This window comes from Rhipicephalus microplus, unplaced genomic scaffold, assembly GCF_043290135.1.
Source record: "Rhipicephalus microplus isolate Deutch F79 unplaced genomic scaffold, USDA_Rmic scaffold_18, whole genome shotgun sequence".
In the NCBI taxonomy this organism is placed as follows: Eukaryota; Metazoa; Arthropoda; class Arachnida; order Ixodida; family Ixodidae; genus Rhipicephalus; species Rhipicephalus microplus.
The window spans coordinates 4,389,488-4,638,699 of record NW_027464591.1 but is presented as its reverse complement, the minus strand read 5'-3'; the positions used below and the strand labels follow the sequence as shown (position 1 = coordinate 4,638,699).

Genomic DNA, 249,212 nt, shown 5'->3' with positions numbered 1-249,212 from the left:
TGCCATGACACGACATCTATCTCGAACGGCTATTGTTCATGATATACTTTATAACGATGTACAGTATGGTCCACTCTTGGAGGGAACACGGCAACGCGTGGCTGGCGGCCTACGTGGCGCAAACTGGCGGCGAGATTTGTGAACACAGCGCATGCGCCTAGACGCGAAAGGGTGGGGCTTGCCGCGTTTCGTCTGCTAGTGCGCTGGATACCGCGCTCGCTTTTCCACGATGCGATTCATGTCTCCGCCATTCTCCCTGCTCCTCCCCGGGTAATCAGCGCGCAGAAAAAAAGTGCCGTTCGTTTGTTGTGCTTTCTCGGCAGCTTTGCTGCGATTCCATTCATGGCCACAGCATCCGATTTCAGAATACGCGCAAAATGCGAAAAAAAAAAAAAAACACGGGCCTATAGTATTTAGAAGAGGGTTAAGCAAACACGTGTTTGAAAATACTTCAATGTATCCTACTACGACGTGACACCGAATTATATAATTGTTGTAGATCGGAAAACTCAGCAAGCGTTAGTTATAACTCGCGTTACATTTCGTTTTCTTCGTTGAAGTAAAAACGCCGAAAGCTCCTTATTTTTAATATGCGATAGCATTCACTTTTTCGAAAATCATTACGTTTCACTAATACGCGCGCTTAAAAACGGTGTACGTAGAACACTACGGAGTAAACAAAAAAACATTTATTCCTAAAATCTTTGTGACAAACAGGTCGAGTGAGGTCACACCTGTAGCCTCGAACTATTTGAATAGTGCAAAGGTAATGAAACACGTCTGTGCCCTGCGAAGCACAAAATAAAATGCAGATCTGCGTAAGCAAGGTAGGACAAGGCGGGACAGAACTAGGCACTGCAAAAAGTTACATTCGTAATGCCGATGATTACGGCGGTAATAAGAAAGAGGCCCTTTCGCGATGGCAGTGACAGCACGCCGGCTCTATACTTTGGTGTAAAGCTCGACTATTCGAAGCCTTTCGTTCTAAGGTACTCCAGCCATGCCGCTTCTAACAACTATCTCTGCCGCAAATGCGATCAGCGAGTAAATACGCGTCAGCTCTGGAATTCTGAAAAAGTGATCACGAAGCCCATCTCTCGCGTAGCCTGGTGTTTGTGTCAACAAAAATGTAATTGTAAGCTTTCCAAACGCTGCTCGAATCAGCCAGCAGCTTTTGATAACAGACATGAAAATCGATGGTCGATGACGCGAGCAAAGCAAGCTTGTCGCTAGCGCGTGCCCAGCGTAGGAAGGGGAAGTAGCAGACGACGCGGAAAAGTACCGCCCTTGCGAATCAGCGCGCATGCTCCGCATTTCCAAATCTCGCCAGCAGTTGGCGCCCCGCGGACCACCGGCCACACGCTCGTGTGTTCCCCCTAACAGTGAACTGTACTGTACATTTATAGTGAACAGTATTATTTCTCTCATTAATTATCAGGTCACTGAGCCCCACCGTGGTGGTCTAGTGGCTAAGGTACATGGCTGCTGACCGGCAAGCTGTGGGATCGAATACTGGCTGCGGCTGCTGCATTTCCGATTGAGGCGGAAATGTTGCAGGCCCATGTGCTCAGATTTGGGTGCACGTTAAAGAACCCCAGGCGGTCGAAATTTCCGAAGCCCTTCACTACGGCGTCTTTCATAATCACATGGTGGTTTTGGGACGTTAAATCCCAGATTTCAATCAATCAGTTATCATGTCACTGAGACGAAGTTTGCGCTATATATCAAACGAATGAGGAACGTGCGCAGCACCTTCCAGTGTTAGCAGAATCGCCGGTTCAAGGCCCTTCATGAAGCGGCCGTGACTGGTTGGCGCTTTGGCTGGTCATCGGCCACCCGTTCGGCGTATTGCGCGCTCTATAAATGGACATACAAATGCGGCCAGCAGCGTTCCAATTATCTTAGAAACATCACCACGAGATGGGTTCCACGCTTAAAACAGCAAGTGGTTTGTTCTACACCTTTAACCTTCAAGTAGGGGCGGTATGATGCACATGGACGGGCCAGCGTTTGTCAGCAAAGCGATATCGTGGTGCGGGCGTCGAATGAAAACGTCGATGCCCGTCCACTGGCAATCGTTCGTCGGTATAATGTATATTATTGCTCTTAATTTACTTATTGTACTATGCATATCCCGCATATTAACGCTCTTAATGCTTGGAATAAACCACAATGGTGCCAGTGCGATGTGGTCACGAATCAGTCAACCGTCTTCTAGCTCCTCGCCATTTAAAAAAGGTCTCGCTTTCTTTCCTTCTGCGCGAGACTGGCATACTGTGCACCCCTACATCTCTCACGTACCCCAGGGGGCGCACGAAGTTGCAATGTTTTATCAGTTATTCAGTCAGGATTCGATTTGGAGCTTTTTATTAACAAATTAATACTTAAATTGCATGAAACGAGCGCATCGGAAACAATATTGTTATTACATTGCCTTGTTCGAAAAATCGCCGGGCTTCAGCGAACAACCATAGGTTTTCTTCGCTCAATTGTATGCCTTTCTAACTCAGGCCGACGTACCTGCGTTCTAATTAATCACCTCTTGTCACTTCCCCTCCCCATTATCTGCCGTCGCTTAATCACATCTCAAGCCTGAGAAGAAGTCACAAGAAATGCTCATTGTTAATATTGTGGTGATTTACTTGTATTGAGGCCAACGTCTATCGATACTGGCATGCGTTTGAAACCTTTCAACGCATGAAACTTTGTTTGATATATTCTGGTGGTTTCCTCGACGGGAAGGTTCGCAAACGAATAAGAAAGATGTGTTGTTAATTCAAATTAACGACAGTGTAGTTTTTCTAACGTACTTTTTTTTTAAACACTTATCCCATTCAAGCTCTTTCGATTGTCATCACCAGTTGGGACGGGAAAGAGGTGCCGATAGATGCGTTTCTAGTACCAGTTGGCCATCAAAGCCGGTCTCGTGAAGGTAAGCAAGGTATGTACCAAGTAATGTTTGTAGCTTCCGCCGATAGTACAGCTGTGTCGGGCCCATCAGTCGTGTTCATTTTTGGAACTTGAGTTGTCTCGGTGTAGGCAGCAGCTTTTGTATTCCATCTATATATTAGATGCAGGTTTATACAAGCACACAGGTGGATCACAGACGTTTATGCAGCCGATGAGGGTGGCAATTTAGGCCTATCGGTATGGTAATATAATAATACATGGTACCGCAGACAACTATTATCAATATTTTAGCACTCAATATACTAGCGTGTGTTGCGTTTTCCGTGACTGTGTTAACCCCATTGAGGTGACTTTTGAAATGCCGTGTGACGGAATAATCACATTTCTTTTCATTAACTTTGAATTCTCTTACGAAAATACTTGCTGTCGTTATGAACCCGAAGCTAATAAGCCATTGTTACAGTTTCACTCCACGCATACAAAACTTGTAAAACGAGGAATCGCGAAGATGTGCTTGAGTGAAGCAATAAAGAAGTCTTGTTAGTACGCCATGAATGAAAGCTTGAGACAACAGGTCTCACGGTTAAACAATGCCGGGTATCCCATAGCCTAGTCGTGTCAGTTGCAGAAGGATTGCACAGAAAAGCGCTATTGAAAAGGTGCGAGGAGGCGGATATGGCGAGCTCAATCAGGAGAAACTTTGCTGCCATCCCATACATACATATAAGTTCTCCCACGGGATAAAGACGATCGCGGAAAAATGTGACACAAACTTTGTTTTTTCAGCACCCAATAACATTCTGAGCCATGCAGAAGAAGCACAAGGCCAAACAAGACGAAATTGAAGATATGCGAAAAGAAGCATAGAAACCAATTTGTGGATTTGTGTGTTGACTACCAGATTCCACTTACATGTGGAAAATACTGTGTCGGACAGACCGGTAGATGCATAATGATCGCTTGCGTGACCATATTAACAAAGTAAATAGCATTGCTCCTCACGGTTTTGTCTCTTTTCATTGTCATAGATGTAAGTGCACACCTATAGATTTAATGAAACAGTTGTCATGAGTAGAAGTAGGTACGAGGTGGCGTGGTTGATAATGAAGGCTGGCAGAATTTCAGCGTTTGGTAACGCTTGTGTGCCCAATCCATCAGTGATGTTGACAAATAAGGAAGTCGATTACATGCATTCGCGATGAAAGGGTTTTTTGGTGCAAAAGCAAATGAGTGCGACACAGTGTTGTCAAGTGTTGATGTATGCGCGTATGTTACAATTTGTGGTCACGAGAGCTATGCACATGTGACGTATGGCGTTGTGCAGTACATATGCTAGCGAGATATGCGAGTGATAAACTGTTGTTGAAAGTTCGCACTGTGTTATCTTGAATGTACCTTCTCTTGTCCGTATCCTTTGTCTGCGCTACCATATATTATCATGCGTTCATGCAGCGCCTGGTCGAGGTATTTTGGGCACCGGGTGACAAGAGGAGTTGGCTTGAGCCAGTGTAATCAGGCTGGTACTGCAGCGAAGAATGAAGGAGAACAAAAAACGTGATTGGGTATATCATCATTGAGCCTACAAACGTTCATGACTTCAATAATGTTCCCCAAAAGAGACAAGGGCAAGTGCTGTGGGAAACGCTTACGCGTGAAATCTCTGCCGTCTTGTCGGTCATATATGGTTACCATGTAAATTTGTTTTTTTTTTTTCTAGCTGGTGCCTATATATCACAATTGAAGGAAGCTGTACGATACAGACTACGGAATACCGGAGGAGCAGAAAGTGAGAGTTGGCGTAATTTTTTTTTTTAGCTGCAAACATCAATTTCAGGAAAAAGGTTTTGCTTGCAGACATGGACACAACCGAAAGAAAATACAAGCAAATGCCAATTCTCAAACGAAAGGTAACCTGTTCCGAAAGTGATGTTCACAAAATTGATATGCGTGTGTTCAGAAGTGGTAGCTCCAGCCGTCAATCGCAAAATCGTGTTCAAGTCTGCTTAGGTTAAGTATAACAGTTTGGGATGATATTGCTCATTTGTGCAACACAACCGAAAACTCGCTTAAGCACGCATTGCCGCTATATATACTGGACACCGAACGCCGACCACAACGCGTGCATCTTCGTTCTATATGTCTGAAAAAAAAAACTAAACTGTCATTGAAAGCAGAGCAGCATTTTCAATACCTGTACGAAGTATTATCTTGCGTTTCTTGATGCTAAATTACTACCCTGTTGACGCAATGGCCGTGTGCAAGGGTTAACGCCTAAGTGTTGACGAGTAAAAGCATGTGATGTAACGTACTGTTGCAAAGCATCCCTGAATGAAGCTCGGAAATTCAAATGAAGTCACAGGATGAAAGAGACATCGGTCATTCATGCCTGTGAAGCGAAAGTAGCGGTGTGTTTTGAGATATCGATCGGGAATTTCCGCACGAAAACTGCTCCCCACTAGCTGTGACTGTACGCCCAGACAAAGAGCACAAAGGGGGCGAGATCGCTTGCGAGCCGCCAGTATACAGACGCGTGAGCTGACTGATGTAGAACCGTAAATTACGGGCGACGATAAGCTCTACAGACCAATTATTACGCAGTTCCTCTACTATTGAGGGCGATGAACTTTTATTCGGTCATAGTGTAGCGAAAAGCAAACCGTTTCGTTGAAAAATATATAAATGTGACGAATCACGGTGCCTCTTCGACTACGAGGGTGCGAGGACGAGCATGCAGTCGTACAAGACCAGTGACGTGATCCTTCCGAGAAGCAGCTCACGTTATCGGCCAGCGAATTCTGTTCACTGGGGTGCATAGCTGTTTTGGGCCTGCAGGTCGGGCTGGAACTACGGTACTTTTCCGCTGCTTCCTTCCGTTCCCGTGGGGGGAATTCCACTGACCTATGGGTGGCCGTCGGGCGACCGCCGCTTAAGGAGAAAAACAATTTCCCCTGCGCCAACCACCCTCTAACAACAGGGGGGGGGGGGGGAGCAGGCGGGAGGGATGCTGCTCTTGGGGAGAACAGTCGGGGTTTACTTCAAACAAGGCGAAAAGCTATGGCCAGACTCACCGATGAGTTCAAAATAGATACATACATAACTGCAGTGACTGGCCAACGTAAGAGCTATGCCCGTGCCCTTCGTTGTGCATGGGCTGGAAGATAACTCGCGTGTAGCTGCAGTGTCTTTTTTTCGTCGAGGGGTGCATCGGCTGGTTTCGTTCGCGTCAGAGTTGCAACAAGGACCTACATTGCTGCAGCTCTCTTGTTTTGTCTGTCGTTTTTTTTTCTTCACCGCGTCTTTCAAGCGTCCTGACGGAAGTGGGGCAATCGATGACGTCAAAGTGACGCACTTTACCGTAAGATTGTATACTTTTGCTATTGTGTGCAGCGCTTTTCCATACTTGTTATCGATTCTGGCAACGAAGCTATGGAAATTTCGCACGTTTCGAAATGGGGAATCAAAACGCTAGCAAAACAAAACAGTCCAGAAATATTTCAATGAAACATACAGGTGACATTCTCAAGATTCTTAGATTGGGTGATTGAGAGGGGAGGTGTATTAGTCGAGAGCCCCACTGGCCTTAACCGCCCGTTAGATAAGCCGGCTAGATGAGCGTTTGCTGGTCGACCAGGTCAGCTGGACAGTCGCGCCTTCCACTGCTCCAACGGTTGTGTTGGTTCCATTTCTGTGCTTCAGATGTGGGAAAAGGTTAAGTCAAAGAAACTGGTGTTGAGGCAGGCTTAACTGGTCAGGCAGGATGCGCTATTTGTAAAACATTGTGAATTTTTATTCTTTTTATTTATTACGTACTGCTGACCTGTTCACCAGGTCCCAAGCATGAATGGGAAAACAGAACTCTTCGCAACAAAAGAAACATAAATAGCGTCACATAGACTTGCTGACATCGGTATTAATGGTAAAAATCCATGTGCTAAACAAAAAAGTATACATTAGAACAATTTTGTAACAATTTAGGAAGCCGCGCAGTGGTGGTTCAGTGGCAAAGGCACTCGGCTGCTGACCCGCAGGTCACGGGATGGAATCCCGGCTGCGCCGGCTGCATTTTCGATAGAAGTGAAAATGCTGTAGGTCCGTGTACTCAGATTTGGGTGCACGTTAAAGAACTCAGGTGTTCGACATTTCCGGAGCCCTCCACTACGGCGTCTGTCATTATCGTATGGGAGTTTTGGGACGTTAAACTCCACATATCATTAATTTAAGAAAAATAAAACAAGAAAATTATAACAAATGCCATAATTTTGCTGACTGAAACGTGTTGAATTCAAAGGGAAGCATTGCATGTATGATTATACAATAAGTGATATCACAATTTGTTAATAGTTGTTAAGAACATTTAGAAACAAATAAACGGTTGCACATTTTACAATATCGACTGTAAGGCTATTCCACTTACGGTATAGTTTTGGGAGAAAAAAGAAAACTTAAACGTATCTGTGCGATTTACGTATAATAACTTTTGTTGAAGACAGAAACAGTAGAAATCAAAAATAACGAATGGAATTGCAAAACTTTGTTTTTGTCTAGCAGCACGCGCTTAGCGCGTAGGAGGCGTCTCCCAAGTAGCGACATTGCAAATAATAAAGATTCATTTATTATGCAAAACACTGAAAAAGGATCATGCGGCACCATATTTTGCTAGCTCACTGCCCGTCTTTCGAGAGGACTCCTTTACCACCAATCTCTGCGTGCTTTTTCAGTGCGTCTTCTCACGCAAATGTACAAACATGTCCGAAGAATTCCCTTCCGACTAGACGTATCATATCATGGGTCCAGCGTTTTGTCTCCGACAGTGAGTTGAAGACTTAGAAAGATGGAGATGTCGCTGCTGAACAAGTATTGTCAACTGAGAGATATTGGATCCACCAAGTCCAAACAGAATTGCTTCGGGATGAAAGACGTTGGCTACCAAAAAGAAATGGTTCATCCAGTGACTCGTGGGTTTACGAACTACACCCGTTTATTGACGAGAACGGGCTTCTACGCGTCGTTGTAATCTTCAAAAATAGCTGGGGCGGCAGGTATACCTTTACTTCGAAGTAGGCAGCGTTTCACTGACATGATATTTGCCGATGCCCATCGTCGAGTCATGCCCGGACGAGTGATGTAGACAGCGCACAACGTACGCGAATGCTTCTGGGTCTCGTGACTAGTGGCGAAGAAAGCGATCAGCCGGTGCCTGTTACGCGGTAGGCTCCGTGTGCGACCCCCTTGTACCGCCGCCGTTTCCAATTGACCGCTTCAAAAATACGACACCTTTAGACAATATATAGAACATGGTTTCTTCGCAACATTTTATGCGAAGTCATCTAATAGCTCTCATAACGAAATGTACGTCGTATTTCACATGCGCACCTTAACAATAGCATTGCACTTGAAACTTGTACTGTCAAGCAGTATTTACATTAACAATACCCTTATTTCCAAGAGGACGTCTCCTAAGTAGCTCGCACCTGCTCAGTCCGATTACAGGGCGGCAAACTCTTCAAGAGGCGAGTGCAAAAACTACATGATCGAAACATATAGATGGGATAGCATTTAAGACTCGACATGTCGGACATCAGCAGACGACGACGAAGGAGAACTGATTGTGCGCTCCTGTCTTTCCAGCCACATGGTTTCCTCAATATATATATTTTTGGAAACTCTGAGTCCTCAGCGAGTGTTAAGTGGTGCCTGCACTACTATCATAATCATCATATAGGGTTTTGAGTTCAACTGTCACCACTACAGGAATTTTGTTGGTTGTCTCGCGCCTCCATCTTTCTGCGTGGTAGCGGTATACGTATCGAAGGACAACGTTGCACAACACTTGCTATTTCACCGTAAAGTGCCCCGCGCAGACTTCCTGGCAAAATGTTATATTCACATCGAAGAATTCTCAGGTGATTGATATCTGGGGTTTAACGTCCCGAAACCACCATATGATTATGGGAGACGCCATATTGGAGGGCTCCGGAAATTTAGACCACCTGGGGTTCTCTAACGTGCACCCAAAATCGGAGCCCACGGGCCTACAGCATTTTCGCCTCCATCGAAAATGTTGCCGCTGCAGCCGGTATTTTATCCCGTGACCTGCGGGTCAGCCGCCGAGTACCTTAGCCACTAGATCACCGCGGCGGAGCAAGAATTCTCAGTGCATACTTAATTCGCGGCGTGCAGTGACATCGTTTCGCGACTTTCCGTCAAAATATCTTGCGCCATGAGGAGGTTTCAGGACGAAGAGATTAGGAAACCTTCTCACGTCACAGGCTGCGGAGCAGAATACATATAATGCATAAGTGGCTGTTTCAGAAGAAGAAGTTTGCTCTAAGTAGAAAACGCGCACACACACGCACACACACGCGCACATAAAAACCCGGCCCGTTTAAATATGTGGAGACAAGTTCAGACTGTCAACTGAAGGTTTATTACTACCGGGGCATATACAGCTGAACCTCGTTGTAAGCAGCATTATTGTCACGAATTATCAGTTATGTTGAACCGAGTACAAATTTTTGTTGACCACGCTTATCGTCGCAGCGTCCCCTTCTTATTACGTCAATATGTGCCCCCTCTCCCACCCGTAAGCTTGCTAGTGGAAACGTTGGCCCAAGCGACGCAACCTGTTTAAGCACTTTTAATTATGCGAAACCAAAGTTCTTTTGCAGTAACAAGAGCATCCACGTGAAGCTATCCATGCTGTTACCGAAGCAGTTGTCTTACGCGCCAGCACATGCAGCTTAAGTTGCTTGTAGGAAGAAAAGTATATCGAATGACACACCACAATGAAATCGCGACACGCACTGCTGGAAAGTAAGCAAATGTGCGATCTCCCATAGAAAACACGTTTCGAAATTCGCTCAACACGCGATCACAACCGAACGCAGACAACCTTGCATACCTATACGCGGCTGTCTAACGTGCATGGAATTTTGCAGTATTTATACATTCTGTGAATCTTGCATATTATAAGGTCGTCCAAACGTTAAACTAGTGATCAACCTCTTTGTAAGTTAATGCTAGGGCGCGGTGTTTTCGGATAAATCCTAAGAAATTAGACGAACACTCACCGGTAAAAGATCTGACAAACCAAGTTTGCTCGGCAAACTCGGATTTTAAAAAGCTATTTTCAACGTTCAGAGGGCATGATAAAAGAGAAGTGGTTATGATAGGGAAAAAAAGAGAAAAGTGAGCCCCGTAACTTTCTGCACCAGGGTGCGACACCTCAACAGTAGCTCACAAGGGATGGGGGTGAAGAGGGATTAAAAAGATAGGATTAAAGCTATAGAGAGAGAGATAGATGCACTAGGACAGTGAGCGATGACATATGAGGGATAGGAGAGACAGGAAAGATGGAAACACGGTCACAGGAGTCCGAGGATGGGGCACCACTTGCGAGAGCTCTTGTCAGCGTCAGGAGATGGCGTAGGGCAAGTCCAGTAGGTCAGAGCTACGCTGTCGTCAGAGATCGGCGTCAGTAGATGACGTAGGGCCAGCCTAGTCGGCCAGAGCTACGCTGTCATCGGAGATTGGCGTCTGGAGATGACGTAGGGCCAGCCCAGTCAGCCAGAGCTACGCTGACGTCGGAGGTCGCGAGGGCACAACCGGCCAGCACGGAATCCAGCGAGCAAGTCTGCATTTTAAAAGCTGTGAATCATATCTACAAAGGAACATGCCTTCATTAGCGGCAGCAACCTCGTAATGTACCACGCTTTTTATAAGCCCGTAATCCGAAGTACACAGGTGTTTCGTATCCCACTAGTTTGTGCTTGCGTGTGCATATGTTCGCGCGTTTAAGCCTTCCAGATATATATAATACACTAAGTGTGTTAAAATGTTTTCATGTTAAGGTAATATTTAAGCGTATATTTTGGAGTACTGAGAATGATAGTAATTACAGGTCCCTTATTTTTCATCAATAATAAGAGGGAGGCTGGGAAAAAAAGCTCAGAAGCAAGATTACTAGCTCCTGCCTCTCCCAAAAGTATAGACTTAGAGGAGTTCACAGGAGTGCACATCAGCAACCTTATTAATAGTGTCGTATTAACAGTGTCGTAAAGGGAAACGAGGAAAAAAAAGAAGTGATTCAGGAACAGGGTTATCAGCAATAATACCACGCTGTGTCACTAGAAATAACATTACCCAGAACAACTTGAATGACCTATTACGTGAAATCGAACACCGAATTCCGCAGAATGGAAGGTCTACGAGAAATGAACTGGCATAAAAGCCGAATGTATACCCACCAAAAAATAACGTTCAAAAGGCACCCTTTGATTTTCCATAAACAGAAGCTCTATATAGCTATAGGGAACCAAGGAGAACCAAGGGTGTTTTAGGGAGCTATAAGCAAGAAGCTTGGTCAGTCACGCATCATTTCAATAAAATGTATTATTTCTATAACAAAGCCGACTAAGATACAATTACGCATAAGGGATGCTCAGAGGGAGGGAACAGCGGAGCGTATGGCTTCTTCCCCTGCACCTCCCATCTCACTCTTCACCCACACTTCTCTTTCACAAACCTTGCCATATTATACTACGCACGGCTGTGCTATGCAAGCAGCTGCTTGGCACATATACTCGCCTTCTGCGCTGCGTGCCTAGCCGGCCGAGTGCGGATGATTCCCGAATTTTGCAAAACTGTCAGCTGTAACGAAGGAATATTTGGTTGGAGCAAGGCTCAGAAGTCAACAGCCAGCATAAGGCAAAAAATAAATATTAAAAGGCAATCCACGATGGCATCTTTAAAAAATTTTTTTTATAAAGTTGCGAAAATGTTTGTCATCCAGCACAAGAAAAAACAAAACAAAAAGGCAGATCTCACGTTCAGTGGGAATCGATGATATGCGATCAACGAATGAAGGTTGATATGTAACTATAAAATCAGCACAACGTTACGAGGCGGACGTAACTAATGTCATACATGACTTCCATGTCATGCTATCATGTTCTGGCCGGACATTTGTGTTCGTCGTCCGTTCGCGTCACGTAATACTACATTTGGTATATGTGAAGCTAACGAAACGGCCATGAACGTGCTATGAGCGTAGCATATAGTCATGTTCGTACATGACACGCATGCCATGATTATCATGTTTGCACCAATCATATACCATCGTCGTTCGTTCACTTCCCGTAGCACCAAATTTCGTATATGCTAAGAAAGCTAGCAAAATGGCCACGAGTATGATATGAGCATAGCATGTAGTCATGTCCCACATGACCCGCATGTCCTGATTATCATGTTTTCACCAGTCATATGCCTTCGTCGTCCATTCTCGTCACGTTAACACCAAATTTGGTATAAGGAAAGCTTGCGAAACGGCCACAAGTGTGCTGTGAGCATAGCATGTAATCACGTTCTTGCATGACATGCATGTCATGAATATCATGTTTGTACCAGTCATATACCTTCATCATCCATTCACGTCACGCAATGCCCAATTTGGTATATGTGAAACCAGCGAAAGGACCGCGAGCGCAATATGAGCGTGGCATGTAGTGATGGCTTACATGACATGCATGCCATGCTTTCTACGTTAATGCCTGCCACTTATGCTTGCCATGCAGTCATGTCATATCATACCAGTTTTGCAATATGTCTAGTGAACGAAACCACCGCAATGATATTTATTGATTTGTGGGAGTTTGACGTCCCAAAACCACCATATGATTATGAGAGACGCCGTAGTGGAGGACTCCGAAAATTTCGGCTACCTGGGGTTTTTTAATGTGCACCCAAATCAGAGCACACAGGTCTACAGCATTTCCGCCTCCATCTAACATACAGCCGCCACAGCCGGGATTCGATCCCGCGACCTGCGCGTCAGCAGCCGAGTACCTTAGCCACTAGACCACCACAGCAGGGTGAAACCACCGCAAGAGCAGCAAGACTATGACATGGAGTCCCATGACATACGTGTCATGTTTTCATGTTATGACTGTTCACTTATTCTCGGGTGTCATAAAGTTATGTTATACAATACCAGTTTCGGTATTGATTCCATTATCGAAATGGCCAGAAGAACTGAAAGTTGTAGGCGGCTAGATAGAGAGACAGATATGGCCAAATTTAAGTCACCGAAGTTCTCACCGATCCACCATTTCAGCGACTATAAAGCCGTTATAATAAAGGGGGAACGGAAGTGACGTGTAGCTACCACTTCAGAAAAATAAAATTTCATGTATAAATATATACAGTGTTTGTAGCGTCTTTGATGATGTAGTGGGCGATATGCGCGGATGGTTAACGGTTTAACGATGAAACCTTCCAGCGCTTCGCCCCACTTATTATCATTCACTCCATAGATATGATGCGATTGTTTGTATTTATATCTTTAATTATTTCGATCTTCCCTTCTCTGTGTCTTTTTTCTCTTTCTCGCATCCACAGAAATGCAATCATATGGTTTCCATGTATGACTGTTCGGCTACCACGCGTAGATAGCCGAGTGGTTACGACACTTGCCTTCTGGCCGTGGCCAGTTCGAATCCCACCTCGAAGCCTTATTGCGTTCTATTCCAGTCTTCTCCATCTCTTCTAGACTGTCAATCTCCTCCTCCTCTTCTTCTTTTTGTTCACTCCACCGAGCAGAATTCTCACTTATTGCTCGATGGCCTCCCTCCTCCTTTACGAGTCTCTCAGCACCACTATATGCTTTAGACTTTACTCTCTCCCATCTCAGGCATTCCCCGCCACTCCTTCCATCTCTCTCTCCATCCTTTTTCTACCCTCTACTCTCTTCCTCTGCTATTCTCGCTTTCTCTCGCACCTGCTGTATTCAGTAGTGGAGCTTTCCCAATTTCTCTGGAGCATACATACACCCGAGTTGTTGCGTACACGACGAGGACTTATTCCAAACCTAAAGCAGTTCCACTGTAATAGGGCAATTTTATGTCAGCTATAGACTTTTTCACTTCAGGCTTTCTGTCCGCTGCCATAGTCTTCTCTGGGCTGTTCTTAGTACGTGTGACGCCCCCAAAAAATGCACTGCCGAGGCTGTGACGTTGGATGTTGTACTCCTGAGCAACAGCCCAAAAAAGAGGAAATGTAAAAAAAATGTTCATATATGACACGTTTTTTGTTAAATTATTCTGCAAACACGCACACCCCTCTCCACTCAACGCCGTGCTACTTCGGGTTTAAGGGTCACTTTACTTCAAGCACTCCCAGAGGACAACATCATAATGCCGACCGAAAGCACTGTGAGAACAAAGTGGGAGATAAAAAAGGCACCTTTGTAAAGCCTCCGGTATGTGTGATCGTTACGCAGTGTAAAGCGTGCCCGGCATCTGTTGCGGACCGGGAGGTTCAGGGTCCGGCCCTGTTGAAGAAATTTTTTGTCATTGCCATCTGATCGTATGCATTTCCTTGCCGGAAATGCGTCACCGAAGTCTTGGTGTGCCCTGGCACATACATAACACCTCCGTGTGAAAATGCACGATCAACCTCACAGCTCTGCTGTGGCGCAGCCCTATGAGGGACGTAGTACAGCTGCGCTTTTCTTTTTCGTTTTCACGTTTCGAGCACGGCCGTGCCTGACCGCCATGTCATGGTCCCTCTGGAGCTGACGTGGGAGCTGCCCGCAGCGGCTTCTTCCCCGTAAGGCTACTTTCCTAGTCGAACCTATATATAAATCAATATAAAGTTCATTGTCTGTCTGTTTTGAGTATCGTAGTTTCGATATATTTCGGAGTCCACCGATAAGTTTAAGTGTGACGGTTAGTGAACAAGTTGACAGATTTCACTGTGCTCACTAAAGGCTGCAGTGATTATCGAACAAGGCCCCAGAAATAAATGCCAGGAAAACATATTTGTTGGCTTCCATCTGGAGGTTTAATTTTCGACGTTATTCTTTTAGCTGCCTGATTGTGAAGTTTATTTAAGTCATGACTGTGCAAACTTTTTTGTTTTGCATTTTTTTAACGAACTCTTGTTGAAAAAAATCGAAAGTCTAAATTTTTGTGTTCTCCGATTTTACTGCATATCTGGGTACATCAGACAAAGGAATAACCAAAATCGTGAAGTGCCTTGAACATATATGTGTCACAAGCCAGGACAAACAAGAAAAAAATAATGCTTCATTGTGGTGGGGAACAAGACGTCTGGAATAGCGATTGCGATGTTGCTGCTGTTGCTGCTGTGGGAGCTGAACCCAGTTCTGCCACGGTGGTAAAAACCAGGGGTCAGCTGTTCAAGCTTCGTTATATCGTGTTGTCACGCAGCATCTCCATTATAACGCGATAGACGTGAGCATGTGCAAAAAAGAAAGAAAGAAATAAAACTATTTACAAAATGTACACAAGGAGATGCCGGAAACTAAATGCGCGTGAATCATCGCCTTCATCGTCTTGATGGAGTATTCTTTGTCGCTCAGCCTGGTATGTAACAAACATATGAAAATGGTTTCAGTGTAAACGGCGGGATGGCTCGTATAAGTTGGCATTATAATGAAGCATATTAGTGACCCCTACGGTGCTTTAATATTCTCTGTTTAATTCCTCGACGTTCTCTCTTCTTCTTTTTTCATATTTTTTTGCGCAATAGAGTGAAATGTTTGCCAAGAAGTTTTTTTTTCTTCCGAGCTTTTTCATCTGCGTGAGGTAGCCGTTATTTTTTCCTATTTTTTTCCTTTACTTATTCCTTTCTCTCTCTCTCTCTTTTAAATTCTTTAAGGGGCACGTTCTTGATCCTGAAGTAGGGTCTGGTTATACGCGGCTGTTGTTCCACGTTGTTGAACGGTATGCATTCATTTAGGGAGCACCACTCTCTGGCCGACGCATGCGCCGATCCTTATTCAACTGTTAGCCATGACCAAGAAACAACACGAAAATTTCTCCTCTCCTGTACATATATAAATATAGCTCATACTTCGAGTGAGATGGGACTAAGAGTATGAAAATTAGGGCAGTGTCTCACGTATATCTCGTACTCAAAGCTGTTATTTATGCAAGCATGGGGGTTATAACGAGTTTGCTTGCTGGCAGCCCCGCCGCGGTGGTCTAGTAGTGGCTAAGGTACGCGGCTGCTGACACGCAAGTCGTGGGGTCGAATCCCGATTGCAGTGGCTGCATTTTCGATAGAGGCGAGAACGCTGTAGGCCCGTGTTTTCAGGTTTGGGTGCACGTTAAAGAACTCCAGGTGGTCAAAATTTCCGGAGCCCTACACTACAGCATCTTTCATAATCATGTGGCGTTTTAGGACTCCCACATATTAATCAATGCTTACTCCGCAACTACTTTCGGTGCACGCAGACCCCAAAAGCATTGCCTTCGAGATCCATTTATCTTGAAGAGTCAATCGTCGCTGAGGCGTGGCTTTGGTCAGTTTCGGAGATTACGTATTCTAATCGTTAGCCATTATTTTCATGGCGCGGATTTGTTTTTTTCGTCATTTTTTCTTATAATTGGAAGACCAATTAGGCCGCGAGCAGTTACAGATGCTACACTCTTAGAAAAAAGGTTGGTATATTCAATAACTAAGTACTATGATTGAATTTTTTTTTGTTGAAGCACACTGAAGACAGACGGACAGAAGAGGCTGACAAGGACAGAGCAAGCGCTGTCCTTCTCAGCCTGTTCTGTCCGTCTGTCTTCAGTGCGCTTCAACAACAACAAAAAAAATTCAATCATGAACGTTATCCAACTAGCCCAACTCGCCACCTTGCTGCAACTAAGTACTAGCCCGTTACTTGTCGCAGAATGCACTAACCAGGTAGTAAATGGAGCTAGTGAAGGTAGGGAAAGGTACTACCTCGTTGGGCTCGTAACAAACACTAGCCCAAACAATAACAGGCTGGGTAAAAGCACTATGTCGTTGGGTAGTTAAAGTTACTACTTAGTTGGTAAGTGAATAGTGCTGGCTCGAATGGTTAGTTCATTAATAACATGTGAATAACCCCCGAAAATAGAAGTTTACACCTATTTTCTTAAATGTTCGTGTGCGTGGCCATATCAATATGATCCTATTACAAAAGTACAGGGAAAAATACGAATTCACATGGCCCTCGTAAATTATTAATGGCTTTTAATTGCTTCATGTAACTGTACTGGGGTAAGTGCGCATCACAGCAACACACTTATAGAGAATTGACCACCTAATCATATGGTCAAATCAGATTCACATATGTAGGATCAAATGAGAAGATTATATGCTCATATGGACTCATATGAGCATATGATATGCCCGTATGAGTCTTTGTAAGCATATGATTCTCATACTTACATGATTATATGCTCATATGAGAACACATAAGAGCGGTTAACGAAAACACGCATGCAAATGCATGCACAAGTAAATCTTTAAGAGTTGGAAATACCAAAATTCTACCATAGTAGCAGCTTGAAGACCATATATACCGCTGCTTTGGGACCACACACTGGGTACTTGTTTGCAGACACAGAATTTATAAGATAATTGTTGTTTTCTACGCATCATCATGCCCCCTTCTATGTACTTATGTGTGTGCAATTACGTAGCACGAGACTTCTATTCCAAGGAAGTGAATAAAATAGAGCTTGCCTAAATTTTGCTTACGATCTCACCATTACGGCAAAATGTACCGCGGCATCTACGACAGATCTGGCAGCGCGGTTAGCTTAGTAGTTGCCTAGTTAAAAACACAAAGAAAGGTTCCTCGGTTAGTAACGGCTAAAGTTACTAGCTGTACTAGCTGGTGGCTAGTAGAAGTATGCCGCGAAGGTAGTACAATACTCCGGAAACTAGTAAACACACGCGTTTACTAACTGATTACTAACTTCTCTTTTTCCGAGAGTGTATCACAGATTGCGAAGCGAGACAAAAGCGCTGCATGCAACACAGCGCCTCTCTTTCTTCCCCATATGCAGTGCCAGCAAGGCCAGTCCATATCACGCCACGACGGCTGTTTTCTCCAAAACGCCACGCCTTCTGCGTGGGGCCGCAGTTTGACGCCATCACGCACGTCACAAGGGACAGCCCCTTGAGGCGCACACACGGTGTGACCCGCGCTATGTTTCTATAGTACACTCTACCCGCGCTCTCCCGCAGGCCATGTAATTTGAAGGTTAGATGACCGCGCTCGGCACCGGCAGTTTTTTCTGTGCACCCCAGTTGTATGCAGTAGATTCGTTACTACCCCTTTCGGGAAAACATGCGTCATGGGCGGATTCCTGTTTGCTGTATACGCGGCAAGGACAGAAAAAAAAACTTGTCATTGTTCTTGGGCTCCTACATGTGAGCGCAGAAACAAAGGATTCTTGGCAATGGACCCCACTTATGTATCACACGCGCGATGTGTGATGACGACGCTTGTGAGACTATACGTGTTCATGTCTGTGTGATACAAGGGTCTTGCAAACGCCAGCAGGCAGCCTGGACGTGCAACTTAGCAGGTGCTACTTTAATCGCGGCTGTAACGAGAAAAATAAAAGAAATAACCACGTAGTAGCCGTAGAGTCCTTGCGAAGTGAAGCAAGCGGTAATTACGGCCACCGCGTGACTACCTTCAAACTATGTGTACGTCGCCTCGGGGGAAAAACATTCTGCTAAACCTTCTGATTGCATAACCCGAGTCGTGGGTTTAATATATTCCGTGTTGGTTCTACACTGCTACTCGCTGACACACACAAACACACAAACACACACACACACACACACACACACACATGTATATATATATATATATATATATATATATATTGTGGGCATTTAGTATACGCATCCTCTTCACCGGTACATTATCATCATCTTGGTCCGATCATCTCAGCTGTCGGCTGCCGGTTCTTCGGGCCTAATAAAGGTCTTCCAAACCAAGACTCCATACGTGGTGGAGCGTGCTGTTGGATCCCCCGCCATCCTCTCGACCACTCTACCCCCTGGAGCTACGTTCAGGTCGCCGCTTGGGCCAGGTGTCCGGAAATATGTCGCACCAAGAAGAGGTCGGTGCTGCAGCCGTTCCCACTCCGCCACCGCGTGCCGCGCCTTTTCACGTCATTAACAGCCTCCAGCGTGAGCCCCATCCCTTCGCTGGTATGCGCGGGGAAGATGTGGAGGAATGGCTGGACGATTTCGAACGGGTCGGCGCTGCTAACCGGTGGGATAACACCTACAAACTCGCTTACGTGTCATTCTACCTCACGGGTGTCGCGAAGACGTGGTTCCTCAACCACTTCATGGACATCCCCGACTGGTCAGCCTTCAAAGATCAGCTTCGCCATGTCTTTGGCACACCGGCTGTCCGTTCAGCTCTCGCAAGGAAAGCTCTTGCGACTCGGAAACAGCACATCGGGGAGTCGTATACATCCTACATCGAGGATGTCCTTTCACTTTGCCGCCGGGTTGACACCCCAATGACAGAGTCAGACAAGGTACGCCAGCTTCTTAAGGGCATTGGACCCGTCGCATTCAATGCCCTTGCAATCCAGAATCCGGCTACCGTTGCTGACGTTGCGACAACCTGTCAGCGCCTCGAAGAACTTGAGTCGATGCGCCTACAACCGGACAGTGACGCGGCCCGTATTACGACTGATCCAAACCTACGAGAAACGATAAGGGTGATAATACGCGAAGAATTAGAATCAATGGGATTCACACTACCATCAGTATCTACCATTCAGCCTTCTTCAACGTCATTGCGGGATGTCATCAGGGAAGAGCTCACGTCCATGACCCACATGGCCAACCTGCAGCCCATTGTCTCTCGTACTCTACCATCGTACTCTACCCACAAGCTTTCCCACGAGCTTTTCATCACCACCGCGTGAGCCGTCACCTGTCCCTCTGACTTCTCTCTCTCCTGGTGCAGTTAGCGCAAGCTACTACCCTCCTCATCGATCGACTCGGCCTACGTGCTATTATTGCGGCTATCGTGGTCACATTGCACGCTTTTGCCGCAAGCGCCAGCAAGACGAGCGCCGAGGGTATGACATACGCGAACGGGACTATACCGCAGGAGCCTTGTACCAGGGTCGCCGTTATTCGTCACCGCCGCGTCGGTCTCCATCTCCGCCAGCATCGGGTGAACTGCGCAGTAGTCACCGATCAACCCGACGCCGTTCACCGTCGCCTTACCGTCGCTCTTCTTCTCCTCTTCAGCCCGCTTCCCTTACTTCTGATCGGCGTCCGGAAAACTAAGCGATGCAGTTTTTGGAGGACAAACTGCATTCCAACACAAGACTTCAATTCCTCCAGCGCGCCCCTACAATATGATTGCGGTCACAGTTGAGGGAGTGGACGTTGATGCTTTGGTGGACACTGGGGCTGCGTTTTCTGTTATTCGTGCTGATTTGTGTGCCCGTCTTCGAAAAGTCACAACGCCTTATGATGGACCGACACTGGTTACAGCCCAGGGAACAATGATTCGGCCTTCCGCTCTCTGTACTGCCCGTGTACTAATCGACGAAATTCTTCATCATATAGAATTTGCTGTGCTATCCCCGTGCTCCCATGAACTCATTTTAGGCTGGGACTTTCTTTCCTCTGCTTCTGCGGCTATTTGCTGTGCACAACGTGTCGTCCATCTTACTGACACGGACCACTTGCTCAACGACGAAACCTACAGGCCACTTCGACTCATCGCTGCAGTAGACATCGAGTTACCACCAAACGAACATCAATTAGTGACAGTTTTGTCCAACGACGTCGACTCTGGTGACATTTTGGTCACTCCGTCACCGTATTGCCTTAATAAAGGCATAGCTCTGGCATCAGGTGTGGCTCGCTTCAACGATGGATCAGCTGTCCTCGCTGCTACGAACACCACACCAGATAAAATTTTACTGCCGCGGGGCACTACTGTCGCCTGCGTTGCCGATCTGGAGCCTGTGTGCGTCGTGCCTCTTACCCCTGCCTCCTCTAAAGGCCATCCTGGGGATCATGCTGCTTCCTCGGCCTTTACAGCAGCCATCAACAAGGACTTGACAGACTTGCAGAAGCAGCAGCTGCTTGATTTGTTGCAAAAGCATGCAAACTCTTTTGACGTTCATTCATCCAGCCTGGGTCAGACAACTGCTACAGCACATCGTATTCAGACCGACGGAACATCCATTGTGCATCGTCGTCCGTACCGCGTCTCCCTAGCCGAACGAAAAATCATTGAGGAAAACGTAGACGATATGCTGCAACGGGAGATAATCCGACCCTCAACCAGTCCTTGGTCGTCTCCAGTGGTTTTGGTGCGTAAAAAAGACGGTTCCGTACGATTTTGCGTCGATTACCGAGCACTCAATAAGATCACTAGAAAGGTCGTATACCCCATGCCACGCATCGACGACGCCCTAGATTCCTTACAGGGTGCTGAATACTTTTCGAGCCTCGACTTGCGTTCAGGCTATTGGCAAATCCCCATGCACGAAGATGATAAAGAAAAAACTGCGTTTGCAACGCCGGACGGCCTATACGAATTCAATGTTATGCCGTTCGGTCTATGCAATGCGCCCGCAACTTTTGAGCGCATGATTGACACCGTGCTGCGTGGCCTGAAATGGAAGACTTGCCTATGTTACCTCGATGACATTGTTGTCTTTTCATCGACGTTTTCTCAACATCTGCAACGCTTGGACGAGGTCCTGACTTGTCTTGCGGGCGCTGGTCTTCAAATTAACACCAAAAAGTGCCATTTCGCCAGCAGATCTATCAAGGTACTCGGTCATATTGTGAGCAAGGACGGAATTCGCCCAGACCCTGATAAAACTGCTGCAGTGCTTCGCTTCCCTCGCCCTGACAAACCAAAAGATTTGCGAAGTTTCCTTGGTCTCGCCTCTTACTTTCGGCGATTCATACAAAACTTTGCCTCCATAGCCGCACCACTTCATAAGCTACTTGCTTCCGGTATGCCCTTTCAGTGGTCTCAGGAATGTGAATCAGCTTTCGACAGGTTGAAGAGTGCCCTCACGACCGACCCTGTACTTGCTCATTTTCACGATGATGCACCGACCTTCCTGCACACAGACGCTAGCGGCCGCGGTTTAGGAGCCGTGCTCCTGCAACGCGACAACTCTTCGCGAGAGCGAGTCGTTGCATACGCCAGCCGCGTCCTCTCCGCAGCCTAGAGGAACTACACGATCACCGAGCAGGAGTGCCTCGCCATCGTTTGGTCAGTACAGAAATTTCGTCCATACCTGCATGGCCGCCATTTCACCATTGTGACCGACCACCATGCTTTATGTTGGCTTTCGACACTCAAGAACTTGTCGGGACGCCTCGGACGCTGGATTCTACGCCTCCAAGAATATGATTTTGAGATCGTGTACAAGTGTGGCAGGAAGCATAGTGACGCCGATGCTCTTTCCCGCTGCCCACTACCAGCGACTCCACTCGGGGTTTCAGCCGTCAATTTGCACAACACGCCCTCGGAGTCCACGTCTACGGCGGTTTCCTCTCTCGCCTCTATGGACCAGCTGCCTTCGGACGACCCGCACGATTTTCCTTCTCGACAGTTGGCTGACCCATACTGTCAACGTATTATAGACTACCTCACTGGCAGTTCCCGTCCACATAATGCAAGGCTCCGTCGCCAGCTCTCGCAATTTAAGCTGGACAACTCGGTGCTGTACCGCAAAATTTACCATCCTGACGGTCAGCGCTGGGTTCCCGTTCTACCCCGATCGCTTCGGTCCGAAGTCCTCAGGGCACTTCATGACCATCCGACTGCTGGTCACCTTGGTTACCATAAAACCTACGATCGCCTTCGAAGTCGGTTTTATTGGCCAGGCATTACCACTAGCGTAGCTCGGTACGTCGGGTCCTGCACTACCTGCCAATGTAGAAAACTACCAACATCTGCTCCCGCCGGTAAACTACAGCCTCTTCCGTGCCCAGGCACACCATTCGAAGTTGTAGGCGTCGATCTTTATGGCCCCCTCCCAGTCAGTGCTGCTGGAAACCGGTGGATAGTAACAGCCATTGACCATTTGACGCGCTACGCCGAGACGGCATCCGTTACTACAGGTTCAGCTTCTGAGATTGCCGATTTCATCCTCCGAGCCATTATACTGCGTCATGGTGCTCCACGTGTGTTGCTCAGTGACCGTGGAAGGGCCTTCCTTTCACAACTAGTGAACGAACTTCTTCAGGCCTCCGGCACAACTCACAAGACTGCCTCTAGTTATCATCCCCAGACTAACGGCCTCACTGAGCGATTCCACCGCACTCTTGCTGACATGATCGCCGCCTATATTCAACCAGACCACAAAAACTGGGACGTTGTTCTCCCATTCGTCACTTTCGCCTACAATACGGCCATTCAGCGAACAACCGGCTACTCGCCATTTTACCTAGTTTATGGACGCTCCCCTACTACTTTCCTGGACGTCTCCTTCTTTACCTGCCAAGTGAATTCATCTCCATCCTCTTCAGAGGAATACGTTTCACGACTCGCACAGTGCCGCCAACGAGCTCGTATAAACACTGAAGCCCGCCAGGAAGACAGAAAGCTAGTTTATGATGAATCGCATCGTGATGTATTCTTCCAACCTGGAGACGAAGTGCTCCTTTTGACGCCTGTTCGCACACCTGGTTTGTGCGACAAATTTCAGCCTCGGTTTATTGGACCGTACACAATTCTTGAAGAGACTTCACCAGTGAATTATCGCGTGACGCCACTTGTAGCCCCAGCAGATCGCCGTTATCGAACTACAGAGGTCGTCCATGTCTCCCGTATGAAGCCCTTCATGCGACGTTCTTTGTCCCCTTGACTTGCCGCGGCCAGGCTGGCCGCTTTCACGTGGGGGGAATTGATGTGGGCATTTAGTATACGCATCCTCTTCACCGGTACATTATCATCATCTTGGTCCGATCATCTCAGCTGTCGGCTGCCGGTTCTTCGGGCCTAATAAAGGTCTTCCAAACCAAGACTCCATAATATATATATATATATATATATATATATATATATATATATATATATATATATATATATATATATATATATATATATATATATATATATATATATATATATATATATATACAATGTGAAGGAAAAAAGTGGGTGAAAAGATTACATGCTGTGGGCAGGAACCGAAGCTGCGACCTTCGAATAACGTGTTCGATGCTATATCACTGAGCTACCATGGCACTCCCGAAACCACTATATTGGGCATATATGTGATTTTTTTTTCAAACGTGGGATTGTTAGTCAGCGCCACCACTAGCCATTACGTCAAGTGTGGTATACACTCTTTATGAACCTGTTTGTCGTCACGTAGCACGTGAACTTATTACGAGCTGGCAGCTGACCAATATTCCCTCGTATACAACTTGAGGGCACCAAGTCTGCCAGTTCGAGACCCTCGTTAATGAATAGGTAAAGAAGTGTATATTTAAGGGCTTGTTTTTTTTTTTCGTGTTTGACATAATAATAATAAGATCTAACAGACAATAATACTAAGGAAAGTATAGGGGAACTTAGACCGAATTGGAATGTAAATGTGAAGAAAGAAAAAGTGGGTGAAAAAGATAACTTGCCGTGGGCAGGAACCGAACCTGCGACCTTCGAATAACGCGTTCGATGCTCTACCACTGAGTTATCGTATCGACGCGCTCCCTTCATAGAACGTTCTCGCGGCCGATGGTTCACACCCGAGATTCGTCGGAGTGTCCCTCTTAGCGTGGAACATTTACAACCTGCTCCTCGACCTACGGCGGCCCTACATCAACAACTGGCTGGACCACGCACCACAGCCACAGGCGTACGAGCTTCGGGAGAAGTCATTCTACTCCCAGGCACTCCGGCGTGACCTTCCCGGTGACACCTGTCGAGGCGGCGAAGGGAAGAAAGAGAACCAAGCAGCTCCAGAAACAGCCACTGGCCCTTCTACAGGCCAGCAGATCCCGTCGGGACCCCCATCACGGAGTGCGCGACCACCATCACGCGTGCCACGGCTGTCGACGCCGCCCTACGAGACACGCCCCGAAAAAAGGCGACAAAGGTTAATCCGGGCCGACAACGACGGCCAGCTGTACTACAACCAACAGCAACCAGTGGCCAGAATCACCAATCCCCAAGCAGCAAAAATCAGCAGCCAGCATTATCCAAGAGCGACTAGCTACTAACAGCAGCCAAAAGCAGTCAGCTACAGGCCAGCTCGTCACGGGAGGCACAACGGGAAAGAGGTCCAACCCAATACTAGGTAGGACCTCCGGGTAACTTGCGGTTGTACTCGCTGTGTCTGTGCAAAGTGACATACTGGCTGTGCGAATTGGTAAATACTATCTGTTTCAGATGAATTAGGCCAGACAAGTTCAAGTTTTCCTAAACTCAGAAAAGTTGTTGACAAACGAATACGGCATGAACTTCACGTGCATAGTCTCAAAGAATATGTAGTGGCAGGTACTGCTATGAAGGGGCTGTGCTTGTCGCTAACACCACTGATGCATAATTTTGCCAAAGGGGAAATGAAACAGTGGAACGAAATTTTCGATCACGCCACACAGGAGCTAAGGTCACCATTGAACACTGTAAACTCTAAACGCACTTGTAAGAAATAACTTTCCTTTTTCAGAGTCGGAGGCTAAAGAGCTCGACGTATTTGAGCACAAAAAAAACGGAGGAAATAGAAAAGCTCAGTAAAAGAAAGAAATGGGCGCGGGACAATGATTCACCACAAGCTATACCCCCCGCTGCTTACATGAAAACCGCCAAGCCACCTCACGTTCAGAAAGATTTGCCACCACATCCCAAAGAACCAAGCGTTATTAACCTTTCAGGTAAAGAACTTGCATTGTAACGATGTTGAAGGACTCGGGGTGTAATAAAACGTATTTATTAAAGGGCGAAACTGTGCCCACAACTCAAAGGGACTATGGTCGTAGCACGTAACAGCAGAACACCAAAGATGTCTCCTTCTTCTACCTCTTCAAGAGGAGACCCAAGCGTGTGGCGCACATCAGCCGGGGCCAAATGGGTTCTCGTGCCATCATCATCGTCTCTGCGCAACACTAGACGGCGCGCTTGTATGTCCCTGTGCGCGCGGTGATGGGCGCGTTATTTGAATGCAGGCAATATGTCGCGGCATAATCCCCCTCCTCATACGCATCGTCCCGATGCGTCAGGCAATGAATAGATTCGTGGTAGGCGTCACTGGTCTTCTGGTGATCTTTCATAATAAGGCTTCATCCGGACTACATGTACAACCTCTGTAGGGTTGCGGCGTTTTGAGCTCCCGTGTATAGCGGATCTGACTTGGTAAGTTACATCGCTTACACGATGGAGTACTTCGTAAGGCCCGAAGTAGCAGCTAAAAAATTTTTCAGAAAGTCCACGGTGACGCACTGGGGTCCATATCCATACTTTGTCACCTGGTTGAAAATGTGCTTCGGTACGACGCTGATTGTACCGATAGCAGTCGACACGCTGTTGGCGGCGTATTCTGTATCTCGCCATCTGTCGTGCTTCCTTGCCTCTTTGCAGGAAGTCGTCTAGGCCAGGTGGATTGCTGCTTTCATCATTCAGTGGTAACATGGCATCCAGTGGAGTGGTGACTGTTCGGCCGAATACAAGTTCAAATGGTGTCACTCGCGTTGTTTCTTGAACGGCGGTATTATATGCGAACGTGATGCAGGGCAATACTTCATCCCACAATTTATGTTCGACGTCGACAGACATTGAAAGCATATCAGTCAGAGTTCTGTTGAGGCGCTCCGTTAGGCCATTTGTTTGAGGATGGTATGCTGTAGTTCTTCTCTGGTCTGTATGGGTCATTCGCATCAGACATTTCATTAGGTCTGCAGTAAAAGCTGGGCCACGATCTGTAATTACGACGCGGGGTGCACCATGTCTGAGGACTATGTTGTTTATGAAAAACTTGGCAACTTCGAGAGCTGTTGCACTGTACAGCGAGTCAGTCTCAGCGTAACAAGTGAGATAGTCCGTGGCTACGACTATCCACTTCTTGCGTGCAGTCGATGTCGGAAACGAGCCTAGGAGATCCATACCGACTCGTTGGAATGGGGCATGCGGTGGTTCTATTGGCTGGAGGAGGCCTGCAGGTTTCACGGATGGAGTTTTGCGCCTTTGACATTCACGGCAAGTTTTCACATAGCGCTGAACTGATGATAACAGTTTTGGCCAGTAGTATTTTAAGTGAATTCTGGCGAATGTGCGGCTGACACCAATGTGTCCAGATGTTGGCTCATCATGACATGCGTGCAAAATCTCGTTTCGTAAAGGTGCAGGTACAACGAGTGAAAACTTGTCACCATGAGGCTTGAAGTTCCTTTTGTAAAGGACCCCTTCTCGAAGACAGAACGAAGGGAGCCCTCTGGATAAAGTTCGCGGGACTTTAACGTTGAGTCCTTGGAGACGCTGTATAAGCGGCAGCAAATCGAGGTTATTTTGTTGTTGTTGAGCGATTTCTGATGCCTGGACGACGCCTAGAAACGGGAAGTCTTCTTCCTCCGGCTCACTCGTCTCCACTGGTGCGCGTGACAGGCAGTCGGCATCGCTGTGCTTTTTCCCAGATTTGTATACCACAGTAACATCGTACTCTTGTAGCCTAAGGCTCCATCTTGCTAATCGGCCAGAGGGATCCTTAAGATTCGCCAGCCAACACAGGCAATGCTGGTCACTGACTGCTCGGAATGGTCTACCGTAGAGGTACGGCCGAAATTTACTTATGGCCCAGATGACCGCGAGACACTCTTTTTCGGTTGCAGAGTAATTTGTCTCAGCTTTCGAAAACTTGTGGCTGGCATACGCTAGCACTTTTTCTTGGCCGTTTTGCCGCTGGACTAGTATGGCTCCGAGGCCGACGTTACTCGCATCAGTGTGAACTTCAGTTTCGGCAGTCTCATCGAAGTGGGCGAGGATTGGAGAGGCTTGCAGGCGTGTTAATAACTCATCAAATGCTTCCTGTTGTTCACTTTCCCACACAAAGGGCACCGCGTCTTTTGTTAGATTAGTAAGTGATTCAGCAATGTTAGAAAAATTTTCCACAAATCGTCGATAGTACGCGCATAAACCCAGAAAGCGACGTACTGAATTCTTGTCTTTGGGTGTCGGGAACTTCGCGATGGCAACTGTCTTTTCGGGATCTGGCCGAACGTCATCGGAGCTGCCGACGTGTCTGAGGAATCGAAGCTCTTCAAAAGCGAAGTGGCATTTTTCTGGCTTGATGGTCAAGTCTGCTGAACGAATGGCTTCTAATACTGTGCGGAGTCACTCTACATGTTGGTCGAATGAGCGGAAAATACGACAACGTCATCCAAGTACACCAAGCAGGACTGCCATTTCAGTCCCGCGAGGACAGCGTCAATCATTCTCTGAAACGTAGCTGGTGCTGTGCACAGGCCGAATGGAAGCGCTTTAAATTCGTAGAGGCCGTCTGGGGTTATGAATGCCGTCTTTTCACGGTCGCGCTCATCCACCTCAATTTGCCAATATCCGCTCTTGATATCAAGGGAGGAGAAGTATTTCGCACTCCGTAGTCGATCGAGTGTATCATCGATACGCGGCAGAGGGTATACATTCCGTTTCGTTACGCTGTTCAGTTTCCGATTGTCGACGCAGAATCGAAGGCTGTTATCTTTCTTTTTAACAAGCACTACGGGAGGCGCCCATGGACTGCTGGAAGGCTGGATCACGTCATCTGAAAGCATCTCCTCCACTTGTTTCTTGATGACGTCTCTTTCCTTTTGCGATACTCGATATGGGTGTTGGTAAATCGGTCTCGTGGTTTCTTCTGTTATAATCCTGTGTTTTGCAATAGCCGTGCGTCGCACCTTAGAGGACGTTGAAAAGCAGTCCGAAAATTCTTTCATAAGGGCGAAGAATCGTTTCTTTTGATATTCTGGGAGTCTATGGTTGACGTTAACTGATGCGTCGACGTTGCAGGTCTCTTGTGGAGTGGTTGGCGTTGTCGCTAAACTGCATAGTTCAGTCGCCATGCAGAACTCGTGGAAATAGGCGATAGCCGTACCTTGCGCGATGTGCTGACGTTCATTCCCAAAATTTGTAAGGAGGACAACTGAGCAAACATTCCTTAAGTGAACAACACCCCTCGCCACGCAAATTCCTTTATTTAAAAAGAGCTCTACGTTTCCATCCGCTATTCCTTCGTGGTCACAAAATGCCTTATTTTCAACAAGCACCATTACACTACAGCGTGGTGGCACTGTGACGTCATCATCAACAACGCACAGAACAGTAAGACGTCGCTTTTCCGATTCCTCCACCGACATAGCTTATTCGGTCGAAAACGTTACACTGGATCTGCGCAGATTAATTATGGCTCCATTGGCTTGCAGAAAATCCATTCCCAGTATAAGCTCCCTTGAACAGTCCGGCAGTATACGATGAAGTCAGCAACGTAAGTAAAGCCTCTTATTTCGAGCCTTGAGGTGCATCTGCCAAGCGGTGTAATAGTGTGGCCACCTGCCGTGCGTATCTGTGCCCCACTCCATTTCGTCACAACCTTTTTCAGTTTCTTTGCCAATTTGTGACTCATTACCGAATAATCAGCGCCGGTGTCAACTAAAGCATTTAGCTCGTATACATCTATTTTCAACCGCAAATCTGAAGTAATCTCCGCACTGCTGCGCTTATCCTCTGTAAACATAGCATCGTCACCTTGAAACCATAAAGGAGGATCTTCGCAACTGCAGTTATCAGCGGCCTCACCTCCACAGGTCGCTTGCTTCAGTTTTCCGGGTGTGGGCTTGTAGAACGGTGCCCAGACTATGCGGAAGAAGCACGTGGGCTGGGTGATCGGTAACGCCTGGGCGACGGCGATCTTGGCTGATGTTGGCGTGGAGTGAGTGGACTCTGGCGCGTGGACAAGTACTCTTCGATCTCCGTTGGCCGTTCACCGTTTCGAGGGCATGGTGCGTACAACGGAAAGCCCCTTAATCCTGCCTGTCGGTAAGGGCAGAACCTATACAGGTGACCTGCTTCCCCGCAATGGAAACACAAAGGCCTGCGCTCATGGTCACGCCAGATGTCACTTTTCCGGCGCCTTTGATCCACGTAGCGAGCTACACCACGGGCTCGTGGCTGGTAGGTAGCCGTCGGTTCCAGTGGACGAGGTGCGCTGCGTACCGTCTGTGGGCAAGGAGAGGCCATCGCAACCGCTGCATTGGTATGCGCCGCGGGTTGTCTGAGTATTTCAGAGTACGTTGGGATGCGTTGGATCGGCTGTGGCGCACGCTCCGGCTCACGTATTATCTGCCTCTGTTCATCTCGTACTACGTCGACGACAGACAGTGTTGCTGTAGTGTGAGGTGCTTGCAACTTGCTGAGCTCTTCCCTGATAACCGACCTGATGAGTTCTCGCAGGGAGTCCATGTCACTTCGCTGGCCTCCAGAGAAGACATTGGCAGGTGCATAGTTTATGTCTCGATTGTACTGTCGAGCCCGCTGTTCTAGCGTTTTCTCGATGGCTGTCGCTTCCGTATGAAACTCCGCAACTGTTCGTGGTGGGTTGTGGACGAGAACAGCGAATAGCTCTTGCTTCACCCCACGCATGAGGTGGCGTAGCTTCTTGTCTTCAGTCATGGGAATATCCGCGCTTGAACAGGCGGATCATGTCCTCGATATACATTGCGACACTTTCGTTGGTGAGTTGGTTTCTTGATTCGAGCGCACCCTGCGCCTTTTCTTTGCGATCCGCGCTGGCATAAGTCGCCAGAGCTTGTCGCCGAAATTCATCCCAGGTCGTAAAGGAGGTTTCATGGTTCTCATACCACGTCTTTGCGAAGTCTTCCAAAGCAAAATATACGCGGCGGAGCTTCTCTCTCTCTCTCGTTCCAACCGTTCAAGCTTGCTACTCTCTCAAAGAGGTTGAGCCAATCTTCTACGTCTTCATACCAGTTGCCATGAAATACTGGTGGCTGGTGAGGCTGATTTATCACCACTTGGGCCGGTGTTACATGACTTGTCATGGTGGTGGCGTCCATTGACTGAGTTCCCCTTGGCGTGAAGTGGAGTGGACTTAATTCTGGTGAATCACCTAGAAGACGGTGACTGGTCCTCTGATGCACAGGTGGCAGCTCCCCAGGATCGACTCGCTGGTGGTCGGGGCTACGCTGTCTTGCGTTCGTAGGGCTTTGATTCATTACCCAGCACCTCCACCAGAAATGTAACGATGTTGAAGAACTCGGGGTGTAATAAAACGTATTTATTAAAGGGCGAACCTGTGCCCACAACTCAAAGGGACTATGGTCGTAGCACGTTACAGCAGAACACCAAAGATGTCTCCTTCTTCTACCTCTTCAAGAGGAGACCCAATCGCGTGGCGCACATCAGCTGGGGCCAGATGGGTTCTCGTGCTATCATCATCGTCTCTGCGCAACACTAGACGGCGCGCTTGTATGTCCCTGTGCGCGCGGTGATGGGCGCGTTGTTTGAATGCAGGCAATATGTCGCGGCAATATAGCAAAGACGAACTGAGTGAAGCATCACGCGTACTTACATTCTGCCTTGACAATTAAAAGTACGTTGAATTCACGCTTCTAAAGACCTAGACGACTTCGTACAAAATTTGCTATTGGAGGAATATTTTTTCGATAAACCCCAAAAAGAACGCACCTTTTCGTGGGGTAATTGGACGGCAATGGATTCCAGACGCCAATAGAGATCGACCTCCCACCTTCCTCTTGGGAGTCTGCACTGCTCAGCTTACGCCGGTAGGAACAGCAGCAGCTGGTTAAGCGGGGTCACAGGGTCGCGCAAGGCAATGGAGCCCTTGACTGAAGGCCCCACCCAAGGAAGGCGCAGTGTGCATTTGTTATTAATAGAAGTTTATTCCCTCTCTCTCTATCTCTCTGGATCTTTATATAGAAGTGGTTCAGAAAGATGTCATACATGTGTACAAGGTGCACAAACTAAGTATAAATAACATATCAAGGACAAAAAGAGTGGCACTATTCGCGTTGAGCAACCGCGAAGATCTCGCCATTAAACCAGCAGACAAAAAAGGTGCGTTGTTGTTCTTAATAGATCGGACTACATTGAGTAAGGCAAGTGACAACTAAATGGCAAACGATTCTACAAATACCTCGACTCGGACCCTACCACCGAGCACAAAAAGATCACTGTAACAACCCTGGAGGATTTCACACGTGAATATGATATTGATTCAAAGTTTCAAAAGGCACCTTTACGGTACACTCGGCGCCTGATCGTTTTTACATGCTACCAAAGACTCATAAAGAGGGAAACCCTGGAAGACCCATTATATTAGGCACGGAAACGTTAACGGAGCCTATTTCCAGTTATATTGATTCTTTAATCAAAGACATACCACCCACACACGAGTCCTTTTTGCGTGACACAAACCATTTCCTTCGGGAGATATGAGTCATAAAAATTCCAGACAGTGCATTCCTTGAAACATTGGATGTTAGTTCATTCTACACATATATCCCACATGACGATGGTGTAAGGGCACTTGTTTACTTGTATGGCACACACAACCCTGACGCATATCCAAGCAAAAAAGTATTTGAAATCTTAACGAGACTTCTACTCTGACCAAACAGCTTTGAATTTAACAATCAGTAGTACATTCAAATAAGTGGCACGGCAATGGGTACAAAAATGGCCCCAAACTACGCTAACATATTCATGCACCATATTGAGTCCAATTTTCTTTCATCTTGTGATATCAAAGCTTTAATCTATAAACGGTACCTAGACGATATATTCACGATTCGGACACATTCGGAAAATGAACTGCTTAAATTCATACAGGCATTTAACCAAGTGCACCCCAGCATTTTTTTTTACACACTGCTACTCTAACACTGAAATAAACTTCCTTGATGTACTTATTCGAATGGAAAATGGTGCGTTCGGTAACTAGCGTATACAAAAAACCTACGGACAGGCAAGAATACCTGCACTTCAAAAGCTGCCACCCGCGACACTGCAAGACCAGCATTCCCTATTCCCAAGCACACAAGCACACAATCTGCTCCCGCACCGAGGACTTCCATAAAAACAGCACACATATGCGTGAAGTACTCCCCCATTATAGAGGCTAGAAAAGTTTTCTAGCCTCTAGTTTTCAAACCTTCTAGCCTCTATACCTTCATCAAGAATACCCGCCAGCTGTCATCAATGACGTCATCAAGAAAGCGGAAAATCTGGACTGCCAGACTCTTCTAAATCACAAGAAAGATGCCGACAAGCACCGCAACAAAAATTTGCCATTAATTTTCTCGAGCAACCCACCGAACATAAACAAGGTCCTAAAAAACACTTTAACATATTGGAACAGAGCGAGTGATTATCTAAAATTTTCACTTCTCCTTGTGTGTTATACAGGCGGCCGAAAAGTATAAAGAATCATTTCATAAATTCATAGATAGGCATGCAACCTCAAACAGGCTGTCGCCCTTGTGGAAAAAGCAGATGCAAAGTATGCGAACACATGCAGACAGTGGCGGCAAGCACCCACTCGGATTTGAAGCACAGGATAAGTGGTGCAATATACTGTGACTCAGACAACGTCATATACCTTCTGGAATGTGGGGTATGTAACATGCAATACGTGGGCCAGACAGACACTTCGTTTAGGATTAGATTCAACGACCATCGCTCACATGTACGTTCCCTGCCAGGCCTTCCACTTTCAAAACACAGCACATTGAATGACCACAGCTTTGATGACATCAGGGTTACACTATTGGAAAACAATTTCCGTACAATCAGAGAACGGGAACATCAGGAATCTTACTTTATCTTCAAACTCAACATGATAAAAAACGGAATAAATGAACACCCAGACACTCTGTCAGCGTTACGATCACTAAAAGACACAAACGCTCTAATCAGTACTCTGCCCCTAGCCTCCCATTACAACAATAATATTACCCCCTAACAAAGCTTTTAGTGTATACATATGACATTAGAGAAATGGTTCGCCGCTTCAAGCACAGCCGGAACGCACAAAGAAGTGGTCCCGGATGTCGTACAACCTTCTTCCTTTTTAAATGCGAAGCATTTCTTAGTGAACTTCGGCGACTTTGAGCGTATCTATCTATCTATCTATCTATCTATCTATCTATCTATCTATCTATCTATCTATCTATCTATCTATCTATCTATCTATCTATCTATCTATCTATCTATCTATCTATCTATCTATCTATCTATCTATCTATCTATCTATCTATCTATCCGCCTACGACTTTTAACTCTCCTGGCCGTTTCGTTAATGGTATCGATACCAAATTTGGTATGTCATAGCATGACTGACTGTATGACGAGCATGACTGACTAGTCATAGCAAGATTATCATGACATGTATGTCATGAATGTCATGATTTACATTTCATGGTCTTGCTGCTCTTGCGGTGGTTTCTTTCACAAGGTAGAACCAACCAAGCTTACAGTACAAGACATTATTCCGCAGCAGCTGAACATATCAGTCCAGGCGGCTATGCAAGACCTCAAGAAGAGCCTTTTGCCAATTCTCACAGTCAGTGTACTACAAACCATTCAAAATTGGCTCACACCCCAAATGGACCAACTCAAAACTAGCATTAAGACAACAGAACAACCCCGACGCAAAATTGTTCATCGTAACCTGGCAAATTCTGAATCCGAGAGCAACATAGCCCAGTCGTTAGCAAACCAAACTGAGTCCCCCACGCCTCTCCAGGCTCCCACGCTGGCTGCAGTGGCGAAAATGACACCTCCTCAATAATAAATCCATGATGGCAGGCAGTTCTAAACATAATAATAAAAGGTCCAAACAACAGCAACTCGATATTTTTCAGTGGAACTACAGGTGGTTTAACGATAGGAAAAAAAGGGCCACTCTTTACCTTTTCCTGCAGAATCAAAATTTTACCCCTGCAGTTTTGGCGCTACAAGAAACCGGCTTACAGGCGAAATTGCCTGGTTACAACTCATTTCACAGAAGTGCGTCCACCTGTGTTCTCGTACACAAGGAGTATACCGCTTGTCAGATAGACCTTGATCCGTCAGAGGCGCATGAATACACAATGGTCAAAATCCTTCCCAATAAAAGACGAGATCCTAACTTGTACATTCTAAATGTATACAGCTCTCCAAAATCTAGGCAATGTGTCTTCAACGAAATGTTTTATAAAGCGATTAAGGAAGCAGATAAGTACCTACTGGGGATTTTGGGTGACCTTAACGCCCCGAGCTATCACTGGGGTTTCACCCGCGAAGTCCCCAAGGGACGGAAATTGGCAGAACTCATATCCACTCTTCGTCTATCGCTTCTCATAGAACCAATGAAACCGACTAGAATCGGGAATTCTGTAAACCGAGATACTTGCCCGGATCTATCACTAAGAACATTTCCTACGCAACATGGGAAAACTTGGAAGAAACGCTCGGCAGTAATCACTGTCTTCTCAGAATCACACTCTCCGCCAACATAGGCTGTAGAACATGGAGCCAAGCTAAGCTGACAGATTGGACAGCCTTCCGCTCACAGGTTATCCCCTCTGTGCCAGGGGCGGGAGGATATACGGGATGGGCAAAACAGCTCCTTGCAGCCAATTCCAAGTGTCTTAAAACTATAAAGACAACGGAAGACACCCCCGCCGTCGATAAGTGTCTGTGGGACGCCCGCATAAGCCTAACTAAACGATGGCGGAAAAACAAATTCAACCGTAAGCTTAAACTTAGAATAGCAGAGTTGAGTAAGCAAGCGGAGGAATATGCTGCACAACTGAACGAATCCAATGGGATAGAACGGTGCAATGTTGTAGCTAAAGAAATGAATACAAGGAAAGCATGGCGCCTTTTTCGAACTCTCGTGGACCCCGCCCAAACCAGAGGAGAGAGAGAGAGAAACGAGAAAAAGGGAAGGCAGGGAGGTTAACCAGATGCTAGTATCCGGTATGCTACCCTACACTGGGGTTGGGAAATAGGGGGTTGAAAGAGAAAGGGAGAGTTAAAAAATAAATAAGAGAAGAACACCGACACACACGCACACACAAAATCAGTCCACTCAGAGGCGCTCCGACAGGCCAGTAGTTCGTAAGAAGCCCAGTAGCGCTTGCACGGCTTTCTTCTGTGACGATGAGTCATGACGATGGCGCAGTATACTTTCTTCTGACAGCGGCTGGTCGTCTAACCTGTTTAGTTTATTAGAAAGGTGTTGTCTTTCCAGGTTGTATTTCGGGCAGTCACACAGGATATGTCGAATTGTTTCTTCATCTCCGCAGTGTGCACAGTCGGCGGTGTCGGCCATACCTATGCGGAACGCGTACGCACGGGTAAACGCGACTCCCAACCATAGTCTGCCCAGAGCAGTAGCGTCGCCTCGTCGAATTTTTGTTGGAAGCTGCATGCTTAACGTTGGATCAAGGGATCGTAATCTTGCATGCGTAAAGAGAGGCTCATTCCAAAGAGCCATGGAGCGTTGACGAGCAAGAATGCGGAGCCTCCTAGCAACGTCCGTCCTTGAGAGAGGTATTGACTGGTCGTTATCTACTGTATGGGCTGATCGGGCAGCTTGATCAGCTCGTTCGTTACCGATAATTCCACAGTGGCTTGGCAACCACTGAAATATAACGTGGTGCCCTTTCTCTGCTATATGGTGTAGCATTTCTGCTGTTTCAAATACCAACTGCTCGTGTGGACCACGGCGTAGATTTGACAGAAGTGACTGCAGTGCCACCTTGCAGTCGCAGAAAATCATCCCCCGTTGCGTGCTTTGGTCGTTAATGAAACGCAGTGCAGCGCGAAGTGCTGCAAGCTCTGCTGTTGTTGTTATGGTTGCATGAGCTGTCCTGAATTTGATGGTTGCGGCGTAGTTGGATTAACGACCGCCGCTGTTGAGCTGTTTGGCAGGACGGAGCCGTCGGTGTAGACGTGGGTGCAGTCTTGGTACTTCTCGTACAGCAGAAGTAAGGCGAGCTGCTTGAGGGCTGGTATTGAGAAATCTCGTTTTTTCTGGATGCCTGGTATTGTCAGGTTGATGACTGGCTGTTTGAGGCACCATGGAGGAATTGAAGGTCTCGCCGCGGGCGTAAAACCAGTTGGTAGGGAGTCACCATGTGTAGTTATTGTTCAACAAAAGGAAGTATGAGGTCTATCCTCTAGTAGAGAGGCTAGGTGGTGATGGGGAGTCTGGCCCACATGCCTTATGTGTGTCCTCAAAGCTTCAATTTCAATATGGGTCTGCACGAGGTGGTCTTTGGCTATAGCTATAGTCGCCATTGTTGAGGCACCCTGAGGCAGACCTAGACATATTCGAAGCGCCTGTGCCTGAACGCTTTGTATCATGCGTCGACTTGTTTTGCTGGCGTTTGATAATGCAGGCAGACTGTATCGTAAAAAGCCAAGAAAAAGCACCCTGTACAATCGTAACATAGCATTAGGCTGCATTCCCCAAGTCTTTCCAGCGAGAAACTTGAAAAGATGGCATATGCCTCTCAATCGCTTTTTCAAATACGACACATGAGCGCTCCATGATATGTCTCTGTCGACTATGACACCCAGAATTTTGTGAGATCGACGATATGGTATATTTTGACCGTTAATTCACACTCTGTAATTCGACATGGGTTTGCGCGTAAATGCCAGAAGAGCGCACTTTCCGGAGGAAATTTCCAGGCCTCGATTGCGTAGATACAAAGTAGTTGCAGTAGCAGCTCTCTGTATTCTCGCTCGTAATTGCAGGCGAGTTACCGCAGATGTCCAGATGCGGATGTCATCAGCGTATGTTGATAGATAAATATTGTTTGGTAGGTGCGTATTGAGAGCAATTAGTGTTATATTGAATAGCACGGCGCTCAGTACACCACCCTGAGGGACGCCACGACAACTGAAATGTGTAGACGTGTTCCCGGTCTCTGTACTCACAAAATAGGGTCGCATTTGGAGATAACTGCGTATCCACTTAAACATTCGGCCACCCACTCCAATCTCTTCTAGTGCGGTAAGGACGTCTTCATGTGTAACGTTATCATAGGCTCCTTTGACGTCTAGGAACAGAGAGGCGCAAAGACGCTTATGGCCTTTCTCGTGTTCAACGTACGGGATTAGGTCGATGACGCTATCGATCGATGATCGACCACGTCGAAAGCCAGCCATGGCATTTGAGTAGATCTTATGATACTCCAAGTACCACTCGAGTCGGCCGAGAATCATTCTCTCCATCACTTTACCCACGCAAAGCCAATGCGATCGGGCGACAGGAGGAGAGTTCCAATGGTGATTTGCCAGGTTTTAGTAATGGTACTAGACGACTAGTTTTCCAACTTAAGGGCACAGTGCCCTCTAGCCAACAATCATTATACAGCTGAAGTAGAGCTATTCTCGCGCGCTCACCCAGATGACACAGGGTTCTGTAGGAGATTCCGTTAGGTCCTGGTGCGGAGGTCCGTTTGCATGAAGCGATCGAGTGCTGCTTTAGCTCCTGAATGGTGAACGGGAAGTCCATACAGGAGTCACGTGGTGGCGGACAACTGCTTGAAAGTGGTGAGCTGCTGATGGCTGGAGTTTGCCCTGATAATCCGGCACAGAACTCTTCTGCAACGTCTACATCTGGTCGATTTTGGTGAAGGGCTAAGGCCTTGAATGATGACTTCTGATTGGGCGATGACCGCGAACCTCTAACCGTCCTCCATATCTGCGATAAAGGCTTACGAGGGTCGAGTGACTCGCAGAAAGTAATCCAGCGTTGGAATTCTAGCTTGTCCAACCGACGTTTGATCTTTTTCTGCATACGTCTAGCAGTCCGTAAATCTTCTATGTCCTTCGTGCGCCGGTACCTTCTTTCAGCTCGTCGTCACAAGTCTCTAAGCCGCTCCAGCTCTATGTCGATGTCCGTGGTTCTTACAGGGCATGGTATCGTACACACAGTCTCTTTTACAGTGATCTTGATGGCCTCTTGTAAATCGGAAACGTGTTTTCGGCATTGGTCTTCCATACGGGACTGAAATTTTTTTCCAGTCCACTTTTTTAACCATGTCGCGCATTTTAGGAGGCGACAATCCTCTGATCTTGACGTATGTTGGAATGTGATCACTCCCGTGCGTTTCTATATCCGTGAATCATTCAGTATGTTTCACTAGGCTTCGCGAAACAAAAGCCAAGTCGAGACAGCTACTGTATGTGGAGCCACGTAAAAATGTAGGACTGCCATCGTTCAGTAACCAAAGTTGGTTGTCGGAGGCAAAAGACACCAAGCTTCTGCCCTTCATTTTGGTATTCTTACTTCCCCATAATGTATGATGAGCGTTGAAATCTCCAATGATAACACACGGGTCAGGAGTTAACGCTATGATGTCTCGTAGTCTTTTTTGATCGAAACGGCTTGATGGTGATATGTATGCGCCAACCACGGTGATGTTGAGCCTCCCCTTTTTCACTCTTAAGCATACGTATTGGTTTCCGTCATGAGGTGGTACAGATTGAAGGATGTAAGTGAGGTATCGGCGAATGTACACCAGAACCTTGCTGCTTTCAGTAACAGTAGACGACATAAAAGGTTCGTATCCCGAGAGTCGTATTGCACTCGATAAGTTCGGCTCACAAATGACGATTACGGGAAACATATTGACGTACACAAATCGACGAAAGTCACCAATGCGCGATCTCAGTCCCCTGGAATTCCACTGCAGTATTGCTGCTTTACGAACCTCATCCCTGAAAGACAGTGGTGGGTTAGCCATGGTCTACTCTAGGGCTGCTAGCACTGGACTAAGCGCGTCCAGTACTTGAAGGGCACTTTTGGCTGACGGTGTATTCATGTCGCTCAACAACATGCGAATGGTGTCCACTAATGATCTTAGCATCACCATCACGCGATGATCAGGCTTCCCGGCCGTTGCAGCATTTTGTGCTTGTTCTTGAGGCGGCTTCTGTTGAGACTCAACAGGTCGTGTAGGCGGCTTCTGTTGAGGCTCAACAGATCGTCTAGGCTGAAGGGGTGCCCATTCCTTTGGAGAGAGAGATCTTCCAGCATCTTCTCTTTCAGCGCAGATGTTTGCCGTGTTAGGAGCCGCGCTTGTCGATTTCACTTGAGTTTCAGACTTTCTCGTTAGATTTTGCACTGTCCTTCGTGAGGACCTTCGACGATGACGGCGCCTTCGCCTTACTTTTTGCGCAGCTTCTCTGTGAGTCGAGTTGTCTCGCACCATTTGCCTCAGAATATAAATCTCTTTCTTAATCTGAGGACAGTCCTTGGAGGAAGCACTGTGAGCTCCTTGGCAGTTGGAGCATTTCAACGTAGTTGCATTACAGTCGTCTTCTGAGTGGTGTTCAGCGCATCGGGGGCACACTTCGGAATTTCTGCAAACGCCCTTCACGTGGCCAATCTTCTGGCACTTGAAACACTGCATAGGCTTCGGAATAAATGGGCGAACCTGGTGACGGAAATGGCCAACCTTCACGTAAGAGGGAAGACAGTCACCGTTGAATGTTAGTCGCGCACAACGAGAGTTGCCTAGGCGACCAGCATGCACAATGACGTTGTTTTCACTCACTGGGTCTTCAGTACAGGAAGATCTTCATTGGCGATTTCAGTGTCTATGTCATAGATAACTCCTGTTACGGTGTCACCATTCGCTGGTATGATGGATCGGACTTTGATGTTTCCCAGCTCTGACACATGCTGTAGCGTGTTCAGTGCACTCGGGTTCCTCACGTCGATTGCCAAAATATTCTTCCTCGTGTTTATCCTGATGTCCTTAATCTCGTTAGGCACAATGTTTTTAAGGTACAAGGACTGTGCTTGCCTGTTGAGGAAGCGTAGATTGGCAGTAGTAGTCTGCGGCACAAACAGAATGGAGTGAGGCCATCGCTGAGGCGCTGTCCTCACAGTGGCTGTACTTGATGCCGATGATGCGTTCATGATTCTTCGTTGGGCCTTGCGGTAGAGCACAGGTTCGAAGTCGTCTTCCGAGGACTCGTAGTCTGATGCAGAGTACAGCTCGGTGTCCTCGCTCTCACTAGATGGATTAGCATGCTTTCTTGAAGCAATGCCAGTGGATGAACTGGTACTGGGCGGGATCTCCGGGAATTGTACATCCATGACCGCGATGTAGGGGGCTGGAGACCCCGCTGTTGCGCTGTGGAACGCAGAAAAAATAGCACAGACCACAATATGTGTTCCACAAGAGAATAACTTCGTCTTCCTCAAACCAGAGGAGAAGCGCAAAAGCAGCTCCGTCGAGCCCTGCACAGTTTTCAGGGAACCAACTCCCAGCTGGCTGATGCTTTGTGTGCTAGATACCTGTGTCGCACTACGGATCCCAACAGGAACGCATATGAATACGCAGGTAGAGAAAACAGTCAGCTCGATGCCCCTTTTGAAATGTGTGATCTGAAATCAGCACTGAAAAAATGCGCAGGGGCACTGCCCCGGGCCGAGACCTGATTACGGTAAAACTGTTAGCAAGTCTGTCAGACGATTCTTATCGGGATCTATTGCAGTACATTAATGCGATCTGGGATGACCAACCACTGCCAACTGAATGGAAAACAGCAGTTGTCACATTCATCTCTAAACCAGGCAAGCAAATCAGCACGGACAACCTCAGACCTATATCATTAACTCCATGTGCCAGCAAATTAATGGAAACAATGATTAGAGACCGTCTCGCCACGTACCTCGAGAGCAAGGGGCATTTCGCAGATTCCATGTTTGGCTTTAGGCCACACCTGTCTGCGCAAGATATCCTCTTGCAACTAAAACGAGACATTAACCAACCCATTCCCTCGACGCACAACGACAGAGCAATCCTTGCACTCGACCTTAAAGGCGCATTCGACAATGTTAAACATGAAAGCATCCCGAAGAACTTCAGTAGTGTCCATGGCGGTAAGAAAATATTTGCCTACATCAGAGACTTCCTCTCTGAGAGACTGGCATTCATTCGCATAGATAACGAGGAACGTGGACCATTCAAAATGGGGACGCGGGGAACCCCGCAAGTAGCTGTCCTATATCCGCTGCTATTCAACATTACCATGATGAAGCTCCCGCAAGCATTGGCAGTAGTGGAAGGAATATATCATGCAATATACGCCGATTATATAACAATCTGGGCGAATCGGGGCAGTTTAGGAGAAGTTGAAGACTACCTGCAGCAGGCCACCTTCATTGTGGAGGACTATGTGGCCCAATGTGGGTCGCAGTGCGCTCCAACCAAATCTGAATTCCTGCATATCAGAGAAAATATTAAAGATAGGACGACCCTAAACAAGATGGTATCAGGATCAACCATACGAGAGGTTTCAGAACTACGAATCCTTGGCCTTCTGATTCACAACAGAACAAAAAACAGCACCACGCTAGACAAGCTACGGAAAATTGGAGAACCGGTAGGGCACATGATCCGCCGAGTGTCAAACAAGCGCGGGGGGCTACGAGGAAGGGACGCGATTCGGCTCACCAATGCTTTTGTAACTAGCAGGATTCTTTATTCAATACCGTAATTACGAATGACTAAACACGAAGAGAACAGAGTCGATGCTATTCTCAAGAAAGAAATTAAGCGCGCACTTCATTTACCCATCAGCACTTCAAATCAGAAACTGTTTGCATTGGGAGTCTTTAACTCATACAAGAGCTCCAAGAAGCCCACCTCACAAATCAATATACTCGTCTTATGCAGACGCCCCCCGGGCGGTGCCTACTGGACCACCTTTTGATCCGGCACGAATCTGAAATCGAAAACGCGGAGCGTATTACTGAACTTTGGAGAACAAAACTTTGGGTGTCCCCGCTTCCCCGCAATATGAACAGAGAGGTGCACCAGGGTAGAAGGCAAGCGCGCGCTGAGGCACTTGAACAACGGCTGGCTCCCGTAATGGGGTCTATTACGTTGATGTGGCCGGGCCGACACCTAGGGGATAGATACTACACGGCGGCGGTAATACATCAAGGAACGCAGGTGGATGGCCTCACTTTCAAAGCCACAAGCTCAAGTAAGGCGGAGGAGGTGGCCATTGCACTGGCAGTATCCCATCCAAATTCAAAACAAATAGTTACAGACTCTCGAAGAGCCTGCGAGAGCTATCTTGCAGGAGAAATCTCTCCATTTGCTAATATACTTTAAAAATTCAGCATCAGGAACCGCGATTCTACTCCAAAACGTCTTATATGGACTCCGGGACATCAGTGGCTACAGGGTAATGAGGCTGCACATGCAGCGGCCCGCGTGCTTACTTCCCGAGAAACTCCCCGTTCCCCTGATAGACCTGAACGTCCCACACCTTTAACACGGTTTCGAGAAATCAAAGAATACTACAGTGAGCAACGCCGCTTGTATCCCGCACCAGCGAAGGGACTCTCAAAAACGGAGGAGCGCGTCCTGTGGCGCCTACAGACAAACACGCTGCTCTGTCCAGCCATACTCAAATATTACGACCCAAAAATAAGTGGGCAGTGCCAGTACTGTGGGGAAGTGGCCAACACTTACCATATGGTCTGGGCTTGCCAAATGAACCCAAAATTAACCCCCTTTCCCAACTCCACCAAAAAGGACTGGGAGACGACCCTACTCAATAGCTCCACACTAGAGGAACAGCGAACTCTAGTCCAGCGGGCTCGGGTGCCGGCCTCGACAAATGACGTCCCGGACTAGAGATGTCAACCAGCCCGGTGGGGATAAGGGCTATCTGGCACAGCCAGCATCAATAAAGGCTTTTCCTCCTCCTTGACAAGGTATGTTGAAAAACTGGTATGGTATGACATGACTGCATGGCGTACACAAATGACAGACCCTAACGTCGAAATCCTCACATGCATGTCACGTCATGTGTCATGACTACATGCCACGCTCATGGTGCGCTCGCGGCCGTTTCGCTAGCTTCACATATACCAAATTTGATATTACAGGATGTGAATGGATGACAAAGGCATGTGACTGGGGCAAACATGATGATCATGAGATGCTTCTCATGTAACAACATGCCTACATGTTCCGCTCATGATGCGCTCGTGGCAATTTCGCTAGCTGCACATGTACCAAATTCAGCATTACGTCACGCGAACGGACGACATAGGTAAGTGATACGTCCAAACATGATAATCATGACATGCGTGTCATGTAAGAACATGACTACATGCCACACGCACAATGCGCTTGCGGCCGTATTGCTAGCTTCACATATGACAAATCTGGTATTACGTCACGTGATTAGATGACGAAGTTATGTGACTGGTGCAAAAATGATAATAATGACATGCATGTTATGTGACAACATGACTACATGCCACAGTCAAGGCGCCAATACACTTCTACGTTACACGGTGCGCGTGCACGCCAGCGTTCGTTTTGTCGCGTCACCCCGGCGGTGACACGCCAGGCGCCGATCCTGCCATGGGTCCATTTGATTCACCCTGCACTTCCAGAACTAGTTCACAGTGGTGCTGCCTGGGTGTTGTCTTCGTGTGGGTGACGTTTCAGCAAGTGCAGCAGCGACAAAACGCGGAAACGAACACGAGAGTGCAGATGACGTGCTATTCGTCGGCTATCTTGAGGGTTGTGGAAACTATGATTCGTAAAAGGCGGCGCCGCTTACATTGATTGGCATGTGTCTACCAAAAAATGTTCACTGTCGTACTTGTTGCACGTCGCTAAAACAAACACAAATGCAATCGGCTTTGTCGTCTGCTGCAGGTGCAGCCATCTTGTGCTGCACACCTTGCCCACTTTTTCGAAACGAATACTGCGGTGCCGCTGCCGCCATGTTGAACTCATGAAACGAATGCCGAAGAGCAGAGCCTCCGTGAACCGGTTCACGAAGTGCAGGGGAAACGAATGGACCTGATATACACACAGGCGCGCGCTGCGTTGCTTTGACGCATGCGCGTTTGAGCGTGCCCGGCGTCCCTCCGTCACGAAGAGAGGCAGATGCAGTGCTGTCTGGGTCATAAAGTTTCCTAAAATTAACTAGAGGAGACTCTGTCGCTGCGATCGTTCAGCGACCATGGACTGTAACCATGGGCACAGTGCCTAGCATATACTTACTAGTCTGCCGACCACCGAGCGTTTCCAATGGGAGACACTGGGACTGCCGATGTTGCCTTCCTCTGGAGGCCACCAGACGGCGACACCCTTAGGGACCGTGCAACCGAGTGGCGGGGCGCACCTTGCGAGAGTGCGCGTCGCATGCGCGTTGCATGCGCGTCGCTTGCGCTTTGAATTCACTTCAGATGCACGTTCGTAAACCCAGTCGGTTGCGGGGTAGTTGAGTGGCATTTCTGCTGTTGCGCACATAGCGCATGCCTCCACCTGTCTTTGCCGTGTTTTATCATTCTGTGCGCGTTGTTCACGCTTGTCTCTTCACGAAACCGGGATGTCGTCGCAGAAAAGGAGGCGTAAGGAGAGTGCCTGGTTTTTTTTTTCCATATTGTGTGAGTGGATACTGCTCCAACAATGAGCGGGTCCTATTATTCAGTGTCACTGCAGACATAGGACGCTGAGCCGAGTGGGAGAAAATAAAAAAATGGCAGCATATCCACGGAGTGAATGATGGAGAGTGGGGCGAAGCATTCGTCCGTCCATTCGTTCTTGCTTCCGTCCGTCCATGCGTCCATCCGCCCGTCCGTGCGTGCGTCTGTTCGTGTGTCCGTCGCTGCGTTCGTCCATGCATCTGCCCCTGCGTCCGTTCATGCGTCCATCCATGCATCTGTCTGTGTGTCCGTTCGTCCATCTATTCAACACTCCAAGTACCACCATCTCGCATCTTTTCATCATATATTCCCCATATAGAAGCAACGCCATCCAGCGGACATTCCAAGGACTATACGAGAGGTGGCACACGCACACTTTCTTACGGCTTGCGCTTCACGTCTACATCCCACCTTTAACCACATCGAGTTCATGGTATATACTAGTTCACTGTATCCATGGCACTGCGGCCCAACGCTCGCTAAACCTTTCTGAAACCAAGGAGGTTACGCCCAGTGAGTATGACGTAGCAACCTTTTCCTGTCAGATAGTGCTCAATGTACATGCCAACGGCTGCTAATGGGAAATGAGAGACAGGAGAATTCAGCTTTTACTTTCTTACGGCTTGAGCTTCGTATCTACTTCCCCCCTTTAACCACCTCGAGTTCATTCATGGTATATACTAGTTGATTGTATTCATGGCTCTGCGGCACAACGCTCGCTAAACCTTTCTAAAACTAAGGAGGTTATGTATAACGTAGCAACCCTTTCTTGTCAGATAGTGCTCAGTGTACATGCCAATGGCTGCTAATGGGGAATGAGAGACAGTAGACTTCGGCTTTTACTTAACGTGCACACTGCGAGTTTTTGATTGTTCAACAACGCACACGAGAAATCTCCCACCAACACCACCTTGCAGGTCAAAACGTAAGACTGGTTACGCACTACGACTACGACGAGGGACGAACGGATGCCGCTTTAAGGAGCTTCGCCCCTAAAAAGCGAAAGTATCGAAGACTAACTGCGGTGGCTGTCGTTAGTGAGAAACATTTTAGTGAATGCTACGTTTAGCGCTCCTTGTGTTCTTTCAATATTACAGCCGATGGTGTCATCAGTGGAATTTCCCATTAAAATGTCAAATCAAAAATTTTTATCCTTCACTTTATTTGCAACTGTCTCGATTTCTTTTCACGGCCAAGATGATTTCTCGTTTAAAACGGCGACGCCGACATCGGCATATCTACGAAATGAGCTCTTTGATGCTGCTGCGTTAATAATCATTTTATTTCTTGCACAGTCAACAATGTCCGCATATGTGCCGGGTGTTTCAATCAATGTGTCCAAAATCCTCAAACTGAAGAAAATTCGATATGTGCTATAGCACTCGGAGCGTATTAATTATGAAAATAAACTATTTGCGTTTAATGAGTTAAGCTTGCGTCAACGTCATTGGAGCATTGAAGCTCGTGCGAAAAACTCATCCTACCTTTCAGCAATAGAAAAATTTGCTAAATAGTACATATTGTGGCATAATTTATTCAACCAAATGTCGCGAGTTTCGGTGTGGAATTTTATTGAACTTCATTAGAGTGTTCCCTTTTCTTCAGATACCACGCGTATTAATTTATTTATTGGTATTTTTTTTGTTAAACACTCAATATCGTTTACCGTAATAATGATAACGGGGCGTATGTACGTTTGTAAGTGCAACGAAAAAAATATTGCTTTCATTACGCATCGCCTCCCAACCAGCGTTCTACAGCTCTGTGTGTTTAGATTTGTGGGGTTTAACGTCCCAAAACCACCATTTGATTATGAGAGACGCCGTAGTGGAGGGCTCCGGAAATTTCGACCACCTGGGGTTCTTTAACGTCCACCCAAATCTGAGTACACGGGCCTACAACATTTCCGCCTCCATCGGAAATGCAGCCGCCGCAGCCGGGATTTGAACCCGCGACCTGCGGGTCAGCAGCCGAGTACCTTAGCCACTAGACCACCGCGGCGGGGCAGTGTTTAGAAAAAGTTGTTAACGCTTGAGAGTATGTCGACGCCACTCCGCTCGGGCTCCGGCCGATCGGCCATTGGCTCGGCGTAGCACGGTCCCTGCGGCTGTCGCCGTCTGGTGGCCGCCGGTGGAAGGCATCAATCTCCGTGCCACCAAAAAACGGTAGTGTGTAGGTGTTCTGTGGTGCCACCGCGAAGGCTGCGGTCGGCACACTAGTAAGTATATTCTAGGCAGTATACCATGGGAATGATGGGTAGTACACACATTTGCCTAATCTTCGTACTTGCGGGTGGCGAATCGTACTTGCGGCTTCGTTTATTGCTGCGTTTAGGTTTTGTTTTTAAAGAAAAATTCATCCCTTTTTAGCTTCGTGACCCGATTTCGAAAGGTAAGTCTAAAAGAATAAGGCGGTGAAGCGCGCAACCGCTGAACATTTGCTGATTTTTGTTTCGTGAGAAAACAGCTCCAAGCCACATGAACACATACGGAGCCAAAAGCAGGCCAGAAGTACAAAACTTAAAAAAATTTTGAGTAGTACCCATGATTTCCATGCTCGCTGAAGCGCCGTGTATTGCAGCTCCCATAGATACTAGCGCCAGAGTTCCCTCTATATATTAGGAAACTCTATGATCTGGGTAACGTCACTGAGTTGGCGTGAAATTCAGCATGTCGTATTTCGCGCCATTTGCCGCCGGTCCGCACCGACAGACGCTGGTCGCGCCGGTCACGTCTGGCCTCGGACTATAGAGTGCTCGCGTTTTGCTAGCGTATATAGCGTCGTTGCACCCCGCGTGCGCGCGCGTCAACGTTACGTCGGAGTTTATTGGGCCCTTCATGATGTGGTAGCGGCCGCTTCGCTAGCTCCACATATAACAAATTTGGTGTTACGTGACGTCAATAGATAACGAAAGTATGTCACTGGTGCAAACATGATAATCCTGAGATAGGTGTCGTGTAGCAACATGACTACACGCTACGCTCATAGAACACTCGCGGCCGTTTCGCTAGCTCCCCATATACCAAATTTGGAATCAGGTGACGTGAATAGATGAAGAAGGTAAATAGCAAGTCCAAAAATGGTAATCATGATATGGAAGTCATGTACGGAATAATTTACCTCCGTCTCGTAACGTGCTGATTTTAAGGTGACATATCATCCTTCTTCATTCGTGCATCGCATATCACCGATTCCCACTGTACGCGCGGGATCTGCCATATTTTGTTGTTGTTGTTGTTGTTCAAACTTTTCTTCTGACCGCTTCCCTCCTGTCTCGACAGCTATAAGAAGACACGGAAGATGTGTAAATATTATGCCCTGAAAAAGACGGGGCTCCCGTCGAAACGTCAGCTGAATAAACCAAAGCTATTCTTCTGAATATGCGTATATATTGTTATGCCTGCAAGTCCGCAGCGAACGTCCATGCCTCGGAAAAAGGAAATCTGTGTCAAGGCCAGCCCGCGAGCCCGCCTGACACGAACAACTCAACGGCGTCAACACGCGGCGGCGCCTTGCAGTGAGTCACCTCAGCCCGCGAGCCCGTCGAGTAAACAACCGGCGTCTTCCTGTCTGGCGGGTCTGACGCAATGCCTGGCGACGTCACTCGTCCTTGGGTGCAGCCACCTGCAGCGCAGCCCCTCCAGATTCGAAGAGAAAGAAGGACGCGGCCCAGCGGCGACCCCATTGGGGAAGTCTGGCCTCACGACCAGCGGCGCTTCTGGTTGGACATTTTGTTATTCAAAGGATCCACCCGGTGCATATAAAAGAAGCCCTGCGGCGCGTCGCGAGCAGCAGTCCTGTGTGAGAGCAGACAGGTGTGTCGCAGTTGAGCTATGTGTTAGCAGACCTGTTGGAGAGCAGACATGTGTGTCAGAGAAGAGAGCTATGTGATAGAGAGTTGAGCTATGTGTTGACAGACCCATTTGAGAGTAGACCTATGTGTTAGAGAGGAGAGCTCGGCTCTTCGGGTCTCTTAGCTGTCGGCCCCAGTGCCGAATTTGTAACGCCTCTGTATATATGTTGTACATAAACCTTGTTTAATTCACCGTCGTCTCGTCCGCTCGTCTATCAGCTCAGCGCAGAAGCAGTCGCGAGCTGAGAAACCTACGCTACCAAACGGCTGGTGACCTTCCCGGCGGAGTTCGAAGCAGTGGCGCCTTCGGAGCCGTGTTGGCGTCGCCGTCTTTCGAAACAGTGGTTGCAGCGGTGAGATTTCGGGGCGCCCTTCGTAAACGTCGTCGGAGGCGCGCGTCGCAACAATATATATATATATATATATATATATATATATATATATATATATATATATATATATATATATATATATATATATATATATATATATATATATATATATGCAGAAGAATAACTTCGGTTGCCGCAAGGTTTTGTTATTCAAAGGATCCACCCGGTGCATATAAAAGAAGCCCTGCGGCGCGTCGCGAGCAGCAGTCCTGTGTGAGAGCAGACAGGTGTGTCGCAGTTGAGCTATGTGTTAGCAGACATATATATATATATATATATATATATATATATATATATATATATATACATGAGATCTAACAGACAATAATGCTAAGGAATGTATAGGGGAGGTTATTAGAAACAATGTCATCTAAATAAGAGAAAGTGGGTGAAAAAATAACTTGCCGTAAGCAGGTTTGGTTCCTGCTCACGGCTCGTTATTTTTCATCCACTTTTCTTTCTTCTTATTTACATTCCATGGGTTCTAATAACTTCCCCTGTACAATCCTTGGCATTACTGTCTGTTAGATCTCATTAATATTGTGTTAAAACACGAAAAAACGAGCCCTTAGATATACACTTCTTTCCCTTATATATATTGTACCAGCGAGCTGTCATAAGATGGTTTTATTTACAGGAGGTGAACGATGGTCGTTTGCGGCAGCACACTGCGATCGTGCCAAGACTCTTCGTCTTCCTCTGCTTCTCTTCTCTACCTTTTTCTAGTCTGTTACATTCCCCCGCAAGCAGACGAAGCCCATTGGGCGAGTTATGATGCACAAGGAGGGTAGAAAGGTTTCAGGCGAGCAACGTGAGTGAGCTGCGTTCTGCTCAATCGTCGACCATTGGACAAAAGAAGAGCTATTACGTAAGTGAGCCGGCTTAGACGCTCCAAAACTACAAATGGGCCTGAATATCGTGACAGAAGCTTTTGACACAATCCACGCCTGCGTTGCGGTGTCCAAAGTAACACCAAGTCACCTTTTTTGAATAAAACCGGTTCGGGACGGTCGTCGTATCGTTCCTTCGAACGACGTTGAGAGGCCAGAGTACGAAGACGAGCGATTCGATGGGCTTCTTCCGCGAGGCACAGGGTGTTTGATACAGAGTCGTCATTGTGTAGAATGAAGGGTAAGAAAGTGTCCAGAGGGCTTAGTGGCAACCTGGCGTACAACAGATAAAATGGGCTGAAATTCGTTGTTTCATGTTTTGCCGTGTTGTACGCGTACGTGATAAAAGGCAGCACTTCATCCCAGTTCTGTGATTCGAAGAAACGTACATGGCAAACATGTTGGTCAGCGTTCTGTTTGTCCGTTCAACGAGGCCATTCGTCTGCGGGTGATACGGTGTGGAATGACGGAACTGTGTCGTGCACATGCGTAGTAATTCTTCAACGGCATCGGCAGTGAACTGGCGGCCACGGTCGCTGATAATAACACGCGGTGGGCCATGGCAAAGGACCATGGAGTGAAGCAAGAAGTCCGCCACGGATGCAGCGGTAGAAGATGGAATAGCTGCGGTTTCGGCATACCGCGTAAGATGATCTACGCAGACGATTATCCAACGCTTCTTATTGTTAGATAACGGAAATGAACCCATAATGTCAATTCCTACTTGTTCAAAAGGTGTGCTGGGTGGGGTTAACGGCTGAAAGGGACCTGGTGTAGCGGTAGACGGGCGCTTGTGACGTTGGCACGTCTCGCAGCTAGCGACGTAACGCTTCGTCGTTTCGTACATCTTGGGCCAGTAAAAGCGTTCCTGCGTGCGGTTCAGCGTTCGTATGAAGCCGAAGTGACCGGACGTCGCATCGTCATGCATGGCACGTAGAACATCGGAGCGAAGGCTCTCGGGGACAACTAGAAGAAAACGTGCTCTAAGTCTGGAGTAGTTAGTTTTATAGAGCAACTTGTCTCGGACAGTAAAGCGACCGCTGTGTTGGGAGGCACGTGCGGCGGCAAAAAGAGTATCCAAGTTGAGATCGTTGCGTTGTTCTCTCTGGAAATCAGCCGCGTTGGGGAACGTGCTTGTAACAGCAGCAAGGCAGTCGCCAAAATTCTCAGCATCGCAGTCAGTAGTCGCAAGAGGAATCCGGGAGAGGCAGTCTGCGTCAGCGTGACGACGGCCACTCTTGTACGACACCGTAAAGTCGTATTCCTGAAGTCGCAGCACCCAACGTGCGAAGCGGCCAGAGGGGTCACGCAAACCGACCAGCCAGCATAACGAATGGTGATCGGTAATTATCTTAAATGGCCTCCCGTAAAGATAACAACGAAACTTCTGTACAGCGAAAACAGGTGCCAGACATTCCTGTTCCGTAACTGTGTAATTGCGTTCTGATTTGCTCAGGCAACGGCTGGCATATGTCACGACATGCTCTGCGCCATTGTGACGTTGTACAAGCACCGCGCCTACACCGATACCACTAGCGTCCGTGTGGACCGCAGTCGGGCAAGATGGATCGAAGTGACGCAACAGTGGTGCTGACGTTAGTACAAACTTAAGTTGTGAGAATGCGGCGTCACACTCTGGTGTCCAGTTGAAGGTTGCATCCTGTCGCAAGACGTTTTTCAGCGGATACACGATCTCCGCAAATCGTGGAACAAAACGACGAAAATATGAGCATAGGCCGACAAATGAGCGAAGTTCTCGTGCGGACTGCGGTGATTTAAAAGAGCTCACTGCTTCTATCTTGCGAGGATCGGGTCTGACGCCATCCTTGTCGACCAAGTGCCCCAGCACGAGAGTTTGACGTTCGCCAAAGCGACATTTTTTGGAATTCAGAACCAGCCCAGGTTTTTCGATGCAGTCGAGAACAAGACTGAGACAGTTGTTATGTTCCTCAAACGTTCGGCCAAAGATCACAACATCGTCAAGGTAGCACATGCATATCTCCCATTTTAGACACGTAATACTGTGTTTATAAATCTTTCAAAGGTGGCTGGAGCATTACAAAGGCCAAAAGGCATGACATTAAATTCAAATAAGCCATCCGGAGTTATGAAAGCAGTCTTTTTTTTGTCGCCGGGTTCCATAGGTATTTGCCAATAACCTGACCGCAAATCAAGCGTTGAAAAATAGGAAGCGGCATGCAAGCAATCTATGACGTCATCAATCCGCGGTAAGGGATATACATCTTTCTTCGTCACAGTGTTTAGACGCCTGTAATCTACGCAGAATCTCCAGGAACCATCCTTTTTCCTGACAAGAATTACCGGGGCTGTCCACGGGCTGGACGACTCTTGCACAACCCCTTTGTTCAGCATGTCCTTTACTTGTTCGGCGATAACTTTGCGCTCAGAGGATGACACTCGGTAGGGCTTTTGGTGGATGGGGTGTGCAGAGCCAGTGTCTATTCTGTGACGAGCGCGGGACGAGGGTAACTGAAGGGGTGCATCTCTATGTTTGAAGTCGAAAGCAGCAACATGCCGGGAAAGGACCTGCACCAGCGCTTGCCGTTCCGTCGTACTGAGAGTCTTGCTGATCATAGCGAGCATTAGATCTTCATTATGGCGAATATCACAAGCAGAGGAAGAGGTGGGGAGGTCCGTAGCTATTGCTGCTATCGAGTTGCATGAGGCTTCATCAAAGAGAGCTATCTTCATCCCGCGAGGAAGCACAACCGGTGTGGCAGAACAGTTCAGCGCCCACAATGTTGCTTCTCCTTTTGTCATGCACACAACAGAACAAGGCACAAGTATGTCTTTCTTAAAACAGTTCTTGCGTAGAGGCCCCACTACGAGGTCAACACAAGCATCATCAACCGCTGTGGAAGAGACTCGAACGGGTGTCGGGCACCAAGATGGTGCTATCACTTCATCAATCGCACTAAGTGTGTTCCTGTCTTCGCCACGGTAGTCTTCTTCGGAAAGCGACGGTAGAAACAAATTGTTTAGTGATATTTACCCACTACCACAGTCAACAGAAGCACCGCATTGCTCCAGGAAATCGATACCAAGAATGACATCGTGCGAACAACGAGACAGAACGAGAAATTCCGATACATATACTTTTCCAGCCAATGAAACACTGACAACACATACACCAAGAGGATTAAGCCACTCGCCGCCTACACCACGAAACGTGATTGTATCGTCCCATGAAAACATAACTTTGTGACCTAAGCGGTTTCTGAAGGCGAGGCTCATCACAGAGACAGCCGCCCCAGTGTCAACTAACGCCATCGTCGGTATTCCATCAATCAACACATTCACTTTGTTTTCGATCATAACAATCGGCAGAGGTATATCTTGAAAAGACCGTCCGTCGACCTCACCTCCATTGGCCGCGGATGCTAGTTTCCCGGTGGCGGAGAAGAACGACGCAAAGGAGACGGCGAGCGACGAGAACGGTTGGAGGTTGGATGGTGGTGTCAAACTCCGCTCGAATTCTGGCGAATCACTGCGTCTGGTCTCGCGCGAAAAACGGTCCCTTGGAAACAAGTCGGTTGTCCGCAGGTCATATGAAGCACCGGGTCTTGGTGGCGAAGACATGGCTGGTGTCCTTCGTGATTGGCGGCGTTGTTGGCGGCAATACCGAGCAATATGCCCTGTGAAACCACAGTTGTAGCACACGGGAGGGTCACGGTTTATACTATATTCAATGGAACGAATTCTGGGCCGCTGCTGTCGGCGAGGAAGTTCGTTATCACGCGAAGAACGGGTTTCTGCCACTCTCTGGAATTCATTCTATTTGTCGTAAGTTACATCTTGGTAGTAGGGTTGGTACTGTCCTTGCCGCAGCGGGACGTAGTCCGGCTGAGAGCCCTGGGTATAAGAATGCGGCTGTGCTCGTCGTGATCGTGCGTCAAATGCAGGGCCTCTATCGTATAGACGTGGCTGATACTGAGGTGTGGCATCAGAATCCTCAAAGCCCTCCGCCACTCGGTGCGAGGAGAATGAAGCAACGTTTCGCTAGAACTCTGGTGGCTGGTAGGGGGGATGAGTGCTTGGGCGGTTTGCCACTTGCGCATACAGGCCGAGTTCTTCACGTACTATTTGCCGGATTGTTGATGCAAGATCAAGCGCCTGGTTGCTGTCTATGCTCGCGATGTTCGTCACATTGGGTAGCCTGCCGAACTTCGGCGTGATGCACCTCGTCTTTAGTTGCTCAAAAGTGCGGCAATGACGAACGACGTCGGTGACAGATGTCAAGGTGTCTTTCGCGATGAGGAAACTGTAAACATCCTCGGCGATTCCTTTTAGAATGTGCCCGACTTCGTCTTCCTCAGACATTCCGGAGTCAATGGTCCTACACAGCTTTATGACTTCCTCAATGTAGGTCGCGCAAGTTTCACCTGGCACTTGAGCGCGTTGCATTAGTGTCTGTTCTGCTCTTTTCTTTATCGTTGTTGGGTCGCCGAAACGCTCTTTGATTTCAGAAACAAATCAGTCCCACGTCGTTAGCGTTTCCTCTCGATTCTCGAACCACATTAATGCAGTATCCGTCAGAAAGAACGCGACGTACAAAAGCTGAGAAGCGGCATCCCGTTTGTTAGCGGCACTCACCCGTTTGTAATGGATGAGCCAAGCCTCGACGTCTTCATCTGGTCTGCCGGCAAAGGGACAAGCATCTCTTTGTTGTGGAGCCGAACTGGTTGGCGCAGAAGTCGAGAGGGGTCGGTGTTCATTTGCGTTGTGGGATATGTCCAGACCAGATGGATTCGGTGGAAGTCCAGCAATGCGACGGCTCCGTCGAAGAACTTGCGGTTTGCCTTCCGTCTTCGGGTGTCGATTACCCAGCACGTCCACCACAACTGTAACAGCGAGCTGTGATAAGATGGTTTTATTTACAGGAGGTGAACGATGGTCGTTTGCGGCAGCACACTGCGATCGTGCCAAGACTCTTCGTCTTCCTCTGCTTCTCTTCTCTACCTTTTTCTAGTCTGTTACAATATATATATATATATATATATATATATATATATATATATATATATATATATATATATATATATATATATATATATATATACTTTGTGTTAATTGCACGCATTGCTTGTATTTTACCAACGCAGGGGGTAGTTAACGACCATTTTATGTTTGCTACTATAAAACATGTACATGTTTTTCCGATGCTAGATGATAAACTGGTTTCTAATGACTCATACATACTCTGGCACCAACACGTGCCCAGAAAGATTCCTACACCCACTGCCCCCTCCAAATTTAAGCCTTTACTCTCTCCCGTCTAACAGACAGGTACTCATCAAACGTCCCCGCATTCTGATGCCCCCCTCCAAAAAAAAAACAATTAAAGGCAAGTTCTGGATAAACTCCTGCAGTGCTCACCCTGTGAGATTGCAATATACTTTTCTCTCAACGTAAAAAAAAAGGACAGTATAGCATGTAGCGTGTCCAAAACGACAAATGGTCAAGTAACGCAGTTGCACATTAAATAATTATTGCAAGAAATTGGTGTTTTTCCATTTTTTCTCTTTGCCGATAGTGTATATCAATAACTTGCGATGTTTCATATAACGGGAAGAGTGGCATGAGAAGCTGCTTACATTGTTCTACTGCAGTAGTAACCACAGGAATTAACATGAAGGAAGGAACTATATGTTTCAACTGCTCTACAGCAACATTTTTTTTTCTTTTTTATTACATAGACAACCCATACGCACAGTGTGTACGCACATTGGAAGTTGACCCGAATGACGCAAGCTTTTCATCACTGCAGTACCATGCACAATGCCATTCTTGTTCCGTCTAAGCGGCTTGCCCTTCAACGATATCCAGAACACGACAATGTATACTTTTATTGCGATAACAGTCATATGGACACTCTCGGTTGGATTTCGCCACCGATGTGACCGTGACTCACCGTATATATATATATATATATATATATATATATATATATATATATATATATATATATATATATATATATATATATATATATATGTGTGTGTGTGTGTGTGTGTGTGTGTGTGTGTGTGTGTGTGTGTGTGTGAAAACGCTAGAAAGAAAAATAATGCAGGAAAAGACTCTGGCGCGCGGAATCGAACGTGGAACCCCTGAGACGTGTGAGTGCGTTGCATTAACCACTGAGCTACCGAGCAGCTCGTCCCTCAACGTTCGAATTGCAAGCTATTTATATCTACCACTTACCGCTGGTGATGGGCATCGTGGGGGGAGGGGAAAGTTACCATGTTTTCAGCACTACCAGCAAGATGGTGCAATGAGCACGCGTTGCCACATCGTCACGACGCGGTGGCGCGCGCTCTCATCTCCCACGCGCACTTTATGCCGCGGAGAGAGGGTAGGTTTACGCTCACTCGTGCGCCCTTACCCACCCTACTATCGCGGTGGGGAGGATTGTACGTCTTGGCTGGCTTTGGGCGCTCACTGGAACGATTCTTTTGTAGTTACCGGGCGCACAAAGGTCACTGCACTCGTTGCACAGCCTCCGTTTGCGAAAAAGGTGCGCTTTTCAGACACAGCGAAGTAACAAATGAGACGATTATTCACGTTCATCAGTACCTGTGAGCACGTTTCGTGCGTCACTTGTGCATTAGAAACGCTGGGCACGTTTCGATTTGCTTGCCACTCTTTTATTATTTTAGTTTTCGTTTATTGTCTGCTGGTCCATGTTTCCCACCTGCATTTTTTTTCTTATGTAGTGAGGTTATGCCACAGTGGGTTACGCTCACCAGTGGCACCAAACGTCTCTTGGATGGATCACCGCACTAAGACCTGACCTTCCAGAAGCAAATGTTGTCTGACTCAACAAAAATGGCTGTCTTTCTCGTGATCCAGTCTAGATAAGCATTCATGAAATGGCTACCAGCGAATCGTTTGATTGTGGACTATACTATATAACCGGAATCGTAGTATGCGGCCATCACGTGACACAAACTCGAAAGCTTACTGAGCCAGGATAAGCATACTTGGAATGGAATCTCGTCATAAGTCTTGTATCCGCGCTGCGCCGGACGCTGCCGGCATGGCAACGCAACCTGTCACCATCTCTCTGACAGCTGCAGCGTTTAAAGGGTTCCTCACCGGGTGACATAATGAATTTTAGTTAATAACGCTGCATGGAAATCGTTGTATGCCCAATAAATATGATTGCGCCACAAGAATTTTTCTAATCACTCCTTTAGAAGCTGAAAAGGCGTATGCTTTGAAGCAGTGCTCAACCACGATGCGAGGAGGCAAGCTTCAAACCCGTGTCCTTCGCTTGCCCCGTGTAGCCTTCGCAAGCCAAATCCATTCCCTGCCCGCTCCGGTACGTGAGTGAGAGGATCACATGGCGCAAACGCATGAGCACATCGTGCACACACAAGGTCACAATCGAGTGCATGACGTGCCCACAGCGGCGTTCTCTTCATATCTGCAAGCTATGCTGAATGTGCCCTCGTCGACTAGCGGTGTGCCCATTTAATCTTCCTTGGTTGTTCCGCATGCAGATTTAGTCAGACGTGGGAGGATAAATGGGCCTATTTATAATTAGTGCTGAAATATTGCGGAAAACAATAGTTTATTTGTGAGGAGTGGCGTCTGCACGATGCGCAAAAATGTATACGAACGCATGCGGAACGGACGTGGTGGTGGTGGTCAAACATTTGATTGATTGATATGTGGTGTTTAACGTCCCAAAACTACCGTTTGATTACGAGAGACACCGTAGTGAAGGGCGCCGAAAATTTCGAACACTTAATTGCGGTCCTTTAACGTGCACCCAAATCTGAGCACACGGGCCTACAGCATTTTCGCCTCCATCGAAAATGTAGCCGGGATTCGATCCCGCGAGCTGCGGCTTAGCAGCCGAGTACCTTAGCCACTAGACCACCACTGCGGCTGCGAGCCAGCAAACTCGTCATAACCGCCATGTTTGTATAACTGCTTTGAAGACGAGATATACGTTAGAACACTGCAATAGTTTTTGCAGACATGTGAATTCAACTCTTGAAATATCGCACTTCCTTGTATCGATGATATACTTGTGCGCATTATTCTGAAACTATAAAATATTTGTCACCTAAATTTAGAGCAATCGAACTATAATTGACCTTTTCCGCCCACCTAATTGAGTGCCACGAAAATTTCAATAAAGGTCGATCGAAACAAAGAGCGAAACCATGAAAGACGTCAAGAGGGAGGTCAGAGCACACGCACCGCGTTACTTCACATTCCCCAGTGACGCATTGATTTGCTCCGCAAAACGGCAACACCAATATCATGTTTCTCAATGTGCAAGAAAAAAGAAGTGCCTTCGTACGGGCTGCAATGGCGTCTCCTGGCCCAGATGGAATCACAGTACCCATGATTAAAATTCTGTTCAATTTACCGCCTCGAGACGTCGCCAATGTTATTAACTACTCCTTAAAAAACTCATGGGTGCCACAGGATTGGAGGTTAGCAAAGGTGATTCCTATACTAAAAAATCCGGGTGTAGGATTAACAATCGATAATATCAGACCAATCTCTCTAACATCTAACATGGTCAAACTAGTAGAGAGGGTCCTACATAGTCGAGTAAGTACCTGGATGGCAGACAATCTAGTAATAAAACCGAACCAAATCGGCTTTCGTATAGTGGTTTCTCTATTTGGTGTGCCCATGCTGATTTAGAAAGCCGAATACAGCTCGCGTGAAAAAGAAGGTAATACGCTGCTTTAGTAACGCTTGACATAGCTAAGGCGTATGACAGCGTGGAGCACTTCATATTGTTAAATACGCTAAAGAGATTGAATTTCCCACAATATTTTATTGGATGGGTGGCAGAATTCTTAAAATCAAGAGAATTCTACTGCGTCAAGGATGGATGTTCCTCATCTAGATTTAAACAAACGCGCGGAGTTCCCCAAGGAGCAGTCTTATCTCCAGTGTTATTTAATGCTTTAATGAGCACAATTCCAACAGATCAAGAAGTTACTACCTACTTTTATGCTGATGACATCGCATTCTTTGCTGCTGACTGTGACATTTACTCACTACACTTAAATTACAAAGATATAATAACATGTTAGAAATTTAGTTGCAGTCGATTTCGTTATCGTTAAATGTCAACAAAAGTGCGCTCAAGGCGTTTCCGCTTGCAGAGCCTATTTCAATTTCAATTCTATATAAACAGGAAGTAGACTCTATAAAATATTTGGGAATCATTTATAATGACAAACTTAACTGGAGTCCACACATAGAGTATATAACTACCAAAGCTCAGCGGGCTTCAGGCTTACTACACAAGCTAAGTAACCGGAAATATGGGTTACGGAGGCACACCTTGATAACGTTGTACAAGATGTATATGCGCCCCATCATGGAATTCGGCTGCATATTATTCTCGGGTGGTCCTGCTTATAAAACGAAACCTCTAGTTGTCTTGGAGCGAGAAGCACTACGAATGTGTCTGGGACTCCCTAGATTTGTGGCTATCAACGTACTGTACCAGGAAGCGCGCCTGCCTACACTACTTTGTCGATTTCGAATTTTGACCGTACACGCATTTTTAAAATTTTATAGCTTACCGGCAAGAAGATCTCAATATGCTTTTATTGCAAACCCAGATGCCTTCTTTCTTGCTCATTGGCCACGGTTTCACACACCTCAGATAATGTTTGTACAAAAGAATCTACAAAGTATAAATGTGAACATAAGAAATGTAATTGAGACTAATGACTCGAATTGTCATGTTAATATTGTGTATGATGATACATTCCCCCAAAACGTCAAGTTACAATCTCTCAAATTTTTAAATAACATAATATTAGATTACTTGGAGCATGCAGAAACTAAAAATATAATAGGTACAGATGCTTCCATAAATAACCAAAAGGCAGATGTAGGCATTGCCTCTGATTCGCTTGACTGGTCCTTTTCAGTGAGACTGCCTGATTTTACTCCAGTTTTTGATTATTTTAGCTCTTTGAAAACTTCCATCAAATCAAAACAACGCAATCATAATGACGGATTCTCTTTCAGTTTGTGCAGCTCTGACAGCTTCAGAGAACTCTCGAATTCTAAGCACATTCAAAACATTAGTACCCCCGCAGTTGAGACTTCTGAGGTTACTATGGGTTCCGGGACACTGTGGATTAAGATTAAATGAATTGGCCGATTCCTTAGCACGAGCCGCACTTGATGGGCCAGTTTTGTCCATACTGCCAGATGTTGAATATATTACGGCAATAAGATATCGAAAATCAGCAATCTCCACTGATACGATAGAAAAAGTAACTACATGGACAGAATATAACCACCTCATGTTTCCATGGCAACCCCACTGGAGCCAGTCCAGAAAGCTCGAAGTCTTAATTATTAAATTTCGATGTCGTGTCCCCCCCCCCCCCCTAAACCTGTATCTACACAGAGCTGGTCAAACAACATCACCCCTCTGCGCATTCTGCGAAGAAATGGAATCACTAGATCATTATTTTTTGTATTGTCGCCGCTACGCTATACTTCGAAAAATGTTACTAGTTATGCCATTTCTGAAAACAGGCGTTAGATTGACGGCGGAAGCGGCGCTAAGCTTTGGTGCCTCAGTTTTGGGACATTGCCACAGGGATGCTTTCAATGCCGTTTGCGATTATATTCAGGCAACCAAGCGTATACCTTTGTGATCTCCAATCAACAAATTATTATTTATCACGCCCCAGGGCAGAGTGAAGTAAACGCAGCTGAGTGGTAATAATAACGCCTCACATCTCAAAATTGCTCAACTTGACTTTTTTTTCGTTTGCTCTTTTTATGTTATTTTTTACATTAGCCATATTATAATACCAATTCATTACGCATAGGTAAAATGGTCACAGAAAAACTGCAGTACACTTTCTTGGCCAATCCCCCTGAGTGGGTATGAGCCAACATGCCAGGGAACAAGCAAACAAACAACCAATGGCGGCTAGTAGCACTCGGCGAGACGACGGCACAGCTTCGGTGGCCCCGCCTTCGCCGCTGCATGGAACCGAAACTGACGCTGCCGACACTCCGTTTGTGGACGTCCTTCAGAAAGCGTCTGGCAACTCTGGATGGCAAATGGAAATGTAAAATGGCCGCCGAAGTGTTAATTAAGAAGGGAAAGAAAGGAGCGGCTGCATATTTTCAATCAGAATGCGCAAGAACAAACAACCCGAGGCAGCTGAACGAACTGCTGGACATCATTCTGGACCCTCGCAAGCCCATCGACATATGGGACACTATAGACTGGTGCAAATGGCTCATGGCCGGAGGCAAGACCCCCGACGAGTTCTCCCAGACAGGTAAGCAACCCATTCTGTTCTGTCGGAAGCTCGCGTTTGTCGAGGTGTCATACCGCAGGACTCGTCGCGTCAGTAGCAGAAGGCACCGTAGAGTGAGGGCAGTCGTGCAACTCTGTAGCAGCATGGTTACAGTCGCAGCGCGATAGTTGTTTTCGTTCCAATCGCTTTCGCCTGTCCGTGGGACTCCACGGAGTCCTTGACGCGTAGGCGCACCTGCGTGTTAAATTGTACGAACCACTGGCGTGCATATAACGCGGTTACAGCGCAGTCCGTGGTTATTTTGCTTGAATAGTCGTATTTAAATCGTGCCTCGCGTAGTTGCATCTAGGTTTGTTGGTTTTGCGCTACGGACGCGCAGAAAAAAAATCTCCCTGTCCACCCATTCTGACTAAAAAAAAAAAAAAAAACGGTTCCGCCTTCCGCTGCCATCAGCGCGTTGGTCCTTTCGATGAATTAACGTGGCCCTGAATATTCGGGAACGATGCGAAAGTGACAGGTGCGGCGTCTCCGGCTGCCTCGTTCAGCCCTCTCGCAGTGATCGCGGATACGAGTTCCACGCCGACCGTCTAGCGCTCGCATCTGTTTGGAAACAACGACGTGCCCGAGTTGAATTCTGTGCGTTTCCGTCGATTCACGGCGTTTGGTGTTCACGGCACCCTGCTGGGCTGTCTTGACTGACGAGGTTTCGCACGGCCATGAGTTGGCGATGCGTTTTATAGCGATTGCGCAATCGCTTCCCTTCGCTAGATGCCAGCCTAATAGCCGACCGAACTTGGCACGCGCCTCTCCGCCAACTTTCTCTTGACGGGCCAGCAGTGCGATAGCTCTGCGGATCACTCGTTTGTTTGCGTGCAGCCGAGCGTTGTTTCGCACGTGCTACGGGCTAACCCTGTGAAGTACCTGCGGAAATCTCGCCGTCACTAGCGCGTGACCGTGGGCCTGGATTTATGGTGGTGTTCAGGGCCACACCAAAAAGTGTTAAATCATATGTTACGTTGGTCTCCAGCTCAGGACTTGGTTCGAAAATTAGGCTCTGCATCTCGTCATATATGCAAATGTCACATATTAGTTCGCCCCCTGCTTTCGCTTTGCAAGTAATAAAGGCGAGAATGCATAAGGTTTCAGAAGTGGTCTAGCTATTAAGGAAGTAATTTATTCATTTGCTTTCAAATACTGTCACCTTCAGAATAGGCATCTTATGCAGCAATCACAGTGTTCCTGCTACCTTGTGAAGATGGCTCATCTACTCCACCCATTGTGGTATTCTCAAAACGGGCATTGCTTGGTAATGTGTGGAGGGAGGGCTCCTTGAACTGTGAACACGCCTTGTCATGTAGACTAGTTAGGACTTGCAAATAGCACCTCTAGGCAGCTGGCTCCCTTGGGAGGGTGGCTGTTGCAGTGGCTGACTCTCTCTAACAAAGGGTGAAACCCAGTGCAAGAACGAACTGCGGTGAGGCTGGTAGTTATGCTGCTTCAGTGGAGTAGCTAGCGGTGACACACCGGGCCCGTGCTCCCCCTCGAAAACATTTTTCGCCTACACCCCTGCACCGCTTATGCTGTCGTGGAGTTGTTGGCTCCATACTACATCTTTTGCGGGAAAATTTCAATCAGCCAGCTTAACGATGTATAATGACTTTCTTGGGAACATGCCTACAATCTTAAGACAGAGGACAGGCAGACTCACTTAGCTGGGCATTTTTCTCATTCATTGGTGAGCCATGACACAAGGACAGAAGGATTTTTATGCGATACCGTTGAAGAGCCCATTTCACAGAAAATGCGCGATCAGTTATGGCATCGTGAGCTAAGGATCATGTGTCGTCTGACAGTGAAAAATCCTGGTGGATGCATAGTATAGCAATCAGAGCTTGTGCCGAAATCGAAACCATGTGGCAGTTCACGTGGCAGTTATGTATTCTACTGCAGAACCTCACAAGTGCTTGAAGCAGCAGACCGTGTTTAGTCATGTCTGGCAAGAAGTCAGACACCCGTTACATTGGGCTGAGCTATTATTCATAATTATCACTAGCAACAGGCTCAGAATCAGCAAACTGTGCTGCTATGTAGTGCATGTAGGCCTTACACACAGATCGAGAGCACCTTACAATTGTAATTGCAGTAGGTGCTCAAGTAGAGTTTACAACAACCAATGCCATGCACAGACTTCATTCCACCGCAGCACGTCAATACGTCAATGTGTCCACTAAGGAGCAAAACTTAATGTATATAAAAGAACGTGACCATGGGCGCATGGAGACATTAAAGATGGTGTTCATGCATCCGATGCACCGTTTCTCTCTGTGTTTCAAATAGAGCATATTGGCAATCAGGTTTTCACGCGATGCAAGAGCAAGCTTACTGGGGATTTCCGCTCGATCACCCCAGTGAGTATTTCAGCATTGCAACCACCCCCACTTTTCCTGCGTTTGCCTGGTCATCTTGCTGTCCTGTGGGACTGGTGAAAGCAGGCATTTCAGACTTACATGGAGGCTTCTCATGCTTCAGTGCTTCCAGCTGAACACAGAAAAGCGATCCTGCTTATCTCCCTAGGCATGGAGGGACATCAGATTTTCTCTGCCCTGAAGCCAGTGGACTTGCAGTCTGGCTATGCTACCGCTTCTACTGCTAGCACCTTTACTGCAGATGATATCAGCTAGACAAATGACACATATGAATGTGCAATCGTCTTGCTTTGGGGTCATTTCAAACGTTCAGTCAGCGTCATCCTGGCTCGGCAATGGCTCAGTGTCATGCTCAGCACATAGGTGAGACAGCGGAAGAATGCGTTGCTACTTTACAAAAGCTCATTGTTGCCGCGCTATTGTGGCAACAATCAGCGCACGGCTCTTTCCTCCACAGCAGACAGGAGCTTCTACAGGCTACGCTCTCAACACATAAAAAAAAAAGGCGCCAAAGGTGTCTCTGCAGCCGCTGTTCACATATACCTAGATGCGCTCTACACATAGCAAACTGCCACCAGCGGCGACACACGACATATAGACATTAGTACCAGCACGCGCTGCCCACGGGAGGCGCTTCTCATCAATGCAGTCACTACGCACAAGCCTTGTTGTGGTCATCTACAGTGGCTGTGCTGCAGGAAACTTGGTTACTTAGCAAGTGCATGCTTATTGCAATTGATATTGCTCCTAAAAATGCTAGCCTTGCTTTGTAAATTGTTGAAATATGTTGCTATCGCATTCATTGCTTCACCCTTTAGGCGAAACCGTGACTTTTTTTCAACCAAGCTCACTTAAACTCAAGTTCACTAAAACATTGCTTGCCCAGGCTTACTCAGACTCACGGTTCGATTTCGACAATAAGCAAGTAGACTCACGAGTGCGTTAGTGTATAATTAGCTCTTGGGACCCTAGCATCAATGCTCTTTAATGTCAATATCTCACATAATTGGTGCTTGTTATGGAGGATGAGTTGTTAAAGAAGACGAAGATGCCAGAAGAAATGAATGGAACGTGACGAAGAAAAGCGAATCAATGATGATAAAGAAGCGAAGATGTGTACAGACGTGCCATTCCGGAGGCCTAGCACGAGCATGAGAGAATGGTGGGGCCAGGACGACGGTGAAGACGACCAAAAATCAGACAGTCTGTGTTTTGCCCCCATACTTCAAAGCTTGGGAGCACGTCTGAGTTCCAGCCTTGGCAAGCTGCGGTCTCCTTGCTCTGGTTGTCTAGTTGGCTGGAAGTGCATAGAGCTTCCGAGACACGTTAGCGTTTGCGCTGCGGAGTGGGACAAGCTAGGGCGCATGCCTTCTTTTCTTGTGAAGTGCTCAAGGAACAGCGTATGCTGGGTGTGCTAGGAGTATCAATCGGCTTGTGCCTTATCCAGCTGAACTTGGGCAACGCCCGATCTTCCTGCCTCATAAGCACAGCACCTTACTACGCCAGTGGAGTTGCTGGTGCTGAGACATTCAATGAGCAACGGCCTTGTGACAGCATTAGGTTACAAGTGTGAACGACCAGCGAGAGAGACACATGTCATTTCGGCAGATCAGTGACGCTTTAGTAATTTAGTTGGTGAGGCAGACAGTGTTCCTCTGTGCATTTGTCTGTGTATGAAGTTAAGGTTGTGTTTGTCACCTTTCTGAGTTCATTCCGCTTGTTCAAGAAAAATGTGCTGGGCACTTATGCACATCGTGACAATGTTATACGCAGTGCTTTTTCACCTTATATCTCCAAGTGCGAGTTATCAGTAACCCCCACCCCCTCTATAATGTATTTATACCCTGGGGGTACTATAAATAAATAAATAAATCAGTGTTTGCACTCCAATTAGAAAACTTTTATGAAAGACTCGATCCACACAAGATTTGTCTATCAAAAAAAAAAAATCCTGCTAAAGAGTTCGTGGGAGGAAAAGTAGGTGGCTTCCCACATTCTTTCTTAATTCACGCCTCTAATCAACAAATATTGAGGTGGTGTATGAACTCTGGTACGTTAATGTATGTGTGAAAAGACGTCAGTATAAATGTCAGCCGACATAAGGTCAACAGTTATGTGGGAAACAAGTGGATGGTACTGAAGGTTTGCAAAATCAGTGGAGCTCACTAAAATTGTTGTTGTTTGCGAGTAAAAATTTGCAAAAGGTGCAAATAATCAAATTCATGGGTCCAAACTGGAAATTAATGCCCAGACCTCATTTATCATCAGTGGCAGTGTCAAAAAAATGTGTGGCTACATAGCCAGGCGTATTGCCTTAAGGGTGTGTAGTACTGACTATGCTGATTCACAAAATAAATTACGGCAAAGTGGGAACTTCGCAGCTGTACTTGCAGTAGGTGTGAATTTTCGGAGAGTCTAAAATGGCTGATAATACGAGCTCAGGCATTCCTTTCCTTGTGGTACGATAGAGGTGTCCACTGAGAAGTAAAGCCTGGCTAGCGAATTGGAAGGCAATGCAAATGGGACCAGATTATGCTATCGTAGTTCATTCTTGAAAGCAAAGCTGAAGTGTCTTGCGCATTTTCACACTGCTGTGCCGCTGCTCAAATTGCAATATAAAACTCGAAGGAAAGTCACAATTTAACTTTCCTTAATCGTAAGCATTGTTTTAGTCTAATCAACAATTTGTTCCCTTAAGAAAGAAAGAAGGTTTGTACCAATTTTGTCCTGCTTTTACAGTCTCTTTAATTAATGTAAGAAATTTGTTTCAGAATGAAACAGGCAGCACAGTCTTGATCTTTTTCTTGTTTACAGTCTGAATGAGCTTTGTTAACAGCTTTACAACCTTTTTATGTGAAAAATGGCAGGCCCATTTCAGCCTGCATACATAAACAGTTCTTGGCAAATTACAATTTTCCAGCCGGAAATTGTGCTGCAGTGATGTCGGTGAGGCAGGGCTTGTGTGTTATCGTGGATGGCAGGGGCAGGTGACATGGCCTTGGATAGCTTCCCCTACTTTTGTTATCTGTCAGCATCTCCTTATCTCTGGCATTGACCTGTCACCCAAGCATTAGTGAAGGAATCCCCCAGTGACATGCTCACTATTTAAGGAGTGTTAAGTTGTTTGCTGCATATTTAAATTAGTTCGATTCAACAAAAAAAATATGGCATTGCAGTGTACCACGTATATTGTGAACTTATTTCACTAAAACGTCTGTTCATATCACATGGCAAACTATTTCTCAACAAAAACCCTGTAGTATTGATGCACCGTCTGTTCGGATCAACAATCAGTTTTCATAATCAATGGCAGCAATTGGTGCCATATGAGTTGCTTGTGTTTTAATGGTGTCGCAGCCCTGGTGGACCCGGCAAAAAAAGTTTGTAAACTTGGTGTCAGCTAAAGTGGCACTTTCACACATTGAAAGTTGAACACCAAGCTTTGTATTACATGCAGCGTCTGCATGTATGTAAAGTCAAGAGCGCCTGAATATTTTTCGTTTTATGAGATCGTCTCTTTAGAAACAAACAGAACAAATAGTGCATGTTTTGTCTGGGACCACCATTGCAAGCATTACCAGTTACACAAACATATTCTGCATGCAGTCACTGAAAAACCGAGAGCTGTCTTTGATGCAACACCGAATCTGAGAGATAGTTTTGTGACAGCTTTCTCTGTGGTCATGACATAAAGATATAGTTAGAATGGTATGTACCATGTGGCTAAACCAGATTCCTTTCTGATGTTTATGTACTTGCTTTTAAGTTCCCCCACAGCAATGGTGGTACTTGTGGTTGTAATTGTGTTCACTGCATGTGGCAATTTTCGCATGCTACAACTATAAAAAGTGGTAGCATTAGTGTTTATGGTTATGCTGCATCATAGCCTTGATTTTACTATGCATTTTGTGCGGCTTGTCATATATCCATTGCATACTTTTTTGTGTCAGTGTGGACAAGTTTGATGTTTTCATTCACTTGACCCCCAAACTTTTAGTTAACACTGTCACAGTGGTTAGTCAGATTCTTTGCCTCATCTTTATGCGGTCTATTGAAACAAGCGAAATTCCAGATGATTGGAAGATAGGCCGAATAGTCGCGATCTTCAAAACCGGAGAACGAACTAATCCAGCAAACTACCGCCCGACTTCTCTGACTAGCATTCCCTCTAAATTACTGGAGCACATTATATCTTCTCACATCGCGACTCACCTTGAATCAATAAATTTCTTCTATAACCACCAGCACGGTTTCCGAAAGCATTTCTCATGCGAGACTCAGTTGGCCAAGTTTAGCCAGGACCTACTAAAAAGCATGGATGATAACCTTCAGATCGATGCCATATTCCTTGATTTTTCTAAAGCTTTTGATCGCATACCACAAAATCTATTATTTAGCAAAATTCATTCACTTGGCATTGCACCGAGTATTGTCTCCTGGGTTGAACACTTCCTTTCTAACCGTAATCAATTCACCTCTGCTAATAATCATAACTCCTCTTTAACTAGAGTATCATCAGGCATACCTCAGGGCGCGGGCTTATCACCTATTCTATCTTTAATATTCATAAATGACCTGCCCACAAACATTGCAACAAAACTATGACTGTTCGCAGACAACTGTGTCATATACTCTCCCATTCACAACATTGAAACCAGCACTAAACTACAACAAGACCTCAACACAGTTGCACTATGGTGTCAAGACTCATCAATGCCGTTAAACTTAACCAAATGCAAATCGATGTCATTTTCCCGTAAGCACGCCACTGTTAATCATACCTACTTAATCAATTCGCTTCCTCTCGATTCGGCTTCGTCTCACAGGTATCTCGGTGTGCACATGTACCCAACTCTATAATTTGCGTCGCACGTGCAGTCCATCTGCTCAGACGCTCTGCGCACGCTTCGATTTTTGCGCCGTAATCTAAAATCGGCATCTCCTGACGTTAAAAAACTAGCATACTTGACATATGTACGCCCAAAGCTCGAATATGCATCGTTTATTTGGAATCCATCCCAGGCATATCTCGCTAATGAACTAGAATCAGTCCAAAACTGTGCTGCCCGCTTTATAACCTCACAGTTTTCCAGAGGAATCAGCGTCACCGCCCTAAAGCAATCAATCCAACTACTTACTATCTCTCGCGTCACGCCGTCTCATCTCACGCCTATATCAAGACACAAACTTTTACAGCTCTCTAACAGAACTTCTTCTTGCATTAACCATTCTATCCCCATTGCACCAATCAACGGCCGCACATCTGCAATGAACGACTCCTTTTTCCCCCAAGCAATTACACTTTGGAATTGCCTCCCCGTCTCCATAGTTGCCACACCTGACGGCACATCATTGCGCGCAAAATTGGAATCCCACTTTGATTCCACCCAATAACCCATGGCTGTAGATATATCCCACCAGGGTACTGTATGTATAATTTTTTTGCCATGTTGTTTGTACTCTAATTCCCAGTCAAACATTTCTTTTATTGTTTGATTAGTTTTTGTTGTCAATTTTGACCAAACTACCATATGCGTATTTAGAACTGTATTGTTTATAATAATTTGTTGACATTAAATTGTACACCCTCACAGTGTATTTGTTGCCCGCCCTTATCTAATGCCCTCAGGCCTTTAAGGATGCAATAAATGAAAAAAAAAGTGAAAAAAGATGAAGCAGCTTGGTTCGCCGTCACTGGTGACTTTCGTGCCTTACTTTATTGTCACGTCTGAACCGTTTCCTCACGTGTCATTTGTCTCTGTGCAGTGCGGCGGTACGACAATGCCACCACGTGTGGCCTGGTGTGGACGGCGAACTTTGTGGCGTACCGGTGCCGCACGTGCGGCATCTCACCCTGCATGTCTCTGTGTGCCGAATGCTTCCAGCAGGGCAACCACCAGGGCCACGACTTCAACATGTTCCGCAGTCAGGCGGGGGGTGCTTGCGACTGCGGGGACGCCAGTGTCATGCGCGAGGATGGGTGAGCAGTATGGTAGCTTGAATGGGCTGGCAAGAGCGTGTTACTCTTGCCAGCCCAAGAGGGTGTCCTTCCTGGCAATGCAGATTTGCAGGGGCGGATAATGGGGTAATAAACAGTTCTAGCCACTTCACATAGTTCTTTCTTGCTATGCCTGTAATCGCCTACCAGCATAAACTAGCCTGATTTTCTTAACCAATAAGGTCACATGAAAGAAACACTAAATCAATTTATGCTGGCAGAGTGTTTTTTTCTAAGTGCATTTTCAATATTTTGTTAATTTTATAAGTTGAATAGTAGCCTACTGTCAAACTTTTTTCTTATAATACAGTGAAATCTCAATACAACAAATTTGAAGGGACCGCGAAAAATCGTTTGTTATTTTGCAACATTGTTATAGTGAAAACATAAAAAATTGGCCCTAAATATCTCAAACACAATAAAAGTTACCTACCTACCTTTGTTAGGTGCATATCTGCAAACCCATGCTTCAATGACGATTCAAAAAAAAAGACACAAAACTCTAAATATCCCGGAATGAACCCGCGTTTATTTTTTTGAATAAGTCAATGATCTTGGTCTGGGGGGGGGGGGGTAGCTAGGGGGGGGGGGGGGTGTCGCTCAACTGTTGCTGGATAAACGCTTTGAAGCTGTCCACATTCTTATGCTCTTGATCGGTGGCATTGCTGCACCTGCCAAAGTAGGTGGGTTTCTTTCGCACGTATTTCATTATGTCGGCATCGGAAAGAGATTCTTTGGGCTGGCACACGGGCGCAGTTTCAGCATCATTTTCACCATTGGCATCCTCGTCAGTGGTGTCCTGGTCACCACAAACGGCGCTGACGATGTCATTGATCGTCAGTTCGGCTGACAAGTACACTTCATTGTCGCACTCCACAAAGGCCTCAAACGTCACCGAGGCATTCATACCAAGTCTCTTCAATGACTTCTTGCCACATGCCACCCGCGTCGCTTTCTTTGCTGCCTTGTTTAGAGTCAACTTTATGTCGAATTGATACTAGGCCTGCCTCCCCCAGCAGATCTGGATGGTGGTTGCTGTAACATTCCACCAAGGCCCGGCAACCATTTCTGCAGCCTGTCACACACTGATTGAAGTAGGCAGCTTCAGCTGAAGATTAATCAGCAATCGCTGAACGAAGCGTTTGAGGTAATGAGCCTTGACGCTTCTTATGATGCCTTGGTGGAGTGGCTGTAGCAACGAAGTGCAGTTAGGTAGCAAGAATTTCAGCTGCGCGTTAGTCAGCCTAGCATTCACAAGATGCACCGGGCAGTTGTCGGCGATAATATTATTTTCTTGCCTGCTCGCCTCATCTTGTCCTCCACCTTCATTAGCCACTCAGAGAGCTCTCGTGTCATCCATGCATGTGAATTGGCCCGATAATCGCACAGTAATGACACAACATTCTTCATGCACCGAAGCTTCTTATATTTACCAATCACCAACGGTTTCAGCTTATTTGTGCCTGTGGCGTTGCAGCAGAACAACACCGAAATATGTACTTTGGATTGCTTGCCACCTTTACAGCTGCTCCCCTTAAAATGCATCGTTTTATCGGGTAGCATCTGATAGAAAAACGCCTTATCGGGTAGCATCTGATAGAAAAAAACGCCGTTTCGTACGAAGCGACGATCTTGCAGAACTTTTCGCCCTTCCATGCAGCAGTACTCGCTGCGTCTGCCCCATTTTGTTCTCCTGACATCACCTGCAAGGTGATTCCGTTCCTCTCACAGAAACCATGGAGCCACCCCGCGCTTGTTTCGAAGCCCCTGATGTCTAAAGCAAAAGCCAATAGCCCGGCTTTTTCCTGCAGCATGGGTCTCGACACCGGCACATTTTGAGAATGTGCATCGTGGAACCACGTGAGCACTCCAGCATCTATGTCCTGAAAGTTCCCGAGTCGTAGCCGTTTTCTTGACGGTGCGAGTTAGGACCCTCGGTGCATCTTGATGATCTTCTGTTGATCCTTCAGGATGGTCGCGACAGTTGATGGTGCGACCTCCAACTCGTTCGCTATGTAGATTTGCTTTTTATCGGCGTCTATTTGTGAAATGATGCCCATTTTTTCTTGCAAAGAGAACTGCCTCCGCTTCTTTCTCGTGCTGCTCCTGGTGCTCATGGCGAACGGCAAACGTAGAAACGAATTCCTAAACCAGGCGTTGACACTAATCAATAACACTAATCGTTAAACACTGATTGTTAAACGACTGTCGAACGGCGTCGAACACCGGGCAAGGCTCAACTTGACTAAATCGCTGAACGGGGATGCAAAAACGATTGAAGGTGCTGCAATAGCATAGGGCAACGTATGGAGAAATGATCCGAAAGCTTTGATGATGATAATAGGGCCACATAGTATGGAGCTGGGCATTTGCCGTATTTACTCCCGTAATCCTCGCACTCGCAGAATTCTTGCACCCTCCCTCTCCGAATTGGCCAACAAAAATATATTATTTTTCCGCGAGTATTGATTATTGCACTCGCGACAATTGCAGCAGTAATGTCTACTTTCAACCACTGATGATAACGCACAGCCTAGTGCCACCTTTAAAAAACTATCCATACTATCAGTGCACGGAGCCCCAATTCAATCCAAGCCAAAGTGATCAGCACCCGTTGCAGCTAAAGCCCCTATACTTCGTAAAAGTATTACATCTGCTCTCCCCATCGCCGCCTCCTCTCCGGCACGTTGCTTTTTTTTTTTTTTTTTGCTTGCGACAGTGCCGCCCCCTGTAATACGCCACGAGCTTGCAGGCGCCACCGCTGCTGCATTAGTTATAGCCGTTTCTGTACAGCTGTGGCCGTGTGCCGTGCCTCGCATACGGCTTTATGTAATGATTCTCCTGCGTTGATTTTCTCAGCAAGACTGGGTGCGCTTACCATCAATGTTACGGTAGAAGAGCTGCTGCAAGTCATGCACAAGTTGTAGAATTGCACGTGTTTAAACTTTTTTTCGCAGCCTAGTGTTTTCTTGTGTATCTGGCACTAATAGACACAACTAGGTTTATTGAGAACAGGTTGAAATTAAATTCAGTAAACTCGGCATGATAGTTATTGAAGCGGTAAGTAATATTTAAATCGCAGCTGCAGTGCCTTAAGCCACGCGGTTTGGGAAGTAATAGTTCCCGTGTGTACAAACTGTCTCTATCTTTTATAACTTGAGCGATGTCAACATTGTCCATGAAAGTGGTTGCTCAGAACTTCGTGACGTTTCGCACGCTACCTCTCCTCTGCCTGTCCCATGACATGTGCACCATGACATGTGCATGACATTTCGCGGGTTTGGATCCCGGCTGCGGCGGCTGCATTTCCGATGGAGGCGGAAATGTTGTAGGCCCGTGTGCTCAGATTTGGGTGCACGTTAAAGAACCCCAGGTGGTCGAAATTTCCGGAGCCCTCCACCACGGCGTCTCTCATAATCATAGGGTGGTTTTGGGACGTTAAACCCCACATATCATCATGACATGTGCACGCAGTACGCCGTTCTGAGATTTTTGTCCTCTGCGGCACAGTTTGCAACCATTGTCTTGAGGTTTTACAAGTCTTCATAGGCATTGCAGGTAATGAAGGTGATAAAGGTCGTTCTTGCACACGGAAACTATTTCGGATTGCTGGACGGGCAAGATGGTGCTGTCATGTAGAGGTCGAAAAACGCAGTCGTGTCATCACTGTCGGAATTACCACTAGCCGATTTCTAGCAATGTATTCTCATAACTCAATGCACAGTATCACCTTAAAGGATTGAAAAAGTTCGGCACATCGACTTATATATTGCGACAAAGTGTTTTTTTTTTTGTTTTTTTCAAGTGCCAGCAGTTCATTTCATAAGAAACATATGCGATGTGCACGCTGTTGGAGACACGGGCTGCGCTTTGGAATAGCCGCGATAATCATGAAATTCGAAACATTAACCACTTCTGAGAGAAATGCTCTCACACGTCCTGCACTTTGCATGTGGTGAACAAGGAACACAGGGGCGCTTTGGTGTATCCAACATGGTGCCGAGTGGCGAAAACCGGTTCTTCGCCGCATCCACCCGAAGAGACAAGAAGCTCCACTGGGGAGAGGAGGAAGCGGCACAGATAAAAAGAACGCTGTACTTTTCCCACGGTATAGGGGCTTTAGTTGTGGCGTGTTAGTAAAGTCTGTGCAGTGTTTGGTAACACAATGTGTCGATACGGAAGCTACATGGCTACTTTTAGGTTGAAAGTGATTGACCATGCTCTAAACAACGACAATAGGGTTGCCGGCAGGCACTTCCGAGTCGGTGAGTTTTGTGTTCGCTACTGGCGGCGGCAGCACGAGAAGCTGGAGGCCAACAACACGCGTCGGATGTTCCGTGGGCCTGAGTGCAAAATACCCCCAGCTTGAGGCGAACTTCTTTATTGTGTCAAGGGTCTCCACACGAATGCCCTTGGAACAGTGGACAGTGGCTTTAGTGTCTGCAAATAAAGCGCTTTGTGTTGAACCTGTGGTTTTATTGTTAAGGTAAGTCTCAAACAGTACTTAGAAGTCTGTAGTTTCTGGTGGGAGAATCCCGATTCGCGACCACTTCATTTTCTTTTTCGCTCTGCACGTTTTCGCAGAAAGTTTTTCCCGCGTAGTTATCCCACCCCTCCAACTTTTCATCGATTTTGCACGTAGAAAGTGTGAAGATCATGCGAGTAAATACAGTAGATCGCCACTAGTAATTCGTTATTTTGAAGTGCTATTAAGATTGGCGGGTGATCAAATTCCATTTGTTATTCTGAAACATTCGTTGCTCTGAAATTCGTAGTAATGAAATACTTTTACATTGAACATGGACATTGGTAGGGGATTTTCGAAATATTCGGTAATGGGAAAAAATCGTTAATCTGAGGTTTGTTATAACGGCATTTCACTGTATTGTGCTGAAAATGTGTTGCCAATATATCATTGGAACATTATGGATTTCGAGTTTCTCGTTTTATTTTCTGTTTTGTAAAAATCTCCTCGAATAAAAATTTTTCATTATGGAAAGCAGTTGTGTAAGTATGAACACAATGAGGAGAAAAAAAAAAGGCCCCACATAACCAATATTTTTTTTTTCTTTCTTCTTTTTCAAAGCAGGTGACAGCATTTAGTGAAATGCAGCAGCAACCTCTCAGTAATGGCAGGCACCCGCAAACGTGACAGTTCTTAAAATGATCTAGGGCTGACTTAACACAAATGCTTTTGCTATTAGTGCAAGCCAAGCTCATACCACGAGGCAAGCTTCTTTGATCTTATTTGTTAGTAAAGCTACACTGCCAGTAAACTTTGCATTGCACTAGCAATTGCACTAGTATGTCTATGTCTTTCCGATCCTGGTGACATTGAAGCCATAGGGTCTCTTGACGAGTGACGAAGAGACAGCCAGAAATAGTTCGAAATGAAGTTACTATAGTCCTACTACTTTCTTGATAGCGCATTAACTTTACAGAACGCCTGCTATGCTGTTGCATTGTAAGTAGTATGTGAAGCAATGTTGGTTCTTGTTTGTCTCCAGAACTTTGCTGTAGTCCCTCCGTCATTGTCACTTGAGCATGCTTTTCTCATTCACAAACAGGTTCTGCCACCGGCATGGTCCTAAGGCACAAGTTGGCAAGCCACCAGCACCTCCGGATTTGCTCTGTGTGGCAGAGTCCATGATGCCTCGTGTCATTTTGCGCCTTGTCCAGCACCTGCGTGAGCACAGCAACAGTGTCGATGCCGGTGAGAGTCTCTGCTGCTCCTGGCTTTCTTGAAGGGCACAGTTTTAATTCATCTCTTAGTATGCATGTGTTAAAGAATCTGCCAGTTAAGAAGGATAGATGGATAGATAGAAGTAAGTTGTCCTTGTTCTGTAGTTTTCTTCATCTTGTCCCATGCTTTATTGTGCTATTTTTTCATCTGATAGTTATCTCCCTCTTAGTACGATAGTAGTTTGAAGCTCACAACTAGGCTTGCTTCGAATACCATGTTACTAATTAAGGTTCGGGGAGCAGGCTTTAAGAATCGTGCGAGAGACGCTGTTTAGGGCAGCAAGAAAAAGGACACAAGTTGCTTGGCACACAAACATATATTCAAACAGGAACGAGCACAGATTAACACAAATACAAAAGCAGGCCAAACAAAATAATATACAAAGCTTCTTTAGAAACAATTCAAACACTAGATGTGCACACGCGTTGGGGCTTGACTTGATGGTCGTGGCTGCGTCACTGATCATGGATGAGAAGGGCCAGGCTCTACATCCACTGGGCATTGGGGCAGAAGATGTGCCGTGTGCGGAGTTCTTCGCGCATTAATGTTCATCAAGGTAACTCCGCCAATGTTTCCTTTCCAAACGAGGACGGGCTAATGCGTCTTCTCTCCAGCTTCTGGCATTGTCTGATCTCTGATTGGCCAATGTGGCTTGCTCTTTTTTTTTTTTTTTTCTTGGCACGCGCCAAGTGGGTACCTGCAGGTAGATATCTTCAAGGAGGGTGAACCGTTCTGGCTCCAGTGCGCATGCTCTCACCTTTTTGCCACTATTTCGTCGTCTTCTTAGCGGTGTCAGGGGACCTCATCACACACCACCTATTGTGTTGGCTCAGCAGCTAAAAAGATGTGCAGCTAAGCATACAGGCAAGGGTTGACTTCACGGTGACTGCATTTAAATGATGCGAAAATGCAGAACCACCAGTGTAGCATTTCTGAAATGTTGATTCCCTGGCTGGTGAAAATTAATGTTGGGTTCTCCACTATGGTATGCCCCACGATCATATCGGGACGTTGGCCTGCAAAACTTGGAATTGATGTTTTCCTTTTTAATAGCGATATTTTTCCTTTGTGCCAACGATGCCACCGTTTTCATCATCGTTTCGTCACTGTAATTGCGTTGCCAGGTCTTCCATAAATCCTCACTGTCAGCCTTGCTTTAGGGTGCAGGAACACGAATGTTCTCATACCGCCATGGCTAATATTTGGAGTTGCTTGTCCCCATGGCAATTTGCTGTTGGAAGATGAATCTGCTAAATCTGGGCGTTCCACACAGCATTGGAGCTTGGCAGTTTTTTCAGGGTTTTATTCTTCAAGTAGTCTCTTAGAGTGATGAAATTTATTAAAAGATAGCCCTTTGGAAACCACTGCCAGGAGTACTGTAGCTGTCCGGGATAACGTTGCACGCACTACGAAAAACCTCGTAACATGGCATAAGCATAACTGGCTCCAATTAGAGCCCCCTAAAAGCCACAGTGAATGACTTATAAGGAGGCACCACTGAGGTTTTTCCCAACTGGAGGAACCACTGAAGTTTCTTTTGTTACAGCTTGACACAGAACACCAAACGCGCCCATGCAGCTAGTCTTCCTTGTTTTTTCACTGTGGTGCCTTAGCTTCTTATAGTTTCTGTGGGTAAGCTCAACGATGCAGGTTTGATTTTTATCGCAGTGGCTCATTTTGATTGTGCTGAAGTGCATAAACACCTGTATAATTTGATTTAGTTGTGTGTAATGAAACTCGCAGGATCAGAGTCAATTCATTTCCTCATTGCTTCAGGATCTGGTGTGTGTTTGGCTGATGTAATCCCAGAAAATGATTAATTAGATTGCTTCATTTTCAGGAGCCGTGGGCCAGAAGGCGGTGCAAGAGGCAGATGGCTTCCTGACCATGCTTCATCAGCTGAGCGAGATGGGTGCTGTCATGCGACAAGTGATGACTCACGCACTCACCAACCCCCTCAGCTACCGAACACTCACCTGCAGTGCTGCCAGTAAGTTACAGGACCCCTTAAATGGACACTGAAAAAACTTTAAAAAAAAAACAACAAGATTATGGTGTCATGATATGTAATTTCACGTGGTGAACTCGGAAATCAAGTCGAAAATTTGCATAAACCAATGCAAATAACTTTATTTTGTTGAAAACAAGCAGCACACGCCGCGCCCACCATCGCGAGTCACACTGCCACTGTGATTGTTCGAAACTCCATGAACTCTCTATCAGGAAGGGGAGGACTGCTCACTGCGCTCGCTCGCAGTAAATGCCTTGTGTATCTGTTAAGGCGCTGCGCCGTGCTCCCTACCGGGCTGTAGAAATGGGGCGCCTTTTCCTCTTCTAACCACTACCACCACCACCACCACTATCTGTTGAAATCAGGCAGTTGCTGTAAGTATGGCGAACTGTGAAAGTCAGACCGATTTCGCTGTACATCCGTACATGTTCGAGTCGGCCGCCACTTTAAGGGCAGGGACTGAAGCGACTGAGGCGGCACAGAAAAGCGAGTTCCAACCAGCCACCTTCACCCGCGTCGGAAACATAGGCTGGCGCATATAAGATGCATGCTAGTACTTAATTTTACTTTAGTAAACTGTTACAAATGATACGCTTATCTGTGGATATGAAATTCGATAAGAAACAGCAGCATCGGCACTCCCTTTTAGCCTATTGGCATGGTCTGCGCTACGTGTGGGCAGCGTGCAGAAACATCAACTGTTCGTGGACTTCACAGCTCAGAGTACAGCATTGTGAATGCAGCCAGTGTCGTACTTCGCAGCAGACAAGGCGCGTGCAATGAGTCAGTATGCTACCCCGTGAAAAAAAGAACGAAAAAGAGAGCCAGACGAGTGTCGATGCTCTTGACGCAGGGGTGATAAGTGCTCTGAACTGCGCTGAAAGTTGCACAAGAATAATTTGGCTCATATATTGCAATTTGGTTTTTTATAATATCGTTACTTTTTTAAAATTCTGCCCAGTACTACATTGATGATGTGTTAAAATTCAAACGGTATATTAGTTGCGCTAGAAGCGCGTGACTGTCGGGTAGAATAGCTGATTTCAAATATGGGTACTCATACCTTTGTACACGTGTTTTCGCTATAGGTGCTCATGCACGCATTGCATGCAAGTGGGGAAAGAGGAGGAGTGCTGCTGCTGCCTCGAAATTCGGCAGATTCGTGACCGCCACAGCGCGCTTCATCTCGTAGGTTTGAAGTACAGTCGAGCCCACATATAACGACCCCACTTAAAAAGAACTTTCGCTTAAAACGAACAATATCTGCGTGACCGTGTAAATATACATTGGTTCAATGGCACAAAATCGCACTTACAATAAACGTCTTTGAGCACCGCTGATCGGTTACAGCGAACGGAGTCAGCGGTCTGCCGACTTCCCGGGAAACCGATTTCGACCACCGATCAGGCATCGTCGAGGTGCCCATACATTCTTATTGTTAAACGCCGACCCTGCCTCCGCGCCCCTCTACTTGCCGCTCTCCCCGACTGCTTTTTCTACCCCTCCGTCCTTCGTCCCGCCCGCTACTCTGAGCACCCCGCATCGCCAGACGAGGCCAGTATTTTCACACATGCCACCGATCTTTCGAAGACCGGTCAGCCATCTACCCCATTTTTGATCGCTGGTACTGTTGTTAACGTTGCCGGCCTGGAGTGACCAGACCATTTGCCAACATCGTTGGCCACCAACTGTATCCGATAGTCTGCGTCTAGTGCACGCGCGTACGCTGCGTCTAGTGCACACGCGTACGCTACCCCACCGACTCTGATAATTTGCTATTCGTTTCCTCTTTAGGACTTGTTCTCGCTTACTTCTCACTCGGCTCAGCATGCCTTCCCCGCACGTGCGGAAGCACGAAAACGGCTGTTAATTTGCGCGGAACGAATCACGAAATATCGAAGTTCGCGAGGCCATGCAAACCCGCTGGCGCAACAAAACGATTTTTTGCTCACGGCCGCCGATTCTTCGAACGCCGCTGCGCGCACGGATCCAGGCAGCCATGCACTCTTTCCAAGTTTTTCTGCGTGCGAGTTTCGCGGACCTTTTAAGCAAGCTACCCAACCTGCTTCCTTCCCGTGTGTTTTGGTTTTCAAGGTCGCCCTCCCGCCGCATCCTCCCCTTCTTTATCGCAACTCCTTGCCCTTCTCTCGCAAGTCTGCTCTCTTCTCTTGATCACAACCCCTTCGCCGTCTCCACTGCTCCGTGACGCTTGCCACGCTGGCTCGAATTAGTTTCGTTTTCTGACTGGAAATGGGCCTAGAGCTGTTCCACGCTCTTGAAGGGCACAGTTTTAATTCATCTCTTAGTATGCATGTGTTAAAGAATCTGCCAGTTAAGAAGGATAGATGGATAGATAGAAGTGTGTGTCGCGTGCGCGCGTCTTGCTCGCTCTTGGTGTGCGTGTGTGGTCATGAGGGCCGACGGGAGGACTAGCACGCTTTTTCCTGCCACTCAACAAAACGCCGAAGGTGTGACCGCTTGGCCTGAGCGTAATCGTCGCGTTAGGTGCCGGGTTGTGGAGCGCTTGCTCATAACTGTTGACAACCTGGCAGCCAACTTGCCGCTTCCGGCGTGCCGGTACTCAGCTGTGGAGATGGTGAGTATTTCGTGGGCGGCGGTGACGGCTACATGCGCACGAAACTGTTGTCGCGAGGCTGACTTCGTCGACGTCGGGCCCGATGCTGAGCCTGAAGCTTCCAAACAGGACCACTGCGGCGGCGATTTGTGGCAGCGCGTCGTCGACTCCGACCTGGGAGAGCGGGTGGGACATCTGTTCCAATGGTTTAATTACGGCCGATGATGATGCCGACACTGCAGAACCGTGCACGGATTAGGGCATTGTGAATGAAGTACGTGGCGAGAGCGATTTGGAGGAGTCGGATTGCGAGAACGACAAAACTTGGAGTTAGTGCCTCATGCAGCTTATGCCACGGGCCTCGGCAAATGAGCATCCCACCCGATAAGGGCGGTCTCGAGTTTTAAATGAACTCGAGACCGCCCTTATCGCTTCTGCTCTTCGGAACACGTGCATCGCGGACTTTTTCGGGAAAACAAAGTTTGTGTCTTCACTCGCAACTTTTTTTTAAAGCTGTGTTTCATTTACTACGAACTTCGGGATACAGCAAACGAATGCGGCTTCACGCTTAGGTTCGTTATATTCGAAATTCTTAGCTCAAGTTACGTGAGACACCCTGTATAGTATGCTGGTATCATTGAGGCTAAAACAATGTGACTACAGCTTTAGTTTGGGGTACAAGCACTGTCCATCATTCATACTAATGCAAACAGTACCTAAAAAATGCCAATTTACGCAGTTGAACTTTTAGATAAGGAGGTGGTTGTCATTGCAGTGAATGACTTCAGTAAACTGTAAATTTCATTAATGTATCGAAAAAAAAAAACATTTGTATGTAAAAATTTAGGCAAGAATAATAGAGAGGTGGACTTCCATATTAAACAAAGATTAGTAAAGCTGTGGACTCAAGTATATAAATAAGGTCTGCTTCAGCATTGCTTATCGTCTCCTTCATTGTAATCTACTCAGAGTCTGAATCCTGAGTGACATGTTCTCCAGCTCCTGCGTGTTCTTGCAGACATAGTGGAATGATGGCTTGTAGTGTAAAGACGGGGTTTAAACCCAGTCTCCTGCCTTGTGTTGAACACTCGAATCTTCTTATAATGAAGCTGCATCTTACACGAAAATAGGTTCGTTATACTAGAAAACTTGTTATAAGGGTATAGTTCTAACAGTGTATCTATTGCAAGACTATTCTTCAATTGCTTCATTATAGCCGATATTTCGTTTTATCTGTGTTCATTGTGTCGAAGTTTGAGTGTATGTAGTTTGCTAGCATGCTATCCCACTCTCCTGTGCAGATGATGTGGAGGATGAAGAGAAGGCAAAGTTTCTAAAGCACAACTATGAGTGCTACGAGGAGGCCAAGCGTCGCCTGCAGAACTGGGAGTGTCCACCTGAGTACCAAGGTGAGCTTCACTGAGAGGGGCTTAACACAATCGAAGCGTAGCTGCTGTCAACTGCGAACTTGCCGCTTCAGAGCTAACTTCTTTATAGTATTGTAGCGAACATGATCTGCCTTGTCGGTTAATTGCAAGAAGTAACATAGCAAAGTCCACTTGATTGTTATGGTTGGCCAGTGTCTGCTACAGCAGTGTCACACCTCGTTTGTTTTGTTTCAGTGTGTCACTGCCTAGGCACATTACGAAGCTTTTTTCAAACATTGACATAGAAAATCTTTTTCCTTTTGGCTGTCTTCACAAGACTGGCCACTAAAGGATGTGCACTCTACTTCCAATATTGAGAAAGCTGGTTGTTTTTGTAAGTTGTACATGTGATGGTAATCTACTTCTGCAATTTCAAGTAATAACGTTGGGGTTTCAATGTTACAGCAGTAAAAGTTACTGCAAACTTCCCAGAACAGTGGTACGTTTATGAGCAGTGTTTTCTAGGCTTGTGTAAAATATATCACATTTTAAAATTTACTATACTTTGAGCATATAAGCCTATAAATCAACCCTTTAAACAAAAAAAAATATTAATCGTTAGGATAGTAAGTTCATTTAATTGTAAAGTGGGGCTTTGCCACAGTCTAATTTGCTTTAGGTAGGGGTTATCATGGCTTAGCACTCTCTTGCTGCTGTGAAACGACCTCTACAGGCGGTCGCATGCTAATACACTTAAACAGCTGTTCTCACGGCTTAGCTCCCCTCCACTGCTATGAAGCGACCTTTACAGGGTCATGCGGTTAATGCATATCTAATGCATATGCGGGTTAATGCATATCTATTCGTTCATCTGAAATACTTCAATACTTTAAATTCAAATCGAAGTGAATTCGAATACTGTATTATTCGTTTGAATATTCAAAACATTCGAATATTCGCACAAGCCAAATGTTAGTCTACTATCCGACCAGTAGTTGTGATATCAAAACTGCTGCCCAACATAGAGATAGTGCTGAGTATATCTTCTCCACTGCCTTCACATGGCATCATGCGTGGTTGCACATGGATAATCACCATGAACGTCTGCCAATGTCAGAATGCCATTTGTTTTTTTCTTAAAATTTTTTTTATGGCCATGATTACTGCAACATCGTTTGTAATTTGGTAGGCACTATCCTCTTTGAGCTGCCTGCATATGGTGCACATGATGCATGTCGCATTTCACCTCAGCAGAAGATTGCAACATGAGGAAAAGTTTGTGGATTCACTCCTCACTTGAAGTGTGTAATGTCTTATTAGTGAAGTTTTCTTTTCTCAAGGTTACAATCTTATAATCTGTATCACGTCTTCATTCTATATTATATGTGTTGCCTGACACTTGTGAACTTTATTAATTTGAAAGCATGCAGTTCAGCCGCTTTAGAAAGTGTTACATTAGTAAAATTTATTGTATTGGATGTTTTACTTTAACAAGGGAGTGGGGAGCATGTTTTTTCGGGAAGTTATTTTCTCAATCCCAGTAGTATTTATCGACTTATACAGTCTGCTGTGTTCATTGCATCATGAAAAGCAGTTGATATCTTCTTAGACGTTATTGAGAACATTGTTATCAGAAGCAGTTGATTACTACAGTCGAATCTCGATAATACGAACTCGAAGGGGCCCAAAAACTTCTTCGAAGTAAAAGAAATTAGAATTAATGAAAGCTAAGCAAACGGAGGGCTCCCCATGCAGTGGCACATGTGCATTGAGCTAACACACGAGGGGGCCCTGCTGCGGTGGTCTAGTGGCTAAGGTGCTCGGCTGCTGACCCGCAGGTTACGGGATCGAATCCCGGCTGCGACGGCGTGACGGAGGCAGAAATGTTGTAGGCCCATGTGCTCAGATTTGGGTGCACGTTAAAGAACCCCAGGTGGTCGAAATTTCCGGAGCTCTCCACTACGGCGCCTCTCATAATCGTATGGTGGTTTTGGGACGGTAAACGCCACATATCAATCATATCAATCAATTAACACATGAGGGGGAAGTTTCAGAAGACTTACATTTATTCACAAATCACAGGACATTCGTCATTAATTGAAGTAATCGGTGATGTGCGTCTGCACACGTTTGCCTTGCAGCGAGTCAATCAATTTCGCACGCAGCTTGCAAAGCATGTCTAATTTGGCTTCAGCATTTTCCTGGCCAGAGAAGGTGCGCGTGGCTATGTACAGTGCCAACACTCTCACACACACATGCCACCGATCTTTTGAAGACCGGTCAGCCATCTACCCCGTTTTTGATCACTGGTGCTGTCGTTAGCGTCGCCGGCCTGGAGTGACCAGACCATTTGCCAACATCGTCGGCCACCAACTGTATCCGACAATGACTGCATCTCCGCTACTAACCTCTGTGCCAAAGCCACAGTGTGGCCATCACGTGACGAGAAAGGAGGAGCGGGAAAGAAGCAGATTGGCATTTGAGAAAAAACAAAAGGTGAAACCGTGGCACCGGCACGTGAGAGAGAGCCACACTCTGCGACATTTTTTTTTTCCTCTCTCTCTTTGTGCGCGGCGTTGGAAGGAAAAGGGTCTTTACGCCGCTGGGGCGGAAAAAGGAGGAGCGTGGCACAGGCGTGTCACAGATTGGCATTTGAGAGAGAGCGAAAATTCCACCGCAGCCTTTTCTTTCCTTTTCCTTTCCTTCGCGTGCATCGTTCAGGTGTCAGAGGTGCCGCCGCGGGATTGGGCAGGGTGCTGAGAGCATTTTCAGAGCACGGTATGTTCGAAATAACTGTCGCAAGTGCTTGCGCGTTCGAATTGCCGGTTATTTTCGCACATTGGAATTCACATAGCTTTGACAGGACCTCATTCTGAGTTCGAATTAACCAAAAGTTCGAATTAAGCGTGTTCGAATTAATGAAATTCGACATTATAAGCAGTGGGGACATGCATTGTACTTGTAACATTGCAACCATCAGAGGATGAGAAAGCAGCAGTAGTAGACGTAGACGGGGCAGGCATAGTCTGTTGACACTTTAGGGTCTGTATGATGGAAAAATGGTGTTGGGAATATATAAAGGAGAAGTTATTGCATGCAGACAATCTTTGCTCCAGCCTAAAGGTTAAGGCTGGGTACTGTACTGGCATGTGAGTGCGTCACTTGCCAAACAGATGTCGTCGTCTTCCATTGGGCTTTTGAGCTCTGGCAATGATAATGCGAAATGTCTCTGGCTGTATATGGCTGTATACAAGTGTTTGGTGATGCGTTCAGATAGGTGGGGCCAGTAAACACACATTTATGGCATGCTTCGTGTAGTACCCTATTGCAAAAACAGCATGATGCCAGTATGTTTTTTGGCACTGCTGGAGACACTGGTACACGTTTATAATCACTGGCACTTCGCTGGGCGCACTGGGAAAAAGCTGTGTCGCGCTGGCTCAACCGCTGTAATGCTGGTGCGCGCTGCGAAGCGCTGGAATTTTCACTGGCAAGCGCCGGTGAATACTGGAGCACGCACTGTTTCTACCAGCGCAGCGTGCACGTTATTGGAGCATGTGCCATGGTATGTTTCGGTGTCATTGAATATAAAACGCTTGATCCGACGGCACAGAGAGATGCTACCCTAACAGATACCGAGCATACGTAATTTTTGCAGTGCACGTACGTATGGCAGCAATTATAATGCACCTTTTTTGCATATGCTCCAGTGTATACCAGCCATATTTGCATCATCCGCGTATTGCTGTAACGATTCCAAGTTGCAGTGTTTGTAAGCCTGGAGCTGCAAGCCACTCCTAACAGAAACTGAAAATTGCTTTTGCCGCAAAGTTTACGAAACGTAAATGAGCTCTCTCGATCGCTTTGTAAGGTTTAACAGCGGAGGCGAAAAAAAAGCTGTCGTTCGATTCCGCCACACCGCATAAATGCATGTCTGGCCATGCTTATCCTTCTACTTACTTCGCGTAAGAGAAATGTTCCCAAGCTCAAATGCAGAATCTTCATCCATCCCAACTCACCGTGTCGAGAGCGGTCTTACCAGGTGCCCGGCCCAGCGTGCATTAAACCTGTCATGCCGGTCGCGTTGGTATATATGTTACCGGTGCTTCTTGCTTTGTGTTAACACAACACAACTTTAAATTGTGAGAATAACTCTATGGTTTAGACATCCATGAGCCTAAATCAACTATTTTGTCTTGTGTTGATGTTCGCAAAAGGAGCGCTGACGATTGAACGTCCCGCTTTTAGCTGCGCAGGCTGTCACCGAAAGCTTCCTTCTGAGCGCAGGAGGCGATACTTCTCTGACTCGTATGTAAAAACACGCAATTTTGAGTTGGTAATTTGTTACGCATTAGTGAACTAACATACTGGCATATTTTTTCAGTGCGTTGCATTAGTCATTTCTTCGGTGGTTTCTTAGTTGCAGGTATCGATATAACTGCAAATATGTAATCTGGCACGCTGGATGTGTACTGCTACATCGTCGCTTACGCGAAAAAAAAAGCTCAATATTCACTCGTGGGCGCAGATATCTACCGAACAAGACATTTAAATCAGCTGTACATGTTGACCAGTAGCAAGTGAGAGAACCGACTATCAAAGGAAAAAGGGCTATCGGCAGCAACAGCTGACAATCTGTGGCTGCTCTTCCAGACAATTTGAGATTTTACAGAGTTAAGATGTGGATGCTTCAAAAAACTTTGCGCTCTTGCAAATATCCGCACGTCATTTGGTGCCCGGAAGCCGGTCATCTCTGTGGAATCAAGACGCAATTGTTATTTGGAAAGGAATATCGTGTCAATCTTGACAGGTGCGCCTTGTAAACATGAAGTTTAACAGTGCGTGCTCGGGTAGATAGTCATTTTACAACCCCATATGCATGTTCTGGCGTGGTGTAGTGGGTAGCGTACTCGGTTCAAGTTCAGTAGTAGGTGGCGTTCGAATCCCGCCAAGAGACTTTTTATTTTTTAATTTTTTTTTATTTTCAATGTGAGTGTGCGTTATATTACTTATATATTGTCACGGGGTCGTGACGTGGCCGAAGACAGGAGACTTCGTGTTGGGATTTTAACTGTTTATTTGGGCGAACCTGTGCCGGTAAACAGAAAGTCCAATTACAGCAGCAGTCTTGCACAGATAGCAGTCTCGGACTGATAGCGGCGAACGGAGCGTCGGCCTTCGATCAACTACTGACAAGCGGCGAAGCGCGTTGGCATTTATACTCCCGCCGTCGAATGTTCTAGCGCTACCGCTGGCGGCGGCGTACGTTCCAGAACAATCTGTACCATTCGCACAGTGGGCGTGATCTTATCGAAATGATCTACTACAGTCCGGAACCCTCTCGCAAACTGCTGGCGCGGTTTGCGCTGAGAATCGTGTGGTGTTTTGGGACGATAGCAAAAGCTTGGGAAATGGAACGTGGCATTGCCCCCCTCTGAAAAAGGCATCGTCTCGATGCTTTAACTAAAAATGAAGGTACAATAATAATGCAAGAAAGTAAAATGAATAAATTACAATACAACAATAATACAAAAAAACACTGTTTCAGTTTGTTAACGCGCATTAAACGGCTTTAGGCGTGCGACATGGACGACTTCAGGTCGCGATCGGCGTTGTTGAGAGTTCGTGATGCCGTCGGGGACAACCTCGTAATCAAGTGGGCCGAGACGTCGAACCACCCTGTACGGTCCGAAGTACCGTCGCAGAAGCTTTTCACTTAGTCCACGTCGGCGTATCGGCGTCCACACCCAAACACGTTCACCGGGCTGGTATTCCACGAAGCGTCGTCGAAGGTTGTAACGGTGGCTGTCGGTCGTCTGTTGATTCTTGATACGGAGCCGCGCAAGTTGTCGGGCTTCTTCGGCGCGATGAAGGTACTCGCTCACATCGATGTTTTCTTCGTCGGTGACGTTGGGTAACATGGCATCGAGCGTCGTTGTCGGGCTCCTTCCGTAGACCAATTTGTATGGAGATATCTGCGTCGTCTCCTGCACCGCCGTGTTGTATGCGAAGGTCACATACGGAAGAATGGCGTCCCACGTCTTGTGTTCGACATCGACGTACATTGACAGCATGTCGGCGATTGTCTTGTTAAGCCGCTCGGTGAGGCCGTTGGTCTGTGGGTGGTACGCTGTCGTCCGGCGGTGGTTTGTTTGGCTGTATGCCAAGATAGCTTGAGTTAAGTCGGCAGTGAAAGCCGTTCCTCTGTCGGTGATAAGGACCTCCGGGGCGCCGTGACGTAGGACGATATTTTCGACGAAGAACTTAGCTACCTCGGATGCACTGCCTTTTGGCAGGGCTTTTGTCTCGGCGTAGCGGGTGAGGTAGTCGGTAGCTACCACGATCCACTTGTTTCCGAAAGCCGACGTCGGGAACGGCCCCAGTAGGTCCATACCAATCTGCTGGAAAGGTCGGCAAGGTGGATCTATTGGCTGCAGAAGTCCCGCTGGCCTTGTCGGCGGTGTCTTGCGTCGCTGACAGTCCCGGCATGTCCTCACATAACGAGTGACGTCGGTGGTAAGACGCGGCCAGTAGTACCTTTCTTGTATCCTCGCGAGCGTGCGAGAAACACCGAGGTGCCCTGCCGTCGGATCGTCGTGGAGGGCCTGCAGGAGTTCTGGTCGCAGAGCTGAAGGCACCACAAGGAGGTACTTAGCCCGAAGCGGTGAAAAGTTTTTCTTTTGTAGAAGACCGTTTCGTAGAAAAAACGACGCAAGTGCGCGCTTGAATACCTTCGGGACTTCGGCGGTCCTGCCTTCGAGGTATTCTATTAGGACCTTAAGTTCCGGGTCGGCCCGCTGTCGTTCAGCGAAGTCGTCGGTAGTGATCGTTCCCAAGAAGAAGTCGTCATCCGGGTCGTCGGGTAGCGGTTGGTCGACAGGCGCACGAGAGAGACAGTCGGCGTCGGAGTGTTTTTTGCCGGACTTGTAAATGACAGTAATGTCATATTCTTGAAGTCTCAGGCTCCATCGTGCGAGGCGACCTGAAGGGTCCTTCAAAGTGGCTAGCCAACACAAGGCGTGGTGGTCGGTCACAACTTTGAAGGGCCTGCCGTAGAGGTATGGGCGAAATTTTGACGTAGCCCAGATGATGGCGAGGCACTCCTTTTCTGTTGTGGAATAATTTGCTTCTGCTTTGGATAGCGATCGGCTGGCGTAACTAATAACCCTTTCAAGTCCGTCAGCCCTCTGCACAAGAACGGCGCCAAGACCTACGCTGCTTGCGTCAGTATGTATTTCTGTCTCGGCGAATTCGTCGAAATGGGCAAGTAACGGAGGCGTCTGGAGGCGATGTTTAAGCTCCTGGAAAGCGTGTTCCTGTGGCGTTTCCCACTTGAACTCCACGTCGGCCTTGGTAAGGTTAGTGAGAGGATCGGCGATGCGGGCGAAGTTTTTCACGAACCGCCTATAATAGGCGCACAGGCCCAGAAATCGGCGCACGGCTTTCTTGTCAGTGGGCGGCGGGAATTCGGCGATGGCGGCTGTTTTCCGTGGATCAGGACGAACTCCAGACTTGCTGATAACGTGCCCCAGAAACAAGAGCTCTTCATACGCAAATCTGCACTTTTCTGGCTTCAGTGTGAGTCCGGAAGTCTTGATGGCTTGAAGTACAGCTTCAAGGCGTCGAAGATGCTCGTCGAAACTCGAGGAAAACACGACGACGTCGTCCAAGTACACAAGGCAAGTCTGCCACTTCAATCCTGCCAGTACTGTGTCCATAACGCGTTGAAAAGTTGCAGGCGCTGAGCAAAGGCCGAAGGGCATCACTTTAAACTCGAAGAGGCCGTCCGGTGTTATAAACGCCGTCTTCTCTCGGTCTCTTTCGTCGACTTCGATTTGCCAATAGCCAGTCTTGAGGTCCATTGACGAAAAGTACTTGGCGTTATGGAGCCGATCAAGTGCGTCGTCTATTCGTGGGAGAGGATACACGTCCTTTTTTGTGATTTTGTTCAGGCGGCGATAATCGACGCAGAAACGTAGGGTCCCATCCTTTTTCTTCACTAACACCACGGGGGATGCCCATGGGCTCTTGGACGGCTGGATAATGCCATCCCGCAGCATTTCATCAACTTGTCTCTTCATGGCCTTACGTTCTCGCGTCGAAACCCTGTATGGACTCTGACGGAGTGGTCTGGCATTTTCTTCGGTTATGATGCGATGTTTCGTGATTGGGGTCTGCCGAATTTTCGATGACGACGAAAAGCAATCTTCGTATTGCAGGAGCAGGGCCTTGAGCTGTTCTTGCTTATCGTTCGGAAGTCTGGGATTGACGTCGAAAGCTATGGGAGGGGCTTGGTGCCTCTGAGCACGTTCCGCAAAATCGGCGAGGGCGAAAGCACTGGTGGCTTCGACAATTTCTTCGATGTATGCGACCTTTGTTCCTTTGTTCACATGTTTGTACTCATTGCTGAAATTCGTTAGCATAACCGTTGCTTTGCCTCCCCGCAGCTCTGCAATTCCTCTTGCGACGCAAATATTTCGGGTGACCAACAGATGCTGACTGCCTTCAACGACGCCTTTGAAGTCAGGTGATTCAGGAGCGCCGACTGAAATAATGACGCTTGAGCGAGGCGGAATGGTGACTTGTTCTTCCAGCACATTCAAGGCATGGTGTCCAGATGGCGTGCGCGGCGGTAGTGCTTCTTCTGTGGATAACGTTATCGACTTTGTTTTTAGGTTGATGACAGCACCATGGAGGCATAAGAAGTCCATGCCAAGGATGACATCTCTCGAGCAACGCTGTAGGACTATGAAGTCTGTAGGATAAATACGGCCGCTAATGGTGACTCTTGCTGTGCAGATTCCTGCAGGCGTTACGAGATGACCTCCGGCTGTGCGGATTTCAGGGCCTTTCCAAGCTGTCCTAACTTTCTTTAACTTCGCGGCAAACGACCCACTGATGACAGAATAGTCGGCTCCAGTATCGACGAGAGCGGTCACACTGTGACCGTCGATAAGAACGTCGAGGTCGCTAGTTCGCCGTCTCGCATTACAGTTAGGGCGTGGCGTCGGGTCACGGCTGCGTCGGCTTGTTCCGCTGCTTCCACGTTGCGTCGTCAGGCCACCTTCAGTAAGTGAGCTTTCGCCATCAGGGCTTTGCCTGGTTGGCGTTGTGTTCGGAAAGCTCCGTCGCGGCGTCGTCGGAGGATCTTCGGTAGTTCGTCGCACAGCAACCGCACCTCCACCGGTTGCTGCCCTTAGTTTCCCGGATACGGGCTAGGAGACCGGCCCCGCATTGGGCCAGAGTACTGTCGGTGGTGCGGTGACGTGCGGCGGCTGGGCGACGGCGAACGCGAAGGGCTTCGTGGTGTCCACCGAGTTCCTGTCAGGTAGTCGGCGATGTCACGTGGTCGTTCTCCTGGCTGCGGACGTGGTGCATCGACGGCGAAGCCACGCAGTCCCATCTGTCGGTACTGGCAACGGCGGTAAGTGTGCCCGGCTTCGCCGCAGTGGTAGCACAGTGGGCGGTGGTCAGGGGTGCGCCAAACGTCGGTTTTCCTCGGCGCAGTGCGCTGGCCCGCTGGTGAACGGTAGGTCATCGGTGGGGGTGGTGGCGGCGGTGGTGTCTGGCGACGGAAGTGCGACGGGGCGGCGTTTTGGCGTGGACGGGGAGGAGCGTTGTGGCGCACTGCAGCGGCGTAGCTCATAGTTTCTGGCTCGGGCAGCGGTGTATGGGGAATTCGAAGTGATTGCCGAACTTCTTCTCGCACAATGTCGGCGATCGAATCCACTTGAGGTTGCGCCGAAGGCAACAGTTTGCGCAGCTCTTCCCGCACGATCGCTCGGATCGTTTCACGCAGGTTTTCGGAGTCACTGGTTTGAGCAGCAGCGCATTCTGGAGTCAGGCGACGATTATACTGTCTGGTGCGCATGTCAAGGGTTTTTTCGATGGTGGTCGCCTCGGATACAAATTCTTGGACGGTGTTCGGTGGATTCCTCATTAGTCCCGCGAAGAGCTCCTGTTTGACCCCTCGCATGAGGAAACGAACTTTCTTCTCCTCAGGCATGTCTGGGTCAGCGTGACGAAATAGGCGGGTCATCTCCTCTGTGAAAATTCCAACCTTCTCATTCGGTAGCTGAACCCGGGTCTCTAGTTGAGCAGCGGCCCTTTCTTTGCGAGCGACGCTCGCGAACGTTTGCAGAAATCCGCCGCAAAAGACATCCCACGTTCGGAGCGTGGACTCACGATTCTCTAGCCAGGTCCTTGCGGTGTCTTCCAGGTAGAAGTACACACGCCGGAGCTTTTCTTCGTTGTCCCAGTGGTTGAGGGCGGCCACACGGTCGTATGTTTCTAACCAGGACTCCGGGTCTTCGAACGATGACCCATGAAAAATTGGTGGTTCCCTGGGTTGATGCATGACCATCGTGGGCAGGGATGCGGCGGTTGTCATTGTCGCTGCAGTCGCGGTCATGGCCTTGGTCTTCCGCGCCTTGTCTTCTAGAATCCCGTACTCCGGTGGTAGCCCTTGCTGTCGGCGGCTTGTTCGCTGCTCCTGGTTGGCGTCGGTGTCTTCTCCGCGACGTGGGCTGGGTTCACGGCTTGACGGGGGCGTGCGGTACATGAACGAAGCAGCACCTCCACCAGATGTCACGGGGTCGTGACGTGGCCGAAGACAGGAGACTTCGTGTTGTGATTTTAACTGTTTATTTGGGCGAACCTGTGCCGGTAAACAGAAAGTCCAATTACAGCAGCAGTCTTGCACAGATAGCAGTCTCGGACTGATAGCGGCGAACGGAGCGTCGGCCTTCGATCAACTACTGACAAGCGGCGAAGCGCGTTGGCATTTATACTCCCGCCGTCGAATGTTCTAGCGCTACCGCTGGCGGCGGCGTACGTTCCAGAACAATCTGTACCATTCGCACAGTGGGCGTGATCTTATCGAAATGATCTACTACAGTCCGGAACCCTCTCGCAAACTGCTGGCGCGGTTTGCGCTGAGAATCGTGTGGTGTTTTGGGACGATAGCAAAAGCTTGGGAAATGGAACGTGGCAATATATATATTTATTTATGGCAAATGGGCACCCCCGTTGTAACCCTGTGAAGCCATTTTGCACAGAGCACTGGGACGCTGCCGCTCCAGCATCCCAGTACCTGCACTGGGAGGTGCTGGTACCAGTGCCATACTGGGCCCATAATCAGGCATGGCGCTGGACGCTGGTACCCAGTGGCGCTGGTTTTTGCAATAGGGTAGTGATTGCATGAGCTGCCATTTCAGTGGTGGCCGCATAGACAGCTTCCACGAGCGTGTCGGCCTTACAAGGAGGAAACTGCCCTTTGTCAGTTTATTTCATGTCTTTCTAATGGCCAGTGGCTTCAAATTGGGTGGCCTTTGTTACATCGTTCTTACTTCTGTAGTTCATTTGATTCGGCCATTGTAGAGTAGCCAGTGCAATTGTACATGCTGAGCCATGCCACTCAATGAGTGTTCCGCCTGAATCGGCTTCAGCCTAATCGTGGTGTTTCATGTTGGGCATGAAAGTGTGACAGGGTGACTGACCACACGAGATGTCTCATTTCAGGGTACAAGATCCTCAGAAATGCATTTTTATGCTTGCATGACACAATGAACTCTCATTTTTTACTCCTGGTTATGTCTTCTGCAGAGGATGGCCCATGCCTTTTCACGCTATTTTCTATGACTGTAGTGCAGGGTGGGGAATAGAGTAGAACTGATTATGAACAAGAAAGTACTCTTCGCTGTTCTGTGGGTGGCACAACTGTGGTGGTCTTTCTCTCTCTCTTTCCTACTCCTGTTCCAGTGACTGAGTACAGGATGTTCAAGGAAGGTGAGCTGGTGTCCGGCTGTGGTGTGGCATTGTTGTGCATCTACACTGTAGCGTTGCATGGCAGCCAGCCCCCCTGCCCCTCACCAGCTGCTTCTTAGTGATAGCACTGTTAGGCCCATTTAACCTATATGTATGAATGAGCATGAGCTACATACCTCAGGTAGACACGCATTTTAAATGTTTGTAATGTTACAGACCATTTGTCATGTAGCTCTTTCATCACTGGTGCTTTGCTTGGCTTGTCTTTCAAATGTGCTTCATGAGCTCTTAGTGTAGCTGTTGTCAAGCTTTTATACATCTGCCCTCCCTATGTCATAGAAATGTCAATATTTTTTCACCATGCACTTGACATCAATTTAGTGTACTGTATTTTGAGAACTTGTTCACTGTTCTACATTTGACCTTCGATGTAATGAATTTAACGACGTAATGGACTTTTCCTGTTTGGATATTTGCGTCTATTGAAATGGACATACTTTTCTTCTCTTGATTTAACAAAGTAATTTTCGGATGCTGTTTCAACACGAGTTTCGACGGTCAAGAAAATAAATTTGTATATTTTACCAACGTCAAACACTATTGCTTCTATCGTTGTTTCATTGTTGCTTGGGGAACACGACGCTGAAGTAGAAAACAGAAAAGCACCTGTACCCCTAAATGCCATGCTTCTGCTGCTGCCACGTGTCTCGGTGCACGGCAGTAGCTGTGCAAGGAGAGTGGTGACCTGAGGATGTCAGCTTTGAAGACCTTGAAGACCTAATCTCCACTGATGCTCATGGTTGTCACAAATAAAGAATTGGGCAACACCATATTTGAAAGTGTTCGAGAAAAACCCACTGTGGTGGACAGTGCCAACACTGACCAAGGTCTTGAGAAAATAAGGAGCATGCGTACAACAAGTGAAATATTTTACGCCATGGGCATATCATACAGGCACATTGCTGTGAAGGAATGAGAGCTAGTGGTAGGATCCACATCATTCTATTAAGTGCCATACAATGCAGACACCCTTGGTGCATCTAGGGTAAAAATAGCCTACTTTATGACGGCATTGCGATATGGCTCGGTCCCTTTGCACGAGGCTTGCTAAATAAAGTTGGTATTGTTTGTGCAGAGCACTTCGAAATAACTCGTTTGTCTCACGGCATGACCATTCCATCACACCTGTAAGGTACAGAAATCAAGCATCAACTGCCCCACTACTTCATGCCTGTTTTCATTTTTGTATATCTAGTCTCCGTGTAACAGTCAATGCAGCACCACTCAAAGCTTCTGTTATTTCATTCAATGGCTGGGCTGCACTAGGCATTCATTTTGCTTGGTGGTGCTTTTAAAATCGCTTGTAGTACACGTGCACATAACATAGGGGAGCAAGAATTATGGAAACTTCAATGCATCTAAAGTCCGTTCTATGAAGTTTGCAATGAAGTTAATGGTATGACGCTTTTGTTGCAAGTATGATTTTTTTTCGGTTTTTCATTTTTTATGTCTTGAACCACCTGCTTGTATTCACTTTACATCCCTCCCTTGTGATGCTCGGTACATAGCGGCCGCATTTTCGATCGAGCAAAAATGCCCGAGGCCCGTGTACTTGGGTCTAGGTGCTCTTAGAGAACCCCAGGTTGTCGAAATTTTCAGAACCCTTCACTAAGCCATCCCTCATAACCACATCGTGGGTTTGGGACATTAAGTCTCGACAGTTATTATTATGTGATACCCATTCAAGCCCTATAAATAAAGAAACAAAATGTAGACGCACAGTGCCAATAACGGGACAGAGTACTGAAAAATCATTTCATGGTGGCCATCTTGGTTTGCTTCTGAGTTATTGGCGTTGGGTCTGCAACAGCTTCGAACAGTAACTTCTGGGTCGCCACTGAACAAGTCTCCTCGAGCTTTGTACCTTTAAAACCTGCACTCTGCATCTACTTGGGCATTTAACGCTTGCTGGCTCAAGCTTATGTCAACCAGAAGATCGGCACTCCAACACCTGACAGTTAGACATATGTTGCTGATATAGACCAGAAAGATCAGGTCCCACCAGACAGAGGGGGTCCCTCTCCATTACATGTACCCTGAACAGAATGCATCCCACAACCAGACGAGTGGAGGATTGGCCAAAGCTGACACCAAGAAACAAACGTTTGAGGAAGACCTAGATAGCAGTCACATCGCTGTGATCATGATCATTAGCCGTTCAGTGTTGTTAACACCTGAGGCAGCAAGTTAACATCAGCCATCGTCAAGTGTCACAAACCAGAAACACTAGATGAAGCTGCAAGTGCTTTCATTGCCACCACATGCTCAGATGCTGCAGTCATCTTTGCGGACATCGAGGGTGCCTTTAGGAACTTCTGGAGAAGCCACATCTCAGCTGATGCACTCAGGATTTTATGATGATGAAGCGCTCCACTCCCCAACCCCTGCGTAAAGGGTTTGCCCTGATACAATGGTCACGAGCGAATTGAAATAGTCCATGCTACTCCCAAGCGTATCAGCTGGGTTTCTGTCTCCTCACATAATGCCTGGTGCAACGCAGGAGCTATACAAGCTGTATCCAATGAATGTTTGGGGATTCTACAACACTACAAATTTGGGTGCAAGGAGTACCCTTCACTGCACCCCGAACTTGGCTAAGAAGAGAGACTCATACAAAGCACAGCTACTTGTGCTTGCCCTGCAACGTACCAGCAATGTGGCACACTTGCTCCTAGTATAATTGTGGCATGGACACAGTGGAAGGCAGCTGGAGATGTTTGGAAACAAGTTAAGATCACCTAGCTAAGATGTGGGAGCCCTGGCAACAACAACTCATTGCCATTGCCAAAAAGCCAGCTGAAGCCAGAGGCTTCCATGACCGACTAAAGAGCTCCCCCACATCAGGGGGGTGCCAGGCCTCACTTGGGAGAACAGTTTCGATCTGGAATCAATTATCTTTTTCTCAGCTGTGGCAACACTTGCTGGGCCTATTTTGTTGAAGTGTGCCTCCATTATTTGCAGAGACACCTTACGTTGTACGAAGTCGGGTATATTAGAGGTTTCGGCTTTTTCTGGGAGCACCCTGAAACATATTTATACTATAGATGTGAGATCATTCCCTCTTATTTTTGTCCTGTATCGTGCCTGGGTTTACCTGCACATTTTCCGTTGTTCTCCATCTGTGCAGAAATCGCGGCACTACAGCCTGTCCTGATACACCGCAGCTTCTTGGAGGAGCTGGTGTTCTGGATGGTCAAGTTTGAGTTCCCGCAGAAGCTAGTCTGCTTCCTGCTCAACATGCTGCCCGACATAACCTACAAGGTACGTTGCCCTTTCTCATTCAGTCCCCTCTGTGCTTATCGAAGCAACATGTACAAAAGATTCTCCCTTGTGGGCCCAGAGGTTGCTCTATAGCACATGTGCTACACGGCAAATGCAGCATTATAGCACACATGCTGTACAGCTAATGCGGCCTTATAGCTCATGTGCTATAAGGCTGCAACTGGTAGTCAACACTCCAGGACACACCGCCCCGCCGCGGTGGTCTAGTGGCTAAGGTACTCGGCTGCTGACCCGCAGGTCGCGGGTTCGAATCCCGGCTGCGGCGGCTGCATTTCCGATGGAGGCGGAAATGTTGTAGGCCCGTGTGCTCAGATTTGGGTGCACGTTAAAGAACCCCAGGTGGTCGAAATTCCCGGAGCCCTCCACTACGGCGTCTCTCATAATCATATGGTGGTTTTGGGACGTTAAACCCCCCATATCAATCAACTCCAGGACACTGGTTCGATTCCCAGCCATAGCAGCCACATTCTGCTGGGGGCAAACACAAACATAAGGGCACTTTGGCGAATTAATCTGGGAACTGCCCGCTTGTATGCCTCATAACCATATTCTAGTTATGGTATGTAAAACTCCAGAATATTAGGCTGCAGTTTGGGTCTTATAACTGTGAATTTAGTTGATAGACACAAAAGATTCATGCAAAAATAAAGCTACGCACTAGATGGTGCGTGTGCGCTCCATATGGAAGGTGTACTGTCTCATTTTGAAGCTGTTGTCTTCTTTTTTTTTTGGCAGAAAAGTGGGTTTATGCACCCTTTATTGCATTTCTTTGCCCATTCAACAGTCTTGTGATTGTTTACAAGGTACGACTATAATTTAACCTGTGATCATCATAAAAGCTGGACAACAAATTGGTTGAGATTATATCAGCATTCATAAAGAAAAAAACAAAACTTTTGTCTAGCTGAAATAGTCTCTAAAAAGCTCAGACCAAAAACAAACTAGAGTGTGTAAAATCCAGAGAAAATAAAATCCAAAAGCACTGAGTCCCACTCACACTTCTTTCTGTTTGTGTTGCAAGGTGCACTTGAACACTAACCGGTGCTGCTTAGCTAGCGAACAGCCAATGGCCTGTCATGTTTGTGTATTTTCATGTTGTCTGTAGTTCCTGTGGTGTTTTCACGCAAATGACTGCCAACCACAGTGCCTCTTACTCGCCATCCGTGTTCCTTGCCTCAACTTATCTTCTCCCTAACACCCCTTCTCCACAACCTTCCATGCAGGATTCATTCACGCAGACCTTCGTGCAACACTACAGTCGCATCAGTTACATGCTGACGCAGTCGACGGACTCTGAGACCCTGTCTAACCGGGTGGTGCATGTGAGCGTGCAGCTGTTTTCCAACGAGGCGCTGTCGCTGCGCATGACGCGCAGGGCCCACCTGCTTCACATCATGGTGATAAGCCTGCGTGCCATGATGTCCCTCATCTTGCAGCCCAGCACCCTACAAGAGAACGAGCGCAACTTCCACTATGTGGTCAACTGTGGCCATCGTATTGCTAAGGACCACTGCTACTGGCCCCTGGTGAGCGACCTGAACAACATCCTCACCCACCGGCCAGTTGCCATGGAGTTCCTCAATGACACTCGCCTCCTCGACATGTGGTTCTCTCTGCTTTCTATGTTTCAAGGCAAGTTGATTTTGTTCCACCCCAGATATGCTTTACCTACAGGCAGTGCTTCATCTTGCTTCGCTGAAGGAGGAAGGAATTGGCTGATTGTGTGCGAGGACGTATCGAAGTAGACAGGCATGTGTGCCTGTATTGGTGAACCTCGAGTAGAGAGGAGGAATGGGGAGGGAGTAAATTTTGCCACGTTCCATTTCCCAAGTTTTCGTTATCGTCCCAAAACACCACAGGATTCTCAGCGCAAACCGCGCCTGCAGTTTTCGAGAAGGTTCCGGACTGTAGTAGATCATTTCGATAAGATCACGCCCACTGTGCGAACGGTACAGATTGTTCTGGAACCTACGCCACCGCCAGCGATAACGCTAGAACATTCGATGGCAAGAGTATAAATGCCAACGCGCTTCGCCGCTTGTCAGTTGTTGAACGAAGGCCGACGCTCCGTTTGCCACTATCAGTCCGAGACTGCTATCTGTGCAAGACTGCTGCTGTAATCAGACTTTCCGTTTACTGGGCACAGGTTCACCCAAATAAACAGTTAAATCCCAACACGAAGTCTCCTGTCTTCGGCCACGTCACGACCCCGTGACAATATTATCTTGCATGTGCCATGCATGAAAAATTCTGGCACAACTAATTTGTGAGGCAATGAACTTCTACACAAAAACTATGTGATGATTACTTGAAGAATGGCTTTAGGCACTTTTATCACAGTGTTGTATAAATACTGAGGACAGTCAACTCCCGAGTCAATAGACGTTGATAGACAGAGAGCACTGGTGCGTGAAACTATAGCACTTTGTCCTTACATACATGTGGTGACCAGATTGTTGAGAGTTAATATAGCCACAGTGAAAAATGTCTCCATACTTATTACAACTAGGTGGACATAAAAGTAATCAAGGAGTTTTGAACTATTATTGGTTAAGGTATGCCCCCCCCCCCCCCTTCAAAAAAAAAAAATGTTCATCATAGCTTTTGTGTTTTTCTGTCTGATCCGTTTAAAAGAGCATCACTTAGGCATTTTAAGTGGGAAACAAAAAATGATGTGGTGTCTGTTTGTCGCCCTATAATACTGTAATGCCCACTCATAAAGAGCGATGTCATGTCACTCAGAGGACTAATGACAAGACTTGTGACATTGAGTGCTCATTGCATTCTGCCTAAATGCCTCCTCCCCTCTCTGTTGCCACATGTGTTTACACCTTGAGGATAAGATGAGTAACATGTCAATGATTTTATGCCCATAGTGCAATTCGCTCTGTAATACCTATGGTGTATTTTGCTAGGTGCGGTGCATTGGGACCCAGGTGTTCTATAGGGGCAGTCTTTCGTGGCGATATACAGTCGAACCCGGATATATCGAACTCAAAGGCGATCGTGAAATAGTTGATGTATCGATAATTCGAAGTACTGAATATGCGTATATAAAGCCTAAATTGAAGCATTTCAGGCCTTGGAAATTGTTACAAGTGCTAACATAATTATTCGCTCACAGTATATTGAACAAGGTGTGAACTGCAGTTACTGAAATTTGTTTTGCATGGAAATAGTCCATAAACTTGACTTGCTTCTTGCGTGCCATCAAGTTCCAGTCATCCTCAATAGCATTTAAGCTTTTCGAATAAGCGAATTGACTGAGGCACCATACACCGTTGTCAGCGGTCATGACGCATTCGAAGTTGTCACCTGGCCCTCAAAGAAAGTTTATGATGAAACTTTGCTTGACGTCGCTCCAAGGGCCAGTCACAATTTTTATCCCTATGTGGGGGTCAAGGTTCAGTTCAACTCCCGAATCAGAATTTATCAGGCATGAGGCGAGCAGTACACAAGGCCCGAAAGACAACACCAGGTTCTCACTGTTGCCATCGGTTGTCATATTGGCGATAATAATGCCACTTGTGGCTTTGTAGCTGGCAGCCGCTGCTCTCAGCTGCTTTGATGCGAAGAGCTAGAAAAAAACGTATCCTCCAAACTTTTTAGAACGCATCCGAAAATAGATCTATATTTGCTAGGAAAAATGCACTTCGTGGGCTTTGATGACTTTTGCATGGAAAATTCAAGGGGATTTTTCAACTGTTCGATATAGCCAGTAATTCAATATATGCGAGTTTGAAACAATCGAAATTGACTGTATGAGCACCCGAGATGCATTTTTGTCATTGCTGTTGTGTTTCGCCTAAGTCCGAATTGATAGCATTTCCTCTTGTATCGTATTTTCTATGTGCAAGTGGGGAAAGTGTGCGACGGCTGCTGCCACTCACGGCTCAAGCAGAGACGAAACGCACCAGTCGTGTCTTGTCATGTGAAATTGCATGGATGGATGCTGGAGAGAAGGCTGCGCCATTGTCTTTGGAAGTGCGCACTTGTGTCTAACGACCATGGTCATGCTCATGTTATCTGGACGGAGGTCCGCAGACAGCTCATGTTTTACTTAAGGGCTGCGCTCTCACTGTTTACTATGCATTGAAGATATCGACGGCATGAATGTCACTTTGCCCATAGTGGCCTCTGTGTTTCTTCACGCCAGCGATTTGTTATGTCGGGTCTAATGCTAAAGAAGTTAGAAGCTAGCCTTACTTTGTATGATATTCTAGTGCGTTGCTATTGCATGTATTGCTTTGCCCTTGTAGCGAAACTGTGACTCTTTTGGTACTACCCAGGCTGCGGCTGGTGGCTCACTGTTTGGCTTTCCCTTGTTCTTCCTCTGTATTTTATGAAATAGGCATGAATGTCAACCAGCGAGAGCTGACACAGCACGTGGAGTTCGAGCCCAACACCTACTATGCAGCCTTCTCAGCTGAACTGGAGGCTTCGGCGACACCCCTCTGGGCTCTCATCTCGCACCTCAAGAATGAGGTGCGTACTATTTTTTTTAAATCATTGATTATTGCTCACTACAAGCTAATAGTGTAGCACATTTTGGGTCCTGTATTTCACTTCCATTTTTCTTGTTGTTATTTATCTACTGAAATAGCAGATTGAAAGCAGACTATTAACTTCTTGCCAGGTTGAACAAGATAAACCATTAATATAGTAGACAGCTCTGCTACTTTGTGGAATTAGTTCATTAATGCTAATTAGCAATTTACATTAATTTGGAGAGCTCTTATTTTTTTTTTCTCCTATGTTATCAACCCTTGGGCATCTATTAAGGAGGTGCCTAGGAGAAAAGTAATTGGAATTTTTTTTTAGTAAGTCCTGCTTCTACAATACAAGAAAAGTCAATCTCACAGTGAGAACACTCTACGTGCACTGTCATGTGTTGTGCTGCTTAGCTCAAGTCTGCATGTTTGACATTTAGATAGGGCAAAATGCCAGTCCACTCCTGTTATTCTAAGTTTAAAGGCATATAAAAACTCCTAGGTGGTTGAAAGTTGTCTAGGTCATCTCAATATGACATACCATGTCTTGTAATCATATTGTAGTTTAGTTGTACAGGACTTTGTTTAGGCAATATTATTTACAATCTCTTACTGTGAGAGGATTTAATAACCTTGCACTGAAATCCAATTTCTTTAATTACCTGTGCATGCGAATACTGCCTCATTTTTCTGGTATAGATTTTACATGTTGATGTTGCATAGACAAGCAAATTTGTACACCCTTTGAATTGGAACATTTCCACATTTATGGAACACTAAAATAAACCCTAAATATTACTTACAGTGACAAATTATTTCACTGCAGTGCAACAAAACGTTCACTTCTTGTGCCATAAGAGTCTTGATCAGCTTAAAAATTCTGCAAAATGAAAGGTATGAGAAAGAGTGTGCCAGTGCTGCTTTGGAAATTTCGTATGTGACACTGTGATACCTTATATTTTGATCACTGCGCTTGTGCAAACTATTTATGTATCAATTTTTTTTATTGATTGACCCTTGCTGCACTGTATTCTAGTGTGACCTGGCCAAAGAATTTACATTGAAAGTTTGAAAATTTTTTACTGAATCACTGCAGACTTATTATAAATGTAGCTTTGAAATACATATATAATTTCATAGTAACGTATCAGGGATAAAAGTCCCATCATGTGAAAAAAAAATATTAATTTGTTGTTCTAGTATCAGTGGAGTTTTGCAGCCCACGAAAAAACCTAGACAAAAAAAGGTGTGATGCACACATACACTGTGTGCATTTGTGACGCCATTCTGTTCATGTTTTTTCATGTGCTACAAACTTTAGTATGGTATACCATCACACCCAAAGCACTATGGTAATAAGGTTAGTATTTGCCCGTTATTGTAAGATTGAGGTTTTCAAATGGTAATGCTTTATCTGTGCTTTAGTATTCACTGTATGAGGCTTGTTACCATGTTTCTTCTGGCTATCTGAGATGTAGTGCAATGCTGATAGATGACTTCACTTCTTTTGGCAGGAAACCTTACCTCTGTCTAAGAACGTCCTCGAAAGGTGTCTCACAGCACTAGAGGATTTCTTTGACAGCATTGGCTTCAAGAAGGACGATACGGTAAGCTCGTGAAGGGCACATGGAGCTCTGAGCAGTGATCATTTGCTTGTTTAACGGTGCCTTACGTTGAGCAGGCACAAGTTCTAAAGCAGGAGCCAGATTGTGATCTGATTCGTACCAATTCTTTCTCTTATTTTTTGTTGTTGCTGCACTCTTGATTTTGTGGGATGTCGGTTAGCTGAAGTTCAAAACATCATGCTTTCAGCAATGTCTGCCCCTTGGAGAAACTCGAGCCTGTGTCACTTCTTGGTAGTGCCTCGCTAACAGGTGCAATTGAAGCAATGTTAAGGTACTTGCTGAAATGTACCATGAAGCTCCCCTTCAAAAGGGAGAAGTCAGCATGCTACGGTGAACATTAGCCAAAAAATACACTAAAACCTCATTATAACGAAGTTAAATGAGAGCCACAATTATTTTGTTATATTCATAATTTGGTTTATCAATTGTACAGTAAAATCTCATTAATTTAACCCCCATTAATTTGGAATTTCGGTTAATTTGGCAACGACATCTGGTCCTGTTCAAAATGTACATTATTCGATGACTGAAAACTCGTTAATTCGGACGAATTCGGCCGCGCTTCAGTTGATTCGAACGTCCGATCACAGTCGAGTCGCGGCGGGGAAGCAGCAACGGATCTTAACGGCCAAATCGATGGCGCACCTAAACAACTTTGGAATCCGCATCCCTCCTAAACGCGCGCGCACACACGCACGCGCACACACACACACACACACACACACACACACACACACACACACACACACACACACACACACACACACACACACACACACTGGTTTAAACAACCAAAATGGAAGGCAGTGCATGGCTACTGCCATCAGCAACGGGCAACCCACAGATTTGCCTTTCTTTTTTTCTTGCGCGTCGAACACGCTTGCGGGACGGTTGAGTTGGATTGCTCACCTCTTGTGTGCTTTAAATTATTTGTCTGTACATGATTAGCGCCATCTGTCGTCTTACTGTTTGCTGTTTTTTGACAAGTTCACTTTTTTATTTCTTTTTTATCACTTGAGTTTTTTTCTGTGTGTTTGTGTTTTGTACATCGTGCGCGCGTCACCGCGCGAGCGACGCCGAGATGTCTTCCCCTCCGTCTCCTGCGACCCCAATCGCCCCAACTCCCGCAGCAAAGAGGGTGAAGTACAAAGCAGAGGAATTTGGCTGCGAAGGTAAAAATATTGAAGGCATTGCAAGCGAGAGCATCTCGAAAAGAAGTGATGGGAAAGTTCAATGTGAAGAAAAGCACGCTGAGCACTTTTGTGAAGAACGAAGAGCAGATTATGCAAGCGTATGACAGGGACATGTTTAGCGACCAAAGGAAGAGGCTTCGAACGGCAGCGCATTCCAAGCTAGAAGAAGCGCTTATGCACTGGATTACCGTTTTGCACGATGCGAGTTTGCCCCTGAGCGGCCCCCTTATCTGTGCACGAGCAGAGAAGTTCGTGTTGACCATGAACATGGACTCCTTCAATTCGTTAGAAGGCTGGTTAGACCGCTTCAAGAAGCGACACGGGCTGGTGTCCCACAACGTGTGTGGTGAAAGAGGTACGGTTGACGGAAGTGTTGTGCAGGACTGGCGGTCTGCATTATTCGCGCGCTTTCATACATATGAGCTGTGCAACATTTTTAACGCTGATAAGACAGCGCTGTTCTGTAAGGCCCTGCCTGACAAGACAATCGCGTTTAAGGGGGACCTGTGCGTCGGTGGAAAACGAAGTAAAGAGTGCGTGACAGTTCTTCCGGCTGCTAACATGATCGGCACAGAATGGCTGCTGCTGATGGCGATCGGGAAGGCTGTGAAGCCAAGATGTTTTAAGAATATTAAGCAGCTGCCTGTCGACTACCGGTTCAACAGAAAGGCTTGGATGACGGCTGAACTCTTTCAAGCCTGGCTGCGTCAGCCCGACCGCCGCTTTGCGGCCAAGCCTGGAAAGGTGTTGTTCGTGCTAGACAACTGTAGTGCGCACGCGAAGGTGTCTGGGCTCGAAAACATTGAACTGCTATTCCTGCCTCCGAACACAACGACTTCCCTGCAGCCGATGGACCAGGAATCATACAGTTCGTGAAAAGCCGCTATCGACCACAGGTACTCGAGCGGATGTTGCTCTGCATGGAGTCACACAAGCAGTACGAAGTAAGCCTGCTAAGCGCAATCTACATGCTGACATACGTGTGGAACAATACACCACCTGCAGTAGTAGCGAACTGCTTTAGGCATAGCTAATTCGTGCACGACGCTGCTGATCGGGGTGTCGTGGTTGACGAGGAAACCTGCGAAAAGGAAGACGGCTGCTATGTGAGCATCGTGGCAGCTAATGTGCCCCTTGGCAATTACTTTGCAATTAACAGCGGTGTTGCCGTCACCGGCACAGTGACCGGCACGGTGACCAACAGCGATATCGTCGCCGAAGTCTTGGACGGCGAAGGGGAATTGGCTGATGAGGACGTAAGTGATGCTGACGAGCGTCCACGCCACACAAAGACGAAGGCTGCGCATGCGTTGGCCATTATGGAGGACATATGCATGCTTTCCTCGGACTGTCGTGGACTAAGCCACCTGCAGGAACTTGACAAAATTGTGACTTCGTTGCACATTGCGTCCGTAAAGCAAACCGCGATCATAGACTTTTTTAAGAAATAAAAGTCTGATGGTGTAGGAGACAATTTTTAAATGTTTTGTTCGTACTCGCATTAATTCGTATTCTCGTTTAATTCAGACATTCTCTCCGGTCCCGTGAAGTCCGCATTAACGGGGTTTCACTGAAACAGTTTGTGGCAATGTATGCTCAAATGGGTGCACACCTATGAGCATGCAAAAAGGAAACCGCCTCATGGCCCGATGTACCGCTACGCGACAAAAACGCCCTGTAATTCGAACACGCAGCACTTGCAATGGTTAGTTCGAACATACCGCGCTTTAAAAATGCTTTCAGCACCATGCCCGATCTCGCGGAGGCACCTCTGAATGCTGCGGGCGAAGAAGGAAAAGAAGGAAAGGAAAGACTCTGGCAGATTGTTTGCTCTCTCTCAAATGCCGATCTACGACACGCCTGTGCCACGCCTGTGCCACGCTTCTCCCTTTTTCACCCCAGACGCGTAAAGACCCTTCTCCTTCCAACGCTGCACGCAAAGAGAGAGAGGGAAAAAAAAGGCTGTCGCGGAGAGTCCTTTCTCGATGCAGAGGGTCGCAGCGAAGACACAGTCGTTGCCATCGTCTTTAAAGCGCACAAAAAAATCGCTTTGCACCGCATCGTTGCTTCTCGGTCATGTGGCCTACTGAGCACTTCCTTAATCCTCTCCATTGGCCGTAAAAGGAGGACAGCTCTCTCGGCCGCACATGGTGTGGCTGTAAGGTCGGCGCGGTAGTTTTGAAAGAGCGCGCCGAACAAGCGTCAAACTTCGTAGAAAACGATATACTTAACACACTACGATCTTTTTTTTTTTGATGAACTATTTGATAGACTAATTTAGTTTGTTATATTCATTTACCAGTCAATTTTGCTTTCTTACAATGAGGTTTAAAATGCATGTTTCTCGATGGAGCTTTCAAGGAGAATATCATTTACTTCGTTATATCCATTATTTCATTATATTCTGTTACGCTTAAGTAAGGTCTAAGTACGAAACTTAATGTCCTGTTCATTTAATTGAATATTTCAGGTGGAAACTAAATTTTCAGATGACAGTGAGGTTAGGCTGGTACTCGAGAAACTAATCTATTGACAGTGTGGACTACTTATAACGTGACTGCTTATAGTGCAAGACCAGTTACAATGTGGTATTTTTCGACTCCCATTTACTTTTCCGTACAGGGTTGCCACTGATTTTCGTGAGGAATTCGCCAAACGACGAGCGAAAAGTCTCTAAAAGTCGTCATTTTTCTTCAAATTTCGCCAAAAAGTCGCATCTCTACATATTTGTGGCTACTCTAGTTATAAAAATAGCAGTACCATCTACAGTAAAACCTCGTGTAACAAAGCGGGTATAATGAACTAACGGATATAACAAAGCAATTGTGATTCTCCTTGAAATTCTAATAGACGCCCATGTATTTTAACGAAGCAAATATTTCCCCACAATGGATATAACGAACCATTCCTCGCCCACAATGAGCATTTACTGATCATTTTGGTATACCGCATTTACTCGCATAGTAGACGGGCTTTTTTTTTTTTTTTTCCAGAAAATTCGACTGGAAGTTAGGGGTGCGCCAATTAGGCGAGGTAAAATTTTGAAAAATTTTTTCGACTCGGTTCTTGTAGTGTGGCAGCTTGGGCTAGTTGGTATGGCATGACGATAGTTATAGCACAAGAACAAGCTTTGTTCTCGCGCTATAACTATCGTCGGTTCTCGTGCTTTAAATCTGCACTTTTCGTCAAGTAAAAGGCAACTTTATCATTTACCAATTAATTCAGCATTAAACAAACATACCTATGTACTTTTTATGAACAATCGAGAGCCGTCAACTGCACATGCACACGTAAAATTTATTTACACAAAGGTGAAGGTTAAGGATGTAGATAGCCGGTAGGTCTAGACAAAAGTCGTAGGTGTTCCTCCTTTCCCCTATTCGGAGTCCGAGTCGAAGAGAACACATTCATCCTCGTCGAGCGGGGATTCGATTTCGGTGTGCGAATCATTTGCACTCCATAACATGTCATCCTCACTCGCATCCATTGCGTTCGAGATACCCGTCTTCTTGAAGCTTTTCCTGACAACTTCGTCGGAGATCGCCTGCCACACTTCCACGATCCAAGCGAACAGCAGTTCCACAGGCGGCCTCTTAATCTTACCAGCTGGAGTCAGCTGATGTTGTCTTTCAGCCATCCAGGTGGTGTACAGCTTTTGAACATTGTCCTTGAAAGGCTTATTCAAGGACACGTCCAAAGGCTGCCGTATCGATGTGAGGCCGCCCGGAATCACTTCCAGATCTGTGCGCAGCTTCTTTAGCTCACCTCGTGCCTATTAGGTGGTCTACTTGGTGATCTACTAGGTGCCCACGAAAACTGTCCAGGACAAGCATGGACGGGAACAACAGACCACCCAGCCGCCAACCCCAGACTGTTTTCACCCAATCCACCAGAAGTTCCGCGCTCATGCAACATTTTTCCTGGACTTTGACCTAGATGCTTTGAGGGAAATTTTCCTTTGGGAGTGTCTTACATTTAAAAATAACGTAAGGTGGTAGCTTGCGCCCATCCGCTGTCACCGCCAGCATTACAGTGCATCGTTGTTTATCAGCGCCAGACGTTCTGACGATGACGCTCCATGCACCTTTCTCTTCCACTGTCATGTTCTACGGCATATCAAAGCAAAGAAGGGTCTGATCAGCGTTGCTGATCTGGGACAAAAAGAAGTCTTTCGGCTGTAAGAGCTTTATAACGAAACGGTGGAAGTCCACCACTTTGTCCTCATATGCTGCAGGCAAGCGCTGGCGCAAGGTGGTCCACCTTCGCAGTGCCAGACCATGATGCTGCATGAAACCATCCGGAGCTGGCTTTGAACTCTTTTGCTTTGATGCGCTGTGCTCAGGCTATTCTGCATGCCTCAGTCTGCACAATATTCAATGACACAGCACAGCCATCTTGTTGTAGCTCCCGGATATGCCGGACTAGTTGCTCTTCGACGTTTGGATACCTTCCAGTCTCAGCGCCGTGGAAAGCCCGTCGTGTCTTCTTTGTCGCCTTAAGTTTTTCTTCTTGATTTCTCCAGTACCAAATACTGGTTTCTCCAACACCGAAATGCTTTTCTTGTAGCCCGGTTGCCGTGCTCCAGCACGTACTGCACTGCCTTCAGTATAAATCCAGCCGTGAAGCTTGCGTGCTTCCCTATGGTGGAACCAAAATTGAATACACGACCACAACATGCACACACCGCTTGCAAAATGGCGTTTCTTTCTTTTTCTCTGATGGTGGTGATGGCAATCGAGCCCCCGGCGTTGTACACGTGACGTGACCTCCAAGGAGTGCGGCCATGGAGGATGAAAAGCTGAGGAAAGGCCCTCGCAATGCGTGCTGCAGAGTTAAAAGTGTGGCGGTAGTCGCATGCTTTTGCAGGGGGTTGTGGGACAATGGGGGCATGCCGGCGCCTCGTGCGCCAGCGAGGGAGGCGCCGGGCAGCGAGTTTACAAAGGCGATCCGCCGGGCACGCCAGTGCCTCCCTCTCGCTGGCTCCCATTGCGCGAGCCACCGTAGCGTGCCCACAATCGAGAGGAGTTCTCTACTCTTCCCTACTTCTGGCTTCACAAAATGTGACGTAACGGCCTCTTGTCAGTTTATTCCTTCTTTCATGAGTGCGGCGATTTGGGGAGTATCAGTAATAGATGAAACAGCCTTTTTTTTTTTTTTGCTCGTGGACGCTTTTTTTTTTCAAGTTTTATTTTGACAAACACGTTGGTTAGGTCGTTGCACTTCGAATTTTTTATTTTCCTCTCGATTTGCCTTCTTTTATTCTTCAGTGCCCGGAAACCGCGTTCCAACTGTACCGCTGCTGGGTAGAATCGTTTCTGATCACGGCCAAGTTCGAGGTGCGCCTATTATACGCGGAATTGAAAAAAAAAATCGAATTTTACGCAACCAAACTAGGGGTGCGCCTTTTATGCGAGTGCGCCTTTTATGCGAGTGCGCCGATTATGTGAGTAAATACGGTACATCAATTCAATATCTTATAGCACGTGATGGTTTACGTCTCATCACCGCTGCGGTAATTCAAAACTCACGCCTTGCGCTTCTCTGGAGCCGCTTGCCAACACATGTGTGAGAGCGGGTCTCCCTGCTTCCCTTTTCCTCTAGAACTAATGGACTCACCTGTGCAGCAACTCGGGCGAGTGTGTGCGTCAGCCGGCCTCCCCTCTCTTGTATAACTCTTTGACCTGCCCGTGCATCTGACCTCCTTCTCCCTTTCAGCTCCACGCTGGGGCCTCGCGCGCCGCCGGGGCGGCGGAGATAGTGGCTTTCTTCTTTGTCTTTCACTATGGAAGAGCAATACCACCTCTATCAGTTTCTGACGCTTGACACGAGTTGGACAGCAGCAGCGGCAAACGTAGGCGTAAAAATATAACAATCTAGCAGAAGTCGGCAGTGTTGAAAGCCGTTAAGTCTGGCGTCAGGAAAAAAAAAAAGTGGCCGAAGATATCGCCGATGTGGGTGCCGCAGGCGACCAGGCCTAGACGTCGTGAGAAGCTCTCTTTGACGCCGGCATTGTGCCTGACTGCGACACTTTCTGTGTGTATGTTGGTGCCGATACTGAGGCGGTGACAACCAAGGATTTATCAGATGCGGAAAATGTGCCCACGATGATGGTCGTGCATGACGACAGTGACGAATGTGTCGACACCTCGCAGCCTAATGTTGGCGAACCAGACGTATGACGCCCGCGCAAGTGCTGAATGCGACAGACCTGCTGGGCCGCTATTTTGGTGCTTACGATGACAGTGAGGACGGACTCGAAATAGCTGCTGCAGCTGAAAAAGCAGTCCTCCACGTGATGAAGAGATGGCAAAAGTCTATTAAGAACTAATTTTCCTCGAACTGATCTTCCAGTTGGTGTGCTGAATTTGGCAGAAAGAAAGTGCATTCTCCTTTATTGTTCTGCTAGATTTTGCCTTCCGACTGCTGTTTTTCTCTGTGCGGAGAGGAGCTGTGACATTCGTTGGCGAGTACATACTCTCTTGCTGGCTGATTCTCGGTAAAAATGGATATTGGTTATAACGAAGTAATTACAATTCCCCCTTCAACTTCAATATGACAAGGTTTGACTGTATAACCCCTCAGTTATACTGCCATTTTTCAATGCCTGTCGCATCAGCTGCTTCACCATGAGAGCACAGAGAAAGGGCACGCATGCTTCAGCAGCGTTCCTGAATGCCAGCGCCTCATAACAAAAGTTTGTGATGGTTTCAGTTGTAGGGAATACAGGGCGAAGCAGTCATTGCAACAAGGAGACAAAGGTGGATCCAGGCACTCAGTGGGGGGGGGGGGGGGGTCGTTTGAAGTAAGACCGGAGAGGGGGGCATGGTCATTAATTTTTTGTTTTTACAAGCACAAAAACTCTGTCATAGCATATATACTGTCAATGTGTGGCCAAAGTGGTCCACTTATTTGTCCTGATTGGTGACAGCAAGTGGACGGCAACCACTAAAGGGAGGGGGTGCCTACAGGCTTTTGGGGGAGGGGGAGGGGGCAATTACCCCTGCCGATTCCCCCCTCCCTCTGTATCCGCCACTGCAAGGAGGGGCGGCATGCGTAGCCTTCCTGCAGATTTAGAGAATTTCGCTGAAGCATTGAAGTGGAATCATGTGTCCGATAACCGAAAAACTTCATTGTAGAACAACCGAAATAAATTCGAATGTATTGCTTAATCATTGTAATGTCACACCACGTTTTCTATACAGTCATGCTTACGCTACACATTCGCCTTAGTGCAGTTTCTGAAGTTTTTGAAGGCTGCCTGAGGAAACCAATTTCTTGGTTGGCTCAAAGAGTGTGTTAATAACAAATTTAAACTCTTTATACCAAATTAGGGGTACTACAGACGTGAAGAAGTCTACAAGCTATTCAGGATTCAGGGCAGTTGGTGCTGTGTCTGGAACACGCAAGCTATCTGTCACCAAACCACTTCAGAAGTCAGCCTTAAAAAGCTTAAAGCTCCTAAAGCACCTACAAAGCTACTACAACACCACTATGTCACTGCATGTGAAGCAGTTCACTGACCTGAATTTTGTTGGAAGCTTGCTGGTGACGCACCAGAGTGCCAGCGGCTCCAGGATCTCGGTGAATTGAGGAGATACACAAGATAAGCAGGACACACGTACTCAACCACGTGCAAAGTGTGTATTCCACTGGCGGGTCTCAAACTACAATTATGAGAAAAAATGTCACCCGTTCATTTTTAGAACACTGAGTATACAATGCTTAACTCACTCAAGGCCAAAGCCGAAAATCGTCAAAAATTCACCATGTCGCCATTCATAATTGTAGGTCATCACGAGCCTCTCAAATTCACCAATTTGGTGAAAAGTAGCCACCATTGGCAAACCTGCTCCGAACCCCATGTATATGCATACCACTTATTGTGTAGTCCTGCCAAGATGAAAGACCGGTTATAATGTGGTTCCGCAAAAATTGTGACAAACGGGGTGGCAAATGTGTGTCCGAAAGGAGGTGCTCCGGGTGTGCTGTTGGGAAGCGAGCGTCGAGGTAGTTATGGAGGAGGAGGGGACGCGAAGTGAACGAAGGAAGGGCCGAAGGAAGAAAAAAAAAAGACTACGGCATGCTGCGCGTGATCGTCGAGTAAGGGAGGAGGGCGGTTGCCCAGGAAGCCTTTGCGATGGCATAGTGTACTATCGTCGCTATCGTTGCTCCAGCCACCTGCTGCCAGCTGCGCGCGACTCAAAATGGCATGTGCAATTCCTTTCTCATCAACTGCTCTTAAAAGAGGTTTCTCTCTGAAACAGCGTCATTGTTATCGAGCTTGCTACAGATATCGTGTTAGCTACATTGTCCGTTAATTTGGAAGCTTTTACGGTTTCATCATGCGAGCTTTCATCTTCGCTGCCGGTCCCCGCAGGGGCGCCTGCGCAAGTAGGCGTTTGGTGTGTAGCGACACCACGGACCCGAGCTAACGGGGGGGTTTCTACTCCCTCCCACGCCTAGCCGTGCGTGGCTTTGCCGTTTCCGGGGAAAAGGGGATCCTGGGGGTTGAGCCAATGCTGGGTGATTGGACCTTTAAGGCCCCCCGGCAGAAGCAACACACCCCTTTGGCCCCGGCTTCACGTAGACGGCACCCCTGGGCTGACCCACCCAGGGGAAATCGGCAGTCGCCTTTTCCTATCTCTCTCTTCCTACATCTTAGTCTTTTCTCGTCTTTAAATCTATCCTGTCTTCTTCTCTCTTCCATTTACTTCCGATTTTTCCTGGCGGCAAGGGTTAACCTTGTGTAATTACTCAACCTTGAGTAGTTATATTTGGTTATAGTGGCAATGTACGGCTGGCGTCTGCAGCCTTATGCTATTAAGTGCTTCAGCGTCCCCTGGTTGGACTCCATGGTGGGTGGTCGCCATTGCTGCCGAAAAAAACTACACTACTATGGGAACACCTGCATTTCCCCGTCTACTAGATCGTCCTCCGCCTAAGAGGGGACGCACCGATGACATCTCAATTTTCAGCCAACCCAGACAATGTTTCCCCAAATTCCATGTTGTGCACAGCGAAAACCCAACAAAACAAGCCAGAGTCATATCTCCATTTCTTGTTGCTAAATCTCTGACTGAGGTCTTTGGCCCAGGATACAAGGTTACAAAAATGGCTAGCGGAGACCTTCTCCTTGAGCTGCCGGAAAAACACCACTATGAAAAAATTGGCAGTCTCGTAGCATTTGGTAACATCCCAGTATCTGTTTCACCTCATAGATCAATGAACACCTCACGCGGAGTTGTTTCAGAAGCAGACCTTCTTGAAATGTCTGAACAGGAACTGCTTGAAGGGTGGAAAGAGCAAAATGTCACAGATGTGAAACGAATCGTCATCAGACGAGAAAACAAAGAAATACCTACCAAACATTTAATACTCACCTTCGCATCTAGCACACTGCCTTCATCTGTAGACACAGGCTACATCAAACTATCTGTCCGTCCCTACATTCCCAATCCAAGACGGTGTTTCAAATGTCAACGATTTGGTCATGGTTCGCAGAACTGCCGGGGTCAGGAAACTTGTGCAAGATGTGGTGGCCGCGGCCACCCATCTGATAACTGTGTTACCACGCCCCACTGCGTGAATTGTGACGGGGAACACGCCGCGTATTCGCGTTCGTGTCCTAACTGGAAGAAAGAAAAAGAAATCATCACTCTTAAAGTCAAAGAAAACATCACATTCAAAGAAGCAAGACGAAGAGTGTCGCCATTTTATGGCGCAACATATGCTGATGCGGCGCGTCAGGGGGCAACGTCGCACCAGCCCTCGCCACCCCTTCGGCCTGCGCAGAGCGAGCCGTCGGCTGTGGCACCTGCCCCCAAGGCGGCTGTAGCCCAGGCTACACCGCCTACTCCCAAACAGAGACCGGAGACTCCAGAGTCTTCGGGTCTCAAGGCCTCCCCTCACCAGGCGAGGCCCAAAATCCAAACTAACAGCCCGCACGTGCGGGCATCCAGTGCCTCCGAGGAGGCAATGGATACGTCGGCACCCGTGGTGCCGAAAGAGCGGCGTGGCTCCTTGGAGCGCGCCAGGAAAACAAAAAAGCAAATAACAGGGCCTGGTGACGGCCCTGTTAAGTGAACTCAAACTCCCCGTCTAAACAGCCACTCGCTTTTCGTACACACAGCATTATTTTACATTCACCATGAACACTCAAATCATACAATGGAATGTCAGGGGCCTTCTCAGAAACCTTGACGACATCGAAGAACTCCTACACGAACACTCACCAAAAGTGCTGTGTGTACAAGAAACACACCTTAATTCAAAACACACAAATTTTCTTCGCAAATACGTTATTTTTCGAAAGGACCGTGATGATGCCATGACATCATCCGGAGGTGTTGCCATCATAGTGAATCAAGGAATTGCATGCACACACTTACAACTCCAAACATCCCTTGAGGCAGTGGCTGTTCGAGCGGTTCTTTTTGATAAACTAATCACAATCTGCACTATTTACATCCCTCCTAGCTATCAGCTGCAAAAACGTGATTTACACTCTTTAATTAATGAACTTCCGGAGCCTTATGTTCTCCTTGGAGACTTCAATGCGCATAGCAGGCTATGGGGAGACTCTCGTTGCGACGCGCGAGGTCGACTGATTGAACAATTCCTTCTCTCGTCGAACGCATGTCTCCTAAATAGAAAAGAACCAACCTATTATAATATCGCACATAACACTTACTCTTCCATAGACCTAAGCATAGTCTCTCCATCTCTTGTGCCTCTGCTTCAGTGGAAAGTCGTCAGTAATCTGTACGGAAGCGACCACTTTCCCGTAGTTTTGAGCACAACTACAGCAACTGAGTGTACACCCCGTGTTCCCAAATGGCTCATAAACAGAGCCGACTGGGAACGGTTTCATACCATCGCTCGTATAGATTGGAGTGACATAAGTACTTTAAGCATTGATGTTGCTGTCGACTACTTCACAGCTTTTTTGATTGATGCTGCAACAAAATGCATCCCACAAACAAATGGGCACCCAGGAAAACGGCGTGTGCCATGGTGGAACTCTGAATGCCGAAACGCGCGCAAACAGCAAAACAGAGCTTGGAGGCTGCTTCGGAACTCACCGACAGCCGAAAATCTTGACACCTTCAAGAAAATAAAGTCTCAAGGCAGGAGAACGCGTCGGCAGGCCAGAAGAGAAAGCTGGCAGAAGTTTTTGTCAGGGATCAATTCATACACACAGGAGGCTAAAGTCTGGAACATGGTCGGTAGGATAGCAGGAAAACAAGTACACACACTTCCACTCGTGGACACTCAGGGTGATACCTTGGAAGATCAGGCAAACTTCCTCGGTGCACACTTCGAACAGGTATCCAGCTCATCCCACTATACTGACACTTTCCAAAAATACAGAACAAGAATAGAAAAGCAGAAACTTGAACACAAATGCACTAGATCCGAGGCATATAACCAAGCTTTCAGTCTAGCTGAGCTGCAAATGTCTCTTAACTCCTGCAGTACTTCTGCCCCAGGTTCTGACCGTGTGGTGTATGAAATGTTAAAAAACCTACCAATCGAAACACGAAAAACCTTACTTTGTTTGTACAATGCTATCTGGTTTTCTGGCGCTATCCCTACCTCCTGGAAAGAGGCTATTATTATTCCCATTTTGAAAGAGGGCAAAGACCCTTCTTTACCCTCGAGTTATAGGCCTATAGCACTTACAAGCTGCTTGTGCAAAGTCTTCGAAAAAATTATAAACTGCCGACTTGTACATTACCTTGAAACAAATAATTTGCTCGACCCATTTCAGTGCGGGTTTCGAGAAGGTAGATCCACCACAGACCACCTTGTTCGTATCGAGGCACAGATTAGAGACGCCTTCGTCCATAAACAATATTTTCTCTCCGTGTTCCTCGATATCGAAAAGGCTTATGATACAACTTGGCGTTTCGGAATTCTAAGAGACCTTTCCCACCTTGGCGTGCGCGGAAGAATGTTTCACATAATCAAAAGTTACCTGTCAAACCGGACTTTCCGTGTCCGAGTGGGCACGGTTCTATCCCAAACATTTGTTCAGGAAACAGGCGTGCCACAAGGTGGTGTACTTAGCTGCACACTTTTTCTCATAAAAATGAATTCCTTGCGCTTGACCATCCCTCGCAATATGTTTTATTGCACATATGTCGATGACGTCCAGCTTGGCTTCAGGTCTTGCAATCTGGCATTGTGTGAGCGGCAGGTTCAGTTAGGTTTAAACAAGCTCTCCAAATGGGCAGAGGAAAATGGATTCCGACTGAACCCACAAAAAAGCACGTGTGTCTTGTTCTCCCGAAAGAGAGGCATGCACTCAGAACTCGACATTAAACTGAACCGTCAACGTCTGTCCGTCAAAGCCGAGCATAAATTCTTAGGCCTAATCTTGGACAACAAGTTGACCTTCGTGCCGTACATCAAGTATCTAAAAACAAAATGTTCAAAAGCCATGAATGTTTTAAAAGTGTTGTCACGTACTACTTGGGGCAGTGATAGGCAATGCCTCATGAACCTCTATAGAAGCCTGATTCGCACCCGCTTAGATTATGGGGCCGTTGTTTATCAGTCTGCTACTCCAAGTGCCTTGAAGATGCTTGACCCCGTGCACCATTTGGGCATCCGCCTTTCTACGGGTGCTTTTCGCACCAGCCCCGTAGAAAGCCTTTATGTTGAGTCAAATGAGTGGTCGCTTCATCTGCAGAGAACTTACATGTCCTTTGTTTATTTCCTTAAGGTGAAAGCAGATAAGAAGCACCCCTCATACTCCACTATTATTGATTTGTCGAGCTCCATTCTGTTTCAAAACAGGCCTTCGATGAGGCAGCCCTTCTCAGTTCGCCTGAAAAGTCTAGCTGAGGAAACTGGAGTCTCACTTGAACATAGTTTAATGGCTCCTGTAGCATATCTGCCACCGTGGCAATGGCAGACTATAGACTGTGATGTGTCCTTTCTTGAAGTTACAAAACATGCGCCTATTGCCCATATCCGAACATACTTCCTGGAACTTCAACACAAATACACACGTCCTGAGTTCTTTACAGATGCCTCCAAGTCTAACTCCTCTGTGTCCTACGCTGCTGTCGGCCCATCTTTTTCGGATGCTGGCCCTCTACATCCAGACACAAGTATCTTCACAGCGGAAGCCTATGCGATGCTTGTGGCGGCTAAACACATCAAGCAATTACAAATACAAAAAGCAGTAATTTATACAGACTCCCTCAGTGTAGTAACGGCTCTGCACACTCTTAAAAAACACAAAAACCCAGTCCTTGTCTCACTTTACTCCATTTTATGCACACTATACACACTCAAACAACATGTTGTAGTGTGCTGGGTGCCAGGGCACCGTGAGATTCAAGGCAACGTGAGGGCGGATCAGCTCGCTGCATCCGCCCACAAAAACACTGCATCTACACCCAGATCAATCCCGGCCCTCGATCTTAAGCCGTCTCTCAAACGAAACCTCAGAGTATACTGGCAGAGCAAGTGGGATACACACACACAAAACAAACTACACGTTATTAAGCCACACCTTGGTCATTGGCTGCCAGTATCAAAATCGCGTCATACAGAGGTAATACTAACGAGACTCAGGATAGGACACACATACACGACACACACACACCTTTTGTCCGGTGGCGATCCACCATTGTGTGACAGATGTGGTGAAGTATTGACTGTCCTTCACATTTTAATTGAGTGCAAACAATTGGACACTGTAAGAAAACAACACTTTCCATTACCCTACCGACAACATATACCTTTGCACCCTGCAATGTTCGTCGGTAGGGAACCACTTTTTAGTCATAAATCATTGCTAGCGTTTTTAAAAGAAATTCACAGCTTTCACATCATATACCCGGGCATCCCGTAGCATGACCTCTCCAGAGAGGTTTTTGCTGCGGTGGCTACACAAGAAAGCACATGCCTCACGGCCCTTGGACGCAAGGGTTTGAACGAGTGAGGCACTTGTGCTAATGCCATACATATCCACCATCGTCTTTTATTATCACCAACTTTTGTCATCTATTTACACCGCACACACCTTTCACGACATGGTCATGATTTTATTACTTGTATGTTTTTACCCGCCTTACCGCGAGGAATTTTATGGCCCTTATACAGCCGCTTATCACAATCATTGTCCATGTTTTTAGTTAGATGAACTGGCGCTCTTTGGCCGTGAAATGGCCCTTGCGCCATAAAACATCAAACATCATCATCATCATCATCTTCGCTGCCGGTGCGCGGTCTTACATGAGCTTGGCAGGTTTCTGTCATTGATCTCCCGTCTGCGAACGCAAACTTCGTATCACCCGCGCTGTTTTTGGTTCAGTACTTAAGTGCGATCTTTTCGATGCTTGGTCTTTGTATCTTGAGCTAACTTTCCTTGACAGCATACCAAAAGGCAGGATAGGCCTAATCAGCCCTGGTTGCATTTCCCTAGGAGTCCTGTGCTACCTAAGTTGCGATTGGGTATGGAATCAACAAAACTCTTACTGGTGGCTGAACTTCAAGGGAAGGGATACACATAGTTAAGAAAAATGAGGGTGGTATGGGTCGCTTGAATGATGGATTGCAATTCGATTGCGATGTCTTTGAAACCAGGTGCGTACCGATGAAACGGAACGATTGGTGTCTTTCAGCGCATGAAATTTATACATGATTCGACATAGTTTTTGTGTGATGCGCATAATCGAGGCGGTCTGAAAAATAGTCAGCGAATTTCTGCGATGTCGTTTTCTTTTGTTATTGTTAGATTCCCCCCCCCCCCCTTGCATTCATTTAATATTTTTTAGAGCATTCAGAAATTTGAATGGTTGTAAGCACCAGGTATGCTTTGATTTTCGGACATGCGAGTCTGCATGCTCAACACATTGTGTGCAACTGCGGCCCTCGAAGAAGGCTGTTTCGTTTATATTGCGGGCATTGGCGACTTCCGTTATAAGTGGTCTGTATTGTAGTTCCTCATGTGCCTGCCCAACCTCGCGGTCAGGTGGAACACTGATACTGAGAACACTGTGTGAACACTGGCACTGTTTTCCACATTATCGCTACTTCACTGACCTCGGCGTGGAATTATCGTAAGGTGAAGCTGACTTACAGTTGGCTCAAGAATCATGCAGTCAAAACTTCTCAGGGGATCACGCATGACAATCTCTGCTACGTATTCTTAATTCTGCTAGTTAACGCATCCGTTGGCATCGGTCTACTTTAGGTATCTGAAGTGCTTATGGTTACAGTGAATGACATTTTTCACAACTGTGAAAATTGCTGGCCAACTGTTATTCATTGTTGTACTCCCACATTTCTATGTTTTACCCTTTTCATCTGAGATGCATCATTGCAATTCTTTTTTTTTTAGCCTAGGCACTGTCCCTGTTTCTAAAGGTGTGCCCTCTCTATTTCTTTATTATTTTCTGTACACTGTGGAGTTGCATTTCACAAATGACTGTTTTTTTTTCTTTTATCTCTTGGTTCAGCCCAACCCGTACCAGGTGTCATTCCACTTGCCCCTGCACCGGTACTACGCAGTGTTCTTGTGCCAGGCAGTGACGAGGCAAGGGGCCACACTGGTCGAGCTCCTACCAGACACTGATGTCTTGATGACCCTAATGGCGCACCCTTTGCAGGCCATGGTACACTTGTCGTTCGGGCTTTCAGTCACTACATTTTTCTCTTGTACCTTCATTTGTTTTCTCTGACATGAAGCTCATGTTGGGGTACTTATACGAATTATTTATGGCCCTCTGTTCAAGCATGAATCACAAGGCTGGTGCTTTCAGCGGAAACACTGGTGCGAATTCCGCAGGTTAATTTCGCATGTGTAGTGTGACCTTCAAACTTTTATCTTTTTTGTGTGTGTGTGTGCACACATGCGAAAATCGGTAATTTTACTATTCATATTCGAAAATATTTTTTCATATTTGATGCACGTTACACTTTGTTTTTATTACTTGTATTCTCTTCAAAACTGAAAATTTAATATTTGCACTCTCCTAAATAAAGGTCATGGTGTTATTTTGAATACCGTGCCGAAATCCAAACACCTGAATGTCAGTGACAGATATGTGCCTTTTAGTCTTGGTCTTTCTGGCTCAATAACATTTCCTAAAGATTGCCATGTTAAGGCCTCTGTATTGAATACAGTGCAACATAATTAAATTTAATTTATAAGTAATTGTGGAGGCCCTACTATTATTTCAACACTATGTATTTAATTTTTGCTGGTCAAGAATAAGGCATGCCTTAGGAGGGCGTTACTGGCATAACACGCCAGTAAAAGAGCTTCAAGGCGGCATTGCTATTTGTATTTTATTTTTACTTATCTTCCGCCTAATGGAGAGTCTTTTCAAAGCAGCAGTGGTGCTTCAGCCCTATGGAAGAGGGCTGAAGCATGAGAGAAATCATTTACCAGCGTGAGAGAAATCATTTATTTTTAAATGTCATTTTAATGATTTTTTGTATTGTCTGAATCAGTGGGAGTTTGGTTGTTGGGCTTTAACTCAAAGGTCTTGGGATCGAATCCTGGCCGCTTCAGCAGCATTTATTAGGAGGCAACATCCTAGAGGCTGGTTTCTCAAAGTGGGTTCCATGAAACATAGTGTTTAGCAGGCCCCTCCTCGGAGTTCCGCGAGCCACTGATAAATTAATCTTGGTTCTGCGCTCTCCAATTCACTTGAATAAAACCGTGGTTCGATCAGTCTAAGGAACCTCCATTACCCACACCCGAGTGTCAGTAAGCGCATTCCTGTGTGTAACAGAAACGCACAAGCTGAGTGATCAATCCCGCGAGCAGCTCGTAGCCATCCAGACTGAAAATAGGCCTATATTTTCTCCTTTCGCATTTTTCCTGTTTGAGGATAGGGGCTGAAGGTAAGACAGCGGGCATGCTGCAGTCATTTGCAACAACGTAAGCTTGTGAGCAGGCACTCTGGACACTAGCCTATCTGAAGAATAAGCACAGGAATCAGCTGAATGTAGCAGCTGACATGCGGCAGGTCCTGAGTGTTACTGAGTCTTGCATCGATTTGTCGGTGCAAGGAAAGTGAGTTCAGTTACATCTCAGTGGATGAACTTTTTATATACCCTTGCTTTTTTATTTATTGCATGTGAATGTTGTAGCATAGCAGTATGAAAAGTGTTTGCATGAAAGTGGAAGGGGAGGATGTGTGGTTTTTTTTCTTGGTGCTTAAAGCTTAGCAGGTTTCCCTTGGACCAACATGCTTGAGAACCCCTGTGCTAGTGAATTGTCGGCTCTTCAGGGAACCCCAGGTTGTCAAAACTTCCAGAGCTCTCCACTTAATAGTTATATTGTGCATGATTATATTGCAGTTTGTGGGCATAAAACTCAAGCTTTTATTATTATTGCACTCATTGCGTTCTGCAATGTTCCCTTAAAAAAAAAAAAAAAACCTAGATTCAACCTACGCTGGTGGCTGATAGGAAATGCTGACTGACCATGAATTGCAGATGGCGGCGCTTTTCTGCTTGCAGGTGTCGTTCCATGAAATCCTTTGCGGCCTCTGGGCACGCAATGGGCTGCAGATCAAGGGGCAAGCCATGACGTACATTCAGTGCCACTTCTGCAACTCTATGGTGGATGCCGATCTCTTTCTGCTCCAGCTGTGTGCCACCCATCTCGATCCGGACTGGTTTATTTCCACTGTCTTCCAGAGGTGTGTGCGCGCGCGCGCGTGTGTGTGCATGTGCGTGCGTGTGTGCGTGCGTGCGTGCGTGCGTGTGTGTGTGTGTGTGTGTGTGTGTGTGTGTGTGTGTGTGTGTGTGTTGGAGCATGTGGAGCGGTTAAGGGGAGACACCACTTAAAAAAAAAAGTTTAGTTTGTGGTCTAGGGCAATGAAATTTTTGCTGTTTACATAGCTTTCTTGCTGATTTCAAACATGTGCTTATTTTATAGTTAGTTGCATCGCTTTCATTTTGTACCACGACAATGTGCAAAATATACACTTGTATGCCTATGAGACGAAGACGGCTCATATTGGTAACTGAAGAATGCAAATAACAATAAAGTGTGTATAAGACACTTTAATGAACAAGAAAAATTGTACTTATAGAAGTCTTGGAATGCTCAGCCCTTGCTAATTGCTAACTTTAAGCTCATAATAATTATATACGTGATATCAGGTACTGAAGGCAATAATTGCACTCCTCACATGTTAAGGAATATGTGGGAAAAATTTCATTTTGATCTGGCCATCAGAAGCACCAAAAACATGACATTGAAATTCAAGAAGTTGCCCAAAATTGCATCTTGAGAAAAACACGCATTAAACTTAGAAATGAATGCTCATCTATGTGGCAAAGATATGCTTTTTTAAATTATTTTCTTCATTGTGAGTGTTTTGAAAAGTATGATATTGAGTATGTGGCTTTTGGTGAACTTATTTGAAATGCAATGGAAAGCAGCCAGGTGAAAATTATGGGGGGACATTGATTTACTTTATAGAAAAGCCCAGCATATCGCTTTTGAAGTGCTATTTTCTATACCTAGGATTTTTGTGGAAAGATACTGCCACAAAGCCAATGAGTTATGTTTTCTAAAAGCTATTCGAAGTTTGAACTGTGGATTGTTCAGAAAGCCCATCAAATACTAATTAATTACCATACCAATTGGGGGTTATGTCAAATTAGATGTTATTGCTTTTTCGTGTGAATGCACTGTCTTCGGTCAGAACTCGTTCACCTGTCATGGAGTGGTACTTGGATTTTGTGCGGTTATCTCATTGGTAGTTTACACCTGTGTTAAGTGCTGTGCATTAAGTGGTGTGATGCACATCGTAATTATCAGGATAATGAAGGCACTTTGAATAATGAAAGCCAGTGCTTAGTACAAAGGGCTCTGACATATTGACAGAAAGTGGAACGTATTTTTATCATTATATCTTTCACCTAATCTTTCATTTGAGAACACGAGAGAAGACACACAGATCCAATGCATTACAGGAATCTGAATGACGCTAAGCTCATTCAAATTGGCAAAGCACCAGTATTGGTGGATGACAGGGGCACATTTTCGTCCACTGTAGCGTTTTGGCTTTTGCATCACCAATATGAAAGCAATGCACGAGTGTTAAAATTTGTTGAAAGCACGAGTGGCGGAAGCCACTCACTTGATGCTCTCTGCTTTCCTTTTGCCGATCAGGTTCCACGTTTGGGAGTGGCTGTCGCTGTCGCCCAATCGAACCAACTCTTTTCTGGAGCCGGACAAGGTGTTGCCCATGCTGGAGGCTGCGCTCACCTTTCTTGCCATGCTCTTCAGCGTCCGCACCAACCTGGGTGCGAACACACTCTTTGCTGCCACTTCTCTCACCATGTGTGGGCAGCTTGTGGCGGCATGATTCCAAATTTCACTCCTCAATATGTCGGCGATTGGTTGAAAAGGACACCGAAAAGAATTTTTCTGTAATAGTAAATTAACCTTTAACTATACCAAAAGCTGCCCTCTTCCAGTGAGAGGACAATCTTGTAAGCGAGAAAACATGAGAAGTGTGACTGACTGATAGCACTGTCTTTCAGGTTCCATCACTAACTCTATGGGACGTCATACGTATTAATGTCATCGTCCAGGGGTCATGTAATTCTTATCATTTATTTCTTTTCTTATCACTTATTTGTTATCATGTAATTCTTATCATTTATTTATTGGGTGCGGCTACCATGAATTTCATTCCTTGAGCAGGAGTGGGTTACCCATTCAGGGCAGATGCACTCGAAAAACGAACATGCATAAAATTTAGTGACGCAGGAATTCATACTGGTCTGACAAGTACGGTGAGTACTGCGTGGCCAAAAATTAACTTGTGTTATAGGGAAGCTTCAGGTGTAGTACGCAAACTTTAGGAGTATTTATTGAGCCACGCTAAGGGAATCTATGGTAAATGAGCACTTAAAGGAATGTGCTGTTGTAATGCGCGAGTCAATTTAGTGGCGTGGAAAACTCCGTGCAAAGTTAGTCGTACGTAGCCATGATTTTACATTTGCACACTTACAGGCAGATTAATGTTTGCTTTAGGAACAGGTTGTGTTTGTATAAAAAATTTATCTGTAATTTCGATGTTTCTACTTGTAGAATTTAGATTTAGCACTACTAGACACAAGTCTTCACTCAGACTGGGCCATATCGGTAAATGGTGACACATGTGAACAGTTTTTTTTTGTTGATGTTATTACTATATTAACGTTGATAAAAAAAAATCTGATGAAAAAATTCTTGTGCTTGTTCACCGTTGGTTGATGACACAACAGATGGCAGAAGAAGAACCCTGTTGCTCGCAGCCCCCTCTTTTTGATCAAGCGTGCACTTCCTGCAGGCATGAGTGAGGCAGAGGTGACTCGGCAGGAGATGGTGAGCCTGCTGTGCATGGGTGACCGCACGCACTCCCAGCTGATGGACCTGCTGCCCGAGAAGTGTGGCACCAGTGCCCACAGCCGGGACTTCGAGGCCTTCCTCGAGGAAGTAAGGGCTCTATGATCTTGTGCTGCCTCTGTGTGGTTGATGTGCTCGGATGAGGGGATGTTGGCGTTGGGCAACGCCTGTGCCTGCATCCTCCATCTCTAGTTCTGTGGTGCCACATGTTTGCAAAAGGCCCCTGCTCTTCAATGGAATGACGGATAGAGGTTACAGTGCTCGCTCGGCTGCTGGTTCAAGGGCTGCGGGTGCAATTCCTCCAATGACGGTCGCATTTCAATGGGGCCAAAATGTCAGAGGCTCGTGTGCTGTGGCGATATCGGTGCACGTTAAGGAATACCAGGTGCTCAAAATTTTTGGAGCCCTCTGGTATGGTGTCCCTCATAGTCATATTGTGGTTTTGGGATGTAAAGCCTTAACAATTATTACTGGATGGAAACTCAACAGTATCCACATAGCACTAGACAGCACGGTCTATATAGTTTGGCACCTCTGTCCATGGGAGTTAAAGCCAATCATCTTGAAGAGTATCGTGTAACTCTATTTATGTAGTGGCACAAGTGAAGTGATTTCGCATACTACACATCATTCTTTCTTGATGTGAACCCTCCCTTATCTAGTGGATAAAATCAAAATGTCTGAAAATCTTGGTGTATGAATTTATGAAGCACTTATCTTGCCCTTGAAATCTATGCTGTTGCTCCTGACCCAGTGATGTGGCAGTTCTTTAAAAGGAGAGCTGCATTTTCTACAGGAATATGAATTATGACTGGAAGTTGAGAGCGATATACAGTACGCAAAAGCAGGCTTGAAAACCTGAACCCAAGTATAACAAGAAAGACTACACAGTAAGGGGTTTAATGTGTTTAAGGATTCCTTGTTTAAGAGGGGACGTGGGTACTAAAAACTTGTTTTTCAATTTTTGGCTTAATCTCAACTAAACCCCATTATATGAGGTAATTTTTCATGCTGATTTCATATCAGCAATTTGTTTTTTAATAGCTTGAGTAGTTCAGGAAATATTAATGTTTCAATTTTAATTAACTGCCCATTTCTTATGGGACTTCGGCAATTTCACCCTATAAAAATGAAAAAGTAAAGGCATAGCCCCAATGCTGACGACTTGCTGTAGGGAATGATGCTATTTTTTTCATTTGAAGGCATTTTGTAGGCAAGAAAATGGACAAACACTTGTGATGAATATTTTATTCTAATTTCCTCTTACGATTATCTCTAATTGTAATTCTCAAACTGGTTCTAGAGAAATGAAAATACCATCACCCCCACGGTCATTTGAAGACAAATAAAATGATACCAAATTTGTCACTCTCACTGAAATATAACGTAGGAAAAACCCCCAAGGCTGAGTGAAATGTGCCAAAAAAACGAACTGAGAAAGACGCATTTGAAGTTTCTAGCAACTGTAACTTTTGCTGAAGTAAAGCTAAAGCAATATAAATGGCACCGTTTTGTAGCTCTATACGATAATGGCCATGCTAAATGTACCACTGTAACTTCGCAAAATATTTGTCACAGCTTGTTCTAAATATGGCATGGTCATGAGTGCATTTTACTCTTTGGTCGGTTCAGTGAGTTGCAAATGAAAGGAATGCACAAAATTTGAACATTACTGTTGCCCTCGCACATACGTTACACCTACACAATGTTCAGGTTGAAAGCACACAATGTTTATTTTCCATGAAATTGTCACTTTTTGCACGAGGAAAGTTCTACAGCAGACCAGGGTTGTAAGCAGGGTTCTGTGTTGGTTTGTGACGCTTTGCAAGTGTTGTCTTGGTTGCGTTGCTGTAGTGATGCTCTTGCTGCCTTTCCTGCAGCCTTTCTTTTGTCTTTTTCAAGGCTGCGACGAACCAGATTACAGCACGTGTTGTAGCCCAGTTTCTCAGCAATTTATATATTGTTCTTCGTCATGCCTTGGTTGAAATGGCTGATTGCTTCTGCAGCAGCCCTCTCAATGTTCCGCAACGATGCATGCTGGTTTTAGAGGCCTTTTGAGTGATCACCGCATTCCTGGCGCACTCAGCGGACTCGTCCTCAAAATAAAATGCCATGTCGATGCGGTCTTGGATGTTACAGGAAGTTAGAGATGATCTGACGACGAGACAATATGAGAAGATGCTGTAGCTGAGCTCCGTAGAGTGCACCGATTCGGACACAACAGGTGCCCATGGCTGCGCGCCATCTTCAAAATGCAGCGCTTGGGCCGCATCGGGCGAACTCAGTCGCAGGTTGTCGGCTTTCTGCTGCGACACATTCCACGGACACCTTCATTTCTTGCCGTACGCTTGGCGCGTCTTCTTCTTTAGATAAGCGTTACCAGTCATGCGGGCAAAAAGACGGAAAGTCGTTGCGTCGGTCGCGTAGCACAAACAGGAAGCAGACAGACATACGCGCGAAGCGGGAGCCAGCGGCGAACAAACAACAACCAGGAAGAGAAAAAAAATCCCAGCCAGCTTGGCTGCATTAGCCAATGGAAAGCAAAAGACGGGGGGGTTCGCCTGGCACACGTGCACACTGGTCAGTGAGTGATTGGGAAGGGAGCTTCGGAAAAGAGGCGAGGGCAGACGTTCCGTTCACGCGACGCCATTTTCAAGGGTCGCAAAATGCGCACAAAGAAATCAGCTTCAAAACAAGCTCAAGATGGTGGCAATCGGGAAGCTGCTTCGCAGGCATTAAATCGTGCCGCAAAGCAAGGAATGTTTATGAACCTGACATAGGCCATTTCAAAACTATCCTAGAATGTCTAGTGGATGTGCAGTTGCTAAGTGCCCACTGCACATAGTTCTTCCTTCAATAATGTCTGCGCGGTACCATGTTCACTTGATTTGATGCCTGGTGTGATTCCGGAATTCTGCCACACAGTGGTATTACATGCTCTAAGGAGACTTCTTTCACTACATGACATGCACCTAGTGTTTTTTTTTTTTTTTTTTTTTTTCAAAGTAGTTTCAAGCTACGAAGTGGCTGTTTGGTAGGCCTGCTTGCCCTAAATACTCCCTGGCTTCGATTCTCACGTTGAATCCAAAATTAATTTTTTTATTTTATTTGCATTTTCTCGATTTTTTTTTGGTCACGGACAAGATGATGATTTTTCACTCATAATCAACTACGCTGACACTGACGCTGGCATATCTGCAAAACAAGCTCTTTAAGGCTCTTCTGTTAATGTGTAAAGTGAGCATTCTCTTTGTACGTACATGTCAACTGAAAGGGCACTAATTTATTGAGTAGAAATTAATGCTGCTGTCAAGGCGTACAGTATCTAAGAAAAGGCAACCACAAAGGGCTTGAGCATACAATCCCAAGCAGGAACAGGAACACATCTGTTCCCAGTATCTGTTCTCGAGGAACTCTAAACATTTGCTCTATACGACAGAAACTTTATTTTTGCCTTCTTTGGAACGTCTTGCATGCAGGCAAGATACTTTGCCCTTCGTTTACAAATCAGAATTCGTAACTGTAAATCGAACTTGTCTCAGCTGGTTCCAGTTCAAATGGTTTAAGGAACGCATTCCCTGTTGCCTACTGACACTAGTTGAGAATGCATTCCCAGTTGGGAAAATATTCCCTGTCGGAAGCATATTCCCAGTTGGTAACAGGTCCCATTCCCCGTTGATGTCCAAATGTAAATGTACTCCAGCTGGCTCAAGTAATCTTGGACATCGAAATAATAATCATTCTAAGCACATCAAACACTGAAAAATGTTTCATGTAAAGTATTGAAATTTATTAATACACTTATACCTCAATATAACAAACCTGGATGTAACGAAGCAGCGATTGTAACAAAGTAAATTAAAAATTGTCTTGCAAGCGATATACTTTGATAATTAGTTTTTGGATATAAGAAACTTATTTTTGGTGTACGATGCAGCTTAGTTATAATGAGGTTTGAGTGTACTACAAAAAAAAAATATACATTACGCCGCCCTACAGGCAATAGCTGCTGTATAGCTGGCTTGAACCAGCACTGTGGTCCCGCATTCAGTGCAAAGCATTGCTGCGCTCAGCTTCTATTTGGTCCTGTATTTTTTTTATTTATATACTTATCAAGTTTTGTGCTGCAGCTGATGCATCTGTGCCATTCACCCGTCACCAACGGGGGAGCATTGCTGCAAAATGGGAGGCAACATGTTACATGCATGTCTCAGAAAAGCCGTATCATTTTAATGAACACAGCAGACCATCCTTCTAAAAATTCGCGCAACAAACACTATGTGCAGAGATTACCCCTCATTTAATCTGATTTCGTTAGGGTCTCTTACCTTGGCGGCAAAAACAAGACAAAAAAGCTACGAGCAGTAAGGCCAAAGCATCTTTATTTCTACTCCAATTCATGTGCCTACACATGAAACAGGTTTGGTAATATTCACTTGCTGGGCAAGTACGGGCCATTTAACGCTTTCCTTGTCACGGACTGGGCTACGTGCTTTTGCACAAGTATACTTCACAACTATTCAGCATGCCGTTCAATATACAAGTATTGCATGGCATTTATTTCCTGCGGTACTCCAAGACAAATAGTAGTATATTTACAAGCGTTCTGCACAAACCCATTTATAAACATAATACAGAATTCCAAAAGCAATTGTCTAGAATGTGACATTTAATTGTCTCAGCGCTCAACATTCTGCACTGCATTATACAGTCGATCCCGGATATATCCAACTTGCATATATTGAATTATTGGATATATTGAACAGTTGAGAAATCCTCTTGAATTTCCCATGCAAATGCGGAACGTGTGCACCTGTATATCGAACTCCCGCACAGCGGGACATTCGCTGTATGGAACGCTGTGTCGCGCTGAAGCCCAGAAAGTGCATTTTCCTAGGAAATATTGATCAATTTTCGGCCACTTTCTAACAAGTTCCGGTCCCTTTTCGCGTGCAGGTGACGAAAAGGCGGTGTTATTTCATCGCACTGACCTGGTTCGTTGCGTGGCACTTGCGAACGCACCTGTATATTTGACACCGGTTGCAGAGAGCACCAAAACGAGATTGCGAAGTGACTCTGTGGTCTCATTGCAACGTTCACATTCCCTTCCTTTCTTGTTTGAGCGTAATGGCATGCAAGCCTGAAAAGCATGGCCTTCGAGATGTGCAACCTTCTGACGTATTTTGTGCTTCTGGTTTTTTAAAACGTATATCTCAGAGGCTATGCTTTTTCAAGCTGTTCCCATTAAAGCAGCTGAAAGCAGCAGTTGCAGCAGTGACATGGGCATTGCAAACATGTTGACGGTGGGAACTCCATGACTCAGCAACATGGCTCGACGTTGTCATTTGAGCCTTGTAGACTTGCTTCATTCCCGATAAATCCTCATTCGGGAGTTGAACAAAATGTTGACCCGCACGTAGCAATAAAAATGATGACTTGCACTTTGAGCATAGTCAAGTAAAACACCGTCGTAAACCTTCATTGTGGGCCAGGGGACGGCTCCGGGTGCATCCTGACTTGGTGAATTCTGCGACTTATCAGCATTCCAGGCACCATCTCGCACAGTGAACAACTTCATCAGTGCAGATGACGACGTAGCCATTTCTTACTGCATCGATGCTGAGATCAAGGCTGCTGTTGCCGGTGCTGCAGAAGTGTACACGTGCTGTCATGAATATGCCATCTTTGCTACCGTCGATAACCAACTTTTGGCCGCGCTTACAAAGCTTGCGCCGGTGTGCTGTGCCAATCAACATTGTTGTTGTCGAGGGAGCTGAATTCACTTGTTTGAAAAGCTTCTGTGATATTGTCACGTGCTTGCCCAAGAAAGACGATGACAGTTGTGCATGTGCCACGAAGGACTACGAAATGGACGAAGAAGAACTCGCTTGCGCGTTCTAATTAAAAAGATCGACCTGCTTCTGGTGTCTCAGTCTCTACGGCAAGACCTCTGTTTTGACGTCGTGACACTGGTGGAGGTGCTGGGTACAACCGGATGCAGGACAGTCTTGCTCGGACCCGTTCATCTAGTCCAGAGACCCAGCCCCTCGTCACGACTCCGGTGCACCGATTCAGTCGGCGCCTACTAGGCCTAAGTCCGGAGTCCGTACCTGTTCCGCCTCTAACCAGCATGGCAGCTCCTACCACATCCACGGCTACCCTTCCATCGCAGACCACACTTCCCTCCCAGGTGACTCTTGAACATCCTCGCGTTCCTGAAGTTTTTCATGGAGAAGAGTACGAGGATGTCGAGGACTGGCTCGAACAGTTCGAACGGGTCGCTGTATCTAACCACTGGAACGAACAGCACAAACTTGGCCGTGCATATTTCGCCCTGGAAGATAGCGCTTGCACGTGGTACGAGAACCACGAGGCTACTTTCCAATCTTGGGAAGATTTCCGCCGAAAGCTCCTCGCCACATTTTTGAACACGGACCGACGGGATCGCGCACAGCAACTGATTGAGGCTCGCGCACAAAAACCCAACGAAACAGCCGCCATGTACGCAGAGGGTATGATCCGTCTGTTTCGACGAGCTGACCCTGACATGCCCGAGGCGAAGAAGGTGCGTCACCTAATGCAGGGTGTCAAAGAACCAGTGTTTGCGGGCCTCGTACGAAATCCACCTACAACAGTAGATGAATTCATAAGAGAGGCGACTGTCATCGAGCGCGCACTGCGACAACGATACCGACACTTTGACCGCTGCCGAACCACACGGCAGTAAGTGCTGCACTGCCGTGTGTGAAAGTTCCCTGCGACAAATGATTAGGGAAATACTGCGTGAGGAACTTCGGGCCCTCTGCGTCCCTCCTACCCAACCGGCCGTCGCATCTGTTGCCGAAATCGTCCGCCAGGAGTTGAGGCAAGCCGTTACACCACCGGCGCCAAGTCCTGAGCCACATCCAGCGAGCTACGCTGATGTGGTCCGTCGCGTCGTCCTCCACCGTCATTTGTGGCGACATCCTTCCAGCCACGACCCGCGGCCGTACCTTGGTGGCAACGGGATTCCATGAGACGGCCACCAGTTCGCCGAACTGACTTGTGGCGCATGGCCGACCGTCGACCTATTTGCTTCCGCTGCGGAGACCTAGGTCACATTGCTCGCTATTGCCGTCATAGCGATTCCGGCTTCGGGAACTTTTCTCGTCCCGCTTCTTTCCGCTCTGAAGACCGTCGTGCCCACGATGCCGATCAACTGTCGACTGGCCAAGCAACTACACCGCGTCGCTGGCGATCTCCATCTCCTGCGCGTCACCGTGACTTCCCTCAGAGCTACGCGGACGTCACCAGAGGCCGTTCGCCTAGCCCGCGCCGGGGAAACTAACTGCTGCGACCTCCGGGGGCAAGGTTGCCAATCGTCGAGACACCGAAAAGTTCCCCCTATCATCGCAAGAAGGTATGACGACAACCACGACGATTACGACGACGAATACGACGACGAATACTAATGCCGGTGAAGTTGTACGTGCTGATCTTGGCGTTTTCATTGACGGACATTACGTTACAGCACTGTTCGACACTGGCGCCGACTTCTCAATCATGCGACAAGAACTCGCCGACCGCCTTAGAAAGGTAAAGACACCGTGGACAGGGCCACACATAAGGAGTGCTGGTGGTCAGCTGATGATTCCCACGGGTAAATGCACCGCTCGACTTCGCATTGGGGATTCTAGCTTCGTGGCCACTTTCGTCCTGTTGCCAGACTGCTGTAAAGAGCTAATTTTGGGCATGGATTTTCTTCGAGATCATGGCGCTATTATCAACATTCCTCAACGTATGGTGACGTTTTGCACACATCCGTATGTCGACGACAGCAGCGACGAACTACGCGGCAGTTTGCGAATAGCCGACGATGTGACGCTCCCACCGAGATCCTGCTGCCTTGTGTCTGTGTCCAGTGGGTGGCCTTCCTATAAGGATGTGGTAGTGGAGCACATAGTCGCTCTTTTGCTCACTCAAGTCATTTCCATCGTGAGAGGCATTCTAACGCTTACTGGTGGACAGGCAGAAGTGCTCCTTACAAACTTCAGCAACGAGCGCCGTCAAATCCAGAAGGGTACCGCAATTGCCTACTTCGTTGATATAGACCAAGCCGGGGATTGCTGTGCTTTGCAACCAGATGACGCGACAGTCCCTGCCTCGACAACTTTGTCGGTGGACATCTGCTCCACGCTACCGTCCTCTGATAGGAAGCGTCTGCTTGGACTTATACACCAATTCGAAGACTGCTTTTCGCGTACGTCAAAGGTCCAGCGGACACCATTGACCAAGCACCGCATCATCACCGAAGACAACACGCGACCGATTCGGCAGAACCCCTACCGTGTGGCTCCGAAAAAACGCGAGGAGATTCAGAAGCAAGTACAGAAGATGCTCGTGGATGACGTCATACAACCTTCGAAAAGTCCTTGGGCGTCCCCCGTGGTTTTGGTCAAGAAAAAAGACGGCAGCTTGCGTTTCTGTATTGATTATTGCAAGTTGAACCAAGTCACGAAGAAAGACGTCTATCCATTGCCTCGCATAGACGATTCACTCGATCGGCTGCGTCATGCGCGCTATTTCTCTTCAATGGACCTCCGAAGCGGCTACTGGCAGATAGAAGTCGACGAGAGAGATCGTGAAAAAACGGCCTTTGTGACGCCTGATGGCCTTTATGAATTTAAGGTGCTTCCTTTTGGGTTGTGCTCGGCGCCGGCCACTTTTCAGCGTCTCATGGACACCGTACTATCGGGCTTGAAGTGGCAAACATGCTTGGTCTATCTGGACGATGTTGTTGTATTCTCAGCATCATTCGAGGAACATCTCAGCCGTCTATCCACCGTACTCCAAGCCATACGCTCGGCCGGCCTGACTTTAAAACCAGAAAAATCTCATTTTGGTTTCAACGAACTCAGCTTCCTAGGCCACGTCGTCAGTCACGAGGGTGTTCGACCTGACCCGGCCAAAATAGACGCCGTAGCGCAATTTCCTGCACCCCGTGACAAAAAGGCTGTGAGACGCTTCTTAGGGTTGTGTGCCTATTACCGGCGATTTATCGAGGACTTTTCGTCTATTGCGGCGCCATGGACACGACTCACACGTGAGGACGTCCCCTTCTTTTGGGGTGAACAGGAGCAAATGGCATTCAATGAACTGCGACAACGCTTGCAAACACCTCCAGTCCTTGCGCACTTCGACCAGGACGCCCCTACAGTACTTCACACTGACGCCAGCAATGTAGGTCTAGGTGCCGTTCTGGTGCAGTGGCAAGACGGCTGTGAAAGAGTAATAGCCTACGCCAGCAGAACTCTCTCTCGCACGGAGGAGAACTACTCGACCACCGAGAAGGAGTGTCTCGCCGTGGTGTGGGCAGTCATCAAATTTCGTCCGTATTTGTACGGCCGCTCCTTCAAGGTTGTTAGCGACCATCACTCTTTGTGCTGGCTCACCAACCTTAAAGATCCATCTGGTCGTTTGGCGCGCTGGAGCCTAAGACTTCAAGAGTTTGACATGACCATCGTCTACAAATCTGGGAAGAGGCACACCGACGCCGACTGTCTCTCACGGTCGCCAGTGGAAACTGTCGCTCCTGATGACGAAAACATCGACGCGGCATTCTTGGGAGTTGTCAACACAGCCACTATTGCACGAGAGCAGCGCAGTGACCCTGAGCTGTTACCACTAATTGAATATTTAGAAGGACGACGTAAAGACGTGCCGTGGTTATTTGCTAGAGGACTGCCATCTTTTTGCTTGCGAAACGATGTTCTCTATAAGAAAAACTTCTCACCAACTGGTAACCCGCACTTGCTCGTCGTGCCTGCCTCTCTTCGAAAAGAAATTATGGAAGCGTGCCATGATGAAGCAACTTCTGGTCATCTAGGCTACACCAGAACATTGTGCCGACTACGATGCAAGTACTACTGGCCAAAGTTATCTGCTGCGGTTAACCATCACGTGCGAACGTGCACCGACTGCCAAAGACGCAAAGCGCCTCCCAGCAAGCCAGCCGGTCTTTTACATCCAGTCGAAGCACCAGAAAAGTCGTTCACCCAGATTGGAATGGATTTCCTGGGTCCCTTTCCAACTTCCACAACAGGGAACAGATGGATTATTGTGGTCACTAATTACCTGTCCCGTTATGCAGAGACTAAAGCTATGCAGCGTGGCACAGCAGCAGAAGCCGCTCAGTTTTTCATCAAAAACATCGTCCTTCGGCATGGCGCTCCGACAACAGTGATCACAGACAGAGGACCTGCTTTCACCGCAGAGCTTTTGGAGTCGGTTCTCAGACTCAGCGGTACAGCTCACCGGAGAACAACTGCATACCATCCGCAGACAAACGGACTGACGGAGCGCCTCAATAGGACCCTCACAGACATGATCAGTATGTACGTTGACACAGAACATAAAAACTGGGATCAGATATTGCCGTATGTGACCTTTGCTTATAACACCGCTCGACAAGAAACCACTGGAATGACACCGTTCAGTCTGATCTATGGTCGCGAAGTCACGACAACATTGGACCCCATGCTGCCGCATGAGTGTGACGACATCCATGTAGACGCCGAAGAATTCACTCAGCGTGCCGAAGAAGCCAGACAGCTCGCGCGCGTGCGCATCTGTCATCAGCAGCATCAAGATGCACAACGCTACGACAACCGACACAAGTTTGTTAGCTACTCACCAGGCGACAAAGTGTGGGTCTGGATTCTAATACGTCGACGTGGACTGTCTGAGAAACTGCTAAGACGGTACTTTGGTCCATACAGTGTCACGCGACGCTTGAACGACGTGAACTACGAAGTTGTTCCCGACACTAATTGTAGTTCTAAGCGCCAAAAGCGTTTGCTCGAAGTCGTGCACGTCGTGCGTATAAAACCATATTTATCGAGTTAATTAGCTCCCGGTTACCGTTTTCGTACGACCACTTCATACGCCTGGTAGAGCACCTAAGTTGCGCATCGGGACGATGCTTCTTTCGGAGGGAGGCAAATGTCACGTGCTTGCCCAAGAAAGACGATGACAGTTGTGCATGTGCCACGAAGGACTACGAAATGGACGAAGAAGAAGAACTCGCTTGCGCGTTCTAATTAAAAAGATCGACCTGCTTCTGGTGTCTCAGTCTCTACGGCAAGACCTCTGTTTTGACGTCGTGACAATATTGAGGATGACCGGAACTTGACTATGTGCAAGAAGCAAGACAAGGTCAAGGACTATTTTCATGCAAAATAATGTGCGGTAACTTGCAGTTCACACCTTGTTCTTCATTTTACTGTGAGAAAATTGTTATGTTAGCACTTGTAACGATTTTGAGGCCTGAATTGTTTTAATTTAGGCCTTAAATTCGCTTATTTTGTACTTCGAATTATCGATATATCGAACTATTTCGCGATCCCCTTCGAGTTTGATATATCCAAAATCGACTGTATCTGCATCCTCTCTAAGATGCTAAATAACTAGTACTCAAAGCATACAAGTTAGGCTTGTGCGAATAGTGAATTTTAGGTTCGAAGCAAACGGTGATTTAGGTCGAACAATTTTGAATTGAGTTCAAATCGTATATATGACATATTGAGAAAAGTGGGCATATTTATCATGACCTAACTAGTGTGCACAATATCTTTAAGAAATTGAAACAAGGCCTATGTGAAAACGCCGTTTCTATTGGTTTTTCTAGGAAATAGAAACAAGTTGAATAGTAGCAGATTGTGACTTTTGGTAGATTGCATGTGACCATCTGTAAAATACTTAAGGTTTTTAAATATTCTGTACTTAAGCAAATAAGCTGGGATAGCATGCTCGTAAAGTTCAAAAAAGAAAGAACAATCAATTTGAAGGTAATATGTTCATTTAATTTTGAAGTTGGGCTTTCTGGCAGTGTAGGCAGGCGTTTTCATGGCTTAGCACCTCTTTACTGCAGTGAAGTTAATTTTACAGTGGGTTACATGCAAAATAATGTATTTTTAAATGAGTGTTCTCACAGTTTAACACCCCTACACTAAAGTGAAACCAGTTTATGAGAGGGTTACATGCAATCTAATATACACTTATTTGTTCATTGTGAATACATAGAAATTTCCAATAGTTTATGTTCAAATTAAAGCGAGAATACTGTACTATTTGTTCCAATATTCAAAGCATTCGAATATTCGTACAAGCCTAATATAAGTGATATATTTACCTTCAAATAGCAGCATCGCGGTTAAGGCAGGCAGTGCATGCGCTTGATCCATACACGTTTGATCGCACACATTTGATCCATATGTCCATCTTGTCACAGGCTAAAACGGTTGTCCAGCGTATTCGTAAAGCGAAAGTCTTCCAGAGATCAATCTGTCGGACATTTGGACAAAATTTAATTTACATACAGCATGACTCCACATTATTTTTCACGTTCCACACGACTCCACAACTCAGCTGTGCGTCCATCGCTTGGTAGCTATTCCCTCGCCACATGTGCAGTACAAAACTAACATTGCTACGACTCCACAACTCAGCTGTGTGTCCATCGCTTGGTAGCTATTCCCTCGCCACATGTGCGGTACAAAACTAACATTGCTGTGTTTCTAAATTTTTTTGTATTTGTTATCCAGCTCTTTTCCTGCATTGTATATTGCAGAATTAGAACGAAATAATTCATTTCAGTTTATTTTATACATAATCTTTCATTACTGCTTCAGTGTTGAGTGTTTGAATGTATGAGATACGGCACTAATGTGATTGCTGTCGTGGTAGGGAGTCGCAGCTTTTGTAGCTCTTGGCTCTACCACGGCCGCTGAATGAAAAACAAGGTGCAGCCTACTGCGTTGCGTCGCTGTCAATGGGAAAACGTGTCTGGGCAGAGCTGACAGTTTTGGCCGCTTTTTTTGGGGAGGGTGCTGACCCTGCAGCCGTCGAAGCGGATGGCACTTCCTGTTTCAATGTGGTTGCGTGAGGATTTGTGCGTATCTGTGTGCTTTTATGCATGCTTTCTCGTGCTTAATTTGTGTGCTAACATGTGTGGGGGCAGCCTGCCTCATGTTTCCTGTGATCGAGTACAATTCTTTGGTGCACGCGTGTGTGGCAGGCTGTTTTTTAGGGGTGTGACGCCGGGAAGCTGTTGTGTACCGCTGAGATGCTTGAACACGAAGATGCTACATTGAAGCACAACGTATTCTACTGCGATCTACAGCTTCAAAAAGCGTATTGGGATGTGTGTTATTCGTAACAGAGCACTTATTTTTGTCACAAATGAGCGCCGCCGCCTCTAGACAACAGCATCGAATCGCCCTGCCAAACGTTCCCTGTGTGCGCAATGTGTGCTTTTGCGGTGCGCAACGGTGGGCCGATACGTCAGCCCTTGGAATCTGGGGATTGCCTCCCCAGATTACATGGGGATTGCCTCCCCATGAACGGAATCGGTTACCCTTTTCATTTCATGTGAGTTAAACGGGCAGCATTCATGGAGAGTATGGAGGCCTATTACTCTACGAATTATTGGCCCTCCTAGGGCACATTGTTCACATATGTGGTGTAATAGGTACTCCTAATAAAGAATCAGAACCGAACCTGTGATATGCCGCTACGGAACGAGTTATTTACGGCGTACTTTGCCGCTTAGAAAATGCGTATGAAAGCGTTTCTCCTAGTAGAAGCGGTGGAGCCAGAGCGAACACGAGGTGAACTAAGCCCGTCCCGCCGCTTCGGCGGCACATAGCAGGCCGCACTTTGGTTCTTTATTTAGCGGCCATGGCTCTACTCCATATTTCGTCATTGTACAGAAGTAATCGCTGTGCTGCGCACAACACTGTCCAGCAGGCATGGTCCCAGCGAGACAGCAGTAACATTTAACACCCCGACACCAATCGGGCCGCGGTGGAAGTTAAAGGTTGACAGCCGCTTTTTAATATTAGTTAAATGTACAGATGCTCAAAAAAGTGTACGTTTAGTGCATTGTGTTGCGCACTTTCGCTACGGAATATTCTATGATAATATGAGCTAAAGAATACATATTAGGTCAGGTAAGACTATTTATATGTGTAGCGGATGACGCCTAAACGAGAGAAGACTATTCATTTGAAAACGATGAGATGCCATTCTTTAAATTTCCGATCGTCCTCTCTTTTAATACTGACACTTAAAGTAGTACTGGGCCAGTAATCTGTTACTCTTTCAAGAGTAGGGTTCGAACAACTTTTGGATAAAACCGATTGGCTCATGTGCAGCAATACTACGTCGTTGACGTTCTAGTTCAATTTTTTTCTTCTTGCGGTGTCAAGTTTTCTTGTGGGGTCAAGAATCGTACAACCAGAACTGGTAGCATTTCCAGTTTAGGGTGCTACTTGGACTGCTTGCTTCTAATTTAACTGGTTATGGCTTTCAGCTGGCACCAGCTGCTTCCAGTTCAGCTGGTCATGGTTCTCGTAGGTGGCCAGTTGAGTTGTAACTGACACCAGCTGCCAACTGGTACCAGACACGACTGGAATTAACTGGGGCCAGTTTAGTTGTAACTGCTACCAGCTGCTAACTGGAACCAGTTGCAACTAAAATCACCTACAACCTGTTAGTTCCCAACAGGGACTAGTTGATCCCAGTTTATACCGGTTAAAACCAGTTGGATTCCGAGTTGCACATTTTCACCTGGGATTAGCGAGTCTTTTCATCAATTTCATATTGACTAATCATGATGGCGTGGTTACTGTGGTGTCATGCTGCCAAACACCTCATTTTAGGTTCACCCGACAAGGCATCATTTGCTTTAGGTTTTGTGTGCATGTTAGCTACACAGATGCCATTAATAATCATTAGCTAGCCACGACAGCATCTTTCATTGATGAGCGCTGATGTGACCTGTCTCGTCCTCTGCATGCAGGTAGCGCTCTACAAGCAACCAAACTTTGAGGCTGGAGGCAACTTGCTGCAAGGAATGTATGTGCCTCGAGGTTCAGTGTGGGAGCGGGAGTACGATCCAGTGCACGTCCTGCTGCGTGCTGTGCATCGCAAAGACTATCAGGCATCCATGGACCGATACACGCACTTGTGAGTGGGCATTTCCCACTTGTTTATAAAGTTCAGTGGTATCAGTGCATGTGGCAATCAATTATGTAATGTGCTTTGGGCTTGTGAAATTAGTGAGTTTTATGTTCTAATCAAATTCAAGTAGTATTGGTCACATATTGTAAGAAAAAATGGACGCATTGTTGACAAGGGATAATTCAGACTCCACGGGGAACATAATTAAGTCTGAGTTATCAAATTGTCCGAAAAAAAACGAATGCATAAAAAAGTGCATTTATTGACACCTCGGTGACCTGGTGCCCGGAGAAAGCTGTCAGTGCATTGGTGCACGCACTTCTGCTTACGTGCAACCAAGGCCCGTATTCACAAACGCTCCTTCACTCAAGGGCTCCCCTCGACTTGACGAAGTCAAGGTGGAGCGTGCTCCTCCACTCAAGGGGCCGCTGCGTTTCATGAACGCTCCTCCACACTTCCTTCGCCAAGGGAGGCCTTGGAAATGCTCCCTTCACTTGAGCGAACTGCATGCGCCGAGAAAAGCGCCTGATAACGAGAGTATTCGCTATTGTGGTTAAGAATTGCCTATCTATATACATTAAGAGAACGCCTTTTCTAGTTATTCTTTTTTCTAAATTGACATTACAGCAAAATACGTGCATTTAGAGTGGTAGTGTTGTTTCCCTAAGCCTTGTGCTGATAGAGTTAGCGAAACCCTCCTTTAAGTCTGGCAACAGTCGAACCCAGGCAGCTGAACGAACAGCTGATGGCATTTCGTCTGCTGCTGAACGTGTCTATTTGCTTAGTTTATTTTGTCTTGTATGCGTCTATTAATTGCAGTTTATATTTACGGTAGTGTTTGCGTGTGTGTCGTTTGAGAGCCTACTTTCGCCGGGGTGACTAACGAACTACGTGAGTGATGACAGAAAGCGCAATAGATGGTTTGTTGCTTTGTTTACTTTCGCTTTGCTGAGAGCCTTCTGATCACTAATGTAGCCACCGAATGTATAACGCGGTGGAATGAGTATTTTTTACTATATATCACAGTATGTTGGCGTGCTTTTAGCATTCACCATCGCATTATGTATAAGGATTACTCGTACGTAAATTCGTTCTCGCTACGGGAGTACGTGCACAGTTCCTAATTTCAGGGGCCTGTGCAATGTTTATTTTTTCATTTACTGCGAATTTCACCGTGGTGCTTTCGTAGTTGTTCCTCTGCCTATAATAGGAAATTTGAAAGACATTGCTCGCAACTGATATTCAAGGTTATACCAAAGTAGCGTTAAAAACTAGGCATGTTATACTCGTGGCTGAGCGTTCGAATTAGACTGCTACGCAAGTTAAGAAAAGCGATCGTGTGCCTTTCTTTCACTATTGGCGAAAAATGCATTTTAAAGTTGTTTTCTTCATTTAGTAACATATAGTCGGTTTAACAGGGACTGGTGTGTGTGTGTGTGTGTCAACTTTAACATTTTAAACTTCCAAGGAATAAGTTATTGTTTTTGAATTGTTTTTCTATTTGCCCTGCATTTGTGGATGCCTCTAATTTGACAGATTCGCATAGAAGCAACCTTTAAATTTGTGTAGCTTCCGTCTCCAAGTTCACACAGCGGCAACGTCTTAAATTTTTTCCCGTCTGCTTCATCTGCATGCTCAGAAGCACAATAGTTAGTGCATGAATGACCTTCGCACTAATGTTTTGGATTTTATTTGCAATATAACTACTGGAAATACCTGGAAATACCTTGGAAGAGGAGTGGTGCTGCTTTATATAAAACAAGTTAAATTTTTCTAGAACTGCTTTCCTGTAGAATCGGAGAAGTGGTTTTTGCAGTCCTGTCTCATCATGAAAAGACAAACACGACGATAATTATGTATTGATAAATGAACAAAACAGAAGTTGTGAATGGCAAATGGACCTTTATTACATGTGGCTGATGAGGAGCAACGTGGCATACATAAGAATGCAAATGAAAAGTGTTCATCAATCAAACATATGCAACCTACACACTGTAAAGATAAAGTACGAGCTCGGAGGACATCATAAATAAGATTAAGGAAGTAGACACCATAGCGCGCGTAATGCAGTGTAGCTGCACGCATTCACTGCTGTTTTTGTGCTTTTGTATACAGTCGTGCAAACTCTGCAATGCATTGATAATACGGCAGATTCTAGGAGGCCTTTTCTCTGTGTTCTTCTGTCGGCAGCTGGTCCCCTGCACAAAAGAGGCAAGAAATAATATTAGAAAAACGTAATAGCTTGGATACAAAAGCCGCATTTTTCTTTAATTCTAGCTGTGCACACATTCATTAGTATGTCTCGCTTTCAAGAACAGACATGGTTGAAGTATTGAGCTTTGACTATTTTGACACATGTTTGGCTCAGACACTTGGGCAGCTAACCAGGCATATGGGTATATAATTTCATTATCTAAGGGCCCCACTGCAGTCGAGGGTCCCACTGCAGTCGCTTGACTTTGGGACCCTCGTCTGCATACTACATTCTACGAATTTTGTATTTTGACTGAATGAATAAACTGAATAAACTGAACTGAATAATTGCACGAATCAGTGCCATAGCCAGCAATTCTTCTTCGGGGGGGGAGTAGGAATGGGGTTAAATTAAAAGAAACAATCACGCAAAGAGAGAGAAGAGAGAGAAAAAAAAGAAAGTTAGCACAGAGTGTTAGCTCTCTCTGACACGCGGTGCCACGCTTCCCCCTTTCCCGTCCCTGTCACGTAAACCCTTCTCCTTTCAACGCTGTGCGCGAAGACAGCAAAAGAAAAAAAACTGCAGTTGAGTGTTAGTTCTCTCTCAAATGCCGTCTGCTTCTCTCCGCGTGGAGACGCTTCTCCTTTCTCGTCATGTGCTGGCCATGCTGCAGCTGCGGCGCAGAGGGTAGTTGCTGAGATGCAGTCATTGTTGTCCCCGTTTTTAGAGGGTGTCGGTGCTGGACATTGCCGTGCACAACTTCTCTTGCCATGAGAATGCTGAAGCTGAAGTAGAAATGCTTTGCAAGCTGCGTGCGAAATTGACTCGCTGCAAGGCAAACGTGCGCAGACGTGCATCACTGATTACTTCAGTTAATGACGGATGTCCTGTGTTTGTGAATAAATGTAAGTCTTCAGAAACTTCCCCCTAGTGTGTTAGCTCAATGAGCATGCACAACTGAATGGTGAGCCCTCCGTTTGTTTTCACTAATTCTAACAAGTTTTCGGGCCCCTTCCAGTTCGAATGATTGAGATACGACTGTAGCCTCGTCGCAGTGGTCTAGTGGCTAAGGTACTCAGCTACTGGCCCGCAGGTCGCGGGTTCGAATCCTGGCTACGGCGGCTGCATTTCCGATGGAGGCGGAAATGTTGTAGGCCCGTGTGCTCAGATTTGGGTGCCCTTTAAAGAGCACCAGGTGGTCGAAATTTCCAGAACCCTCCACTGCGGCGTCTCTCATAATCGTATGGTGGTTTTGGGACGTTAAACCCCACATATCAATCGAGATTTGACTGTATTATAGAAAAAATTGGCATATTTGTATTTGTCATAACCTAACTAACCTGTACAATATTTTAAAAATTGAAACAAGGCCTGTGCAAATGCCTCCTTTTCTCTTTTTTCTCTTCTTTTTTCTCTCCCCCTCCTCCCCCGAAGGGAAGTGGAAACAAGTTTGAATAGTGACAGGATTAGGCTTTCAGATAATGCAAGGGATAACCTGTAAAATGTTACATTTTAAAATTTGCTATGCTTAGAGCATGTAAGCTGGTAAAAGAAGCTTTTAAACTTGATGAATCGATGCGACGGTAGTAGGTTCATTCAACGTTGGTGTGAAGCTTTGTGGCAGTGTGGATTTCTCTTGAATAGGTGTTTTCACGGCTTAGCATTTCTTCACTGCAGTGAAGTTACTTTTACAGAAGGTGTACACCTACGCGTTCATTTCGAGTACTTCGGAATTTTCAATAATAAAAAAAAAAATGTTGAATCAAATTGAACTCAAACACTGGAATACTTGAAGAATTTGGATATCCACTCAAGCCTAATTTTCTTGCATTGGGTGATGATAATTGATCTAAACAGGCTAGCGATTTAATGAAGTTGTTCAGTTTTTATCACATGGTCATATTGGAGCAGGAATATTAGCGATTTTCTTTCCATATTGTTCAGCTTTTAGACTAACTGTGATTGTGCTCAAGTTTTTAAGCGACACTTGTTCAACTTGTGAAGATCGAGCTTGTTTAACATAGCTTGTGACACTTAGTAAGCAACTTATGACATTAAGCTTGCTTAGTTTTATAAGTGACTTGCTTAGGCACATTCACTATTGCATGGTTGGATATCGGTTGTTTGTATATAACTGCAAAGCTCAGATAGAGGGACCGTCGCTCTAAAATTTTTTTCTGAAGTTCATCCTGGTGCTGCATTTCATGAAAGGCCATGGTGCCGGTGCACATTTTGTTTTTACCCAATGCTTCCCCAGCTCCTTCACTCTGGGCCACCCAGTATAATCCACCCCCGGTGCAGTTGGGGATTCTTGCCTTCAAGGAGACGCCCTGCCTTAAAATACTCGACACAAAAAATAGAAACACAAGACAAAGATGTTGCTGTGAGGTTTCATTATGCTTGTTCAATTTTGCATCTTCCATGATAGGTTTTGTGCTGCCTTTCATATTGCATAGAATACTGAAAGTTGCGCATTTGCCTCGATGTTGATTGCATTTATGGCACTTCTATGGGGTGACCTTAATACGAATGGGCAGTTATAGATTTCAATGCAGTTTTCTTATGCGTAACCCCCTCCTTGTCTCATCACTAGGTGCTGGTGTTGCTGATCAGTGACGATATTGTGGCAGTCAAAGGGAAGTGGCTTTGTTTGTCTCGCAGCATGCGCCAGAATGGACGGCTCAAGGGAAGTGCCACGCCCTGGCCCCCATTCCGGCTGCCTCGCAATGTGCACCCGGAGCTGGTGGACCCCCGCAAATTGCTGCAGTGCAAGACTATGCAGGCTGCTCTGTTCATCATCCTGTACAAGGTCAGCCTGCCATAGGTGGCCTCTCGGGCTGTCGTTTTTTTATTTTTTCTTCCACTCTTGCTTACCATACCATATTTACTCGAACCTAACGTGCACCCAATAGGGGTGTACAATGTTTGAATAGATAATTCTTGGTGAGTTAGCATGCAATGTTAGCAAAAAAAGCTTCAGAGTTTAAGGGAAAATACTCCTCGTAAAAAAATTTTCATGTTTTATGAGGAGCTTTTGTTGCCTAGGGCAATGAAATATTTACTATTTGCAGTTGATATACGATTTTCTGAACCGTCAAGGGACTGCAAAGACGTCCAGAAAATCGGGCAGTCCAGAAAAACGAATAAAGCAAGAATGCACATTTTTTAATAGGTATTTTTCGCTGATAGAGAGGGTTACCACAGGGGTACAGGATTCTCATCGCAATTCAGTAAATAATTGAGCTGTATAACTTAAAAAAAAGAGCAATGAAAGAGTCTGATGTAGCCAGTACCACCGCACGTGTAAACACATAGGTGCCAAAAAAAAAAGTCGCTTATTTTTGTTTGCATGGTGTTTCACTTGTCTCCGCAACAATGTCCGCCTTAATTTCCGCTAATGTCATGCTGTCGCTCTACAACCATGACAGTGTCGGGGCTCGTGTCAACTCCGAGGTCATTGGCTGTAGGCACTGCCTCGATGATCTCGGGGTCGTAGGCGTTGGAATCCTCCGTAACTTCATGAATAATTTTGTCATTGGTGAATTCCGCACACGTCTCGAGGTCTTCGTCAGTGTCTGTGAAGTCCTCAAGAGTTATCCCGGCTGGAATTGAAACACCGGCAGCGTGCAGATCATTGAAGGCAACATCTGTGGGTGGAAGTTTGTCGCACACGCTGTCCACTCTGGGTGAGACAGCCGTTTCGACGTCCACTACGAAGCTCGTTCGAAGAAAACAATTACGGAGCATCTGTTGCATAACCACCTTCCACGTGTCTGCAAACATGCTGACGGCAGACCATAGGTTAAATGTATAGCATTTCCCGCTGTCGGAGCGCACGCTGTACAGTACCATGCGGCTGTGACCACAGGTTTGACTAAGCTACGGCTACGGGTGGCAACAAATTGGCACCATATGCTGTTTTGGGGGTACGGCAGCCGCGGCGCCTTGGGTTCGAGGATATAAAAACAACTAAAATGGTGTCGTCGATAGTTATTTTGAGTCTGCTTTTAGCAGTGAAAAGTCTGAAAAAATCGAACGGTGAAAGCTATGAACGTCCGGAATTCGGGACCTTTTAATACGTTAACTTCATGAAAAACTTGACAGTGCCACAGATGAGTCTGGGAAATCAGGCATGTCCTGAATTGCGGGTGTTGGAGAAATCGAACGTCGTCTGTATTTAGGTTTTCATGCTGATTTCAAATATGTAATTGAGTTTTGTTTGAAGTTTCAGTTTTTGTTTTGTATCATGACAATGTGTAAAATACAGCTCCTTCTAGACACCCCTTTTCTACTACTACACTTTTATGTTTATGAGCCATTGGCGGTTGTAGCGGAGCCTGAAAGCAGCTTTGCTGCAATGTAGGTGTGATGGAGTGAGTAAGGGGGCTGTTGGGGCAAGTTGGTAAATGTTATCTTATGACAGTGCACACACATGAACACAAAAGAATTATGAAGAAACTGGCGACACGAGCACTCATGTTTTTTCCTTATTCGTTTGTGTTCGTATGGGGTGAGGTGTATTGAAAATAAGACGGAGCCATTGCCAGTTAGACGTTGACTGTGTTTGTCCTTGGGAAAATAGTTTGAATAGTAAAATTCAGGTGCATAATAAATCAAATAGCATACAGTTAAATCTAGGTATAACGAAATTGATAAATTCCAGGAAAAATTTGTTATAAAGAGGATATCGTTATGTGGAGGTGCGGTACGAAAATTTGGAAAATAAACGCACAATTTAAGCAAAAGGGGGACTGAAGGCAGAGCTAACCCGAAACACTTATTTTACAGTAAAAAACTGCAATATTATTGCGATACCAATTATATGGACACTATCGGTGGGTTTTTGCTGTCGCTGCCATGTTCCATAACAAGTCCAAATTGATAACATGCCTGCGCATGGTAGCTTTCACGAGCGGCTAAAAGTAAAAGCACGCAAGCGCTACTGAAGCAGAGATCAAATGAGTTGGCCCATCCCTAGTGCCTGGAAGGTGCATAACATACCATCTCCCGCATGTTAGAACTGCTGTCGAATGCTGAAAAAGAAAGTAAACCACCCGTCTTGAACGACCATGAAACAACGGAAGGGGGGGGGGGGGAGTTGCTCGAGTAGCAGTAACGAACTTGGATTTTAAGAAGGGTGGTCGCGATTTATAGCATGCTTGCTCTCTCGACGAGTAAATCAAAGCGCTTTTAAGGCGAAGAGACTGTGGGGTGCACGCAGTGAAACTATGCACAGTGAAACACATACACCGCGGAAAACTATTTGGTAAAGCACCCTCCATATGCAATGCGACCCCACATATCTGATGCTAAATAAAAGCGCGGCACTGCCAATGTGCAAAAGTAGTTGTTTTTTTGGTATTGAGTGGGGGTGGGGGGCACCCCGCGCATGGGCCTGCGGCAGCGAGAACGGCGGCAACGCCAATTCATTGGGTGTATGCCCGCCTGCCCACCTTGCGCTCACCTGCTCAGCGCTCGCTCTCACCTGGTACGTCCTGCGCGCTGCCACTGCTTCGCGCTTTGTCGGGTCAGCGGCGGGGCAGCCGCAGAAGATACACGCTTGTACCAAAATGCTAAAATGTGGAGCAAAATTTCTAGATTGTCCGTGGGGAAAATTCATTATACAGTCAAATCTCATTAATTTGCACACGCTTAATTCAATCTTCCCGTTCATTCGAACTCAGGATGAGGTCCCGTCAAAGCTATGTGTATTCCAATGGGCGAAAATGCTCAATAATGCGCAAGCACTTGCGACGGTTAATTCGAACATATCGCGCTCCGAAAATGCTCCCAGTACCCTGCCCAACCCTGCAGCGGCACCTGCGACACCTCAACGCTGCGCGCGAAGGAAATGAAAAAGAAAAAAAGGCTGCGGTCGAATGCTTGCTCTCTCTCAAATGCCGATCGCCAACGCGCCCGTGTCACGCTTCTCCTTTTTCCGTACCGGCCATGTAAATACACTTCTCCTTCCAACACCGCGCACGATGAGAGATAGAGAGAAAAAAAAAGAAAGAAAGCTGTCGCTGGGTTGAATGAATGTGTGGTTGAAGGAAAGGAAAAAGGCAATATCTTCTGCTGCCCTTGCCTCTTGCGGGAGCTCGGCTCTGCGCCCTGAGGGGGCGGGCGGGGTCTCTCACTTGTCGGTGCCACGCTTCCCCAATTCTCGTCTCTGCCACGTAACCCTTCTCCTTGCAACGATGTGCACGAAGAGAGCCAAGAAAAAAAAAAGCTGCCATGGTGTGTTTTCTCTCAAATGCCAATCTGCTTCTCTCCGCGTGGAGACGCTCCTCCTTTTTCGTCACGTGCTGGCCATGCTGTGGCTGCGTAGCACTACGCAATTGTTGTTGTCGTTGTCTTTAGAAAGTGTCGGCGCTAAACATTTTCACGTGCAACTTCTCTTGCCTGGAGAATGCTGAAGCCAAAGTAGAAATGCTTTGCAAGCTACGTGCGAAATTGATTGACTTGCTGCAAGGCAAACGTGCGCAGGCGCACATCACCGATTACGTCAATTAAGGGGGGACGCGGCCCTTGAAAACCGAAAAATCGCGGAAAAGTCGGTTTTTGAAAAACCACATTTTTGGGTTGTATGTCTCATAAACTACCTATTCTGTAATTATCAGCACCTAATTCAACCGCAAAGTGCAAAAAAAATACTATTTCCGAGGCCGCCGCGGCCTCCAAAACAGGCGCAAATCCCAAAATCAAACCAAACTTCGCGCGCGCGCCATTCCCGGACCATGCGGTCGTCCCGCGCCATCTTGGTGTTGTTTTGACCGTGAATTCTTTCTCTCTCGTTCGCCGCCTTGCAAAATGGCGTCGGCAGCACAGTTGAGGCGCTATTGGCGTTTTCTTGCGATGCGATGCGGAGCGCTGATTGGCTAGAGCAGCGCATTCATATCTCGCGGGAGAAAGCGTGCCCGCCATTGGCTGCTGTGCAGCAGCGGGGGCGGTCGCTCCTCTCGATGGCGCGTCCAGTGCGCTCGCTTCGTTGTTGCTCTCTGCTCCGTCCGCCTCGACAGACGTCTGCTTACGAGCCGCTCTTCGCCTTGTGCTATCTTTTCGATCATTTTCTCTTGTTTTTTTTTTTTTCTTTTTGCACTAGTTCTGTGCCTTTCGTCTTTGTTGTTGCGGGCGATGCCGGCAACGAAGCCGAAGTCAGTGTGGAAGTCCGGTGCGCGGAGGCGCGCTATGCGGCTTGTACGATCATCGAAATTCCGCTATCCTGCTGCGGGTGCCGACTGCGTAGACGCTTGCAGCGACGGAACTGTGTTGTCGGCTGTCGCCAGTCGAGAATCCGACACATCGAGTGTGGCTGGAGCCGCAAATGCACCGAGTGTTTCCGAGATCGCCGGGCTCGACACGTGCTCCGAATCGATGCCATCCAGTGTGACACCGAGTGCTTCTGATATCACCGGACCCAGCTCTTCGTCTGAATCGGTGCCGCCATCGAGCGTGAGTGGACCGTCGCTTCATCTGCGGACGCGTTTCCTAACTAAGGAAGAAATCGATGCGAATGCGAAACGTCGTGACGCCGTTCGCGCTGAACTCGAGTCTACGCCGGCGACGCAGAAGAAATTTCAAATGATGCAGCCGGCTCTTGCACCTGCAGTGACAAGTGAGGGCGAACATTTTTCGCTCGTTCAAATGAACATCTTTAATGTCGTGCTCAGCCGCACAGTGTGCAAATAATGTCTGAAAGGTGCTATGACTGTCCGAGAGAGCACCAAGCTTGGACTTGCAACAAAACTTGAAGTCGTGTGCGCCTTTTGTGGCACCGTCGATAAATTATGGACATCACCCCGCAAAAAGGACACGCAGGCCTTCGATGTAAATGTCCGCGCCATAATGGCTATAAAGCAAATAGGCAAGGGGCAAACAGATCTTAATGACTTTTGGGCTGCCATGAACGTCTCTTACAGAGGTTTTCACCACAAGACGTTTCAAAAGCACTTGAAAGAGACGTTCAGGAAGCCAGAGGCCACCGCTTTGGAGAAGTTTTATGCTGATTCTGCCACAGCAGGGATCAAAACATATAAAGAAATGGACCCCAGCTTCTGCAAGGACATCACCGTAGTGTACGATGGCACATGGCATAAGCGGGGTCACACATCACACATCGGAGTGGGATCGGTAATTGACTTCTTTACAGGTCTCATCTTGGATGCTGTAGTTCTTTCAAACCACTGCCTTGGATGCCAAACAGGGCCCAAACCTGGAGATGCAGCATACGAAAGCTGGCAGAAGCACCACATTTGCCAGAAAAACACAGACGCAAAATCGGGAAGCATGGAAGTGGAGGCAGGCTTGACTCTCTTTGGGCGGCCTGTATCCAAGCGTGGCCTGCGGTACACCACTCTTGTGTCCGACGGAGACAGCCGTACCTTCGCTGCCCTCACAGAAGAGAATGTGTACGGGCTAGTGCCAATTGTAAAAGAAGAATGTCTGAACCATGTTCAGAAAAGGATTGGAAGTGCTCTTCGAAACATTGTGCAGAAAAGTGAGAAGCCACTGAGTGGGAAGGGGAAGCTGACTACAGCCCTCATTGAAAAGCTAACAGGATATTATGGTTGGGCCCTGAGAAACAATTCAACTGACCTAACAGCCATGCAGCGTGCAGTGATGGCAACATATCACCACGTCACATCGACTGACCAGGACCCTCACCATGAACTTTGCCCAGAGGGGGCTCAATCGTGGTGCCGCCATAGAGCTGCAGAGGCAAAGCGTGAGCCACAGCCAAAACATAAACACAGCCTACCTGACTATGTCGCTGCAGCTATGCTGCCCATCTACGAAAGACTGTCACAAAAGTCGCTTCTTCAGCACTGCCTGGGAGCGAAGACGCAAAATGCATCAGAATCATTCCACTCCATTCTGTGGTCTCTGATGCCGAAGGAACAACACTCATCCTTGATCGCGGTAGAAACAGCACTGCATGAAGCAGTGCTGCGCTACAATGCGGGCTGCTGCAAAGCAACCCAAGTGATATCGGACTCCATTGGACTTCAACCAGGTCATCTGGCCATCCAGCGAGCTCGTGAAAAAGACGCTTTACGCCTAAAAAAGAATTCTAAAAGACACCAAGAGAAGATGGAGGCCAGGCAAAAGAAGAAAAGAGTGCGCCAGGACACTTCTAGCTACTGTACTGGAGCTTTTTGAAGAAAACACGTGTTTTGAACTTTCTCGGCCTGTTTTCTCAGAACGGATTTTTTTGCTAGTTGTGGTGCTGAGGAAAGTAAGAACTCGAAAACCGTTCATCAGATTTGTGTGCCGTTTTTTTTATTCTGTTCCTGAATGACCTTGCAAGGGCGTAACAAGCTCCTTTTTTTGAAAATTGGTGCTGTTAATTTGTAATAAACAATTAATTTTTGATGAATCTGGTCATAACTGCTAACATCAAATTCAAAGTTGCGTGAAAATTTTTAAGGGGGGGGAGGGGAAATTAAAAAAAAACGGCTTTGTAGCACCCTGGGATAGCTATCAAGGAATGACCACAATGAATTTCAGCTTTCTACTATGTCCTGGGATTTCTCACGACTCTTCCTCAGGCACCCATGTGAAGCACCCAGTTAAACCTCAATAACTCTGGAACTAAGAAACACAGCTTCGTGAAACTTAGCAGTTGTGCTAGTTTTATTGTAGTGAACAACCCCTGAAAGTTTCATCCAGATATCTTAAAAAATAAAAAAGTTTGGTCTCCAGGGTAGCCTCCCCTCTTAAAGGGCCACTCACCAGGCCCCATACCGAATTTTAGTTAGACACTGGAAGTTGTTGGGTGTCAGATGAGGAACGTTTTGCCACAAAAATTTTTCGAATCGGTTCATTACGAGCGTAGAAAACAGGTTTTCTGAAGTGGCGCGAAATGAGGGTGAGAGGAGGCAAATCGAAACCCTTGCCGCTCCTCCGCGTAGCTTTCACAAGCCAAATCTCTTTCTCACCTTCTCCGGCGTCCGACCAAGAGGTGACATGCACATGACGTGCCCGAACAAACCCAGCCCCCTTGCACGCAAGCAGCGTTGCTTTGTTAACCAGCGTTTATTTTGTGGTCTTCTGCCTGTTTCTGCAAGATTGTTTGGAAACGCTGACTTAGACACGGTAGAGTAGATGAGCACAATGAGTGCGCGAACGCGTAGGAGCGTTCCACGGCGGTCGTCTGCTCAATGCGCTGACTGCGGGGACCCGAACGCATGTGAAACGCCGGCACATTAGCCCCGCGTCTCGTAGCATTTCACGCGAAAAAAATGTAAGAAAAATGCGCACAATTTTTTTATAGCATCTCATTATTTATTTCAAGCTTTATTCATCTCTTAAATCAACAAATACATAAACTGCCCTATTATTTATTTCAAGCTTTATTCATCTCTTAAAGCAACAAATACATAAACTGCGCCTGTTGTGTTAAATAATTTTTGCCATGTCACGTGGTATACTGTTGACAACGTCAGAGCAGAGTTGTCTACATAGAGGACCAATGCCACCGCATTGCCGTGTACGTGGGGCCATTCCTACGCCCACGTCATGCCCTCATTCTCTACGCGTGCGTCGGTAGAGGGAAGAGGGAGCAGCTTTCATCTTGAAATTTGACCCATTTCCGCGGCACGTAGCGTTGCAAATTTTGGCAGACGTGATCATGAACACTTCGTCTACGCATTGCGCTTGTTAGCTCAAAATTGTCAAACCTGGTGAGCGGCCCTTTAACAACGGATATCCTGTGATTTGTGAATAAATGTAATTCTTGTGAAGCTTTCCCCTCGTGTGTTAGCTCAATGCACATGCTCCACTGCATGGAGAGCCCTCCGTTTATTTTAGCTTTCGTTAATTTGAACTTCTTTTAACTCGAACAAATTTTCGTGTCCCTTCGAGTTCAAATTATCAAGATTCGACTGTATCAAGGTTGTCTCCCGCTGTTACTCTGTAACATAGAGGTCGCAAATACATGTGCTTCTATGGAGCAATGGCGGGGAATTGAAAAATTTCGTTATATCGAGGAATTCGTTATATGGAGGTTTGTTATAAGCAGGTTTAACTTTATACTATCAGAAAAATTGATAAAGTTTCCGATATTTGTGCATCCCTGTTGTAAAATTTGGTCAGGGAGCTTATTAGTTTGTAGTTTCCTACGAATCCTCACACAGTGTCTTTTTTGCAGGCGCTCAAAGACCCAGAGGTTCCGGAGCAGGTTCTGGCACTTGCTGTTTACCTGCTGGAGATGGCCCTGCAGTTCCATCCGCACTCTTTGTCCCAGAAAGTGAGTGTGAAGCTAGCTTGGGCATCTGCTTTGCAGCATCCCATTGGACAATCCAGCCTTCCCTCAATGAACATGTTCCACCAACTGCCCAATCGCAGCCATGGCTGCTGGCTTGTCCAAGTTGCATGAAATTCAATGACAGAGACGAAGAGAACAGGCTGTGAAGATCACAGGCATTGTGATAGGAATAGGCATGTGTAAAGTGTAACAGCGACGAGGGAAGCAGCAATGACGACTCGGAATGAGAGCGGCATCGGCAAGCGCGGCATCTTTGTAATGCAAATAACTAGAAGCAGCACGAAAAAAGCGACAACAAAGGAACACACACAACAAGACTAGCGGCTGTATGTTTCTTGAGTAATTTGCATCATGAACCAACTGCTTTGTTTCATTTTCATGTTCAGTAAATGTTTTCCTTTTGTGAACACTGTTTCATTCGGCCTACATTCGTGGGTTTTTCTTTTTTCTCCGAGCTTCGACTTTTGGCGATTGGCTTAGAATCGGGGTCGGACTAGACTTGAGTAAATAAGGTACACAGTAGAAATGCGGATCTTAAATGTTTTTCGGGCTCACGTGCCATCATGCACGACAATCAACCAAGAAAGGGAATGCGCACATCGCGATGAGGCCACTGAGTCACATTGCATTCATGTGATTTTGGTGCCCTTGGCAGTTGGCCCCTCTGAAAACACTGTGTCCATGCGTTACAACCTACAGCAAATAGCGCATAATGTACCGGTGCACTCACACATGGTTAACAACCAATGAATTACACTGCATTTTCATCACCTGCACGCGAGGAGGGACCGAAACTTCTTATATCGCGGCCGAAAAGTTATCAATCTTTGTCACTGTAAATGCAGTTTCTGGGCTTCGGCAGGGCACAGTGTTTGATATATCGTATGTTACGCTCTGCGAGAGTTCGGTATATGCGTGCAATAGTCTCATAATTTTGTATGGGAAAGTCAAGGGGAATTATCAACAGTTTGGTATAGCGAATAATTTGGTGCATCCGAGTTCGATATACCTGGGATTTACTGTGATGATGCTTCAGAACTGCACTGTTGGTCTGACAGTGGCACAGGAAGACTAGACTGATGCAAATCATACAGAGGCTGCCACAGCTCAGTACTAAGAAATAAATGGCTGAAATATGCAATAACATGTTACTCCTCGCTATATTTCCTTTATCTGAAAAGTGCTAGCATAATAAAAACAGAAAACTTAAGCGTGAGGCCAGTGCACTCGGTGCGGTGAGTGCTGTGGCATAGACCTCTTTCCCATGAGCACTTGCATACCCTTTGGTGGCACTCATCTGCTTGAAAGAGGTGTGCTTGTTGAGAGGCGATCTAATAAATGCAGGACATCAAAAAACCTGCTGTTGACAATAAACAGGACGACATAACCTGCTCTTTCGATAAAGTGCAGCCTAACTTTGATGACAATGCATAATAAATTAATAGTCTCATTTTTTAAAGGTAACTTTTTATAGTTTCTACTCTTCATAACTTCCACAACTGAGTGTATGCTGTTTTTCTTGCTAAAAATTTGGGTGCCTGTTTAATTTTTTTTTGTAGTTAGGTGCTTTATTTTCACATTGAAGTAAACTTACTTTAGACCTATATGATTGGGATTCCAGTTGAATTTGGAGTCCCAATTTGATATCCTGACAATCAAATCAAGCTATTATTGTATCGAGTCTGTGCAGAGTATTTTATTTATTTTTGCCTGTCAGTCAACCTATCATATAACTTGACCAATTTTATTGGCCTTTTCTTCTCAAATTAATGGAAGCTGACTTTTTTTTTTGCTTCTGTATTTTCTCCTCATACACTGGTGCGACTTTTTTTAATGGCTTGTGTCGCTGGCAGGATGAATTGACTTCAGTGGCCGAGGTGACGGACTTGTCATTGTTGGAGTGGTTTCCGGAGACATGTGTGGTACAGAATGCACTGCGCACGATTAAGACTGTGCTGCTGCCCGATGGCCTAGCACTTGCTCCGACTGGCGTCGACGATATGGAGGTCGACCAGGATCCCGACGAATTCCTCGAGGTGGCTGAAGATGCGCTTGCTTTCTTGTTCCCATCGGCCAGTGGCAACTATCCAGAGCTTACGGCTGGCACGGAGACAAATGAAGCAGGTAATAACGACCATAACAGCACTGGTCTCCTCATTTTGTCAGATTGAGTTTGTATACTTGTGAGCCCTAACTTTTCCCAAATTGTTATCTAAGTAACATTCCCAAACTATAGTGGTATTCCGATAGTGTTCTCTATAAACGGCTCACTTGACAGACCCAAGAAAATCGATGGGAATCATAATAGTTGTTTTTAGTGTAGAAACACACGTGAGAAGTTAATTAGATACAGTAAGATCTTACTGCAACAGAATTTTTGCTGCAAAGGAAAATTTCCTGTTTCCCATCAGCCGCCCCTAGAAAGCAATGCGAAAAATTGTGTTGTCACACCGAATAAATTTCTTGATTACATTAAAAAAAAAAAGACGTCATGTTGAAAAAAAAAAAAAGAGAGAGAGAGAGCTTGCATACGACACAACTGTTAGTGGTTGCAATTGTATATCACGATGCGCAGCGCTTGGCTTCTGAGCAGGTGAAACGAGCAGTCATTTTTGTGATGCAATGTGATAGACGTATGACGTCGTGCTTTCTGCTTGCAAGGCATCAATGCCCTTCAGCTACCACCATCGGGCCAGCAGTTGGCTCTGCCCCCCTCCTCGCCAACCCCAGAAACCGGTGCGCTGGTTCCCGTGAACCCGGAAGCTGGCACAGTGGTGCCTGCCTTCTACAGTGGTCCACCGCCGTCCTTCTACGCCCAACCCTTGGCAGGTCCTTCTATGCCCAACCCTTCCCCACCAGCCCTGCCTGCACCGAACAGTACAGCTGCTGCAGAGCCAGCCACTAGCACCTCCCTAGTACCCACTGCCACTGGCGGTGGTGCCACAGCGGGGTCATCTGTTGGTAAGTGCGTCCGCCTTATAAAAGAAAGGGTCCGCCTCATTAATCAACACATATTATCACACAATGCAGTGCTGTTGTCTTTGTCTATGCACTGTGTTAGTGGCTATGACATTGCTCTGCTGAACTTTGGAGGCCAGGGGTATGATCCCAGCTTTTGTGGCTGCATTTTAATGTTGATGGAACAGAAAAATGCTTTTGTACTTGCATTTAGGTGCACTGTAATACAACCTAAGTGGAATAAAACTTGATTATCGGCTACAGTGCACATCAGTAGGCCGAGGTTTGGACTCATGAAACAGTATAATTTAACTGATTTGGTTTTAAAATTATGAGTTGTCTTTTTAGGCAATGAAAGAAAGTTATTTGCATTGCAGGTACGCTTTGCACATGCAGCTTCCTACAAAAATTACTGTAAGAAACTACGTCACTGCTCTCGCTCGCCATGTAATTGTCACTTAAGGAAGTTGTTATCAGTGTGCATGTGGCTTTTAGCAGTCTTTCCATTTAATGTGTATTGCATGACACTATGCAAAAAATACTGTGCGGAATTTTCCTCAGGACTTGTCTGAATGATGTGTAGCTGCAAAGCTTTATTGCAGGAAATTCTATAGTTTCGGCCTTCTCTGAAACATCATGTGATATTAGCGCAGTGTCTTTAAGTTTCTGTCTAACTTTAATAAACATCCACCACAGCCCCATGGAAGACATCCTGTAACCAGCGAAACGCATGTTTGGCATCAAACTTTCATAAATTCAGAATTTTCCTGATATTTAGATTGCTCTATGTCTGCTTTACATGGCGACCTATGATGACTTTTATTGTACGATAAGAAAATGGGGAAGAAATTTGAACAAAGCCTTTTGTAAACATTTGTTTCATATTGACGTCGCACTCATGGAGTTAAGATAGATTCAGCTTCTGCAAGCAGGGATGCTTAGCTCAGGAGGTAGGGCACTGGGTTTCTGTGTGTTGAGCCCTAGGTTCGAAAACCAGCACTGCCAAGATTATTTATTATGTTTTATACATTTATTTGGTATTAGCTATTCATCTTACATTGCAGAGGTACAAACGTGCAGTTCTTTCATTTAGTTGGCAGAGTAATGCTTGTGCATTTGATATGAACAGAGAAGTCAATCTGATCCTATCTTGCCGTAAAACATGTGCTTGGATTTCGTTCTTTTGGTGAGCATAGTGTGCATAATGTTACAAGCTCTGCTTTTTTGCATTTTACTCCTGTCTGTCGACATTTCTTGTTTTTCCTCATATCAGCCAAAGTTGTCGTTTTGTTGAATCACCATGAAACAATGCTACGCATTCGCAGACCAGGCTGCTGGCCACTCGGGGGCTCTCGTGCCTTCGTCATCCACCCTGGTTCCCACCACGCATGGACCAATGGGCAATGTGCCCAGCGATGCGCTCGTGCGTCATCACGGCACTGCCGGTATGTCTCAGCGTAGTTTAGCTGGCCCCGGTGGGGCCTTAGTTCCTTCACCGAGGTTTCCAACAGCACTGTGGGGTCGTGTTGCACGCCCCCTACCCTCCTCCGAAGGGGGTGCCACTGGTGCGGCAGCGAGCAGTTCCGTAGGTGCACTCGTGCCACTGGGGCGAGGCCTAGCTCAGCTGAGCCGGCGCCTTCGGTCCCACGGTTTCCGGTCAAAGTCTGGGAGCGGTGAACTGAGTGACGGAAGCGGCAGCAGTCACCCTCAACTGCCCACCTGCACACCTCGCCACGAGCTTGAGGGCGGCACAGCCTTGAAGGTGACTGTCCTTTACATTCCGTGAAATCTAGAGCAAGTGCCCCCCCCTCTTTTTTTTTGAGATTTGCAGTATGTGACAAAGCAAGCGCTCCCCGCCCTCCCCTCCTGTCAATTTCACTGTTTCATTCACTAGTTTTTTAACAGTGCTGCATGCACACTCAAAAAAGAAGCATTTGATTAGAACCACGGGTGTGCATTTTTATTCTTAGAAGCTCTTTTTCTGCCATCATCAATTTTGCTCCGTGACATCCAAAGGCCCCCCCCCCCCCCCCCCTCCTTGTCGGATTATGTTTTACCGTAAAAGGGAGTGGGCTTACTCTGGATTTTACTATGTTCTTTTTGTGTATATGCTCAAAGTAAATGTCTCTTTTGACTGCAGGCAGGCATGTAAAATAATCTACTGGGAAGTTAAGCTATAGGGGCCTTTGCTGATACTTCAGGCTGTGGTCCAATGTTGCTTGCTGTATTTGTAGCTGGAGTTGTTGCTGCAGCTGCAATGAATAGGCCACCAGTTTATTTAGGATGTCAAGGGGAAGGTAAAGTCATCGCTACATGCACTAGTATTTAGTGGAACCCAGTTATGAAGACGGTTTTAGCAGTATACGAATACAGTTAACATATTTTGTCCCTGAAGTGATTAGTGCAATTGGTTAAATGTAGCAGGGATTAGAGGTAAGCAAGAGGCAGAAAAAACAAATTCTCAGTCATAACAGGGAAATTCAAGAGGTATTTGAAGTGTTATCTGTGGGACACCTCTGCTTTCTGGTAGTGTACCAACTGCATTAGTACGGCTCATTCACCTAGCATTTGCTGCAGCTCTTGTTAGATCTGCCACATTCAATGTGAAAGTCAAGGGAGGCACTGTGAGCTAATAAAAGTCGACAACTCTGACTAAATTATTAATTTGAGGTTGCATCGAGCATCTTAGATGCAACATGGTTGGGCAGCACGAAAAATAGAAATGAACAGGGGCAGAGTCCTACATACCGTCCTTGCATAGGCCCGGGCTTGCAAGAAGGGTTGCGCAATATATCTTTAGCTTTCTTGGCTCTTCTTTTCAGTTTGGCCAAAATAGTCATAGTATTGAAGTTACATGTTAGAATTTTGTCTCATTGACTGTGTGCCATTCCTGAGTTCTGTCCTTGTGTGGAGTATTTCTGGGAACCTGCACTTGTCCTGTCTCCTTCTCCATCATTGTCGATTTTGTTTTGCTTCTTTCCAGAAGTCAGAGAATGAACCAACCAGCTCAAATAAGTTTTATTACTAGAATGTTTTGTTGGGCTAATATGTTCATTCTGAAGAAATAATGACACAACCCGCGTAGACGAAAAAAAAGGGGGGGGGGGGGGGGGGACAGGATAGGGCATCAATAGCGTCAGGATAGGACGCCCTATCCTGTCCCCTTTCTTTTTTTTCTCCTTCTATGTGGGTTGTGTCCTTACTATTTCTTCACAAAGTTTCTTTGCAACCAGTCTCAGTTTCAGGCATGTTTATCACAGGCCCTCCCTCCTTCGGATGCGCCACGGCCAGTTGCAGATGTAGACGAGAGCATAGTGTCCCTGCTGCTCAAACTGCACTCGAAGCTGTCAGGCCAGCCGGACTCGTACCGGCTGCCAGACAAAGACAAAGGCGGCCCCACACCCGAGGAGCAGGAGAGAGACCGGATTGGTGCGGGGCCCCACTTCCTGGGCCTTTTGCTCGACAAACTTGTCCGGCTGACGCGTACTGCCGACCTGGAGTCGCCCATCGAAGAAGTGCGGCGGCGCATCTGGCCACCCCAGCCGTGTGGTGGCGAGGGAAACTCGGCCACTTCGAGCACTTCGGTCGCAGCCCGGGAGGCAACCGACCGCGAGGAAAGGTGGGTGCAAAGGCTTCACTGTTGCATTCGTTTTGCTTGTCATTGCTCCAGGGGCACCAGGTCTGACAGATCAGGCTGTGTGACCTCTCTACTATACTTGCAGAAGACGTAGAGCGAAGGAGCGACAAATGAAGCTCATGGCAGAGTTTGCCAGCCGACAAAAGTCTTTCCTCAAGAAAGCCATGGAGATTGGTGAGTATGTTTGAAACCCATAGTTTCACTTTTGATCCTCTTATACAGAGTTTGTAATAGAGGATTTGGAAAGAGAATATATTAAGGGGGGAAGTGGGTCTTAGAACGGGAAATAATGGTCAGAGAACCAATTTTTCACAAAGCTTATTTTCGGGGCGTTTGTACTTTTGTGCATCCTACCCTCAAATTGCTAGTGCTGAATTCGGTCGAGAAACGTGATAAAATCAGACCTCAATGCACCCCGGTCTCACTAAAATGCCCCCAAGAGGAAAAAATTTGTTCGAACTTCCCACGTGCCATGTGCGGTGGACCGAACACCACCATTTTGGGCTTGATTTGAAACTGTTTTCTTTGTGCACATTTTGCGCCATCTCAAAATGGTGTCGCTCATGTGGAAAGGCTGCTGTCGTGGGTTTTCTGAAGGTCGTTTCCAGATCACTGATTAGACCTCACGTGGCGCGCTCCGAGTCTCCCATTGGCTGGAGTGACCAACGAGTCATCTTTTTTTCTTTGTTTTGTGTTCCCTGCCATAGCTGTCCGTTTGTGTGCGTCTGCTTTTGTGATCGTGCGTGTTTCTAGACGCACCGTGTTTCCACTTTGCACCAGTACTTTTTCACCGCGATCGAGATGCCTGGAGGCTTTTGTCTGAAACCATCGATGCGACAAGCTTTCGAAAGCCATAAAAAAATGGCCTTGGAAGGCGCCAGAAGGCGCCCGGCACTAGGGCCCTTTGGCAGCTAGTTGCAGTCGCGGCCGGATTCGTTAAATCTGGCAGAAACATTAACGACGCTGTCTACTGACGTTGGTGTGGGACCAAGTTCGACGAGCGATACACTTCGGATTGATGCTGCGTACTACTCAATGGCAGAGCAGGTGCAAGGAGTTGAGAAATCGACGCCAACGAAGACGCTTTTCTCGGGAAAGTCGGCCACCCGAAAGTTCAACCCCCTTGGAGTCTGCACTTACAGCCTTCGCCACCCGATTTTCGGCAGCACCTACACAGCCAACGAGCTCGAAGTTGACGCGAGCACTGATACCATTGTCATCTGTGAACAGCGACAGCATGGCGTGTTGCTGAAATTAAGGCAGAGATCATCGCGGGCAAGTGGAATGCCTTGCAAAAGAAGATAGGAGACTTTTTTGGGCCAACGTGTTGACCACTGAGGTAGCACCAGCCACATCGATTTGTTGTTTTGTTTTGATAAATGGCTTTTTTCAGAGCCACCTAAACGATGCATTTACAAGATTGCAACAAGAATTTTGTACTACAGCCGTGACCCTCTGTGTCAGCAAAAAATACCTATAAAAAAGGGTCATTTTTGCGGGCATTAATTTTTGCGGGCATTCGTTTTTCCAGATGAATGCCCGATTTTCCGGACTATTTCATGGTACCATGAGGATCGGGAACACAGCAACTTATTAACCAGGGCAGCATGCTGCCTAACAGCTTGTCATTTAAGCCTCATACCCCACAGCTTTTCCAGAACACATCCACAGCTTGTCATAGTGGAGTTCTGATAATGCTTTCCACATAGGAAAAATTTTTTAGAAATGATTTCAAGGGTGAAATAAAGCACATTTTATTTTGTTTTGTAGGGGAATAGATGGGATACATGTGTATAAATTTGGGGTAAAAGTTTTTTATAGAAAATTTTTCAGTGCATGTCAAAGCTTCAAATGCGATTTTCTCAGCTTCACATTTTTTGCCAACCAGACCAGCCTCACGGAACTTTTCATCATGTTTTTGTGAAGCAATTCTTTAAAATTTTATATTGTTGAAGTGCAGGAGGACCATCTCATCGACAGGCTAGACAGTAAGCTTATACACCTATGGCAGGTGAAAGAATAACTTCAAGCTAGATGGAGGAAGCAGACACACCAAAGAAGGTTACGAGAAAAGATCTCGCAACTAAAAAGGGACATGAGGCCTATTGCAGGAAACTAAACGAGTAACAAATGGAAGAAATCTGTAGAGACATGGGCAGGCAGCTCGGAGCTTCCCAAACGTGGAAGTTGCTCCGATTCCTTTTAGACCCAACAAATACCAAAATGGAACAGAGGCACACCATTTGCAAATTAACACTCAATCACAAGGGCAATGAGGAGCAGTTAATTGAGAATCTAAAAGCTTTATACGTTTCACAGACCCCACTTGTGCGACGCCCATATTACTCTGAAGACACCAATCCAACGCTAGATTAGAAATTCACCACGGCAAAGATAAGAGCGGTATTTCACAAATTAAATCCTAAATCGGCACCAGGGTCGGATGGTGTAACGAACCGCATGCTCTGAAACCTGGACAAAGACTCTGCAGAAATCTTAACCAAGTATATAAACAAGTGCTGGATCAGCGGGGAGATACCCGAGTCATGGAAAGATGCCACAACCGTCTTAATTCCTAAACCAGGCAAACCAATCAACAAAGTGAACCTCAGGCCTATCCTGCTCACGTCGTGTGTGGGAAAGCTAATGGAGCACGCCTTCCTGCGTAGAGTGAACGACCAGCTAGAGGATGGTGGTCACTACCGAGATACAATGCTAGGCTTTAGACAGCACTTGTCTACACAAGATGCCATGCTGCAAGTTAAGCACCAAGTACTCGACCATAAATCCAGATCCACCCGGGCCATCCTTGGACTGAATCTCAAGAAACCCTTTGATAACGCGGCACATAGGACCATTCTAGCTCAAATTTCGAGTCTAAACATGGGAGAGAGAGTGTACAACTATGTTAAACACTTTCTGTCCAGCAGCAAAATGAGGATCACCATAGGTGATGTTAAATCAGACCTCTACGAGTTGGGCAGCAGCGGAACGCTACAGGGCTCCGTGATTTCGCCAATGCTTCTTAATTTGATAATGATAGGTCTACCAAAGGAACTTTATAAAATTCCAGGAGTTCATCACTCCATCTATGCAGATGATCTTACTATCTGGAAAGCCGAAGGTAGTGATGGCTATATAGAGCAGAGACTTCAAGAGGCCGTAGCCACGGTGGAGAGATACGTAGAAGGTACAGGCTTTCGATGTACGGCAAAAAAGTTGGAGCTCCTTCTATATAGACCCACGCTTAGAGGCAGACCGCCAAAATTGTACGCAAATAGTCGCGAGTATGAAGAGATTACAGTTAGCACGGCCAAAGGCAAACTTATGCCCATAGTTCAGCATATAAGAGTCCTCAGACTGATCATTGAGTCCAAGGGAACCAATGGGGAAATGATCCACAAGCTACAAACCAAGGTCGCCAACGCTATGAGGTTAGTGCGCAGGGTTACAAATAGACACCAAGACATGGGCGAGGCCAGCGTCATGCGTCTAATGCAGGCATTCGTAATTAGTCATGTTGCATACGTAGCAGCTTTCCACAACTGGCACACCGCAGAGAGCAGCAAAATTAATGGCCTAATCAGGAAAGCGTACAAACAAGCCTTAGGCATCCCAGAATATGCAAGTACAGAACTACTCCTGACACTAGGCGTTCACAACACGCTAGATGAGATTGCCGAAGCCCAGCGTGTCTCACAATTAGAAAGGCTGTCAGCAACGAAAATGGGCAGGAACATATTAGCGCAATTGGGTATTACATACCACGTTCACCACGGCGAGAAATATGACATTCCCATCTACATCTACTCTAAAATCGGGATAAACCCGCTTCGTAGAAATATGAACCCCACCACGAATGCAGAACGCAGACACAACAGAGCAAAAGTGCTGTTCAAGACACACAGGACAAGTGAAAAGTTTTTGTTTGTAGATGCGAGCCCGTATTCCAAGAAGAAAGCGCATCTTGCAGCGGCAGTAGACATGACCGGAAACTGGGTTAATGCCTGTACTGTCTTTACGACACGGATTGAGGAAGCTGAAGAGGTGGCCATCGCCATGGCTCTCACTACCAGAAAACACAGCTTCATTCTGAGTGACTCACAGGTTGCAATTAGGAATTTTGCGTGCAGACGCCCAAAAAATTTTAGCGAGGAACCAGAAACTGATGGGTTCGGAGGAACATAAATATCTAACCTGGTTCCTGGCACACACAAACGCGGCCACCAACAACTCGAACGAGACGGTCTATGCGTTGTCGCGACATTTAACCCGCCGCGTAGCCCAGGGGGTACTCTCGTCGGGAGATGCTGCTGCCGAAATCGAACCTGTATTAAAAGACAGAATCTCCAGCTGTGCAGGATATACCAAGTATCATCGTGACTTCGGGCGTATGTTTCCCCCACCTCACCCAAAATTGGATCGAAAACAGGTGAAAGAGTGGCGAGAATTACAAACTCATTCTTTTCTCAGCCCTGCTCAGTTACACAGAATATTTCCATCAATTTACCCAGACTCGATATGTAAAGCCTGTAAAGTAGAAGCGGCCCCCTTAGCCACATGCTCTGGGAGTGTCTTGAGAAGCAAACAGACTACCCAGAACCTCTCCGGGAGCGCTGGCGTTCAATGCTGCTCGGCTCCGAACTAGAAAACCAAATTGGGCTAACCAGCAGGCCAGGGAGGCTATTGGGAGACAAGGTCTTCTATCCTCCATCTGGGCGGTCTGGCCCAGACCAGCAACTAGCCGGATTTCACAATAAAGTTTTTTCATTTATTCAAGACTAGCGTCCCCCCTTAATTAGTTATTTTGCTAATCCTTTCACAACTTCAATAGCATTCTAATTTTCTTTCCTTTGCTTTGTTTGCTTGAGTACAAATTTCATCTTTATGACCTGACAGAATAGAGGTGTAGCTGCTTCACCTTTCAGTCTTGTAGAATAATTGTGTAGTTTTTGCATTGCTGGAGTCAAGCTGGCATTACTACATGTTGGAGAGAGGGTTGAACAGAACCACGGCTTCATTCCAGTAATTTAGACACTGATGGGCATTTTTTTTTTCTTTTACTGCCTGCTCAGAAACCGAGGAGCTGGACATGACTGAGCAACTGTCAGAGCCCGAACCAATGGTGTCGGTTTCCAAGGAGTACGAGTGCGTCATCTGCAGCCAGACATCGCCTTCCACGGTGGCACGGCCTGTAGGCATGGTGGTACTGCTGCAGGCAACTAGTGGTAAGCGCTCCTGTCCTGTCAGTGCCTGCCTACCTTGGCTAAGATTAGACGGCCGCAGTTATCTGAGGAGGAAGCGTGCGCTTAATACTTGGGGAGCCTTTCTTTTTCTTTCTTCGATGTCATAAGTATGGTTCAGTATTGTTTGGTTTGACTGAACAAGGTAAACCTCAATTTTTTCCCTGGAATTCTGGCAAAGCAAATTTGCAGTTGAGTACTCTCTTTATGTCAGAGCCACTGCGTCATAAGTGTAAAAAAAGTTGGACCCATTCCACTCTATGAAGGTGGGTAACCAGCAAAGTTGACCGGTTCGCTCCCGTCTCAGCTCTCTACGTCGTTCATAAAAACATTGCTTTTCAGGCATTATCACAATGCACAATCGACCCATAGTTGCCATTGCTCCACCATGCCAGCACAGTACCTAGAATAAACTGATGTTATGAAACTTTCACAAAAGGTGAACCGCTCCGCTCAAGCTTTCTGCACGTGACGTAGTGTTGCAGTACTGTCTCTAGAATCCATCTACGTTTGACCTCGAGTTTGACCAGCCGACAAGGTCACTTGATGATGTGGCGTCATGATACAGTAATTACGTGATGCCATTGCTCACTCGAAGGAGGTGATGTTGATTTTGAGTCCATGGATAGACGCCATGAAATCGAGCAGGTATACCATTCACATTATCACTGTAAAAGTTTGTCAGTGCAGCCATGAGGCAGTTTCCGTAAATATGTTGGTAGGAGATGTCCAATTTGTATAGTGAAATTGATGCTAACTGAGAGGCTTTTCATATATATTTTGGGATGCAGATTATGCTTCACATTCTCGCGTGTATTTTTTTGTGTTCACGCATAAAGCCTGTATTTGACAAAAATGACAAGTTAGCTGTGCTACACTTTTCTCAGATCTGAATATGCAACGAATTGGATAACACAATACATGTTATGCATATATAATTTATTTAATTGTTTAAAGGGATACACATGGAAGTAGCTTTCACTGTAGTCAGTGTTATTTCGGTGCCTGCACTCCCGGTTTCACTGCAGCATTGAGGTACCTGGTTTCGCAAAGTACTATTAGCCGGACACTGAATTAAGTAATCAGTTAACTCGAAATTAATTTAATCTCATCACCTGTGGCACCACGGTTTCATAGAAACAAGGTTCTGTTGGGGCTTACTTCTCTGCAGTGATGGGCCACGCTAGGGAGGAAGAGGATGTGGACCGCAAGCTTCCCTGCTCAGACGAGGAACGCCTGCCATTGCTTCAGGATGCCAGTCGATCGGCCTACATGAAGAAGCGTTTTGAGGCCCTCACCATGCACTTTGATGACGTGAGTGCACGAAAAGAAGTTATGGAGTGTGAATATTCAATCTGATAGCATCAAACTTGTTTTTCTGATGTGAATATGAATATTTTCGAACGAGTTTAACGCTATACATAGTGAAATCGGTAGCACATTAGGAAGGACAAGGACAAAATGAGTGAAGGCAGGAGTAAGAAGTGAAATGGAGTTGCTTAGAAATGTAGGCAGAATTATTTTTTAGGTGGTTGGGGGCACAGGTTTGCTGTGCCAGCCCCTGGCTATGCCACTGTATTGGACGGAGAATAGGTGGGGCTGCCACTGTCCTAGAAGTATCACTTGAAAGGATGTAAGAATGGGCTTGTTGGTAGTAGTGTAGTGGTGAATTCGCAAGGCAATGACCAGTGAGACCATCGTAGTGTGAAGCGGGAGCGTGTGCTCAAGCTGTGGGCGCCGCACTGTTAGAGTATTTTTGTCTGTACCGGCTGTAGCCTCCTACCTGGCATCGCTATTAAACTCCCTTGCAAAATAGTGGAAGTGTGCTGGGTACGCAAATCTGAAACTTCGAAGTCGGAAGCTGTTCACTGCATCAACAATGCCTGGTCAGACCACCGAGCAAGGTGCCGCCCAGCAAAGCACGGCCCAATCTTAACTGGTCATCGTGTCTACCACACTGCGCCAACGGGATTCCCCCTTCTTCAGCGGCACCGAGGACCAACATGGGGAAGACTGGCTGCATCTGTTTGAAAAGGTGAGCACCACCAACAAGTAGGACGACCCCTCGAAATCGGAGTATGTCCCATTTTCCCTCAAAGGACGTCGCCAGCCTGTGGTTCATAAATCACTGGGCTGAATTTGCCACTTGGGCCGCTTTCAAGACCACCCTTGCAGCTGTGCTCAATTGCCCCGCAGTGCGCATGCTTCGTGCTGAACAGCGCCTACGCGGACGTGCGCAAAGATGGGGTGAAAGCTTCACAAGCTATATCGAAGATGTCATTGATTTGTGCCGGTGCTTTAAATCTGAGATGACCGAGCAGGAGGACAAGATCAGGCATATCTTGAAAGGCATAGACAATGACGCCTTTCAAATGTTGCTGGCGAAGGAAGGGCCCAAGTACCGTGTTCGAACTTGTTACCTTGTGCCAGAGCTTGGAAGAGATTCGCAAACAACGTGCATCAGCTCGGAGGTCGACGACGGCAGACGACTCTCTCGCGACCCTGGCCGTTGGTGGTGACAGCACCCTGCTGGTGCAGATAAAAGATAATGTATGCGAAGAGGTCGCATGACAGCTTTCGTGTCTCTCGTATCTGCGGGCCACCGAAGTTTGAACGAACCACCTAACGCCGACCATCAGACAGGCTATTCAGGAGCAGGTCTCCGAGACGTTGCCATTGCTGACGTCTGCCTCTCCACCAACACCTGTTGCCGCGCCACTGACTTATGCAGCCGTCACGGCAACGCCACCAGGTCGTATGCCATTGTATACTCCACAACCTGTGCGACCGTCCACCGCGCTGTTTCCAGCTACACAGCAGCACTCCGGAAATCCTGGCGCACTGCTGACAACCGGCCCTCATCTTATTGATCTAATCGTCGAAGGTGTATGAACACTTGCACTCATTGATACTTGTGCCGTGATATCTGTGATAAATCAGACTCTGCCGCTCTCTTCGTAAAGTAACAATGCTTTTTCCGGTGGTTTCTCTTAGCACTGCGAGCACCCAACAAATTGAGTCCGTTAGGGCATGTTCAGCAAAAGTGATAATGCGAGACATTTTGTACACCATTGAATTTCACGTGTTGGCTTCATATTCCCACGATGTCATTCTAGGATGGGATTTCTTTTCACGTCATCACGTTGTCGTGGACTGTGCTCGGGCCGAAGTGGAGCTGTTACCGCTTCGTGATGCGCTTTCGGTTGATGCGGCCGTATCTAGTGTGGCCAACCTTGTCGTCGCAATGAACATTGACCTTTCTCTTTTCAGTGCCCAGTTTGTCCCTGCCTGCTGTGCTTCACTTTCTGACGCTACCGTCCTGTTCACGCCATCTGACATCTTCGGTAGCCGCCACCACACATCGCTGCCATTCGCCGTTTTAGAGCTTTGTCAGGACACTACAGGAATATTTATTTCGAATCCCAACTCGTGCCCCCTCAGTTCGCGCTGTAATGAGACGCTCGGCCACATTCAGCCTATCGATGAAGATGTTATTGTGCCTGCCAATTTCTTCGGCACCAAGCCGAATATGGAGCTGAATGCATTGGTTCCTCACCTTGCTTCGGACAGCGTGTCTTCCAATGCATTTCACCGTTCTATTGACAGCGATCTCGCCCCGGCTCAACGAGAGCAGCTTCTTACCCTGTTGCACGAATTCAGGCGTTCGTTTGACTTTCCTCATGTGTTGCTAGGAAGAACGAACACCGTTGTTCACATATTTGACACGGTGAAGAGCACTCCTTTGCGCCAGCGCCCATATGGTGTGTTGCCGGCAAAGCGTCGCGTAATCACAGAACAAGTAGACAACATGCTACAGCGCGGAGTCATCAAGCCTTCTTGTAGTCTTTGGTCTTCCCCAGTTGTACTTGTCAAAAAAAAAAAAGGTTCCATCTGGTTCTGCGTAGACTACAGGTGCCTAAACAACATTACGAGGAAAGATGTTTACCCTCTTCGCCACATAGACGACGCTCTCGATTGTCTCTAAGGTGCAGAATTCTTCTCCTCACTTGACCTCCGCTCAGGTTACTGGTAGGTCTCAATGGCTGAGTCTGATCGTCCAAAAACAGCGTTGGTCACATCGGACGGCCTCTATGAGTTTACCGTAATGCCATTCGGACTCTGCAATGCGCCCGCCACATTCAAGCGAATGACGGACAGCGTTTTGCGTGGTCTCAAATGGAACATATGCTTGTGCTATCTTGACAACATTGTGGTCTTTTCACACAATTTCACTTCGCATCTCACTCGTCTGTGTAAGATTCTACATTGCCTTACGAACACCAGGCTTCAGCTTAACCTGAAAAATGTCACTTCGAGGCTCAACAACTCGCCATGCTTGGTCATGTCGTAACCACAGCCGGCATTCTTCCCGACCCTAACAAACTTCGTGTTGTTGCTGAATTGCCTAAGCCGATTACAGTTAAAGAACTATGGAGCTTTGTGGGCCTGTGCTCCTATTTTTGTCGGTTTGTCCGAAAATTTGCTTCCATCATCGCTCCGCTCACCAAGCTCTTTGCTGGCCCTGCGGATCTTTCGAATCGGACAGCAGCCTGTGACGAATCCTTCGCAACACTGCGCCAACTCCTTACCTCACCACCCGTACTGATTACGACCCTACTGCGTCGACGGAAGTACACACGGATGCAAGTGGCGTCGGCCTTAGTGCAGTACTCGCGCAACGCAAACCAGGTTTTATGGAGTATGTAATTGCCTATGTCAGCCGCGGTCTCATTAAGGCAGAAGCCAACTATTCTGTTACTGAAAAAGAGTGCCTCGCGATTGTGTGGGCATTAAACAAGTTTCGCCCCTACTTGTACGGCCAAACTTTTGATGTGGTAACTGACCATTACGCACTCTGTTGGTTAGCTTCACTGAAAGATCCCTCTGGTCGCCTTGGGCGTTGGGCACTACGCCTCCAAGAATTTGACATTTGCGTCATCTGCCGATCAGGGCGAAAGCACTCTGACGCAGATGTGCTTTGACAATCACCCGTGAAATCTGATGAATCTAAAATCTCAGCCTTTGACTTTCCCCTCTCTTCCGTCAGCGTCACAGACATGCCATCTGAACAGCAGAAGGACCCCTGAATTGTGTCGCTCTTGAATATGATTTCTGACACATCAACTTCTGGTTACCTGCGTGCTTTTCGCCACCAAGCAACACATTTCAGCATACGGGACGGCCTACTATACCATCGCAACTATCAAGTGACCGGTCGTAAATGGCTGCTTGTCATACCCAGGCATATGCGGTCTGATATCTGCGAATATTTTCATGCTGAACTGCAACATGCACACGCTGGTGCGCTAAGGACGTATGAGCGGATCCGCTAACGTTACTACATTTAATCCCATCAGGTGGTGGTGCGCACGTTCACTGTTGCGAGAACACACGCAGAACCCCTCGAGGACAGCGAGGGCTTCAGCGGCCTCCTGCACGGTGCGGCGACGTCGCATCGTATCATCACGTCTTTCAATATCATAACCTTTCTTACAAGATCATTTGCTGGATGCTGTGGCCGCTTAACTCCTGTGACGGTCGCCATGAAGGGCGACGGCGGCAACAACGTGCACAAACACACCGCAGCACGCGAAGTCACAACACAAAGAACCAAGACACGAAGTAGTACACCAGTAGACGTAGCATGGGCGTAGCGAGCAGCTGTTAGTAGACACTGGCAACGCCTCCTTGATTTACCGTGCCTGCCGGATGAGCGCGAAACGCCGGTCATCTATGGCGGGGCTGCCTACGTAGGGATAAGATTCTTTGTACTTGGCCTTTGAGATTGGCGATTTCGGCGTTTGCTACTAATGTCAGAGGATGCCTTGTATTAAAACAGTTGCTTGCTGAATGACGGTGTCACTTACGTAGGGTTAATTATAATTACGTTTATGCCGTTTTAAAACTTTTTTACTTTATTTTTGTTGCATAAAAGCTCTAAAAACGTAAAAACGTATTTGAAGACATTCCTACTTGAGTGGCGCCACCACCGTAGTTCCGACGACCACCGCTTCCCAAGTGACCGCCTACCACGGAGGATGAAAAGGAACCTTCCCTTCCTCCGTGCCGCCGATAATCCAGCAGGCATGGGAAATCTAGGAGGCGTTGACACTGGATGTGTCGGTGGCTCAAGCGCTTTGCCGGGTGTGACTAGCGCCACCTAGCCACTTCCCCTTCATTCACTATCATCAACATCATATCCTGCTGCAGTTTGCTCGGTTTCGGTTTCTCCGAAACTCCGGTTCTGCCGTCGGTTACGCCAAGCGGTGCTTGAGCCTCCAAGCCGCCGAGATCGCGTGACTCTGGAGTCCCGATAGCCTGCTCCGGAGTTGTTCGAGATAACCGGTGCGCAGCGAAATCCCTCCGAATTAATAAGTATTTGACCTCATTGAAATATACACAGTTTTGCCGGGACCGCGCCGCGAGTCCGCGTTAACCAAATTTCCGAGTTAATGAGGTCCGAATAAACGAGCTTTTACTGTATTGGCGAGGTATGTACACATTTGTACGCAAACACATTCGCTCATGTTCCTCGTGTCAGCAGCGCAAGACATTTCCTCATTCACCCGGTCAACTTCAGCCTTTACCATGTCCTGCATGCCCATTTGACTGTGTTGGGATTGACCTATACGGCCCACTACCGTGCTCTGTTGCTGGTAACTGATGGGTGATTGTGGCTGTCGGCCATCTGACAAGGTATGCTGAAACGGCAGCGCTGTCTTTGGCTGGTGCTCGTGACGTTGCAACCTTCATCTTGCATCGGTTCGTTCTTCGTCATGGTGCACCACGGGAGCTACTGAGTGACAGAGGTTGCGTATATATGTCGAGAGTTCTGCAAGAGCTCCTTCATTCATGCCGTATGGTACACCGCACATCAACAGCCTACCACCCTCAGACGAACGGCCTAATGGAACGTTTCAATAAAACTCTAGGAGAACATGCTCGCTATGTATATTGATTCCGACCTCTCTAACTGGGACTTCGTTCTTCCTCTCGTGATGTACGCTTACAACACGCCGATTCAATCAAGAACAGGCTTTTCTCTATTTTTGTTTATATGGTCGTGACCCATGCAGCACACTCGACACAATTCTGCCGTACAATCCTGATGCCTCCGAGTTCAGCCCAGTTTCTGAAATGGCCGATCATGCCGAAGAGTGTCGTCAGCTTGCACGGTCCTTCACAGCCGATAATCAAGCCCTCCAAAAAGATCGCCATGATCGTGATCTTGTCCAGGACACTTTCCTCATCTGTTCTCTCGTGTGGCTCCAACTGCCTTTCCACTCTCCTGGACTGACTCCTAAGTTTGCACCAAAGTATACTGGCCCTTACCGCGTCATCCAGCACCCCTCTTCTGTCACCTATGTGATTAAACCACTCTAGCAGTCCACGAATAAGCGCTGCCTTGGTTGTAAGATGGTCCACATCAGTCGCCTAAAGCCCTGCTACGACCCTCCTGTTCTCTCGTCACCTTGAGTCGCCAGGATGGCTCGTCTTCATGGCCGGGGTATTGTAGTGGTGAATTCACAAGGCAATGACCAGTGGGACCATCTCTTAGTGCCAAGGGTGAGCATGCCCACGAGCTGTGGACGCTGGACTGTTCGAGTATTTTTGTCCGTATTGGCCGTCTGCCTACTACCTGGCATCGCTATTAAACTCCGTTGCAGTAATAATGCACCGTGTGGATTGCATTTTTCTTCATTCACAATATGCTCAACAAAGCACCTTTATCAGTATGTGATGAGCGTCAATTAGGTTTAAGGTGCAGTTCTATGTACTCATTTATGTTAGCCATTTAATGAAGAAGTAATGAATCATGCTGTAGTTCTAATGACACACATTCTCCTCTTCCACGGTGACAGATGTGCTCGCCAAGTTAGTAATGTTCTTGCACACATGGTCTACATTAAATAAATTTGGATGCACGTTAGTGAAAAAGCGGACTAGTTAGTGTTTGTTTGCATTTATATGTAAGTACACGTTGAGCACAACTGACAACCGCTAAATCTTGCTGCTTTGGTCCTTGATGCTGTCGGTTGTATAAAGCGCATCAGTGCATGAAAGCTTTTTTTACCTAGTTATTCGGAAAAATCACTGTTTTGCCTGATGATTTCTTAAGGACCTACACTTCACGGCGACTTTATGTGGCTCTGTCACTTCTGTTTTTCTTGTCGATTTCAGTTTCCACTGTCACAGTCGGTGAACATAGGCTGGGAGGGTGGAGTACATGTGCAGACGTGTGGCCATTACCTCCATCTGGACTGCCACAAGTCCTACATGCTGTCCCAAAGGGTGAGCACATCCTGCGAATGTTGAAATGTGCACTGTTTTTGTACTTTTTAAAGGTTGATGTGAGTGAAAAAAATAGCGTCGCGCACAGTGTTTCCCAATTTTGCTTGTATCAGTAACCACAGGCAAGAGCTTTGAGCAGTAGCAATTCCAAGCTGTGGTTTTTGTAAGGTAAGCTGTTGATTCACAATCCCTGTGCCTATGCCCTTTTTTACTATCACTTAGCTACAAACCTTAGAACATTACCCTCTTTGTCCATGATGCAACTGTCATGCGCAAACCAACGTGAAGAATCGGTATTTAACGTCCATAAGTCGCAGTGCGTAAAAAAAGATGCGCACGCTCAAGAGTTTATTTTTCAGCAGTCTAGCTGCCCACATCATCAAGATAGATTGCGCTCTTCCTCAAATAAACATGCACTGGTTTCGTAGTATTTTGAGCTTGTTTTTTCTCATTTTTTAGAGCATAACACAGCGCAGGTAGACTACTCACGTGTTTTCGTTTACAACTTTTGCGCAAATTTTTAATACTTCCACTACAACGACTTTTCAAAATAACAAATGATCTTTAGCGGTCCCTTGAGATTTGTTGTATCGAGATTTTACTGTACTGTGTTCTTCCAATTTTTGGGACATTTTAATAGTGGAATTGCCTTCACTCATACAGCTTATATACAATAAAACCTCATTCATTTGAAGTTGCTCATTTTGAAGTTGCACTTAATGTGAAGAGTTTCAGCGGGCCTCATACATGCTATGGAAGTTTTGGTGGACAATTTGAAGCAGTGGCCAACACCACTTTGACTAATTAGAAACTATTGGGGGCTGTGTAGCTATTTCTGATCACGATTTCACCTCAAACCTGTGGACTCGACATCCCAATTTGCAATTTCATAACAAATCAGTGGGCGTAACAGATCTTTGGAGCCACAAGACATCGCCACGCACTGATGTCTATGGTCGATAGGCAAAGTACCCCAGCCACATTGCTGTCAGGGTGAAAAAGAAAATTTGTTTTTAAACCCTTCTCTCAGTCAGCAAAAATATGCACCTGCAGAGAAGGCACGCTTTACCTAAACACAGCTGTCACATGCTGCTCTCAAAGTCTGTGCATCATGGTGCAAGAATTCACCCATTTTTTGGGGACTCAGTAGAAAAAAAATTAAAGGCAGTTTTGTAGAGTTCTCAATGTATGCGAACCTCCGATATGCGGTCGCTTAGGGAGATGGTGCACTGAGGCTGCTAAAAAAGCTGTTGCTTCCAAAGGCTACTTCAAAAGCTTCAGTGATCAGGTTTTGCAGCCACAGCACACAGCGAATTCTCTCAGACTGGCTTGTATTATTTTCATTCTTCTCTTGAAGAGAATGGTGGGTGAATTATCGTATTTACTTGCATAATGAACCCACTCGCATAATGAACCCACCCCCACCTTGGTCCTCGAAAAAAATTAAAATTTTTTAATGTATCTGTTCATATTATTTCGCGATGAAAGCCAGTGTTATAAAAACGTTATATCAAGAAAAAGCGTTATACGAAGCCATTAAATCACAATATAACAACACAATAAAAGTCCAAACATAGTTTCGCAACCATGCTAAACAGTTGTGAGCAGCGCAAACATGTATGACGTCAATCAAAATTTAAGTTGCGCCTTTTGCAGCGGAGTGCCATCTGTCGAATGCAGGAAAAACCTCTTTGCTTATAGTACCACGCAAGCACAGCGGCTTGAAAACAAAGCAAAAAAAAGTCACAGCTTTGCCGCAAAGGTGAAGCAATGAACGAGATAGCAAGAAATTGGAAGGTAACGCACAGAATGGCAAGCAGATCAAAACGTGCCCTGCGTTTCTCACGCACAAAGGATGCATGAAACATACTCACAAGTACAGATTGACGCGAATAAGCGTCTCAGTTGTTACTTCGCTGTGTCTGAAAGGTGCGCCATTTTTGCAAACGAAGGCTGTGCAATGATTGCAGTTACCTTCGTGGGCCTAGTAACTACAACAGAGTCGTTCTGATGAAACCCTAAGGATAGCCAAGATGTAAGATTCCCTCCACTGCGAGATAAGGGCGCGCGATCGAGCGTACACCCCCTTTATTCTCTACGCGGGCCAAAGTACGCCTGAGAGATGAGAGCCGCCATCTTGCTGATAATGCTAAAAACACGATAGTTCTCCCCCCCCCGGCCCTGTGAGATGCCGGCCAACAGCGGTACGTCATAGATATGAATAGCTTGCCGTTTGAATGTTGAAAGAGGTATCTCTCGGTGGCTCAACGGTTAACGCCTCGCATTCACGAAGCGGAGGTCCCACGTCTGTTTCCGCACGCCGGAGTCTTTTTTTCTGGGAATTTTTTTTTCCTTGAGATTTAATATATATGTACATATACAGTGCATGACATAGTCGCTGACGCCGGCGGCGAAATCCAGCTTAAAGTGGCCATATAATTGCAATCGCAATAAAACAAAGCGCATGCCTTCGAGCTGGCAGGCGCACTATATAGAAACACGCCACGCGCCTGCCATCTCGGAGGTCATGCAAAGCGCAACCGCACCGCCATCCGACGCTGCCTTTTTGTTGTTGGATTTGTCGTAGATAACTTAGTTAGACACCTGCTGTACAGGGCACGTTTGGCGGATACGCTAACTACAGGGCTAGTTTTGAACGTAGTTGGTTGAGCATGCGCTGGAGCACGGGAACCGAGCAGCTGGACTGCACTTCGGCATCGATCCACGCACGTTCGTTACGGGAGAAAACAAGAAGAGCTCCAGGCTACCAAAAAGATTCGTCGCGGAATACGTAGGCCAGAACAAGCAGAACCGTCATGCGAAATGGTCGCTGTTATAACTCCCGTGACTTTTTTTCTCCCGCATAATGAACTCTCCTCCCAAATTGGTGTTCTGAAAACCTTTCTGAAAAAAAGGTGGGCTCGTTATGCAAGTAAATACTGTACACTATGGTGGCAAAAATTATGCACTTATACTGCAAGAAGCATGTGACACATAAGTCTGTGTGTCACCACTGTACTTTATTGAAGCACGTCTTATCTGTAGGCACACATTTCAGCTGAATGTGAGACCATGTTTGTATGGTTTCATTTCGCTTTTGTGCTGACTGACAAGTGCTTCACCTGTAAATCTTTTACATTGTTGTAGGGTATTGTCTTCTAACTTCACAGGGCCATGTTTTCCCGGGGTTCACCACAAGATTTGGGTCATGAACTGCTGGAAAACATAACAACCCTTGCAATTGCCAACAACCAAATGTGTCATAACAGGACCTCTCATTATTTTCAGTAGTTCAGCGCTATCTGGTTTCCGTTTTTTGTATGCTTCAATAATTCAAAAGCCCGTTTGACTCAAAAATTCTTCATGGTTCTAGTGACATTGAAATAACAAGGTCACCACTGTATATTATTGAAGCATGTCTTATCTGTAGGCACACATTTCAGCTGAATGTGAGACCATGTTTGTATGGTTCCATTTCGTTTCTGTGCTGACTGACAAGTGCTTCACCTGTAAATCTTTTACATTGTTGTAGAGTCTTCTAACTTCACAGGGCCATGTTTTCTATCCCGATTTCCCAAATCCAAAGTCTCAGATGCATTGTCAGCTTTCTATCACAAGAAACAGTAGTTGTGCCATGCTTAATGTGTGGAATAATATGTATGTCTCAAAGAAAAATGCCTCATGGCTCCTGTGATTTATTTTCTGCAGAGTCAACAAAGCCAGCGGTTGCAGACTGTTGCAGTTGAGCGAGGAGAGTACTGGTGCCCGCTGTGCAGACAACTTGCAAACTCTGTTCTTCCGCTGCACCCTGAGGATCCCCGAGGTGCACTGGTGCGCAAAGGATGTACACCCAATGCTCAACTGTTGCAAGACCTGTCTGCAATGCTTTCACATAAGCCCATGGTTGAGGTAAGTATTCACAGGTGTTGTTTATGCACAAATGTGTGTATACAGTAAAGCCTTGAAAGAATGGCTGATGTGACGTGTAGGTTCACGGTACATACTCTGAAGTGTAAGGCATGACGGCAACAAAAGACAGAAACAGAAACGGGGGAGGGGAGATGTGGACAGCTTGCACTAGAGGCGCAAGGCAGAGTTGGTGGTTTTTTAGCTAGTCCCGGCTTGGCTCAATTTCAATTCAGCTTAATTGGGCATATGGTGGGACGCGACACTTAGAAGTAAAAAAACGACTCAAAAATCGCATTTCTCCTCTCGTCATTTTCACGTTACCGATGCCCTTTCACACCTATCAGCAAAGTTTGGCTTCGAAATTCGACTTATTTCTCAAGTTATAACCCATAAAGAGAGCAACTTCACGCAAGTGAAAGTGTAAACTAGCCGTACTTCAGCCGCCGACGGCACGTGACTTTGCGCAACACCAGCGCCATTTTGGTCTTGGAAAAGTCGCGTTTCTAGCTTTCTAGTAGACAACTATGTGCTCCTCACAAAAACAAAAAAAGCGAAGTCAACATTACGCGCAGCGCGCCATTTCATTGGTTGCTTGACGCATGGGACCGAAATTGCATTTTCGGATTGGCCAGGAAAACTTGCTGGCAGTGTCTGCTGCCATTTTAAAAGGCTATCTATCGCCCTTGCGAAGCTGTCGTGACTCATTTCCCTAACGTGCTTGTGCATCTCGCTATGCCCGGCGGTGCGAAAAAGTCCTGATCGCGGCATCATTTTGGCAGAGGCAGAAAGCCCAATGGTGCTGCTACTGCTTCGTGGGGTCAAGCGCAGACTATATTTGATAACACCGTCTTGATAACGTCATCGTAATCGAAGATAGTTCCTCGTGCGGCTTCCCCGAATAGCCGACACTCTGTGGATTATGACCCCGCCGATGCTACCGGCAACGGTGAAGTGCGCTTAGACATTGGTCTCCCTGACAGCGTGCGGGATGTCGACTCCGGCCGTGTGCGGGTAGACGCTGATGTGATCAGTGCCAGTGAAGATCATGACGCGCATGCCCGCGAGACAACCACAACGCTTCAGGGTCTTCTGTCGTGTCGGCAACAGCGCGAGAAATTGAGAGCTTTTCAGTCAAGTAGTGCAGCAGCAAGGCAAGATGTCAGCAAGGCAAAACTCAGAAGTCTCACGAAGCCTCCAATCCGTGATTTAGAGTTTGGTATCAAAGGAGCAGCAAGCTTCTGTTCTTGCAGTGCAAGCTGCTGTTGTAGAAGCTGGGCTGTGCTTCAACACGGGCAATGTCAATGCATTTGCTGCGATTCTAGACCAGCTTGACACTCACGATATTCAGCAGCACATTTCCGAGAGCTAGGAAGAAGGACTGTCATCAGAGTGTGACCTCAAATAAATAGAAGCATCCCAAAGACTGAGAAAGCTGATTAAGAAGAAGCATAAGGATGGGATGCATCCAGATTATGCCCCTAGTGCATTTTTATAAGATTATATTAGTATTTTTTAATAAAGGTGTTTTGAAACGTTTTTCTTCGTTTGTTCAAAACAGCAAATTTAGCACATTTGATTAGTTGGAGAGAAAATAACTTCTGTCCCATTCGAGCTATCAGCATACTTTTTTTTTTACAAAAAGATAAGTGCATGCAGCATGCAATATACCTATTTTGAAGTCAATATACAGATGAAAAATCTTTTTAATTGGGTCACATGCGTGACAAGTGACGGTGGTTATAGCATTTTGCACTCCTTAAACATCCTACATTGTTTCTACACTGTCGCCAATGTTTTGATGCTTCCTGCTTAGATGCCAATTAGGCTCCAAACAATGGACCCAGGTTATATATTGATTGTAGAGTACATTGAAAACTACTTGACCTATCAAAAAGTAATTACATTTTCAGAATCTGCGCATCTAAATACACAAACTATGAAAATTTCGTTCAGATCTATACATAAATGAAAAAGTTGCCCTTCAAGTGTAACCTCCACCTTTAATTAGCATTGCTAGACCACATAAAACTCAAGTATCTCTTGTGGGCATGGTTTGATCATACACAACTTAATATAAAAACCCGCGTATAGCCCGTTTTTTTTTTCTAGATTTTACAATGCAAAATTTCTGCCTCGGACTACTCTTTGCAAATCCCAAGAATTTTCGGCTCGAATTCATAATTTTGGTTTCGGCAATATGCTGTGCTATCATCATCATCAGGTGTCTGCATGCTTCTGCAGTAGGTAGCGTTGTAGCATTAGTGATGTTTGTCGTACAGGAGTCCAACAGTGGCCACTGCAACCACTTGATGCATGTAACAATGACAACGATTTTACGTCTGTGACTTTACGCTATGCCAGCTCCGGGAAGGCAGTATTTGGCTGCCTTTAAAGAAAAGGCTGTCTTAGTTGCTTAAACCATCGGCGACTGTGCTGCAGGGCAGCATTTCAGCGTAGACGAGTGGTACATTCACGGCTGGAAGAAGAAAGGACCCCTTTTTGTATGCAGCGGCCAACGAAGAAGTTTTCGGGGGCTGAGACATGGAGCTTTTCGTAATGTTGAACAAGAACTGGTGAAGTTTGTTTTGGAGCAACAGGCTGCGCAAATTGCTGTCAACATTAAGCTGCTGCAAGTAAAGGCACGGGAGATTGCGCGAGATCAAGGTATTGAACAGACTGTCTTCAAGGTGAGCAAGCAATGGGTGTCCCGCTTCATGCGTCGTGCAGAATTTTCCCTACGTTAGCATGCGTCGATATCACAAAAACTGCCAAAAAAAGACGAAGAGCTGCCTGCGAGCTTTCAGAGGCGCATGATTTCCTTGCGAAAAACAGTCTCCTTTCAGCTGGGCCAGATCGGAAACACTGATTAGACGCCTGTGTTCATCGATATGCCCTCGGCTCTGACAGTTCACAAAAAAGGCTCCAGGCAACTTACCGTGCGATCAACTGGGAATGAGAAAATGCACGTGACTGTAATGTTGGCCTGCATGACAGATGGGTGCAGGCTGCCACCCTACGTCATGTTCAAAGGAAAGACGCTGCAGAAGGAGGAGAAGTTCCCAAGAAATGTTGTCGTCCGCTGCCAGGACAAGGGGTTGATGGTTGAATCACTCGTACTTCACTGGATCATGTCCATGTGGTGTCGACAACCCGGGGCACTGCTAGGGTTCCCGTCAATGTTTCTGCTCGACGCATTTCGATGTAATCTGTCCGACTTCGTGAAGCGATTGCCGCGCAACTCCCGCACTGAGCTCGACGTTATCCTGGAAGGGATGACATCCCAGCTGCAGCTGCTTGATGTGTTCCTCGGTAAGCCATTTAACGACCACATAAAGCGCGTGTATATGGTGTGGATGAGGTCCGGAGAGACTATATGCAGGTCCAACCTACACGAGAGTTTTTATGGTAATAAGCATTAAATTGACAGTCATATTTAGCACTAATTAGACTTAATTTAACCTATTTAGAACTGATTAGGTCTTAGGTTGATTGTCTATTAGTTTTAATCAAAGTTGTTAACAAAGAAAAATAACCTTTAAACTCCCCTTCTTTCATGAAACTACGTTTCATTTCTAAAGGACTCTACAGGTGTTATATATAAATGATACTATAATGTACCAATATGCCATGTTAGATATAGACATTGGGTCTTTTCCGGGTGCGAACAGCACTTCTAGTGGGGATTGCCGAAATTGAAATTGGTGGCCCTTAGGCTCCAAAATTGCCCACCGCGTGCCAATAGGTAATCTCGGAGGGCTGTATTCGCACCTTTCTTTGGGGGAATTGTATTCATGTTTGTGACACTAGGCGTCGCATGATTCGCAATTGTCGTTGCGACTTGGCCTTCAAAAATCTTGGCGCAAATCTGCATCGACGGCAGCGCGCATGCACCTACTACCTACCCGGAAAAGGCTTGTATCACAATGTACTTGTACCTGGTATTAAAACCTAATTTATACACTTGGGAAAAAGAAAATCCACCGTTGCCTTGGTGCCCTCACTTATGCCTTGATATGAGGAGCTTTTTTTCTAAATGGGCCAAATCCAAAGCCAAACTAGCTCAAATAAAGCTCTGTTAGCACATACACATTCTTCAGATTTACTCTTAAACAGCAATAATAGAATAATAATGATAATAATTCGAAATTCGTTATGACTGTTTTAGAGGTAAGTTGAGAGTATTTATGGGCCAATGCAAGTTTATTTGGGCTACCTTTTGTTTTGGATTGGATTCATTTAGAAAAAAAGCTCCTCATATGTATGCATGTTTATTGATCCAGGAGCTGTCGATAAAAGAGATGCGGCCCTTCATGGAGGACCTTACCAACGCAACATTCAGTCAGTATCGGACTATCTCGTGTTTGCCCAACTCACATGGTCTGGTGCTGTTTCTCTGCTCCATCGCCAGGTGAGAGCATGTTTTAGACAAGGAAAGCCTGTCAGCATGATGAAGCTTTGCTTTGATGCAGCAATATTTCTCCTTTCAAAGCTGTTCGGTCTAATCAAGCACATTCATTAGTTTTGTTTTTCTCCTACTGCATAGTGGCTGCCAAGTGTTGGTGCTCAGAGGCTGCGTTTATTGCACTTTTTGTGTCTTTAAATCTTGCTCTTTGTGGCCGTAGTTGGCTTCGCAGCATAGCTGGCAGCGAGGCTTGTTACAATAGAGCAGTTCCCTGATTTTCTTTTACATCGTTTATAGCATTTTTTAATGAAGAGTCTAGATGGGGTTTGCATGTTTAAAGTATCAAGCAAGTTTGTTTAGTGAACCTGGCAGCTCGGGTTTGTTCTTGTCCTTAGTGTTGCTGTCCCTCTGCATTCCAGGACCAACTTGGAGGCGGAGATAGTGCTAAGGAAAGGAAACCTCTGCTTACCCCAACCTCAGCAAGTCAAGAAGCAGTCATGTTTCTGTGAGTGCTACTTTGGTCTGTCTTGAATTGGTTGTTTGGCCTGCTGTTTAGTGTATTGTTTGGGAGGTCACTCGCCCAGGAACATTGGTCACCAACTTCCAATTTGCCATTTTCATATCAATTCAGATGGGTTTTCTAGGGTGAACGTCAAAGCTAGCAAATGAAAGAGCACTAAAAAATTTATTTCTATGCAACTATAGCTATTTACAACTTAAGGGGGCTGTAGCACCCTCACCTCAAAGCCAAATGCATGAAAGCATCAATGAGTGTCCTCATTCCAGAGTGGTGTCGTAAGCTACAGGGTCGATGATCCCACTCTTGGAGAACATCACAGAGTATGACATCCAGCAAAAGTTTGCGGGAAGCAAAGTTTTCTACAGCCATAGTTTTACTTTGTTTCAAAACATAACCTGCAATTAAATGTTTCGGCCAGTAACAGTTCTTGCAACTCATATAGTTGCCCGCCAGACTATACTTTATTTACTCGCATAATCCTCGCACTTTTTTTTTTTTTTTTGCCGGAAAACCAATGCAAAGTTGAGGGATGTGAGAATTACATGGGGAGCCCCGCCGCGGTGGTCTAGTGGCTAAGGTACTCGGCTGCTGACCCGCAGGTCGCGGGTTCGAATCCCGGCTGCGGCGGCTGCATTTCCGTTAGAGGCGGAAATGTTGTAGGCCCATGTGCTGACTTGGGTGCACGTTACAGAACCCCAGGTGGTCGAAATTTCCGGAGCCCTCCACTACGGCGTCTCTCATAATCATATGGTGGTTTTGGGACGTTAAACCCCACAAATCAATCAGTCAAGAATTACATGGGGAAAACTTTCCACAAAAACTTACAGAGCGACAAAGAAAACGAAGTGGCCGCAAATAGGGATTCTCACAACAGCAACTAACAGCAAGCTTTGAGAAGTGCTAATTAAAACTTACCTCAACAATAAAAGCAGAAGTTCAACACAAGGCAAGATTTGTTTGAGATACAAAAAGTGCAAGCAAATAGTCGAGAGTCAGAATACCATACGCAAAGCTTGTGGGCGTTGCGGGCGTAGCGGTAGCATTCGTCGCTTAATAGGAACCCTCAAAAGGTAAGCGTAGGACGTCACTATTGTGCTGATGGTTATTTAACAGAATCGTCCGCAGTTTTTTTTTTTTTTTTTTTTTTTTTTTTTGAAGAAGTAAAGTTTACCATCAATCTCGGTTTTATGCACACGGCAGGCCCAACGCGTCTTGGTGGCTTTCAGCTGCCGTCACCAGTAGCGAACACAAAACTCGTAGACTCTGAAGGGCCTACCGGCGGCTCTGTTACCGTTGTTTAATGCATGATCTATCACTTTCAACTTGAAAGCAGCCGTGTAGCTTCAGTATCGCCTCATAACGTGACAAGATTATTGACACAACATACAAAACACGCCGCAACGCACTCTTGCCACTTTCGCTTGGTTTAGATTGGATTGAATCTCCGTGCAATAATAGTACGCTTGATGCTTAAGAGATAACGTCAGATAGTGTGCACTATCATCATCAGTGGCTGGAACGAGCAGATGACATTATTGCGGGAGCTTTCGGGGATGCGATGATCACTCAAAAAAAAATTAAATAAAATCATATTCTTGTTAGGCGATGTGGGGGGTGCGAGAATTATACGAGTGTGAGCATTATGCGAGTAAATACAGTAATCACGATGCAATAACAAAGGCGAAATTCACATTTTCAGGAGAGTGCACGTCTTGTAAACTTACAAACTGAAGTCCTGTTTTTCAGGGGTGTGCGAATATTCGAAATTTCAAATATTCTTCTAGTAGTGCTTGGTATTCGATTCGATTCGCACTGGAATTTTCATTTTTCAAACTACTCGAACTTCCCAAAAACAAATGCAGTCAACGTCTAATTGAAAGCGACCCCTTCAGACCTGTAATATGCTTCACCTAATTATATTCTCGTATAGCGGCAAAGCGGCCTTTCATGCTCTGCTACGGCCGAATATTTTAGACACGATTCAGTCAACATCCAACCAAAAATAATCCCTACAGATTTTCAGTAAGCTTTGCCTCAACGCACTACGCCATTGCGGCGAATTTGCCTTTTAGGTTTTGTTACGATTGCGGTTGTATTGGCTCGAGAAAACGGTGGTTTCAACATGGAGAGGATAGCTGTGTAGGCTTTTGCAAATATGAATTTCAGGTTCGAAGCAAGTAGTGATCTTGGTTGAATAATTTGGAATTGAGCTCTAATAGTATATATCACATATTATAAGCAGAAATTGGCATATTTGTCATGACCCAACTAACCCGCACAATATTTTTTAAAAGTTACAACAAGACTTGTGGAAAGGCCATTTTTGTTGGCTCAAAGGAAGCGGAAACAACTTTCAATAGTAGTGGGATTGGACTTTTGGTAGAATGCAAGTGATAACTGGTAAAATATGTTACGTTTTAGAGTTTATTTAATATTTATTTTATTTATTTTTTATTTATTATTTAGAGTACTTAAGCTGGTTTAACAAGCTTTCAAACCTAAAAAACAAGCTTTTAAACTAAAAAAATGATGAATTGATGAGCGGGTAATATGTTCATTTAACCTTGAAGAGGGGTTTCGCGACAGTGCACATTTTTTTTGGTTGGGTGTTTTCACACCTAACCAAAAAAAAAGCACCACTTCACGGCAGTGAAATCACCTCTACAGAGGGTTTTATGCAGACAATTATACCCCTATTTGTTCAATTCGAATTTTTTGAAAATTTCAGCAATTTGAATTAGAATCGAGGTGTATTCGGATACAGTAATAATCGTTCAAATAATCAAAACATTTGAATATTCGCACAAGCATATAAATGGGGCAGAGGTGGGGGCTCAATTAATGCTGTTTTAGACCTGAAATTTGGGCAGGAAGTCCAAGAAATCAGACACCTTAAATTTGTAGCATCTAAAATTTCAAGTGTTCATTTATGTCGACGTCTACTAGGCAGATTGGTACCTCCTAACTCGAAGGAAGCACAACTTTTTATGCCACATCGGTTGGGCTTCCACTGAAGTTGAAAAAGAAGGAGAGGCTGAAGAAATAGCATCTTTGCCTTTCACGTGCAAAGTTTTGCTGGCAGCGATCGTACGAAATCATGCACTAATACAATTCGGCCTCTGCGTTGCCTCGTTCTTGAAAAGGCACTTATAAACTAAAACCTTGGGAGCGCTTCATCAACCTAGTGAAAATAAACACTGATGTTGCTATATCTGATAAGATTATGCACAGAAATCCTCTCCAAATTTTTCTGCAATATCACTTCGAACTGTTTAAAAAATATTCTATTAGTTATGCACTCACACTGCAGTATTTGAATTCGTTTTGCACCCAAAATTTCGCTATTCACTCAGCTCTACTTTTTTTCTGTGGCAATTGGCTCCCACGCTTAAGTCATAAGGGTGAAGCTTCTTCTCTTTTTAAATTTTGTCGGACTATAAGTTCATATATTGTACTACCCGTCACATCTCTGTCTCAGTGCTCTACTGCACACCTTCTCTTCTCCCCTTTGCTGCACTGTAGTTGGCTCTAGCTAACACCAGCCCGTTTCCCCGGAGCTTCATAGAAAATCTGAGCATTTAGTTATCTTTAACCCACCACTTCTTGTGAAGTACGTATATCAGACCGGGAGGGAGGCCTTTTGCGTTGTTGAACCAGCGTGGCAGCCCTTTCGAATAGCAAACAGCAGCAAGTGGTTCTCCTAACTGCAAAACAGTAAATTTTCTTGCTCATAGTCTGCCTGGCTGCGTTACACAGCTGTGTTGCGCAAGGCTTACAGAGTTAATTTTCGTCATTTTACATCATCATCGGCACGCGTCAACCAAATTCTTGCTATGTGAGCAATCTGCATTTTGAAGCATGTTCCTTGCTCATTTTCCCTCACACTGCTGGTTCTCGCTGCTAGAAAGCTGAACAAAGGGCGCTACGGTTGTTATGCAGAGCGTAGGAGATAAAAAGGCGCGAGTGAAAAAGGAAAACACAAGCAAAGCGCAAGATCCACGCGTCTCCAAGGGCAACCGCGAAGGAGACCAATAATCTTGCAAAAAAAGTGTTGGAGACCAAGTGTTGGAGGATGCAGAAGGGGGTGAAGAGGGAGAGAGAAGGTCGAGGGCACGACGGCGGGTACAGTGGATGGCGGTACTTTCCCAAGATCAAGGCGCTTCAGCCAAACCAGGCGAAAATTGAATTTTTGAACCACTCGCACCATTCACCATAGTAATGCCAGGTGTTTTTTTTTTTTATATATATATAAAAAAAAAAAAACAGACAAGCAGTATTTTATTGTGTCTCTTGATGCACGAAAGGGTCTTTTTTCAATGCAGCTAGTCTGATTACTAGTGACGAACTGTAGTCGGACACTCTTATGTCATCGGGATCATTTCGCAAATGTCCCACTCATGACGCACGTCGTGTGATACATTTAGTTTAATTTATCGGTAAGTAGGACACTGCTGTTGATAACATTGCCATTTTAGATGTCATAAATTATGCTTTCACTCTGACATGAATCGTTATTTGCCTTCAGTGTACCTTTAAAAGATACATGCATGCAATGGTGTTGCATAGAATGGTGTTTGATACATAGAGCGCGGAGCTTAACAAAAGTGTGGTATATACTTAAAACAGTGCTGTGCTTTTGCGTGAATTTCTGCGAGGTACTTTAGATAGGTTACAACGAAGTAGTGCAGTATAAAACTGTATTCGTTTTGCTGATATGTATTTCAATGAACTTGAAAGCCTGTGCTAATCAAGTGGCGCTAATATTTTTTGCGTGCATATGCAGTGCCTTTGTTCCGGGTATTGGCATTACATGCAGACCGGTGGATGGAGCGACGGCAAGCACCTTTTTGGTCGCAACTCACTGGCATGGTGCTCACCGACAACCTTACCAGGTAGCATGATCACTGCTAGCCATTCAGTTATGGCCGTTTCCTTCTTTCCTATTGAGTGACCCAATATTTGGTCCTGGTGACAACTGTGGTTTGTCATGCAGTATCTAAATTTGTATAAGCCAGGTGTGATTTACAAGCCAAAAGCTTCTGTAAATTTCTTGTCGGCAATGCATGTTCACATTGAAAAAGTGTCACAAAGGAATGTGTTGAGCAATGCTAAATTATGGCTATCAGCTCACAAGTGTGTTTTGCCAAAGGGCATCTCAACTCTTACAACACTCACGCATGAGGTGTATTGTAGTAGAGTCGATAAAAATTACCCTTACTTTTTGCCCTTGCAGTCACTTGCTTTATTGCAACTCTTGTGTTTCCACTGTGGTCACAGTTACTTTGATCGCATTTTTTGTTTTAAATGAAGTTCAAAGATGTTCAAAGTGAACACAGAGCAGTGATTTAAAATGTGGCAGAGTAAGCTGGAAACTTAATTCTTAGGTGTCTTCATTCTGAAGTGGCGCCTGAATGAAAAAAAAAAAAAAAAAAACGTCAAGCCTGCACGGAAGGTGCACCACAGTCACAGCGAAAGCTGGAAGAGCGGCCTTTGAGAGCCTTTTTTTAAATACTCATTGGATAACTGCTGCAAACACTCTTGCTGGGTACCCTCTATGGCATCAATAATAATAATTTCTGGGTAGTAGACCAGCATTCGCTATGCTATTTTTCGCCATTCTTCTGAGAAGCGTTGTATCTGCTAAACACTTACTAGGAATTGAGTGCCAATTGTTCATGCAGTGGCTGACTTTGATGAGCAATTATGCTTGAAGTGGGTATGGACCACAGTTTATAAATGATCAAAAACAGGCTTTTGTATTGGGTTGGAGCATTGGACGAGCCACCCGTTACGCTATTCGCGTTGTGTGACGCCGCCTTGTTCTTTTGCTGTTCTAGAACGCTTTATTACTCATATTAACGTGATTCCTTTCTCGACATCAAGCCTGCCTAAGGCAAGTTTGCGAACAAGTCTCGAGCAGCGGACCCGGGTTCGAGCCCCACTGTGTCCTTGGTACTAGGTATTTTTTTCTTATTTAGCGATGGTGGTTACGGACACCAGCGGCGGCGGACAACTACGGTGGCATGCATGAGCGAGGTTTTGATCTCATTACAGCTTTCGCTGTAAAACATTTTTGAGGAATCTCTTTCTGCACATCTGTCTTTTACACATGGTTTTGTTGCACCCAAAGCTTGACCAGAAAAATAGGCTTAGAAAGAAAGCTTGAGCATTGCAGCATTAAAAGAGAACATGTCTTATTATGCAATCAAGTTACTATCGTACAGCACAATGAGCTGTCAACAAACAAAATGAGGAGGCTGTTCCACTGATGAGGCGTGCTGCTGCTCTAGTGTAGATCTCTGAAACATTGTTTCCAAGGGCAGGGAGGCAACTAGGAAGTTCGATAGAAACTTATGTAGTGCAAAAGATGCTCTGAAATCCATTTCAACTCTCGTTATGGTGCGAAACAGGTTATTTTTCATATGTCTCTGGAAGATAGTTTCTGCTGGTTCGAAAAGTCATTCCAGCATACCAAATTTTGCACAATGAAATGCTCTTTCCAAAAAATATATGTTGTAGAGCAACAAAAATATTTTGGAATGAATAAAAATGTGAAAAGTGTGCAACTTTCAGTTGCTGGCTAGTAAACAATGCAATAAAAACACTATATATGCAAAAATATTCAAAATGAAAGAAATTCAGAATATACATTGTGAAGATAAATTGCCGAGAAATAAGATAAAAAATAATAAATGTACAAAATGTTTCTATTCACATAGACAAAGAGAATCGGAACCGAGGTGCTGCGTCATTGTTCGTGCCATGAAATGAAGCATTGCTTGGTTTTTTGGTGGCCACATTTCTCAGTATTTTTTTTTTTTTTTTTTTTTTGTGACATGAGCATACAGGTGTTCCAATATATACCTAAGGATGCCCATGGTGTGAATAATCCCTCTATATATCAGATGTCCAATGAACTTCGCTATGTTGTCTAGCATCGCCTCTTTCTATGAGCCACCTCATTCTGCACAGTTTGGCGTTCCAATATGTGCCTCAAAGCACATTTTTTTTTTTGCATATTTGCACATTATATAAAAAAAAAGATCAAACCTTTCGCACTGCTCAGTGGCCAGGGCCAAGATGTGCTCCAATGGCCTTCTGGTTGTGAGGAGGGGCTCTGCAGCCAGTGCCAGCACACCGCTCTACAGCGACGTGTGGACCGCACACGTAAACAAAGTAGCTATAAGATTGTACACAAAGGTCAGCAGCTATGCTCTTGTGCTGAAAGAGATGAGGCTGTAAACAAAACGAACCCATGAACACCTGCAGATGTCTCGATTAAGCCGACACAAAACATCATCGCCATTGAACTCGAAGCTGAGGTGCTGTCATCCTCAAACTCTCGTCCTCACTCAATTCAGGTGCGGTTGCAAGAAAGTTTCAAGTGGCGTATGTTTTTCGTAGCGCAGGTGATGCTGCCGCCATAGAAGCGACTAGTGACACTAGATGCAGCTGTGTGTCTGATATAATGATACAAGCGAAACCAAACCTGCTGGAAGCTGGCTGAGAAGGCCACCTCCACCTTTTGTACATGCAGCGGACCTTTGGAAATATTTGTTTTTTTTTTTTTCCTGGAATAAATTTTTCCTGATGCTCAGTAACAGCTCTCTATTAAATAGCTGGCATAAATTTCTGGTAATTATTACTGTTCAAAAGATTGCAAAGCTCACACATTAATTCGATATTTGACTTGCAAAGGTTCTTTTGATTACAGAACTTTCATCTTATAGTAGCATAATCACGAGGGGCACACACTTCTGTCAAGTTCGCCAGTCAAGTGCATCTTCCCAACAGCATACATACATTGGTTGGCACACAGGCCTGTGAAAAATTTTCATGTTGCTAAAATGGGCTAATTTAAATTGATTCTGAAAGTTGAGTGGCTGGACAAACTTCTGAAAAGTGCTGGGTTCACGAGAAACAAATTCAACATACCAAAATTGATAATCTAAAGTGTCGATCACGGGTGATCGATTTGAATAGGCATAGTAATTAAAGAGCTAGGTAAAAGGGGCACACTAGAGCATTAAGTAATATCTTTGCATGGTCTGAAATGGCGCTATTGTTCGAGCGATAGCTCGGAGCAGTGAACATTGTCTGTGGCCGAGTCTGTAAGAAAGTTCATTTTGGAGCTGAAACTGTGACATTGCCGTTTTTCTTGCATTTGTTTATGCGTGTGTACCTGTGGGAGATATCACATTGGGCACTTTTCTGCACGTATCGCAGCTTGATGCCTGTGGAGAGGAAAGTACCGGTGTTCGTGTGTGACCCCGCAGCTGTGCTGTTGGAGCTCGTGCTGGCCTTGCCTCTGGACCTTGAAAAAGGTGGGCTGAGGTTTTTTTCACACTTCTGTTTCACCAACATAAAAATAAGTGGAAGGCAATTAATCTGGGAGACGTATGGTGGCCAGCCCGCGTGCACGAACGTGTATTCACCTCCTTACGATGATAAAAGACAGTCTAAAAATAGGCTTTTCTTTAGCTAAAAGGGCTCTTGGTAGTTAGGCAAAGAAAATGGTAAGCACTTGTTCTGGAATTAGTCCACTGTCTGTTGGGCACACGTGAGCAGTTCCAAAAAAGTAAATTCAAAGTCTCCTCCTCCTTCGACAGTAAGCAAGCAGCTCAATTTCACAGTGCAGGCATAATTTATAGGGAGAAAGGCGCAGGATTTGAAGAAAAGATTTCTGTAGACTGCAACTTGAAGACTGTGGACTGTAGGTTGCAGTGGTTGTGTGAGCGATTAGGGCGTAAAAAAAACTACAGGAAGTATTGTCACTTGCAGTTCGGGTGGGTCATAGCACTTACAATCTTTCTATTGATTTTTTTGGGGATGTGCTCACTTTATGAAAATGATTTCAGATATGCACTCATTTTTTGCAAGTAGGATTTGTGGTACAAAAATATCAAACGTATCATGTGCTGCTTTGCAAGCACACGGCTGTCTAAACGAAAGGAGTTACGAAGAAAATCATCACTTCAAAATAATCTGGAATGAAAATTGTGTGCAAGAGAGCAATAATGGACTTTCTCAGTTCATTTTAACAAAAAGTTTGGTATGTTGAATATTCACAACCGAAATCCTCACTTGATTTAAATATTCTCACTCATCAATATGAGATCTCCGGAGAACTTTCTTGACATAAACCATGTGTGTCTCTTCTCCCTTCCCTCTTTTTTTGCAGCGTACTACACATGTCTGGTACGGTCACTGTATGCAATCAACTACGTCCAGTCCTTGGTGCAGATCAGCTGCAGCCTCGGTCACATGGCACGGACCCAGTTCAAGCAGAAAACCCTCGGTTCTCCAGTGGGTGTCTTGTTCGGCTCTGTGATAGGAGCATGAGTATGTAGAATGCCCTTAGAACTTGAATAGAACTCTTTCTTCAGCCTTCAGCCTCCCTACCTCGTTTGCTTGTTTCAGTTATTTCATTGATTACTTAGTCTGCAGCAACCTTATTAGCCTCGGCTGTGGTAGTCACTTAGTTTGGCATGCTTACTCACCAGTGCAGTGACCCTTAGTTAGGCTTGGGGGATCCTTAACGTACATGCCTACATCAAGGACAAAAATAGGGCTGTAATTGGGGCACACACATCATTCCATTGTCTGACCTGCTGCCTTACAAACATTATTTAGAAGGGAAGTGTTAGTCTCCTATCGTTCACCCGTAGTTTTGTGTATGGCACTGAATGCAGTCTGCTGGTATTGCTGCGATAGTGACTGCATGCATGCATGCTTGATGGTTTCACAGTGCAAGGGTTTCTCAGCGTTTGCTTGTATGCTAGCTCTTTTGTTGTTTCATCCTGCTCCGTGTCCAATGTGGTAATCGTGCTGTTACGCTTGACAGGGCTAAACCCGCTGACCTTGCCAATCTTATACATGCTAGCTATTCTTTACTCTTTGTAAAGTTTAGAAATTTCAGGCTAAGGAAATATCTGTATTAAAATTTTCAGCTTCAGTGGCGAAGATCTGATTTGCCTATCTTTCGTGGGCCATTACAACAGCACCACACTAGAAGTCGGTGCACATAGCAAGTGCCAGCGTCACTATGGGGCATTGCTGGGGTACCGCCATCAATTCTGTGTGACCTTTTACTGTAAATAGCAAGCAAAGAAGTGGAACATCTGTGCCATTTGGGCCATTGTGTGCCAAACTTGTTTATTTGCTCCAACCTGCTTCGAACAACCGCTACTGCGCCAAACTCATTTATCAGCACTGTACTGTGCTGTAGCACCCGAATGAGCCCCAAGGGACGACAGCCATCAAGCCTTGTGCCTGAAAACTTGGCTGAAACATTGTGTATTGGTTTCATGAAAACGGTCATAGTTTCAGTTTCGTCGAGGCTGTGACAGCTCGAGCAGCAGCTGGGAACTTTAATTGTAAGTGGTGGGCATCAGCACGAATGGCTCGTAGAACCTTCTGCGTGCTGCGCCTTAAACACAAAAGAGACTATGCAAAAAAGCATCTCTTCTTGGAGCAGCCGTATTCTTTTACACCAGTGTTTTATAGAGTTACATGATATTGGATTCAAGAGTTAGCGGCCAACTATACTGCGTGTACTTTACAATAGGTTATTATCGCATTCAGTGCTTTGTCCTTGCAGTGAAACTGATTTTCATAGAACTTGGTGGCAGCGTTCAGCAAAACAGGAAACGATCAGTGCTCAGAATAAGGGCGGGTGGTATTGGTTCCCGAAACGGGCTAGCAAAAACAGGTGCACAGGACTGCTCATTGACCACATGTGCGTATTCTTGTTCATTTCGCCACTGGGCTTCTTTATACAGCACTCATCGACTTTGTGGTTGACACTCGCGTGTTCAGTTAAAAAAAAAAGGTGGCTGTACATAGTTAAAAAGTGAGTTTCACCTCCAGGGCGAAGCAGTGAATCCGGTAGCAAGAAATCGCAATATTTTACAAAGTGAGACTGTCTACTAACTTTTTTGGATCCGATCTGACGTAACTCTACAAAACGCTGGTGTAATAATAATGATAATTGTTGCAGTTTAACGTCCCAAAACCACGATATGATCATGAGAGACACTGTAGTGCAGGGCTCCAGAGATTACGACCACCTGGGGTTCTTTAACGTGTTTCTAAATCTAAGCACATGGGCCTCAAGCATTTTCGCCTCCATCATAAATGTGGCCGCCATGGCCGAGATTCGATTCCGCGACCTGTGGATTAGCAGCCTAGTGCCTTAGACACTGGACCACCGATGTCTAGTGGCTAGTGTAAGAAATGCGGGTGTAAAAGAATACGGCCGTTTCAGGGACAGCACAGTCTTTTCGTAATGAGAGCATAGCACGCAGTCCACTGATCGTCGCCGAGCTCTTGCATGTGCCAACAATCGTGACCGCAATCATAGTGAAAGCGACAACTTTTCACCACCCCTCCCCGCGTCTTGTCATGCTTGTTGATGACGGTCGTGTTACCTTTAATCTGCTTCGATGATAGGCCTTCCTATCGGTGTATTGGGGTGATGTTATTGCATCTGCCCTCCAAAAAACAGAGATTAGCCGGCTCATTCGATCACTGTTTCAGGTGCGTTTGTCGCCTCCGCTCGTGCGCTTTTACCCGCGGGGGGGAAGGGGGGGGGGAAGGGGGGGGTAGAACATACTGTGCTGGTTGGATGTTATCAATTTGTACTTTATATGGGACGGGGACAGCGAAAACCTGTCTAGAATTTTCACGTAATTGCTATAGCACAGGCTGTTGAGGCTGTTGAATTTGAGGCTGTTGCACAAATTATGCTTCACAAATGCTGTGAAACGGGGCCACATCTGCTCTGAATGCTCACTCTGACTCCACCAAACTTGCTCGAAAAGGCCATTCCGGATGCTCCCAGCCTGCTCCAAAATGTCTTTTTGGATGCTCCGAGCCTGCTACAAAAGCACTTTTGGCTGCTCCATGGACTACTCCCAAACTCATGTATCCTGTTCCACTCCTGCAAGCATGACCTTGCATTCTCTGCTGACTCAGTGCAGCCTTTTGGTGGTTTCTGTGGTGCATTAATGGTCCTTGCTTTAATTTTTCACAGTAAGCTTCATACGCAGGCTTGTGGAAGGTCATTGTTTTTGTGCATTGGCTAGCTAGGCTTTGAATTCAACGATTGTACCAAGCAGAAGGAGAACAGTTCTTATTCAAGAATTATGCAAATCTCAAACCTCAATCCGGGAGGCAACAAGGGCTTGTCGGCCAGGAGTCTCTGCTCCCTGGCCGACCGATGTAAAGGCACCCGCTAAACCTGAGAGCAAACGTGCAAAAGGGGCATGCAAGGCATATTGCATTTGCTAGGTCCTCAGATCAGATCCTGGCAAGCAGGTCTGAATCACCCGCCCCGTGATCCAGACCTCCTCACCAAGGTTAAAGCTTAGGACCGAGCAGATGCCATATGCCTTGCATGCCCCTTCTGCACATTTGCTCTCAGGTTAAGCGGGTGCCCTTACATAACTTTTGCGCAGCTATGTTCCACTTCTTCATTGGTACTTGCTTGGTTGTAATGTGGTAGGTTCGCCATTGGAAGAGCAGACAAAGATTATATTCGAATCTCGCCCCAAAACATTAGTGTGGTCATGTAATCGTGAAATAAAAGTTTAATGTCTCTCATACTTTGGACACATTGGCTGAGTAAAATTTCCTGAGGCTTTCTTGGCAGTCTCTGGCTGCCACACTGTGTAACTTAGTTTTACAGATTTTACAGATAATTACGCGGATGGTAGCAGGTGCCACCAAGGATCTAGGATGTCATGTTGAGTTGTTGCATGAACTTGATGAAGGTGGTGATGCCCACTGTATTTCTTTGTCTTTTTTTTTTCACATTTTCGCACTTATAAACTGTCATCTAAAAACAAAAGTGTTGTTATTGTTATTGTAGAAGAGTAGTTCACTGCTACAAAAAAAATAAGTTTGCTTTTCTAGCGTCCCTTTAGACCTGTTCATTCAAATGGAAAAACAGAGAGGCTGAGGGTAAATCGCCCTTGAACATGTAGTAGACTAGGTCAGAAAAAACCATGCGTTCATTTTCATTGCCAGCTGCAAGTTAATCCCTGCCGTGGTTCTTTTGTCTATTTGTAGAATTCCTTGGAATCCGCAGACTCCGTGCTCGGCCTTCTGGTGGAGCAGCTGGAGCAGGGCAACCTGTACATTGACGACGAAGACATGGACGCGCAAGTGGTGAGCACAAGTGGTGGGCCTCAAATGGGCCCTTTGTGCATTTACTAATTCATCCATTTTGTTGTCTATTGAACGGAAACCTCCATGGCCAGTAGGCACCACCTAAAGAACTCTCGAGTAATGGAGTGCATAACAAATGCACTTTTCACTATACAGTCAAACTCCGCTACAACGAACGCCTCTTCAACAAAAATTTCACGACTCCCCGTCAGCATTTCATAGGAGTAAATGCATAAATAATGTCGCCACAATGAACACTTTTCCTTCTATCGTCCTGCTTCAACGAAATTTTACGTTGCAACTCCAGGCTCAGATACTTATTTCTATGCAGTAAACCCAATCTTTAACATTTAGATGCATTTTCATAGCCTGAATATGCGTCAACGAAGTAAGTCTAAAACAGGCATTGGCAGCACCAGAAACTGCCGCTGTTCAGCAAGCATGGACGCCACCATTGCTCGATGGCGATGGCAATGAGACTGCCCGGCTTTTGCCACTGGCTTGCTTTTGACTTTTTGAGCCACAGACGATCCGAAGCTGAAGCTCAATCGCTCAGTTCATCCTTCACGCAGCTGCTGGGTGCAACCGCGGAATGATGCCTTTTCTGATTACAATGCTTACCATTATGCTCGCGCTTGGCCAGTGTGGTAACTAATCGGAGCGGCTGTTCGTCCGCATTATCAACAAAATCAGCTAGCCGTGAGTGATGGATGATAAGAATGGCATAAAATAATACAAAAGTTGCCACTCCACGATGCCCTACTTCCATCTGGCGTTGTCAGATGCTTTTCACGGCGGACAGCTGCTGGTGTTAAAGTGTTTCTTATATAGGGGTTCGACTGTACATGCATAGGTCATACTTATTGTGTGTCTGCGTGCGTGTTTTGTTTCATGTCGTTGCTGCCTGCGTCTCATGTCAATGCACAGAATTCTCACGCCAACCTTAATCAATATGACATGACATAAAGCAGGACAGTGTTAGACCTTCTACAATGTTTACACATTACAGTACAAACCAGTTTGATCCCTAAAGGGGGCACTAGGGAAAAAAACATAAACGCCTACTGTATGGTAAAACTAGTGCTGAGCTTGAGGTATTAGGTTGACTTGCAAATAACGATTGCCACACACACCGCCGAGGACAAAATAGGATAAAGAAAAAAAAAGGCCACTTGTGCAAATATGTTTTGGAGTGCATTAGAGAGATTCATTACTGTACGCGTGACACCATGCTACACACTAAATCGTAACGGGTAGATCCTGGTCATGCGCACAATGTAACTGCAGTTATGCATGGAGGACGCCTCTACTTTTATTGCAATTTCAAAATAGACACCTGCATAGACTATTTTGCATTTAAAACGTGGCAGTGCCCTTGAAGCGGGAGCTGTTTGCTTTGCATTAATCATCGCGTCTCACCTCCTTGTTAACACACTCACCCACAGTGAAAGGTATACTAGGCCAATTCACCCACATTTTTCATTCTTGCTTTAGTAATAGAGTGCAGACTAATAAAGTGCAGACAATTCAATCTTTTTTTGTTTGTTTTTAACAATTATGCTCGGCACACTCCTTTGCTTGTGAAGTTTTGCGCTTGTGTCACACGCTTTCTTAGATATGCTAAAGCTCTTCCCAATAGCACTGCAACAGGACTTGTGCTATTACAATCGAACCCCGGTATAAGAGACTCTGATATAAGAGACAAATGGGTATAAGAGGCACCAGTGCACCTACAGTGAAATACGGGTTGATAAATGCATACGAGGTACCCTGCTTTTAAGAGACGTCTCATATACAGTTGAACCACTTTATAAGAGGCATGCTCTGGGTAGCAATCCTCGCCTTTTATAGGAGATGTCTCTTATAAGCAGGATATCTTGGCTGCATTTTTCTACCTACCCGTATTTTATTGCAGGCACACTGGTGTCTCTTATACCTATTTGTCTCTTATATCAGTGTTTCTTATAAAAGTGTTTGACTGTAAAAGACAAGAATAGCTTCTCAGTGGACGCCTTTTATATAGGAGTTTAATAATATTTTTCTCAAATATTCAGTTTGAACAATCGAATTTTCAAAATTGAACAGCTTAATTAATGCCCCTCCCCCCCCCCCCCCCAAAAAAAAAACTGCACATTGAGTGCATGGTTGACTCTACTCGTAATTTGACAGTTCATTGGCCTGTAAAAAACAGTATGAGTTGAATGCACTGGAAACTTTTTCTTTCGCATCAAGACTGATGTTACTTTGTTCACACCTTCTGCATGCAATTTCGGATCGGCCAGCGACAGAAAAGCCAACAGCTGTCGGGGCTCCTGCTGGAGAAGCAAGTGGTGGCCATGTGCGGACCATTCCTGCGAGTTGCCGCCCTGTTGCAGTCACACCTCTTCGAGGAGAAGCTGCCCACCACTGCGGTGAGCGTACATTAATGGGCCGCACTTAGGTTCTCACTTTTGGCTGTCTCTGTGCTACCACAGTTAAAGATGTATGGTAGGGTAAACCTCCCCAAAAAAATCACAGCATATCCACGGAGTGAATGATGATGAGTGAAGCGAAGCGTTCGTCAGCCCGTCCATGCTTTTATCCGTCCGTTCACGCGGCTATCTGTGCATTCATCTATGCATCCGCCCGTCTGTCCATGCCTCAGTCCTTGAGTTCATTCATCTATCTGTCTGTTCATGCATCTATCCGTCCGTACGTCCGCGAGTCTCGTTCATCCATCTGTCTGTTCATGCATCTATCCGTCCGTACGTCCGCGCGTCTATCCGTCCGTTTTTGTGTCCGTCTAGTGAACACAAGTACCGCCATCGCCCATCTCGCATGCCCTGTGGCCCATACCCACTCTAGAGCGGGTGTGTGCCACCGGTGGCTTCGTACTACTACATACATACAAGGGATAGACAGACCCACGGTTTAAGGAGCTTTGCCCCTAAGAGTCGCATTTGCAATTCTGTCAGCGAAAAATTCACTACACTCTGAGGAACAAACCTGTGGAAGCCTGACGTCAAGCGGCCACTCCAAACGGTTTAAATGCCGCTCCCAAAGTGTGCAGCACGCTCTCTGACGTTAGCAGTATGCGCGCATAAATCTTCGTTTTTCTTGAAATGTATTTTTTGTGAATTTTGTAACTTCAGTGTACATTTTCTCAAAAAATACTGAATTGAATCTGATAAAACTTTGCATGCATACACTACAAGTGGGAAGCAATCTGAACTAAAACAATTGCTGATTTCGTAAAAATTGAAGCTGTAAAAAATTACACACCAATACGCTCTCTGTTGCTTTGTGAATGCAATTTTATTTTTTTCTGGCAGTAACTGCCTACATAATGCCCTATTTTTCTAGTTCAGACATAACGTATGTGTATCTACCATAACGCAACTGAATATCATTACATTCCTTTTGGTTGTTGCTGATAAAAAGTACATTGATTGAGTGATAGGCAACGTAGGCATAAATAAAAGCATGTGAAATTTTGTATGAATACTTGCAGCCACTTCTAAAATATTAAGTTGAAACTGACATACACTGTATACCCTACCATGCCCCCTTAATTAACTCTTTCATTAATACGCCTATTCAAATCGATCATCGGTGATCGGCGCTTTGGGCCGTCGATTTTGGCATGTTGTATTTGTTTTTTGTGCATCCAGTATTGTCTAGTACGTAGTCTGGCCTCTCAGCTTTAGGAATCAATTTGAATTTGCCCGTTTTGACAACATAGTGATTTTTGATAGACCTTTGCGTAAACCAATGTGCGTGAACACTCTATCTAGTGAACACTACAAGTACCTTCATCTCCCATCTTGCATCCCCTGTTGTTGAGAAAATGCACTTGGCTAGCGAACTTGACAGAAGTGCATGCCTGTCATGGTTATGGTATAATAATATCAAAGTTCTGTAATTAAAAGAACCTTTGCAAGTCAAATATCAAATTCAAGTGTCAGCTTTGCAATCTAACAGTGCTGAGCAGTAATAACTGCCAGAAATTTATGCCAGTTATTCTATAGAGAGCTGTTGCTAGGAGTCAGAGAAAATTTACTTTACAAAAAACATTTCCAAAAGTCCGTCAGATGTATAAAGTGTGGAGGTGGCCTTGTCAGACATTTTCCAGCAGCTTTGGTTTCGCCTGTATAATTTATACTAGACATAGGGCCGCATCTAGTTTCACTAGCCACAGATATAGCATCGCCGTCACGCGTGTGAATGTACCAATAAGTTTAGAGCTGCCACCAGCTTTGTTGATCTGTTGAATGCTAGCTCTGCTCCTCTCGGTACAAACTTGAGAAATGTCTGGTTCTGTGAGTCTGAATTTTGAGCTCGGCCAAAGTCATGATAGCGCCTCTAAGCTGCCTGAGCGGTGCAGAAAGTTTGTTTACCCAGGAGGTGATGCAAATTTCTCTCCTGTGGGTTCAGGCCACTGTTTTTGTCAATGCTCTTAGTGTACAAACGGGCCGTCTCTTATACTGCCTGGGGCGCTGGCTTAATTCAAGTTCGCTGTGCATTCGCATCGATTCTGCCGAGCAGCATCTTTCGTGTTCGTTCTGTTATGCAGTTGTAGATACATTGACTTCTGCAACAAAAGCAGTTGTCTGGCAGCCTCTCCATCAGAATCAGGCATGAAAAAAAGAAAAAGGACTTCAGTTGCCGAACCATGAAGCTCAAAGATATTACTTGACAAGTTTGGTTTAAGCACATTGAACCATGGCAATTGAATAATGAAGTGCTTTTGTAAGTTATGTCTTACATTTTCTTATTTGCATCTTATTTATCTGGGACAGCATTTGAAATGGCATAACTGGAATGGAGGGGCAAATTCAAGGAGGTCAGCTGACGTCTGTGTAGAGTTCCACATTGACATTACATGCTCATCATACCCTCACTTTCATGTGTGATTTTTTTACGCTAGAATGGATTTCTGAAACTCATAATCATTTGTATTCAAAAAGAAGTGATTTCATCTCTTTCTGTGGCATTTGCCTAGAGTGGCTTATTGTTTGCAAGGATACTATGTGATTGTTATGATCAGTGGGGCTCATCGGTTGAAACAAACCATGTCTCAGTAAAAAACTGGCTGCATGAGTAACTACCACATTGTCAATTTCTCCTCTCAGGTGACGTGCATGTAAGCAAGGGTCGTGTCCCATGCAGGCGAGTTCTGTTTTTGCCTTATAAGTGAACGTATGTACGCAGCAGGCACAGCTTGCCCGAACATGTTATTATAATGATACAGAACTGACATGCAAAGCTGTGTGTTGAAGGTGAGGTTGTGGCAAGTTAGGTTCTCAGCGAGGTGGACCCAAACATTTACAACGAAAGCTTTTGCGAGATCACCGCAAGGGTCGCATGCGCCACAGTTGTCCACCACCACCGGTGGTGTCCGTAACCACTATCTTACGAAGAAAACAAACTAAGTAAATAAAAGCCATCAAGGACAGTGCGACTCGAACTCGGTTCGCCTGTCTGCCAACCCAGTATTCTACCACAGAGCCACGCCAGTGCTTTGAATCTCCATTGCAAGCTTGCCTTTGGCAGGCTTGATGTCGGGAAAGGAATCGCGTTAACATGAGTAATAAAGTGTTTTAGAACAGCAAAGGAACCACCAGGCGTCACATAATGCGAATTGCATAACGAGTGGGTCGTCCAATGCTCCAACCCATTACAAGAGCCTCAGGCATAATTGTTCGTCGTCAGCCACAGCATCAAAAAATTATGCAAACTTTCTTGAATATGTGTAAGGGGTAGCACGCTTCTCCGTAGAATGACGAAGAATGGCATAGTGAATGGCTGCCTACTACACAAAAATTATGATCATTTATGGTGTAGTGGGTACCCCACAAGTGTGCTTGTAGCAGTTACCTAAAGAGTGTTTAAAAAGGCTCTGAAAGGCTGCTCTTCCAGCTCCAGGGACTGTGCTCTGCATTCTACGCAGGCCTGGCAGTGTTTTGGCCAAACCTTTTCTAACATTGCTTTGTCATCTGTACGTGCCCGGTTGGAATGAATATTGATATGGCATTTGTAAATTTTTTCTCTTTTACTCGTTCTTGCTAAATTGTGGTGTCCATCTCCTCTGCACTAGGTCATGAGTGCCAGCAAGCATGAGATGACACTAGAGAAGATGACTGTAGTAGTACTTGATTTTGCAAACCCGTTTTAGTGTTGGTGCTTGGAAGTGGGATGTGTCGTAATGTTTTGATACACTGGCACATTTGACTCCATTGATTGACCTGAGTGCAGCTGAAAGAAGCATGCATAGCACTCATGTCTGCTCCCATGAGCAACACCATTCCACCTAGACTTGATTGCTACACGAGGTGCTTGTTTGGGCCAGCTGGTACTTCATTGAACTGCCAAGTAGCGCAAACTTCAGGGGCGCGAGATAAGAGAATTCGACACACGAGCACCTACACATATAAGAAAACAAAACAAAAAAGAAAAACATTTCTTTGTAATGTTGATGTGCCAGCCCTGGCGGTTGGAGACCGTCATCACCTGCCATAAATGTTCTAAAGCCTTTCTGGCCCCTAGTACTCCCTCATTGCCATCCTTCAATGCCCCAGTGTGTAGTTTCTACAGCACTGAAAGTATGTTGTACTGTATGTCGGGAGGGGCCCCCTTTAAGAACACTAAGGTTGATGCAGCAACTTGTACAGAGTCAAGGCGACCTTTAGAAACAGCACACTGCCTCTTGAGGAATGTTCTTATGGTTCAGTTTTACTAATGCATCTTTGTATATAATTTTTCTGGATTTTTTCGTAATTTGGTCCAGCTCTGTTGTATTGAGCCTTGAGACTTTTTTTGTGGCACCTGTTCATTCGTGGCATGTTTTTGCTTTTGGCAGGATCCCACAGATGAGCTGGCCGCACTCTGCCTCTTCCTGGGGCTCGGCCATGAGGGTCAGTCTGCGCACGTGTCGACAGCGGGTGTTTCCTGGGTCACCGAGAGCCCCCAAGCACTCGTGCGCTCCTGGTGTCGCGAGTTCAACGAGTTTGCTGGCATAGTTCCAGTTGCTGCGAGGGTAAGTGGGAAGAAAGCTTTGTGGCAGTTAAACCTGTATTAGTAGAGTTTCAAACTATTGTTTGAACACTCTGGAGCTGGTATCGTGAGTCTCAGAATTGTGATTTGAGCCAAATTTTGAGAAACCAGATGCCAAAAGAGCTTCAGCATTAGAAATTCAGACTTGTTTGTGATGTACACTGACTTCATAGAGCTTGAGCCTTTGCTGTGATAGCATCCGAGTTATTAGGCATGTATACATAATCAGGCATCTGAAAAATTGGTATTAGACTACCATGATACAGGGGCGTTTATTACATCACTATTCACAGAATTTCTGTGTCTTCATCCTGCATGAGAGACAACTAGTTTGCGGAGAAAATTGCACTTGGCGAAAAGACACGTGGAATACTTAATCACTCCAATTGCTGGTCACCACTTCTCTTGATTAAAATGAAGCATCGCTGTCATGCTTGACTAAAGTTGCAAACACTACAAATTTCTCCCAGCTTGTGTAGCAGGCATTTGAAAAGTGGTTTTGTTGTTGCAGGACAAAACGATACGCAATATTTTTCTTGGATACTGTGGGAATTGAGGCTAACCCGTCGCCTTTGCGCAGGCTTCGATACCTCTTTCTGCATTCTCATGTCCCGACATGACTCTCCTTTCCTCCATGGTCTGCCGCGCTGGGAGAGTGGGGAGTGACACTTAACCCCTCTCACCCGGTAGCGAATGTCAACTGTGGCGCCGCGCGCAAAGACTCCCGGTTCATTTTGCTTGCGCGCGCGCATCGGGAGTGAGAGAGACCTTTCCGAGGTCGACATGGGGGTAAGCGCGCTTTTCTTTTCCGTCCGTCGGCTCCCTTTGTTTGGGGCTTGGGGCTCGTTTGAACTTTGCCAACAGCGCCTCGCATCCGCGGCAAACGCTTGCCTTATGTGTCCCCCCCCCCCCTTTCGTACGCTAGGCCGAAGAGCGGTGCGGTGTCCTAGTGTGTGGTCAAACTGCGCCGACCCATATCTCTCCGAAGCCAACGCAAGCGCCTTTGCCCTCACTCGAGCAACCGGGCCTTTGTCCCGCTGTCTCCATGAATCACTTTTACCACAGAGACGTGCTCGCGGCACCCCTGTGCAGTACTTCTTGCTCGTGGCGTGGATAAGCCCATTCGCTTTCCCGCCGCGCCTTTGCAACGGGCTGTGTTCTGCGTTTGGGTGTTACCGCAGACAATGAAGTCTTGCCACCTTGAGAAGTACTGTGTTCTCGCCATGGGGACGGTTAACGCGTGCTCTGCGGCTCGTTAAGACTGGACCCACGCTAGTGGCCGTACTCCTTTGCGATACGTGTACACTACAATACTTAGGGCATATCGGGAGGTTTGACGGGCATGTTTCTTATGATGGAACTGCAAAAACGAAGCAAAAGTACTTCACTACACTAGACTCGGGATAATTCAAACTCTGGTAATTCATACTTTCAGTTAATTCAAACAAAACTGAATTTTTTAGATGGCCCTCTATTCTTTCAATGTATTAAAAAACCTCTTATTTCAAACTCTGTTATTCAGTTATTTCATACTTTTTGCACTTCCGTACCAGAAAATATCTGCTGCTTTCCCACTACTATTTAAAAATTTGCGTGTGTATACTCCTGAAAGTCTAAAAATGAAAAATAAGCACCTCAGCGCCTCAAGAAGAAAGGATTTGCAAGTAAACAAATGTTTGAAACGAAGCAGGTGCATGGTAAACTGTGGTGCTTCTCAAATGGTATTGCCACGTTCCATTACCCAATTTTTGTTGTCGTCCCAGAACACTACACAATTCTCAGCGCAAACAGCGCCTGCAGTTTCCGAGAAGCTTCCGGGCTGTAGTAGATCATTTCGATAAGATCACGCCTCTTTGCGAACTGTACAGATTATTCTGGAACCTATGCTACCGCCAGCGATAACGCTAGAACATTCGACGGCAAGAGTATAAATGCCATCGCGCTTCGCCGCTTGTCAGTAGTTGATCAACGGCCGACGCTCCGTTCACTGCTATCTGTGCAAGACTGCTACTGTAATCGAACTTTCCTTTTACCGGGCACAAGTTCACCCAAATAAACAGTTAAATCCCAACATAGAGTCTCCTGTCTTCGGCCACGTCACGACACCGGGACATCTGGTGGAGGTGCTGCTTCGTTCATGTACCGGATGCCCCCGTCAAGCCGTGAACCCAGCCCACGTCACGGAGAAGACACCGACGCCAACCAGGAGCAGCGAACAAGCCGCCGACAGCAAGGGCTACCACCGGAGTACGGGCTTCTACAAGACAAGGCGCGCAAGACCAAGGCCATGACCGTGACTGGAGCGACAATGACAACCGCAGCGTCCCAGCCCACGATGGTCATGCATCAACCCAGAGAACCACCAATTTTCCATGGGTCATCGTTCGAAGACCCGTAGTCCTGGCTAGAAACATACGACCGTGTGGCCGCCCTCAACCACTGGGACCATGACGAAAAGCTCCGTCGTGTGTTCTTCTATTTGGAAGACACCGCAAGGACCTGGCTCGAAAATCGGGAGTCCATGCTCTGAACGTGGGATGTTTTCTGCGGCGCATTCCTGCAAACGTTCGCGAGCGTCGCTCGCAAAGAGAGAGCCGCTGCTTTATTAGAGACCCGGGTTCAGCTATCAAATGAAAATGTCGCCATTTTCACAGAAGAAATGACCCGACTATTCCGTCACGCTGACCCAGACATGCCTGAGGAGAAAACGTTCGTTTCCTCATGCGAGGGGTCAAACAGGAGCTCTTCGCGGGACTGATGAGAAATCCACCGAACACCATCCAAGAATTTGTAGCCGAAGCGACCACTATCGAAAAGACCCTGGACATGCGCACCAGACAGTATAATCGTCGCCTGACTCCAGAATGCGCTGCTGCTCAAGCCAGTAACTCCGAAGACCTGCGTGAAACGATCCGAGCGATCGTGCGGGAAGAGCTGCGCAAACTGTTTTCTCGCACAATGTCGGCAATCGGATCCACTTAAGGCTGTGCCTTCGGCGCAGCCTCAAGTGGATACGATTGCCGACATTGTGCGAGAAAAAGTTCGGCAATCGCTTCGAATCCCTCAAGCACTGCTGCCTGAGCTGGAAGCTATGAGCTATGCCGCTGCAGTGCGCCACAACGCTCCTCCCCGTCCACGCCAAAACGCCGCCCCGTCGCACTTCCGTCGACAAACGCCACCGCCGCCACCACCCCCACCGACGTCATACCGTTCGCCAGCGGCCCAAAGGCAGTGCATCCGAGGTAGCTAAGTTTTTCGTCGAAAATATCGTCCTACGTCACAGCGCCCTGGAGGTCCTTATCACCGACAGCGGAACGGCATTTACTGCAGACTTAACTCAAGCAATCTTGGCATACAGCCACACAAACCACTGCCGGATGACAGCGTACCACCCACAGACCAACGGCCGCACCGAGCGGCTAAACAAGACGATCGCCGACATGCTGGCAATGTACGTCGATGTCGAACACAAGACGTGGGACGCCATTCTTCCGTACGTGACCTTCGCATACAACACGGCGGTGCAGGAGACGACGCAGATATCTCCATACAAATTGGTCTACGGAAGGAGCCTGGCAACGACGCTCGATGGCATGTTACCCAACGTCACCGACGAAGAAAACCTTGATGTGAGTGAGTACCTTCAACGCGCCGAAGAAGCCCGACAACTCGCGCGTCTCCGTATCAAGAATAAACAGACGACCGACAGCCGCCGTTACAATCTTCGACGACGCTTCGTGGAATACCAGCCCGGTGAACGTGTTTAGGTGTGGACGCCGTTACGCCGACGTGGACTAAGTGAAAAGCTTCTGCGACGGTACTTCAGACCGTACAGGGTGGTTCGACGTCTCGGCCCACTTGATTACTAGGTTGTCCCCGACGGCATCACGAACTCCCAACGACGCCGACGGCAACCTGAAGTCGTCCATGTCGCGCGCCTCAAGCCGTTTCATGCGCGTTTACAAACTGAAACCGTGCTTTTTTTGTATTAATATTGTATCGTAATTTATTCATTGTACTTTCTTGCATTATTGTTGTACCTTTATGTTTAGTTAAAGCATCGGGACGATGCCTTTTTCAGAGGGGGGCAATGTCACGTTCCATTACCCAAGTTTTGTTATCGCCCCAAAACACTACACAATTCTCAGTGCAAACCGCGCCTGCAGTTTTAGAGAAGGTTCCGGACTGTAGTAAATCATTTCGATAAGATCACGCCTACTCTGCGAACTGTACAGGTTATTCTGGAACCTACGCCACCGCCAGCAATAACGCTAGAACATTCGACTGCAAGAGTATAAATGCCGACGCGCTTCGCCGCTTGTCAGTAGCTGATCGACGGCCGACGCTCCGTTCACTGCTATCTGTGCAAGACTGCTACTGTAATCGAACTTTCCGTTTACCGGGCACAAGTTCGCCCAAATAAACAGTTAAATCCCAACACAAAGTATCCTGTCTTCGGCCACGTCACGACCTTGTGACAGTATAGAAAGCTTTGTGCTTAAGGCACATATAGTATTGAAGCAGTTGGCAATTCACAATTACTTTAAAAGGTCTCATCAGCGGTAAATGGCCAATAAACTTGTGCACCTTACACCTTTGCTTTTTGTTTATTGTGTGCAGTTGGAATTTAAAAACGCTTAAAAAATTTTAAATGTTGTAAAGTCAATGCCTAGTCATAATGTGTGGTGTCACCTCGCCCAGAGTCATATATCTGAGAACTTCTGATAATTCAAACTTCTTGATAATTCAAAAGAAATTCAGAAGTTCCTTTGAGTTTGAATTATTGAGAATCGACTGTAGTTTGTTCACGAAGGCATTTCTCACTGTTTTCTTTCTGTGTAGTCCCCGTGCAATGTTTTGCTGGCAGAATTAGTCCCGGCGTATGTAGCCTAAAAGCAGGAAATTTGAGTAGCCTGCATTGCTGTAAAGCCTTCTTCATTCTCGCCACAGAGCTTGGTGTCGGTGCGGTGGAATTGGGCCCAGCCACGGCTGCTGTCACTGCCGGGCCGCTATGACGACCTCTTCCAGTACTACCACAGTCGGGCATGCAGCAATTGCCACAACGTGCCCAAGGACCCATCCGTGTGCCTCGTGTGTGGCACGCTGGTCTGCCTGCGTGAAAGCTGCTGTCGCCAGCAGGCGCACTTCGAAGCCGTGCATGTGAGTCGTCAGCTCGAGTACCCTTCCTTGCCCTCCTTGGTGGCTCATTAGACTGCATCAGTTGTGGCACGCAACTCTTGGTAGTGGATCTCTTAGCGCAAGATATACAGTAGCACTGCTCAGAGTCTATTATGCAATAAAAACAGAAAACCAGATAGCAAGAATGTTTACATTGTTATAGTAACCTGGAATCAACGTGAAGTCAAAATCGAGATACCGTATTTACTCGCATAATGATCGCACCCCTAAATTTGTCGTCTAAATTCGACTTTTTTTTTTCCCGCGTAATGATCACACCCTGAACTTGCTGCATCGCCATGTCATGTGCCAAGTCTAGCTGAACGTGCCTATTATTGTTTCTGTGATCTGAAAGCTGGCATCACTATGCTAATGCTGTAAATTTACTGATTTAAATGAAAGCATTCCTTATTTAGAGAGAAGAAACTGTTCTGACGCGTGTGACGTACTCACAACCTCCATAACTGACGCAAAGAAGAATAAAAATGCGGTGGCTTCGCTCCACGAAGTGCTTTGCTCCGTCAGCCGCCATGTTTGTTTTGACATCCCGCACTGTTACAGCGGCGGCCGCCTGTTGGTCGACCTGTGTTCATCCCGCATCAATGTTTTTTTCCTGAGAACACGTTTTTTTTTTTTTTTTTGTGCTTTGTGATCATCTGTTGAAGCGCCGTTTCACCATGGAGCGGTATGTGAGCTTTAGTGCCGCGTTCAAGCTGAAGGCGCTTGACTACGCGCTAGAGCACGGCAACCGCGCTGCCGGCAGACATTTCGGCATCGACGAAATCCGGATCCGATATTGGAAAAAACAGCACGACATGCTCATGGCTACTAACAGCACGCGATGGGCTTTCCGCGGACCCAAATCTGGCAAGTTCCCCGACATAGTAAAGGCAGTCCTCGAATACGTGAAGGACATGCGCATGGACGGTTATTCAGTGTCATTAGACATGATACAGATGCAGGCGTGCACAGTTTCCCGGAGGCTGGGCATAGCCACAAAGGACTTCTGCGCCAGTTTTGGCTGGACGTCACGCTTCATGCGGCAGAATGGATTGTCGCTGGCATTTCCAACGCGCTCGACGGAACGGAAGATGATCCCCTGTGGGACAGTGAAGACGCTGCCGGTTCCGACAGGGAATCGTGCGGGGACGACACTGACGCCAGTGAGGCTTCGGAGTCTGAATGAATGTTAGGGGGTCAGAGACGTAAAAAATAAAAGGGCAGTGTGCCATGCATGTAGCTCCTGCGTAATGCGTTCATTTTATTACAAAGGTAAGCTTTAATTTACTTTTATTTTTGGTTATGTTCATGATAGCTATCGTAAGAATTCTGATTAGCGAATTTTATGCTTTTCGGTGCTCAGTATATTTTTTCACGGAAAGTTTACCCCGCGTAATAATTTTTTTGAAAAAAAAAAAAAGTGCAATCATTATGCAAGTATACCGTATTTACTCGATTCTACCGCGCCCTCGATTGTAACGCGCACCCGATTTCCCCGACGAAAAAAAAAAATAATGTAAGACATCTATTGCAATGCGCACCCATTTTGCTCGATGGCCTGCATGATCACACCACTCGAAAAAACTACTCCTTTCGGGAGCGTCTTCTATTTAAATACGAGGTAAGGGCGAAGCTTGTGCCAATCTGACGTGTAACAGAGCATTGCCATCGCTGTAGTTTTACCGTGGACCGATGTCAGCATGCAAACTTGCTTCGCCCCCTTCTTCTTGACGGTTGTGGTGCCAGGCATGTCGAAGTAAAGAGGCGTCTGATCGGCATTCCCGATTTGCCCCAGCAGGTAGCCGTTGTTGTGCCGCAAGTTTAGGACGAACCTTTGTAAACTGTGAAGCTTTTCATCGTACTCCTCCGCAAAACTTTTCGCATATGCCCGTTCCCCCTTCGGAGGGAAAAGCCTTTCCTCTTCATGAAGTTAGTTAGCCAGCATCTGCTCGTTTTAAACTGGCTCCGCATTAGACCTTTTTCTAAGGCTAATTGCATAGCCCACACTTGGAGCAGTTCTGTCATCACGGGCTGCTGTGGCGCTCGCTGCTCAAGCACATACTCGCCGAGCAGCTCTTCAATTTGTGGAAACCGACCCTGCTGTGGTCCACTAAAGCCTTTGCATGAAGTGAAGCTTTGCTGTCGACAGTCTTCTGCTTTTGTTTTTGCCAGTCCCGCACGCACGTTTCGGGAACTCCGAACGACCGCGATGACTTTTCTTTTAAAAGCGGCATCATGGTACACTCGAGTTTTTGGAGTCGGCCCTTCCATGCCGTTGATGCTAATGCACTACCAGATGACGGACTCCTCAGCACACGTACAAAGTGCCGCACATGGGAAACACATAGGCAGAAATGGCTGACGCGCCACGCCGACGCTCGTAGGGGCGGCCATTTTGGAAATGCCGATGGCAATAGAATGACCGTATTCATTTTTTTTTTCGCACTCGATTATAACGCGCATAGGATTTATGAACTCGCTTAACCGGAAGAAAGGTGCGTGTTAGATTCGAGTAATTATGGTATACGGTATCACTAAAAGCTAGCAAATCATTTTCAAATCATGATATATGCACCGAACATTTATTTTCGTGAAAAGAGCGCTCGTATGTAGGCTTGTGTGAATGTATGAGCACTTCGAATATTCAAATTAATATATTATTTGAATTCGCCTCGATTCAAGATTAAATAATATAAATTTTTGAAGCATTCAAAATGAACCATTTAGTGTATATTACTGTATTTACGTAATGAAACCACTAGCATAATGATCCAAAAATTCATTTTTTTAATGTATATGTTAATTTTGCTGAGGTAGCCAGTACTGTTGATGGTCGAAGCAAGGTTCAATCACCTCATACTATCGCAACATAACGCCGCAATGAAAGTGAAAGCGTAGTTCAACAACCATGCTGAACAGTCGTGAGTCTGTACGAAGTCGATCGAGATTAAAAATTCACACCATTTGGGGCAGAGCACCATCTGTCAAAAGCAAAAGAAACGACACTACAGGGTCAACCGTGAAACGAGATATGTTGCAACGTTGCACGCATTGAGAAGCAGCTGCATAGTTCCTTTATTTTCATCATGCCGTACGCACGAGCCCGAATAAGTACGCCGCGATGTCCAAAAACCACTGCTCTGTCCTGCATTGTGTGGCATCGTGGTGGAAGGATGGCAACATATTGTGCTATCACTTCCCGAAGGATGCAGACAATGCACTAAAAAGAACATCGTTGATCATAGACTTGCACATTGGAAAGAAGGTGAGGAACACTATGGTGGTTTGTTCTAATCATTCTGTTCATGATGACTTCATTCTCTGCGGTCAATACACCACTATTTTGCATGTGTACATTCTTGTGAAGACTTGGGCTTCTCTACTTGGGCTTCTCTAAGCACAAAGGATAGTTTCGCTTATATAGCAAGTACTTTAGGAAAATTTGTTGCATTATATATTAAACACGAACGGTAAAAATGAAGCGATCTCGTAGTCTGCCTTTTCCATGATATGATAAATATTCAAATGCTTCGAACATTCGAACGAATACTCTATTTACTCGCATAATTCTCGCACCTTTTTTGTCGGAAAACCGATGAAAAGTTGGGGGGTGCGAGAATTACACGGGGAAGACTTTCTACGAAAACGTACAGAGCGAAAAAGAAAACGAAGTGGCCGCAAATCGGGATTCTCACACCAGCAACTATAACAGAAAGCTTTAAGAAGTGGTAATTTAAACTTACCTCAACTATAAAAGCAGAGGTTCAACACAAGAGAAGATTTAATTGAGACAGAAAAAGTGGAAGCAAATAGTCGAGAATTAGAATACCATACGCAAAGCTTGCGGACGTTACAGGCGTAGCGGTAGCGTTCGTCGCTCAACAGGAGCCTCAAAAGGTAAGCGTGGGACGTCAGTATTGGGCTGATGGCTATTTAACAGAATTGTCCGCAGTTTCCTTCTTCAGAAATAGTTTACCATCAATCCCAGTTTTAGGCACACGGTAGGCCCAATGCGTCTTGGTGGCTTTCAGCAGCTATCACCAGTAGCGAACACAAAACTCGTAGACTCCTTAGGACCTACCGGCGGCCCTGTTGCCGTTCTTTAGTGCATTATCTATCACTTGCCATATACGTAGCCTATACATAACCACTATACATAGCTTTCATAGATTACGAGAAGGCATTTGATTCAGTAGAAATATCAGCCATCACGCAGACACTGTGGAATCAGGGCGTCAATGAAGTATATATAAACATCCTGGAAGAAATCTACAGGGGATCAACTGCTACCATAGTGCTTCATAAAGAAAGCAACAGAATACCAATCAAGAAGGGTGTAAGGCAGGGAGACACAATCTCCCCAATGCTATTTACCGCGTGCTTACAGGAGGTTTTCAGAAGCCTAGAACGGGAAAAGTTAGGGATAAGAGTTAATGGAGAGTACCTATTAACCTGCGCTTTGCCGATGACATTGCATTGCTGAGTAACTCAGGGGACGAATTGCAATTCATGATTACGGAGTTAGACAAGGAGAGCAGAAAGGTAGGTCTTAAAATGAATCTGCAGAAAACGAAAGTAAAGCACAACAACCTCAGAAAAGAGCAGCGCTTCGAGATAGGTAATAGTGCACTTCAAGTTGCAAAAGACTATGTCTGCTAAGGGCAGGTAATAACCGCAGGGCAGAACCACAAGATTGAAGTAACTAGAAGAATAAGAATGGGGTAGAGCACATTCGGCAAGCACTCTCAAATTATGACAGGTAGATTGCCACTATCCCTCAAGAGAAAGGTATATAACAGCCGTATCTTGTCGGTACTTAGCTACGGAGCAGAAACCTTGAGACTTACAAAGAGGGTTCAGCTTAAATTAAGGACGACGCAGCGAGCAATGGAAAGAAAAATGGTAGGTGTAACCTTAAGAGACAAGAAGAGAGCAGAGTGGATTAGGGGACAAACGGGGGTTAAGGATATCATAGTTGAAATAAAGAAGAGGAAATGGACATGGGCTGGGCATGTAGCGTGTAGACAGGATAACCGCTGGTCATTAAGGGTAACTAACTGGATTCCCAAAGTAGGGAAGCGGGTTAGGGGGAGACAGAAGGTCAGGTGGGCAAATGAGATTAAGAAGTTTGCGTGTATAAATTGGCAGCAGCAAGCACAGGACCGGGTTAACTGGCGGAACATGGGAGAGGCCTTTGTCCTGCTGTGGACGTAGTCGGGCTGATGATGATCATGATCTATCACTTGCAACTTGAAAGCAGTCGTGCAGCTTCAGTATCGCCTCATAACTTGACAAGGTTACCGACGCAACATACAAAACACGCCGCAAGGTGCACTTGCCACTTCGGCTTGGCTTGAGTTGGATTGAATTTCTGTGCAATAGTACACTTGATGCTTAAGAGATGGCACCAGATGGCGTGCGCTATCATCATCAGTGGCCGGAAAGAGCAGGCGACATTATTGCAGCAGTTTTCGGGGGTGCGATAATTACTCGAGGAAAAAAAGAAATTGTATTTTTGTTAGGCGATGTGGGAGGTGCGAGAATCATGCCAGTGCGAGGATTACGCGAGTAAATACGGTAATGCAGCATTTGAATTTGCTTCAAATTTAATTTATTTAAATTATTTACAATATCAAATTGTTCGAAACGAACAAATACTTTCATATTAGCCCGCATGTGACACTTTCTAAAGGTGGTTTCACTGCCGTGGGGTGGGGCTAAGCCAAAAGATCACCTATCCAGGTGTAGATTAGTTCGTAAGTAACTTGCTTTTAAAAAATCGTTTCACTGCAGTGAAATAATGCTAAGCTGTGAAAACATGTACAGTCAACTACTCTTAAACGGAACTCAAAGGGGGTCCATAAAACTGTTCCATTTATCAGTAGATTCATTTAAGCAAAGTACACTTATTTAGTGAACCAAGACCTTTATTCAAATTGCACAAACCTCACCTTACTCATGAAGATCGGTAGGAGAAAAAAAGGAGTGAAGAGTGGTTTGTTTGGCAAGCTTGAGTTGTTTTTTCATAAGGTACGCACCCATGGCTGACAAACTAGCTAGAAATTCTGAACAAGCCTCATGCTCAAAATAGCGCTGCAAAAGTTCAACAGCCTCTATAGCTGATCGGTCTGGTGGCACCACTGCAGTGGCAGTATTGTCATCACATTCATCGCTGAAGGGATGATCCTCATCCTGCACTTTGGCAATCATTTCTTCGACAGTCTTTTCACGACAGGTACGAACATTTTCATCAATTGATTTGTAGTCCTGCACTGTGAAAGGGGCATAGGGTACGACCTGACTGAATACTGTCTCAATGTCGGCATTAGCAGGGCTTTCTTCTTCATCAGGTACTGCTTTCTTGCGCTTGAAAGCCAGCATGGTGAAAGCATCTGTGTATTATTGTTGCCTTCACTTGCTCCCAGGCACAAGCCAAAAAATGTGGATGGCTGCCAATAAATCTGTGCTGTAGCATTTCGCACTGCCTCCTCTACGCAGCATTTGTTAGAGCAATTGTCTGCGGCAATGAACTTTAATGTTCTGAATAATCCCTTGATCCATTGGCTAGATCACTGACGTTGCATTGGCTAGCAAGAACTCCAGAGTGATGGCTTGGAGTACTTGAACCTGACCGTGGGCTGGGCAATCATCCACGATGAAGACAACCTTCCTGCCTTGCCTTGTAAATCTTGCGTCTTCCTCCCGAAGCCAGTTTTCGAAGATGGCCGTAGTCATCCATGCTTTTCCGTTCCCATGGTACGCAACGGGAAGGTGTCCAACGCCTTTGAAACAACGTGGGTGCCTTGATTTTCCTGTTACCAACAGCTTCAATTTCTCATCTCCTGCCATGTTTGCACCCACCAGCACAGTGATGCGATCTTTACTGAATTTTCCTCTACTACAGGCTTCGCCTTTGAACGTGAGAGTCTTTGATGGAAGCGCCTTATAAAAAAGACCCATCTCGTCGACGAGGAAGACGTCTCGTGGCTCAAAGCTCATCGAAATTTCCGCCCCTGTTGCCAGTCGGTGCAAATGTCCCTGTTGACTGCACCACTCTCACCTGAGATTGCTTTGAAGACTAGGTCATGGCGTGTTTTGAAGTGGCTGAGCCATCCGTCGCTTAGGACAATGTTCTTAAATGTTCTTAACACCCATTTGCATGGCAATCTCTCGAGCTTTCTGCTCAAGAATTGGTCCGCTTATGGGCAAATTGGAACTACGTACGCGCTTGAACTACAGGAAAAGAACTTTTCTGGTTGTTCATGAGGCGTCGTCCGCATCCGTTTAGATGTAAAGGTCCCGTTCTTAACAGTTCCTTCAATTTTCTCCGTCTTTCCAGATCCGTGACAGCGGCAATTTCGGGATGTATTTTCTCGCCACCTCCATCTCGGGCAGGCCGCTTCGATCGAGCTCCTGAAGAATTTGCAGCTTTTTTTTTCAAGGGAGAGAGTATGTTGCGGCGGCTTCCTTTCTATCAGGCTGAAATAACACCGTGATCCACCGCACTTCACCGCACAAATAGGCCTAACGCACAATTGACTCGCTGACTTCGCTCCCACAGCCATAAGCGAGAATGGCTACTGGATTGGCTTGTCTCGATCTCAAGGTGTTGCCATGGTTGTGAGACTACCTTTGGCATGAGCGAGTCCGTGCTGTGTTTAGAGTTTGTGCCATTTAACCGTAGGTGACCAATAAGCATTGTTTCGATTAACCGATGAATTTTACTGCGCAACACATAGAAATCCAGCCATATAAGCTCGCTTAGTTCCATTAATGAGGCATTTTTGTTTAAGTGAGTTTCATTTATTGGGAGTCCACTGTATTCAGAAGAAATCTGTACTGCCACGAAGTGATATATGCTTCAAGGTTAAATGATGATAATACCCTCACATCGATTTATTCTTTAAGTTTAAAAGCTTGTTATACCGACTTAGATGCTCCAAGCATAGCAAATTAAAAAGTAACACATTTTGCAGCCTATCACTTATGTTCTACCGAATGTCCAATCCTGCTACTATATTCAAAGTTGTTTTTCGCTTTCTTTGATACCAAAAAATGGCGCTTGCACAGGCCTTGTTTCAATATTTAAAAAATATTGTGCAGGTTTGTTATGTCATGACAAATATTCCCATTTTGTTTTATATAATATGCGATATATGTACTCTTCGAATTCTATGCATAATTATTCAACCAAAATTACTATTGACTTCGAACCTAAAATTTAATATTCACACAAGCCGAAGTTTCAGAATTTAATTCATTTCAGTCATATACCACCTCTTTATTCTGGCTGTGTAGCACTCCATTAACTGTGGTGCGGGCACGGCCATCTACTTGGCGGTGAACTCGTCAACGGTGATTGTGATACGAGGCAAGCGGGCCTGCCTCTGGGGCTCCGTCTACCTTGACAGCTTCGGGGAAGAAGACAGGGACCTCAAGTGAGTGCACCAACTCTCCTGCTATTGCTTTGGTTTAAGAAATGATTTAGACAGTAAAGAGTTACCCTTCTAAGAATTCCGTGACCTGTTACAGAACTTCATTGCAGTCCTTCACAATTTGAATAGCCTGTAAAGAAGAAAGTAGTGTATGGTTAAAATAAATTCAATTGCAAACTTAAAAAAGCTTAGTCTGTCTATAAGTCTGTAGAGAAATGTTCTAACTATTTTCTCTGAAATTCAGCAAAAGTGTAGGGTACTTCAGTAAAATTTTCGCATGCGGTATCCTGAACAACATGACAACGCTTGCCTTCTTGTCAAATTGTTGGCCCCAGCAACATTCCCTGTTCTACGCTTTCTCACAAGCCTCAATGTTATGCGGAAGGTCGCATCTTGCTTGGATAACAGTGACGTAGTAACCTTGAGGTTTCAGCTTACATTCACATCGTAACCAGTCTGGCAGCCTAGCGGCAATGGACTTTTATGTTCTCGCATGCAGTTGTTGTTGATCTGCGGAGAAGTTCTTGCTTTTCGGACGTAGAAATCCTTACATAAGTCACTATTCAACAAAGTTTTTACTGAAATCATGATTTCATAGTGTTTAGGTGTGACTATATAAAAGCACCTCATCCAAGTGTCAATACCATACTGCCCTTGTCACGTCTCATTCTGTTTTCTTATTCCCCTTCCTCCCTCGTTGGCAAGGACCCGAGAGCTGTCGACACTAATTCAAACCACTTTGATGTGTCGCACATGCACGCAGGCGAGGGAAGCCACTCTACTTGAGCGTGGAGCGGTACCAGCTGCTGCAGCAGCAGTGGACGACGCACTCCTTCGACCACACCTCGCGACGCTGGGTGTGGCACAAGGACAACCTCTGATGCGCCCACCCCCTTTCGTCGGCATCACCTTCCGCACCTGCACCTGGCCACGTCCAGGACGCTGTTGGCCAGCGGCGGTGCCATCGTTCTCCTAGGCTTGTTTCACTGATGCCTGGACACTGTGGGTGCTGTGGCCGTCACTTCTATCTGCCTTTTTCCTCACCGCACTATACATATGTACAGGCGAAGTTCTGCCGCGGCAGCGGGGAATGGCGCGTAGGATTTTCTTCTTTTTCTTTTTTTGTGAGATGCATCTGTCAAGTCGCACTGCAGTCAGGCCGAGAGAATACAGTACTATAATACTACTTTAGGGAGTTGCAAAGAAGAAAATTTGCTGCTTGTTTACATTAAAAGAAGAGAGTTCAGATCACTTGTTTTTGTCTCTGTTTTGTAAAAGTGTTCTTAGTAGTTTGGTGGTAAAGAGGGCGATGTTCACAGCCTGCGCCCTCTGTATTGTAGAATGTTGCTCCACTCGACACTCCTCCTCGACTTGGGATTGTTGATAATAGTGCATGGTAAGTGCTTATGAATGACCAGCAGCAGTTCCAAAATGCACAGCGTCATTTTCAGTCAAGTGGCAGTACTGTACTCAGTTAAATTAACTGAAGGATAAACATGCGAGTCAAAGGTCGTTTTAGAATATGAGTGGGATTCTTTTGCTAAGCAGTTGGTCACGAGTTCACTTCAAGTAGAAACCACGTAACCACAAACCACGTAAAAGCTCCTTCATTCGATTTGTACATGGTTCAAACAAGTGAGCCTTGTTAATAACCTGGCAGTTTATTTATGGTATGCCAGAACAGCCAAGAAATGCTTATAGCTTTTTTCTTGAGTGCTAAATGCGCAGAACACTCAAAACATTCATAGTCAACTTCAGTATTATGTTGTTGCTTCATATCAGACACCGTATGCACTGCAAAGCACGATTGCCAGGCAATTGAGGAAATAAAATGTGATTGAAAATTTCAAAGCTACTTAAAAGAGAGAAAGATACAGAACATTTATTTTTTTAAAAAAAGTTCATCGCTGGTGGGGCCCCAACTGGCGTCCTCCAACTGGCGTGGGTCGCCAGTTGACTCCGAAGAGTCTCCAACAGCAACCGAACTTCTTTAACTGCTGGTAAAAATGGCCGCAATTCAAGAAAGTAAGACTTCTCCATTTTTGAAGAAAAAAATTCTGTTGCACGAACGACGAACAGAACTTTGAAAACACTTTGTCACAAACTATTTTAATCAACAAAAATTAACTTGCCGACATTTTTTCTTTACATGTGTGGAATGACTAAAAGCAGCTCGCGTAAAAGCGGGCACCTCTTGCTGTTAATAAGAGCGTTAATATTGTTGCTTAAAATAGGGGAGCTTAGAGTTGGTTTTCATTGTTTCGTTTTCTTGTTATGCCATGATGCATGGGCTTTAGAATTTGAGGTTTTATAGTTTATCTGTGGGGTTGGATTGAGGTGCCACTTCTGGCCATGCAGCATGCAAAAAGGCAGTCTTTTGAGATCATTTCCTGTTACTCGTAGAGTGATGTTGGGCGAGGTTTAGAGTTTATTGAAAATCATTTCTGCAAAATGACACAAGGTGGCATGAGGTTTAGTAAAGAGATATCAACAAGCACTCATTAGTAGCCTAAATTCACTAGGAACATGGATTTTGTCAAATAGAAAGCTTCAACTAGTCGCCAAGAAGTAAGTCGTGGTCAAGGGCTGAACACGGCACCAGTGCCTTTCAGAGGTGCTTGCTAACGAGGAAGCTAGCAAGTGGCAGTGCAAGGGTGAAATCGACAAGTTTAAGTGTATGGACATGCAAGAATAAGCTTTTTTCTGATAAATTCACGTGGATTTTCTTTTGTGGCTTTAGGCCATTTGTTAATTTTCCTTTCTTGAGGTCTATAACTAGCATTCGTCACTTGTAGAAGGACTCCACGACCCCTCATGTTAGCCATGATGTACTTCCTGAAATCTTTTTGCCACAATCTAGTCAAGGAAAAATCAAGCCACAAATTTGAATCTTGGCTTTTGGGCTGTTTCCTCTAAACTGTAGATCAGGAAATTGTGAGAACCTGGAAGAGCCAGTGAATCGGAGTAACTTTTTAGATCGATGAATTTAGAGAAAGTGACCTTTATTCTTATAAGTTCATTTCGGTTGGTTTTCGTGTATTCACATGACAAACGGAGTGCAGAAACCTTTTTCGTGGACGATGGTTCCGCTGCCCACCCGACTGCGAAATGCATCCAGTCAGCGGATGAAGCGAGTCTGCGAACGTGACAGACAAATTATGGTGGCACTATCTCAAACAGGAGCTGCCTGCTTGGATTCTTTGAAGGGGCCCTGCATGGTCAGAAAAAGCTGCCGATCGGTAGTAGAGGCTCCTGACAACATGCGAGCCAAATAATATTGCACAGCACGCGGCCTGGAATTCACAATAAATTATTGAAGTCAGCTAAAAATTGCTATCCCTTCTCTCGACAAATCGCGCAATATACCCAAAAATCACACGCAGCAAGCCCATCTATCAGCCATTGGCTGGTTTGTACATAGCACGCTCGCTCGTTACAGAGATCACCACGGGAGGCCGCTACTTGTCCACGGGTGCACGCTCAATCACACTGAGAAAGCCGCACATTCGAAGAAAAAAAAAGAAAAAAGTGCTCAAGGTCGCGAGGCATGCCTGACTTTTTTATGTGGCTCTGCCATCCCTTCCTGCTTGGCTTCCAGTGCTTACGTCGGGACGAGAGAATGCAATTGCAGCGAGACAAACCTTTGTAATTCCACTCACACTGGATGGATTCTTAAAATTTTTGCGGTGTTGAATTCGTGACGCAATGAGCTCTTCGAGTGAATTCATTCCATAGTTACTTGAAACAGTGTTTCAGGGACCCTTTAAGCGCTGCCTCTTAGATAGCGTGGCGTATTATTCCGAAACTGAGGCTTCTGTTTACTTAGGTTTGTTTACAAATACTTCAGCAGCAAGGCATTGATAACTAATTTGTATAGTTTCTAAAAGCCATACTCGTTTTCTCAGAGCTGTAGGCTTGGCGAGTGTCTCTATTGAGGGAACATGGCGTGAAAGAGCTGCAGTAGCACAAGTGTCTAAGAGGCGGTAGCGTACTAATGTTTCTAGTTTTTTCTCTTTCTGGATGCTGCAAATGGTCATTTTTGTACAAAATCTGTTTTTTGTTGAAGTGGAGCTTGAAAGAAAACGACTATTGGCTGCCATGGCTGTTGTGCGTAAGAGGACTGTAAGAGGACTATATCGCTTGACCAAATGCAAAAGAAAAAAAATTGCATCATTGCACAAGTTCATAGTTGCAGTCACGCAGGTGGAGCAAACATCTTGCGCAATAGCCCCAGCACAAAACGAGAACTTGTGCCCAATGTCAGACTTATATCACTTCGTCAGCTAAATCCGCAAAATGAAACTGAACGAAAAAAAAAGTTGTGCTTGTTTCCAGACCTATATATTGCACCCTCTGCTAAGTCTTCTGTGTTAGACCACCAAAATACTGATGCGATAAATAGCTTGGCATTTCCTGTCTGCGACGTCCTCGTACGAGGAATGAATGGCACAAATTCATGACGCGAGAACGCTTGAAGCACCGTTTGTCGTGGAAAAGACGGATTTAGTTCATTGTGTGAATAAAAGCTTAAGCTACAAAACTATTAGGCTGCTCTCTACAGCCCTAAATTACCTTTCTTGAACCACTTCTTTTTGTTTGTTATCTTAGTGCAAAAGCTTTTGGATGAGAGACAATGGCGGTGATACATACAAGTGTTTGTTTCTTATTTATTGGCCTCCGTTCTGATACCTAAGTTAAAGTTGTAGATTATCAACCAGCTTGATGCTGCACCTTGCTGTGTTGTCAGTCATTGCAATGAAGAGCTCCTAAATTATGGGATTGATATGTGGAGTTTAACGTCCCAAAACCACCATATGATTATGAGAGACGCCGTAGAGAAGAGCTCCGAAAATTTTAACCACCTGGGGTTCTTTAACGCGCACCCAAATCTGAGCACACGGGCCCACAGCATTTTCGCCTTCATCGAAAATACAGCTACCGCAGCCAGTATTCGATCCCGTGACCTGCGGGTCAGCAGTCCAGTACTCCTAAATCATGTGCAGCGCTGGCTTCTCGCCCAACAAGAGGGCATGCTTATGTGTTGATATCAAGCCTGTCAACTGACTACACGGTGAAGTTTCTTAATAATGGCACAAATCAACCCTATCATGACATTTTTTTTTTTTCATAATGTGGGGTATGTGCCATCGCAAACAGAGTATGCACAGAACAGTCACAAATTATCATCAGGTAGTGTTCCAGCGTACTAAAAGTATTCATCATAAAAGTACGAAACGAGCAAAATCATATAAGGGAAGTTGGCTAAACTTGATTGCTGCAGGTGTTGGTTTGCGTGTGCAGAGGCAGTGTTACAGTGACTATTGATAGTTGAAAACTTCTGGGGCGAAGCTCCTGAAAGGAGCACAGACATCAAATTTCAGAATCGAGATGTGCCCTTCCTGCGATTGCTCGGTATGTGTAGGTCGTCTTGGCCAAATTTGAACGGGATCCATCGCGTGGAAGGCATTTTATTTCGGCGGGAAACAGCGCTGGAGAATTTAATAGAAATTGGAGTACCCTGCGACATCGACACTAGTGCTACGTTTTCAGTGTACCATCCTGAGTGACAATGCGCTAGTAGCGATGACGTGTATGATCCAAGTGTTCTTATCGTAGCGCAGACAGGCCCCGAAGCCTGGAAACGCACTCGCTCATCGCGTCTGATCTTAGTCGCACCGCTTTGAATGATTTCATGAAATTATCAAGATGAAAACCACCTTTAAAAGAATGGCGAAAAAAAAAGAGCATGATTAAATGTGTGCTTGTCGGTCAGCAATCATTGCGAGTTGCAGTTGTCTCGTTCAAAACGCGAAAGCAACCACTAGCTATCAATGTAGAACAGAGTATTGTCAGATATCATCGCTAACAAGTAACACGCAGGTATCGTTGAATTTTATTGGTTCATCTGTAGACTTTGCGTCTGTGTTACTGCCGCCGCAACTACAAGAGGCCGGATAATGGGGCCATCTGGAGGCGTAAAGAAGAAGCCGGCAAGGAGGGAACGTATTCTTTTTCTCCCCTGATGCTCATTCCTTGCATTGACCCTTTGTGTATACTTGAATGTTGTGCACGCCAAAACACATCAATATAGCTAACTGAGACACACGAGCAAACATGGCTGAAGCGTGAATTCTCGGGCACTTCTTCAGTGCTGCTTGGAACGGCGTCCATTTTGGAATCACTGTTCTGCAAAAGGTCGACCGAAGCAAAAATAATTTGCGACATTGCGAATCGCGGGGATTCCAAGCTCCAGACTATCGTATTTAATCAGAGTCGAGACTTAGTACAGCGACGACGGCAATGCAGGTGACAAGGCACAACTAAATGTGTCCGCCTAGCCAGTGCCTTCTTTATTTTTAGATGCCTGCTGCGTCGCCCACTCTCCCATTGTCCTTGCTTTGCCGGGGACCGCTTCTCGGGTCCACCACAAGGCGGCGCGAGGCTCTGACACTACCTGTTTAGTCAGGGTACACTTTCGTGGCATAGTAGAAAGCGTGGAATGTTCGTACTTGCCAGCTTTCATATTTTTAAATTGTATCTGCGAGGTCACCTGCATAACTAAAGTTCATTGTCAGCTTGAAATTGGATAAAGCAGAGGATCCAAGAGGGCAACTAACAAAAACATAAGGATGACGGCAGAAAAGAGCCAGTATGATGAATTTATGAAATTCATTTCTTTATAGATACTGCAATCTTCTACAAGATCTTGGTAGCTTGGTACTATACATGCATATAAGTGCATAAAACAGAAAAATAACAAGGGAAAACAATCAATGTGTTTGCACATGAGTTTAAAGGAACAAAACAAACAGGCAAGTGACATTATTTTAACATTCTTCAAATCAAACAGACAATGACTTGGCAATAATAAAAAAGAAATAAAGTAAGAAACGCACGAAGAACATCTCAGCTAGGCAAGAAAATGCTTCCTACTGAAAGACATGGTCTTGTAGGAAACAAGCTCCATTCACAAAAAAAAGTTTAAAAAGCAGAAGCACCACTTTCATACAATGAGCACTGAACATAAACATATCAGCTTGTAGGAAAGGCACTGTTGATAAAGCACATATGCACGCATAAAAAAAAGCAAAGAGAAACCAGATGCATCGCTCTGTACAAGCAATTCAAAGTTCAAGCACTTTGCGCGACAGTGGCTTTTTTTATATATAATCAGCCACTGCATTTCGGCCTGTGATGTCCAATGCGTGGTTAGAAAGCAATGGTTTCATAATTTTCTGCATATCAATTCCACAAAACTTCTCCTGCGGCTTTCATCACATTGATCACATCGCAACACAGGTAAATTTGTCACAATATTGACGCTGTGCTTCATGCACTCCTCAAGAGGCTTTCGCAAAGATTTGCGGTCAGACACTCACTCATATCAGCACTCATAATATGCTTGTCTATATTATGCGAAAGAGAAAAAGCGGAAATGCCCTGCCTCACTGGTACCAGAGCCATTCCATGTTTTTTGATATCATTGAATGACCCTTCTTCTACTATAACTATACACGACCATAGGCACAGAACAAAATAGAACCCGAAATTATCAACTCCCTGCCTTTTTCGCCGATCAGTCAGTCATCTGACGGGTGAACGATGCGCTGAAGAACTCACTTTTGAGTGTTATTCAATCGGAAGCGTCCGGGAAGCGTCAACAGGGTCCATTCGCCACGTGACGTGACGAGAGCATGGAAAAATTCAACGTAACAGTGACCTGGACACGCTAAACACTGTGTAGAAAATTTTTTGATGGCGAAGCTCCTCATAGCATCACCTGGTCGGTAGTCGATCGGCGTCGCTCAATCTGGCTACCACCCCAGTAGCGTCGCCCTTGTCATTCAACAGATGACGCTGTCCCTTACAGATGTATGCAAACTGCAGTTGGATGATGATATGCTAAATAGTGCTGTACGCATTATATGTCATCGCCATTTCTCATCTAGTTTCCTAGATGTCGGTGTCTTATAGAGATGCATGCAGTATGGTGGTTGGGTGAATGTACACTAGATAGCGCTGAAAGTGCTAATGGCGTTCAGTTCAGACTGGCATGGTGGATGGACGTGTTTTTTGAGCGCTCCCGATCGACTGCGCAGATAAGTGGTTTTGCATGTTTTGAGCTTGTCCTTATAATTAATAAGGCAGCAGTTAAAATCTTTGTAGCACTTATTACATTGTACGGCGTTTTCGGGGGTCAGTCACCAGGTATTTACTAGTTTGTGCTTGTGTGTGTGTTAGTGTTTTTTTCTCTTGCCACCCCTTGGGGGAGGGGTGCAAGTACATTGAACACGCAAATTTTTGTAGTAGAGCTTAGATTTTCTCTTTTTCGTAAGGCAAGAATCGTGTTTTGAAATTATTGAGTGAGACAATTTATAAAGACAATTGGTGTCATAAAGACATGGTTAAAAAAGCTGTAAAGTGTTCAGGGTGCGGGATGGGTTTGCAAATGGACCCAAGCGCAGAAGTCAATGGGGAACAGGCTGAGGGTAGGCAATATGAGGTCGAGGAAAAAATGAAGAAAATGATGGTTGCACAGAGTGAACTGCTGATGAGAATAACTGAGCTGTAGAGTTCGTTGGTGACAGAGCAAGAGAAAACGAGGGCTATAGGAGAAAGGCTGAAATTCGCCGAGGACGCGCTAGCGAAGGTGAACAAAGGAGCGGCCGACGGAGAGAACAGTAGGACACCGGCAACCAGAACGGCGGAGAATAAAGAGCAAGCAAATTTGGAAAAAAAACAGCTTCAGCCGGTTCAATGATCGCAAGACCCAGCTTCAGCGAAGTAGTGGTGGGGCTGGGAGGGGACAAAGCAGCTGGCGTTTCAGGTGCAACTAACCCGCAGGTGCAGGACGCTCCAGCTGAAAAGTCACAGCATGTGATAATCGCCAGGGACTCGAATTTAAATCGATGCAAAGAAGCAATCAAAGAGTGGGTAAGAGGTGACGAGGGTTGCAGTAGAGACGTTCCCAGGACGCAAGCTGGAAGCAGTCATTAGGCAAGTGAGCGCAAAACTCAAAACTACAGCTGATAGACGAAACCTCGTGATGATTTCAGGCGGTTTAAACGATGTCTTATATGAAGATACGGTAGGACTAGCGACCACACTGGCGAAAGTGGTCGGTGACATGCGCGCCACTTCTCCTCGGGTATAGGTAGTGATATGCACGATACCGAAGGTACCGGCGTGTGACGCCAACCTGCAAAGAGTGGTTGTCAACGCAAACCAAGAGATATGGCCCATGAGTTGAGAGAAAGGCTTTGAGGTGGTGAAAATAAACAGAGAGGCGCATATGTGGTGTGGTTTTCAACGAGACAGATATCACTTCGATGGGCGGCTAGGTCATGAGGTAGGTTGGCGACTTGCAGGACGCGCAGTAGCTTTTTTGGGGGGCAAGCGAGCCCTTCGGGGTGCAGGATAGCTAGTAACGAGGAAAACAAGCAGGGAGACTCTTTGACAGGTGGTAAGGACAGATACGATTCCAAAGTCGCCCTAGTATCTAAGATATAGGTAGAGTCCGGGGATGAAATAGACGTAGCCACGAGGGCCGGGCCAACTCAGCCATAGGGTATATTAACATGCAGGGTGGCAGGAACAGGCTGAAGTGGAAAGAAATATAAGAACAGCTAAGAGAGGAGAGGCCGATGGTTCACGGTTTTGTAGAAAAACATATTAGGGACATAAAACAACCTCCTAGCAATCCAGATTACGCGTGGGGATATTGTAATAGAACAGAAGGCAACAGAAATGAGGTTGGTGTTGGGGCATTCATTCACAAAAGTACAGACTGGCAAAGGGTCAAGCATGAGTGCAAGGAACATTTATGGCTAAAAGGGAAAGTGGCAGGGCAAATGACACTCCTCGGTTGGGAGTACTTGTGCATGGGAGCAAAGGCCATAGAGGAAAAGCAGGCAATGGTAGAGCGTATATCAAAGGACATTGAGCAATTACGAGGAGAGTGCGAGATAAATATACTAGAAGATATGTATGCGCACATTAAAGATATAGATGGGTATACCGACCCAACTGGCAAAATGATCATGGATATGTGTGAAAGGCATGATTTGATCATTTGCAACAGTACCGAGAAATGTGAAGGGAACATAACATGGGAGGTAGGAAGGGTGCAGTCGACGAAAGATTACGCACTGATATCACATAGGATGCATGATAGGCTCAGGGGAATGCACATAGATGAATGTGGCTCTAGAAGTCTGGGTAGTGATCACAAACGTGCCAAGCTAAGTTTTGCAAGAGCAGTAAAAGTGGGAAGGAGACAAGATAAGCAACTACAAGAAAATCTTTATTCAGAAAGGCAAATAGAAATAGCTGCTAAACAAATTGAGAAATTAATCACTGAGGAAAATAAAACAGTGTGGACATACACGAATCTAATTAGACTGTTTAAGCTAGAGCTTGCTAGGGCACGTGACAAGTCACCCCGGAAAAGAAGACACAAACTCAAGAGTTGGTGTGATGAGAAATGTAAGGGAGCTATAGAAAACGTCAGGAAGCTTTTAGTGAACACAGACATGCTAAGCAGTGGGGTGAACCGACAGATGATGTTGAAACAAAATGGGAAATCTTTCTAAGCTGTAGAAGGGATGCATCCCTTCTGATAAATGAAGAGATTAGAAGGGAGCTCATTGGCTGGCAGAAGTACATAAAAAAGATAGAAAGGCAGCTGTGATATTTCGGAACCATCTAAACTCCCTAAGAAATGAGACAAGCCTAGAGCACAAGTTTATAACTACAGCTCAAGGTGCTAGGCTAGAAGGGGACGAAGCTATTGATTATATAATAACAAGGGTGACAAAAAAATTAAACAAATAAGTTCCTTATGCACCACAATAGACAAGGATGAATGAGGTGGCGCAATGGCTCCATTTTCACAACGAGAGTGGGAAAGGGCTGAGAAGATGGTTCCTAGTAGTACATCAACAGGCCCAGATGGCATTCCAATTAGGCTGATAAAGACATTAGGTCCGAAGTCTAAGCATACTTTGAGAGAGGCAGTGAGCAAAATAATAATCGATGGTGAAGTCCCCGATGGATGGAAACTTAGCAGGATGAGCATGATCTATAAAAGAAAAGGGGACAAACCTGACATAAACAACTACCGTCCTATAACAGTGACATCAGTGGCCTACGTGCTGGCGATGCAGATTATAAAGGAAAGACTGAGGCATGGATAGAGGATGAGGTGGTGCTGGGGGAACTGCAGAATGGGTTTTGGAAACACAGGAGGTTGGAAGACAACCTGTTCTCACTGACGCAGTGCATCTAAATAGCAGAAAAGGAACACATACCCCTGGGGCTAGCCTTTTTGGATATCAAAAGAGCGTACGATAGCGTGGTTCAAGAGAACTTGTGGGCAATACTGGACACACTAGGTGTGGAAGACGGAGTCACTAATCTTTTAACCGATATCTATAAAGGTAACAAGGTAGTTTATAAAGTTGGAAAAACAGGTATCCAAGACCGCAGAGGTAAAACGGGGACTTGGGCAGGGGTGTCCTCTGTCATCCCTGTTGTTCACGATGTACCTACAAGGATTAGAGGCCAAATTAGAGGGAAGTAAACTTGGATTCAACCTCTCTTTAGTCCAATAAGGAACACTCATTGAACAGGCACTACCAGCATTGATGTACGCAGATGATATAGCGCTAATGGCCGACAACAAGAAAGATTTGCAGAGATTGATGGACATCTGTGGTAATGAGGGAGATAGGTTAGATTTCAGATTCAGTAAGGAAAAACCAGCAGTCATGTTTTTAATGATAATGAAGGTAGTGATCCTAGAATACAGGAAATCACGCTCGAGATAACAGATAAATACAAATATCTGGGCGTATGGATAAACAACGGGACCGAGTACCTGAGGGAACACGAAATATACGTGACGACTAAAGGTAACAGGAATGCAGCAGTGATGAAAAATAGGGCACTGTGGAATTACAATGGGTATGATGTTGTGAGAGGAATATGGAAAAGGGTCATGGTTCCTGGGCTGACGTTCGGCAATGCGGTCTTGTGCGTGAGATCAGAAGTACAAGCAAGATTAGAAATTAAGCAACGTGGAATAGGTAGGGTTGCTTTAGGAGCTCACAGGAATACACCCAATCAGGGAGTACAAGGTGATTTGGGATGGACATCATTTGAGGGCAGGGAAGCTAGCAGCAAGATAAAATTTGAGAAGCGATTGAGAGAAATGGGGGAGGAGCGTTGGGTTAGGAAAGTTTTCAGCTACTTGTACATGAAAAATGTCGATACAAAATGAAGGAAGCGAACCAGAAAATTGACTGGTAAATACTTAGAAAACAGCAGGGGGCCAAACCAAAAAGAATTATTGGTTAATAAGAAGGTGAAGGAAGCTGAGACCGATATGTGGAGAATTGGCATGATTAAGAAGTCCGCACTAGAGATCTATCGAACTTTTAAACAGGAAATTGCCTAGGAAAGGATCTATGATAATACTCGGGGTAGTTCTCTACTGTTTGAGGCCAAGACGGGAGTATTGCGAACCAAGACATATCGAGCCAAATACGAAGGGGTAGACACGGACACACGGTAGGGTGGCTAGAAGACACGGTATGCAGTGCGTGTGGAGAGGAAGAGGAAACTGCCGAACACTTGATAATGTTCTGTAAAGGGCTCCACCTTATAGTTCAGGATGATGGTGCAGAGTTCTTCAAAGCACTGGGGTTTAGGTACAGGGAGGGCAAAATAGACTTTGAGCGGGTAGAATTGACTAGAAGGAGGTTATCTGATTGGTGGCTAAAGTCAAGGCACGAGTGAAAATTAAAAAAATTACGGCATATTCACGGGGTGAATGATGATGAATGGGCGAAGCTCCGGAGGGATTCATCGGTAAACTGTGAATCTTCCGTGTAATTCGCCCAGTCGATCATCATGTAAAGACGTGAGAAACGCTGTGTGTGTATATACACAAATCAACTTTTATTTGTTCTTAGACGATGGATGGCTTGCGATGTCCCTTCATTATGACGGCTTTATGGTCTGTGCCTTGCGCTCTCTCCGCTGTGCAGCCTTATCCATCCGGCGACTCCGAGCGCGCGCCAACAGCGAACTGATTTTATTACAACGCTCCCCCTAGCGTACGTCGCCGCACTAAATCGAACGATTGCCTTCAACCAATGACACGCGCCATATGTGACATCATTTCTATTTTATAAGATCTCGCGTCTTTCATCAACTACAAGTACCGCTTTCTAGTTTATAACATCTTGCATCTTTTCATCATCAGCTACAAGTACCACCATCTAGTAAACACTACAAGAACTAAACGAGAGGTGGCTACATACAGGAGACGGTACCGCCATCTAGTGAACACTGCAAGAACTAAACTAGAGGTGGCTACATACAGGGGACGGTACCGCCATCTAGTGAACACTGCAAGAACTAAACTAGAGGTGGCTACATACAGGCTACAGGGGACGCACAGCCCACGCCCTAAGGAGCTTCGCCCCTAAAACATTCACGGCAAAGTACGAGTCCTCAACCTCGCTATTTAAAGGAAAAAATGAATTTAGTTTTTTGTTCACTAAGCATTACGGCTTGGGGGCGTTAGCCACCACCCGATCTAAAGGGCACAGCCATATCAATCCATCCATTGATCTATATATGATGAAAAGATGCGACATGGTGGTACTTGGAGTGTTGACTAGATGGACAAACGGACTCACAGACAGATGCATGGACGGACGCACGGATGGCTGCACACCCGGATTGACGCATGGACGGGCGCAGTGGCGGATGCATGGACGAACGCAGAAACGGACGCACGGATGAAAGTGCGGACGCACGAACAGACGCACGCACGGCCGGGTGGATGGACGCACGGACGGTCACACAGACGGGCGCATGGACGGACGGATGCTTCGCAGCACTCTCCATCATTCACCCCGTGGATATGCTGCCATTTTTTTTCTGATCACTGCCCTTCCCCCCTCCTCCAATAAATGTCACATATCATCATTATTACCGATACGTGCAGCGCTAGCATAAAATGTTTCAGCTTTAAAAATGTCCGGCTACATTTTCTGGGGATATTTGCCGTGAACAACAAGATACGTTGACTATGCCGCCAACGCAGCTCACCCGGTATCAGGCAGTTTCTAGACGCTTCTGAATGTTGTTGATGAAACATTCGAACAATATATCCTCCCAGCAACCGGGAGTGGAAATGGAGGTTTTGAGAAACAGCGTGCAGCAAACAATGAGCTGGTGTCAGTTATAGCTGCCTTATCCATTTGGTTGGATTTTCTACTGACGGGACGGCTTCAAGCTCTCCCATAGTAGAGTACCAAGTACTCTAAATCGTTACCCACTTTCCCTAACCCCCCCCCCCCCCCGCCCACTTACGTCAGCCACTACAATGTCACTGCTCACGGGACGGCTTTGTGCTCTCCCATAGTACCAAGTGCTCTAAATCGTAAACCACTTTTTCTAAACACACTGCCCACGCGCTTCTAGGCGTCAACTGCCTGGCCTACGGGAAGGCTTTATGCTTGCCCATAGTAGTGTACCTCGTACTCCAAATCGCTACCTTTTTATGGGCGAAGCTCCTCATAGCGGCACCCGTTCGTGCCTCGTCGTGTTACGTTATATGTCTAACGCTATGACCTGCAAGATGGTGCCGGTGGGAGATAGCTCCTGTGCATTGTTGAACAATAAAAAATTCGCAGCGTGCGCGTTAACTATAAACGCCGAATTCTCATGTCTCTCATTCCCCATTAGCAGCCATCGGCATGTACATTGAGCACTATCTGACAAGAAAGGGTTGTTACGTTATACTCGCCGGTCGTAACCTCCTTGGTTTTAGAAAGGTTTAGCGAGCGTTGGGCCGCAGTGCCATAAATACAGTGAACTAGTATATACCATGAATTCAAGGTGGTTAAAGGTGGGAAGTAGACACGAATCGCAAGCCGTAAGAAAGTGTGCGTGTGCCACCTCTCGTTTAGTCCTTCGAATGTCCGCTGGATGGCGGTGCTTCTATATGCGGAATATATGATGAAAAGATTCGAGATGGTGGTACATGGAGTGTTGACTATATGGACGAACGGACACACAGACAGATGCATGGACGGAAGCATGGATGGACGTGTGACCGTACGAACAGACGCACGCGCGAACGGCCGGGCGGACGAACGGACGGTCACACAGACGGACGCATGGACGGACGGAAGCAAGAGCGAATGGACGGACGGATGCTTCGCCCCACTCTCCATAATTTACCCCGTGAATATGCTGCCATTTTTTCTAGAGAGTGTTGGTATTACGATAGAGTGGGATAGTGGGAAAGGGTTGTTATGGTGAGAATGGTGGTGGGTGATTCCACGAGAGATCGACACGGGTCCAAAAGTTGATATTTTAAATTTCATTGAGTATTTTATATTTCGTGCACCTCTCACCAGGTAGCCCGAAAGTCAACTTCGTTTTATGATTAACGGCATATCTTACGAGAAAAAAAAAATCAAACTTCACCGACACGGAGGCACCAATTTCGTCACCTGTCATTTTCGAAAATTGCAGATGCTATAAAAAGACAAATATTTTTGTTTCAAGGAAGATATTTTTTACCTGAAATGCATGTCTAATGAAGAATGAATTCATACGGTTTCAAGTTTGTAGACCTTAAGAAAATAGCTTTTAAAGATGTCTAATTTTGCGACAGTTTAAAATAAGTTACGTATTCCCCCCCCCCCCCTTTTTTTTCCCTCCGAAAGTAATGCAAGCAGCATTTTCAAACATGACACGTTTTAAGGATATAGTGTGTTTATTAGGTACATAAACGATTGCTGCAGTAGGGCAAATGTAAATTTTTATATATTGCCTCAAAGTTCTCATATTGGCAAAAGTGTACTCCACTGAAATTTGAATAATAAAGAAACCCCATCTTCGATTTTTCTTAAAATCTCGTAAATAGACAACCGAAGGCCATCATGCAGTAATATAGAAAAACATGTTGCATTATTTTGTTTTTAGCGGCAATATTTGTGGTACAAATCAGAGCTTTTCGAGAATGCGCTGATAAGTTGAGAAATCTAGAAATCGGAACGGAAAAGCGGCAATAAGCTTCAAACGCGAGTAAGCATGACCGCATTTGGGGAAGAAAGGCTGTTTTAGCAGATAGGAGTAACTATTTTGAACATGGTATTCTACAGTATTTGAATTCACTCTTATACGTAGAGCACTGAGACTTCTAATATATGGTGCCTCTCCATTACTGACACACAGATGGAGCTGCTGTGACGGCTATGTGTTTGCAACACGTTGGGTAAGAGAATTGTATGTTGAATGAGTTCATAAACGATCCATAACAAATTTTTATCATTTGGGCCACGAAGACTGCCGCATTAGACTGAAGAACACGCTTTAGTGCAATTGTCATCCGTCGTCTGCTCTACAAATGAATTGCTGTGCGCCGCATCTCGAAGGCAATTTGCACTGTGGATACTTGCGCACAAGTATCCACAGTGCGAATGCAAAACTGAAGTATAGTACGTTAAAATGAATTTCACAATGTTTTTGTCGATAAAATTACGGGAGGCGTAATCTTTGTCCATACTTTGAACCATATAATCGAAAGCGTTGCCTCCGAGATGTGGCGCACAGCAATTCATCTTTAGAGCAGACGACGGATGACAACTTGCCCTAAAGCGTGTTCTTCAGTCTGATGCGGCAGTCTTCGTGCCCCAAGTGATAAAAAATTGTTATGAATCGTTTATGAACTCATTCAACATACAATTCTCTCACCCAACGGGTTGCAAACACATGGCCTTCACAGCAGCTTCATCGGTGTGTCAGTAATGGAGAGGCACCACATATTAGAAGTCTCAGTGCTCTACGTATAAGAGTGAATTCAGACACTGTGGAATATTATGTTCAAAATAGTTACTCCTATCTGCTAAAACAGCCTTTCTTCACCAAATGCGGTCACGTTTACTTGCGTTTGAAGCTTATTGCCGCTTTTCCGTTCCGATTTCTAGATTTCTCAACTTATCAGCGCATTCTCGAAAAGCTCTGATTTGTACCACGAATATTGTCGCTAAAAACAAAATAATGAAACATGTTTTTCTATATTACTGTATGATGGCCTTCGGTTGTCTATTTACGAGATTTTAAGAAAAATCGAAGATGGGGTTTTTTTTATTATTCAAATTTCAGTGGAGTACACTTTTGCCAATATGATAACTTTGAGGCAATATATAAAATGTACATTTGCCCTACTGCAGCAATAATTTATGTACGTAATGAACACACTATATCCCTAAAACGTGTCAAGTTTGAAAATGCTGCTTGCATTACTTTCGGAGAAAAAAAAATGGGGAATACGTAACTTATTTTAAACTGTCGCAAAATTAGACATTTTTAAAAGCTATTTTCTTAAGGTTTGCAAACTTGAAACCGTATGAATTCATTCTTCATTAGACATGCATTTCAAGTAAAAAATATCTTCCTTGAAACAAAAATATTTGTCTTTTTATAGCATCTGCAATTTTCGAAAATGACAGGTGACGAAATTGGTGCCTCCGTGTCGGTGAAGTTTGATTTTTTTTCTCGTAAGTTATGCCGTTAATCATAAAACGAAGTTGACTTTCGGGCTACCTGGTGAGAGCTGCACGAAATATAATATACTCAATGAAATCTAAAATATCAACTTTTGGACCCGTGTCGATCTCTCGTGGAATCACCCTGACCAGTTGAAGATGAAGGTAAATATGGAGGGCTAAAGCAAAGAATAGCCACGGCCGCTGGATTAAAAACACCAGCGGCCATGGAATAGCTTATCCATGTGCAGCAAGGTGAGAAAAAATCGCAGCATATCCACGTAGTGCGTGATGATGAGTGGGGCGAAGCTTCCGTCCGTCCATGCATCCGTCTCTGTGACCGTCCATGCGTCCATTCGTTCGTCCGTGCGTCCATCCATCCGTCCATGTGCCCGTCTGTGCATCTGTCTGTTCGTCCATCCATCCATCCATCCATCCATCCATCCATCCATCCATCTAGTGAACACTCCAAGTACCGCCATCGCACATCTTTTCATCATATATTCCGCATATATAGAAGTACCGCCAACCAGCGGACACTCTAAGGACTAAACGAGATGTGGCATTCACGCACTTTTTTACGGCCTTCGCTTCGTGTTTACTTCCCACATTTCACCGCCTCTAGTTAATGGCTATATACAAGTTCACTATATTCATGGCACTACGGCCCAACCCTCGCTAAACCTTGCTAAAACCAGGGAGGTTACGCCCAGGGGGTTAACGTGGCAACCCTTTCTGGTCATATAGTGCTCAAAGTGCGTCCTTCTGATACTAGTTTTTTTTTTAGTAAGCATCAAATTCACGGCAAATTTTATTGCAGATTGAGTCACCGATACTCGTCTTTGTAGGTTATTTCATCAGAAAGAAACTATCTTTTTAGTTATGCATGATTAACATGCGCGGGTTTCCTCCTCAATTAAAAAGTGTGCGCGCGTGCCATTCCTCTAGTCCGGCCGTAGACGTGGATACTGTTATGCCAGCGAGTCCCCGTCAAACGTCCGTGCCTCGGAAAAAGGCAATCTGGGTCAAGGCCAGCCCGCAGTCCGCCTGACGCGAACATCTCAACGGCGTGAACACGCGCGGCGCCTCTCTCGCCCACGTGCATTGAGTCAGCGGCGCACGTGACAGCGAGCCGGCGTTCTCGTGTCTGGTGGTCTGACGCATGGCGCGGCAACCCCATTGGAAGAATCTGCCCTGACGACCATCGGCGCTTCTGATTGGACATTTTGGTTGGACCCGGTGTAAATAAAAGAAGCCCTGCGGCGCGTCGCGATCGGCGGTCCTACGAGAGAGGAGTCCCCATGTCGGAGAGCCGACATGTGTGTGAGTCAGCGGTCTTAGGCGAAAGGCTGATCTATGTGTTAGAGAGGAGAGCTCGGCTCTTCGAGTCTCTGTCGGTCCCAGTGCCGAAATTGTAACGCCTCTGTATATATGCTGTACATAAACCTTATTTAACTCCCCGTCGTCTCGTCCGCTCGTCTTATCAGCTCTGCGCAGAAGCAGTCGCGAGCTGAGAAACATACGCTACCAAACGGCTGGTGACCTTCCCGGCGGAGTTGAAAGCAGTGGCGCCTTGGGACCGTGTTGGCATCGCCGTCTTTCGCAACAGAGGTGGCTTCGGCGGGATCGGTCCGTCGTTCGCAACAGTGGTTGGCAGCTGCGGGATCGGCCGGCGTCAGCGACATCGATGCGGTGAGTGCCTGATGTTTTCCCCTCAGTTCACCAGACTACTCTAGCTCAGGTTGTAGTAGTTTAGAGAAGGGCTGTGTGAAGCATTAGAGTGAGCTTTGATCGTTTCAAGCAAAGTCGAAGTGCTTTGAAACCAAAGTTAATGCGGAGGGGGTAAACACGGGAGAGTGAAAAATTGCTTGCGCGTCTTGCTAGTTGACTTATAGTGGGTACGGCAAGTAAATTGTTAACAGGGGCAAACAGCAAGAGGCTAGTGTGAACGATGGAGAACCTTAAAGTGAAGGAACTCATCGAAATTTGTGAGGAACTCGGCATTACTTTGGGCCGCGCGAAACGAAAGCAAGCGATCCTTGAGATCATGAAGGATGAGGGAGTGTCGGCTGAGGAAGTCGATGAGGCCTGGGTGGATATTAAAGCACGCCGTGAGGAGGCTGAAAGGCGAGAAGTAGAACGTCGCGAGCGCGAGGAGGCCGAGAGACAGGAGCGCCTTGAGATGAAACGACTAGAATTGGCAATCCTACAGTGTTCGCAGGCGCCTAGCGTAGCTTCCCCGACGATTCAGGTCAGCGGTTTTAGAATTCGGGACCAACTGCCACCGTTCGTAGTAGGCGAGGACATGGCGAAGTACCTCGTCAAGTTTGAACACGTCTCTGAGCGAAACGCTTTGGAGCGGCCTCTTTGGGCGCGGAACCTGCTAGCTCTTCTTCCCGGCGAAGTGTCCGACGCGATAACTTGCTTGTCGAGGGAAGCGTTTGAGAGCTATGACGAGGTTAAGGAAGTGCTCTTGAGACGTTATAAGTTGTCACCCGAGGCTTTCAGGCAAAGGTTCCGGTATGCTGAAAAGGGGAATGAGTCACACGTTGACTTCGCGTTTCGTCTTAAAGCCGATTTAATTGAATGGCTCAAGGGCGAAGGTGTTTATGACGACCGCGATAAAGTGGTGGAATGCGTTGCATTGGAGCAATTCTACCGCTGCATCGAGGATAATGTCAGACTTTGGCTGCAGGACAGACTTGGGGAAGTACAGTTAAATAAGGCAGCTGAGTTAGCTGAGGAGTATTATACTCGCCGGAAGTTGCATAGCAGGGCAGTGCGCGTTGAAAAGGATGAAAGGAAAGAGGGCTTTTCAAGGAAGCCTGATCAACGGAAACCCGTTCCGCACCGTAATTTCAAAAAGGACCCGTCTCTTACGAAGGACAGTGTAGGGGAAGGGCAAACAGAAGCGGAGAGATCGAGTGAGGTTTCTACCACACAGGCATTTGAATCGGAAAACAAACGGAAGCCGCTAATCTGCTGCAACTGCAAAAAGGAAGGACACATCGCGAGAAACTGTCAGGAAAAATTTGCCTTCGCAACAATCCGAGAATCAGAAAAAAACATGCGGTTGTTGGAGCCGTATCTCCAAGAAATTAGGGTGAATGAGAAAACGTGCCGAGCACTTAGAGACTCAGCGGCAACCATGGACGTTGTCCATCCTTCATTGGTGTCTCCGGATGACTTCACAGGAGAATGCGCGTGGATCAGGCAAGTCGCCGAGGAGCAGAGTGTTCGCTTACCAATCGCCACGGTTGTCATTGAAGGCCCGTTCGGTAAGCTTCGCACCGAAGCGGCTGTGTCTGCCGCGCTGAACGATCGTTTTCCTTATCTTTTCTCCAACAACTCGGAGCAGCTCCTCAAAGAGCAGGGCAAATCGTTCTTCCCCAACTTTGCGTGCATGGCCCTCACGCGATCGCAAGCGCGAAAGCTTTCGCGGAGGCTGGACCTGGTTCCATGCGGTGAACTCTCCAGTGACCTTGTCGGCGGGTCGATGGAACCCCAGAAAGGAAAGTTTCCGCATGAGTCATGTGAGCAGTCACGCGAGCGGCGCGTCGCCTACACGACCGGCGCGGTTTCCGGAGAAAGGGGAGACGACATGGCGCCATTGAGTCAGAGCGAGAGGGCTGCAACGTTCTCGCCTGTAGCGGAAAGTTGGAGCGAGCTGCCGAGAGTTGATCGAGAGACGCTCATTCGAGAGCAGCGTGAGGATCTCTCGATTGAAGCGCTAGTGGAAAGCCAAATTGAAGCGCTAGTGGAAAGCCAAATTGAAGCGCTAGTGGAAAGCCAAATTGAAGCGCTAGTGGAAAGCCAGAAAAACGCGGCAAAAGTGCTGTCGAAGGAGCACTACGAGAAATCGGTGAAGAAGCGTGCTTTTGAAGTAGGGAGTCAGGTAATGCTGCTGCAGCCGTTCAAAAAGAACAAGCTTGAGGTTGATTGGGAAGGGCCCGCCAAAGTATTATCGAAGCCTTGCGATACAAATTATGAGGTGCAAGTAGGAAGGCGGCAGAACAAAATGTACAACTTGATGAAACCCAATGTTCAACATCAAGCGGTCGTAAATCAGCTGTTGAATGCTTCAGAGGAAGAGGAAGCAGAAAATTTGAGTTCTAGTGAGGTAATCGAAGGGGGATCGAAAGTAATCCGGGAGCAGATAAACCTAGAGCCTAGCTTAAGTGAAGGAGGACCTGAGAAAGAGGACCTGAGAAAGATTGGTTCCGAGTTTGAAGACGTGTTTTCGGACCGCCCCGGAAACACGAGGGTGATCGAACACGATATCGAGCTAAGCGGTGAGGAGTCAATCCGTAGCAAGCCGTATCGTTGTTCCCCTGTGCAACGTCGAAAGTGTGAGCCGCTCTTGGTGCCGCATAGGTATCGTCGCCTAAAAGTGGCCGGTTACTGAAGTGGAGCATGTTGCTCCACAGCGCAACTTTGACGTTCGCTATAAAAAAAATAAAAAAATAAAGGAAAGGTAAACGCTAATGCAGGTGCATTGAGCAGTGCGTTCCAGCTAGTAACTTCTCAACCTTTCGGTTTCTCGCTGGCGATTCGGGGCAAAATTTTGACCTCATCACGACCTGGGCTGAGCGCTCTCGTTTAGAGTGATCTCAAGGGGCCAACTTTGTGGTATTCTAATTCGTTACGTTGTTGTACGTGGGAAAAAAAATTGAGTTGTCATTTTAAGAGTCTTTTGTCCCACATGTGCCTCTTGATGTAGAGGGAACAAAATTCCGATAAACACGTAGATAGGTATGTGTTGTATTATACTTTGTCTGGTGTTCTGTCGGGTGACCGAAGGCACTTGCGTGTGTCGTGTGTTGTCTGTTGTCGATCCGTTCTTGGCAAGTTGCAGAACCATCGACAAGTGCTGAAACCGAAGATGGTCAGAAGAGACGAGTGAAGCTGGTCGACAAGTTGTGGCGACAAGCCAGTGGAGCTGGGATCGGTCGTCAAAAATGGGATGTGTTCCCGGAACAGTCTGGAGCTGTATTCTCCCCATGGCCCTGGAGGCGAACCTGGAGGGACCTGGCGAACGAGCGCACCTGACATCCGAGCCCCGTGGAAGCAGCTCGTCTTTCCGGTGCATTGTCTGGCGGCGGGGGTGCTGTTATGCCAGCGAGTCCCCGTCAAACGTCCGTGCCTCGGAAAAAGGCAATCTGGGTCAAGGCCAGCCCGCAGTCCGCCTGACGCGAACATCTCAACGGCGTGAACACGCGCGGCGCCTCTCTCGCCCACGTGCATTGAGTCAGCGGCGCACGTGACAGCGAGCCGGCGTTCTCGTGTCTGGTGGTCTGACGCATGGCGCGGCAACCCCATTGGAAGAATCTGCCCTGACGACTATCGGCGCTTCTGATTGGACATTTTGGTTGGACCCGGTGTAAATAAAAGAAGCCCCGCGGCGCGTCGCGATCGGCGGTCCTACGAGAGAGGAGTCCCCATGTCGGAGAGCCGACATGTGTGTGAGTCAGCGGTCTTAGGCGAAAGGCTGATCTATGTGTTAGAGAGGAGAGTTCGGCTCTTCGAGTCTCTGTCGGCCCCAGTGCCGAAATTGTAACGCCTCTGTATATATGCTGTACATAAACCTTATTTAACTCACCGTCGTCTCGTCCGCTCGTCTTATCAGCTCTGCGCAGAAGCAGTCGCGAGCTGAGAAACATACGCTACCAAACGGCTGGTGACCTTCCCGGCGGAGTTGAAAGCAGTGGCACCTTGGGACCGTGTTGGCATCGCCGTCTTTCGCAACAGAGGTGGCTTCGGCGGGATCGGTCCGCCTTCGCAACAATACCTACTACTGCTGCTGCTACTACTACTACTACTACTACTACTACTACTACTACTACTACTACTACTACTACTACTACTACTACTACTACTACTACTACTACTACATACATACATCGTGGACGCACAACCTATGGCATACGGAGCTGCGCCTTCAAAAAGTGCGAGTGTAAAGGAGGATAAGGGTAAAGGAGGAGGGTTAGGGGACGGAGAAAGAATTGGGTTAGGGTAACGCATAGGAAATATTGTGAGGGTATACAGAAGGATGAGGGTAAAAGAGGATGGTTAAGGCCTGACCACATGTCCCCTTTGCAGCACATGGCTTTTTTGGCGGGCAAAAGGGGACATCACTGAGCCTTCCGACAAATTTTCTCATAGCCGGGTCTCAGGAGGCTAGAGCGGCTGCTCTTCCAGCTCTTGCTGTGACTGTGCTGCGTGTTCCACTGAGGCCCTGGCGATTTTTTTATAAAAGTGAAGCTGTTTTCAGACGACCCTTCGCGGGCGCCGGTGGTACCATCGGCGACGTAAAGATGGTCACGTGGCCTTGAGGTGTGGCAAGAGTGAGGCTGGGTAAGAAACGGGCTGCACCGTGCCGAGAGAGGCCTGCCGCAAAGACAGTGCCTTGAGGAGTACAATACAAGTACACTTTAACTGAACAACATGATATGCAATAGATATAGGGGCGAGAATGAAGCTTGACAAAAAGGAAAACCACTGAGAGGTGACCAAGAAGGGCGAGAGGGAGATTCGGGGGAAAGGACTTCAGAATTCAGCTCTTTTGCGAGAAGTGGTTCAGTGAGGCATTCGCTGTAGTACGGAGAATTAGGATTACGATGTTGTCGGTAGCCGGCGGATCTGGCCTTGCGAAATTTGCAGGCCCGACCGGTTCACCTTTGAACTAATGGTCAAGAACTGCTCGTACTACCGAGGAAGAAGCCGTCGCCCGACACTGGATAACCTGACGAAGGAGGGCATCAACTTCGCTGTTTTGATTAATTTCACGCTGTGGAGCTGTCAGATATATTTTATTTCTTCTTTGTCTAGTGGGTACGTGTCATGGTTTCGGGAAATCATCACCGTCCTCAGGAGCGTGGCATATTTGCACGAGCTTCAGTCATTCGTGTGGCTGGTGGGCTTCCGGGTGCAGCAGAGAGAAGAAGACGAACGCTGTAGGTAAAGATGGACTCCCAGTCTTACAACACCGAGGACGACAGGGAACGTCACGTCTGCTTTCTCAACGTCAGTTCGAGAGGAGGAACCGAACTGCAGACATCGAGGGCGGACGCTTCCTGCGACGCCGCTGACGGTTGCAACTGCTGGGAGACCGGTTCGTCGGCTGCCGGGTCGTCCCTAGTCGTTTCGTCGATGGCCCCGCTCAATGCACGGTCTGCCAGGTCTCCGGGTCTCGCGGAGTTCTTCGCCGAGGAGCCCGCCGTGCCACCCAATCCTTTTCTGGACCGGCACAGCATCGTACGCTGCTCCGCATATTTTCCGAGACCACCCGTTTTCTTGTCCCGCAAAACAGTCAACTTTCTAGGCTGATGCAGTCCCTATTGTTAAGCTTGATGGTGTCCGTTCATACAGGCCGTTCATTGGAAAAGTCTCTATACGCGTTTGAGGTAATCTCGCAGCAATTTCTCGATGAAGATGCTTGTTTTTGTATTCACAGATACTGCAGCCCACAATTGGGCTATCACTCGTGTGGGAAAGTAACATGTACGGCACAGGCAAAGAAAGACATAAAAATACCGAATCATACAAGAACATGGTGGCACCAAGCTTAACATCAACTACAAGTTTCTTTTGTGTCAAGTATCGAATCGTGGCAGGCAGATCATTCTATAGTTTAATATTCTTTATAAAAATGTCCTTCAGAGGTTTAGCGTGAGCGAAAAAATCTGATACGCTTATCTGATTACTGCTTCTTGTGACTACAGTGGCTTTGCAAGGGGGGATACACGTTAAGGGAAGAGTAAATGTAATCCAAGATTTCTTACGCTATACAAAATTTTTCTACGTTGCCTAAGTAGTTGTGAATGACAGTGCATCGGCAGCTGCACCATGGAAACTTCGGATATATGTTACTCTTGGTCTGTTTTCTGGGATACCAATAGCACACGGCCACAAAAGGAAACATAAATACAGAGGTCCTACGTTAAGTCTTCCAAGTTCTGTTCACATATCTTGCTTTGTTTTTGCACAATATTCCAAAACGTCATTCACAAAGCCCGCGATATTGCTATGGCATTATTTCACTTGATTCCGGTTTTTCCTTAAAGGGCCCTGCAAAACGTTTTCAAATAGCCATGGAACGAACTCACTAAATGAGCGCATTGCCAAGCGAATTCGCCGCCACAAAAAAAAGTTTTAATTCCCGTCCAACACTATGGCGGAGTAAGACTACACGCACGCTGCAATTGCATTCTTTCTCTCGTCCTGACGAAACCTCTGGAAGCTAAGCAGAGATGGATGGCATAGGCACCTTGGCACAGGGAATGAATATGTCACGCGCGCATTGTGACCTTGAGCTCTTGCCCTCTCTCTCTCTCTCTCTCTCTCTTTAGAATACGCGGCTTTTCATTGCGATCTCGCGCGCACGCACGCGTGCACAAACCGCGTCCTCCTCTATAGCGACCGAACGCTCCATGCTCGGCCGAGTGATTTCTGAGCTTGCATCGTCATTTGTTGAGCGAAGAGAAGGCAAGCCTTAGCTGACTTTGAGAAGTTGTTGGCAATTTCAGGCGGCGTGCTGCTCTATAATATTTGGCTCGCGTGTTCTCGGGAACCTCGATAACCGATCGGCAGCGTTTTCTGACCATGCTGCAAAAGTGTTGCAGGACCACTCTGAAGGAAATCAAAAGAGAATAATGACTTGGTTTAAATTGACATGGTGCCTTCAGAGAACTATGTCATATCTTTCACAATCAAAGGTACATTATTATAGGAGAAAGTCAATGTTTAATTTTCATATTTAAATATCGCGCTGAAATATGCGCGCGTGACGTCAAAAATTCAAAAAATGTGTTTAGTGTGCTTTTCACGTTTTCACGACATTTACTCGTTGAAATTTTCTGAAACTTCGTATGCTAGGCGTATGGCACCCACAGATGATAATGTACTTCATTTTTATTGATTAAAAGCCGCGCAGGACCCAGTAAGCGCCTTCAGTATATATGAAATCATGGTGCGTGAATCTCAAGATGGCGTCTCCAGCCAAATTTTCTTTTCGCGCACTTTTTCGTTTACCAAGCATCGTCTTTTCGTGATTGTGAAATTGTACTTAGCTAATACGTGGAGAGGGGCATCAGATGGGCTGCGGTTATGGCACTTAGTTGATATCAAGTGGCTATTTTAATTGCATCATTTGTATTGTTCATGCAAGTCGTGTCGGGCTGTGAGGAACAAGGCGCAATATAGGGCCACTCAAAGGGGAAAATTCGCAGTACTCAACCAGTTCCGTATAAAGTCCACTCTGAGGATTTCACAAGCTCAGAAGTAGATACGGTGGCTTGAAGTGATGAAATACTGAACACAGAAAGTTCCTGCAGTAAGCGTTTCCACAAGTCAATCTGCTTTCGTCGGCTCATCATCCAGAAACCAAGTGTGATAGGATACGATCACGCAAAGTAGATCATAGGAAAGCGTCTGGGGGACAACGCTGCTCTGAGAAGAGAGCAAGAAAAGATACTTATTCTGCACGGAGCGAATAGTATGAGGCGTTTGTATACACCCGACTTCCGGCTTGTTGGCTGTCGGGACGGGTATGCGAGACTTACTGTAAATGCTACCTTTATGAAGCAGAGTTGCGCGTCTGGCCTCCAAATGTCGCTTGCAGTCATGCATTGCGTAGAGGCTGGCGCTTATGACAATTTTTGTATTTAATGACGACACCATTGCAGCCCTGGTCATCGACATTCATGATAATCACCGACACGCATCAGATGTCGTTGGGTGACACGGTAGGGATGGCGCCTGCAAAAACGAATATCCCGACCTATACGCAACTTGGCTACCTAAAGGCAGCATATTCAGTAACTCTAGGGTTGGCTTAGACCCTCCACACCACCAGTAGCTTTACGTTGCAGGAGAAAAACGTATTCTGGAATGAATGCATGGGGAATATTCACACCATGCCGATCATGTTTGCCTGTCTCCTTTCGTTTTTAGCCAAGGTTCGCGACGTACGCCGACGCGGTTCCGCTCGTGGCGTCGGTGAGGGCGGGCACTGAGGGGCGCGCCGAGGAAGATGCGGGCGGGCTGCTCTCCTGGCTGCGAAGCTTCCTCATCGGCGTCCTGGTCGCCTCGCTGCTCGTCGTGGCCGCCACGGCTAGCGGCGTCATCGACTGGACTGGCGGTGCGGGGGTCGAGATGCACGACGCCAGGCCGCCCGCCACGTCCTCCGAAGAGATGGAGCTGGTCGATGAGCACTTCGGTGCGGCGGCGCCACAGGTGCCGGTTGGTCCCGCGGCCACCGACGGTTCCGACGAAAATGAAGCGACAAGCCAGATTCAGTCAGTATACGGCACAATGCTTTGGCGCAGCATCGTAGCATTTTTTTATGCGAATACATTTCTTAGTCGAGCTATGTCAGGCGTCCTTCGGGATCCGTACACCGCCCTCTCTCATAGCAGCTGCAGACCCTCACCATGCTACGCTTCGGCGTAGGCAGCTGTCAGCAACAGCTGTGGGCGCGCGCGCTTATCCTCGCCCCCAGCAACCGGTACCCCCCCCCCCTCTTTGACTTGAACGTGGCTTGATGATGCTGAAAAACATTTATTATAAAAGAGAGAGGTACGGGGCCAAAGCATGACCCTGCTACATGGTCGGCGTCCTTAGTCCGGGACACCGCATGACGAGGCCCCTACTCGCGCCCGTCTCACCAGAGCCCGTTGAGACTCTAGTGATGAGCAGTTGAGGAGGGCAGTCTCCCATGCCTCTCGGGAAGGGGTAGGGGAAGGGGGTAGGTGGGGATTTTTCGGACATGCCCATACCATGTGGAAGATATCACACGTCTCCCCACAGTGTGGGCACCACCCATCTGTGTTCGCATCGAAATGCTTTAGGATTGCAGGACAGAGTAGAGTACCTGCCTGCAGGCGCCTTAGAGTTCGCTCTTCCGCTTTACTCAGCCCCTTTGCAGGAGGCGGGTAAAGGCGGTGAGTGTCACGATAATAGGTTAGAATTTCTTTGAACCGCAGCAGCGGTGTATTGGCCTCCGAGTCATAAGAGCCAAGGTGAGGAGCCCGGTAAGTAAGCGCTCGGGCGGCCGCGTCAGCGGCCTCATTACCTCGTAAGCCCTGATGACCAGGAGCCCATACGATGCGTTTAGGGGCTGGATCAGCGAGAGCCCGTTTTAGAATTTGGCTGGCTAGGGGGGATATCTCTCCTACCAAGTAATGAGTACATGCTTTCCGGGAGTCCGTGATGATAACTTTCGAGTTGGGGTCCGCAGCAGCAAGCGCTATCTCGACTTCCTCAGCGCGCTCTGGATTTTGTGCTCGGAACGAAAGCTCATTGACATGCTTTTCTCGGTGAACTACACAGGCCGTGTAAAATCCCGTGGGCGAAGGCCCTGCTATATCTACGTAGAATACACCAGGTCGGGAGCCGTGTTGCCCCTCAAGCGTCCGAGCCCGCGCCTGTCTTCTGCTTTCGTGCGTGTGCTTATCCATGTTACTGGGGAGTGGAGCGACCGAGAGCATATGCCGCCACAGTTCCGGAATACGCTCCGCCTCCTCTGCAGTGCAAGTGTGCTGTATATGTAAGCGGTTTAGCAGGCGGCGCCCGGGAGCCGTCTGCACGCTTTGGGGATGGCCGTCTGCACGCTTTGGAGCCGTCTGCGGTGCCCGGGGCCTTGCCTGTTTTGGGGATAAAAGTCACAAGTGACGTTTTCCATTCGGAAGGAAGCGCACGGCCGTCCCAGATCTCGTTCATGTATTCCAATAAATGGAGGTAGGCTGTGTCAGGGAGGTTTGCCAACAGCTTTACTGTTATGCGGTCCAGCCCCGGAGCCGTACCCCTGCGCATTTTAGGTAAAGCCGCTTTAAGGTCATGCAACCAAAAACGGGCATCGAGTTGGTGGTTAGGCTTACCAGAGTACGTGTACGCCGGCCCAGGCGGGGCCTCCGTACGACAGAGATACCTATCGCACAGAGCATCCGCAAGCTGTGCCGGAGTGCCTTGGTACCCTTGCAGAGCTCGCCGGAGCTGCTTCTGCGCCTCCCCTCTCGTTTGAGAGGGGTCTATGAGACTGCGAAAGAGACGCCATGTCCCCTTCGAGCTCATCTGACGAGCTGCGGCGTCGCAGCGGGCTATCCAATTTGAATCTGAGAGTTGGGCAGCATACGCTGCAGCTTGTTCCGTGAGTTGGGCTATGCGGATACGTAATTTGCGATTAGTCTTCTGCTTTTTCCAACGTTTTGTTAAGCTTCAGCGCGCCTCCCACAAGTGTAGGAGGTGAGTGTCAACTGCGGGGATTTCTTCGTTGGTTTGGAGGGTAGTAGTAAGTCTTTTCTGAATGTTGTTTACGTGTTGAGCCCATTCTGCATAGCCTCCAGAAAATAGTACGGGAGGGATAGTCTGATTGCGAAATTGTGTCCAATCGGTCAACTTGGCTTGACCGCATTTTTTATGAGCTGACTTTTCCAGGAGTGTGACCCGGAGAAGGCAGTGATCACTGCCTAGAGAATCGCCCAAGTTCTCCCAGGTAGCATCCTTAGCGTTTTTTACGAGAGAGAGGTCCGGACACGTGTCACGGGTTACCGAGTTCCCCACTCGAGTGGGGTACGCCAGATCCGTGAGCAGCGTGAGGCGAAGGGTGGAGATAAGCTCCGCCAGCTTACGTCCTCTGGCCTTCTCGTAGTGATAGCCCCAGTGAAGGCTGGGAGCATTGAAGTCTCCCACGATCACTAAGGGGTCCTTGTCTGCCAACTTGATCGCCCGGAGGAAGATTTCGCTAAAAGTTACGCGGGGCTTATGCGGGGGGCTGTATATATTTAGGATGTGTATTGACTGGTCGCGACGTCTGAGAGACAGTACTCTGACCATTGTGTATTCTTGTTCAGTACTTAAGTTTAAATCGACCTGAATCGCGGTATAAGCCTTGTTCACCAGGATGCATGATGAGGGCCCCCCCTAGAAAGTGCTATAGCCAGAGAATTTAACGTCCAAACCGGGCTCCTGCAAAGCAAGCAAGGCGGGCATGTTTCCGAGGGACTGCAAGTAGAGCTGGAGGTGCGACCGTTTTTTCCAGGCTCTAAAACCCCTGCAGTTCCATTGTATAATCTCAAATTTTTGTAGATATTTAGCTTGTTTATTAGATCGGCTAGCCATCTTTTAGTATTTATTTACGGCGCAGAGGACCGGTCCGGACCTGGAGCCGGCCCCGAAAAGCCTTTGTTTGCTGCCTGACGGGAGGCCGGCTTGCGCTTAACCTGCGGGGAGTCGCTCTGAGTGGTGTTTTTAATTTGGGCGATAAGGGCTGCATGGCTTTAAGGACTGAGTTAGAGACCTGCGCCACAATTTCGGGAAGTGCTTGCGTTAAGGCTGCCGTGAACATGTCCTGAAAGGACTCGCGGACTGCCGACATGATTTGAGTGGGGAGGGCTACCACGCTCGCCTCTAATTGCTCGGTTTTATGCTCTAGGGACTCGATGCGACCGATGGATCCGGTAATGGAAGCTGGTCCAATTACCGTGTTTGCGTCCTGCCGCGAGACGCTAGTGAGGCGGGATGTGACGGAAGAGCCGTCATCCCCGTCCTCTGCCTCGGCTTCCTGCACTGGCTCGGATGACCCAACCTGCTTCGCTTCTAATTCCTGAATTTTGCGCGCAAGAATTTGGTTCTGGCGCCTGAGCTCCCCTATCTGCTGCTGTAGGGCGGTTTCGGTAGGGGAGGGAGAAGAGGAAGGTCCAGAGACTGCCCCACCCCAACAGCTCACCTGTGCTTGGACGGGTGTCAAGGGTGGGAAGTCCTTGACCAAGGCAGGAGGCTCTGACGGGGTCCCAGGCTTTACATTGGTGGAGTGCCCGGTGTCGGTCTTCTTGAGTTCTGGCTTATTCGACTTGGCGGCTGGTGCTTTCTTGGGGCCAGTCTTGGGAGTCGGAGCCTGTTTGTTCCCCCCGTTCCCCCCCGTTGTCCTCGGCTTGGATCCGCGTGGGGATCCCGACTTGACCGGCTGCCGGAACCGTCCAGCACAACCAGGAGCTCCAGTCTTGTGGCCACCGCCGCAGAGGAGGCAGCTCGGAATGCACTGGTGTTCCGTAGGGCCGTCAGGAGTAGCAGCAGGTACCTGAACGCCGCAGCTTGTGCAGCGGCCGGGCTGCGGGCAAGTATCTGCTCGATGGCCCACTGTGCCACAAAGTGGGCATGCAGGCACTGTCTTCTTATACAAGCGAACAGGGAGCCGCTCGCAGTTGTATAACACCGTCCGTGGCACCTTGGTCCCCGCGAAGGTGATCGCCGCAACCGGGGTGTCCCCAAGCTTGCGCACAGACACTATATTTGGCTCAGCACTGAGCTTGCTTTTCACAGTTTCGGACGTTTCGTCTTGAGAGACATGCACGATGCCCCGACAGAACTCACCGGAGAGTTTGGGATGTCCCCGGAATGTTAGCTGGCGGCCCCCGACTGACAGCTCAATGTCCCGGAGGAGTCTCTCGGCGGCGTCCACTGATTTGAGCGTGCACACAAGTACATTTTGATCCCAGAGCGGCCACACCGCAAGTCCCACACTTGCGTCGGCTCCGAGGATGCTGCGTACTGCAGCGCCGGCTTGTCCAGGACCAAACGTGGCCTTGAGGTCGAGCGTCTCACGCGGTTTCAGCACCACTATGATGTCGTCTTCTTCGATGCGCGGCGTGTTCTTCGGCCGCCACTGGAGTTGCTTGGCGCGCTGCGAGGCGACGCTCGGCGCATTCTTGCCCTGTGCTTGCTGAGGGCGAGACGCTGCTTGTTGTTTGGCTGCACGAGCCCTGGCGTCTCTCGACGCCACTGTTGTGTTCTTCCTTCCGCGCCAGACGCGGACCATATCCTTGAGGTACTCTTCCTCAGTAGGTAGAGGTGTCTCGGTTTGAGCGGTATCCATCTGTATTATCTGTAGGGACTCCGGATCGTAGCCGGTGACTTGATTTGGAGACGCCATTACCGGGGAAACCCCGGGCAGGGCCAGCGCGGCCCTTACTGCGGTTAGGTTTAACTCCGCGGTGGTTTGGCGAAAGCTTCAAGTGACCAAAAAAGGGTCAGAAGACGGCCCACCTTGACAAGACGTGATGTCTTCGGTTGCGGCTGACGTTCTTGGAGACGGTGGTAGAAGGCTTGCAGGAGAACGACTTGATGTGACGCAAATAATTGCGATATTTCACAGAGCCGACGTGGTATGCGACCGCTCCCGTCGATCGACGCCACCGCCTCAATGCAGGGTGTTTGAAACGCGCTTGTAGCGTTTGTTCTGCCAGCGTTTGTGTTGCGTTTTTAACCATGCACGCTAGCTATATACTAGAGCCATCTAGAGCTGGAAAAGCATACCGCATTTCTACGGACAGAAAAACGCCCAGTGCGGTGAACGGTGCTATTGGCTGCACGGTGTAAGAAAAAGAAAACATCATTCTTCTCAACGCTGGGTTCTCACGTGCGAAACGACGTTATGAACGCTACGCAGTGCATTCGCATTTCCTCACGATTCCCTTCGTGGAGCTGGGGGAATTTTTTTTTACTTGAAAATGCGCCGCAACGACATCGCACAACGTTTCGGTTTGTAGATAGGGAATGTTCGTCGTCAAACAAAGCCAGCACGGTGATAGCGCATGACTGTGTGAGTGCGTTCACGATCCGTGGCAGTGGCGTACAGGGGTATTAACTTTATTCATATGCAAGAAAAAAATGCCAGATACACAGCTACATATAGGAGAACATAGGGCATAATGATGATGTTGTGTGGGGTTTAATATCGCAAGGGTCATGCTGGGCCAGAGAGCGCAATGTAAAAATGATGAAAGGGTAACAAAGGTGCTCTGATTCACGATTATATGGAAAATACTTGAACTG

The 249,212-nt window shown here is 46.4% G+C and overlaps 1 protein-coding gene across 4 annotated transcripts; it reads left to right on the top strand.

Annotated features, from left to right (window-relative positions):
* Window positions 1-61,361: 61,361 nt before the first annotated feature.
* LOC119178514 (Ubr3 ubiquitin ligase) lies at window positions 61,362-217,062 on the top strand. Of its 4 annotated transcripts, XM_037429721.2 has the most exons (37): window positions 61,368-61,680; window positions 69,852-70,065; window positions 75,651-75,796; window positions 77,667-77,816; window positions 81,714-81,821; window positions 96,733-96,866; window positions 98,111-98,519; window positions 101,239-101,372; window positions 102,892-102,984; window positions 119,672-119,827; window positions 121,686-121,867; window positions 123,352-123,485; window positions 124,520-124,665; window positions 139,415-139,581; window positions 144,431-144,578; window positions 152,919-153,017; window positions 154,889-155,159; window positions 155,697-155,996; window positions 157,319-157,438; window positions 157,547-157,755; window positions 159,254-159,612; window positions 159,716-159,804; window positions 164,706-164,858; window positions 166,045-166,187; window positions 173,055-173,165; window positions 176,874-177,074; window positions 181,355-181,482; window positions 181,896-181,981; window positions 186,780-186,888; window positions 190,223-190,320; window positions 191,178-191,302; window positions 195,068-195,166; window positions 197,449-197,577; window positions 202,005-202,181; window positions 207,149-207,358; window positions 215,675-215,814; window positions 216,575-217,062. In XM_037429721.2, the coding sequence occupies exons 1-37, from the start codon at window positions 61,380-61,382 to the stop codon at window positions 216,690-216,692; spliced, it is 6,096 nt and encodes a 2,031-aa protein (XP_037285618.2). In that variant the 5' UTR covers window positions 61,368-61,379; the 3' UTR covers window positions 216,693-217,062. The 4 variants fall into 4 exon arrangements, with proteins under 4 accessions (XP_075739629.1, XP_037285619.2, XP_037285617.2 ...); XM_037429720.2 differs by having other exon boundaries at window positions 61,367-61,680; window positions 157,319-157,755; XM_075883514.1 differs by lacking the exons at window positions 207,149-207,358; window positions 215,675-215,814; window positions 216,575-217,062 and adding an exon at window positions 200,278-200,314 and having other exon boundaries at window positions 61,362-61,680; window positions 157,319-157,755; window positions 202,005-202,130.
* Window positions 217,063-249,212: the final 32,150 nt, after the last annotated feature.

Bases quoted from the DNA above. Each gene is read 5' to 3' on its own strand.
- LOC119178514 (XM_037429720.2), top strand. From the start codon at position 61,380: ATGGAACCGAAACTGACGCTGCCGACACTCCGTTTGTGGACGTCCTTC. The intron at 164,859-166,044 runs GTAAGCGCTCCT...ACTTCTCTGCAG, and splicing joins ACTGCTGCAGGCAACTAGTG to TGATGGGCCACGCTAGGGAG. The intron at 190,321-191,177 runs GTGGGCTGAGGT...CTTTTTTTGCAG, and splicing joins GCCTCTGGACCTTGAAAAAG to CGTACTACACATGTCTGGTA.